This window comes from Balaenoptera physalus (assembly GCF_965194825.1).
Source record: "Balaenoptera physalus genome assembly, chromosome: 1".
Classification (NCBI taxonomy): Eukaryota; Metazoa; Chordata; class Mammalia; order Artiodactyla; family Balaenopteridae; genus Balaenoptera; species Balaenoptera physalus.
This window is the reverse complement of record NC_138882.1, coordinates 165,408,817-165,652,609: the sequence shown is the minus strand read 5'-3', so window position 1 is coordinate 165,652,609 and position 243,793 is coordinate 165,408,817. Positions and strand designations below refer to the sequence as shown.

Sequence of the window (243,793 nt, the reverse complement as noted above, 5' to 3'; positions counted from 1 at the left end):
GCAGAGCTGTAGTTGACTGCACATGCGCACACTCCAGGCCCAGCTCAGCCCAAGGGCAGTGCCAGCCACGGTGCTCCCAGGTGCCAACGGAGCGGATCACGAAGGCGAACTCACCGTACACGTGGACAGGCTCTGGCGAATAAGAACTGGCTGTTGTAGAGTCACGAGGCTAGACCTAGAGAACTACACTTCCCAGAAACAGCCTGGGGTGGACGCCTTTTGCTAGATGACGTATTTCCGGAAAAGCAGGCGCTGGATAGGCTGCAGAAAGGAAGGGGGCGGTTCTAAACCGCTGGCGGCTCGGCCTATATCCGGTAGGGTCAGTGGACGAGGCGGTGCGGAACCGGCGTTGTCTACTGAGCTTTTCCAGGACTGAGCCGACATGGCGGCGGCTTTTCGGAAAGCGGCTAAGTCGCGGCAGCGGGAACACCGAGAGCGAAGCCAGGTAGGACCGCACAGGCCTCACGAACGCTGGCCGGTGGCCCCATGTGCTATTCTCGCCCCGACCCTACCCACCCACCCAGCTGCAGGTCTTGGCCTTTTCTGTGCGGAGATGTTGCTTGTAAATACATGCAAATATATGCTGACAACGCAGGCGTGGCTGGGGCGGACCCTCGCGGTTCGGGGAGGAGGGGGTGGTCGTTCTCGCTAAGAGAGCACAGTTGTCCCTATTTCTGAGAGATAATGAAAGCTATCTTGCAAGATTTCATTGAAGTAGTTAAATGAGATACTGTGTGTAAAGTGCTTGATATTCTCTGGGGAAGTTGAGGTCAAAGTTCACACAGCCAATAAGTGTCCCCGCTGGAACTGGAATCCACATCTAAAGATGCTCAGCTCTGTCCGCTGCGTATGTGGGCTGATCCCGAAGAGATTGGTGTTAATTAATGTGCTATCATCATCATGCCTGGGCTTTGAGGTCCATGAAGATCTGCCACGTACGCTTTTTGTTTATGTCTCACCATGTAATGTTGGTGTTTTCCAACCCCATTGTACAGATGAGGAAACTGAGGTCCAAAGAACAGAATTGACTTGCCCAGTCACAAACACCAAATTCAGACCGAATGAACAATTGCAGGACTTCTGTGGAGGGTGTGTCTGTGTGGAGAGGTTGAGTGGAAATTCATTTAATATATGCAGAGTCAATTTATTCTTCTGTTCTCAGGAATCACACAATATCTGATCCAGAAAGGCCCTTAGGGATGTCTGGTGCAATTTCGTTTTACAGATGGGGAAGAGAAAGAGAAGGATGTGTCTAAAGCTGTGTCACTGATGGATGGGCTGGAACTAAGGCCTCCCAACCACAGTTCAGTCTTCCTGCTTAATAGCATTTATCAGACATTTATTGTGCACTTGCTGTATGCTCAGTGGTGTGCTGGGAGTAGTGTATTGATAATTTGCCACCTTGTTTGGACCCCTGTGTGGATCTATCTAAAAATAATAACAGCTAGAAGTGCTTGCTGTGTGCCAGAGCCAGACAAAGTGCAAAATGCTTTACCCTTATTATCTCATTTATCTCTCAAGAGTGTGTGGAAGTAGGTACTATTATTTTCTTACATTTGCAGATGGGAAAGCTGAGGCTCAGATAGGTTAAGTAATTTGCCCAAAGACATACAGCTGTAGGTGGCTATCAGCAAAGCCAGGGATCAGACCAAGTGTTTTGAATCCAGAGGGTACTAAAAGTTGAATAAAGAAGCAACTTTATAAGAGATGCATAAAAAAATGACCAATGAGAGGGGGGGAAAAAAAGGGGGGAAAAAACCCCAAATTAAAAAACAAATAAAAATGCTCAATAAGGAACATGAGTGGAAAGAGGAGACATGATGAGAGAAAGCATCACAGTGAAACTTGTTGGACTTGGAAGGCAATGATAATAGCTGTCACTTTTTAAAAAAAATTTTATTTATTTATTTTTGACTGTGTTGGGTCTTCGTTGCTGAGCGTGGGCTTTCTCTAGTTGGCAGCGCGCGGGGGCTACTCTTCATTGCGTTGCGCGGGCTTCTCTTTATGGTGGCGTCTCTTGTTTCGGAGCACGGGCTCTAGGCGCACGGGCTTCAGTAGTTGTGGCTCGCGGGCTGTAGAGCGCAGGCTCAGTAATTGTGGCGCACGGGCTTAGTTGCTCCGCGACACGTGGGATCTTCCCGGACCAGGGCTCGAACCCATGTCCCTTGCATTGGCAGGTGGATTCTTAACCACTGTGCCACGAGGGAAGTCCCATAACTGTCACTTTTTGAGCACTGACTGTATGCTAGGTACAGCCCAACATGCTGTACAAGGATTATCTTGTATTATCCTACAGCATTCCTGTGAGGCAGATGTTATCCTCATTTGTATCGATACAAATGAGGAATCTGATGCTTAAAGAGGTTGAATAGTGTGTCCAAAGGCACAGTTGTGGGTAGTTGATTTGGATTCGTAGAGAAGACAGAGGCAAAGAGCATGACGTGGCCATGTCTGAGTGGGAATAGAGGGTCTTTGTGGGAGAGGTGAGGAGGAGGCCATGCTGGAAAGGTTGGTAAACACATTGACGGGAGCACTCCCTATTTGGGTAAAGTTTGGACTTTATCTTATAGGTCCTCACTGAGGCACTGGGGGAGCTCTGGAAGATACATTGGTATGGAGGGGGTAATTACGTGAACTATTTCAGATTCAATGCTAGGCTTCCTCCTGGCAGGTGTACATTCAAGTGGACATGACAAATTTCAAGATTTCTGCCTCACTTTGTTGCTCTTTTGACCCTTGAGTTTTCTTTCTCTATTCTCTGTCAACTTCTCTTTGTCTGCTATAATTAAAATAGTAATGATCAAGAGAGGGCTTGGGTATTATTTTAAATATTGAGTTATTTCTTGCATCACTTCAAGGATAGAGGATGAGAGAGGAGACTGTTAAAAATCCCACCCAGGGACTTCCCTGGTGGCGCAATGGTTAAGAATCCACCTGCCAAGGCAGGGGACATGGGTTCGAGCCCTGGTCCGGGAAGATCCCACATGCTGCGGAGCAACTAAGCCCATGTGCCACAACTACTGAGCCTGCACTCTAGAGTCCGTGAGCCACAACTACTGAGCCTGCGTGCCACAACTACTGAAGCCCGCGCACCTAGAGCCCGGGCTCCACAATAAGAGAAGCCACTGCAATGAGAAGCCCACACGCCACAACGGAGTAGCCCCCGCTCGCCGCAACTAGAGAAAGCCTGCGTGCAGCGACGAAGACCCAATGCATCCAACAAGTAAATAAAGAAATAAATAAAAAAAAATTCCACTCGAGTTATTATACAAGTTTAAACAGTAGAGAAGTTTATGTACTGCCTCAAACATCGAGAATATTCAAAGTGGAAGAGGATGCAGTGTAGGAGGGTGGGGAAGAGCAGACTGTGGCCCCAGATAGAATAGGTCTCGTTCTCGCTTTGCCACTTACTGGTTTTGTCTGTGTTCTTGGGCAAGTTCTCTAAACCTCATTCCCTTTTTGGAAAATTGGGATAACAGTAGTGCCTGCTTTATCCACTTTCCATGATTGTTTGGGGATAAATGACATTGTGTGTAATGAGCATAGCAGATTGCTTTGTAACAGTATTTCTTTTTTTTTTTTTTTCACCTTGATAAAAATTTTATTTACTCATGTTACGTACTCATCCTAACAAGAGAACAGGAATTTTTTTTACCTTCTGGGAATGTCAAAACTCCTAGATTTTACAAAGCAACGTAAAAGTACATACAAATTCTTTTATTTTAATTTAAAAAAATTTTTGGAAGTGTAGGGTCTTCATTGCTGTGTGCAGGCTTTCTCTAGTTGCAGTGAGTGAGGGCTACTCTTCGTTGTGATGGGGGGGCTTCTCATTGTGGTGGATTCTCTTGTTGCGGAGCACGGGCTCTAGGCACGTGGGCTCAGTAGTTGTGGCTCGCGGGCTCTAGAGCGCAGGCTCAGTAGTTGTGGCGCATGGGCTTAGTTGCTCTGCGGCATGTGGGATCTTCCCGGACCAGGGATCAAACGCCAGTCCCCTGCATTGGCAGGCGGATTCTTAACCACTGCGCCACCAGGAAGTTCCCATACAAATTCTTTATAGTGATTTTCTTTTCTTTCTTTTAATTTTATATTCTCAGATTTGCCCAAAATGTAACGGTAATTCTTAATAAATGTGGCCTATTATGATGATGTGTAGGCAAAAGCATCTAGCACTGACCTTGCCGTAGGTTAAGTGCTCAAGGAGTGGTAGCTTGTAGAAAGATAATAGCAAGATTTAATCCTTGTACCTTCATGCTATCCAAGTTCTGTATCAGAGAAAGTATTTTCTGTCATACTCTCATGCTTAGTACCGAAGTTAGAATAATAACAGTACACATATGCTGGGCACCTGCTATGTGCCAGGCTGTGTGCGGGCAACTACCACTTACAGAGGCTCATTAAATCCTCAGGATAGTCGTGAGAAGTAGGTCTTATTGTTCTTATTTTATAGCTAGGAAACAGGAGCTCAGAGATGTTAAGTGAAGTGCCCAGAGTCACAGATTGTTAAGAGGTAAAGCTTGGATTTGAACCCAGTTCTTCAGACTCTAAATTTAGCTCTCTTAACCACAGTTGCTTCCCTGTTACTATGTTTTCCCTTCATAGTATTTTATAAACCCTTGGATTAAGTCTGTAGTAATTTTAGTACAACTGGCAACTGCTTTCTTAGTGCCGAGTCATTGTTGCCTTTCTCTGTCCTTAATAGGCCAAGAAGCCTACTATGGCCGTACTTGTGACCTCTCTGGCGCCTGCATGGCCTCTCATCCTTGGGCAGTGCCCAGTTGGGGGAGGGAAGGGAACAGGATAGCACATTGGCTGCCAGGACATGGATTTACTGAACGCTCCAGAGATTCTTGTTCCTGTCAGGTGTCCTGTTGATTCGGGTATGTGTTTGCTGAGGAAACTAAGCACTTTTTTTTTCCTTTTGTCTTTTAGCCCAGCTTTCGAAAACATCTGGGCCTGCTGGAGAAAAAGAAAGATTACAAACTTCGTGCAGAGTGAGTACAGTCTTTCTGGGAGCGGTGCTGCCAGAAAAGCTTACAGCCTCCCTGTACTACAGCTGAATTGCCTGAGTGTCCAGCAGGGGATGATTTCCTGCCATTGATAAAATGGCCAAAGCTCTGGCAGCCTGTCAGATACTTTTCTGCGACCCTAAACTTCTCTCTTTGTTTAGGCAGAGCGTTATTTATTTAACTGTAGTTGCATTGAGAATTTTTTTTATTATGTTGTTCCAGATCGTTTTCTCAGAGTGGCTTTGGTTTGCTTCTGCCTTGGTGTTTGAGCTAAAAGCTGAATCTTTTTTCTCTCCCTTTTCTTGAAGTTCAAGATAGAATCTAACATTCCAGTTGTTGAGTCTCTTACATCACCATGTGTGGTGTGGAATGAAGACATGTGAAAGATGGATTCATGGGACTGAGTGTGGGTGATAATGAACTTTGAAAACATTTTATAAAACAATTATCCCTATTCTTCTTCGTCTTTAGCACTTTATTTACAAAATATTTTATAATTATTTGTTAGCCATGCATGTCAGCTGAGGTCCTTTTTATGCCCCCGGAGCAGCTGGTGATGGATTAAGTGGATTGCTCTGGGTCCCAGAGTTTTTCAGGCAAATAATAATAACTGAGTGCTGTTATTAGGCCAGGCAGTGTTCTAAGAGAGTTGCCATTTTTACATGCATTTATTCCAGCAATCTTTGGGGATACTATTATTATCACACCCATTTCACAGATTAAATTGGGATGCAGAGTGGTTAACTAACTTATCCAAGATTACTCAGCCAGAAGTGGTGGAGTCAAGATTTGAACCCAGGCAGTCTGGCTCCAGAATCCACGATTCTAGTCACTATGCTACACTACAACGTGTAGTTTCTGAATCTTATTTGGTCACTTGGTGCCCCAGCTTGCATCAGAACCCCGTCTGAGGAGTTGTAATCTGTGCTTTGTTGGGTCTCTCCCTGTAATGATGTAGATGGCAGTAAAACTTACGTGAAATGGGGACTGTTAATTTCAGGTAGAACAGGGATAGGAGAGGACCCACAAAGAGATGAGATCAACATCTGACATTGGAGTGTGACATTGGAGTGTGGGTCGAATGTAGTCACTCCTTTGGCTTTTTTGAGTTTCATTTTGTATGTATCATTAGATGTTTATAAAGTTTGCTTGTTGTGTTTTTTTTTTTTTTTTCTTTTTTGCCATGAACCTTGTTTAACCTGCTTTTCAGTGACTACCGGAAAAAGCAAAAATACCTTAGAGCTCTCCGGAAGAAGGCTCTTGAAAAAAATCCAGATGAATTCTACTATAAAATGACTCGGGTTAAACTCCAGGTGGGTGCCTCATGGATCAGTTAGTTTTTTTTTTTCCCCTGCAATGCCGTATGGCGTGTGGGATCTTAGTACCCTAACTAAGGGTTAGGGAACCCATGCCCCCTGCAGTGGAAGCACAGAGTCTTAACCACTGTACTGCCAGGGCAGTCCCTCAGTTGGTGTTTTGAGCTCCAACTCAACAAGGAAAATAAGGATGAGGGAGGAGATGGATAGCTAGGATCCTGGGCTTTTTTTTAGCTCTTCTCCAGTTGGTCAGGTGCTCCTGGTCATTATGCAAGGCAAAGCTGCCCCTTCATGAGCAGCATGCGTTTGGAGTTGTCTGATGCCTGGAGCTATTCTGAGAGGGTGATTGGAGGTGCTGAATTGAATGTGTGTCTTGGGGGCCTGGTGCATTGTGTTGCTGTTGTATGTAGCCTTTGGTTGTCTTTGTTCCAGCCACGAACTATGCCAACAAGTTATTAATGATTTTAATCTAATAGGAAACGTATCTTTTAAATTTGGATTTTAGGATGGAGTTCATGTTATTAAGGAGACTAAGGAAGAAGTAACTCCAGAACAGCTGAAACTGATGAGAACTCAGGATGTCAAATATATAGAAATGAAAAGGGTTGCAGAAGCTAAGGTAACAACTAAAACTCTTTATTCTGATATGTTTTTGTTGGTTAAGAAGAGAAATAGAAATCCATTGATCTCGAGTTGTAAGTTGATTTCTTCCGGCATTTCTAATCTTAAAGTACACTTAATTATGATAATGGTTTAAAAGTATAGTCAGCATGGTGGAGTGGAAAGAGGTCAAGTTTGAGACAGACTTAGGTTTAAACTCTGGCTCTGCCATTCATTAGCCCCATGATTATGGACAAATTAGCTTCCCTGGGGCTGTTTCCACATTTCTATCTCATAGGATTGTTGTAAGGATTAAATGAGTTTTGTGTAGTGCCTAGCTAGCCCCCTACCTGACATGTGGTTGGTGCTTGATAAATTTTAGTGGTCCTTTCTTTTAAAAGAATGAAGCAAATTCTTTGCTGGCTGGTGATAATGACGTGGAATGGTCTAAACTTGTGCAAATTCATTTCTGATACCCTAGAAGAACCCAATATAAAATGAGACCATATTCTGTATCCTAGAAAATTGAAAGACTAAAATCAGAGCTCCATCTGCTGGATTTCCAGGGGAAGCAACAGAAGAAGCATGTGTTTTTTTTTGACACCAAAAAGGAAGGTATGAAATGTTTGAAAGTTTCTGGGACAGTCTAGCATATTGGTCTGTGTTGTTTGGTGTTAGAGACAGCACCTTAAGGATTGTCTTGACTTTTAGTCGAACAGTTTGATATTGCAACTCACCTGCGAACAGCCCCAGAACTAGTCGACAGAGTCTTTAACAGACCTACGATAGAGACCTTGCAGAAGGAGAAAGTGAAAGGAGTTAACAATCAGACTCGACTTAAGGTAATTTTCTCCATTTTTCTTCAGGTCTGAGTTTACGGGAATCTAGGTTCTTTTTTTTTTTTTTTCCCTACTGCATTTAAGATGATTATTTTTGAAAACTTACCAAGTTCTCTTAGAGAAGTGGAAGGAAGATTTGGTGATGGGAATGGAAGTGGAGGATGGTTCCTTAGTTTCTAAGATTAGAGGACGTGTAGCGTAGTGGTCAGGAGCTTACATTCTGGCCTTTAGGTCTGCATTTGTTTTGTTTTTTGTTTTTTTTGTTTTTTTTTTTTTTTTTGGCCATGCTGCGAGGCTTGCGGGATCTTAGTTCCCTGACCATGGATTGAACCCGGGCCCCGGCAAAGCACCGAGTCCTAACCTCTGGACCGCCAGGGGATTCCCTAGGTCTGCATTTGAATCCTACCTCTGACCCTGGGCTTTGTGCGTTCAATGCTTGTAACAGGTGCCAACAGTTTTAAAAGGCAGAGAAAGGAGGGGACACTGAAGATGAAGGGATTTGGTATACTTTGATATTAAACCTTTAACAGTGAATATGCATATCAGACGGTCTTTCATGTTCTGCATTTGTACCCCAAATTTTGTATTGACTTGTCCTTACAGTGCTTTCCATCACTGTAACTGGGTTTGTGCAGAAGACATGCTTTTTCTCCAAGTCTTCTGGAGTTGAACTCTCACTTCTGACTGATGCATTTAAAAAAATGCTGTCAGTGTGTTTCAGGCAGACAGCTGTTCTGTTTTGATTTGAATCATTTACACCGCATCAGCTTTGTTTAATTTCACAGCAGCTTCTCTAGCTCAGAGGCAGCTAAACTTGCTTTAGTAATATAAATACCCCTAATTAGTTTGATTATATTGGGTAATCCCATAAATCAACAGTCTGTGCAATAAAGTGAAAACAAAAGCTGTCTGAAACCACTGCTGTGAGACTATGCTAGAATTGGTGAATTGTTTAAATCTGAGGCCCAGTAATATTCCCCTCTGTGTAGCTAACACTTCCAGCCGAGGAGCCGGCTGACTGGTGTTCTAGTGATAACCCTCTTGGTCACGTAGTTGTATTTTCAGTTGGCTGTGTCGCTGACACTTCTCAGGTATCGCAGTAGTCCCGAAAGAGGTTGGTATTCCAAAGTCCTGTGTAGAATGGTTCACCATCTTACCTTTTGAGAAGTTGGGAAGGTTTGGATTGCCCTTTTTGTCTAGTGGTGTTGTTTCTTTTGACTGTCTTGTTTAAAAGCAAAACTATTTTTATTAAGAGACTGCTGGTGGGTGGCTTGCAAGGGAATTTTTAGTCTGTAACTTGGAGGGGGTGGGCGGTCCGCGAATGGGCTTTAGGAAGTCTATGAGCACCTTCTTTCCACCTTGAAATTTTGTGTGACTGGGTATATACGTGTGTATGGATTTGTACAAGTACATATATGCATTTATGTCAAGAGAGAATCCAACGCTTTCATCAGTTTCTCAGAGGTCTGTGGCCCCCACACTGAAGGACCGTTGGTCTTTGAGGGGTCATCAGCAGTGAGAATTTTCAGGTCAGCTTCCACTGACACAGTCCTTCTGCTTTCCGAGTTCCGCGGTTCTGACGCCAGCACACTGCCCGGTGGCCCTTCTCTGCTTCTCTACTCATTGTGTAGGGTTTCCAGCACTGGCTCATTCCTTCACGTTAGGTAACCGGGACGCTCAGACAGCTCAGTGTAGTAGTGGAAAGATTCCTGGGATCTGTGAGACTCGAGGCGCAGTTCTGATTCTGCTCCAGGTGAGCCTTGTGTCCATGGGCAAGTCTCCAAGGTTCCATGGAGCTCTGGAATGTGGTGTTCGTAAAATGGCCAACTTCAGAGGCTCTTGTTACGTTGATTCTGGGGTAAGGAGGGAATTGATGAAACCATTTCTGCGTTTGGGCCCAAGTGGATTAAGAAACAGTTTCTTACTCATTTTTATCCTGTTAATTGTTTGACTGAAAAATGTGTGTTTCTTCTGCAGCAAATAGCGAAAGAGAGGCAAAAGCAGTATAACTGCCTGACACAGCGGATTGAGCGCGAGAAGAAATTGTTTGTTATTGCACAGAAAATTCAGACTCGCAAAGATCTTCTGGTGAGGAGAGAGAGCCTTAGGCCTTCATTTTATTTTATTTTATTTTTTTCCTTGTAAAGTTCTAAACTGAGACTGGATTTCAGCTGTGTGTAAACCAACCCCATTGAAAATGTCTGCTCCTCAGGGGCAGTGGTTTGAGCCAGTGTCTGTTACTCTGACAGTGTTGAAATGTTCCTTGATTAAGGAGGTAATAAGGGGCTTGCTTGTTAGTCAGTGCTTTGGAACAGCAAAGGGTAGGATCGGGTGGCATATGAACTTTATAGCTTATGAGCAGCTATCTGTAACATTTAAACAGGTTAATAAAACAGTGCGTGTCACTCACTGGTGTTTAAAAATAGACAACATTGTGTAGTTAAATAGCAGAGCTAAGGAATATAAGATGCCCCTTTCATATTATCATTCCTCTAAATGTCAAATTTTTCAGCTTTGCAGATCATTTTGGTCTGCCTTTCTCAACTGGGGTTCCGTAAGAGAAGAAGCCCTACAAAATAATGATTTGAGTACCTTCTCAATTTTCACAAGAACTTCTGCACAGCCAGCCTCATTATAGATGCCCAGGGGAGAACTTGACTCATTGCGTCGGGGATGCCTTAGGACAAAGGGCTTTGTCTCTCTTGAACATTGAGACGGCTGAACTAGGGGCTTTCTAGTAGGTAGTTTATTAAACTTTCTGTTTTACACAGACGTCTCCTACTGTTTACTGGTAACTTTTTACTCTTTTGTAGGATAAAACTCAGAAGGTGAAGGTGAAGAAAGAAACAGTCAACTCCCCAGCTATTTACAAATTTGAGAGTCGTCGAAAACGTTGAAGTGTTATCGATAAGCCTTTTCATTCCACGTGGAAGAGTTTATGTTTTTTTTTTTTCCAGTAACTTCAGATTCCACTGGTCTAAGTGACTTGGTTTTCCTGTTTATAACCATAATTTATTATAGATCTGACATTTGATGTGAACAGTGTTAAAGCCCCTTCCCCCGTCTAAATTGTTTGTGGGTTGTTGAATTGTTGAAATCAGTCTTTTTTTTGGCCGCTGCACGAAGCCTGCAGGATCCCAGGCCCAAGGCAGTGAAAGCACCAAGTCCCAGTCACTGGACCACCAAGGAATTCCCTGAAATCAGTCTTATTTTTATATACTTTCATTTTTTTTTCATTATAAAAGTTACATAATCTTTTATATAGCAGATTTGGAAAACAAGTGAGTTCGTCTCTAATCCCAATGCTTATTCAAGAACGACAGACAACTGTTGTGTACTTAACTATGCTAAGAGGTTAGGGAAATGGAGGGGGACGACTATCAGAGCATTCTGGTTGATTTCCTCCATTTTGTAGAGGTTGGCACTGGTTTTTGTGTTTTGTAGTTGTAATTAAACACCTTTATGGCGTACTTTTTTCACTTACTATTAAATCATTAGCTCTTTTCCATTTTGTTACATCATTAAATTTTTTAAAGTAATATATGCTCATAGTAAAGACTAAAGTAAATATTTCTAATGTTTGCATAATGTTTTAACTAGTGGATAGACTGATTTTACCCTCATTCATTCTTAATTTATTGGCTATTCAGGTGGCTGCATAAGTTAGCCAGGAAGGACTTTTTTCTTTTGCACTTTACAGCTGCAGATAGAAACCCTTGGAATTAGGAACTCACAGGGGCACCTCTTCTTCATTGATGAAGCTCAGATCAGAGCAGACCTGGCTCTCTGTTCCTGCCCTCCTGGCCAGCTCTTGATTCCAAGGCTATAAATGGCTTGGTACAGGCGTTCACCCTGGAAATAGATACCCCAGCGTGTGCACGGCAGACACGTAGACCTCCCAGAGTCTCACCCTTCCCTTACCTGCCCACATAGGGCTGGGAGGCCGAGGCCAGTCAGGACAGGGCTGAGCGTGCTTAGAGCAGATGTGGGAGGAGCAGGATTCTGGGAGGCTTGCTTACACCTCACCCCCTGGAGGGGGAAGAGCAACACCCTTCTGCGGGTATTTAAAAAGAAAAATTATTCAAACTTAATAAATTCCTACGACTATTATGTCCTTATACAAAGCCTGAAATGAAAGCCTGTTTCCTAAGGGTGTACTCAGTGGGATTCGGATCTGGGAGCCCCGGAAAGCAGGAGGGAGGGCCAGGGGACTAGAAGCTAGCAGCTTTTGCCTTCAGGAAGGAAGTGCTTCCCAGTCTGGGAAGGTGCTGAGCTAAGTAAATGTTGACAGTCTTATGACAGAGGCGTCTGGAGACTTGAGACCTGAGTCAGGAAAGGGACTCATCACATGGGTGTTGGACAGAGGAGCAAACAGATCCAGCAGCAGTCTGTTCCTGGGACAGAACAGCTTGCTTGATACTGCTGCTGTGGCTCCCTTGCCCCCGCTGGGGAGAAAGGTGGGAGGAGGGTGGAGGTATACCTAAATGCCTTCTGGTGAAGCACACGCCCACACAAAGGTGCACACTCTTTATAGGCTCTCAGGGTAGTAGATGCACAAGGCTTCATAAACACAGGTGTGTGCACGAACACACCACTAGGGTTTCATGTACGCAGATTACACACTCACAAGTCCTCAAATGCTATGTAGGTGCACAGGCCAAGTGGAGCAGGAAGGTCCATCTTCTCTGAGTATGAAGTTCCAGGGTAGAAGTGATCAGAGCAACTCACTGCAAGGGAATAAAGCTAGGGGTCCTGAGCTGCTCTTAAACTGAAGGCTGTCTCCGAGGCCCGAGGATTCTAAGGGAAGAGGTTGGCTGCCCCTGTGTTTAACCTAAGAGGCTCCAGCCTCATGGGTCCTGAAAATAGGCCAAGGGCTTTGACGTTTTAGTGCCCATTGGAACCTCAGACTTCCGGCTCCTTGCTTGGGAAAGAGACTGTTGTTTCTTTTGGATCCACCCCTCCAGGTCCAGGGGTGCTTTGGGCTCTTGGTGGCACCCTGCTGTGGCTGTGCCAGGGGGAATGTGGCAGCTTGCAGAGGTGGAGAACATTTTTCTTGGCAGGACACGTGTCGTTCAGGTTTGTACAATCCAAGTCTCCAAAGCAGCAGCTGCCCAGGTGACATGGAAGCCCCAGGTCTCTCCAGCAGAGAACCAACCACCCTGGCTTAGTCATGGTCCACTGCCACCTCTTAGGGCCCTTCTGATTGAAGCAGGAGACTGTTAGGCCTTACTGTATTTTTTTTTTAATTAATTTATTTTATTTATTTATTTTTGGCTGCGTTGGGTCTTTGTTGCCGAGCATGGGCTTTCCCTAGTTGCAGTGAGCGGGGGCTACAATTCGCTGTGGTGCGTGGGCTTCTCATTGCGGTGGCTTGTCTTGTTGCGGAGCACGGCCTCTAGGCGTGTGGGCTCAGTAGTTGTGGCTCGCTGGCTCTAGAGCGCAGGCTCAGTAGTTGGCGGCGCGTGGGCTTAGCTGCTCCGCGGCATGTGGGATCTTCCCGGACCAGGGCTTGAACCTGTGTCCCCTGCATTGGCAGGCAGATTCTTAGCCACTGTGCCACCAGGGAAGCCCTGTAGTTTTGAATAAAATCTTTTACTGAACTGATTCCTGGCGACAGGGTGGGAAAGGGCCCAGTAGGTGGAGCTGCTGCCCCTTCGCTCGGGTTAGCTCTCAGGGTGCTGCTGTCGAAAGTGCCCAGTACTCCATAGGTGCTTAGTATGCATTTGTTTATTGGATTTAATGCCACATGGTAGAGCTCTTGTGAAAAAAGATTTTCTCCATCCCTGCTCCCCTAGCATAAGTGTGGCCCCCAAAGGACTGGGCAGGGAAGGGCTTTCCCTTCACCTTTCTAGTGAGGACCATGGAGGAAGCCTGTGTTGGAGTCCCAGGTCGTCCAGAGGGTGGTTCCACTGAGACATGGTGGGGTCTCCCCATGTGCAGTTCTGAGTGTCTGTTAACGGCTTGCTCTCTCCCCATGCTGCTGGCTGTGGGGCAGCAAACAATTAAGAGCTGCACGGCCTCCAGCAGGGGAGGCAGCCAGCAGATGCAGACTCGCCCTGCCTACCTGTGGAGGCCGGTGAGGCTGGGGCCTGTCGGGACTTGAGACAGACAGGCGAGTGGGTGAATGGTGCTGGCCTCCCTCCCTCCTCAAGCTCTCCCAGCGTTGGTTCACAGAGCCGCCTCATGCACGGGGTGCTGGGGAAGGGTGGGCTGAAGCCCCAGGTGAGCAGAGGAGATGGGGGACCTGAGATACCGTCCTGGGGCTGTGGCAGCAAGTTTCTCGTGCAGCTGCTTCCTGGGGTCGGAGGGTGCGCTCTCTTTTGCCAGCCAGGTCATGGGGCCTCCCTGCTGGCAGGGCTCCCGCCCAGCTCCCTTGGGTCTGTCTCAGCAGAAAGTGTAGGGAAGGAGCCCAGAGCAGCTACGCAACGCCGAGAGGCAGAGCCTCCTTTCCCAAGTCCGGCGAGTAGAGTTAGGAGGTTCAGGAGGCTGCCCAGTTCATGCTTCTGCTTGCCCTCCTTTCCTAACTTCTCCAGTCAGGGGGAAAAAATCTCTCCTGCTTCTTCAGACTCCCTATAAGGAATCTCCCTGTTCCTTACTCTTGGATCCATCATTACTTTGGGGAAGTGCTGTCTAATCTGTATCTCTCCTGACTGGAGTTGGTGTCTAGTTCTCCCTGCCCAGTCTTGCCTGCATCCCTCGATGGCCCTGGTAATGGCCATGGCCATTTCCTCTCTTGTGCGAGGGGAGCACACTGGCTGGTGTCGGGGCAGTGGTGCTGCGAGGGTGGTAGTAGAGGCTGGTGCAAGACAGAGCCAAGGACCTAGCTGTTTCTCGGCAAGAGGAGTTTATCTGGGGACTGCTGTGTTTGGGGTTGAGGGTGGGAAGGAAGTCCTTTCCTCTCCTCCTGTCGTCTGTCACCTGACGGTCAAGCCCAGACCATAAGTGTTAATGAAACTCTGGTGCCCCGGAGGCAGCTGGGCAGCACCCCCTGCCCTGAATCAGCCTGACTCATTTACAGCTCTCTCCTAGTTCCCCCAAAGTCTTCTCTCTGCGGTGGCAAATGTCGGGGGGTTGGTTTCAGGTTTCGTGTTTTCACATTACTGGGTGGAAAAAAAAAAACCTTTCCAAGCCAAAAAACCAGCTTCTACAGCAGAAACAACATGTCCCGAGAGCACTGAAAATTTCCCCATCTTCTCTCCTCAGCTGCTCAGCGACACTGAGGCCAGTGACAGAGGGGTTAAGAGGAGGGGGTTGGAGCCAGGCTGAGCAGAGCGTTGGGGACAGTCCCTTTGGAGGTGGCAGCACTTGCCTTCCTGCGTAAAGACGGGAGGACCTTTGCAGGGCCCTCTCTAGCTCTGGAGCCTGTGGCCCCCCGTGGCCAGCCGTGGATTGCCAGGGGACTGGGGCAGCTGTCTCAGGACAGGCAGGGGCTAGGGAATGAGGGACCGTCTCGCATCACTAGCTAATTTGATCCCAGGGGGTCGGAGGGCAAGTGTCCCTCCCTCAGAGAGGGCTCTTGAGGTGGAGTGGTAGGTGGGGAGATGCAGGGTCCATCTGGCACTTGGAGACTGAGGGGTGCCACCACCTCCTGCTACTGCCTGGTAGCATTATAGACCACACCCACCCCGACAGGGGCAGATGGCCTCCATGGCAGATGGAGACTAGACCAGCAGTGGCTGGATGAGCCTTGTAGTCTCAGTCTGGCCTCCCTGGCTAATAAGACAATCCAGAGAGGCAGTGGCAGGGGTGTGTGTGTGTGTGTGTGTGTGTGTTTAGGGGATGGGGTCCTGGCCTGGTTGGGCCATGCTGGGGGAGAGGGAAAGTGGAAACCCCAGATGGAGCCAGTGAAGCTTGGGGGCACACCTAGGTTTGCCGTGTAAGGGTGGCAGGTGCTCAGAGCCCCGACCCTGCCCACCTGCCTGGGCTCTAGAAGCTGCCCCGGTTAGTTCTATAGTGAAGGCGAAGGTCTCCCCGGGCGGGAGTCTCTGCTGCAGCTGGAGCCTGGTGGGCTGGAGGCAGACCCCCTCCCTGCCGGGTCCCCAGAGCTCAGGGCCTGGGCAGCAGCTCCTCCCACAGGATGCGCCTGTTTATTATGCGCTCGGGCTCTCTCGCCACGCAGGCAGGCAGCGGCCTTCATTAGCAGAGGAGCTGGGGTCTGTTTTGGCTGCCTCATCAGCATCAGTGAACTGCGTCCCTGCGAGATTTGATACAATTTAATTAACCTAATTAAAAGCTCTGATTGCAGAGATGATTGGGGTAGCGCCAGCAGCGACTGCATATTTATAATGAGCTGCAAGGTGTGGGACCGCAGCCAAACGCCACGCATCCTAATGAGCGGGAGCCGGGAGCCAGGGAGCGGGAGAGCGAACGTTTATTTTTGGCAACAATGCCCAGTTCCTCCCTGCCAGGGAGTCAGAGACCTAGGGAGCAGAGACGGACCTGCCCGCCAGAGCTCTTCGGCACAAGGTGGGAGCAGGAACTGTGCCCCACGTGTCCTGGTGCCTTCGGACGCCCACACGAGCGCACAGTGCCTGTGTTTTCCGCTGCAGAGTGGGGGGATGGGACCTCAGCAATGCACTTGTCCTGCCTCTCTCCATCTTTGGACCACGAGCCCTGGTATGAGGAAACGGCCCAGCAGAACCACCTTGATGTCAAGACTTCTGGATCCCTGGGTTATTCTCTTCCAACTTGTTGAGGAAGATCAGAGGCTGAAAACCTGGGTGGGGATCAGAAAAGGGGTCTGAACGTCCAAGAGACCCAGGTGAGGATCCTGGGCCTGGAACAAACAGGAGAAACAGGAGAGATGACCCTCCAGCTCATCCCGGACCCCCATCTCCTCACTTTCTTCCGAGAACCCTGCCTCAAGAGGGCCACCTCCCCTGGACTCTCCTCTCCCACTGCCTCTGCCTGGGGAGTCTTGGTTTGTCTGACTCAGCGTTTCCGCTGTAAATCACATCTAATAATAACGAGAGTGAGAGCTGTGGCAGAGATGCTGTGGGTGAAGGGGGCACCTGTGAGAAGGGGCGCGCTGCCTAAGTGCAGGGGGGTGTGGAGCGGGGGCCGAGCTCCGGGCTGGCAGGAGTGAGGGCTGGGCTCTGGAAGTCACCATCAGAGGCCTGGGGGTGGGGGAAGAAGGTGGGAGCAGCCCTCCCCCGCCCCCATCTCTGCCGGGTGAGCATGTGTAGGTCACGAGCTCAGCCAGGCTGCCCCAGCCCCCCTAGAGTGCCGCCAGGACAAGATGAGATTTGTCCCCGGCCCACCTTGCAGAGCTGCAGCTGTTTAGCTCTCTTATCAATCTTCTCTGTGGGTTTAATCATCTCTCTGTCATCCTGCTGGGGCAGCCCTCCCCTTACAGGAGCCCAGCTTTCCTCTGATCCCCCTCCCGCAGACACAACCATCCTTCTCCACCTGACTTCCCTTGTAGGAGACAGAGGGTGGGCCAGGGTGGCTTTGCCCTAGGTTTAGTCTCAGTGTTGGGGCAGAGGTCCCTGTTTTTGCAAGGAGTCAGCAGGGATTAGGGGGGGTGGGTAGAGGAGGCACTGGGGATCTTTGACTCCACTCTGGGCTGGGTAGGGCAGTGCCTAGGGGTTGGCAATGAGGGCCATTAGCCTGGATCGAGGAGATTCTGTGTAGGTGCAGTGTTCATCCCTTCCGTCTCCCTCTCTCCTGCCAGCCCCTTGGCAGCTGCCTCCACCCACACCGTCCAGCCAGCCAGCTCTGGCCTCTTTTCCTGGGCGAGTCCTGTGGGGCTAGGCCCCATGGAGCCTTGTGGGACTCAGGGGCCCGTGGGCCGGAACCACGAGCCCACAGCTTTGCGTGCATCTTGGGAAAGAGGGTGCCCAGGAGTCAATGGAGCCTGTGTTGTGGTCCAGGCTGGGAGCCAGGGCGCAAGGGGCTCTGGGGCCCATCCCTGTGCTGACGTGCAAGATGACCTTCAGGGCAACTCTTGGGCCCTCTCTGCTTTACTCTCTCTCCCCTCCACAGTATGTGGGGAACGGGCGGGGAGGGGGGTGACATGGGGTGGTATATGCACCCCTCGGAGGGCACATGAGAAAGAGGGCCTTTCCTCCCCCTGCTCACTCACTACTCCCACCCCAGGCACTCTCAGTGCAAGTGGAAAGCTGATTCCTTCCCATTTCTCAGAAGGGGACGGAAGGCCCCAAAGAGGATAGCATTAGCCTGAGCATCAGGCACCTTAAGGTGGGGGATGAGAGGGTCCCCTCAGGAGGGGACCACAGGTTCTGGAGGGGCACTGACTGCTCTTGGGCTGGGGGGGGCTTGTTCCCTCCAGCACAAGGCTGGGCTCTGGAGGACAATGGCGTGTTGATGAGGCTTTGGTCCTGGTCTCACATGACCCGATGGGGGTGGGTGGACCGCACGTGGCTGAGCCGCCTGGGCTGACCTTTGGTCGCTGGCTGGGGAAGAGAGGAAGCCACGAAGCTTCCCTCCCACTCAGTGCACCCCGGGCACTCTGCCGCCCCCATCCCAGGAGCTGCCCTCTGGGCACATGCACTGTCTTCACCTACCTTCTTCTTTTGGCCTTTCTCTTCCCTTCCTCTTTGCACTGCTCTGTGTGTGCGTATATGGCGTGTGAGCATGTATGTCTATGTGAGTGTGAGCGAGGAGGCTCCCAGAGGACGAAGGACAGTGAGACAAGACACCCCCTTCATGGGTTCTTTCTAATAATGGATGACGCTTCTTCCATTGCGGGGATAACACCAGGGTAGGGCCAAAGTGTATGTGTGTGTGTGTGTGTGTGTGTGTGTGTATTTACCCACATGTGTTCACGGGCACAGGTGGCACATGAGTGTGCACACAGAAGGCAACACCTCCTACCCTGCCTCGTCTTATGACATATGCCCTCCTCTGGTGGGAGCTGGGGATGTCGAGGTCAGCATCTTCCAGTTGGGGCTGGAGCCACCCGCACCCCCCCCCACCCCGCTCCCCGGCACAGGGCCAGAGTGTTACTTTCAAAAGGAAAAAGGAAGAATTTGGGGGGCGTTGTGTAATTATTGTAATCGATTGAATTAACTAAAAAATACCATTCAGTGAGGAGGCACACACAAAATGAGAGTTATACACAGTCATGTGAACACAGATGGAAAGTCAAGATACAGAGAGATGGGGGATAGGGTTATACTTGCACTTATGACTGTTTTTTTTGTTTTCGTTTTTGTCTTTTTTGAGAAGCTAGGAAAGGTCCTAAAGCATTTTCTTTTTTAAAAACATTTTAAATTTTATTTTGGAGTATAGTTGATTTACAATGTTGTGTTATTTTCAGGTGTGCAACAAAGTGATTTAGTTATACATATATTCATATATCTATTCTTTTTCAGATTCTTTTCCCATAGAGGTTATTACAGATTATTAAGTATAGTTCCCTGTGCTATACAGTAGGTCCTTGTTGATGATCTATTTTATGTACAGTAGTGTGTATATGTTAATCCCAACCTCCTAATTTATCCCTCCCTCACTCCTGTGATTCTTGGAGGGGGTTATCTGTCCTGCCTCTTCTCATCAAGGTGGATATAGCCAAGCAGGTTATCTCAAGAGAATCTTTTCCCGAAGTCCCCAGAGGGTTGAGTATGGTGGGGGGGCGGCCTCTGAGATAGGGCAAGCAGTACAAGTAACTTGATATAGCACTTTGAAAGGGATCTCATGGTCTGACTTTGTCACACAATATTACAAATATCACATGAAAGTATTTTAGCATGGTCTCCTTTGCTGGGAGCCTCATCCAAGTTTCACTCTAGGGCTAGTCCACCCCAATACCCCAGTGGTGGCCCTGGGAGTATATAGAAGGAAGTTAAATTCCCAGATCTGGGATAAGGTGGGGGTGGGGTGCCCCGATGCTGGCTTGGGGAGGCCTGTGGGTGAGAAGGGGACAGCATGGGTGCCCTCAGCCTTTTTCTCCAGGCTTCTCTCGAATTAACACTTTTTATTTATTTATTTATTTATTTATTTATTTATTTATTTATTTATGGCTGTGTTGGGTCTTCGTTTCTGTGCGAGGGCTTTCTCTAGTTGCGGCAAGGGGGGCCACTCTTCATCGCGATGCGCGGGCCTCTTACTATCGTGGCCTCTCTTGTTGCGGAGCACAGGCTCCAGACGCGCAGGCTCAGCAATTGTGGCTCATGGGCCCAGTTGCTCCGCGGCATGTGGGATCTTCCCAGACCAGGGCTCGAACCCGTGTCCCCTGCATTGGCAGGCAGATTCTCAACCACTGCGCCACCAGGGAAGCCCTCGAATTAACACTTTTGATGGTTTGGTTGATGGGTATTTCTGGGTGCTCCTCCCACCCTCCCTCCTTCTTTGCCCCTCCCCCACCCTCATATAGTCCTACTGACCCCACTGGATGCTGGGGAGGTAGTATGGGAATCGTCCTGAGCACTGAAGCAGAAAGGAGAGAGCCTGGAGGGGCTGCGATGCAGGCTGGGGCTGAGGTTGGCGTGGGGCACAGAGGCTGAGACAGAGGCTGAGGCAGAGGCTGGAGTTGGGATTTGAAGTTGAAGCTGAGCTGAGCGTGGACTCCAGTGGGGTTGTTGGAGATTGGATTGGCAGGGCATCTCTCTCAGTCTTGACAGGATTCTGAGAAGCCTATTTTTGGAGTCCAAGGCAGATGTTCTCCCCCAATGAAGAGCATGTTTGGTGTCTGCTCTCCCCTCGGAGGGGTGGGAATGTCCCCTCCCCCTGCTCCCCTCAGCTGAGCAGAGTCATACATCACCAAGGGGCCGGGCTCCCTAGACGTATTGCCCTAATACGTCGCTATAGCAACCCCACTCTAATCCTGCATTATTCTAATGTGGTCCCCCTCCCCACTGTGATGTATAGCTTGGGTCTTGGAGCTGTGAGGCCCCTTCTCTGAGTCTGCTCCAAGTACCCTAGGGATGGGTGGGTCCGAGGACGGCTTGGCTTCCTTGGGTCCTGCCTCGCTTCTCCTCGCCCTGTGCATGGGATCCTTTGTGAGCTGGGGTGTGGAGGTGGGCTCTGGCCCGGCGGCCCACCCGCTCGCCTGCCCAAAGAGGGGAAGCAGCACACGAGTGCCTGATGCACCGACCCACGCCAGCCTGCCTGGCCTGGGGACCTGAGGCCTTGGGGTTGGGGGCCAGGGCAGGACAATGGCTGCATTCCGGCTGCCAGCCACAGGCCTCCATTGTTCCTGTGGACACTGCCTGCTTGAGGGCCGCAATTCTGGCCCTCACCCCGCATGGGGCGTAGGATGCTCCCTGGACCACTCCCCCGGGGACCATAGAGGGGTGATTCATGGGGTGACCAGGGCACAGCAAGCCCCAGCTATGCCCAGATTCTGGGGGGTGGGAGGGGGAGGTGACTGAGGGTTGTTTGTGTCAGGAGAGGGCGGGGTTGAATAGCCAGAGGACTCAGGGCTGTGGACACCAGCCACGTCATCTTGTACTCCTCCTCATGTGTGGGCTGGTCAGAGAGGCCCCATTGTCAGAGGGGCAGGCCCACCCAGGCTGGAAGGGAAGTGAGGATGGAGAGGGACCACCTCAGAGCTGGGAGGACCCATAGACCACCCCCCATACTGCACTGGTGAGGAAATTGAGGTCCAGAGAATAGCAGGGACTTACTCAAGGTCACACAGCTAGGTGGGGACAGGCCTGGGTCCAGAACATTTCCCCATATCTCTCTGGTGCTGAGATACTGCTGCCATTTCTGGTAGAAAAACTGAGCTCCAGTGGTGATCTTCAGCCTCGGCAGAAGTTATATCCACAAGCTCCTTTCTCTCCCTCACTTGCTTTGAAATTTCTCTAGTTTAGGTTAATACCTGGCATCCCTGGAATGAGAATTTAGAGCTAAGGGGAGTCCTTGGGCCATGCAGAGGCTATACTGACTACATCTTCTGTAGGGCCCTGAAGAAACGAGTGGGGCATGGAGGTTCCCGGTGCTCTGACACACCAGATTCATAGATGTAACAGTAGATTTCATTGTTTCCTCCCAAACAGTGATCTCCCTTGGGCTCTCACATGCCTACTCTATATGACTGAGAGGTAGGAAACGGAAGAGACTAACCCAGGAGCGTTTTAAGGACAGGGGGACTGGTCTGTTCCTGCTTCTCAACATAGGACCTGTTAAATTGTATGATTGGATGAGTGGGTGGATTGTGAGTGGTTGGGTAAATGGATGGGTGGGTGGTTGAAGAGGTACGTACATGGATGAATGGATGAGAGGATGGGTGGGTAGACGGATGAATGGATGGTTGCATGGGTTCGTGGGTGGTTGGTGAATGGACGAATGGATGGGCGTAGGATGGATGTAGGTAAACGAGCGAATGCCCATTTCATATATTGAGGTCCAGAGATGACAAATGACCCAACTTGGGTCATACTAAAGATAAACAGTAGAGTGAGGCCTGGAGCCAGGTACCTGGCCCCTGCCTTTTAGGCTGGGATGCCCTGTGGCATGGTTTGGTGGTCAACCTCTGGGCAGGGTTGCAGGAGAAGCAGGAGTTGGGACGTGAAGGAATCTATAGTTAGATTAGTGTCATGGTGGGTGGCTTCGTGGGGTCTAGGGGCCTTGACCCTGAGTTGAATCTTCTGTGTTGGGATCAAAGGGGGTGTGTGGAAGGGTCCTGAGCAGGGCAGGAAGAGGCATGAAGGCTCAGGAAGGGGGAACTAGTGGGGTCTGAGGGCATTGGGGCTGAGTGGTTTTATCTCCTTGGGATCAGGCCCTGAGCTAGGAGGCCCAGAGGCAACCCCTCACGCATTCTTCATGAATGCGTACCACTGTCGCATTAATGGTACCACTGTCTATGGGGCCTTCCCTGACCCTCTGGATGCTGTCTACCCAGAACCCAGCACAGAGCCTTAGTACTTAGAAGAGGCTCAGAGCACATTACTGGGGGCATGGGGTTGCCACAAAGAGTCAGATGTGGGGAACAGGCTAGGAGATTGCACCTGCCACTAATTTTCTGGGTCATTTTGGGCAAGTCCCTCAAAATCCTTGGGCCTCCGTTTCCTCATCTGTGGACTGGGAATGGAGAGCTTGAACTTGTCTTCCCAGAATGGTTTTGAGAATGAAGAAAAATAATTCTGGGGGTAGAAAAAGCACTAGGCATTATTTTTCTGCACTGCTTCAGCCCCAGCAATTATACAATAATATATATTGTACATATAAAGTTGATTTTATAGCTAATATTTAATGCACACTTACACTATGCCAGTCTCTCTTCTAAGTGTTTATGTATATCATCTCTCATCTAATCCTCACAGCAATCCTACCAGGCAGGTACTGTCATCGTCTTCTTTTGACAGATGAGGAAACTGAGGTATGGAGAGCATAAGTAGCTTGCCCAAGGTCCCATGGGTAGGAGGTGGTGAGACCAGGATGGAAGCCTGGGCAGATGCCAGGGCCCGCATTCTTAGCCACTATATGTAGCTTCTCAGTGCACAGTGCTCTGAATCGACACATCAGGAAGGCTTCCTGAACTTCTTGGTGATTCATGCAACTTCCCTGAGCCTCATGGGATTTACCTGATTGCACGGTGGTGGAGAAGGGGGCAGATCTAATTAGCTCTAATACCCTTGGTCCCTACTTCTCTCCCTGGCCCAGTCCTGAGTTCTAGAACCCCCCTCTGCTTTGGGCACATGCCCCAAGCACTGGACACTGCTGTTCACCCCAGCAGGGAGTATAAAAATAACATGGACATGTGTGTCAGATAAAATGGTTTTTATTCCAGGCTTTATAATTAACTAGTCTTGCTGCCTTGGATAGGTCACTCAAACCCTCTGGGCAACAGTTTCCTCATCTGCAAAATAGGAATAGTTAATGTGAGATAAAGAAAATAAAGTACAAAGTCAGTGCACGGATAAGTATTATGTCAGAGTGCCTTGGGCGGAGTGGGATCCGTGTAAAAGTTCATTACATTTTGGTTTTCTTCCCTGTTCACTTGCTTTTGTACAATGCCCTACCCAGGCCCCACAGTAAAACAGCTTTCATTCATCCATCACCTACTTATGCTGAGCACTCTGTGTACCTCATGTCCCTTAATCCTCAAAATAGCTCTATGATGTAGGGACTGCCATTGTCACTGTATCAGAAAACTGAGGCACAGAAAGGGTAAGGAGCTGGCCTAAAGTCACACAGCTGATAAGAGGTGGAGCCAGGATTTGTACCCAGATCTTTCTGGTCCCACAGCCCCTGTGCTTCACTATTCTGCTCTCTGCCTCTCCTGAGACATGGAGAACATCCCCAGGGATTTTGATGACAATGGGAAAAGGCAGGTAACCCACAGTGGCAGGAAGGGGCTTTGCCAGAGGGCCAGGTCTGTCCATGAGCTGCTGAGGTCAACTCTAGCAGCTTCTGCATGGAGGGAGCACTTCCTCCTCTCCAGGCTGGCCAGCCCTGGGGAAAGGCAAGGATGGTGACAATTTCCAACCGTAAGCAGGGAGGGCAGCAGCAGTGCAGGGTCACAGTCTGCTCCTGCTAAGAGCTGAATAATCTGGAGCCTTTGAAGAAGGATTTCTGAAAAGCCATCAGGAGTGAATCATTGACTTAGGGAGGCAATGAATCAAAGGGGAGTTCATAAAACGGCAAATGAATCGGGTGTGCGGACGACAAGCCACTGCTATTCCCCAGAACCCTCCGGGGACAAGAGAGCCGAGAGAAAAGAAATAAAAATAACACGGGGCCTCACGCCTGCTCCAAACCCGAGTCAGCCCCTCCTTCTATGTGGAAAGACAGAGGGGCCAGAGGGATGAGACCCACTCGTGGGGCCAGAGGGAGGCTCCCAGGGCACGTTCGGCTCCCTGGTCCAGGCTGCGGGTGCAATTAGCGAACGCCCTTTCCCCTTCCTTTCAGGAGCCCTCACAAGAAAGAACACTGATTTTGACGAACACCCAAAATAATGTGAGATCAGGCACCATGCATTATGCATGAGGTCTGATTTAACATGAACATTATTTCTTGTGTACGAGACCATATGCCTCCGTGCTGTCTCTGCAGCCTAATAATACCTAGACCCACCCTGGTCAGGCTCAGCCAGAGACATGTCCACTGGGGGTGTGTGCGTGGGGGGCCGTTGAGGCAGAGCCCTCCTGGTACTTGGCTCTTCTGAGGGGAGCCCATTCAGATGCCCTGGAGGTGGGTGGGAGGTCATGCCCCCCAAGAAACACCAGGGAGGGAGCTGGGGGTGGGTGTGTGAAAGTGTCAGTGTGTGTGTGTGTGTGTGTGTGTGTGTGTGTGTGTGTGAGACAGAGAGAGAGAGAGAGAGAGAGAGAGAGAGAGAGAGATCAGGAGCCCATGACTACATGATGCTGGGTTCATGGTGTGGCGATGTGGGGACATGTTTTTAGTACAGGAGGGACGATGGCAGGAATGGATAGTTCTAATTGCTGTGTGTGTTTGTATATATACACGCATATGTATGTGTGGGGGTGTGTGTTTAAAAAATAAGATCACACATACATACAAACACACAGCCTAACTTTAATTATCTGAAGGGAGCAGGCGCGATCTGGGAGGAGCTGGGAACAATGCTGGGCAGGGATGTGTTTGGAAAGTGGTTTGTGGGGTGAGTGCTTGAAAATCCTGAGAGGAGGGGACCCCTGCCAAGGGATGGAAAGGATGCTGCGTGTGGCAAATCAAATAGCACAGGTGCAGGTACCCAGAGACTCTGGAGAGCTCGGTGTCAAAGGCCGCAAAGCTGGCCAGACGGTGGCACGGGTGTGCCTGAGAGTGTCAGCACGTGTGAGCGAGCAAGCTGGCAGAGTGTGCATCAGGGTTTTAGCTGGTTGAGAGGAGGAGTGGCAGCGATAGGTGTGAGTGGGGCAGAGACAGAGGAGGTAGCTGTGATGGAGAATTTCCGAGAATGGCTGTGGAAACAGGCAGGGTAGTAGATAGGGAAGGAAGGGTCACGGGCAAGCCTGTGTGTGTGAAACAGGACCGCTTCCATTGGAGGCGAAAGTTGCCTCTGCTCTACCCGGCACCCTCTGTAGAGTAGCCAGCTTGATGCTGATTTTGGGGTATGCTCAGCTGTGAGGTGGCCCTGGTGACTGCTGCCGTGTCCCAGCTCAGGGACCAATAGAGGGCAGTCCTCCCACATGGAGGCCTCCCAAGCGGCAAGGGGAGCCCAGAATGGAGGGCCAAACACTAACTCCAAGGCCTTCCCATATGCAGAGCAGGGACAGGATTGATGGCTCCTCTGGCTTCGGTCACTAAGCCAGTGGCCCCGGGTGAATCCCCCTCCCTAAGCTTGGGGGCAGCTGCCAGACCAAGTAACCAGCCTCCTCTCACTCCTCCCCCTGCTCAGGTGGGTCTCTTTTCTGGAGCTCCAGCACTGCTGGGGAAAGCCTGGGCCTGGGTGTGTCACTAGGGGCTTGACCTTCCCCGATGTCGGCCCAGAGCCTCTCCAGAGGAGGCTCAATTCTAAAGAGCCCTAAGTGGGCAGTTGTGGCGGGGGTCAGCTAGTCCTGTGGACACCCAGTTGAGTCTTGGGGTCAAGGGATGATTGCACAGGTCCTAAGCTATGCAACATTGATGCCAGTGCAACTTCCTGGGGCACGCATTGATGCCAGTGCAACTTCCTGGGGCACGTCGTGGTGGGGAATACAGGCGTCCTTGAAGTTCAGGGCCGGGCACCATCCAGGTGTGCCTTGATGATCACAGGCGACCACAGTGGCCACCTTCCTTCTTCCCATTTTAGCCACCCCCAACCCTGCAAATGTTGTCCCAGCTCAAAGCATCGGCCATGTGGCATGGACTTTCTTTCCCCCCCTCCTATGTCTGGGAGCAGCTATGGATTTGCGGGCACAGTGGCACATGCACACGTTTGTACACCAACACGGAGAGGCTCACATGGGGAGAGGGACGCTCTCTCTAGCTACCAGAATCTGTGGTTGCATGATCTTAGAAAATAATTTTGTTCCAATGAGAAGGGGAGGGAGATGGGATGAGAAAATCCCAAATCTGTTAGGGAAAGCTTGGGCTTCGTGGGAGGTCAATGCTAGGGACAGCTGGCTCTCTTGAACGAAAGGAAGTTTCAAGCTCTCAGGAGTGAGCAGGTAGATCCACATACACATGGGATGGAAAAACCCACGGTCAAGCGGGCAATGGCAGCCGACTGCCATTCCTAAACTCTATTCTATCCAGGGAGTAAGACTCCAGGGAAAGATATTTCTCCGTATTTCCTATGGTTTCTTTCTTATACAGTAAGATGTGTTGTGGTTCCTACCATCATCCCAGGCTGGCGACTAGGGGAAGGAGCCCCCTGGGGCCTTCTGTGACCAAGGGTTGGGTTACCGGGTAGCTGTCCCAGGCCGGTGTCTCATTAAGCAAAATACTCGCCAAGTGGCAGATTTTCTTCCGTCCCCTTTCCCACTTTTTTTTCATCTTTTTGTTCTACTCCTCAGCTGCTGCTCGATCTTGGGGGCCACATTGTTTTGCTGTTTTTGAGTTGACTTGCTTAAATAATAAATCCACCCTCTTGGACGGGATTAAGCAGACAATTAGGAAATCAATCCATCAATGGGTGTCAGCTGCAGGCAGAGGCCAGGGAAGGGCCCCCCGTCTTCCTGGCCGCCCTTTCCAACCTCCAATCCTGCTGCGGCTCAGGCAGCTCCGAGCTACATTCGCTTCCATTTCAGGGCCCTGAGGCTGGGACAAATCCAGGAAGGACGAAACAAGGAGGGAGTGTGGGGAAGTGTGGGACTACTTCGAAGTTCCGTAGTTAGTGGAGCAGGAAACGAGAGGCCTAGGTGGGGTGACCAGCGGCTCCTGGTAGCGGTGTTGCTCAACTGGCAGGTAAAGTTTCCAGCCTCCTTTGTAAGAAGACTGGGGAGGCTCCCTGGCCTGCCGGTTTGGGGAATGGAGTGGCTGGGACACGGGTGCCAACTGCAGGGCTAATCACTTACTAGGCTGGACTTAAGGAGGGAGGAAAAAAAAAAAAAAAAAAAAAAGGAGCAGCGAGAGGCTGAGACTTTGAAAACCATGGTGGCCTCTGGTTGGTGGCCTCTGCAGAGACAACTCTCTCCTGAGATTGAGGGGCAGAGCCCAGGGTGTCACCCGGAGCCCTCAGCATCGAACAAGTCATCCTGAGGCCCCAGCCCGCCTGAGACAGCCAGCTTGGGGGTCTGGGAGCACCTCTCTGGGCGTCCAAGATGTTGTCGGCTGGAGCCAAGGCCTCTCACAGGCCTGGGCTTGGACAACTTCCCTGGTGGGAGGGGGCCACACACATACCCTCACTAGGGACACAACTTTCTCCCCAGCTTGTGCCTTCAAGCTTTGTCTCCACGAAGAGTGACAGAAACCTCATGTGGTTTCTCCTGAGAAGGGAAAAGAACTGCATCTACGGAGGAAACAGGAAGAGCCGTTTGATTAGTATTTTTAAGAGGAGTTATTCTAAAGGAGAAAGAGCTTGACTGGGACACAGATAGTCTGCAGCTTTGGCCCTGAAACCCGGAGCTGCCTCCACCATCCTGACTCTGGGGAGGGGGGCAGGCTGTGTTTAAGGCTTGACAGGGGGACGTCTGAGAATGTCTGCTTCCCTCCCCAGGTCATGAGTGCACAGCCCGGGAGTCTTCCTATAGGCAGAAGCATCACTCCCTGGGGAGCGGGGTTTCCCTCGGGGACCCATCCCTGGAGAGGCAATGCCAGGGCTTTCTGGTGGCACAGCTCTTCTTGCCCCCACTCCTCCCCAAGAGAAGTTGGGGCAGGTCATTTGTTTGCATAGAAGTAGGACCAGCTTTGCCCACGCAAACTGGCGGGGGTCCCTCCCCAGGCCACTCAACTCCCCCAGGACCCCTGTCTAAGCTGTTAGAACTCCCAGTGGATCCAGGCAGGTTTGGGTACCGTTTGTTTGCAGGTGGAAAGCCAGCTGCGGTGGGCTGGTGGGGCCTGACTCGGCTTCCAACTGCCCCAAGACCCAGAATGATGAAGTTGGCCTGGATCCCACCCGGGGAGTGCAGAGTCAGGGGTGGGGAATACAAAGATGCCTGGCTGGTGGTCCAGGTCGAGAGAGGCAGGCTTCTTCCTTGGCCCAGAAGAGCAGTTGAGTTGTGCCTGAGGAATGGCCGATCCAAATTCAGTGTGGTGTCTGCAGTGTCTTAGGCCCTGGTCTGGTCCCAGGATAGTCTGTTTATGGGGGGTGGTGGACATGAGGTAGATTCATCTTCCCTAACCTCACTCATCTGAGGCAGGGGCCCAACCGTTGCCCAAGTAACAAGCAGCACGGATACTGGCCTGGAAGAAGGTCTGTGTGGTCACCTTCCTCCAAGATAGTGAGGCCAGAACTTTGGGGGAGGTGAGCCGGGGTATCCCATCCCATCACCCACAAACCAACCCAGCCCTAGTAGTAAAGAGGACAGGACACAGCCCTGGGGTACATGTTTATGTGAGTAATAAAATATTTACTATAACATAAATATAAAGGGAACTTCCCAGTCTACATTATTATTATTTTTTTGCAATAAAGATACAAAGAGAATGCACCAAAACATTGTTCCAAAAAATAATAAAAATAAAATAACAAAATTTAAATTCAAACGGTAACAAACAGAACAAGAAATGGAGAAGGGGGAAGCTCCAAACACATCCAGAAAATAAATAGAGATGGATCAGAAATCTGGAAATCATATTAAAATATCTTTTTCGGATTAGTGGGTGTACAAAATCCTTTAGGATGGGGAGGGAGGGCAACCCGGAAAACCAAAAATAAAAACCAAGCACAAAATGTTTCTTTCTCCCCGCCAGTGTGTACATATCTCACATATTTACATGGTTCCCACCTCACCCCAAATTTGGGGAATTTCTCTGCAGGCCTCCTCCAGCATCCCGCATCCCAGGGGGCTGAAAGGGAGCGGACGGAAGCTGCAGGGACTCAGGCAGAAGGTTCTCAGGGAACGGCTTATTTCTACAGCTGGTTAAAAAATATCTCCAACTTTTCCAAGTTTCGTTTGTTTGTGGCCAGGAGGCCAGGGCCCCGCGGGGAGTGGGGGCCCTGCTGTGCGGTGGTCGGTCTACAGCGGGGCAGAAGCCCCTTCCCATCTGCGTGTGCGTGGGAGCGCAGACCCCTCCAGCGTGGCCGGGAACCGAGCCGGAGCTCGGATAAAATGAAACGAAAAATGAACACTCGAATTTTTTTTGTTGTTAGTTTTTCTTTTTTGTTTGTTTTTTGTTTTATTTCGCTTTTTTGGGGTAGGGTAGGGGAAGGTAAGGGGAAAAAATAAATTAGGCTAGATTAAAGCTTTGGCTATTTCCTGCTTTTATACACAGACGCGGCTCTCGCGGCCTCCCCTCCGGGGCCCCGATAAATACAGTATACAGCGATTTAAATTAAGGGCGCGGGCGGAGTTAGAAGGACCCCAGGAGCCGAGAGGCTCCGTGAATAAATAAAAACTGTAAAAAACCAAGCCCGGAGAAAAGGTAAGGGGGATGGGGCGCATCCTTATGGGAGAGAAGAGGCGTGGAGCGAATAAAGTGACAGTCCCCCACTCTCGACCCTCAGGCTCGGGAATCCGCGCCGGGGAGAGGGATGGGGAACTCTCCTCTCTCCGTCCTCTCTCCCGGGTAATCCCTAACCCCGTACCGCGTTACCTGTCGCTGTGGGGAGGCCGCTGCCGGGATCCGGCCCCGAACAGCCCGGGGGGGCAGGGGCGGGGGTCGTCGAGGGGTTGGGGGCAGGGAGCAGGCGGCGGGCAGGATGCCCGGGGTGAGTTGGCGCGTTCCGGATCTTCGCTCCTCTCTCTCGGGGCTCGGGCGACGCAGCCTATCGGCCGTCTTCGCTGCTCGCAGGAGAGGGTCGTCCGGGTGTTTGGTTTTATTCGAAAGTTTCTGGGCTTTTTGTAAAATCCAAAGCAACCGAACAAAAAGAGTTCAGGCCGCGCGGCGCCTCGCCGCGCACCGGCGGGGGGCCCGGCCCGCGGGGTCACTGCACGGAGCCGGGCAGTGTGTGGTGGTGGTGGTGCAGCGCGGCCGGCGGGGGCACCGAGGGCGGCGACGCACCGCCCCCGCCCGGCCCCAGCTCGCCGGGTGCGTACACGTCGTCCATGGGCGGGTGGCCGGCGCCGGCCGCCGGGGTCATGCGCTTCTCCTTCTGCCGCCGGTTGCAGAACCAGACGCGCACCACCTCCTTCTCCAGCTGCAGGCTGTCGGCCAAGCCTGTGATCTCGTGCGCCGAGGGCTTGGGGCACTTGAGAAAGTGGCTCTCGAGCGCGCCTTTGACCCCCACCTCGATGGACGTGCGCTTCTTGCGCTTGCGGCCCTGCGCCGCGATCTTGTCCAGGTTGGTGGGGCTGCCGCTGGACGAGTCGGTCTCCTCCAGCCACTTGTTGAGCAGCGGCTTGAGCTTGCACATGTTTTTGAAGCTCAGCTGCAGGGCCTCGAAGCGGCAGATGGTGGTCTGCGAGAACACGTTACCGTACAGCGTGCCCAGCGCCAGCCCCACGTCGGCCTGCGTGAAGCCCAGCTTGATGCGCCGCTGCTTGAACTGCTTGGCAAACTGCTCCAGGTCGTCCGAGCTGGGCGCGTCCTCGTCCGAGTGCTCGCCCACCGACGAGCCACCGCCGCCCGCGCCCGGGTGCAGGTGCGCCGCTGCCGCGTGCAGGCCGCCGGCGTGTGCATGTCCGTGTGCGTGTCCGTGGGCGCCCAGGTGCGGCGGAGGCGACGGCTCCAGCTGAGCCTCGTGGCCGTCCTCGTGCAGCGCGTGGTGCAGGCCCGGCCCCGCGCCGCCGCCGCCCGCCGCCAGCATTCCGGCCAGGCCGCTGCCGCCGCCCCCCGGGTAGGCCGCCTGCGCGTACAGCCCGAGCGGTTGGGGCTGGTGGCCCCCGCCGGCCGCCGGCGACGGCGACATGGCCGGGCCCAAGTGGTGTGCCGTGCCGCCCTGCGCCCATGCCGCGCCCGCGTGGGCCGCCCCCTGGTGCACCAGGCGCGCGTGGAAACCGCCGCCGCCGCCACCGTCGTCGGCTCGGCCGGCGCTGCCGCCGCCCGCCTTGCCGTGTTCCAGGTGCGGGCCGCCGGCCCAGTCGCCGCCGCCGCCTCCTCCCGTGGGTAGCCACTGCGGGTGCGCTAGGCCCACGGGGTGGCCCGCGCCCGCGCCCAGCCACTCGTGGTGCATCAGCTTCTGCACTTCGCGGTACGCGGCCCCCGCGTGCAGCCGCTCGGCTGCCGCCGCCGCTGCCGCTGCCGCCGCGGCATCCGGATGCATAAGCGGTCCCGTGCCCCCGGCTCCGCCGCCGGGGCCCCGCGGCAAGTACTGCGCGGTGGTGGCCATGCCGCCCCGCGCCCCGCGCCGCGCCGCCGCCGCCGCTCCGCTCCGTCTGCGGGCCCCGCCGCCGCGCTCCGCCGGCTTAAAGCCCGACCAGCTCAGCGCTCCGGAGCCCCACCCCACCCGCCGCCCATTGGCTGCCAGCGGAGCCGCCTCCCGCCCCCCGGCCCCGGCCCCCGCCCCCCCTGCCCGCCTGCCGCCCGGCCCGGCCGCCCACAGCTCGCCATTGGGCCTCACTCCTGGGGTCCCGCGCGCCGACCATGCTGATTGGCCGCTGGGGCTTCATTCACAGCCCCCCTACCTTCCGCGTATACGCTCACGCCCCGGGGGCGCGGCCGCCACGTGGGGAGTGGCGCGGGGGTGGCACTGGGACCGCACCCCCTCTCGTACTGGCTGCGTGGGCCCCACTTTCCCCCGGCGCTGGAGACTCCGAGCCCGGCGGGTCCCACGCTCCAAGCGAGCAGAATTCCCGCCGGTCACCCGCCCGGGTGGCCAGAGGCGGTGGCGGCGATGGCGGGCTCCGGGAGGCGCTCGGGTTCCGAGAAGCAGCTCAGCCCCGCGCTCCTCCTTCCGCCGTGCCGCTGCCGGCGGGCCGGGATTCCCGCGGGTCTCGGCGGCTGCGAGCGGCAGGCGGCGCGGGTCCCCGGCTCGGTTGCAGCGCGGCTGCTCACCTCGCCCGCCTCGCCTCCCGCGACTTCCAGCGGGCACGGAGCTCTCCTCTGCGCTCCTCCCCGGCCCGTCTCGTATTCCCTCTTCACCCTCTAGACCACCCAGCGCAACTCCGTCGACCTCCGCCGCCCTGAGAGAGCGTCGGGCGCGGGCAGAGTCGGACCGGCCCCGACTTCACGCCTCTCACGGGCTCTCCTTTTCCCGGGCGCCGCGGCCCAGGTGAGTACCTCGCGGGTGGCTCGGGTCCGGAACGGCCGGCGGCAGCGTTGCTGTGGGGAGACGGGAGCTCCTGTAACCAGGCCGATTCCGAGGTTCCTGAGTGAGAGGATCTCGAGGTGGAGACCGTGGCTCCGGGAAAGCACCGCCGACAGGCATGGTGGACACACTGGGCCCACGGGTATCTGACCCACGCCGCCGCTTCGCTCCTTCTCCTTCCTGCCTGCCCGGCTCATTGGCCTGGGTTATGGCGGGGTCACGCCCCGGGGAAACTTGCTCTAGGTGGGGAGAGGCGTGGACATGGGGAAGGGCGCTGGTGCCTCAGAAATCCGGCGTGCAGGCTGGGAGCTGTCCAGCCTTGCAGGGAGCTCTGGGCTGGAGTTTAACCCACTTGCCTGGGGCTGCTGAAAAGGGAACTGGGACTGAAGAGGTCTTGTTGGAAAGGTGCGGCATGCGGTTGGCTTACGTACTCATCCCCCGGGTCTTTGAGGACTCCCTGAAGGACCCTGAGTGGACTTGGACCCCAGCATCAGCTCTTCTGTGCCACGTTGGCTGGAGGAGGAGTGGAATGAGCTGTAGCCTCCACGTCTTCCCCACGCTGAGGCTTGGCTCTCCGGGAGTCTTCCAGCTGCCAGTTCACCTCTTTTCTATCCCTGATCTTGCCTCCAATGGATTCATAGATTCCAGGGCCCCGGGGGTCCCAGATTGGAGGACCGAGCTGGGGGCCCAGCTAGGGCCCTACTGGCAAGTCAGGACTGTGGAATAAAGCCTCAGTGTGTGAAGAAGGGTGCTGGGGGGCTCAGGGGGCAGCCGCAGTGGGGGTGACGGGGGCAGAGTCGACAGTGACAAGGGTCATCCTTGGGCACAGACTGTGCTCATCCAGACCCTAAACGCCCTAGGACCAGCCTCTGGCTAGCCCCCAAGGGATGAGGTGGCCACTGGCCACTGTCCTGAGCAGAGTCCTTAGGTACCACTCCCACTGCAAGAGCTGTGATGGAGCCCTGTGTCTGAACCTAGCTAGGGATGCTGGGCTTTCCTGGACTCTGGCCCAGGAAGTGGTCACCTTGAGGCAGTCCAGGACTTCCTGGTCTACTCGCCTTCCTGGCCTCTCTCCCAGGCTCAGGAGGTAGGACCAAGGCTGGGAATCCTGTCGTGAAGTCCCTTCTCACGCCAGCCCTAACCAGACCTGCGTGGTGTTGAAGCTTGGGCTTCCAACCTGGACCTGCCGCTATCTTCCTGGGCAAGAGTAACTCTGGCCCAGTCTTCTAGGGCTTGGTTCTTCTACCTGTAAATTGGGAATAACAGTACCATAAGCAGCACACCTGTCTCACTAAGGTAAGTCAGAGGGCGGTACAAGACAACGTGAGTGAAAAGGGCTCAGAAAGGACTTTCACTCTCGTTGTTTCTATTGTTAGTGCCCAGTGAATGAACAGGTTACTCCCCCTCTCTAACTAAATCTCAGCTTGCTCATCTGTAGAGTGGGGTTCTGGAGGTTTGGGCCAGGTGACCTCTCTGGTAAACTCCCTTCCAGCTCTGATGGTCTGTGAGTCTATGAACCTGTCTCAGTTTCTGTCAGACGAAGGGAAATGTCTGGACAGTGGACAGGTGTTGTTTGGAACGGTCATCATGAGCAATGGGTGCTTTACCAAATGCTTTTCATTCATCACGTTACCTGCTGCTCTCAGCCCCGAGAGTGAGCGCTGGGATTGTTCTCCCATTGCACAGCTGAAGGAACTGAGGCTTGTCTGAGGGCAAAGAATGCGTGGAGGTCCCACTCCCCATCATCCTCCCTGTGGCTGTGGGATGGGAAGGGTGTGGAGGCAGCGGCTTTGGCCGTCACAGCAGAGAGAGCTCACAGAGAGAGCTCTCTGGTCAGCTGGCACTCTTGAAGCTGAGTTCCCCAGGTCTGTGCTGAATTGAGGGGGTGGCTGCAGCAAAGCCAGGCTCCTAGGTTGCCAGCTTGTCAGCTAGCAAATCTCAGTCCCAATCCCATTACCCCCCTTCAGCACCCCTGCTCTTTGCTTTGCCTGTTGGAGCCTCAGTTTCTTTATCTTAAAATGAGGACAGTAATGCCTGCTTCTCAGGTTTGCTCTGAAGCTGCAAGGATGAAACAAAGCATGTAATTTAGATGCTCCCTCTTAATATGAGATGCTGCTCTGGGGTGAACAACAGTGTGAACTAGGAAAGGATAACATTCCTTTCTCTGCTTTGGAATTTTTAGAACCTCTATAATGATATGGGTTTGGTCTTGAGTCACAGTTTTCTTATATTTGAGAGTTAAGTTTTCCCTAGGAAGTCTCGACATCCCCTTTGCTCTTGCCCCTAGAGATTCTGGGTGGGACACTGGGGGCTATGACATGGCCATTGGCAGAGACACCTGTTACAGAACATCTCCTCTCTCCAGGAGCCCTACCCTCATAGACCACAGAGAAAACCCAGAACACGGAAGTCAGACAGCCAGCTGACCAATGCAGACACAGAATGGTTTAGGCATATGAACAGATGTGCATTCACACACACACACACGAACGCATAACATGCAGATACACACATGAAATTTAGCCTGGAGACAAACATTCAGATTCATAATAGGAACACATGGACTCCCATCATTAGGTTGGATATTCAAAGTCACACTAATCAACACACAATGATAAATACAGGCATGTGTCTCAACAGGAACATTCGCAGAACCCATGCAGAGGCTGAAGTCGGCTCAAATAGGCATTCCTTCAGCAACATAGACATAGAGGGGACCTGCAGGCCCTTCGGGTGACAAGCATGGAGGCTCTCAGCTGGCACGCCAATTCACACAGATGGGCACACCCTCGTGTGTTCACAAACATGAGCACACACTCTCCCACCCAGCGCACAGATACAAAGAGGCCCACCCCACGCATCACACAGACACCTACAGCCTGTAGGAACTAACCCCTCTGCACAGTGGATCAGAAAGCAGAGGAAGGGGCTGTACTCAGCCCTGAGTTTCGTCCATGCGAGTCAGTGGCCCCACTCATTCGAACGAAGCAGGAAAGCCCTTTCTTTCCATATTTTTTTTTTCCACTTTCCTTGTCTGCGGAGGGCAGCTCCCAGCCAGGTCGCCGCCAGTCTCAGCGGCTCCCCAGCCTCCCTCCCCAGCAGGGGCCCCTGCCCAGCCTGCCCCCAGGCCAGGAGCTGCCCGGGCTTTCCCAGAGTGGCGAGACCTCCTCCAGGCTCTGGAGTGTGACCGAGCGCCTGCTCATTTGACACAGGTCACCGAGCCCCCGGCAGATGGGGCCCTCGCTGTGGGGGATCTCTGAGCTGGAGGGGCTGCAGGGGGAGGCTCTGTGGGGCTGAACTGCAGCTACACAAGCCCCACATTCTCTGTGCGAAGTCTCAAGTCACAGACACAAACCCCCGCCATCTGCATTCACACTCCCGCCTGAGAAGTTCAGACGCGGCCTCTAGAGTCTGACCACACTCGCCATCAGCTGCACTGCCGCCACACGTGCACTGTAATATTCCAGACGCACATCCCAGACAGGCGAGCCTACACAGCGGCGCACTGGACGAGACTAGGGAGGAAGAGGAGGCAGCTGGTTCCGGCTGTTTTCCCGCTTCGGACTCTGGGCCCCTGCCGCTGTGTCTTGTCTGTGGGGCAGTGGGTCCTCGGAGTCCAGGGCAGCACTGAGAGGAGATGCAGCCGCAGACCCAAGGCTTTTTCAGTGTTGCGGGAAGACCGGCTCCAAGACACTCCACCTGGATTGCTCACAAGTCAGGAGTGCTGAGCGGAGCTAAAGAGAGGAGAGATAGGGCCCGTGGGGAGGGCTGCTAGAGGAGCTCGTGTCCTAGGATGCCCTCCTGTGTGCGTGGGCTTGAAGTCTTTGTCTGAGGCAGGCTGGGCTGGAAGGGCGGCGGGATGCGGGCAGCACTCAGCCCACTTCCTTTCCCTTCTGCTAGTCTTCTTATGCCCCAGATCCTGTGTTTTCAGAGTGTCAAGGGTCCTGGGTTCCATCTTGACTCAGACTCAGGCCTGCTGGAGGACACTGGACCAGTCTCAGCCTCCCGATCTCTGTGAACCTCAGTGTCTTCATCTGTAAGCTGGGCAGGATGGTCTCTGCTGGGTTCTTGTGAAGGTGGGATGAGATCACTGCCCCGATGGAAACTCGGGAAGGGGAAGCCTGGCTTGGTTTTCCTCCCTGGCTGCTAGGGGTGAGTAAGAGGCTATGTGAGCAGGAACAGAACCTACCTGTTCCCCCAACCAGTTCTTGCTGAGCGGTGTCAGGAGTGACCACGCCCATAACCGGCTTGTTCTGGGCTGGAACGTGTTTTTGACTGGAAGAGTCTGTCAGGGTCCTGGCTGCTGCAGAGTCCAGCCTGGGTAGGCGCATCCACTCCCTCTGTGCAGGTTGGTGCCAGCTAGACAGATTCATAGCGCTCACCACCATCCAGAGAGCTCTCCCACAAGGGATGTGATCACTATTCTCAGCTCGCAATCCCCCACCTGTCTCCCTCTAAACTCAGCCATTCTAGGTGTCCTACCTCTTTTGTCCTTCCAGTGCTCAAAAGAGCCTGGCATAGAAGAGCAGAGAGGTAGGAGAGGCATGGCTGCCTTTGGCAGAGAAGAAGGAAGCAGTTTCATTTAATTTAAGGTTCCCGATCTCTCAGTCTTGGGGAAGGGAAGGAAGGATGAAAGGTGGAATATCTCTTAGGGATGAACCTTTCCTTGTATTTTTGCGCCTGCCTCGGCCCCCTAGGTCTACGTGTGGTGTGGGGATCCTCCCAGTGCATCAGTAGAATATTCAGATTAGGGGTGGTCAATTGCTCTTGAAATTTACTTTCATTTTTAGCAGAATGGCAGCCTCTGAGCTGGTGCTAATGCCCACAATCCGGTTATGCAGAACACGCTCTCTGCAAATCGGTAAATCATTAGCGGGGATTAATCACTCTGAAAGGCTGGGGCTGGGTTTGAGTTTCTCTCTCTCTCTTTTTTTTTTTTTAAACACACTTTTATCTGGATGGCTGCAAAATTCAACACCACAGGGTGGGGTGGGAGCAGCGAGTGATGATTTAAGTTCTTGTCACCATTGTTAGGCAAGGGAGGTGCCTTCCTGGGCCTGGTGTTGACTCTGGCCGACCAACCGACCGAGGGGTGGGGGGTGGACAGCTCGGGTAGGGGGGAAGGGAAGGAGGGGAGTTCCCTTGTGTTTGTGTGCGTCAGTGTTTACAATAGTGTGTTGGGGGCTTGGTGTGCTTGTATCGGTGGGTGACTGTAGGTTAGCCTGCTTGCGTGAATTCCTGTTTGTACTTTACAGATGCCCATAAGTATTTCAGCACTTGTGTTTGGGTGCTTGTGCTTGGTTTGTATTAATATGTGTGCATTAGTGTTTGTAATCGTATCAGACAGTGCTTCCCTTTAAGAGTGGTTTTTTTTTTTTTTTTTTTTGGTTAAGAGTGGTTTTAAAGACCACACCTCACCTTCCTCAGCCTCCAGGAAGCTCTTGAGGGGGAGTAGGTAGAGCTGGAGGGAGGTCCCAACTTCACCTGTGGGAGGGGGCACGGCTCATGGATTATTTACATATTCATGAGCTGCTGTCTCTTGGAACTCCCCTCTGGAAGAGACTAGCATGAGGCCCCTTATGGCAGATGGGGAGATGGGGAGGCCAGGCTTTCACCGGAACGCCTCTCACTCTGCCACCCCAGGTCTAGTGGCTGTGCCTCCTCCACCCATGGACCGGGAAAACCCAGGGTTCTCAACTCCAACTTCTGCAAAGCTGCAGTACACACAACTCTAGTTCCTGATGGGAGCTGTGTGGTGGTGATGGGAAAGCTCTTTTTCCTTCCTGGTCCATGACGCCCCTATGGCGGCTCTTGGGGAAAGAAGGTCATTCTTCCAGCCAGGACCAAGCTGATGAATGGGACTCACTCCCACTTAATGTCCACACCAGGTCAGCCTCCTAATCCCTGTCTTTCTCCCTAGTTTAGTGCAGCCTACCTTGGAGCAATAATTATTTTCAAGTGACCCAGTAATGACATTCCTAGGGTATATTGGTCAAGGTACGTGAGTATGTGGATGAGGTCACAGGACTTCTCCCCTCCAGTTCCAGAGTGTGGGGTTTGAGGTAAGACTAAGTGGGCCTGGTCTTTACATCAGCTCTGACCCCCCCAGTCCCCTTTCTCCATACAGAGTCAGCTTGGGTAGCCTGGGCGCCACTATCTACCACGCCACAGATGGCTGTTACAAGTTGGGAGGGTCTGGAGAGAGTTGGCTGAGCTCAATGCTGGCCTTCCTCGGCTTTCTTGAGAGTAGCAGGTGGAGGGCGGAAGTGGCAAAGAAGGATTTAGGAATTATATTTTCCCAGGGACCTCTTAGCATCTTTATCTATCTCTGGTGTCAGACATCTGTCTGAGCTTAGGGTAGCATCTGTCTGGGCTGGAGACAACATCTGTTTGAGGCTGGGACACCTGGCTGAGCCCAGAACATTATCTGGCCCCAGGACAGCTTTTGTCTGGGCCCAGGACATGTGTCTGAACCTGGCATGGCATCTGTCTGGGCCTGGTGCAACATCTTCCTGGCCTGGGGGCAATGTCTGTTTGAACTCTGGACATCTGTCTGACTTGGGGATGTCTGCTGAGCCCAGAACAATACCTGTCTGAGCCTGGGGGTGGACTTGTCATGGCAGATAAAATCACCCTCGAGTCTCAACTTTGGTTTGCGGCTGAGAACAGAGTATATGCCAGACTCATGTCCCTGCTCTCATTTCTACCAGGGAAGGGCTCTTCTGTAGAGTGCCTCAGTTTACCTCCTTCTGTAGGCCCATTGGCCTGCTTGCTCTGGACACCTCAAGGGACAGCCAAAGCCTACACCCCAGGGACTCCAGGAAAGCGAAGTTAAAAGAATAAGGGAGTGGATAGGTTATAAAATCTAAGACTGGTCTAGGACTGTTCTTCCCTCCTCCAGTCCCTTTGTTGAATCAAATCAGAATGCTCCCCCAAGACACAACTCGGACATGTCATTCGCCTCCTGAGAAGCCTTCCCTTGCTCCCAATTGTATGTGTTATCAGGCTCAAAGCCCCCTCTGGTCCTGCCCCTGCCTCTGCTCTGAACCAGCAGCACGGAGCTTCTTTCCCACAAACACACCGGGACCTAATGATTCCCTACCTTTGTGCACTCAGCTCCCTCTCCTTGGAATGTCTTTCTCCCCCGCAACCGCCCCCTCCCCCCGCCCCGCCCAGTCCTCCCATCACATCCTTCAAGTCCTAGTTCAAGGGTCACCCGCTCTGGAAATTTTTTTCACTCCTTCTCTAGACTAAGCCACGACCTCTGCCCTGCTTCCACAATGTATTGTGAAGACCACCTCCGTGTTAGCATTTGTGGGCCTGCACTGTCATTGCCCTTTGTAGATCTGTCTCTCCCATGGGGCTGTGAGCTCCTGGGGGTAGCTGGCTCTGGTTCATCTTTGTCTCCCCAGCACCCAGCCCAATTCCTGGTCTATGGTGGTACCAGTAAGAAAGGCCTGTTGGATGATCACATGGTTGTACCTCTGTCATCTCATTTCCATCTCATTTCATTCTCTATCTGCGACCAGGATGAAGACATATAGAATCCAAAGATTTGGTACATATGCTCCTGACAGGAGCAGGGAAGAGAAGTGACGCTCGGGGAGCAGTAATGAATCCAGACCTAATGGCCTCTCTTTGGGCTCCGGGGATGGGACCACATCTAAGAAAGAAGACCTTTACCTGGGTCCAGGCCCAATCCCTGAGGGCAGGTGGGAGAATGGAGACCTGGCCTAGCTTGTTGGAGAAGTTTCAGAGTTCCTGGGCTTACTGGTCCTGCCAGAGAGGAAAAGTCACATAAGGTGTTGTTAATATAAACACCGTGCCCAGAGCAAACTGCTCTCCCTGGCCAGGTTCAAAGGAGAGCATCTGGGGCCAGAGGCTGAGTAGGGAGGGGTGCAGAACGGTGAGGAGGTAGCTGAGAAGTGGATGCTCCCAGGACATGGTCTCTGCCTTGGTGACTTTTATTCCACCAAATAGAAATAGCTTTCTTGTTCTTGCTGCTGATGAAAGCCATACAAGCTCATTTGTCAAATTCTTTGCCTCAGAAATATCTGAAAACAGAAAGTGGAAGTCCTCTGTTCATCTCTCTTCCTCCCCTCTCTTAACTACTCCTATTGGCTATATCTTTCCAGAACTTGTTTGCATGGGCACACACTATATAATAAAATTGCTAAGATTTATTGAGTGCTTACTATGTGCAGGAGTTGTGCTAAGTGCTTCTACCTGGGTTTCCACATTGCATCCTCACCGAAACACTATGAATTAGGTGCAACTCTTATTCTCATTTTACAAATGAAGAAACTGAGAGGTATTAATGATAATAGCCCACGTATATTGGGTGCTTGCTAGGTAGGTGCCAGGTACCATTCTAAATACTTTACATGTTATCTCATTGAATGCCTGTAGTATGTATAATGCCTGGCATGTACTAGGCAATCAATAAACAGGGGTTGATGCTTCCAGCTTGAAAGTTCGAGAATCTCAGATGAGACATCTAGGATCATTCAGTGGACCCCTAGAGGGGAGGGCTCTTGTCCCAAACCTCCTGAGCTGCAGGCAGCATCCCTGGTGCCTGGAGATGCTGACTCAGCAGTGAAAGATGTAAATTCCTACCTTGGTTTGCATATGATTTACACATATTTATTTATGAATGTGTTTGATTAATGTCAAAGTGCCTCGGTGATTTTTCTGCCAGGCTTCAGGGCCCTGCAGAGGGCACGGTTAGTGTGGACCGGCTGCAGGCTCTGAGTGTGCATGCGTGGGGGGCTGCTGGATGGGGTGAAAGTGACAGCTGTGGAGAGGTGGATGGCAGCTGGGGGGTTGAGTGGGCAGACTGGAGCTTGGGATTCTGGAATGGGTGATTTGTGCAGCTGGTGTGAGTGGAGGCTGTTTGTCCGCATAAGGCAGGGTCCAGCTGAGGGGCTGGGGCAGGGTCAGAGCGCCAGGCACTGGGGTGAGTGACCCGTGGGTCTCTAGGTGGCCATGGTCCTAGACAAGCCAGGGTGCCAGTCAGCATTTCTAGGTAGGAACTCAGACCCTAGGAGCCCAAGGACAGGATCTGGGGTTCAGATTAGGACACCCGGTCTAGCCTGGTGAGGGCTTCTGAAACAAGGAGGAAGCTCGGAGGCAGGAAGGGCCCTCCCTCCAGAGGTGTTCCCCCTGGTGCTGCCCAGGGCGGGGATCCCCTGCTTGGATGCTCTGGGACAGGGAGTGCTCTCTGCAATCAAGGCCTTGGGAGAATCTGCTAATTAGTAGGAATAGTCTGTGTGTGCCAGCTGTGCCCAGCCCTGTGCCTGGCACCATGGGGAAGACCAGTCCCAGCCTGCAAACCTTGGCAGGGAAGCCGGTGAGATAAGGCAGGAAGGGCAGGGCCCCGACCTTGATTGAAGGCTGAAGGCACTTTTATCCATTATCTCCTTTGATTGTCAGCAGGATCAAAGGCAGTGGCTGTCTTATCTCCTCATTATAGAGGAGGAAGCAGAGACTCAGAGAGCTGCAGTGATTTGTCCAAGGTCACACTGTGAGTGGCAGAGTCAGATTTGAACCCAGCTCTGTTTCATTCTACAGCCTGAGCACTTAGCCAGTTTATTCTGCTTCAGCCAGGTATAAAATAAGGATCACACCTACCTTGCTTAATTGTTGTGAGGGTTAGATGAGCTCAAGTGTGTAGGGAGGGTAGCACAGTGGCTGGCACACAGTAAGTGCTCAATAAAAAATTTTTTTTTTCCTTAAGTGATAGAGCTAGGATCTTAAATCACGGTCCAGTAGACTCTACTGTTTGCATGGTACCATGGTTCTTGCCAAGGTTGGTTGGGAGGGGGGTGGTTGGGGACAGAGCATGACCTCCTCTGTGGGTTGGGTGAGCCCTTGTCATGCATGGGCACTAATGGCCATCAGCATATGGGAGGGGCCACCTGCCAGGCCAGAGCCCCTGTCTACTCTAGTCCTAACCCTGGGTAGGGTGGGGACACTGAATTTGTCTAGTTAGAATTGCCTGGATTTGTGTGTGTGTGTGTCTGTACGTACTTGGTGAGGGTCCTTGACTGGGAAAGGAGAGACAACTTTGGGAGCTCTATTAGCAGGCAGTGGTTAGGGCCCTTTCTCATTTTCAGTGGCAGAGATGAATCAAGTGAGGGAGGGAACCCTCATGTGAGGATATGAGGGAAATCACTCCTGGCAGGGGGAATAGCAAGTGCAAAGACCCTCGGGTTAGAATGGGCTTAATGTGTACACCTTCCTCAGTAGCTACGGAGACAGAATTAACTTGTATCTTCTGATGTTTGAGGTAGAGGAGCTAAGTGGGGGCAGGATTCATTCATTCATTCGTACATTAATTCAACAACTATTTAGTGCCCACTTTGTGCAAGGCACTATCCTAAGTGCTGATGGCTAACACTTATTGAGCGCCTACTATATTTCTAAGTACTTTAATATATTAGTTCATTTAATTTTTACAACAGCACAAGGAATCCTGGGGAGACAGTTGGGCCTCCTCTTATTCCTTCAGCCTTTTCCCATCTCCCAGCCACCACAGTCACGAGTGTCTGCCACTCAGAAAGGGCAGGATCCCCACAATGGGTGAGGCAGGGTGGTCCTGAGAAAATCACGGCTCTGGAGTCTTACATGTCCTGCCTGGGCCCTGCCCAGGATCAGGCTCTGAGCCTCCTGGAAGCCACCCAGTAGAGGGTGGGGTGCCCACGTTAATCCCATTCAACCAGGCCTGCCTCAGAACTTTCTCTCCCTGGGGCTCCCAGTCACATCTTCTCTGTATCCCCTCCACCGCTTAGCTCCTGGCCTCCCAGCAGCTCCCTGCATAGCTAAGCCCTGTCTTCTGGGCTCTGCTCAGGGAGCCAAGGTGCGGCTCGGAGCCGAGGCTCTTGGCAGGGAGAAAAGAAAGTTCCGTACTTGTTTTCTTTTTTTTCCCTAAAGATATATCTTTATTTATTTATTGAAATATAGTTGATTTACAATGTTGTGTTAATTTCTGGTGTCAGCAAAGTGACTCAGTTAAACACATATATACATTCTTTTTTCTATTCTTTTCCATTATGGTTTCCCAGAATATTGAATATAGTTCCCTGTGCTATACAGTAGGACCTTGTTGTTTATCCATTCTATATGTAACAGTTTGCATCTACTAATCCCAAACTCCCAGTTCATCTCTCCTCCACCCACCAGCCCCCTTGGTAACCACAAATGTGTTCTCTATGTCTGTGAGTTTGTCTCTGTTTCATAGATAGGTTCATTTGTGCCATGTTTTAGATTCCACATCTAAGTGATATCATATGGTATTTGTCTTTCTCTTTTTTTTTCTTTACTACAAACTTTTACTATGCTAATATGTGTTGTGAATGCTCATAAGATACATTTAACATATAGCGTTTCCCATACTTAGTTTTCCCCAGGGCTCTTCCTTTGGGAAGCATCTCCTGGAAGTATGGTAGCTCACAACACACTTTTGGAAAAGCAAAATTAATCTCGCTGTCAGGGCAGGTGTTTCAGTTGATTGTTTTTTCCCCAAATGAAAGCTGTAGATTTTCCCCTTCCATACTTGTTTTCTGATGGCACTGTCTTGAAACACCCCCTGTGCTTAACTAACTCTGATGGAGGGCGGTACTCACCTGGCCTGGCCTGGCTCCCTGTGTCCTTTCCTTAAGATGGTGAGCACACAGGCCTCAGCCAGCGTGGGTTTCTCAGTTCCTGACCACCCACCTGTGCCTGTGACCTGGGCTCCTCAGCCTCTCCTGCAGGAAAAGGTACAGAGAAGAGGAAATAGAGAAGTTGCTTAAAATTCAGAGGCCAAGGGAGGAGTCTGGTGCTTCAGTCTTTGGTGAATAAAGAAACCTGGTAAAGAAGGTTTTCTGGATGGGACAAAGGAAAAGGAAGATCTTGTTCTGATGGGCTATGCTAACCTGGAAATCATGGCTCTGTCTGTTTTCCCATTCACCCATCCATCTATCCATCCATCCACCTATCCATCCATCCACCTATCCATCCACCCCCGCCCCATCCATCCATCCATCCATCACCCATCCATTCAGCCACCCACTTTATCCATCCATCCATCCATCCATCCATCCATCCATCCATCCATCCATCCATCCATCCACTGACTGAATGCCTAACACAGCCACTAGTTCAATTATGCTTACTGAGTGCGTATGTTGGAGAGTTGGTCAGTGTTTATACTTTTGTGACCCTTCTGTTTATGTACTTCCTCTCCCTACCTGGTTCTTACAGAAGTTTCTTGAGGACTCGGGGCCCCAATCCCCCTACAGAGACAAGAGGAAGGGCTCTGTCTTGGCTGTGGGGTTGTCAGCAGCTGCCTGGCTTGGGCACCCTGGGGGACCAGGGTCGTGGGGAATCTTGCATGCTGCTCCCACCCCTGCTGGGCTGGGCCTGTGACCCTCACTGTGACCCAGCCTGGAGGATGCCAGGCTGCTGCAGGGGAAGGGACTCGCTGCCTGGCAGCGTGCCCGTGCTGCTGCAGGGGCTGATGGCCCCTTGCCAGCCCCAAGCTTTTGGAGCGGTAAAGTTGTGTGGCTACGGAGCCTCTCCAAGCTGCTGTAATAAACAAGCAGGCTGGGACCCGAGGCGGGAACTGGGTCAGGGGGTGGCTGCCATGCTGGCAAGTGGAGGAGCCTCGTGAGGGGCTCAGAGGAGTGGGTGGGCGAGCAGCGAACTGAGCTGCTGCTTTGGGTCCTGAGAGTTCAGGCCACTCTCCCTGCCCTCCCATCCTGCCCTCCTCCCTGCCCAGGCCAGACCTGTGGGGCAGCTCTGAGCTGCCCTGGTAGGAGGTGAAACTGCAGGAGGAGGGGCCATAGACAAAGACCCCAATCAAGACAAAGACACGGAGAGGCAGAGGGTTATAGAGATGGGGCTTCAGAGAGAGAGAGAGAGGGAGAGAGAGACTGAGACTCAGAAAGACAGAATCGGGTGAGAGAAGAAAGATTCAAAGGCCCTGAAGAAGAGGGTGGGGGGAGGGAGTCCAGGGCAAGAGGAGAAAGCGGTGGGCCCAGGGGGATTAGCTCCTCCAGAGGCAGGAAGTGTGGAGCTTAATAACAACCCCCTCCTATGTGGCTAGCACCCCACAGTGAACAAAACTTTTCCACTTGCTTAAGCTCATTCAAGCCTCACAATAGCCTGGCTGAGATGGGCTTGGAGTCCTCGGAAGGATGGGGGCAGGGATGTGCCCCGTTGTGGGGAGCAGCTGGGGGAGGGGGAGCTGCAAAGCTGGAGCTGGAACCTGAGGACTGGCTGTGAGATGGGTCCCACAGAGCGAGGGGCTTGGAGACAGAGCCCCCCGCTGGGCCTGAGTCCCTCCAGTGACTGAGGCTTCCCCAGCTCTGCTCAGAGGCTCTCGATGGGCGCGGCTGGCCTGTGCTGGACCCTCCTGCTACCGTGCATTATTGGTCCTCTTCCCGGGAGGAAGAAGTGGTCCCAGGAGGCCTCCCTCTTTTTTTTTTTTTTTTTTAAATTAATTAATTAATTAATCAATTATTTTTGGCTGTGTTGGGTCTTCATTTCTGTGCGAGGGCTTTCTCCAGTTGCGGCAAGCGGGGGCCACTCTTCATCGCGGTGCGCGGGCCTCTCACTATCGCGGCCTCTCTTGTTGTGGAACACAGGCTCCAGACGCGCAGGCTCAGTAGTTGTGGCTCACGGGCCCAGTTGCTCCGCGGCATGTGGGATCTTCCCAGACCAGGGCTCGAACCCGTGTCCCCTGCATTGGCAGGCAGATTCTCAACCACTGCGCCACCAGGGAAGCCCCAGGCCTCCCTCTTGGTCCCCTTTCTCCTGTCCCCCGGCTGCCTGGCTGTAGTGTAGGAGTGTGGGCTGTCCATGGCTTCCAGATGAATCCACTTCCGGGAACTGCCTTTGGTGGAAGGGGGGCACCTTGCCCAAAGTTAGCCCCCTCCCTGGGGGCAGCCTGCCTCTGATGGCTGATCAGTTGGTGGGGGTGGGCAAAGGCCAGGTCCCCTTGCTGCAACTTGGGACACTTGGAAGGGCCGTTCCAGCTCCCGAGCTCCGTGTGAGACTGTCTGTGACTGCACTGCATATCAGTTTCTCCCTTTGCCCAGTGCCGCTTCCTTCTCTTGCTGTTGTCCTACGAGTCTTCTCCTGTAAACCTCCTTTATGCAGATCTCATGGTCTCAGAGCATTTCCAGGGAATCTATGACGCTAACTCCAACCATTGGGCACCACCTGGGCTCAGCTCCCCTCCCCTCCCCCACATCCTTGTTTTCTTCCTCTTCCTCATCCCCAGCCAACTCTCGGTCCTGCTGTTCGGCACCTGGCAATGCCTCTTACCTGGTCTTGCTGTTTTCACTCCTGCCCTGCTACAGCGGGGCTGCCCAGTACTGTAACCACACGCAGCTAGTGGGCGCTTAAAATGAGACTCGTCCGAATTGAGGTGAGCTGCAAGTATAAAATACACACTGCATTTTGAAGACTTGGTGTGAAAAAGAGAATGTAAAACATCTCTAATAAATTTTCAACACAGATGTCATATTGATAATATATTGGATGAAATAAAAGTGTTATTAAAATTAAAATTAAAATTAATTTCACATGTTTCTTTACTTTTTATGTGTCCGTTAGAAACGTTAAAATTTTATATGTGCCTTCCACCATATTTCCATTGGACAATGCTGCTGCCCAGTCCATTCTTCCACAGCAGCCAGAGGGATCTTTTAAAATCTTCATTGGATCGTGTCCCTCCTCTGCTCACAACCCTTTAAATGCTCCCATCTCACACAGGCTGAAAGCCTTATGATGGCTTTCAAGGCCTTGCATGACCTACCCTCTTGCTTTCTTGCAGAGCTTCCCTCCTACCATCCTCTCCCTCGTTCCCTTGTTCCAGCCGCACTGGCCATACCAGCCACCCTGTAATTCCTTAAACTTGTTAAGCTCATTCCTACCTCAGGACCTTTGCACTTGCTGTTGCCTCTGCTAGGAGTGATTTCCCCACCTCTTCACATGCTCACTCCCTCGTTTGATTTAGATTTCTTCTCAAACTTCTCCTCCCAGAGTGGCCTTTTCTGTCTACCCTGGCTAAAACAGCTGCCTCCCACTTCTTCTCTAATGTCTTGGGCAGAGCATTTATCCTTGTGCAGCGTTATAGTACCTATTTGATTGTTTACGTTTTGATTGTTTGTTTCTCCAATTTGAATGTAAGCTTCATAAAGCTTGGTCTGATTTGGTCTGACAGACTTGGTCTGTCTTACTTACCAAAACATTCCTGTGCTTAGAACTGGGCCTGGAATAGACTAGATGGTCGATGAATATTGGTCGAGTGATTGAAATTTACAGTTGACAAAACTGAGATCCAGAAAGATAAAATTGTGCTCAAGGCCACACAGCTAGGCAGGGACAGAGCAGGGAATAGCTCAGGGCTGAGGCCCATGCTCTGCCCACTGCAGGTACTGTCTGCAGCCTCTTTCCTTCCTTTTGGTCCCATCACAAGGGAAACACAGGCAGCAGACTTAGTTTTTCTGGCATCTCTCATTTGCTGAGTCCTGGAGACTTCCATGCACAGGCACTCAGCTGCCAGTTGGTCCTTCCTTCCCCCGTGCACCCAGACTCCCCAGTCCAAGGAAGGCCCTCAGATGGAGGTGGAGGGGAACAGGGTAACTATAGGGGTGTAGGAGTGTGGTCTTCCCAGGGCTCGGGCAGAGACACTTTCTGCCTAACACAGCCTCATAGAACTTACGTTTGAGAAGACAGCAGAAGGGAGAGAGAAGAACCCTGGAAACTGTAGGGCTCAGAGGAGGTGGAAGTGGAACAGTCAGAGGGACCAGATGAGGGAGGGCCTGGGCAGGTGGTGAGTTGGACTCTTGGGCCTGGTTGAGTTTGAGGTGCCTGTGAGGCTTCAACATGGAGATGCCCTGGGGGCAGTTGGATCCATGGCTCTGGAGCTCAAGGGCAATTCACTCCAGGAAAGGAGGTTTGGGGTTATTGGGATAGAGACAGATAAATATATGGGAATGGGAGAAGGCCCAGGGGAGTGTGTGGCATGAGAGGGGGAAAGTACCAAGAACAGAACTGGGGACCCTTCATTTAGGGGGCTGGCTGGGGAAAAGGAGCTGGTAAAGGAACCTCAGAGGGAGAAACAGGAGGCAGAAGGAGAACCAGACAGAGGGCTGCTACCAAAATCTCGAGGGGGCTCCATAAGTACTTGTGGAATGAATGAATGAATGAATGCATAAGTGAGGTAGAAAGGATTGGAGAGCCCCTGGGCTCTGGGCCTGTCGTGATTCTCCGTTGATGACCCAGAGTCAAGGCTCCTTCTCCCTCCCTGGGACACTCTTGCTCTTTCCTCTCTCCTCCTGGACCTGTGCTCTGCCGACCCCTTCCTCAGGGAGCCAACATGGGATTATGTCCCTACATCAAAACGAGGGGAACTGAGGCAGAGAGGACCAAACCACACAGGCACCCTGCATCTTAGTGCATGTGCATTCTGGGGGCAGGCCAGCATTTCCAGGGAGGGGACTCCCAGTGGGGTAGGGTGTCTTGGGGGCTTCTGAGAGCCCATCTCTAGTCTGAGATTTCTCACCCTGTAGTCATGGATATCCCACTGGCAGTTGGAAGGCTCTTCAAGATCACCTGGTTCAACACCCTTATTTTATAGATGGGAAGACTGAGGCCCAGGGAAGGAAGAAGCTTGCCCAAGTTCAGACTCACAGAAATGATAATACCCAACTACCATTTATTGAACAACTGCTGTATGCCAGGGGTTTCACATCTATTCTTTTGTTATTCCCTCTCTTTCCTTTGTAGTTTCTGATTTTGCAGATGAAGAATCAGAGGTTCAGAGAGGTAAAGTGATTTGTCTGAAGTCACACAGTAGGTGGGCCTGGGCTGGGATTCAGACCCACATCTGTTTGATCACCAAAGATTGGGTTGTTCCTTGGCCCTCTATGGCCAGGTCTCCTGCATCCCAGGCTAGAAGATTTTCTGTGTCGGTTGCTGCTTCTGCCAGACCCAGGCAGCAGCTAAGGAGGGAAATGACATTCAGCAAAATAGAGGGAGCACCAGCACCTGGCCTTGAGTGTTGGCCATGCACAAAGCAAATGCGAGAAGGAAGAGAGGGCCCCCCTCCACTCCTGCCCGCCACTCAGCCAGGTAGGCCCCCAGCAGCCTGGCTTTCTCCCTCCCTGGGGCTGGAGCTGCCTCTGTGCTTCTGCCTGCCTGATCAGGGCAGAGCAGCTTCATGTATTATTAATAGCACTGCCAGCCTTCCTGTTTTCACGCTGATAACCTGCTGGGGAGGGCGGGTGGGAGGGAGGGAGCAAGGTGGCAAACCCTGGAGCTTTGAGGGCCCCTCCCCACCAGTAGAGCCGATCTGCGGGGGCTGGCCCAGCCCCAAGTCTCTGAAGTTGGTTTCTAGAACTTCCCCCATCTGAACCCACAGGAGGGGACCAGGGCCTCTGAAGGGAATTCATGTGGGAGGTTGGAACATGTGCCTCTGGGAAGGGCCCCGTCCCTCATTTCACCTAGGATACCAAGGGCTCAAATCACCTTGGCCTCCCTAGAGGCAGAGGTACCCATACCCAAGTGGCCCCAGGGCTCAGGGCTGAGAATTCAGTGGTGTGTAAATGTGTGCATGTGTGTGTGTGTGTATGTGTGGGTGTGTGTGAGACATTGGCTCCCAAGATTCCCAGGGACAAGGATCTCTGAGGTCTGGCCACACATGGACCTCAGGCCACGTCCTAGCAGGTCTCTCCCTGCCCCCCACCCCATGCCTAACCTTTTCCCTTCTAGAGCCCAACTTGAGGGCCAAGGACAGGGGACAGACAGAGCCAGCCCTGTCAAGGATCGGGGTGGGTAGAAGCCATATCCTCTGAGCCAACCTGCAGGCTGGAGATCATGGATATGGGCCTGCAGGTGCCAACTGTGCTTCTCTTTCAACTTCTCATTCAGTGACGTCACATAGGTAGTTTGAAATGAGGTGGGAGTATTTACCCCACAGAAATCGGCAAATGCTGCAAATCAGGGTTCCCCACCCCCAGAGCCAGTTGTCAGACATTTACTAAGCACAGCTCTGAGGTGGGTATGGAAGGCTCTGCTCTAACCTTGAACACGCCTGTACTTCTGCCTTTAACCACTGCCCAGCCTGCTCCTTGGAATTCTTTTCTCTTCCCCTTTGCCTGTTAATTTTCAATAACAATAAATAAAACCAGTAATAATAATGGCTAACATTTACTGTGTGCTTATTAATTATGTTCTCCGTCTGTGTGAAGAGCTTTGCAAATTCAATTCATTTCATCTTCACAGCTATCCAGTGAGTAGGCATTATATATTTTTTTCTTTTTTTAATTTATTGAAGTATAGTTGATGTATAATATTATATGTTGTAAGTGTACAATATAGTGATTCACAATTTTTAAAAGTTATGCTCCATTTATAGTTATTATAAAATATTGGCTATATTCCCTGTGTTGTACAATATATCCTTGTAGCTTATTTTATACATAATAGTTTGTACCTCTTAATCCCCTACCCCTATATTGCCCTGTCCCCCTTCCCTCTCCCCACTGGTAACCACTAGTTTGTTCTCTATATCTGCGAGTCTGCTTCTTTTCTGTCATATTCACTAGTTTGTTGTATTTTTTAGATTCCACATATAAGTGATATCATACAGTGTTTGTCTTTCTTTGTCTGACTTATTTCACTCAGCATAATACCCTCCAAGTCCATCCATGTTGCTGAAAATGGCAAAATTTCATTCATTTTTTATGGCTGAGTAGGGAGGGTGGGTATTCTGTATTTATATTCTGTAAATATAAATTTTGATGGTGCTTTTTATTTCATTTTATTTATTTTTTAAAATTTATTTTTAAATTTATTTATTTTTTTATTTTTGGCTTTGTTGGGTCTTTGTTGCTGTGCGCGGGTTTTCTCTAGTTGGCGGTGAGCAGGGGCTACTCTTTGTTGCTATTTTTTGTGCGCGGGCTTCTCATTGTGGCTTCTCTTGTTGTGGAGCGTGGGCTCTAGGCGCGCGGGCTTCAGTAGTTGTGGCATGCGGGCCCAGTAGCTGTGGCCTGTGGGCTCCAGAGCGCAGGCTCAGTAGTTGTGGTGCATGGGCTTAGTTGCTCCCTGGCATGTGGGATCTTCTTGGGCCAGGGCTCGAACCTGTGTCCCCTGCATTGGCAGGCAGATTCTTAATCACTGTGCCACCAGGGAAGCCTTATTTATTTTTTTTAAATAAATAAATTTGTTTATTTATTTTTAAAAATAAATAAATTTGTTTATTTATTTTTAAAAATAAATAAATTTGTTTATTTATTTTTAAAAATAAATAAATTTGTTTATTTATTTTTAAAAATAAATAAATTTGTTTATTTATTTTTTAAAATAAATAAATTTGTTTATTTATTTTTTAAAATAAATAAATTTGTTTATTTATTTTTAAAAATAAATAAATTTGTTTATTTATTTTTTAAAATAAATAAATTTGTTTATTTATTTTTTAAAATAAATAAATTTGTTTATTTATTTTTTAAAATAAATAAATTTGTTTATTTTTTAAAATAAATAAATTTGTTTATTTATTTTTTAAAATAAATAAATTTGTTTATTTATTTTTTAAAATAAATAAATTTGTTTATTTATTTTTTAAAATAAATAAATTTGTTTATTTATTTTTTAAAATAAATAAATTTGTTTATTTATTTTTAAAAATAAATAAATTTGTTTATTTATTTTTAAAAATAAATAAATTTGTTTATTTATTTTTGGCTGCGTTGGGTCTTCGTTGCTACGTGCAGGCTTTCTCTAGTTGCGGCGAGCGGGGGCTACTCTTCATTGCGGTGCGAGGGCTTCTCACTGTGATGGCTTCTCTTGTTGCGGAGCATGGGCTCCAGGTGTGCGGGCTGCAGTAGATGTGGCGCACGGGCTCAGTAGTTGTGGCTCATGAGCTCTAGAGCGCAGGCTCGGTAGTTGTGGCTCATGGGCTTAGTTGCTCCACGGCATGTGGAATCTTCCCAGACCAGGGCTCGAACCCATGTCCCTTGCATTGGCAGGCAGATTCTTAACCACTGCGCCACCAGGGAAGCCCTGACGGTGCTGTTTAAATTGAGAGTAGCCACTATGTTATTTCCATTTTACGGGTGAGGTAAATAACTGAGGCACAGAGAGGCTGAGGAACATCTGAGGTCACACAGCTGGTACATGACAAAGCTGGGACCCACACCTGGCCCCGTGGTCTGTGCTGCTGGTTCCTATGTTACCTCTGCGTGGCTGTGAGGGCCGCTTGTGGGGTGCCCCCTGCTGGAGTCTTTCTGGCTGCCCTGGCACTCCAGGCTTCCCTGGCTGACTTCCTTTTCATCCGTCTCCCAGGGACTGTGCATTGAACACACAAAACTGGTCTTCCCGAGTCTGGGTCTTTCCTGCCCCCCAGACTGGGAGCTACTGGAATGCAGAGCCTGGGTCTGATTCATCTGGTGCCCCAGTACCTGGCACAGAAGCAAGTACTGAGGTCATTTGCTGAATGAGCCCCTCACGGAGGTGATCACGGGAGCCTTTGGCACAGTGCCTGGCACGTGGTACATACTGCTATGTATGCTGCTCCCTAAGGGGCAGTGTGGTTATTTGAGACCAGGCTCAATCAGCCAGCAAAGTTTGTTCTAGTGCCTTTCATCTGCCAGACCCTGTGCACGGAGCTGTGGATTACAGTGGCGAGCAAAGCAGAAAAACAAAACAAAACGAAACCTTTGTTCTCTTGGAGCTTATGTTCTGGTGGGGGAGACATACAATAAACAAGATAAGGAAATAAAATATAAAGTATTTAGTGATGCATGCTAAGGAGAAAAAATAAAGCAGAGAAGGGGGATAGGAAGAGTCCAGGGGGAGGTTGACATTTTGATGGGTCAGGAACCTGTCTGACTTTTCTGAGAAGGTGACATTTAAGGAAGTGAGGGAGCAAGCCATGCTGTTCACTGGGGGAAGAGCATTTCAGGCAGTGCAAAGGTCCTGAGGCAGGAACTTGTTGGGCAATGTTTGAGCAACAACAAAGAAGTCAGTGTGCTTGGAATGAGGTGACTGAAGGAAAAAATAGGTCAAAGAGTTATTGGAGCCAAAAGAAGTAGGTGGAAGAAAGAAGGGGCAAGTGAGAGTGATGGGGGAGGAGGCATGCAGAGGGCAATCAGGGCCAGTAGCCGATCCCTATGGCCCGGGAGAGGGACAGCTATGCGGGGAGGGAGCAGGAGAGGGCTCCACTTTCTGTAGCTAAAAACAGTCTTGCAGCCCTTGTCTAGGTCCTTGGCTTCTTGTAGACCCTGGTGCAGCACAGAATTGCCTGGATTTCCCTTCCAGGCTCCTACCAGCAGCTCCCTTGTTCTGACCACAAGAAGGTCCTGCCTTAAGGGCACTGCTGTTCTGGAATGGCACCATCCTTCTCTTCGGGTTTCTGCTGCCTTTTCTGCCTCAGGGAGCACTTATTCCAAGGTCAGGTTCATTAGATACTAACCACTGGACTGGCCATTCCTGGCGCTACTGCTTTCCAGCCACTGCCCTCTGTGTTCCTGAGGTCCAGCCTCCAGGCAAAGCCTGCCCAAGGGCGATACAGCTGTCTTCCCAAAGATAGTGAGAAATGCAGGGTCTGGAGAGGCTGGCAATACAGAGATGAGGTGGCAAAGAAGGCAAAGCCTAGCAGGGGGTGGGGTTGTGAGTTCAGTGGGCACAGGAGATGCTGCAGGGGTCTCCTACCTATCCAGAGTCTAGGATGACTGAGTGGAGGTAGTGCCAGGGCAGGTGATATCTGGGTTGGGAGCGTGTGGACTGAATTTATTTGTCCAATGCCACACCCCACCCCATAGCCCTAAGTGCTCAGCATCGTAAATAAAACCCACCTAATAAATCTCCCCTGTAAATTTTCTGCGGAGAATTTCATTACTCGTCTCGTTTCCAGTCATTAGGTTTTAGTCCAATTTGGAGCTGTCCCGATGGCTGTGTAAATCATGCCTCCATTCTGGGGAGTGTGAACTCCAGGGAAAAATCATGCCTGGGCCTGCAGGGGTGACAGCTTGAGCCTGAAGATCTGGACCCCAAGTGGTCGCCTGCGGGGTGTCGGCTACTTGCGGCAAGCTCCTGCTCTCCCCCTTGCCCTGGAAAAGGGAAAGGCGCTAACATGAATTGAGCACTTCCTGTATGCCAGGATCTTTACACACCTCATCTTGAATCCTCACATAAGCCCCACAAAGTAGGAATTACTATCTCCATCTTAAAGAGTGGGATGGAGGCTCAGAGAGGGTAAGTTACTTGCGCAAGGTACACAGCTCAGCTGGTTTGTACCTTGATAGTCTGGTTAGGGCCCGGTCAGATTTATCTGACTCCAAATCCATTGCACCCGCTGCCTCCCAGCTTCGTGGGTGGAGGAGACTACGGAGAACTTAGCACAGTGCCACCACTTCTAAGAAGCATTCCTTGGTTTCTAGCTGGAGTCAATCCCTCTGTTATCTGTTTCCCCCATATGAACTTTGAACCACTTTGGGAGCTTTCATCACATCCAGTGGCCTTCCATGACCCTTCATCTGCTGTGCTATCCCATGGCTCTGTGGGCCTTTCATTCACAGCCCTTTGCACTCCTGTAATTAGGCTTTCAGTTCTGTGACTGCTGGGTTATTGTCTTTCCTCCCTTTTAAAACATAAGCTCGATGGAGGCGGCCACATCTGCTTGGCTTGCAGTGCATTTCCAGCATCGGGTACAGTATTCAGCATATAACAGGTGAGCAATACATTTGTTACTGAATGGATGAATGAAATAATAAATGAACGGATCAAGTAGTCACCCCAGGGAGGCAAAGGAGGAGATGTTGCTATGTCAACACGTCCACTGGGCAGGTCAGTTAGATTCCCAAAGCCCAGTGGGGTCTGCACGGGCAGGGAGGATTCCAGAACCTCACACCCAAACCCCAACTCAGGGCAGACTCAGCTTCCACCCGACTTCCGCCTTCAGTCCCAGACCCAACTCAGAGTCCAGCCCCGGCCTCAACCTCTAACCCATCTCCAACGCCAGCCTCAACCCCAACCTCAACCCCCTCCGCAGCTCTAACCTCAGCCTCAACTCCAGCCCATCGTAACCTCGACCGCATGATGTAGGCTTAACCTCAGCCCTACATCCATCTTGAAATCAGCTTCAATCTCAGCCCCAACTCAAACACAGATCCAACCTGACCTCAGCCTCAATACCAGACCTCAACCCCAACTTTACCACCAACCCCAGCCTGAGCCCCCATCCTAAATCTAACCCCAGCCCGAATTTCAATCACTGCCTCATTCCCATTTTCAGCCCAGTTCCTGCTCCAACCTCAATGTCAATATCACTTGGGATATTGATGTCCTTGGGAAAGAAGTGGCTCTTCCTTGTCCATGGGGCAGGGAGCAGCCCTGGGCACCAGATGTTGGCTGTCCTGTAGGCCTGCTATCCTTTGCCCGACGTGCCTTGCAGCTTGGAGGGGGCAGGAGCCCTGGAGGCTCCTGTGGGAACTCAGTAATAATTTCTCACCCCCATGTCATGGTTACAGTTTACAGACCACATCCGCATCCCTCAACCCACCAGATCCTCTAACAGCTTGGGAAGAAGTGTGAGTTTCTTTATGTTATATGGGAGGAAATAGAGGTTATCAAATTCTTTAGCTTGTTTGTGGCAAAAGGGTGCTATAACCCGGCTCTTCTGATGCTGAGTTCCAACCTGTCCCGAGTTCTCCCCGACCTGTGAGGAAGATGAGAGAAGCTGTTAGTGTTGTGTGTGTGTGTGTGTGTGTGTGTGTGTAACAGCAGGTACCCCTCCCCCACCTCCAGCACCCTGGGGTGGTCTCCACTAAGGAAAGCGACAGAGGCAATCTCAGTGTTTTCCCCACTGTGTTCAGGAGAATTTGTAGGAGAGAGAAGGTGAGAGATATCAAGGATGCCAGAGAGCATCGTCTTTGTTTGGGTGGGTTGAGGAGTGTTTGGTTAGGGTCCTGGCAGGACACAGAATTCACCTCGAATGCTTTACATACAGAGGCTGCAATGGATGGGCTGCTTGCAAGGCATGGCTGGGGTTTAGGAAGCGACAGGAGATGCTGAGGCCCTAGAGGCTGGCAGTAGTCTGAAGCCCTTACCTCCTCTAGGGCTGACGAGGCAAGGGGAGGAGGTGGTAATGCTGCAGGGCAGCAAGGGCTGGTGCCGTGGACGACCGGACGCCTGGTGCACGCTGTAGGCACAGAGAAACACAGCCTCTGCGAAAGACGCTGTCCAGGAGAGAGGCAGTGGGGAGGGAATCCCTGACGGCCCGCCCCTCCCTCCTGGCAATCTCTCCCCGTGCCTCCCTCCTGCTGGCTGAACCCAACCAGGGGCCAGCCTCCCGGGGTGCAGAGCAGGGCTAAGAAGGGCAGCGAATGAATCTGAGGCAGGGGATCACATGGAGGAGGAACAGCCCAAGGAGAAAAAGAGGCCGAGGAGCAGGCCCTCAAGGACAGACAGACAGACAAAGAGAAACCAAGCGAGGTGCAGAGTGTGTAAGCGAGGGACTGGGAAAGGGCTCAGCCTGCTTGCCTGGGCGGGTCAGCTGAACCCAAATCCGGCTCAGCTGCGTCTCCTCGAATCAACTGGGCAGTGAATGCCCGAAGCCGGCACAGCACAGCAGAGTCAGCGAATATGTGTGTGGTGAATCCCATGCCTTCTGTTCCCAGCTCCAGGGCAGAGCAGCAGGGCCTGGATGTCCTCCTCCTCTGCATCCCATCCCCTGCCTTGCTGCTCCCATCCTGGGGAATGGCCTCCACCATGGGCGTATGGACACAAGGAGAGAACCCTGTCACCCCGTAGGCCTGAGTCCAGAGCAATGCAAGTCACACCGGAGAACGATGCTGGTCTCTGAGGTTTACACCAGCCTTCACACGCATGATTTGATGGTGCCCCCCAACACCTCCCGGAGGCATGGTGGCCGTGGTAACTGTTCCGTTTTATAGGTGAGGAAACTGAGGCTCATAGAGAAGGGACTTTCACACAAGGCCATGTTATGAGTCGGCAGGAGAGCTTTGATTAGGCTCAGACTGACTCTGAACTCTGACCTCACAGGGAGCCCCAGCCCAGGCCCAGATGGTCCAATACTAACCCCTGAACAGGACCTCAGACTGAGCCTCACACTGTCTGGGGTGGGAGGTCTGAGGGGCCCAGGATACCCTTGAGTACTTTCATACTAATTCTGCTGTGGACAGACTTCTGGGATGCCCTTGAGGCTTAGAATTTTTCCAAAAGAAACTTTTACTAAAGGAAGATCACTGCTATTTATGAAACACTTATTCTGTACTGGGCACCGTGTGAAGCACTTGCATGAGTTGTCTCATTTAATCCCCTCAACTATTTATAAGTGTGGTACTATCATTATGCTCATTTTATAAATGAAGAAACTGGGGCTCTGAGAGGTTAAATAGCTTTTTCAGTGTCTCATGGCTAGGACGTGGTGGAGCTGGGATTCAAACCCACGTGTCTATGATTGTAGGTTTTCACTGTCAAGCTACACTGCCTAACAGAGACCAGAAATTGTAGTTCGTCACTCTTCTTCTAAAAACAAACGCCGTACAGATCTCTAATGAGGAGGGCTCACAAGTCAGCTTGCTGGGCCCAGCGTCAGTCTTCAGCTCAAGAGTGGCCTGTGATAGAGGAGACTGGAGAGAATTGCCTTCCTCAACTCCCAGGGGAAGGGGAGGGGACCAGCGGGTCACGGAAGGAACATCCTCAGTCTTGCATAAGACAAAATATCTGTAGTCATTGCATACCTGGGCACAGTCCGCAAGGTATGGGTGTGTTTATTGGTCAGCGTTCTCCAGAAAAACAGGACAATAGGATAGATACAGATATATCTATATCTATGTCTATGTCTATGTCTATCTCTATATCTATATCTCTATATACAGAGAGAGAGAGAGAGAGGGAGAGAGAGAAAGAGATTTATTATGAGAGATTGGCCCACATGACTATGGAGGTTGAGAAGTTCCACCATCTGCCATCTGCAAGCTGGAGGCCCAGGAAAGCCAGTGGTGTAGTTCTAGTTCAAACCTGGAGGCCTGAGAACCGGGGGAGCCATTGGTGTAAGTCCCAGGCCAAGTCTGAAGGCCTGGGAAGCAGAAGCACTGATGTCTGAGGGCAAGAGAAGACGGATGTCTCAGCTTAAGCGGGGAAAGAATTCACCCTTCCTCTGCCTTTCTGTTCTATTCCGGATTGGGAGTTGCCTACCCACATTGGCGAGGGTGATTCTCTTTACTTTGTCTGCTGATTCAGATGCTAATCTCTTCTGGAAACGCCCTCGGAGACATCCCTAGAAATAATGTTTTTCCAGCTATCTGGGCACCCCTTAGCCCAGTCAAGTTGACACAGAAAATTAGCCATCACATCATGCTACACACTTGTGAGAGATATATATGTCTGCCTGCCAAGAGAAGGTGCTGGATGTGTGTAGGGAGCCTCTCCCCACCCTCCTAGTGCTGTGCACTGTGCTGGGCATGCGAATGATTGAGTCAAGCCCCAGCTCAGAACTGTGGGGAGGAGAGATAGCAAAGGACACTTTCCAGGAACTCTGGACTAGGGCTGAACCCCCAGGGAGAGCCCAGGTCTCCTGCAGCCATCTATTCCTCCAGGCAGCCTCTTCCTGAGGTCTCCCTGTACACCAGTAACTCTACTCTTGTGTCTTGAACACCCTAGGGGTTCCCAGGAAGGAGAAGGGGACCCAGAATCCCGACCTCTCCTCCTGTGGGACAGCATGAGATACGGAGATGATGAGCTTGGAGACCCAGCATCTTTGTGATTCTGGTGAAGTCCTTTGCCCTCTCTGGCCTGTTTCCTCCTATGCAAAGGGAAGCAGCAGTGGGCTTCATTGGTCCTCAGGATCCCTTCACACTGATTTCCACACTTAACCCCCAACTCTGAGCCCAGCAGCATCTCCTCTTCCCAATCCTCTTCTCCCATCTTCAGCCTCTGGGCAGAGACTCTGGCCATGGTGCTGAAGGAGGCGTGGCCTCTACAGGGGCTTGAAGGCAAGCAAAGTAGCCATCTAAGGATTTGCAAGGGCAGAAGAAACTACCCAAATTGAGCATCTACTATATACCAATCTCTCTGCCGTTCACTTTACACGTTTTGTCACATTGACTGATCACAGTATCCCTTGGAGGAAGAGATCATTGGGGGAAACTGAGTTTCAGGAGCTGTGGGTCCCATACCTTCCAGGAAGCAGAAAGCTGCTCTTGTGACTTTGGATTTCAAGTAGCCATGGTTCTCAGAGATAGTCCTGGGACAATTAAGGGCAGCTGAGAAAACAGTGACATGCAGAAATAGTTGATAAAGCTGTGAAGGAATGTCTGTTGGCACTGATTCTGAGCCTGCGGCCAGAGATGAATGATTGAAACACCAGACTTGTTAAAGCGAGAGCACGTTTGATTTCTCTCCCCTGCACTGCATGCGATTTCGCTGGAGGGAAGTTAGCAATCAGCTAATTGACATTGAATTAACCATGAAACTCAGCCCGTGCCTTCTCTCTGAAGCGCTCTCCAGCAAGACTTTATCAAGGCTTTGAATTATTGATTATTACTTATAGCTCTGATGCGGTGATTTCCTTTTATTTGTTTTCACGTTGGGTGTCCTTCATAAGTGTCCCTGAGAGTGGGAGGCACCCAGGAGGCAGAGCTTCTTACCGGAGAAGCAGTGGGGAGAAGGAGCCCAGGGAGGACAGGTCTGGACAGTCCATCCTGCCCCAGAGAAATAAACCTGTATTTGATCAACCATGAAACTTTTGCTTTTTGTTGTTGTTGCTGTTACTGTGGCGAAGCCTAGCCTAACCTGACTAATAGGGGCTCTAAGGGCTGGCGTCCTTCCTGATGCCTCATGACACCAAGCTCAGAGTCTGAATGAGCTGTGTTCTCTACCTCTGCTGTCTGAACTCTATCTGTAAGGACTCCTATCGTATGTTTATTTCAACTCCTTCAAGTACCTGAATTCTTCCACAGCATCCAAACCAAACGGCTTTCTGGACTCTGCTTGCATATTTCTGCAACAGGGAATTCACTGTCTCCTGTGGCAGTCTTTTCAAAAGTGCTCCTCTCTGACTGTCCCCCTTGGAATTGTCTATGTAACTGCCATGGGTCTGGGCTTTGCATCAAGGAGCTCCACAGAGTAGTTTCATGCTTTTTGTCCCATGACAGTCCTTAAGGAATCTGAAATTAGAGATCAGAGGCCTAACCTCTTCCAGGCCAAACATCTTTTCAACTCTTACTCACAGAGTAGACTTCAAATCCCCTTTTCAACTTAGTCTCTTCTCTTATTGGGAATCCCATGTGTCTGGGAGGCTCGGAAAATACAACGCCTTAAACTGGAGAATGGCACTCTAGTTACAGTTCGAGAGTGGTATTGCTGAATAGAACCATCAGCTTCTTCAGGTTGGATATTAGACCTTTAATGATACAGCCCAGCTGGATGAATAACTTCATTCTATGGCAGAGACATTTACTTCTTACTGAATTCTTGTGCTCCCCCTATTTCCCAAATTCCTTGTGTCCGTGCAGGGCCACGTGACCAATCTGGTCAGTGGTCTGTGAGTTGAAGTTTTATGTGACACTCTGGAATGAAACATTTAAGAGCCAGTGAGTGACATTTCTTTTTCCTGGCCATGATGACTTGGAAGCCATGTGTTCCAGATGGTATTGGACACAGGAAGCCTGGATCCTTGAGTCACCACTGGAGAGGGAGCGGACATGAAGAGATGCTGGGCCCACAGTGGACTTTGCATGAGCAGAAATAAACTTGCATGTGTTAAGTCACTGACATTTCTGCTGTAGTGGTTGCTGTTACTGTAGCACAGCCTAGCAAACCCCACTAACAGGCCCATCGTGCTGCATACTCACATTGGGCTCCAAGCCCATTCCATTACCGATGTAGTGAATAATACCTCATGTGAAGCCTATCCCTCCTCAATCAGACCTTGCAGTGATTCTTTTTTTATTAACTTTGAGCTCCTTAAGGTTACTGAGCATGTTTTATTCTTTATATCTCGCCCAGGGCCCAGTCTACCACACAGAGGGCATTAACCTTTGCAAAAGAAAGGGAGTAAGAAAAGGAACTTCTGAGTCCATCAGGGTGGAGGCAGAAAATATCCTCTTTGGAATGACGCAGTTTGGACTCAAATCTCTAGCTCCCTTGCTGAGCAGCTGTGTCTCCCTTGGTTGGTTGCTTATCCTCTATGGATTTTAGTCAAATAGAGATAGAAGTCCCAGTCTCTCAGAATTTGAGGATGTAATAATATATCTTATAAAGCCTGGCACATTGTATTATAAATGGATGCCAGATGTCATCATCATCTTCATCATCATCATCATTACTGTCGTCATCCTCGTCAGCAGGATCAGGAGATATTGTTGCCCCATCCGTCCAGGTGGGGAGCAGAGAGGAGGATCATCCAGCAAGGGGCTCAGCCCAAGGTGGTCACAGGGGGAGGATTTCGTAGATGCAGGATCAAGTATGCCCTCCTGGGTTCGGGGCCAGACATCCTGGACCCAGCCATATGGTAGCATCCCTCCCCGGATGCTCACAGCCCCAGGCATCCCTCCCCTTCCTCACTGGTACTCACTCAACAGATATGTTTGGTCTGAGGTGCAGCTTGTCACATCTGTCTGGGTGGTTCCTCCAGTACAACTCTGCTTGATTCCAGCAGAAACCTGGGCAAGGAGATGGGAGAGTGAAGAGCCATGTCACTCTGCTGGCAGGTGTTCAGTGTGCAGGGGAGGGAGTGTGGCCTCTGCACAGATGCCACATTAGAGATGGACAGTACACGTAGGCAGATGTCCTCCAAAGATCACCCCAGACAAACGTCACTGTGCAGATGCACACCACTTTGTGTTTTAATTTTTTATTGAAGTATAGTTGATTTACAATGTTATGTTAATTTCTGCTGTACAGCAAAGTGACTCAGTTATACGCATATATACATTCTTTTTTATATTCTTTTCCATTATGGCTTATCCCAGGATACTGAATATGTTTCTCTGTGCCGTACAGTTGGACCTTGTTGTTTATCCATTCTATATGTAGTAGTTTGCATCTACTAACTCCAAACTCCCAGTCCATCCCTCCCCTCGCCCCCTTGGCCACACCAGGTCTGTTCTCTATGTCAGTGAGTCTGTTTCTGTTTTGTCGATAAGTTCATTTGTGTCGTATTTCAGATTCCACATATAAGTGATATCATGTATTTGTCTTTCTCTTTCTGACTTACTTCACTTAGTATGATAATCTCTAGTTGCATCCATGTTGTTGCAAATGGCATTATTTAGTTCTTTTTTTGTGGCTGAGTAGTATTCCATTGTATATGTGTACCACATCTTCTTTTTTTTTTCTTTTTTTTCTTTTTTTTTTTTTTAGTCAGTCATCAATTTTATACACATCAGTGTATACATGTCAATCCCAATCGCCCAATTCAGCACACCACCATCCCCACCCCACCGCGGTTTCCCCCCTTGGTGTCCATACGTTTGTTCTCTACATCTGTGTCTCAACTTCTGCCCTGCAAACCGGTTCATCTGTACCATTTTTCTAGGTTCCACATACATACGTTAATATACGATATTTGTTTTTCTCTTTCTGACTTACTTCACTCTGTATGACAGTCTCTAGATCCATCCACGTCTCAACAAATGACTCAATTTCGTTCCTTTTTATGGCTGAGTAATATTCCATTGTATATATGTGCCACATCTTCTTTATCCATTCATCTGTCGATGGGCATTTAGGTTGCTTCCATGACCTGGCTATTGTAAATAGTGCTGCAATGAACATTCGGGTGCATGTGTCTTTTTGAATTACGGTTTTCTCTGGGTATATGCCCAGTAGTGTACCACATCTTCTTTATCCATTCCTCTGTTAATGGACATTTAGGTTGTTTCCCTGTCTTGGCTATTGTGAATAGTAGATGCACACCACTTTGAATGCCTAATGTCCTTGGGAGGAAGAAAAGAGAGGAAGCTTACATTTTTCGAGCACCTACTATGTCCAAGCTATAATTGATATCTCATTTAATCCTCACAATTCCATGAGATAAGGATTGTTATTCCCATTTGACAGATGAGGAAACTGAGGCCTACAGAGTGTTTGAGCTGGGGACTTGAGTCCAGGTTTGCTTGACTTCAAAGCCCAACCTCTTTTTAATCACTGCCTGCCTCCTAAGACTTGTCCTCTGCTCACTGCCCTCCACATTGACAAATGTACAATTTCCTTTCCTCCCTAAAATATTTCAGAATCACCAGGCACTGTAATATGTTCTGAGCCTCAGTTTCTTCTCCTGAAAATGGGGATAATAATAGCACCTACCTCTCAGGGTTGTCATGAGATTAATTGAGTTCATATACATAAAACATTTAGCACAGAGTTAACATTATTTAAGTGTTAGTCATTAATATAATCATAGCTAACATGTATGGAATGCTGTTTACCATGTCCCAGGGAATGGTGCTAAGTCTTTATGTGGTTCATTTTATTTAATCCTCAAAACAACCCTTGGGGCAGGCATTAATACCCTCATTTTCAGCTGGGAAAATTGAGGCGTAAAAGAAGTTATGTGAATTATTCAGGTTCACACACTAAGGAAGAGGTAGTGCAGGAGTCTGAGTCTTGGTCATCTGAGGCTGTGTTATATGAGGTGAGAGCCAAGGAATAATAATAGTATAGGAATAAAATGTATTAAGTGGTTATTATGTGCCAGGCGTAGTGCTAATATATATACATAGTCTCAATTTTCAAAACTATCCTCTGTGAGGCAAGTCCTATAATGAGATGATTTTTTTTACAGATACGAGTAAGCAAGGTTAGGTAACTTACTCAAGATCTCCCAGCTAGGTGTGGGGACCTGAACCCAGGTAGTTGACAGCTCTTGCACTTACCCATGTAATCACCTTAGCAGCAGGGATGACGTAGGTGTTACGTATCCTTCGAATGTGACGTGATGTGGACTAAAAAATTGTTTACAAAATACATACTGAAAACAAAAGGATCCAGAAAGTTTTAAGAGGAAGGGATAAATAAAGATATACCCAGCAAAGGCCAACACGAAGGACAGGTGTTGAATTGTTGGCCTTCCAATGGCTCCAGTGGGTTGAGCAGGTCACAACAAGTTTGATTCAGCTTCATCCAGTCTTGGCCAGCTCCACACATTCTGAGCTGGCCCCAACAAGTCTGGTTTGATTCGAGCCAGCTTGAATCAGTTAGATCGAGTTGCAGCCAGTTGGGACCAGCCTGAACTGGATTGACCTAGTTTAAGTCTGTCTCTTTAGGCTGACTTCCCTTTCAGCCTTAGAGTTCGGACTCCCTGTGGACACTCTTCTCTCGGACCCCCTGGTTGGATGGCTTTGGTTGGGACACCAGTGGGAAAGAGAGCGTAAGTAAATTATTAACCTTGCAGGGGCTGCCCTTGGAGCCTAGGGGGTCTACGGCTGGAAGACGTCAGCTGGCAAGCCCTGCCTTGGTCAGCGCTGCCTGAGCGCCCCTCCCCAAGTTCCCTTCCCGCTCTGTCCCTGTGGAATCCCCTCGCCACATGCTCTCCTCTTGCCCTTTTCTGTCCTACAAGTAGATTTTTTCCTTCAATTTCTTTTTAAATGTGCAAACCTGTGGGATCCGAATGTGCCGATCTAGAGCCGTGCCTGGGCAGCAGGGCTTGTGTGGGGTGGCAAGGCTGCTGTGTGGGTGGTGCCCCCTGTCATGGGAGACTGGTGGGCCTTGCTCACTTCATCCCCAGACCCTGAAACAGATGTGACTGGCACTATGACATTGGCAATTCAGTTAAACATTGATGTGCGTGGGGGCTGTGGGAGGAAGGTGGGCAGGGAGGGCAGGTGCTGGCTAATGGGATGCCACACTGCATTATCATCCTGCAGAAGCCATGCCCCCTTCAGAGAATAATGCAGGCTGAAGGGGATGAGCACCAAACAGGCCTGGGGAACAGGGCCTCCGTGCAGGCTGGGCCCCTACCCTGGGCTTGCTGCTCTGTTCCCAGCTGCACCGGGTGGTGATGGACCTGCGGGACTGATCAGACCCAGGAAGCGTCGGAAATCCAGCATCAGCCTGTCCGGGAGCTGAGGGTCCCCCAAGACTGGCCACCTCCCCGTTCCCTGTTAGAGCCACGCCTAAGGCTATGAGTATGTTGGTTAGATTACAGGACTGCCACCTGGCTGGGAATTTATATTCTTAGAACTAGAAGAAACTTGGCACACTCACTCACCCACTGTCATGCGGAGACGCGGTAGCAGGCCAGTGTGCTCCTTCCGCAGACCTGTGATCCATTCTGTACGTGGTGAGGAAGCAGAGTAACGAGAAGGAGGGGCTCCTGCCTCCAGGCCAGGCCCTTTCTACCATGTGCACTGAAGGCAAACTCTGCTCCAGAGAACTAGTTCCCTTGTTCTCCAGGCCTAGCGCTCTCTGCACTGTTCTCCGACCCTGCCGAGAAGCAGGCCATGCCGGGGCTCTGGGGACCCCAGAGGGTACTTCCAGTTCCCTCTGTGGGTCCCAGTTCTCCAGGTCCTCTGCGGAGGGACTGGGGCCACAGAAGAGAGGGGTGAGGGGTCTATGCATGTTAATCAAGGATTCGGGTCTCAATGGACTGTGTCAGGGGTCTGCTTTGTCCTAAGACTGACTGTGCCCAGGGGACCGACTGCAGCGCCGGCCGGCTGCTGACCGTGCCTAGGGACAGACAGTGCCACAGCCGGCCGACCATGCCCAGGAACCAGCTCTGTCCAGGGACCGGTCGTGCCCATGGAAAGGCCGTGCCCAGGGATCCACGGTGCCTGAAGGCTGACTGAGCCTGGGAACGACTATTCTCAGAGACCCTTTGAGGACCCCCTGTGTCCGGGGCTCATCTGTGCCCAGGGACTGACTCTGCCTACTCTGGCTGCCTGAGGGCTGAGTGGACCTGGGGGCTACCCTGCCCAGGGGCTGATTATGCCAGACACTGGCTGCAGGGAGCCTGACTGTGCCCAGAGACTGTTTCCAGGGACCAGCTGTGTCCAGAGACTACCATGGCCCAGCGGCCAACTATGCTCAGGACAGCTCTACCCGGCAAAGCAGCTGAGCCCAGCTCTACCCTGCCCAGGGCTGGACGAGGCCCAAGGATGGGCTGTACCTGGACATCGAAGACCCACTGTGCACAGCTACCAGCTGGGGCGGGAGCCCAGCTCCACCCAGGGACTGGGCGGGAGGCAGAGACTCGTCTACCTGGAAATGGAGTCGTGTGCCCGGCACACAGGCCACCCAGCGGCGTGGCACCATGCCTGCTGTGAGGGCCCCTGGCAGCAGTTTTTCTTCTGGGACAGGGCGAGGAGGAGGCCCCCACCCGCAGTGCAGGCAGCCTCAGCGTCCCCGTTTTGGAGCCTGGTGAACAGAGAAGGAGAAAGAGAGCTCAGAGTTATTGAGCACCTACTATGTGTCAGCACATGCTTGGTCCTTCCTTCCCATTGTGGCATTTCATCCCTAGGACAACCCCAGGAGGCAGTAGATATCATCCCCATTTACAGCTGGAAAAACTGAGGTTCATGGAGGCGAACATTCTTTCTGGTCTTTCTGCTCTTCTGCCCGTAAGGCTGTGAGCTTCCCATACTCCTCACTGGAGGGAGAGGTCGGGGCCTCTCCCCATCTTACAGAAGAGGAAACTGAGGAAGGTTCAGAACCCAGGCATCCAGTCTGCGGTTGGCAGGTTGAACCTGCTCGTGCCGGCGGCCTGACTCCTCAGGCGGGAGCAGGGCACTTGGCAGGCCTGGTAGGAAGGGCTTCCTGCGGGCCACATTCCTGGTTGCCGTCCTGGAGGCGGGCAGGCCGGGGCGCGGAGGCCGTCTGCCTCCTCACAAGCCCCCTTTCATGATGCTCAACAAGGCTCCCTCAGAGCCTGGACCCGGCTGTGCAAACCCGCACATCTGGGCCGCTGGCTGCAGCGGGGCAGCGGAACTCCTCCCCCACAGCTGGCGAGCTGCTTCTGACCTTGTGGACAAAAAGAGCTTTGGCCCTGTGGGAGCTCCTGGGGAACTTGGGGCTCTGGAGGGTACAGTCCCCACCCGGCCCTCCGCGGGGAGCAGTCCTCTCTGGCTGCCGCCTGTCATTTTCATCAGGCCCGGAACGCTGAGGCTGACAGCATTTCCTGCCGAGGGCATGCCCTCCTCCTCTGTCTCGGGCCAACACCCAGCCAGAACAGGGGAAAGGGGAACAAAGGCCGCAGGCAGAGAGGGGCGCAAGCTGTGGGCAAAGAAGCATCCGAGCGGCCATCCCAGTCCAGCACCGCCACCCCACCCCGCCGCCCCTTCACGGAATTTATAATTTCATGAAAGAAAAAGACACAAATCAAATAATCACAGGCCCAAAGTTGTAAAGAACAGCACACTCTTACCTAGTGTTTTTCAGATTCCAGGCACTGCTTTCGGTGCTTTGCATATTTTAACTCATTTCCTCCTTACAATGACCCTAGGAGGGGGATACTATTATTATTCCCACTTTACAGATTAGGTGATTGAAGCACAGAGAGGTTAGGTGACTTGCCCAAGGCCACACAGCTAGTAAGTGGCAGAGTCAGGATTTGAACTTAGGTAGTGCGGGTTCTTAACAGTGATGCACCCTTACAAACACTATGAGGGCAGTGCGGGGGGAGTTGGGGTAGGGAGTGGGGAGGTCATTGGGAAGGGAGAAAGGATTCGAACTTAGAGAAGATCACTTTGGCTGCTGGGTGGAGGGCAGATCTGAGCATCCAGGTTGGAGGCTGTCACAAGAGTATACGTGAGAGATGATGGCGATGCAGCCTGGATTAGGGCAGGGCAGTGGGCCTGGGGAGAAGAGGGTGGGTTTGGGAGAGATGTAGCATCTTGAATGGTGGGAGCTGGCAGCTGGGTGGGAGTGAGAGTGAGGGTGAGGGTGGATTGAGGACTCCACCCTGTGTTTGGGGAGTGAGCCAGCTGGGTGCCAGGTTCCCTCTTCACCTGCCTGGCAGGACCTCTTTGGCTCTCCTGACTCCTGGGAGGATGGGGCCTATCGCTGCTGTGCTCCAGCTGCCAGGGGCATCCCTGAGGGCTCGGAGGGGAGAGAAGGTTCATGGTCCAGCTGAGGAAGCCCTGGATTTGGCAGCAAACATGGATTTAAATCCTGACTCCTTCTCTGACAACCTGAGAGAACTTGGGTGCGTCACTTACGTCTCGGAACCTTAATTTCTTCTGAAATTGGGGAAATGATGCCTCCCTTGCAGGGCCCGTGTAAGACAATGGATGTGAAAGTGAGGGGCAAAGGTAAAGGGCTGAGTTGCTATTCCTTGCTGCTGTTTAAATAGCGTCCTTTGAGGCTTCTCCTGCTTGATGGCTGGAGGACTCAGAAGGCCTGGATATGGTCTCTAAGATACCGTGTGATGCTGGACATGCCTTCTGCCCTGGGCTTCAGTGTCCTGCTCTGGACCATGAGCCCCCCGTGGGAGGTAGAGGAGCCAGGGCTGTCCTGCCAGGCAGGTGGAGAGGGCACTGCTGCCTGAGTTTAGCACCTGGAATGGAGCTGGCCACAAAGGACATCTCTTGTTCATCCCAGCTCATGCTCTCATTTAACAGACTTTTAGCTGAGCATCTACTAAGTGCCAGACCCTGTCCAAGGTGGGGGAGATAATTGTGATGAAACTAGGTCTGCAAAGTCCTGGCTTTCCAAAGCTCACTTTACAGTGGGGGAGGCGAATAGAATCGAGTCAAAAAAAATCAGCAAAGAGGGTTGCAATAATGAGATGTGCTAGAAAGAGGGGATAGGGGAGAGGGGCCCCTTTAGATGGGGTGGTCAGGGGCAGTCAAGGGAGAGGCCTCTAAGAGGTGCAGGGGGAGCGGAGGCCTGGCTGATGAGGAACAGCTAGCCTGGAGAGGCTGAGGGAGAGCTGGCTACGTGACTAACAGAGGCATCGGGAGGTAAGAGAGAAGCCAGCTCATGTCCGGCTTTACAGGCTCTTTTAAGGAGTGTGAACTTTCCTCCAAGAGCGATGGGAAGCCTTTGAAAAGATTAAAGCCGGGGCATGACATAATCTGATGCAGTGGTTTAAAAGGTTACTCAGGTTCCCGTGCAGAGAATGGATTGCATGGAGCAAAGAATCCTGCTGGCTGTCCACCTCGGCTCCGAATCCTGCCCCAGCACCGCCCCCCGTCCCCCCAAGAAGACCTCCCCTCTGTCGCTCAGGGGTTACTTGCCTTCCATACTCTCCTTACCCCTCTTCCAGACCACGGCTCCAGATGTGCCATGGTCCCCAGGGAGCCCCAGGACCCCTGAGGCAGAGGACTGGCTGGCTGACCCCGGGCAGCCTGGGCTGGAGGCCCACAGGCCGGGACCCACGTGCGGGGACAGTGGGCGCGGCACGGCTGCCCTGCCTGCTTCCACCCGCTGCGCAGGGCAGGCCTCCTACCCCCACCCCACATGGGGCTTCTGAATTAAAAAGTCTTAACTTTTTCTTTTAAATGGCAGCTCTGTGTACTGTACATGGTAATTAATACATTAGCATTTATGCAAAATATCATCACAGCCGGGCTGGTATGTCAGCTGCCTTCCTGAGCTGCAAAAATGTGAGCGCCCCTAGGTACCTCAGACAGGCCCCCGCCCCTAGCAGACAGCTCCGTTTGACCTGCCCGTTCACTAAGTGTGTCTGCATGTGTGTGTTTCCGTGGATGCTGGCCCATGCGTGGGCTGCTTCTTGTGAGGATCTGTGAGTATGCATGTGTCCTTGTGTATGGGCACATGAGTGGTATATGAGGGCATCCCCGTGTCTATGTGTGCCTGCATGTTGGTCCGGGCGTGAGTGCATACGAGTGTGGTTTTATATGTGCACATCTCTGAATGTGTGTGTGTACATCTTTGTGTGCCCAGGTGCATGTCTGCGGGTCTGTGTATTTGTGACTTGTGTCTGTGCATGTCTATATGCACTTATGTATGTGCGCCTGGGTACATGTTAGTATGTGTCTGCGTGTATCCATGTGGGTTATGCATGCGTGTACATATGTGCACAAATATGTATGTTCATGTTCATATGTGTGTATCAGTGGGTGCTCATGTATGAATGTTCATGTGTATCAGGCACGCCTATGGGGTCTGCTATTTGTGTCTGTGCATCTGTGTGTTAGTAAGGTTGTGTGTGTCTCTGTATGTGTTTGGGTATACCGAAGGGCATTCCTATACATGTTAAAGTGTGTGTGTGTGATGCTTGCTAGAGTGGTTCTGAAATGAAGTTGTGATGCAGTGGAAAGAATAGCCCACTGGGAACAGTGACATCTGGGTTCAAGCCCTGGCTGCACCACTTGCTAGCTCTGCGACCTTGGGAGAGTCGCTCCCCCTCTCTGTGCCTCAGTTTCCTCATCTGTAAACCGGGACTGATGATCCGACCCTGCTCATAATGACAATAATAAATATTCACTGGGTGCTGGATGCCTTGCCATCAAGGAGCTCATGGTGGAGTGGGGAGACGAACCGATACATAGGCAGTGACTCTGAGGCCATGAGGGTGATGGCACAGGGTGCTGGGACGAAAGTCATTTAGCCCTGAGCAGGAGATGGAGTGGGATGGGGTCAGGGAAGGCTTCTTGGTGGAGGCGATTGTTGAGCAGGGTCTTGGAGGATGAGTAGGAGTGAGTCAGATGAAGAAGCCGAGAAGAGCAAGCCAGGCTGAGGGAGTGCAGGCATGGAGTTGTCTGGCTCATTCGAGGTGGCTGGAGACAGGGAGCGAGTTGTAGGAATTGAGGGGGTGTAGCTGGAGGAGATCACCCAGTGCACCGGGGAGCCAGTGAAGGCCCTTAAGAAGGAGAGTCGGGATCAGAGTAGAAACATCACTCTAGCTTCTGCAGGGGGGTGGGGACTGGAGGTGAGGGGTAACCTGGAGACAGTAAACCTGAGCGAGGCAATGGGGAGGAAGGGGAGAGGAGGGGGCCAGAGGGTGTTGCTGAGTCAAAATCGATACCAGGCAGAAATTGGTTAGATAAGACAGAAGGCTGTGGCAGGCAGAGGTAAAAATCAGGTGCAAAAGCCCAGCAGCAAGAGAGAAAGTGGAGTCTGGGAAGAATCATAAAAGGCTTAGGGAGGTGGGAGAATGCAGGAGAGAGCGAGCTAGAGGCCTGACCCTGCAGGGGCCTGTAGGTGGGTAAGTAGGTGGAATGTTTGGGGAAGACAGTGGGAGGGAGGCAGTGACAGCAGGGTGGGGTAGGGGTGGGGTTGCCAGGTCAGCTTTGTGTTTTTGGAAACCTTTTCTTTCCTCTTCTTGCCCGTGTCTAAAGCCTGCCCAGGGATCCTTGGTTTTCTGATGTATAGATCAGATGGGGCTGATGATCTGGGCCATTGCCATACAGTTGTGAGGTAGATTAAAACTGGGCCCTGGTAATAAGTTCCTGCCCTCAAGGAACTTCTAGAAACAGATACTATTGTGTGGTCGATGCCATGATGGGGGTGGGGTGGGGGGGCCCAGCACATAATAGGTGCTCAATGAAGATTTGTTGAATAAATTGTCTGTAGGGAGAATTTGGGAAGACTTCCCAAATAAGGTGAGCCCTGAGCTGGGTCCTAAAGCAGGAGTGGACATTAGCCATGTGAGAGGGGTGGGAGCTGCACAGACAGTGCAGGGACATGTGACAGCACGGAGGACTGGGAGGATTGTAAATTCAGTGAAGACTGGAGACGAGTGTGGTTGCAGTGGGATAGAGGCCATATCATAAAAGACCTTGAATATCAGGCTAAGGAGCATAGATTCCGCCATCCCCCGCTGCATCCCCCCGCCCCCCCCTCCCTGGGGCAATGTGAAGCCATAGAAGGCTTTTAACAGAGGAATACAGGGTGAGTTTTGTAAATGTTATAAATATTGCTCTGGGTACCGGGTATTGGATCGCGACTGAGGGAAGGCAGAGCTAAGGACGCAGAGGCCAGCGAAGGGGTCTTTTGTGGCTTAGCTTGGGGTAATGACCATGCTGCTAGACCTCTCGGATTTCTTTTAGGGAATGGGGCACCAAGCCTTTTTTTTTCTGGCTGCACCACTCGGCTTTCCGGATCTTAGTTCCCTGACCAAAGGTAGGATTGAACCCGGGGCCACGGCAGTGAAAGTGCGGAGTCCTAACCACTGGACCGCCAGGGAAGTCCCTACCAAGCCTTTTTTTTTTTTTAAAAATAAATTTATTTATTTATTTTGGCTGCATTGGGTCTTTGTTGCTGTGCGCAGGCTTTCTCTAGTCGAGGTGAGTGGGGGCTACTCTTTGTTGCGATGTGGGGGCTTCTCACTGCGGAGGCTTCTCTTGTTGCAGAGCACGGGCTCTAGGCACGTGGGCTTCAGTAGTTGTGGCACATGGGCTCAGTAGTTGTGGCACATGGGCTCAGTAGTTGTGGCTCATGGGCTCAGTAGTTGTGGCTCATGGGCTTAGTTGCTCCGCAGCATGTGGGATCTTCCCAGGCCAGGGCTCGAACCCGGGACCCCTGCATTGGCAGGCGGATTCTTAACCACTGCACCACCAGGGAAGCCCCAAGCCTTTTTAAATGAAGCCAGGCACAGGGCAAGCAGCAAGAGTCCTGGTCCCCACCCCGTGCCCTGCCACTATCCAGCCCTGTGACCTTGGCTTGGCCAAGTCAATTAGCTTCTCAGGGTTTTAGGTGGTTCTTGGGTAAGGAGACCTGAAGGAGGTGATGCAGGTAGACAGGGAGGGATGTAGGGAAGGGCTTTGTTTCCCTCACCTCCTGGGGGGAGAGTCACCTCGGGAGAGGGCCTCCTGCCTTCCTCCTTCCCCCTGCTCGACTGGACTGGAGGAGGGTGAGGATAAGGACAAGCCGAGCTCATGTATTTTCATGCCGTGGCCTTGACACTCAGCCCCACAGTCCCAGCTCACAGGGGCTGGGAGGCTGCTCTGGGGTGGGCCGACCCCACCCGCAAGCAAGCAGACACTCCGCTATTGTTCAAAATGGAATTGGTCCCAGGAAGCTTGGAGCCTGCGAAAACCGCTATGAATTTTGCAAAACAGCTCTGAGGCGGTAAAGCATGTCAGAAGAATCAAATGTGGAAATCCCTATTTAGAAACGCCACTCTGGACAGGCAGGATGTGCCCCGAAAAAGATGGGGCGCAGGGGCTCTGGCTCTAAATGCCCCTCCCTCGTAGCCTCGGAGGGTGCCCAGACCACGCCAGAGGGGAGACAGCCCCATAGCACCCCGTCCCCCCTTCTGCTGGGTTTGCCTGGCCTGGGGTTGAGCCCTTCATAAGGCACCTCCACCATTCTTTCTTAATGTACCTATACTTTTTTTTTTTCTTTTGAAAGCAGCTTTATCATTTTGTAAAAAAGGATACATATGCTCATTGCAAAAAATTCAGACAATATGGAAAAGTTCAAAGAAAAATGTAAAAATCACCTCAGATTTCACTATCCAGAGATAACCACATAACATTTTGGTGAACGTCCTTCCAGACTTCTCTCCGTGCATAAATATACACAAATAGATTCCACGTATGCAGTTCTACCCTGAGTGAGATCAGACGACACATGCTGTTCTGTCACCTGTTTTTTTTTCCCCCCACTCAGCAATATGTCATGGACATCCTTCATATCAATACATATAGATCCACCTAAAAGTTTTAATGCCTGTATTATATGTATGGATATACCTCACTTAACCAGTCCCCAGCTGATGGCGATAGGTATGTTTCCAATTGTTTTGCTCTTATAAACATCCCTGCAATGAAAGTCTATGTGCATATATCTTTGTGCATTCATTCATTCATTCATTCATGCCACAGATGTTTATCAAGGGTATTCTACATAACGGGCCAGTACTGGGCTGGGGATAGAAATGGGGAATAAAACTACATGGTTGGTCCTTGCTTTTGCAAAGTTTATGATGTAGTGAGGAGAGAGGACACCCAGCCCCTGCCAGCAGGGAAAGCGGCAATTTTTTTGCGATGAGCTTATGTCTTAAGAACTTACAGAAATAACTATCCAATTAGCACATGATATGCAGTACAAAGGAAAAGTATACATAGTGTGAAGGAATAGTGCAGAGAGAGACAAGAGAAGGTAACTTAGACTTGGGAGTCAGGGAGGGCTTCTCTGAGGAGGTGACATTCAGGTTGAAAGATGAGTGGGCAAGAGTTAGGGTCGGGGGATGGAAGGGGAAAGGATGGGTGGGTGTGGAGGGGAACAGCAAGAGGATTTCACTTAAAAGGAGCAGTATTTTCGATGATTAACATATGGAAAATTCCTAAAAATGGGATTGCTGGGTCAAAGGGTAAGCAGAGTTTGCATTTCGTCACATATTGTAAATTGCTTTCCACGAAGGTGTTACGCATTTACCGTCTCATAAAGGGTAGTGGTGGGGTTGTCGTGAAGAGTTGGTAGAAGATTCAGCGTGAGCAGGCACCAAGGGTTAAGCGTAGTGGTTGTGTACAGGAAGCGAGCTGGTCGCTGCTGTTGCCATTATTATTATAATTATATTTGCCAATCTAATCGGTGAAAAATGATATCTCAGCTTTGTTTTCTTTTTGTTTTTTAACACTATTTATTTTTATTTTTTTAACATCTTTATTGGAGTATAATTGCTTTACAATGGTGTGTTAGTTTCTGCTTTATAACAACTCAGCTTTGTTTTTAACCGTGTCTTTTTTTCGATTCTGCAGGAAATGGAGCCCTTGGGGGGAAATGAACTATCTTTCTTTCTTAAGCCACCTTTGTCAGAACCTTCCTGTGCCCCTGGGAGAGGCAGGAAATGTTCAGGGTCCCTGGCCTGTGGTCCCATCCTCCCAGCAAAGCCCCTGGGACTTAGAAATGATTCCAAATCCCGTGTGGCTCTGGGTTTCCCAAGGCAGGTGCCAATCAGAGAGGAGGGCGGTTTGGAACCTGTGTAGGATGGGTGTTGTGCCCTTGGGGAGGGACAGGCAGAGAGGTGAGGGCGCTGCAGGCAGAATCCACATGCCATTAGGAGTGCTTGGAGATCCCAGGTGCTCCTGGATGACATTAATGCAGTTAGATGAATATTAACAGAGTGGCTATTAATATTAATGACAATAATAAACAAGTGTGAGGATTATTTTTAAAGAGGGCTGCTGCTCCAGCTGTTGCCTCCCTTCATTAAGAAGCTTCTGAGGTTCTCAGCCTTCCTCTTCCCAGACCTCACGCAAGAGTCAATGGCATCCTCGTGACCCCTGCCTGGGCTGGGACTGAGCCAGAAGGGCCTTTCCAACACTTCGGATTGAACGAGAATCAATGCAGGAAACCCCGAGTTTCCATCCAAGGCTCTCTGGGCCATGTGAGCGGATGGGGGCCAGGGAAGGGATGAATTGGCTTGTGTGTGGGCAGCCAGCTGCAAGACGCTGCTTCTGACCCTCTCGGGCATAAGGCCCTGCCGTCCCCATCCCCAGAGGAGCGTGGGCAGGGGGCTTGCGAGGGGCCAATCTCTTGCAAAGGTGGCTGGAGGAATTACCCTGCTAAAGTGGTCATGAATTATAGAAGAGCGGGGAGGAAGGCCCAGAATATCACATGTGTAAATAAACTGTAGTGGCGGCCAGACATAAAAGCCAGCCACCAAGCTCTTGGACCCACTGCACCCCTTCTCCTGCGACCCACTCGTGCCAAGTACCACAGTGAGTCGCTTACAACCTCCTTCTTCAAAGGATTTGTTAATAAGTCAATGACTGAACATCTAAAGGGGAAAAATATTTCTCTTTATAGTTGGAGATAATTGTCCCAGGAAAAAAAAAAACAACAAACCTTTAATTACAACTCACATGGAGAAAGCTTGATTTGTGGGCAGAGCCCAAATGCTGAGGAGCTGGATGTAAAATATTTGTAATATTTAGGGAACCTAGAGTTTTACATAAAAGTAAACAGCATTGCCTGAAGGCACAATTTCCAGCAACACAATAAAATGTGCAGTGAATTTATGGCGGCCATCCATTAGCTCTTACCAAGGCAACGTCGCCCCTATCTGTCGTCCATCATTATAATAGAGGGTTAATGCACCGAATTTACATAAAAAAGTCATATTGTCTGCATGAATTATTTACACTCGAAGCTGTTTTTACAGCTTGGTTTCAAGCTGGATTCTGGGAGAGATTCTGCCAGTAAATTACTCTGTGGAGACCTGGTTCTATAACTACACACGTAGCCGGCAATGAAAAGAAAGGAAAATGGGCCGGCCCTGGCGGGTCGTTGGCGCTGACGCCTCGCGGGTGGGGGCTTGGGAGGCTGTGGGACTTTGCTGCTGCAGATGGGGCTCCGTGTCTGGGCCCGTGGCTTCGTGGTTGCTGCCCAGATGCCCATGCGGTCAAAGCCAGTTTGGGCCGGTGGAAACACAGCGATCCTCCAGAGGTGTCTGAGGGCTCGTGGTGGCTGAAGTTAGAGGTCTTTTAGGGATCGGGGTCCTGGAAAAGGGAGAGGAGCTGCTGTGTTGGTTGGAGCAGGGTTCTAGCTCAGCAGTGCAAGGGAGACCCATCGTTCCCATTGTACAGATGGGAAGACTGAGACACCAAGAGGCACCTACTCAAGAAGCAGGAAGCCCATTCATCCCGGGTGGGCCTGGGGAATGTGGGATGTGCAGACACTTCAGACGTGGGGGGAGGGCGGGGCTGGGATGGGGCATCCTTAGGGTGCCAGTCCCCAAGGCGCCCATCTCAGCCCTTATGCTTTCTAGGACGTTTAGTGAATCGAAGACAGTTTTTGTGCTTGGGCTGGGGATGAGCTGTTGTGTGGCACTGGGTCCTTAATATTCTTCACTTTCGGATTTGGGGGCTGGGGGGGAGCCGCTTATGCTTCCAGGTGATGTGGAGTTAGGGGGGGCTAGTCACTCAATGGAAACACACCTGGATTTTAAATTCCATGCCAGCGGCGTGGCCTTGGGCAAGGCTTTTACCTTCTGGGGGCTCAGTTTCCTTATCTGTAAAATGGGATTTTTAATCCTGACTCTCCCAGACTGCCCCACCCTCCCGAATGACAAGAGGCTCAAATGGAATAACGTGCCCTGGGAGGTGTGTGATGTGTTACCAGCAAGGTCACAGGAGACAGAGGTCAGCAGAGGGAAGCCTTGAGGTTAGGGCTGATAGAGGGACTTGAAGAGTACAAGACAGACAGATGGAGGGAGAAGGCCAGACAGTCAGACACAAAGAGATAAAAAAAAAAATCCCAGAGACAGAGAGATGGGGAGAGACAAAGAACAAACACAGAAACAAAGAGAAAGGGATAGAGATGGAGCAGCGGGAAAGAGTCGAAGGTCTCAGGGAGAAAGAATCAGGCAAACGCAGGCTGCCGAAGCCTCAGACATCCTGGAGCCCTGAGGATGTTTTCCTGGCCAGGGAAGAGGTTGGCAGGGCGGGGTCTGCACTGGAGCCACCTCTTGCCTGGACCTCCTTTCTCCCTCCAGGCCAAGTGGCTGGGCTTCTCTCTGGCCTGCAGGCTCCTGCCTCCTCTCCCTCTGCTTTTCTTCAGCGCCAGGAAGCCCGAGCCGGATGCTGGGCCCCTTCCTCCCCCATCCCCCAGCACCTGGGACGGCATGTGCTTTTCGCTGCTGCTCTCCAGGTCTCCCGCCCTCCTGGAGCAGCCACCGTGGGTCCCAGGGGCCTGGAAACCACAAATGACTCCCTGCTGACGGGTTGCTGGCTGCCTCCTGCCTGCCAGCCCGTCCCGCTGCACACGGCAGATAATCACGTAAGGCAAGGCAACCCCTCCTGCCCGTGGTCGTGTGATTTAAACCTAAACTTTGTTTTGCTTTCATTCCCCGGAGAAGCAAGATTTAGATTATAAATTTCTCCGTCTTCCTGGGAGCGTGCACACACACACACACTGCAGACTCCCCATGCGTGAATACTTGCACACAAACGTGTCCTCCCACATTGCAAATCACGTGTGTACACATTCACATATGACACATCTGTATGCACACACGTGCCGTCCAGGGAGCTCACGGCCACAGGGCAGGGCAGGAGGAAGATGCTGTGATGGCTGGAACAGCTGGGACGGGTGGGGTGGGTGGGGGAGGGTGAAGTGGACAAGCAACACCGAAATTTCCAGAAGCTCTCCAAACCTCACCCCACCCGGTTGCCTGGAAGAGGGTAAAGAGGTTTGTGTTTTTGTGTGAATATGTGTGTGCAAGTCTGTGTGCTTATGTGTGGGTGTTCCCAAGCGTAGGTGCCTTTGTGGACGCCGCTGGCCTCAGGCAAGCTGGTGCCTCTCTCTTGGCTTCAGTTCCCTCTGGCCACCAAGGGCCCTGCCAATTCTGACTTTCATCTTTCCGGGTGACCACAAGGGTATGTTACTCTGAGGTTTGAATAAACTGGGCTTGGGTGTGTGTGTGTGTGTGTGTGTGTGTGTGTGTGTGTGTGTTTGTGTGTGACAGTTTGTGTGGGAAAAGATCTGTGGGTGTGTTTTGTTTAATGGAAGAATTAGTGAGGGTGAGGACATGAGGCCATCCTGGCTTAAAACTGCACCCTCCCTCTTTTTACTCCTTCTCTGCTTTAAAATTCTCCTAGCATCCATCACTATTGAACACACTATATTTACTTAGTTGCTGGTTTCTCTCTCCCCTGCCAGAATGTAAACGCCATGAAGGCAGGAATTCTAGCTGTTTTGTTCATGTCTACATCCCACTATTAGAACCATCTCTGGCACATGGTAGCTTGTGTGTTCAATAAATATTTATTGAATGAATGAATGAATGAATAACTTTATCATCTTTTTCAAGAGTTCCCATAAATGTCATTTTTTTTTTTTTTCCCTGAAAATGCTGTTAATTGTAAAGTATCACCTGTGGACCAGTAGGAGTTGACATCACCAAGGTGCAGATGAAGGATGGAAAGCAAGGAGAAAGGAGAAGTTCCTTTTTAAGAAAGAGAAAGTTGCTTATCTTTCCAGGAGCAGTTCTGATGGAGTTCTGAGAATGAAAAACAGATTTCAGGGTATCAGGAAAGGAGGTGGAGAAGACCAGGTAAAGACAGTTGGTTTGGAAAAGAGTTGGAGGAAGACGGAAAAAACATACTAGCTGGAAGAGGCAGTGGGGTCCCCTGATCATTTTCACTAACCTGGAGGCATTCATCAACCTTCCTGTCAAATGACCCAGGTCCATGGTATGTGGTAGCTTAAGTAGGTTTTCAGGTATTTGTGACAGGGAGTATCTCACTGAATGTGGGAAGTAATGGAAAAATGTCTAGGATTGGGCTTTCCAACACAGGAGCCGCTGGCCAAGCATATGTGGCTATTGGAAATGTAAGTGTCACTTTTAAAAACTTTTTTTATTGGAGTATAGTTGATTTACAATGTTGTGTTAATTTTTGCTGTATAGCAAAGTGATTCAGTTATGTATATATAAATTCTTTTCCATTCTGGTTTATCACAGGATATTGAATATAGTTCCCTGTGGTACACAGTAGGACCTTGTTTATCCATTCTATATATAATAGTTTGCATCTCCTAATCCCAATCTCCCAATCCATCCCCCCGCCTTGGCAACCACAAGTCTGTTCTCTGTGTCTGTGAGTCTGCTTCTGTTTTGTAGATAAGTTCATTCGTGTTGTATTTTAGATTCCACATATAAGTGATACCATATGATATTTGTCTTTCTCTTTCTGACTTACTTTGCTTAGTATGATAATCTCTGGGTCCATCCATGTTGCTGCAAATGGCATTATTTCATTCTTTTTGATGGCTCAGTAATATTCCTCTGTGTGTGTGTGTGTGTGTGTGTGTGTGTGTGTGTGTGTGTGTGTGTGTGTGTGTGTGTGTATACCACATCTTATAAGTGTCACTTTCTTAATGGGGCCCTGACCACCCACTTAAAATTGCTACCTGCCCCCTCCCAAGCACTCCAATTCCCCTTATCTTGTTCTGATTTTTCTTTTTCCCATATCACCTTCCAATATACCGAATGATTTACTAATCTAATTTGATTTTTCACTGTTGATATCTCTGTTAGAATGAAAGCCCTCACAGGGAGCAGGACCTTGATCTGTTTGGCCACTGATGTATCCCACGTGCCTGGAAGAGGGCCTGGCATGTAGCAGGTGCGTAATCAGTGAATGAATGGGTGGGCTTCTGTCTGTGTAGGGAGGGTGTGGTAGACTTCGGAAGTGTTTGTGTGGATGGGCTTGTAAAGCGAGTGCTATGGGGGTGTGATTGTTGAGGGGCTGTGTTTCTGACCGTGGGGATGGCCGTGTTTGGGAGGAGGGGGGCCTCGCTGCAAAGCTCTGTCCTCTGAGGCCCGAGGCCAGTTCTCTGATAGAGGTTTCAGGTCCCGGGCATCCTGCTTGGACGTTGTCAAGAGTTTACAGCAGACTCAGCAGACTTCTGGGGGTGGCTTCCCCCAGAATCTCAGGAATCCTTTCCTGGGATGGCTGTCCCTTGGGTGGCCATGGACTTGAGCCCCAGCCCTGGCAGCTTCCTGAGCTCACTCCCGCATTCCCCCATGGGTAGACCTGGGCCCCAGGCTTAGTGAATTCCCTCAACCTGCAGCCTGGTCTGAGCCCTGGGCTGGGAGGAGTCAGGAGACGGGTGAAGGCTGGCGGTCAGTGCTCGAGGACATTCATGCTGTGGGGATGGACTCAGCATCTGGATATTCTGGGCATGTGGCTTCTGGGAGGGACCTTGAGCAGGTGGGGATCCTGGCCATTGGGGGTTCAGGAGGCAGAGGTCAGGTCACAGGCTTCAGTGTTTGACAGAAGGTGGCTGGACCCTGATGAAAGGCTGGGAAGAAAGTCCAGGTTGGCCTTGTGCTTAAGCTGAGTCAAGGGCCCGGGGGTCAAGGAGCCTAGGATGCGCGTATGGAGATCAGCCTCTGGGGCCAAGGCCAGGAACCCACTGGGCACAGCCTTCAGGGAGCGGTCCCTCAGCCCAGTCCCTTTCTACGTGAAGGTGGTGGGAGCAGAGCTGCTGGAAGGTGGGGGTGAGGAGTGGCCACCCCTGTGGACAACAGTGTCAGGACCCAAAAGGCGCTCAACCATGTGAGCTTTGGGCCAAGGCCCAAAAGACAAGTGCAGCAGGGCCAGAGACAGTCGCCCCTTGAGGCCAACACTTAGGAACCATTGCCTAATGTTCAGGGTCACATAGAGCTCTGCTTAGGTTTCATACTCTCCTGCTGTGTGATCTTGGAAAGATTACTTAACCTCTCTGAACCTCAGTTTCCTCACAGGCAAAAATAGAGATACGTTTAATTTCATACCAGAATTGACAGGATTAGGCTGCTATTATCACTGTTATTACTTTATTAAAAAACTACACAGATCCAGGAAGGGAAGACTGTCTTGACAGAAATTCACATGAAAAAGAGCCAGGGTTTTGGCTGATCTCAAATTAGTGTGAGGGCCTAGCACGGGTACTGAAATCTGTGACACTCAGAAAAGAGGGCAGTGACCCCTGGAGCCAACATGGGTTCACCAAGACCAGGCACATCTTTCAGATTCTCGACAGCTTAATGACTGGTAGATAAAGGAAATGGGCTAGCATGTGGTGGAGTGGAATCGATTTACTGAGCACCTACTGTGTGCTGTATGCTTTGCATACATGGTCTTGATCTTCAGAAGCTTGTGCGCTAGATGTGACAGTCTTTATTTTGCAGATGAGAAACGGAGTCTCAGGAAGTTAAGTGACTTGCCCAAGACCCGTGGAGTGGTGATTCAAGCCTGGATCTGCCTGACCCTTTCTGCCACATCACGCTGTCCTGCAAGACACTGGACAGGATCTCTCATGACTCTTGAGGACATGATGGATGGTCGTGAGGGCACAGAAGGGGCTCCCATCTGGCTGAATGACAACCATGGAATGTTCTTATAAGTGGAACCAGGTCAGTCTGTGAAGGTCTTTAGAGGCTGCTGTGGGGCTCTGACTTCTATCCTGTTCTGACCAATATATGCCAAGGACCCAGAAGAAGATGTAGAGGGTGCAGGCCTGTTATTACCATTGTAGAACAGAGAAAAAGGACAGAGGAAAGCTCAGATAGCAGGATCAGGATCCAGAAAGATCTCAATAGGCTGGAGTGACAAGGTGAACTTAGCATGATGAAATGTCACAGGGATAAATGCTGGGACCATCTTGACTACAGGAAACCATTGTAGAGAGGAACAGCAGCTCATGAGAAAGGGATTTAGGAGTTCAAGGGCCAATAAATTCAGTATGAGCCCGTAGGCTACATTAATAGAGGTGTGGGGTTTGAGTCAAGGGAGGGGGACCACCATCCTGGTCCAGCCTGCTCTCTGCCCTGAGGCAGTCTCTGTTGTACATATTTGAAGGTCATGTGTTATTTTCTGCTTTTTCAGCCCTTCTTCATTTTTTCCTGCGGGGGTGGGGTGGGGTGGGGGGCATTCTTAGAGGGGCAGAGCCCTTCTGGAGTTTGACCCTTAGATTCTTTCCAGAGCAGCCCTCCAGAATGACACCTTTGAAGGTGGAAAAGAAGCTGCAGGTTTTTTGAACTTTTGTTTGAGCAGCAAGTGCTGGATCTGATCTCTATGCCAAACCGCTCTCATTTGGGGAGAGGAAAGTGCTAGTCGCTGAATGTCGTGGAACAGGGAGGGGTCCTGGTCCCCTTGGCTGCTGGTCAGGTGTTTCCACCGCTTTTCCAGCTGTCTCCCTCTGCTCTTGGAGCCCTTAGTCCGGTGGTCATTGGTTTGCCAGAGCCTGGCGGGGCTGGTTCTCCCATGCTGGAGGCAGGCAGGAACAGAGAGCCTTGCAGTTGCTCATGTCAGGGCTGGATCCCTGCTCGAGCTGGGGTGTCACCTGCCAAGCTGAATTCGGCACAGGAAGCGCCTGGCGGGGAGACGTACAGTTGAATTTGGAGGTTCTGTTCCACTCTGAAATGCACTTCTTCTGGCAGCTGCAGTGAAGTGAAGCTGTGGCACTTCCCTCTCTCGTGCCAGAATCACAGCCACTTTTTCCTGAGAAAGAAACAGGGCTGCAGACAGTTTTACTCATTAAATACTTCTTTTCCTCTTAAATCTGGTTTTGTAATTTTTTTTTTTTTTTTGCATGACCGGAAAAGTAAAACGAATGATTTTGAAATAAACAAGGCATTTGTGATAGGAAGGTTAAAGCAGATTGTTGGGGGTGGGGAAGGGGGGTGGAGAAGCCCCACATTTCTGCACACAGGCTGCTCATAGCCTGTTGAGGATGGGAGTGAGAGAGAGTCTGCCCACCTCCCAGCCCAGAGGAGCCTTTTTCTCCAAGTGTCCTGGGGATTCACTGAGAAAGGCTGTGGGGAAGGGAACTGTCATTTATCAAGAGCCTACTAAGTGCTAGGCCTGTAATGTGGGTGAGGTCATTCAGTCCTCTTAGCAACCTTGGGGGACAGGATCCATTCTGTAGATAAGGAAAGTTGAGGCTCAGAGGGATTAAGGTGAACCGGTCAGGGATATACTGGACTGGGATTTGAACCTCCCTCTGTCTGACCTCAAATGCCATGATCTTTTTGCTCCTTGTTGTTACTCTGAGCAGTTGTATATCGAGCTGGGGGGATGTAAAAGGAGGAGGCGGAGGAGAAGGAGAAGAAAGAAGATGAGGAGACATCAGCCAGCTCTGAGGAGTGGGCATCCTACCTGGCAAGATAGAACAAGACCCTGACCGCTGTGAGTGAGCCAAGCCCTAGTTGCTGAGTTCTGACAAATATGGGTGGTTTGGGGGGAAGGGTGCGGACTGTGGATGGGTTTGACTTGATAACCAGGATGGGCTTCCTGGAGGTGGAGGTCCCTGGAAGTTGAATGTAGATGAGGCTTGATAACCAGAATGGGCTTCCTGGAGGTGGAGGTCCCTGGAAGTTGAATGTAGGTGAGGGAATGACCTTGCTGCAAGAGCAAAGGCAGGAAAGGTCCGAGTCTGGCTTGGGTGTGGGGAGGTAAGTCCGGGGTGGGTAGTGATGATTGCGGTAAGAATGTATACGTTAGAGTCAGGGCAGTGGGGGTGATCAGGGTGCAGAGTGTATTGCAAAGAAAGAGCCCTGGGCTGAGAGGAAGGTGCCTAGTTCTTGTCCTGGCTCTGCCACTGGCTTGCTATGTGACCTTCGGCAAAGCCCTTCCCCTCTCTGGACCTTAGATTTTCTGTCCAAAAAATGGTGGAATTGGACTAGAGGATCCCTAAGGACCTTTGTAGGTCCCATAAAGAAAGAAGGTGATGGGCTTCCCTGGTGGTACAGTGGCTAAGAATCCACCTGCCAATGCAGGGGACACAGGTTCGAGCCCTGGTCCGGGAAGATCCCACATGCTGCGGAGCAACTGAGCCCGTGTGCTACAACTACTGAGCCTGCGCTCTAGAGCCCGAGAGCCACAACTACTGAAGCCCATGCACCTAGAGCCAGTGCTCCGCAACTGCAATGAGAAGCCTGCACACCGCAATGAAGAGTAGCCCCTGCTCGCCGCAACTAGAGAAAGCCCATGCACAGCAACAAAGACTCAACGCAGCCAAAAATAATAATAAATAAAAAATAAATTTATTAAAAAAAAAAGAAAGACGGTGACAATAGAATCCAGAAGGCCTTGAATATCAAGACGTGGCGTTAGAATCATGAAATGTTAGTGCTAAAAGGACCCTCAGGAATCGTTGACTAAACCATGTTACTTTATGTCTTAAAGGATGAGTAGGAGTTTTCAAGGTGAAGGGAAGGTAGATGGGAGAGGAAAAAGAGGGCATTCCAGGCAGGTGGGTATAGCATGAGCAAAGGCATGGATGGAAGCAAGAGGCAGGTGTGCAGGGGACACCAAGCTATTTGGTGTTGTTGGAGAATAAAGGCCAACACGAGGTGGAGGCAGAGGTCAGGGATCAGACAGGAGAGAGAGATGCGGCCAGACCTTGGAGAACCAAGGGGCTTTGACTCCATCCTCTGGGTAATGGGGAGCCATTGAAGGGATGGGAGGGACATGCTCACAGTGGCAATTTTGAAAGACCACTTTGGCAGCTGTGTCTGTGATGGATTTGGCCAGGGCTGGGAGTGGGTCCAGGCCAGGGATGAGTGCAGAAAGACCAGTTAGGACGTTGCTGTCTCAGCTCAGGTGACAGTCTGAGCCAGGAGAGCAGAGTGGGTGTGATGGGGACAGCGTCTGTTCCAGAGGAACTAGGGAGTGGAGTAGAGAGGACTTGCTGATTCATTGGTTACAGGGAGTGAGGAAGAGGGAGAGTCAGGGACTCCAGATTTCCAACTGAGTGATATTCACCGAGACAGGAAATACCGGAGGAGGGATAGCCTTTTGGGAAAGGTGATGAATTCAGTTTTGGATTTGGTGAGTTTGAGGCATCAATGGAACAAGCATGGAATGGTTTTTTCATTCATTTGCTCACTCATTCAGTCATTCATTACTGGGCATTTCCTATGTGCCAGGCACAGCTGGATGCTGCCTTCCTGGAGCTGTCAGTCTAGAGGGGCATTCAGAAAGTTCTTCCTTATGCCGAACCTCGATCTGCTGAACTTTCTCCCACTGGTCTTATTCTGTCCTTTAAGACCTCGCAGGAGTCTACCCTCCTTCAGAGATGAGAGATCAGTGACTGTGGTTCCCTGCATTGCCTCTGGTTCAGGGAATATGGAGCTGTGCAGAGAATGTGGACTTCTTTAGAAAATTGTAAAGAAATGAATTTCAGCCTGAGCGCCTTTTTGTATCGCCTCAGCTGTTAAGTGGGTTTTGTAAAATCTCTCTTCCAGGCAGTGGTGTGCTGGAGTGGGTTCCTACTGGCTTATAGAACCAATTAAGGACATTTCTTCCCAATTCTGTGTTCAGTGACATCCCATTGGGAGCTGGAAGTTGACCATGGCAGGAATATTTACACCACAGAAATTAGCAAATACTACAAATCAGGGCTCTTTTATTCTTCCAGATTGCTAGATGGTAAATAACCAGCATACCACTGCTTACAGAGTTATGGTTAGGATGATGAATGTTGAACCCCTGGCACACGGTCCCCACATGTGCACACATGCTTGGCACACAGTAGGTGTCATAAGTGTGACTACCTTCTCCTTTGACATTTCTCTTGTTTGAGAAAGACTATTGTTTCCTTTGCTCAGAATAATAACTCCCCTTCAGCCAGGGCTTTCTCCATGTTTCAGACAAGGTGGTTCTGATGGAAGCTGCCATTCTTCTTACTCCCCTTGGACTTAACAGAGAGATGGAGTCAAAGGATGAGGATTTTGGAGTCTTATGAATCTAGGTTTGGATCTTGGCTCTGCCTCCTGCTAGCTATATAATAACCCTGAGCAAGTTATTTAATTGCTCTGAGCCTCAATTAAGTCACCTGTAAACTGAGGGTGGACATGCCCCCTTCATTAAATTGTTGTGAAGATGGAATGAGGTAATGGGTGTGTGGGTGTGCAAGGACCTGGCACCGAGGCAGCGGTTTCAGTGAAAGCTTGACCAATGCTGGTCTCCTTCCCCAAAGAGTCCAGCATGCACTTGGGCGCCAGCTCTGACAATGGGAGGTGGGGGAAGGGAGGAATCGGGGTCGCATCCTTGGGAAAGGTGTTTTCTGGTGGAATGTGTAGGCCGGGAGAGGCTGTGGGCTGTAGGACCTTCCAAATGTATTCTGAGTGCAATGGAGGGGAACTCCCCGGGGCTGCAGCTCACGCTTCCAGGGCCCTCACCTGCAGATCTGCAGATCAACTTCTATCATCAGCTCGGCTTGTGGGTTTCTGGGGTGCCTGTGGCAGCCTGGGCTGCACTGATTTACCACCCTGGCCCCAAGCAGATTAAGTCACACAGAGTCATTTGAATTTTACCTGGCCTCATCACACAAGTCTTAGAAAATGCTGTCTGGCAAGAAACTTTCTCTGTACTTTTTGGAGGAAGTCTAAGAGCTCTAGAAATTGAGGTGAATAGGAAGAAGGAGGTGGTGCTAGGGGGTTTCTGCATCTCCAGGTCAGATTTGGATTGGGGAGTGGAGGAGGGAGTGTGGGCTGTGTGTATGTGCAAGAAAGTGAGAATGAGAGCAAGAGCAAGAGAGAACTTTCTGTAGATGCCGTTGGGGCAATGTCACCTCTGGCTGTGTGACATAGGGCAAGTCACTTAACCTCTCTGAGTCTCAGAGGATTGTTGTGAAGGTCAAAAGAGCTAGCTTGAATCAAGTGTTTGGTAGGCTTTAATGAGTTCTGTCATTACTAATTGGGAAAAATGGACAAATGACTATATAAATAAATTATATATGGCTGTGGTTACCAGGTATTGAGCAGAGTAAGGGCCCTGGAAGCTAAAAGGGAGGGGGCACATTATCGGAGTTCTGGGGCTTGACTTGTGTCTTAAAGGAAGCCTAAGTCCCAGGAAAATGAAATGGAAGGGGTTGTAGTGCAATTAAGATGGTCAGCACCCCATCCACCTCCAACAGTGTGTGTGGCTCTGGAGATGGGTCCTGGTTGGTTTAGCCAGTCAAGATAATCCACTCCCTCCCCAACCTTGGCACATCGGTTGGTTGGTTGTAAACCAATCAATACACACATCCCTCTGGTCATAGGGATTGGTTTAGTTTGGCCCAATCAGACAGAAGCTCAGAACTTTTGTTAGATGGCTGGGAAAAGACACCTAATCTCTCTCTATCTGGATTCAAACGAGGAAGTGTGTGGTCCTAGTTCCTAGCAGGCATCTGGTGACTAGGAACATGATGTGAGACTCCTGTCAACATATGGAGGTGGGAAGAGCCTGGAAAATCACAGAAAAATGGCATCCCAGCCTTGATCAAACCATGCCTGAAGGCTGCAGCATCTGGACTGTTCAGTTAAGTTGCTAAAAAATCCACTTTTTAAGCCAGTTGGGATTTCATTTTTGTATTTCTTGCAAATAAAAGCTGATACAGAGGCTGATGGAGGGATCTGAGCTGGGAGTGAGAACCTGCTTGGTGTTAGGCAGTCATTAATGAGGAGAACATTTCAGCTAGAGTAAAGGGTGGGTTAGTGATGTGTGATGGGCAGGGGTGGTAGGAACTATAGGAAATAAGGGTGGAAGGAATTTTGGTGTTGATTAATGGAAGGACTGAGATGCAAGTTTAAGAATTTGGACTTGATTCTGTTGGCGGTGGGGAATAATTGAAGATTTGTGAGCAGTGGAGGGGGAGTGGTAGAGTGATGCAAACACAGTGGTATTTTGGGAAGATCAACACAAGATTGGGATATAGGTTGGATTGGAAGGAGAATTTGGGGTCTGAGACTTGAAAAAATATTATTATTTACTGATACTGCACATACTGTATTGCACATACTGTATCTCACTTATCCTTACAACAGCAGCCCCTCTTTTGTAAAAAAAAATGCATTTCAAAGATCTTGAGGAGTAACATGAATAGGTCATATAGCTAGTAAATGGCAGTCAGGACTTGAACACAGGTCATCTGACTTCAAACCCTCTACCCTTATTCCTCCCATTTGTGATAGCACAGATGACAAATTAATATGGGCCAGACCAGGATAGTGGTCACAGAGCTGGAAAGGATGGAACAAGAGATGCTAGGCTGGTGAAACCCTAGGTATAATCTTGTTAGAGATAGAAACTAAACCAGGATAGCTGTTGTTATCAATATTTTAAAAAACACTTTTCTTAAAGTGTTAGACATTGTAATTAGACAAGAAAATGAAAGTATAAATATTGAGGGAGGTGAGAAAATAGTCATAGTTTGCAGATAAGATGATTATTTATGTGGAAAATCTAAGACAATTTCCTGAAAGCAATTAGAAAAAATAAAGAATTTAGTAAAAGGACCTGTAACAAAACAATATATACAGAAACTAATGGCTTTTCTGTTTATAAAGTGACCATCTAGAGGGTAAAATAAAAGGCCTCATCCACAGTGTCGAGAAGAAAACAATAACACAAAATAGCTGGAAATAAACTTTAGAAGAAACACATAGAGTTTACATGAAGAAAACCAGAAAACTTCTGAGGGCTCTAAAAGGGGCTTGAATAGATATTACATACACCTAGTTCTTACACCTAGTTCTTGGGTAAAAAGATTTAATACTATAAGGATGCCAGTTCTCCTTAAGTGAATGTACAAACTTAAGATAATCCAATCAAGACCCCAACAGGATTTTTTAAAAAATAAATTTATTTATTTATTTATTTATTTATGGCTGCGTTGGGTCTTCATTGCTGCGCGTGGGCTTTCTCTAGTTGTGGTGAGTGGGAGCTACTCTTCGTTGGGGTGCGCGGTCTTCTCATTCTGGTGGCTCCTCTTGTGGCGGAGCACGGGCTCTAGGCGCGCGACCTTCAGTAGTTGTGGTGCACGGGCTTCAGTAGTTGTGGCGCATGGGCTTAGTTGCTCCGCGGCATGTGGGATCTTCCCTGACCAGGGCTTGAACCCGTGTCCCCTGAATTGGCAGGTGGATTCTTAACCACTGCGCCACCAGGGAAGCCCCAGGATTCTTTTTTTTTTTTTTTTTGACAAAAATAATTATAAAGCTAATCTGGAAGAATAAAAAATGAGAGTAGTCTGGAAAATTCTGAAAAAGAAAAATGATGAGTATTTAGCATATCAGATATTAACATATTTTATAAAGGACAATAATGAAAATTCTTATGTAAGAACAAACAGATCACTGGGACAGAACAGACATCCAATAGAATCCAGATATGGATCCAAGTATTTAAGGGAATTTTATATCTGCTAAAATGGCACTTCAACTGAGTGGGGAAAATATGGGCTATTTTATAAATGGTGTTGGGATAATGGGCCAGCAATGAAACAAAAGCTGATTTTCTTCCTATTCCAATAAGATCAAGCTATGAAGACCATGAAGATATAAATATGAATGAATATTTTGGTCATCTTAAGGTGGAGAAGGTCCTTCTAAGCATGATATGATATCCAGAAATCAGAAAAGACTGATAAATTAGGATATATGAAAATTTAAAACAAATACCTGAAAGACCATTAAAAGGAAAGTAAAAAAAAAGGGGGGGGGGAAGCATATATATTAGACAAAAGTTGAATCTGATCTCAAATGTACAAAGAACTCTTACAACTCACTAAGAGATAAATATCTCATTAGAAAAATGGGCAAAGGACAGGAACAGGCAATTCACAAAGAAAATAATTACAAATGACCAAAAAACATAAAAAGATATTTATTTACTCCAACTAGTAAACTAAGCAGTGCCAATAAAAATGAGTGTCATTTGCCTTCTGATTTGGCCAAACATTGAAATCCAGGGCTGGCAAGGGTGTGGGCAGACAGATGCTTGAGTACTGTTGTTGGGATTCATTGTTGTAAGCTTCCTAAAGGGCAGAGTGGCACAATTAGAAATAGCCTACCATTATTGCAGCAATCTCATTTGTAGGATTTTATTCTAAGGAGATAACTGCAAAAAGGAGCAAAGAGATATGCACATAACTTTGTTTATGAGGGTAAAATCTTGACAACATTCTAAACCATCAATAAAGACCCAGCTAAAGAAAGTATGATACATACATGCAATGGAGTACTATGAAGTAATTAAAATAATTTTGCAGATCTCTATTTATCGACATAGAAAGATGTCTATGACATATTGTTGAGAGAGAAAAGCAGGTGTCAGCGAGAACAGTATGTATAATACAATCCCTCGTCTATAAAATTATATACATAGATCTCTGTGTGTATATATGCAGAGATATGTCTGAAAGCCTGTTCACCAAAATGCTAGGGGTAGTTATATGAGGGAGGTAGGATTTTGAGTGATTTTTCACTTTCTTTTTCATACTTTAAAGTATTGGTTTGATTTTTTAAAAAAATAATGAGGCTATAACATGCTTTTCAATCAGAACAAATAATTGAGCTATTTTTGTTTTGGAAAGTAGATAAGTATTAAACAGGAAGAATCAGCACGTGGTGATTTCATGGATGTGGATAAGAAGTCAAGACACAAGCCAAGGGCTTCCCTGGTGGCACAGTGGTTAAGAATCTGCCTGCCAATGCAGGGGACACAAGTTCGAGCCCTGGTCTGGGAAGATCCCACGTGCCGTGGAGCAACTAAGCCCGTGCACCACAACTACTGAGCCTGTGCTCTAGAGCCCGCAAGCCATAACTACTGAGCCCGCGTGCCACAACTACTGAAGCCCGCAAGCCTAGAGCCCATGCTCCGCAGCAAGAGAAGCCACTGCAGTGAGAAGCCCTCGCACCGCAACAAAGAGTAGCTCCCGCTCGCTGCAACTAGAGAAAGCCCACGCGCAGCAACAAAGACCCAATGCAGCCAAAATAAATAAAAAAAAGAAAAAAAGACACAAGCCAAAATTTTGGGGAGGGTTAGGTGGGGTGGAAAGCCCGGGGCAGAAGCTGATTCTGGAGGAAGGAGGAGGTGCTGGGTTTTCAGAGCTTTGGCTTGTGGCAGTGGCCAGCGGGCAGCAGGGCTGCCTCTTAGGAGACTGATCATAGAGGCACAAACAAGGGGTGGGGAGTCTCTTCCCCGAGGACAAAGCCAGCCATGGATGAGATCTCGGGGTGGGGCGGAGCGGGGAGGGTGTGCATCAGCAGGAGAGGGCTGAAAACCAGGCCCTGGAACCTGGCCATGTTGATGAGATGGGAGAAGAATCAGGATGAGTGGTCAGGAAGGCGAGGAGCTACCAGGGGCATAGAGTGCCTCGGAACTCCATGGGGGCAGGGGTGAATTTCCAGAGAAAGGTCAACCATATCTAATACTACGAAAGCACTGACATCAAAGAGAGGGCACAGGGCTTGACAGATAGGAGTTTGTTGGTGACCTTGGAGAGAGCCGTTTGATGGGGGAAATGAGGCTGTACATGGTATGTGTGGGAGTGGGGGAGAGTTTGGGATGGGAGAAAGGAGGGTGATAGCTTGGGAGAGCAGATTTGAAGGAAAGGGAACGAGCCTTGATCAGGGACGGCAGTAACCAGCACGTGTGCCACCCTGCCGGCTCCCCAGCACCGGCAGGCATCAGTAATCAGTCTGCCGAGCCCAGATGAAGCCTCAGCATCTTTCTCCCAACAGCCAGGCCCGGGAGACACTAGTAATCCATTGGACTTGGCTGGTCGGATGAACGTATTTTCCATGCCTGGCTTGAACACATACTTGAAGGATGATGAGAAGGAAGGCATGGAGGGGGTGATTAAAGGTGCTGGAGAGAGGAGGCCTGCGGGAGCCAGGGCCTCCAGTGCAGGTGTGGACTGTGGCCTCAGCCTGGGAATGCTTCCGGGTCTGGAGCCCAGGATGGTGGGAGTGCTCTGTCTGTGAGGCTGAGGTGAGTAGATGCTAGAACAAATTCATGCTTTGCGTGATGCTGTGAAAAAGCCTGACTATATGTGTGGATTGCTGATTGGTGTGCAGATATTTGGGAGCCCACCATGGCCCACCACCTGGCTGTCCAGGGAAGGCGTAGCAGGGACCCCATTGTCTGGAACACCTGGCATAGAGGGGGTCTGCCTGTGGGTCCCAGCTGCGGGGCCTGAGAGCAGAATTGGGGGTTGAGGTTCTTTTGTGGCTTGCTGGGAGGACTTTTAGGGAAGACACTCAGTGTGAGTCAGCTGCCATTGACTCCACTGGTGTTTTGATTGCATCGGTGGAAGCACGTGGACCTGGATACAGGAGGTAAACGCCCTCCTGGACCCTCAGTGGCCGGAGCTTGTCTGGAGCAGTGGAGGAATGCAGACGCATGGGCAGAGCTCGCCTATAGGAAATGAGAAGGATGCGGGGAGGCGTTTCTAGGAGAAACGCAATGCTTGAGGAAACTCAGGCCATAGACTTTTGCTGTTAACCTGCAGAAGCACTGTATCCTAAACGTGCTTGGGACCCTAATTTCTTGAGCTTATTCCACGGAAAAGAGTTCGGTGAACAAATACGTTCATGAAATGCAGCACCCGCAGCGTAGTGCATGGGAGCATAGTAAAGGCTCTGAGAAATCCTGCAGCGAAGAAACTTTGATGTAGAGTTTTCCCAAGTTTATTCAACCACAGAAACATCTTCAACTTAACACCAATCTATCTCCTGCAGGACTAGCGGCTGCCTTGGGGCAGAGGGAGTGACCTGTCCTGTGTGGTCCCTGGGACAGTGTTTGGGCCAGTGCGAGGACATTGCAAAGAGGCCGATTTTGGCTCAGTTCAAGGAAGACGTTTGCAACCGTTGCAGATGTTTTAACCATGAAAGAGGCAGTAAGGGAATTCCAGTCTCTAGAGGACTCAAGCAGAGTGTGGACCTACCAGGGACGCTGCAGAAGGGAGCTGGGCTCCAGTGGGTGTCATCGTTGATCTCTGGGGTTCCATGAGCCCTCGGAGAGGGGGTACCGCTCCCTTGGAGCCTGTTGCCTGGCTTGTATTGCCGCGTATTCAGCTCGAGAATACTTGGGACCCTTGAAATGAACAGTCTGTGAAGGTAAGATGCGAACACATAAATATCCTCATTAAGTCCCAAATACACATCCCAAACTTTACATAACAGGAGCAGCAGCTGGAGACGCCCACAGCCCTAATGGCTTTTCTGTAGTAAGAGAACGTCCTCCCTACAGCTCCGCTTCTTCCATTCATTTTGGTAATTGCTGGAGGGAGCCAGCTGCGGCAGACTGGCGGTCAGGCAGGCGGGTTTGTAACAACCCCTAGTGGGTGCCTCCGCGAGGATGGGATGCTGCGGGGAGTGGAGCGGGGCCTGAGGTTGGGAGGTCATCTGCTCAGCATCTGTCCTGATCCCCATGGACCCAGACTGAGCTGCCGGAACCAGATGCGTCACCTCCCAGGGACTTGACAAACAAGATTCAGAGCAGCAGGAAGGACTCTGGGCCAGGTACAGGCGTGGGGATGGGAACGGTTGGCAGAAAATTACTCCTTTGAACAAATTGCGCCAGTGCCTTCTCTGACTCCTGTGCTGGGCTGGGACACTGAGGCGCACGGATCGGCCTCCGCCCCTGCCCTCAGCGCTCACAGCCCTGGGGAGGAAACAGCCATGGACAGGAAAGGGCTGGCATCAAGGCAAGCTTTCAGGACTGGGGGTACCGAGGATGGAGAGACGGCCTCCGTCTTGGGGAAAAAAGGTCAGAGAAGACTTCTTGGAATAAGAGACAATAGTTTGGGGCCTTAGAAATGAGTGTGACCCAGGGAGGGAAGAGTCACCTGCAATTGGGGTGTTCCCATCTGCAAAATGGGGCCAAGGTTACTGTGGACTTGTAGTCCCAAAGCGACATCTAGTTTGTCCCCTTGCCTCCCGGGTCTCTAGTAACCATCCAGGCTTCATGAGGACCCTCTTGAGATTTCTTTAAGGGAGTCCCAAGCATGGAGCTCTCAGCGGGGAGCAGTCCTGGATGCTGCCACTGGGACCTGGGCCCTGGGTGGTCGGCCAGAGTGGACGCCCTGGATCAGTTGGGTTCGAGGCTCTCCTCGGAGGGGTCCTGGGGAGGGCTGCGGCCCAGGAGCTCTACCCTCCAGGCTTCCTGTGGGTGGCAAGTGAAACTTTTCTTCCTGGTTCTCTCCCAGCAGCGAGCTCCATCCCCCCAGCCCCAAGTGGCGGCTCCTTGGGCCGGAAACAATGTGCTTTCTCCACGCCTGGGAGTGGAAGTCAGCAGTTTGGCACCGTCTGGCTGGCAGCCTCCACCGGCTTCCTTTGGCACTTTATTGGCAAAGGCGGTGACATTTCTTTCAGTTGGGTGGGTGGAGCTGTTATGCAAACTCCCGCTCTCCTCATTCGCCGGATGAATATTCATGACTCAGGCAATCTGTACCAGCCAGACTTCCCTGAGGGCGGCAGCTTTTCTTCTCTTCCCCTCTCTCTTTTTCTTTCTCCTTCTCTCCTTCCCAGCTCTTCGGAAAGCTGGAGTGCAGCTATATTTAATTTACAAATACGGAGCTCTTTAGCTTGCCTTTTGCGGTGCAGGCTTTGGGGAGGAGGTGCTGGCAATGGGAGCAGTGGTTGAGGCACTGGGTCCCCTGACCTTGGGCCTTCAGGGCCCAGCACCCGGGGCCCCAGCTCCTGGGAAGCTCCTGGGTCTGGGGCTCCCTTTGGGATGGGCATTTGGTGCCTGCACACCTGAAGGGGCAGCAGCCTGTGTCACCCCATTCCACACTGGCCCCCAAGTTGAGCATGGATGTCCTGAGGCATTGTTTTTCTGCTCAGTGCATGGGCCAGGCCCCACCAGTATGTCTTCGCTGGCCGGTCCCCTGCCTCCTGTGCTCTCCTGTTTGTCAAGGCACACCCAGACCCTGCTCCAAGCCCCAGACCAAAGCCCAGAAGGCAGTGGGGCATCTGCCCTTCACTGCTTTCCTAGAGGAGGCACAGATGCCTACTTAGGGTCCAATTCCCCGGGGACACACCTGCTCCCTTTCTGAGAAGGATGGCTACCTGCTTTCCTTTGTCTCTTCCCAAAGAAGCATCAGAAACTCTGACTGAGGGGTCAGAATTTCCAGAATTTGCCAGGGAAGTTGGTCTCAGCAAGGATGTGCTCGTGTATGGCTTGTGTGTGTGTGTGTGTATGTAAATATTTATGCACAGCTTAAGTGAGTCTGTATGCCTACATCTATGATCGAGTGGTTGAGTGTGTGTCTGTATGTGTAAGGGCGTGAATGTGTGTGTGGCGGGAAGTCTGGGAATGTCTACATGTGTGAATGTGCCTCTCCAGTTAGAGTTGTGTGTGTATCTCTGTGGGTCTGGGAGGGTTGTGGAGGAGGGTACTCCTGGGGGGCCGAGGCTTGTGTGTGTGTGTGTGTGTACGTGTGTATGTGTAAGTGAATTGTAGGTGTGCGTGAGGGTGTATGTGAGCTTCTGAGAGCCTGGGGGAGAGAGAGAGTGTGTGTGTGTGTGTTAGCGGGCAATTCCCCCGCCCTGCCCCCCCCAAACCTTTTCCTCTCCAGCGAGGTAGAGGGGGACGTCCCCCTCTTTTCCCCGCTTTGCAAGTGTTACAGATTCTATCCAAGGACGGGAACAGAAGGCTTCCCAGCACAGAGCGTCCTGAAATTACTTTATATTCCCCCCTCCTGGTTTCATCTAGTCAAAATAGCAGCATTAAGCTCACCCATTCTCCCTGCCCACCACTCAGCCCTGGGGGAGGGAGCGAGGTGGGCCGTCCTGTCTGACCCCCCTTTGAGAGCACCTTGGAGCCCCGAGCCAAGGAGCTGTCTTCCAAATCTCCTCGTTCGGCGGCCCATGCTTCGGTGGCAAGAGCCAGATGCCTCCCTGCCTGCCAGCAACTGCCAAGCTCTTCCAGACCTACATCCAGGCCCGGCCTCATTTACAAATATGCAAATTTGCATCTTTTCTGGTATGCAAATGGAGACATGACAAATAGCTAATTAGGGTCAAAAGAAGCACTCTGAACCAATTAGTTGTAGGGTCGATTCCTTTCTGCTGGGGGGAGACTGGGCCCTCCTGCTGCCCTCCCAGCCCAGGCCCTCACACTCTGGCAAGGCCCGTCTGGCCGGGGCTGTGGATGTTCAAAGAGAACTGAAACAGGAGAAGATGCTTGAATGCCAGTCCCACCTCTGACTCGTAGCTGTGTGCCCCTGCACTCACTTGCCCAAGCCTCAGTCTCTTCCTCTGTGAAATGGAGCAATGATAGTGACCATCTTGTCTCCAGTCCTCCACCCCAGAGTGGTGAGACTTGGAAGAATTTGGATGTAAACAGCCTTTGGAAACTATACTAAAATTTCTCTGATAGGCACGTCACTTGTGCTCCTCCAAAGTACTTTCTGCCCTTGATTTCGTTTAATCTTACATCTACCCTCTGGATTAGAAGAATTAGGTATAGTGATGATGGCAGTAGGTTTCATCGTGGGTACCATCTCTGGCTAATTACGAATGACTGCCTGGAGTGGTGTGTTAAGAAGGATTCTGAGTCCACCTCTGGAGTCACCAAGAGGGAGACTATGATCAATTAGTGATGTCTGCTGTGGGCAAGTCATTGGACGCTGGCAGCTCATGTGCTGCCTATTTACTGACCATGAAAGAAGTGAATTTGGAGCAGGAACCTGGGTTCCAGTGCTGTCTGCTCCCTTGAATGAGTTACCCTTTCGGAGCTCAGCTTCCTAGTATAAAACAGGGAAAAGAACACCTATGTCTTAGGGTTGTTGAAAAGATGAAACAAAAGAAAGTTAGGCAAAATCTCTTGGTCATCTGGGAGCTGATGTGTCCATTTAATGGACGTGTCAGAGGGACAGGCCTATTGTCCCATTTCAGAGGTGAGGAGCCTGAGGCCTGCAGAGGGTGGATGACTTGGAGAAGAGGAAACTGGCAGCCTTGCCAGACAGACCTGCATGGCTGGGGCTGTTCCTTTCTCTGCCACTGCAGGATCCTGGCTCCCTCCTGCCACTCCCACGCTGATGCCCCTAGCGGGCTGTAACACGCCCCGCTGGCCTGGCTCCACTTTGGGGTGTGAAATTTGGTTGAGTCGGCACCTGGGAGAATGGGGCAATTGCCATCCTGGAGCCTGCGGCCTGGGCTGGAGCCAGTGGGCAGACGAAGGGATGGTGGGAGAGCCTGAGTCCCAGGAGCTAGCCAAAGCTGGGCAGCTGGCAGGAGCGGGGCAGGAGAGGACCTGACTTGAGGACACCCCCGAGCTGAGAGCCCGGCCGTGCCTGTGTGCGTGTGTGTGTCGGCCTGGCTGCTGGCAGTGCCTGAGCATGTTGGCTAGTGTCTGAGTGTGCCTTTGTGCATGTACGTGTGTCTGAGGATGCGTCTGGGAGCATGTGTCCTTATGTGTGTGTATATGCATCACCTATCAGTACAGGAGTTAATTAAGTACATGTGTGCACATCTATGTGTCAACATGTGTCTGGGTGTCAGTGTGTAACAGTGGACGTGTGCCTGCACGTGCGTATAAGTGAACTTCTTGCACAAACGCATCTGTCGGTGTTTGAATATGTGTGTCTGTACATTTCTGCCTGTATCTGTGAATGTCCATATGTATATAATTTTCAATATCAGTATCACAGGTGTGTCCATATTGGTGCACGTCTGGCCACCTGTGTCGGTAAATGCGGACGTGGGTCTGCACCTTTCTGTTGGCATCTGCCCAAGTGTCCCGGTTACAGCATGTGTGTTCTTCCCAGTGCCCTGTGCCTCTCTGTATGTTGTACACATCTGTAAATCTGCCCATGTACACGTATCCATGAGTGTCTCTACGGCTGTGCCCATATTGTTGGTGCATTTCTGGGTGTGCACATCTACCTGTGAGGATGTTGGTATTTATCTGAGGATGCAGGCACAGCTGTATCAGGGTGAGCAGGGTGGAATCTTCTGTGTGGTTTCAGCAGCTCCAGGTCATCACTTCGGTCTTTGTCTTGTGTCTGGAGCCTCCTGGACATTTGTGTGCCTTTGCTATGTTTGAAGGGAAGATTTTCTCTGTTTCCCAGGGTGCCACCCCGACTAGATCAGGGCTTGGTACTTCTGGAGAAGGACCCACCTGCCCTGTGGCACTTGTTTATTTCTCCCTTCTCCTTTTCCTTATCTCATCTCCTTTTCTTTATCTATCCTTCCTTCCCATTCCCCTTCCTTTCTCCCCTTTTCTCTCTCCCTTTCCTTCCCTTTTTGCAACTCACTTGAAGAGACCCGGCCTTGGGCTGCTCTGGAGGTGACAGATGATCCTTAGAAGCCCCACTTTAGCCTCTAGAGAGGGGCTCCCCATTCCCATCCCCCATGCGGACTCAGCCCCAGAGCCATACACGCTCCTGGGGCTCTTTAGATTAAAGTCGTTGCACCCTCGCTGCATTTTAATAATTGCCCCAACAGTAGCTCCGAGTGAGAACCCATGCCTTTTCTCCTTCCATTTGGAAGGGTCACCTCCCAGCCTTCCTAAAGTGCTCGTAAAGGGTGGCCCCACTACCTGCTGGAAGACCTGCTGGCTCGGACTTCAGAGCACCTCTGTCCCAGCTCACCTGTGTGACGACGGTCCCTTCTGCCACCACTGGACCTTTTCTGGGATTGAGCTTGGCGCTGCTCTGCCTCCTGTCTGTGTTCAGGTTCCAGCCTGCCCTGGCTGGCCCTCCCTGTTCAGTTACTTGGGTCATTCCCAGGCGGCCTCACCCTGATACGGTTCCTCTCATGTGCTGCCTGTAGATGTCTCTTCTCTTCTGTCCCGCAGGGACTGGGTCAGAGTCATCCCTGTCTGCCTCAGGTGCCCTGGGCCACAGCAGTGCTTGGAACATAAGTGGTGATGGATGATTCTGGTAAGAAACAAGGTGTTCCAGCTCATACCTTTTAATTACCAGATGCCTTCCCTCTTCTTACGGTTGTCTCCCTTCACTGATGATTTTGGATGGAGTTTACAATAAAATGATTGATTAAAAATTGGAAACTCTATAAATGAAAATAAAAATGCTTAACACCAGTAACTCTAATGTAAAGAGAAAGCATGTTAAGATGACATTTTATGGACAATTCCAAATTAGCAGGAAGTTCTCAGCTGGTAAGTGTCTTGATTATGATCCCATCTCTTGGGGTCCCAGCTAGATGTTTCTCCTTGATGGAATCCTGACCAGGCAGGCACTGAAGTGGGGTGTGAAGAACTTGGGTTCAGGTTGAATAAGCCTGGGTTGAAATCTCTCATTCACTGGCTGTGTGACCTTTCTGAACCTCAGTTTTCTTGTCTGTACAATGGGGATAAAAGACCTACTCCACAGGGCAGTTGTGAGGATGAGAGAGGATGGTGCACAGGACCAGGGGCAAAGCTTGGTGTATCATTCCGCCTTCAGAATACACCCAGAACCCAACCACTTCCCTTCACCTCCACTGCAATGGCAGCGGGCTGAGCACCATCCTCTGCCCCCAACTCCCCAGTGGTCTATTCTCTACACTGCAGCCACCGTGATCCTATTAACAATTAAGTCACGTCACATCACTTGTCTGCTCAAAACCTCCAATGGCTTCCATCTCACCTGGAGTAAAAGCCAAGGTCATCACAGCAGCCTCAAGGTCCCACAGGATCAACCTCTCCATCTGTCACTGTCTCTGCTATTCTCCCCCATCTTACCTCCTTCTAACCACACTCCTCTCCTGGCTGTTCCCCAAACATGTCGGCTACAGTCCTGCCTCAGGACCTTTGCATGTGCTGTGTCAGTTGCTGGAATGCTCTTCCCCTAGATATCCTCATGGCTCCCTCTATTGTGCCCTTCAGGTCTTTACCCAAATGTCCACTTCTCTGTGAGGAATACCCTGCCCTTCTTTCTGATTTATTTTTGTCTATGGCACTTATCACCCTTCAGTATACCATACCATACTTTTTACTTATTTCCTATGTTGCTTGTCTCTCCCCAAGAGAATGTAAGCTCCTTGAGAGCAGGGATTTTTATCTTTGTTTCCACCACTTGGAATGGTGCTCAATAAATTTTTGTTGAATGAATGAACTGCTTGTCATTTTGGAGAGTCCCAAAACAGAGGAGTGGCTGTCTACCAACTTGAGCAATCAAAGGTTACCATGCCCCTGTAGCTCTGGACAGGGGACTTCAGCATTATTTCGTTAGTGAGGCAGTGGGGACACTCAGGAGGAAACCTGCCCCCTGGGCTTCCTACTAAGGGCAGCCAGCCCAGGAGGAAGCACCCGTGTGCTGATTCCTGACCCAGCCTGTGAGTCAGCAGTGTGTCCTCATGCGCCAGCCAGAGGCCAGGGCTGCCTGCTCCCTGGCATTCTCCATCTTTTATCTCCATGCACCATGGCTGCAAGTGAATTCAAGGCCAATGGGGTCTTTCTTGGAGGCTCACCCTCACCTGGGACTCTCCCCTGGAGAAAGAGCATTCAGACTAACGGAGGGAGTCCAGCGGGGCACTGGGGGGGTCAGCTATGAGAAGGGCATGGGACGGGCATCAGGCCAAGACAGCAGCATGGGCAGAGCCAAGCATGTAAGAATTCCTTGGTGTGCTGGGGAAGGGCGGGCTGCAGGATGTGGCTGGAGTGTGTCTACCTTACCTAATGAGAGCTTCCAGAAGCCTGGATTGGGTCCCAGCCATCTTTGCCTGTCCCTCTGAAACAGTGCTCAGCCCTCAGTAGTGCTGTCAATATCTGCTGGGTGGCCTCGTTGCCTCAAGGCACAGAAGAAACAGGATGGTGAAGGTCACACTTGGGAGTCGGTCTTGGTCTTACCCACCTTTACTCTAAAGTAATTCCTTCACCTTGTACACTGATGGTGGGAATGTAAATTGGTGCAGCCACTGTGGAAAACAGTATGGAGGTTCCTCAAAAAGCTAAAAATAGAACCACCATAAGACCCAGCAATCTCACTCCTGGGTATATATCCCCCCCAAAACAAAAACACTAATTTGAAAAGATACATGCATCCCAATGTTCATAGCAGCATTATTTACAATAGCCAAGGTATGGAAGCAACCTAAGTGTCCATCAACAGATGAATGGATAAAGAAGCTGTGGTACATATATACAATGGAATACTACTCAGCCATAAAAAAAGAACAAAATGTTGCCATTTGCAACAACCTGCTTGGACTTGGAGGGCATTATGCTAAGTGAAATAAGTCAGACAGAGAAAGACAAATACTGTATGATATCACTTATATGTGGAATCTGAAAAATACAACTAGTGAATATAACAACAAGAAGCAGACTCACAGATATAGAGAGTGAACTAGTGGTTACCAGTGTGTGTGTGGGGGATGAGCAATAAGGGCTGGGGAGTGGGAGGTAGAAGCTATTGGGTGTAAGATAGGCTCAAGGATGTGTGGTACAACGTGGGGAAAATGACCAATATTTTGTAATAACTGTAAATGGAAAGTAACCTTTAAAATTGTGTAAAAAATTAAAAATTAAAAAAAAAAATAAAGTAGTTCCTTCAAAGGTGGGGAGGAGGGGTTCTCCAGAGCTGGGAGATATGCCCAGGCCAGAATGACCTCCCCAAACCTGCCACATTCAAGGCTAAAAGAAGCCTATGGACCCATCTCAAATAGTGTTTTTAAATGCATAAAATAAGATACATAGGATTACAAAGGAAACTCATTCTATAGTTCTAACCATGGACCCCAGGTTCAAATGGCCAGTTACGCTCTTGGAAGACAAATATTCCGCCCTCTGAAAACAGAGCACCGCCCTGGCTTCTCCCCATGCACACTTGGAGGGCGGGGCTGGGGGAAGAGTTTGTGCCTATTTTTGCAAGGCTGTCCTGGGCTGGAGGGAGCAGCGCTATCCCGCCCTGCCCAGGAGGCGGAGTTTGGAACCCCTGGAGGAAGCCACTCGGATGGCCAGGGTTCCCCGGGGGGTGAGTGGGCGGGAGTGAGCTCCCCGTTTCTGGAGGTGGTGAGCTGGACGCCCATCTGCCAGGGGTTCTGGGGTCGGGGTGGGGTGAGTGATTGCTGCTTGGGTGAGACAGGATTCTGATTGATTTAAAATCAGTCTCTTGGAGGTGGATCTAGGAGGTACCCACGGCAGTTGCAGCTTTCTCCTTCACCGAGCCCCGAGCCAGCCAAGCTAGGCTGGGAAGGAGAGAGAACGGTCACTTTCTGGTGGCTTCTTCTTGCCAGCCCCCTGTCAGGAATTTGCACCAGCACCACCTCGGTGTTGCCTCCCAACCAGCCACTGATTTTGGTCTTTTGAAGATACTGGGCTTCAGGCTTGGAAAACCTTTTCCTATTCGGAGTCTGCCCCCCAAAACCATTTCTGGCCACGAGGAGTGTAAACCATATCGCCCAGCGTCCCCCAGCCGTCTAGAGTCTCAGTTCCGAGCCTAGGAGGGGGTCCCTCCTTTTTACCTCTGTGGCATTGTCACCCTCCCCTGCACCTTCAAGGCCCTCAACAGTCTTTGAAATTGTCTGGGCCAAGCCCCCTGTGCCATGGATGGGGTAACTGAGGCCCAGGTCACATAGCCCAAGTCACATAGCCTCTGGCTGGCAGAGCTGGTTCCAGAAGCTAAGCACCAGAGGCAGCCCAAGGTGGGAGAGAGTGCAGTGGGGGTCAGCCTTGGGTCCCTTTGACAAACACATCATGCTTCCTTCCTACACCGCCTCCGTGGGTGGGGAGCCGGGGACTGGTCTGTTAGCTTTCTCCCGCTGTCCCCCGAGGATGCATTTGTCTGTTTTGCATTGTTTGCAGGCTGTAGTTACACTGCTCCTGGTCCTGGGGGGAGCGCCGCAAAGAGAAAATGTCAGGGCGACACGCCACCAAGATAACATTAGCGAAATATCAAGTCCTTTATGATGTCAGGAGGGATTCCTTCCCGCTGCCGAAGCTGCCTAATGACATCATAAAATAGGCCTGCGGCAGCCGCAACCCCCCCTGAGCCATCAATCAGGCCTGTCTGCACGCGGGGTACGGGGGGTGGGGTGCGGGATTTTCAACCTGAAGGAGGCCCCAGTGCAGCCAGTCTGTGGTGGGCTGAGGGTTCGAGGACACCCACATCCCCCTGGAAACGGTCAGCCCCCTGGGGCGGTGCCCCTTCACGGCTGGTCTGGGCGCCATGGCTCCTGAGGCCCCTCAGAGATCCCGAGGCTGAGTTGGCTGCCACCGGTCCGAACGGCTCCCAAGGAGTCCTGCATCCTGCCCAGAGCACCTCAGTGGTGCTGAACAAGAGGAGGGGCCGAAGCCCAGCCGTCCTCTTTGCTGATATTGTCAGGGACAGACTCAAGCCCGACGTCTGGGGCGTCAGGACCAAGAGTCACATCACGGGATTCAGATCCCGGAGGCCTTTGACTCCTTTGTGGCTGGTGTGTGCTCTCACAGATCCTGGGTTTGCTCATGTGTCCATCTGTCTGTACGCCTGGGGTGTTTGCAGCACGTGGACTAATGCGTCGTCCACGGCTGGTTTGTCTGGGTGTGTGCACTCACGGCTGCAGCCCCCTGTCTGCCTGCCTGCCTGCCTCTGTGCGCTCCTGAGTGTCTGCCTGCCCTGCACCTCTTCATGTCCCGTACTCGTGCTGATGTGTGTCAAATGTCTGCAGATGGGACGAGCAGATGTGGAAAGAGATAAGGAGGACCAAAGAGAGAAGGGGGATGCCAGGGGGTGGGGTGGGGACCCGGGGTGTATATGTATCAAGCGTTTCTTACCACCATCGGCTGAGAACTTTGCATGTGTGTTAGAATCACCAGGGAGATTTAAAAACCTACCTATGCCTTAGTCTTCACCTCAGATCAATTACATCAGAGTCTCTGGAGCCAGGGCCCAGATATTGGTATTTTTAAAGGCTCCCAGGGTGATTCAAAGGGCAGCCAGAGTTGAGAAACAGGGTGTCCAGAGCCTTGCTACTCCAAGTGTCGACTAGCACCATCGGCCTTGCCTGGGAGCTTCTAAGAAATGAGGAGTATCAGGCCCCTCCCAGACCCCCTGAATCATAATCTGCATTCCCCCTCCCCTAGTCTGTATTTTAATAAGATCCCCATGTGACCTGTACACCCATTAAAGTCTGAGGAGTAAAGCGGGGCTCTCAATGGCTTCAGATCTGAGAGTTTCTGAGTCAGTGGATACGGGGTGGGGCCTGAGAAGGTGCTTTCCTAATGAGTTCCCAGGTGACGCTGACGCTGCAGGTCTGGGGACCACACTTTGAGGACCCCTGGCTTAGCTGCAGTGTATGAGGGAGGAAGACAGAAGGAGAGGAAGTGGAGGGGGGTGTGTTGGGTGTCGGAAGTTGGAAGGAAGCGGGGAGGCTGTCTCAATCCCCCAGGAAGTTCACGTTCCCACAAAAAGTGTGGCCTGTCCTTCTCTTAGGACCTGGATTTCCCCGACTCGGGGACCAGTCCAGGGATGAGGGTTGTAAAGAGAACAGGAAATACAAGCAAGTCTCCTGAGAGCTGCTGGCATGTGTGCCCCCTTCCTAATTCGCCCCCACCCCCAATCTGTCAAGAAGAAGAATCCAGGGCTGGATACTTCCCTGGTCCCCGAGAAGCCCTGGCTGAAGAATCAGGTTTTCTCGGAGCCTGAGCTCACCAAGATGCTCATGTGCACACAGTTGGGGCACACAGTTAGGGCAGCCGTATATCTGGTTTGCCTGGGACGATCTTGGTATATCGTTCTCATCTTTTCATTCTCAAAAGTTGCCTGATAGGGACTTCCCTGGTGGCGCAGTGGTTAAGAATCCGCCTGCCAATGCAGGGGACATGGGTTCGATCCCTGGTCTGGGAAGATCCCACATGCCGCGGAGCAACTAAGCCTGTGTGCCACAACTACTGAGCCTGCGCTCTAGAGCCCGCGAGCCACAACTACTGAGCCTGCATGCCGCAACTACTGAAGCTCGCGTGCCTAGAGCCCGTGCTCCGCAACAAGAGAAGCCGCTGCAGTGAGAAGCCTGCGCACCGCAATGAAGAGTAGCCCTCGCTTGCCGCAACTAGAGAAAGCCCGCGTGCAGCAACAAAGACCCAACGCAGCCAAAAATAAATTAAAAAAAAAAAAAAAGTTGCCTGATAAATCGTATGGTTCCCCTACTGATAATGGTGGCTGGAATCGTTACCCCAGAGGGGGTGGGGGTGGGAGATGACTAAGGGTGTTCCCAAGGGGAAAACTCTCTGGGAACCCGCCTCCAGTTTCTCTTCTCCTGGCCTGGCTTCCTGGGGGAGGAGGGGAGGGAGGGTCCTTTGCAGGACACCCAGCGGGGAGCAGACCTCCTTCCCAGGGGGCAGCCAGCCCTGTCTGTCTGTCCCTGTGGTGGGGTGAGGGGGAGCTGTAGGCAGACAGGCCAGGTCCGCAGCAGCCCCGTCTTGCCTCGGGCCTGATCTGCGGTACCAGCACCTCTTCTGCCTGCATCTTCACGGAGTTACCTGAGGGCTGGGGGAGGAGATAGCGATCAGCCAGAATACCAGAGGCTTGAGGCACGCATGACCTCACCCAGGGTGTGCCGGCTGTCTGAGCCCTGTCAGGCCACCCTCCCCGCTGCTCCCAGGCACCTCCAGGCCAGTTTAGACAACAAGCTTCAGCCAGCAGTGCCAGGGCTGTCCCTACGCGCTTGGCTGGGTCTCGGCCAGGGCTCAGGCCACCTCTTCTGGGAACAGCCTATAGGTCTCTAAGGGGACTCCAGCCCCCTCCAGCTCCCTGGGGGCTGGGGTGTTTGGGGGAGGGGCAGGGAGGGAGGGCTGGGGCTGGAGAAAGCCATTCATTCACGACTGACATTGAGAGCTAGACCAGTGGTCCAGGAAGAAGGGAAGTCGATACTCTCCAGGGACCCAGGGAGCTTAGAGACCCGTCCCAGCTTGGGATGGGGGTGAGGACCAGGAAGAGGTCCAGCAGGAGCACTCACTGTGCGCCAGGCGGTGTGCTAGCAGCAGCTGATTTGAAAACCAAAGCCAGAAGAGCCTGGAAGAGACCATGGGAAGTGTTCACCATGCCAAACATATTAAAACACCTCTTGGTAACTTCAGATGGAGCCCAGAGATGCACACCGTGGCAAGATAGGCTGTCAATGTCAATTGGTTGACTGGGGGCTGGGGGCGGGGGGGTGGTCCCCCGGGAGCTGTGGGGTTCCTGGAAACCTGTGGGCAAGGTCTCTGGGGGAAAATGGCCCCTTCTCCCAACCCCTGAGTGACTAGAGCAGAAAGGGAGCACAGCGGCAGTGGGAACTGGGTCTGAGCCTTCTGGCTGGGCGCTGCCCTTGGACCCTCCCGCCCCACCGTCCCGCCTCTGTCCTGTCCCTCAGCGGCTGCCACCTGGGCCTGCGAGCTCGCTCCGGCTCACTCCTGCTCATCCCACCCCCACCCCTGACGATCTGCCCACCCTGTGTCCACCGCCTCCGTGCACATCCCACACCCACACCTGCAGCGAGGCAAGCGGGCCTCACCCAGGAGTGTCACACAAACAGCCACCCGAGACACCTCTGCATAACGAATGAACGACCCACCTGTGAGCCACTGGCCTCTGTTGGCCATGCTCCGTGTCTGTGGGCTCAAGTCTCAAACCCAGCATTTGCCCCGGCGCCAAGGGCCACAACCCCACTCTCCAGAGCGCCCCCCGGTGGCTGCCTTTCCAGGCCTCGTGTATCAGAGCAGCAGTCCAGAGCCCCTTTCCTCTACGTGCTTTCGAGGGACATGGCTGCATCTTAGTGTAGGTTGTTGTCTGAGTTATTTATTCAGTTCAGTAACTGTTCCCTGAGCTTTCCATGTGCCTGGCCCTCTCCTGAGCTCTGGGGCCCAGAGGCAAGGAGAATAACAGTGCTTCCAAAGCACATCTGGGGCTTAGCAAGACCCTCAGGCTGGCTCCCACTCTGTCCTGGGGTCCCACCCTCTCTAGGCCCGTCTCCTCCAGTTCACTCCCCTCTGCGCCCTCGCACACAATTGTCTCTGCCACGTGACAGCCACCGTCCTCCTCCGCATCATTCTCTTCCACCCCCTCGTTTCCTCCTGCATCCTGGCTTTGGATGGATGACGTTGCCTGGTTGTGCCCTCTGATTCTGGGGCAGCGTCAGGAGCGTTGTGGAGACGCTCGGATTTCTTCCTGCATCTCCCACTCCCTCCCTTTCTGGCTTTGGCTCTGGGGAATGCAGGATCACATGGAACCTGGGGGTGGGGTGGAGGTTGTCCCCACTGGGTTCTGGGTGAGGCTCTTGGCTTCTTGAAGGCCTGAAGCAGGGCCAGAAGTGGACACAGGAAAGATAGAGGGGTGGGTGGAGGGAGGGAGGGAAGGATGGAGGGAGGGCCAGGGAGGGGGCGAGGGGAAGAGAAGGGAAGAGAGAGAGGGAGAGAGAGAGAAAGAGAGAGAGTGGGAGAGAGACAAGAGTTAAAGTCAGAGTCTGAGAAAAGTAATAGGGACAAACAGACCAACAGAAAGAGATTCTGACCTGATCACCAGGCACTTCTACAAAAATCACCCTCTTTTTTTTTTTTAAAGAATGTTATCTTTTTTTTAAATTAATTAATTAATTTTATCTATTTTTGGCTGCGTTGGGTCTTCGTTGCTGCACGCGGGCTTCCTCTAGTTGCGGCGAGCAAGGGCTACTCTTCGTTGCGGTACGTGGGCTTTTCATTGTGGTGGCTTCTCTTGTTGCGGAGCACGGGCTCTAGGCGTACGGGTTTCAGTAGTTGTGGCATGCGGGCTCAGTAGTTGTGGCTCGTGGGCTTAGTTGCTCCGTGGCATGTGGGATCTTCCCAGACCAGGGCTCGAACTTGTGTTCCCTGCATTGGCAGGCGGATTCTTAACCACTGCGCCACCAGGGAAGTCCCCACACTCTTTTCTTAAGGGTGGACTTGGGTCTCTCAGTACATGGTTGTACAGCCTTGGAACAGGCCTCAGAAAGGGGCCTGAGTCCTCCCCTGGCCTTGGCTCCCACCCTGCTGTTCCGGGTTGGAGAGCGCCCTGGGGGAGACCGTGACCGTGGACGGTGGTAGTGAGGTTCCTTGGCGGGTGCTCGAGCCCAGGGATTCTCCCATCTCTGCTCCCTGGGCTCCTGCCTTGCTGTGGTCTTGACACCCTCAGCTCCAGCCTTGAAGGAGCTTCGTCAGCTTTGCGGGGAAATTTTGTAAATTCCCAGCAGCCTCTGGCCCCCACCTTTCATGGGCGGTCTTCAGCCTTTTCTCAGACGCCGGATCCCTGGGCCTCCATTCTTTTGCCCCGTGGTGCCCGCCAGAACCCTATGACCCCCCTTCCTCTTGTCCTTGTGAGGCTGCCTGGGGTGGGAATGGGAGCAGGGGCTTGGGATTAAGAGCCTGATCTCTCCTCTTTCCCAACCCAACTGCCAAAGAAGCTCCCGGACAGGTTTTGACCTGCTCTGTAGGCCTTCCTGGGCACCTCCCCTTTGCCCTTGGCCTGGGGGAGCCCTCCCCAGCCCCGGCCCTGGCCGAGGAGCCCTGCTGAGAGCCAGGCCTAAGAGTAGCCACAGCTTCCTCTACCTATTACTAATGTCCAGATGCTTCACCATCCTTTTCTGTTTCTCTTATACCTGCCTCTCCCTCTGAAATCAAACAATCCTCGGTAAAGCCTTTTGGGGTATGCCAGCTTTCCCAAGCTGATCCCCGTGCAGATCCTAACCGGACCTCCCAGCATCTTCCATGCTCACCCTGCTGTTCTGTGTCTTCCAAATGCCCTGGGCGCCCAGCTCTGCCACCCCTACTCGCTGAGTCTCAGTGGCTTTGGGTCACTGGGAACTCGCAGGATGATGCTGGAAGAGACCGGAAAGGACTGGAATGATTCTACGATGACTGCCGCCTTGGTCCCTGCAGCGGAAGGAGCCTCATCCCGTGCCCTCTTGCTGCCAGCACTCCCTCCAGGCAGAGCCGGCAGCCTGTCTGGGTGGGGACCTGCCCAGACCTGCAGCCCAAGGTCAGCCCCTGCAAGATTAGGCCAGGAGCGGCCTTTGTCCCCCTCACCTGGCGCTCAGCGCCTGCTATGCCTGCGTGGTGGAAAGCTCTGGTTTAATTAAGGATCTTAGGAGAGAATTCTCTCTTGTTATTTTCTGAATAAATTAAGGAAGTAACTTCGAGGCAATATGATTTTCATCTAATCAGGAACATTCTGAAATTACCATATTGTTTTCCACTAGAAACCCTATCAGCCCCCAAATCAGATAACCAGGCTGGAGACTACCACGGCCCCTCTGTCCTGGGGCGGGTGCATGCTGTGGGGACAAAGAGGGACTCGCTGCTCCTGCCACAACCCTTCCTTGAGTTCCTGAGGCAGGCTTAAGAGAAGCAGCAAAGGATGGTGAAGCATCTGGACATTAGCAAAAAGGAGAGGAAGCTGTGGCTACTCTTAGGCCTGAAGAGGCAAGAGAAGGAGGGACAGAGACAGGGGCCACTGACAGAGCTGCGGCCGTGGACTATCATAGCAGGTACTGAGATGCAGTGAATCCAGGGAGAAACGGGATGTCTTCCCAACCTCTCTCTTTCCCTGCCCTCCATCTCCTGCTGGTGCTGCTGGGCTGGGCTGGAAGCCAGTGGGTGGGGAGCCTGGGTGACATCCTTCATATTGGTGAGGCTCCTGGGGCACAGAGCAGGGCAGAAAATGGATCTGGGGGAGAGCAATTGGAGAATGCCCAGCACAGCCCCAGGGGTGACCCTAACCTTTCAATGTCTGATGCTTCAGAATTTCTCTAGCACATTCTTATTCATTTTCCTGGTCACTCCCCACAGCAGCCCTAAGTAATGATTCTTATCTGCATGAGGAAACAGGCTCAGAGAGGTCAAGTGATGTCCCGGAAATCACACAGTAAGGAGGTTATAGATTTGCATTCAGTTTTGCCCCACTCCAAATCCCCCCTTTTCCCCCTGAAATAGAGGCTTGGATGCATTAAAGTGATAGCCTGAGCTGGGTGTTACAAAAGGTTCCTGGTGTGAAAGGGCCCTGTCTAGAAGCTTCTGTGAGGTCATGAGGGAAGTCCTGCCTGCCACTCATGAATGAAGATCTGGAGGGCCCTCGGCACTTTGCAGAGCAGACCGCAACAAACTACCTGTGAAACAAACATTTCTAATTCTGGTGGGAACTCCTGCCCCCGGGGCTGGTGTGGAGGGCTGGCTGGGATCTCCTGGAGCAGGAGCTGAAAAAGGAGACCTCATTGCTGAGTTGTGATCATTTTGGAAGGAACTCCCATCCTCCCAGGGACCATCTCCGTTTGCCCACATGCCTGCTGGTTACACCGCATCAGCTTTATTCCCCTTTCTACCAGGCGCCAGCACTCCAGTCACTGAGTGTGTAGGGGGCCAAGTCCTGGCTGGGGATACAGTGGGGAGCTCCTGACTTTGGATTCGGTTGTGGCAAAGGGGTAGAGAGGCAGAGACCAGGCTCTGACACTGCGGCTGCAGAGGACCTCAGGGCGCAAGAAGGGTTCTGAGGATGAGGAGGCTAGTGTGTGAGCATGTGGGCACTTGTATGCATGTGTGTATGTGTGTGTAGGTGGCTGTGTGTGCCCACGTGCCTCTGAATATATGAAGCCGGGCATATATGTGTGTGTGGATATGGGAGAAAGGGAAGAAGAGGAACAGAGAGAAGGAGAAGGAGAAGAAGAAGAAGAGGAAGAAGAAGGAAGGGGAGGAGAAGGAGGAGGAGGAGGAAGAAGAGGAAGGAGAAGAAGGGGGAGGGGGAGAGAAAGGAAGCGGAGAGGAGGGAGGGAGAATTTGTTGGGGTCATCAGAGATTGAAGGGGTCAAAGTCAAAGGAAGTGGGGCTTGGATGGGCCATGTGAGATAATGAGGGTTGTAATAATAACAATGATAATAATAATAATAACACCTAACATTTATATAACACTATATGCCAAGCCTGTTCCAAGCCCTTTATTTATATCCAAGCCTGTTCCAAGCCCTTTATTTATATATATATTATATGTATAATATACATGTATATAAAACATTTTAATCTTTGAAACCATGTACTATACTAGGTACTATGATAACCTCATTTTACAGATGGGGAAACTGAGGCACAGATATATATATATATATATATATATATATATATATTTTTTTTTTAATGATATCCCCAAATACTAGAGCCAGGAATTGAGCCCAGGCCCAAATCTTAACTACCGAGAGGTACCGCCTGTCAGACTTGCAGGTGTGGCCCAGGACTCTGCCTCATGCATGGGGCTCTGGACCACTGCTTTGGTGCTCTATCTCTGTGTCATTCTCTTTATTCTCAGCAGGACTTTTTCTGGGGGGGTGGAATATGAAGTTGATCCTACAAAGCTTGTGTATCATGCAGGTGGCCTAACCAAGCCAAAGCAGGGAGGTGTCAAAAGAGCTTGGGTTTGGGAGGGCCATTCACTTTGAGTGGTTGGTGTATGGGGTACACAGGGGTGGCTTGTGAAGGGTCTTTGCAAGCCAAGCAGGTGGGAGACCTCCCTCCTACAGCATTGGTGGTGGGAGCCCCCGAGAAGGTTTTATGCAGGAGAGTGGCGAGGTCACTGTAGAAGGCGCACTCTGGCTCCAGCATGGATTAGAGAGACTGGAGGCAGGGAGGCCAGTGATCTGAGTGATGCAACAGTCCAGGTGAAAGGGTGATAAGGCCTGGGCTGGGGTAGGGTGATGGGGAGAGGGGAGGGGATGCAGTTGAGGAGGTAGAAGCCTCAATATTTGGTGGTGGACTGGATGTGGAGGGGTGTAAGGGAGTTGTTGAGGATGGCTCCTCAATTTCTGGGCACCTGGGTGGATGCAGATTACAGGAGGAGAGTAGCTTCTGCCATACCCATGGGTCCCTCAGCGGGGCAGGGAAGCCCGCGGCCCTGGTGGCTGAGACAAGATGCCCATGAGAAATGGCCAGGGCAATTGCGTGGCCCTGGAGAGATTTGGACTGGCCCTGGATTCTCTCCTGATGGACACCATAGGTTGGGAAGGCAGGAGGTCAGAGGCATGGCCAATGGACACATTGGGAAATGGGGGAGGGGTATTGATTGCCCCTCAAATATTTTTCATTTTCTTTATGTGTCTCCAATTCTAAAAAGCTCACATGGAGGATTGTAAGAGAAATGGAGCTGTACATCATTCTTAAATCTCAAATCCCAGCGAGGCCCTGTGGTACAGTGGTTAGAACGCTCATTCGATGGTCATTTTGGGTTCAGATTCCAACGTCACCACTCTAGCTGTGGGTTCTTGGGCAAATCACTCCACGTCTCTGAGTCTTAGTTTCCTCATCTGACTAATAGAGAAATAGAGATCATTACAGCATGGGCCTCATAGGCCTAGTTTTGAAGATGACATGAGATTCGTCACCACATGGCAGCTCTAGTTACGGTTATTCAGATCTAGGCAGGATGACGTACAACAGGGCCAGTTTGGGCATTTTTTCTTGCTCAGGTCTCATAGGCGCCCTTTCCCCCTTGTCTCCACCTTCCCCACACGTGGGAGACACCCCCGTTCTTTTGGGACCGGGAGCAGGACCGTCCGCCAGATAAGAAGGAAGAGGACTTTCTGGCCAGGATGGGGCGCTGAAGAACGCTTCCTCTGTCAGGCCCCTTCCTTTCCCAATTCCCCAGTGCTGGAAGGAGGTGGCAAACCCAGACAGAAGCCGAAACTCAGATGCCCATCACCCCTGCCTAGACACAGCCTCCCCAGATAGAATCTGGACAAGCCATTTCTCAGCCTCCCCCTGGCTGCAGGCCGTGCCCACCTTCTCCCAGCCTCAGGGCAGAGCCTCAGGCTGGAGTGGCCCCTAAGCCTATAGGCCCCATCCCTGAGCTCTCCCAGACATCCCAGAGGTGGATCTGGGGTCAGGGAGGGACCCAGTGTGGCTGCAGACCCCTCAGCCTGGTTCTCCAGGGAGGCATCTGGAGAGGACGGCTGCCTGCCTCCTCCTCCCCCGCCTCCCCTGCTTGCCCTGGGGTCTGGGGTCCTGAGCCCCGGGCTGAGCTCAGCTCTTACCCGAACCCCAACTCAGAGAGTTTGCTGGCAGCAGCGTAGATGACTTTGGTGTAGTTTCTGTGGTTTAATAAGCTACAAAAACGACATTATTTTAAGCCAATCTGGATATAGCACAAAAACTCTCACCCCGTCTGTTCTGTGAAACTCAGATACCCTGACGAGAACACAGCTCACAACCAACTAATACAATATTCTGCTGGGCTCGCTGTCAGCGGGCCCCACGCGGGCGCCGGCTCCCCGGAGGACTGCCCAGGCGCGCTCACCGCGGGCCGGGGAGGGAGGCGGGCGGCCTGGGGACCGGTGAGGAGGCGGAAGGGGATGCGGCTGGGGATGGGGCTGGGGTGAGGGCCTCGCTGTGGGGGGGGGTTGCCTCTCCTCTCCCCGAGGAGCTGGGGCCTTCCGAGGCCCCTCTGGGCTCCCCGCCCCCTTCCACGGGGACTCGGGGAGGAGAGGAGTGTTTCTGGCCTGCTGACAGCAGTTTCACTCCCACAACTTGCATATGTCTGAATCCGAAGCAGGGAAGTGTGTCCAACACACCCAATGCAAAGACAGGTTGTTGAATATTTTTTCTCTCATCACTAAAAAGGATTCCCTGCTGGGTGCAATCAAGATCCATAAACTCACGGCTCAGAGTCGGTGTGAAAGCAGCGCTCCAGCCCAGACTCCCTCGCTGGCGCTAAATGCAGGCTCCGGGCGGAGATGCACAGACATCCGCTAGCAGTCTGGCCTTGCGACCGGCAGTTCCCGGCACATTAGGCAGTGCGCTTATTTTGGGCTATGCTTCAGTGGATTAACTTTCAGTGTAAAGTTTCCGAGCTCGGGCCTCGTCCCTGCGGCTCCGCCCCCCCTCCTCTTTCGGTGGGTACCATGCTTTACAGAGCCAGAGGCAAGGGAAACTGGCTGACACGCGTTCTCAGCAGCCGCAGGGTTCAGCCCTGGAAGAGGAAGGCTGGGCAGGCAGAGGCCCTTCTGGGACCCTTGGCAGCCTGAAGAGCCCAGTCTGTGACTGGCTTGCCTCAGGGTCGACCAGATGCCCAATGCCTAACTCCCGCAGACACTGAACTTGCAAGCTTGGGAGATCTTGCAAAGTTCCCTTGGGGGGCTGGTCCTGGGTGAGAGCCTCCCCTCTTCTGCTAGTGGTGGCGGGTCTGACATCCACCCACCCCTTCCCCACTGGGCTCTGGGCTCCCCCTTCTCTTCAATATCCCAGGACACTTGCTGGAGGTTGGAATCTGCTGTGTATGAAAAGGCAAGGGTGCCTTCTTTTTCTTCTGAGTAACCCCTCTCCATTCCTGAAGTAAGGAGGCTGAAGCAAAAAGGGAAGTGGCAGGGGTCTTAAATGAGCCATAGGAGAGCCCTTGGGGACTTGAGGAGGGTGGAGAGAGACATGAGGGAGAGGGGAAAGGGAACATGATCAGCCCCCAGACTCCATCCTGATGGCTTGGGAAGGAAGAGCTTGGGTTCTTGCAGAAACGGAGGGACGCTTGCCTCCCATCCCCCATGTCGATCCACTGGGAGGTGCTTTCAGATCCAATAATTTAAAACGCTAGTTCTCATGAATTCTTAAGAAGCAACTAAAAAAGTAGTCTCCAAAAAGCCTCCTCTCTTCCCTGGCATCCTGTTTTTTTGGGGGGCATGGGATGTTCCATTAAAAAAACAGAATGAGCTTCAGAAATAGCGTGCAGAGTAAAGGGCAGTCTAGCTAGAGTGCTGAAGCCCTGTAGGGTGTGGAATCTATTATTCACTCACTCATTTATCCAAAATACAAAATCGGTGCTGACTTTGTACAAGTTGTTGGACTGGGGCTGTGGGAGGCACAAGGGGTCTCCTCATGGGGTGCGAGAACGATGCAGACCCATCTTCCGTTGGTTCATTTATTTTATTTTATTTATTTATTTTTGGCTGCTTTGGGTCTTCATTGCTGTGCGCGGTTTTCTCTAGTTGCGGCGAGCGGGGGCTACTCTTCCTTGCAGTGCAGGGGTTTCTCATTGCGGTGACCTCTCTTGTTGCGGAGCACCGGCTCTAGGGCGTCCGGGCTTCTGTAGTTGTGGCTCGCAGGCTCTAGAGCGCAGGCTCAGTATTTGTGGCGCACGGGCTTAGCTGCTCTGCGGCATGTGGGATCTTCCTGGACCAGGGCTCGAACCCGTGTTCCCTGCATTGGCAGGCGGATTCTTAACCACTGCACCACCAGGGAAGTCCTGTTTGTTCATTTATTACCACGACTATGGGGCAGGCACTGTGTTTGGGTGCCAAGCACAAGCAGATGCAGTTTGAGTATAAAGCAGAATGTGAGAAGGGCTGTGAAGGAGGGAAGGGGGCTTCGGAAGAGGCAGCATCGCTCAGCACTGCTCCCTCAGCTCTGAGCAGATGCTCAGGTCCACATCCTTCTAAGCTTTCCATGGGCTTGCGGGGGCCCATAGGGATGGGATCATTTGGCTTCAAAGTTACCCCAAGGCAAAAATAAATGATGAGGGACTTCCCTGGTGGTACAGTGGTTGAGAATCCGCCTGCCATTTCAGGGAACACGGGTTCAAGCCCTGGTCCAGGAAGATCCCACATGCTGCGGAGCAATGAAGTCCGTGCGCCACAACTACTGAGACCGCGTGCCTAGAGCCCCTGCTCCGCAACAAGACAAGCCACCGCAATGAGAAGCCCACGAACCGCAACAAAGAGTGGCCCCCACTCGCCACAACTAGAGAAAGCCTGCGCGCAGCAACAAAGACCTAACGCAGTCAAACATAAAAAAAAAAAAGAGAGAGAGAGGAAATGTTGAGGCAGTTTTGGGGAGCCCAGGATGAAAAAAAAAAACCCTTCTCCTCTCTCACATATTGTAAGTCACTCTCTCTTTCTCTCGAACCCCTCCCCCACTCCCTCCCGCTCTCCCTTCTTTCCAAGAGATCAGCACATTGCAAAGACAGGTTGTTGAATATTTTCTCTCTCATCACTAAGAAGGCCTCCCTGCTGGGTGTAATCAAGAACCATAAACTCGCCTCAAGGCTGAGTCGGTGTGAATCCAGCCCCGCTCCACTCGCCACGATTCAGACACGCTCGGGCCGGCTGACAGCAGCAGTCAGGCCAGGCTGTTCTCCCGGAGGGCCTGCAGCCAGGGGGGCTGGTCTCTTAGAGTCTCTGGGCTCTGTAATGATGGGGCATGGAATTCAGGGCATCTCTCCTGAAAGGTCAGGAAGGAGAGGAATCGATGCCTGCAGACAAGGAGTCAGGGCATTGACAAGTGCGGCAGGCACTCCTCGACCTTCACCCCAGGTCCCTAGGTCCCCGGGGAGAGGACACAGGGGGCAGGATGGCCTCTCAGTCCTGGCAGTGATTTCCAGTGGGCCGCCCGACCAGATGGAGTGGCTTCTGTCTGATTTTCAGAACCATCTCTTTAATGGTGGAAGAGGGTGTGGACCTAGTGTTGCTCCAGAGGGCTTCGACCAAGTCGGGGGCTGGGGAGGCTGGAACGAGGGGAGAAAGTGAAGGATAAACGCCAGGGAAGCCGGGCTGCGGACTGCTCAGCTGCTAAGGGTGCCATCCTGCTCTTTGTCTGAAAATCCATTAGCTGGATTGGGAATAGTCTGCAGATGCAAAGCTGGGGAGGAGCCCTTCCCACCTTCTCTTGATTTTCTACGTTCGATATGACCTCTCCAGTGTCACTGCCACGGCCTGAATCCCTGGGCTGGTCACCCTTCCTCCCTGATCTCTGTATGTCCACCATGAACTTTCATCTGACTGTAACTTCCCCTTCCTAAAGTGCTTGCAGGCTGCCCCATTGCCCGAAGAAAATGAACCATGGTGAATATTCAAGATCTGCACCCAGTATTCCTTTCTGACTCCCTCCTGCCCCCCACCTCCAGGCCCCCAGCCGGTAATCTTTCTGGATACCCTGCAGTTTTCCAAACATATTTGTTTTTTTTTACCTCCGGGCCTCTGCATTCCCCATCCTCATCCTCCCTGCCAGGCAGGCCCCTTCTTCCTCATCTTTAATGAACATCTCCCTGTCCTTGCAGTCTCAGCAGAAATGTCCCCGCTTCTGAGAAGCCTTCACTGGTCCCCTAGGCAAAGGTAATCCATTCTCCCTGGGCAATTTGCACATTCAGCCCTTAACATCTGTACTATGATTGTGTCCCTCTCCCCACTGGGCATGAACTTCTCCTCGAGGGCTGGGACTGAGTCTGATTTAGCTCTGTGTGCCCAGGGCCCAACACCTAGTTTGTTGGGATGAATAAGATCAGGAGTTTCATCACCGAGTTTCAACATGGCTCTCTGTCTGTACCTGCATACCTGTGTACCTGCGCAGGCATGTGCACACACCCTGTCCACACTTCCCCTCTCCATACTCCCAACCAGATAGGGAGCTCCTTGAGGGCAGGATGGAGTCTTGTTAGTCTCTGAAGCCACACATGCAAAGTGGTTATTGGTAAAGATTTGGGGAACTGGATTTGGATTTTGCTAGAATGGATGAGCTCAGGCCCTGCTTGGGAGATGCAGGGGTTCTCTCTGCAGGGTTGTCATTGGTGGTGATGATGTGCTTCCCAGGAAGGGTCTGGGGGAGTCCCTGCGCAGGGCTTGGATGCTCAGCCTTCATTGGGGAGGGGTTTCCATCCAAGCTTGGAGGGGCTGCTGACCCAGAATCTGTGGGCTCAATCCCCATAGGGTTTTACAGACCCACACTAGCTAGTGGGCGGCCAGCCCCGGGGCTTTTCTCCCAGGGCTGCCAAATACTGTCACTCTCCAGGAGAGAAAAGGTAGCGTCGGCCCTGGGGCAGCCTCCTTCGCCTCTCTTGGGAGGCCAGGGCCAGGAACTCAGACGAAGCAACAGTTTCCTCCTAGGCAGATGGCATGCCCACTCTCCCGCCTTTACAGAGGCCACAGAGATCTTGCGCACCAGCTTCAGGGCTCTCATAACTCTTTCAAGACAATCACTTTATTTATATGAGTTTGTTTTAAAAAACCCACAGACGATCCACTGTGGGGACCTCTCCTACTGCCTCAGCTTGATTCTCTCCTATCCTCCAAGTCCATAACTCTTAGTCTTTTGATTCTCCCAGTCCACAAACTATAAAAATCTTATTTCTATAAGGTCTTTTATGGTTACCGAGATAGTCAATAGTGTCATTTTCATTCATATCATTCTGCAGGGAAGTTAGAGGAAACGAACCAGACAGAGGAGAGCTATAAATAAGGCTCAGCTACACAGGGCCCCAAGCGGATTCTGCTGCGTTCTTTTAAAACGATGCATGCACAAAACACACACACACACAAAAAATATACACATATGCACACAAGTATGTGCCTGTGTGCCACTTGTGCAGAGATAGGAGTACACGAGCTCCCCCATGCACACAGATGTATGCACCATGCCTGTGCACACACACATACACACGTGTGCATGCACACGCTTACACAATTTGTCAGGCTTAGAAAAAAAGCCATTTGTGGAATTTGCCCAGCTTTGAAGGGCCAGGAGCAGGCGGCCGCACTTCCTCTGGGGAGATGGAGGGGGACTGATGCGGGCCAGCCTGGAGAATATATTCCAAAGCCATGAACCGTGGGATTGGGCACCCAGCCACCCATGAACTCCTGGGAGGGAGCTTTGGATTTCCCGCCAACACAGGAGTCTGTGGGGTAGCCGCTCAGCCAGCACCAGGAATGGCCAGGCAGCCCACAAGGCTCCCTCTGACTGTCTGTTTGTGTCATCTGAGAGCCCAAAACCTCATTCCTGGAGGACAGCCAGCCGGCTTCACGATTCTGATTTGCACCTAGCTGCCACCTGCCCACAGCCTGCCACTGCCAGCGGTTTTGCCCTTAGGGCAGGACCCCAGAGGGAGAGCCCCGGGCATGACGCTGGAGCAGAAAGCAGGAAGTCTCCGGTAGAGGGAGAGCTGGCACGTCTGTGTGCTGGGGTGAAGGCAGGCAGCCCAGACCCGGACAAGCAGAGATGGAGGAAGCAGACCCAGGCATGGGGGCGGACTGCCAGCCTTCCTCAGGTAGGCATGGCCAGGCCTCAGTCCTCACCCCAGGGAGCAGGCTGGGAAGGACGGGGCTGTGTGGCCGGTGCCAGAGAACCGTGCTCTCCTCGGAGAGCTCTGGGCTTATAGGCCAGGCGTGGAAAGGAAGGAATGGCCACTGGCGTTAGGAGGCGGGGGTTCTGAGGCTAACTCCACACTGTTGCCGTGTGTGATATCCTCCAAACGCCTTCCCATCTGTGAATGTCCGTGCCCCCAGTGAACCATAAGGAGGGATGCTCTCTCAGACCCCTTCTCATTTTGGAGATGCAGATGGATTAGCTGCACTCCAGAGCCTTAGGGCAGGTGTATCGCCTTCATTTCCTGTCTGCAAAATGGGCACGATAATTGTTGCCATTAGCAACATTCCAGGGAGGGCATGAGGCTGGGCAAAGGTCCAGGAGTTCGACTGAACTTGTTTGGGAACTGGTGCATTTGGAACTTGTAAGGGCTGCAACCCAGCAGGGGGCCTGAGATGCTGAAAAGCCTCTCCTCCCACCCCCAGCTTTCTCCTCCCTCTTTACATCCCACCCCCAGCACCCCCTAAACAGCTGGGAACAGAGCCCAGGGCTCTGAGCTCAGGCCTTAGAATTCCTCTATTGCCCCTCCTGCCTTCTTCAAGGGAACTATTAATTGTAATTGAAGCCTCCTAAGTTAAAAGGCGCACACAGATTTAAGGATTCTTTCATCCCAATTACACATCATTTCTGGCTGCACTTTAGTGCCAGGCTTTTATCTGTTGTTCTAGGGAATCACTTATCGGCCAGAGCAGCGGACTCCACATAGATTTCTTCCTGATTATGTTTAATGGCAAATGGAGAGTTAACCGGTCTCCCTCCCATGAGCTGTGTCTGCAGTTTCCCCAGTGCAGCCTGAGAGCGGCCCAGGGGAGCAGGAGGGTATGGACCAGGAAAGCCATGGGGACCTCCATGTCCTGGACTGGTCAGTGCAGGGTTCGGAGGGGATCCATGTGGCTCAGGGGGGCTGAGGGGGAATTCTACCCCAACTCTCCAGGTGACCCAAGTGCTCCTTTCCGAAGGCTGATGGCAGCTATTTGTTTATTCCGTGCATTTTGCAACTATAGGCATCTGGGGTGTGTCAGGTCCTGAGCTGGCATCATCTCCTCACTCGCATCTGTGTGCGCCCAGCTGCCAGAGGCACTGTGACACCCACATACACACACTCCCAGGAGCATGCACACACACAGAATCAAAGAAGCCTACACACACACAAACACAGAGGAGCGAGCACACACATACAGTATTCATAGACACATACACACACATTCACACGCTTACAAAAGCACGCACAGACAAGCACTCACGCATACCCACAACAACACCTCCATACACAAGGACATACTCTATTTGCACTGACCCCCCCCCCCCACTCTTAGCTCCAAATACACTCTCAGCTCAGTCCCACACAGGCACACAGTTTGACTCTTTATTGTCACGTGGAGACTTCTCTGTCTGTCATTCACAGATCAGGCTGTCATAGGAACTTGGAATGGATCTTGGAATGTCAGGTGACAGGATTCTAGAGTCAGGCCCTTGTGCCACAGAGCCCCCTGTGTCACCCACTTCCATTGTGTCCCTGAGCCCCACCTCATACCCAATTGGATTGTACCGTGTCACGGAGCTCAGCTGGCTACTCAGTCCCAAGGTTGTTACTCTGTCAATTTCAAACTCAGCATGTCCAAAGTGGAACTCCTGGTCTCCCCCAAACTTGCCTCAACTGCAGTCTTAACCACCTCAGCTCTTGACAAGTCCTTCCTTCCACTGCTCAGGACGAATCACTCTGATTCTGACACCAATTATGATGTGTAGGTTTTCTTTTTTTCCCGCACCACCAAGCAATTCTCTGATACCAGCTGGATGTCCTACAATTCAACCCACTTCTGACGCTATCTGCTGGGAGACAGCATCAGGTCCACAGGTTAAGGGCTCAGTCCCATAAGACCGCCTCCACTTCAGATGCCAATCGCTAGTCCAGGTGGTTACCTGTGCTTCTGACCCATCAATTCTAAATCACAAGTTCCCACAACCTCCTCCTTGTGTTCGAATAATTTGCTAGGGCGGCTTACAGAACTCAGGAAGCCAGTTTACTTACTAGGTTACCAGTTTACTTACTAGGTTACCAGTTTACTGTGAAGGGATTTAACTCAGGAACAGCCAGACGGAAGAGATGCACGGGGCAAGGTATGGGGAAAGGGCTTTCATGCTATCTCTGAGCACCGCTCTCCTAGTACCTCCAAGTGTTCACTAACTGGGAAGCTCTCTGGACCCCATCCTTTCGGGTTTTCCATAAGCATGATTGATTAAATCACTGGCCATTGGTGATTGAACTCAATCTCCAGCCCCTCTCCCCTCCCTGTAGGTGAAGGGGGAGGGTGGCGGGGGACTGGAATTGAAAGTTCCAACCCTTTAAATCACGTGGTTGGTAGCCTCCATCCTACCTAAGGGTTTTCCAAAAGTCACCTCATTGACATAACAAAGGACACCTTCATTGCTCTCAGCACTTAGGAAATGCCAAGGGTTTTAGGAACTCTGTGCCAGGAATGGGTACCATTATTATAAGAAATACCAACTATGGATTTATTATAAATCACAATATCACAAACGCCTTGGCATCATCCTGGACTCTTCTCTTTCTTTCATTTCCTACATCCAGTCCATCAGCAAATTCAGTTGGCTGGGTTTTAGAAATACATTCCTAATCTGACCACTTCTCACCACCTTCACTGCCTCCGCTAAGACCTCTACTTGTGTAACAGAGAAGAACAAACCTGACTCCATATTGGATCTATTCCTTTAGCTTTACCCTTTACGCTCTGTTGCCTGTGCTTAGTCATGCTGGCTCGGCACCTTTTGTAAAAGAAGGTTGTCTATAGCCTGAAATATACATGACAGCCCATTCTCAAGGCTCTGACCTTTAAAGGTACAATACTTCTCCATTCACATAGAGCTAAAAAGTTGCAGAACAGAGAATAACATTTGTCTTGTTGGAGGTTTACAGAAACTTTGTGGCCAGACCACCTGTGAACAGCTGTAAGAACAAAGGATTCCTGAGCCTAGAAGGTTGCCACAACCAGACACACCCCCTTTCCTTCTAGCAGAAAAGAAGCCTGAATTCTAACTCAGGGAAGATGGTTCTTTGGGATGCTACCTCACCATCTTCTTGGTCTGTTGGCTTTCTGAATAAAGTCGCTATTTCTTGCCCCAACTCCTGGTCTCTTAATTTATTGGCCTGTCGTGGGGTGAGCAGTACGAGCTTGGACTCGGTAACACTTGGTTTACTGCAAAGACCTCCAAATAGGTTGGCTTGCTTCTGCCCTTCCACAGCAACCAGAGGAAGTTCCTTTCCTTTTTTTTTTTAAAGATTGTTTTTGATGTGGACCGTTTTTAAAGTCTTTATTGAATTTGTTACAATAGTGCTTCTGGTTATTTATGTTTTGGTTCTTTTGGCCTTGAGGCACGTGGGATCTTAGCTCCCCAACCAGGGATCGAACCCGCACCCCCTGCATCGGAAGGCGAAGTCTTAACCACTGGACCACCAGGGAAGTCCCCCAGAGGAAGTTTCCAGTCAGAAGTTTCATGCAGTTCTCTATTCCTTTCAGAGAAATGGTTGAGGACCTTGCAGTGGCTGCAAGTCTCCCTGTGACCTCTCCCCTTCCCCACCCCGTCCTGTCTTCTCCTACTTTCCCTCCTTCCCTTCACTCCAGCCACACTGGCCTCCTGGCTGTGCTCTTGCCTTTGGGTCTCTGCTGTTCCCTCTCCTCCTAGAATGCTTTCCTTCCACATCTCTGCTTGGATAACCCCCTTTCCTTCTTCAAGTCTTTGCTCAGTTATCACTTCTTCACGAGATCACCTTGACTATTTTATTTAATGCTCCTATCTGCTGCCCCATCAGCCCCTACCCTGCCAAAGGCCCTTATTCCACTCTGGTTTTCCTTTTTTTCCCCACAGAATGTAGACTTTCTGTCGCAGGTTGGGTGCACCAGGAAACAGACTCTCATATAAGTTTGCTTGCAGGATGTCTCTTGGAGGAGTTCTTCCTCTGGGGAGGAAGGAAGCAGAACTGGGCAGAGGGAAAAGCTGGATTGTCACAAAGACCCCAACTGATCCCATGTGGAGCTGGGGTGACACTCAGAGTTGCTCAGCATTGAGGCAAGGGCATGGGGGCCTTTATGACCACTTCTGGCCCAGATGTTGGATGTGGGGAGTCACCTTGAGGGGAACAGAGCTGTCTTCTCTAAGGGCCATTCTGGAGGAGAGGGACTCAGCTGACTGCCATGGGCTACCAGTACTCCTGGCAGCTGGGGAAGTGACCGCCTCCGTTCAGATGTGGGAGAGCTGGGAGCCATACTGCAGCATGTACCTCACCTTTCAACATACCCAAACGAGGAAGTGTAATTGTACTATAGTTATTGTCTATATCTATCTCTCCTGCTAGAAAATGAGGGCCAGGAGGGAAGGGCTCTCTGTGGGCATAGCTCCCTGACGTTTCCTAAGTGCTTTTAACAGTTTTGGCCCACAGTAGGCTCTTCCTAAATATTTGCTGAATGAGTGAATGAGCCTGCCCATTCTCCACGTTCTGCTTTTCTCAAGGACAGTGAGCTTCCAACCTTATTGGAATCACAATCGCAGTTCTGCTGTCAATGAGGTGTGCAACCATGGGCAAGTTGTCTAACTTCTTGGAGCCTCTGATTCTCCATCCGTGAAATGGGATAATAGAAATGCCCACCTCACAGGGTTTGGAGAGGATGAAATGAGCTAATGCTTGTAAAGCACTTAGCAGGTACCTGGAACAAAGTTGGTAATCAATAAATGCTGTTGATGATGCTGTTCATGCCTTGGACTCTTCTTGCTTTGGGTTGCTGCCAGGATTCAGATCAGACTTAAAGACAGAGCTGAAACCCCAGTGGGGGTACCTTGACCTTCCAGGTATACAAGGAGAGGTGGGATCTGTTTCTGCAAGTCTGATATTCAGAGCTCAGTTTTCGGCGAATGAGTGTAGAGATCTGCTCATAAGCTGATGGCTGGAATCCCCACCTCTGGAAATCTCAGTGTGTAACTGAGTGTGCATAAGTGTCTGTATAATGTTTGTATGGAGATAATGCAGGCCGTGCTCAAAGACGTACATTCCTAAAGGATCATTCGTCTCAGTTATTAGGCCCACATAGGAAGCCAGGCATTAGTGGGGTCTGGAGAGGTCAAGACGATTATCTCCCCTTCCCCACCTTCCGCTCACCCTTTGCCTCCTGCATGGGCTCCTCCCTCTTTGCTCTCCTGAATGATCTTGCTTCCCAGTCTCCAGTGACCTTGTGGTCAAATCCAGTGGACCTCCTTGATCTCAGCAACAACTGATACTGATCACCACTCTCCATCTTGTGTTGCCTAGGATCACTCTCTGGGTGTTGTGGGAACTGGGGGATGGCCCCAGGCACCACCCCCTTGGGATTGAGGTACTCACCCTCCCAGTCAATGGGAGCGTTGGTGGCCAAGAGCATTCCGTTGAGTCTGTCCCCAGGAATTGTCTTTGGTCCAAGGGAATGGTCTCTCCCAAGGTTATGCCCCTCCCTGGAGGCAGTTCGAATTCAATCACCGAATGATGGTTTTTGCCTCATTTGGGGACATCTCTAGAGGGTTACAGCTGCTCTAGAGATTTCCGTGGATTTGACTGAGGTTTCTGTTGCAAATGCATCAGAGTTTATCTTCTCCCTCTGCCCAGTCCTGCTGCCCTTCCTCTTTCACAGATGTAGATGTAGGTGCTGAGATCACTGCCCAAGAAGCCCCCTGCCCCCCGCCAGCCCCCGCATGCACATCTCCATCTTCGATCTGTTTCTAGGGAACCTGACCTCCTACTACAGTTGGTGCTAGGAGTGGTTCCTAGGAAACAGACTCTCAAGTGGGAGTTTGGAGTTGTATCACCCCCTGGCCAGTTGGTAATGAGAACCCCGTCGTTGGTAGTAGGCAGAAGTCCTAATAGCCCCTGACACGCTCCAACAGTGCAATTGTTCAAACTTTTCCCAGTGGTGAACTGGGACGGGCACTGTTGGAAGGGAACACACTGGTAGGAGGAGTATCACGGACACTGGAGAGGCTCAGAGGAAATCGTAATGATAAAGACTACGGAATTAGACGATTGTTGCTGGGGGGCTATCAGCGCATTGGAAAAAGACGATGAAGGCTGAGGGTGTTTCATCACCAATTTGAGGTGAAGTGTAAAAGCCAGAGGGCCTGCTTGCCATCGATAAACAGACTTTCTTCTGCAGCTGGAGGGCAGAAAAAACTGAAGTTTGGCCCAGGATTTAATTATGAGAGTAGCAGATTTCCAGAGAAAATTGAATTCTCAACATAGCAAGTTGGCTATGCCTTGATTGGTCAGGGCTTTGATTGGGAAGGAGTAGGGCTCTAACAGTTGGGACAGGGACATCTGGGCTGATGAACCTGAATGCCTCCGAATGCTGGGTCACGCCGAGCCCTCTGAGGCAGCCGAGTGTCCTTTCTTTCCCACTTGAGGCTAGAGCTCCCCGTGCTTGAAGAGGATGCAGAGGCTTCTACCTCGCAAGAAGCCAAGCGTCATGCAACATCCTGCCCCTTACCCTCAAGTTCTACTCCCCCTCCCCTTCTGGCAACCCAACAGAACCTGCCTGCTAAGGGAAGGAGTCGCTTCAGGACTTGGCCAGGCTACACTAGCAGGTGCCAGGTGTTAAACTTCATTTCTCTCCTGCATCACTGGCAGTCCCTCTGCCTTTAGTCTCTGCTCTGCTGGTCCACCTTCCATGCTGCCAACAGAGGAATCTTTCTAAAACATATCTCACCACGTCTCTGCCATGCTTAGAACTCCTCAGCAGCTCTGCATTGCCTCTGGATGAAGTCCGCATGTTGGGGCTCAGTGTTGCTTCATCTCTTACCTCCTCTTTTACGTATTTTTCTTTTTGTACCTGCCGTGAAGGCTACCACCTCTGAGCCTTTGGCTTTGCTGTTTCCTCTGCCTGGAAACTCTCTCCTTTTCCTGACTTCCCCAGGCACTTTCCTGTCCCCCTTCAAGTGCCACTGGATCACCTCCTTTGGAAGACACTGTGTTTGCCTCCCAGCTCCCCTCTTCAGGGCTGGCACCTCTGTCCTCGGCTACTGAGAACACTGGCTCTGAGAGCTTACAGCTGTTTCCTTCCGTGGGAACTCTTCTCAGCTACAGAAGGCACCTTGCCTAAGGTTATGCCCCCCTGCCGGGGCCAGCCCCCAGCCAATGCTGACTGAGGAGGGGGGTAAAAAGATGCAACCACATTGCTGGTCAATTGCTAGCTTCTGTACTTATTTATAGGTTTATCGCTCCAGAGCACTCCTCTGCTTCTTCCACCCCCATAAACCCCTTGCAACATTATTTCAAAGTCTGTTCCCAGAGAACCCAATCTAAAATACCTCTTAGGGTAATCCTAGATCCTCTTTCTCTGGGCTCCTTTAGGACCATGCATATACATCTGATGCTGTGTGGTTTTCACTTACCCATTGCTGTGTAACAAACCAACCCAGGACTTAGTGGCTACAAATAATACTTGACTTTTTTCCTCATGACTGGCCTTGACTGGGCAGTCCAGCTCCATCTGGTGAAGTTTAGGTCACTTGTGTGGCTGCACTCAGCTGAGAGCCCCACTGTGACCAGGCTGTCCAAGATGCCGCTTATCCTCCAGGGCCTCTCTCCTTGTGGCCTCTAATCATTTAGTAGTCTAGCTTTGGCTTCCTTATAGTATGGCAGCTGGGCTTCAAGTGGGAAGACCTGGAAGCGACCATTCCTCTTAAGACTCGGGCTTAGAAGGCTGAGAACCTCATTTCTGCTGCATTCTACTGGTCAAAGCAAGTCACCACCAGGCTGGCCTGATTCAAGGGGAAGGGAAATAGTTTCCACCTGTTCATGGGAAGAGCATCATTTGTGTCTAGGGATAAAAGGGAATAGTCAATGACCATATTTGGAAACTATCAACCACAGCATATAACAGTCATTATGCTGGGAGCTCCTTGAGGGCAGGGATTCAGTTGTATATTCACTACTCCTAGCCAGGGCACTTCCAGGAGACATCAGAGATTTTTGGTGACAGAGTGAGCTCAGTATTCCTCAGGCTGTGTTTGGTCCCCATAGAGCCTGGGGAAGGGGTAAAGAGGTAGTCGAGCCAAGCCTTAGGCTGTCAGCTGCCTCTATTGGAACATCTCTTTAATTTCCAAGAGAACAGATCCAAATGTGTCTGGGAGTCTGTTTCTGGGCACAGACTCTGCCCTCTGGGGCATGAGTGGGGCACATTTTATTCATCCACATGGTTGCACAGGGCCCAGGATCCAAACACAGATTAATAATTAAGGCTCGTCTCTCCTCTTTCTTGTCATTGTACATTTAGAGCATGTGGAAGTCATTAGCGTTGTTTGTCAAATATTTCGGCTACGCACCTGCTGAACACATGGAAGGATTGTACTTCTTGGCCCTCCTGTGGTTGGGTGCAGCCTGGTGATTAATTTTGGCCAATGAGTTGTGAGCGGAAGTGACTCATGCCATGTCTGGGCATTTAATTGCTGTGTGGAGCTCTCTCCAGAGTTCCTTCCTTCTGCCTCGGTGACTGGCAATGTTGGAATTGGTGTCCGCTCCATTCAGTCGGGTGAGGAGCCACGAGCAGAGCCCCAGCTGACCCATGATGTGCAAGAGTAAGAAATCGTCTTTGTTGTGTGAAGCCACTACCATGAAGGGGTTGTTTGTCACGGTAGCATGACCTTGTAGCCTGACTGATACAGGGTCCTGGCTTGACCCAAGCTAGCTGAGCTCATCTTAGATCTACCTTATTCCAGGTAGATCTGGAGTGGGATGGGGGCAGGGCTCTTTGGAAAGAACTCACCGTCAGGGAAGGAGGAATAGCTGTTGGAGTGGGGACCTTAAACACAGGCCACCTAACATAAGAAACGAATTCTAATGAATTCTAATGAATGTGTTAGAGTTATAAAGGCTTCATGTTAAAATTGAATGGAATAAATATTCAGGAAAGTGGGAGCATTTTAAAGATTCCTACCCCTTTCTCCTCTCCATATATATATTCTCCCTCTCCCCCCACCCCCATCCCATCACCTCATTCACTGCTAAGTCTTTGAATAGTTGTCTTAAAGGCAGAGTGATTTGAATGCCCAGACATTTGCACATGGGCTTTCCTTCTGTGGCTTTCTTTATTCTAGTTCAATGTCTCTCTAACTTTGGCGTGCCTAAAAATTCTTGTTCATCGTTCTGTAAACAAACCCATAGACACTGGACTTTATGAGTGGTTTAAGAGTTTTTCAAAGGGACTTTTGACTCTACGCAATTCTTACCTTATGCACAGACTTCAAAATCTAACCCCTATGTAAAATGAGATTCCGTTGTTCAAAACCAAAAGAACCTTGCAAATTTCATGAGACACTGAGAGCACAAGATGTCAGCAACAGCTGCTCTCAGCCCATTATCCACCCATCACCCAAATCCTGTTGATTTTACACCCATGGTCTAAGCCTCCATCGGCTTGTGCCTGGATTACTGGGAAGCGTTCCTCGCTTGTCTTTTTGCTTCTCCTCTTGTTGTTTCCAGTCCATTATCTACAGCGCAGCCAAAGTGATCTCTTCCAAACACCAAATTCCTCCTTCACTGGCCTCCAGTAAGTCTTCCCCAAATCTTGAATGAGGTCTTAAGGCCCACAGGGCCTGGCCCTTGCCTGTCTCTCCAGCCTCATTTCATGGCAGCCTCCCCCTTGGCCTCTGTGATCCCTCCACGCTGGCCTTTCACTTCCACCAACACTTTCATCTCTCTCTCCCCCCATCACAGAACCTTGGCACCTGCTCTACCATCTGCTTGGAATGTTCTTCCTCCACCCTCTCTTTTTTGTCTGGTTCACTCCTGCTCGTGTTTCAGATGTCAGTTCAAGTGTTATGTCTTCAGAGAAGCATTTTTTAAATTGAAATATAGTTAATTTACAATGTTGTGTTAGTGTCTGGTATACAGTAAAGTGATTCAGTTATACATATATATATATATTTTTCATATTCTTTTCCATTAAGGTTTATTACAGGATACTGAATACAGTTCCCTGTGCTATACGGTAGGACCTTGTTGTTTATCCATTCTATATATAATAGTTTGCATCTGCTAATCCCAAACTCCCAATCCAATGCTCCCCCAACCCCACCTCCCCCCTGGCAACCACAAATCTGTTTTTTATGTCTGTGAGTCTGTTTCTGTTTCGTAAATAAGTTCATTTGTGTCATATATTAGATTCCACTTATAAGTGATATCATATGGTATTTGTCTTTCTCTTTCTGCCTTACTTCGCTTAGCATGGTAATCTCTAGATCCATCCATGTAGCTGCAAATGGCATTATTTCATTCTTTTTTATGGCTGAGTAGTATTCCATTGTATATATGTATACCACATCTTCTTTATCCATTCATCTGTTGATGGACATTTAGGTTGCTTCCATGTCTTGGCTATTGTAAATAGTGCTGCTATGAACATAGGGGTGCATGTATCTCTTTGAATTACACTTTTATCCAGATATATGCCCAGGAGCGGGATTGCTGGATCATATGGCAGCTCTGTTTTTAGTTTTCTGAGTAACTGCCATACTGGTCTCCATAGTGGCTGCACCAATTTATTGTACATTCCCACCAACAGTGTAGGAGGGTTCCCTTTTCTCCACACCCTCTCCAGCACTTGCTATTTGTTGACTTTTTAATGATAGCCATTCTTTTTATTTTTTAAAAGTTAAAAAAAATATATTATTATTTATTTTTGCTGTGCTGGGTCTTAGTTGCGGCATGTAGGCTTCTTAGTTGCGGCATGAATGTGGGATCTAGTTCCCTGACCAGGGATCGAACCTGGGTTCCCTGCATTGGGAGCATGGAGTCTGACGCAGTGGACCACCAGGGAAGTCCCATGATTGTGGTACCTCACTGTAGTTTTAATTAATTAATTAATTAATTTTTGGCTGTGTTGGGTCTTCCTTGCTGCTCGTGGGCTTTCTCTAGTTGCGGTGAGTGGGGGCTACTCTTCCTTGCAGTGTGCAGGCTTCTCATTGCGGTGTCTTCTCTTGTTGCCTAGCACAGGCTCTAGGCGCGTGGGCTTCAGTAGTTGTGGCACGCAGGCACAGTAGTTGTGGTGCACGGGCTTAGTTGCTCTGCAGCATGTGGGATCTTCCGGACCAGGGCTTGAACCTGTGTCCCCTGCATTGGCAGGCGGATTCTTAACCACTGCGCCACCAGGGAAGTCCCTCATTGTAGTTTTGATTTGCATTTCTCAGAGAAGCAGTTAAACCAACTCACTCTTTATTTGCTCTCATACAGTGGTTTGCTTTCCTTCAGAATATTTATGTCAGTTTATCATTATACACTAATTTATTTGATTATGTGTTGCAAAATTGCTTCTTCCACTAGAATGTAAGCTCTAGGAGAGCAGGGGCTATGACTTCCTTGTTACTCTTTTATCCCAGACCATGCAATAGATGTTTGGTGCATGAATGATTGAATGGTGCTGATAGTGGTGCAGTGATAGCAGTAGTGGCAGTGACATTGATGCCAGTGGTGGCACATCCATTTCTCACTCTTTTGGGCTATTGTTTGCTCTCATTCTTGTGTGGCCTGAGAAATAGGAGTTAACCTCCAGGTGCAAAAACCAAGACCCAGCAAGTAGACAAGACTAAGGGTCAGTGGGTGGCCGAGTCAAGGCCAGAATCAATCTTCGAGACTCCAGATACTGAATACTTTCTCAGACAGGCTACTACTTCTTGGCCTTGACTCTGACAAAACAGAAGATGTCTTCTGAAGTCTCCAGGGTGGATAATTTGTAGGATACAGATAGCACAGTAGCATCTTTTACAAACAGTCCTCTTATCTCTCCTCCTCTTTCTTCCTTTTCCATTTTCTCTTCTTACTTCTCTTCCTTTTCCTTTGATTCAAAAATCTCATTATTATTATTTTTTTTGGAAAAAGATGAGCATGGGTAAGAGTTTTTGAAATGTTGGTGAGAGAATAAAAGAAACTGGGCAGAGCACAGCCTCGCCCAAACTGCGGGGCTGTTGAGGACCCAGGTGTGGTATGAAGGCTGAAAGTTCAAACTTTGGGAAATATATTAATGTTGGATAATTGTTTAATGGTCTTTTGGGGGCTTTAGGGCCTGATCATATCTTTGTGGGTGGGGGCTGAGATTTCTCTGGGAAGGGACTGGTATTCCCAATTTCAATCATCCTGGGAGAAGGTTAATCCTGAAGAATGAGGAGGTATGAGGTAGAATTTAGATTTAAGGGAAAATTTTCCTCCTATTTCTGGAAACTTGGGTCAGTTTGTCCTGGATTCTAAGGCATGGAGGTAACTAGAGCATTATATTAGTTAAGGTAAGGCCAACTGCTGTGAGAGGAAACCCTTAGCATCTCAATATTTTAACAGAGTAAAAATGATTTCTTGCTTCCAAAATAGATGTTCCCAATCACTGGTGACTTTCTTCCAAGTGGCAATTAGGGACCCCCTTAATTCTGTTTTGTGACTCCCATATGTTTAACATGTGACTCCCATGGTTATCATAGAAATATTAATAGAAAAACTAACTGGGGTCTGATTTCAGCATAGCTTGAGCAGGGGAATTCAGATCCTGCTCCTGATGGAAATAGCTTATTTACCCGAAGAGCAGCATGAACTGTGGATATGTTCCAGTAGGAACCATGGTTATACACATAGAGGTGAATCCTGAGGCTTTGGGCTGGGGTGGCGGTGGGTGGGAATAATAAGTCTAGACTGGGGAATGTTTACTGATATAAGAACACTTTCCTGGGAGTTAGGATTTAACGTCTGGCAAGGACACTTCGAACCAGTGCTAACATACTTCAGGGAAATCTCCATGAAGCTTGGACATAATGGTGGCCTGCAGTAAACTAGGTGGAGATGGTGGAATTGCCTTGGAAGCATATTGAGGAAATGGTCAGAGGATTTAGAGATGTGGCCCAAGACTATGAGGCCAGCTGACTATGTCCTCTGGAAGGGTCCAGAGGATATTCCCTTCACTAAAGTAAGAAGGAACGAGCTAGTCAGGGGTATAGAGCACCAGTGAGGATCTCAAGGGTGGTTATCTTCTGGAGGTGAAGGTTAATGGTAAGACATACTGCCATGGAACTGGGCTCCCTGATGACAATGGGGATGATAGTATTTTGGAACAGCAGGGGCCACGTGCCAGCAGATAACTGATAGAGGAAAGGTGGACTTGTTTACCACAAGTAGCAAAGTTGCTAGAGGCCTTGACCCAAAAGGATCTGTGCTGATAGCTAATAGACCATGTTCCTAGGGGCTAGATAGATGGGCAGCCAACAAGGGTATTGCTTGACTAATGTAACCAAAAAAAAAAAAAAAAAAGATCAAGAGCAGGTGAACAAAAGACTTAAAGACTTATGACAGCTTTTGCAGTAGACAATAATGAATCTTTTCCCATTTTTCAGATCTGAGCCTCTTGTTCAGAATCCACTGATTGAAGGGGGACCAGTGGCCATTGAGGAAAGACCCTGCAATATCGCTTCGAGTATATACAATAAATATTTTCCCACTCTTCCTCTAAAGAGACCTACAGCTACTTTTCAGGGTAATGTTGGGAGAAAGGAAGAACATAAGCTCTTTTGAAGATCATTTGATTTAGGGTCTGACCTGAGAACCTAAATGCCACAATGACTCCCATATTAGAGTTAGGGCATAGCTTACCTCTGACTCTTTGTTCATTTTCCTGGTTTCTGAATGTAAAATTCGTGTAAAATAAGTGTATAAGTTCTGAACATTATGGTCAGAAGCCCAAGTGGAGGCCTTTAAAAGTACTCTCCAACTCCTTGGCCGAGATGCTAACTTTGAAGCAATTCCAAATCTTAGGTGGCATTGTCGAAATTAGTGCTGCCATCAAAGACGTAAAGGATTCAGGGTTGATTTTCCCCATCAGATTCTCATTCAATTCATCGGTATGGCCCCTGAAAAATCCAGACTGGTCACGATGGTGGCAGTGAGAGCCCCAGTTGTAGCTGCTGCGCTGGAAATGGTATCTTTACTAGAACAGATCAACATAGCCTTTAGCGTTTAATATGCAGCATTTGATCTTTTAAATTCACATCAGGAAAAAGGATTAGAAGCAGTTTGTATTCACATGGGAAGGACAGCTAAATATATTCACTGTCTTACTCCAAGGCTATGTTAATTTTCTCACTTTCTGTCACAATATCATCAAAAAGGACCTCGATTTTCTTGACATTTCAAAAACGTCATGCTGATCTACTGTATTGGTGGCATCATTTTCATCAAACCCAATGAATGGGAGGTGGCAAGTACTCTGGATGCCCTAAAAGGAGAAAAGCGTGTCAGGAGGGGGAGATAAGCCCTGCAAAGATTCAGGGCTGGATACACTGGTAAAGCTTTTAGAGGTATTGCTCCTTGAGTATCCTTCCGCTGAGAAAGAGGTACAGTGCTTGGTGGGCCTCTTTGGAGTTTTGAGGCAATGTCTACCACAGTTGGAAGTAGTGTTCTAACCCATTTATTGATGGGCTTAGGAGGTTGCCAGTTTTGAATGGGTCCTAGATCAAAAGAGGGTTCAGCAGCAAGTCTGGGCTGCAGTGTAATCTGCCTCACTGCTTGGGCCATGTGACATGATAATTACGATATTGTTAGAGGCATTCATGTTAGAGTCTGGCAAGCGCTATTAGGAGAATTATGGAGCAAGACCAGGTCTTCTGTAGCAGAAACTACTTGAAGCTTGAAAACCAGCTCCTGGAATGTTAGTGGGCCCTAGCAGAGATCGACTACCTGACCATGGACCACTAGGGCACTATATGGCCAGAGCTGCCCATCATGAGCTAGATAGTATAAGATCTGAGTCACAAGGTTGGGTAGATTCATCAGCAGTCCATTGTATAGGGGAAATGGTACATATGAGTCAGATTTGAAAAGGTCAAGGGGGCACCAGTAAGTACACTCACAGGTGCATTATCCTCCCACGTCATCTGTCTTTCTTGAGCCAACACCTTCCTCTTGGCTTTGATCTACCACCTTGTGAAGAGAACTCATGACCAGCTGATGATGGAGAAGGAAAAATCCTGGGTTGGTTCACAGATGGGTCAGCTCAATATGTTGGTGGCCCTAAAGGACAGGGTTGAGAGAAAGTCTCTCACTAGGTAGAGCTTCAAGCAGTACAGTTTGGTTGTCAGCTTTTTATGGAGGTCTGAGGTCAGTGTATACATATTCTATTGGGCAGTGGTGAATTGCTTGACTAATTGGTTGAGGGCCTAGAAGAAGCTAGATTGAAAGATCAGAGATAAGAAGTCTGGGGATAAGGGGTGTGGATGGCCCTACGGGAATGGACACAGAATTTTCAGATTTTTTTGTCTCACATGAATACTCACCAGAGAGTATCCAGTGTATAAAAGGCATCAAACAAATAGGGGACAAGAAGACTTCTAAAGGGAATGGTACTTCCTTGTAGTGTTGTTTGCAGGATGAGCTCTTGGCTCTGGTCAGTGGTCAGTGGTCAGTGGTGTTGAGGTAGCTGCTCTGGCAGGCAGGTGAATGGGTGTAAACCCAGAGGGTAGCAGAGAGATGTTTCTCCCTAGACTGCCACTCTCAGGACCCCATGCTCACTCTACTTAGAGCACACTGGTGTACTTATAGCAGGCTTCTCATTGGTGTTTCTCTCCTGTGTGCTATTTTCCAAATACCACCTTTTGGCCCTAAGGCTCTGTAAATGAAAGAAAATGTAATTTACTATTTGAAAAAAACCCCCTAAATGTTGGATGTTTCTGACATCCAGCCTCTGTCCTCAGCCATGCCACCTGTGCACAAAAGGCCCATGTAAAGAGTAGCATGGTGGTGGGGATGGAGGCTATGCATAGGCCTAACAACATGGGCTACCTCTCACTAAGGCTGATCTAGCTAATGTAGCTGCTAAATGTATGACCTGTCAGCAGAAGAAACCAACAACCTCAGAACACTCAGTATGATACTGATCCTTGTAGCAAATGACCGGCTACTTGATGACAAGTTCCCCTGCAAGAGGCAGCAATTTGTACTTACTGAGAATGACAAATACTCTGGATATGGATTTGTCTTCCCTGCCTGCAGTTCCTATTCCAGTACTACTGTCCAAAGGCTTACAGAGTACTTGATTTATTGACCTGCGATTCCACATAACATCATCTCAGACCAAGGGACCCACTTTATAGCAAAGGAGGTATGACAATGGACACCTGACATTGAGATTCATTGGTCCTATTGTATATCATATCACCTGGAAGATGCTGGCTGATAGAATACTGTAATAGCCCCTTAAAAACGGAGCAAAGTGGCGGCTTGAAAAATAGTACCCTGCAAGGTTAAGATTCTGTTTTTCCAGGATGCAGTATATATATTACACTAATGGCCATTAATTGATGTTGTGTTGCAATAGCTAGAATATATGGATTTGAGAACCAAGGGGTGAAAGTGGGATTGGGCTCTCTCACCATCCCTTCCAGGGGCCACCTTGAGGAAACTTATGCTTCCTGTCCTAGAATCTTAAGGCTCTGTGCGACTAGAGGTCCCCTAGTCCAAAAGGGGAAAGAGTAAGGATTCCACTGAACCTAAAACAAAGACTTCCAGCTAGTCATTTTGAATTCCTCATGCTAGTTGACCAGCATACAAAGAAAGGAGCTAGGGTTGCTGTTACATAATGGGGGCAATAGGGAATAAGTCTAGAACTTTTCTACTTCCTGTGAACTTACCCCATTCTCTACTTTTCTTATGCTCCTTGGGACTACTTCCTGCACTCAGGTCCATGTCTCAGGGTGTGTTTTGTGGGGAACAGAATAAGACAGTAGGATTTTAAATTTTGTCCTAAGTGCAATGAAACCTCCTGAAGCATTTTATACAAAGGTAGTGCATGATCAGATTTGCATTTTAGAGAATTGACTCTCGTGGCTGTGAGGAGAACAGATTGGAGGGGAAAGAGTGGACAAGGTAGTCTGGTTTGGAGGCAATGCCAATAGTCCAGACAAGAGATGGTGGTGGTCTGGACTCATATGATGGTGGTGGTAGAGATGGAGAGAGGAGTAAATGGATATTTAAGGAACAGAATCAGTAAGACAAGTGTTCCGTGGATCGGTTTCAAATCAATTTGTTCAGCGCTTACCCTTAGTGCATGCACACATGTTTGTCTGTGCACTCATTGTTCTCTCTAAGGCCAGTCAGCGGCTCTAAGACATGCCCAGCTTGTATTTCTTGTTAGTAGCTATCTTCTGGGAGGAAAAGGCTGTAAATGTGCATCAAAGACCTTTAACATTGGATATTGAAGCAATGTGATGCTCAAGAGCACTGTGGTGGGACCTTCCTAGTTTAGCCTAACAGAGAGAGACTGTTCTCTTCAGCAGAGCAAAGACTCTGGGCTCCAGCTCTGTTTGAGCCACCCTTAAGGGCACCCCTGCAAAGCTCTTGAGTCCCAGGGCTCTGGTGTGTAGCTGATAATCGCTGCAAAAAGCAGGAGTCAGGACTGATTTACGGAACATGGTGGCAACCCTTAAGGTTCCCAGAAAATACTTGGTAGAGGAGATACAAGGAAGTAGCGCGGAAGATAACTCTTTGAAAGACTGGATTTCTTGCCATTAGTCAGCTGGGGGGCTTCAAGTGGTCAAAGTAATGTGACTGTATGTGGACTCAGGGGCAGTCAGGGTATGCTGGGCCAGGTGAGAGGTGGAGCAGAGTCTGATGATTCCCAGGTTTCTGGCCTGGGTAACTGGTTGGTGAGGTATTGAATTCAGTTTTACATATGCTGAGGAACACCAAAATAGTAATGTTCAGCAGTCTGTTGAATATATTTGTATTTCTAGTGTCTAAAATAATGCCTGACATGTTAGGAACTCAATAAATATTTGTTCAAACGCATTAGTTAAATTTTTCTCCCCAAATTCCCCCAGCAACACCTAACCTCAGTGATAGGCCAGTTGTTGTTACTTTCTGTTTGGGATAATTTAGTCTAAGTGAGGGACTAGTTAGCTAAAGTCCAAGACCTCTTACTGATGGAGCACAACTTTGGACAGTCTCCACTAAGCACTTGGCTCACTGAAGCTTTATTTGGATACTCAAGGCCGTGAAGACCTAGGGATGGGAAATGAAGACCCACATGCATCCTAGGACCCAGCTTTTCTGAATGAGGTGGTGATTGTGGGATGAAGGTGGGGTAAAGAAGGCAACTTTCTCCTTCTGGATCAGGATCTACTGTATCCTGATTATAGAAGTTATAAGTTAGGCTTTGGAGTTGGATAACTTGAGTTCAAGTCTTCACCACACCATTTCCTAGCTTTGTGACCTTGGGCAAGTTATTTAACCTCCAAACCTTATTTTCCATATTTGTAACATGGAGATATTCATGTCATCTTCCTTATAGTGTTGTTGTGAAAATTAAATGTGATAAAACGTATATCAGTTCAATGTGTGGCACACAGAAAGCATTCAATAAATGCTATTAATAATAATTCAACAATCAATAATACTACTAATCATTTTTATCTGTATTGCAATAGCATGCATTCCTTATATTCTTACTTATGAGTAAGGTGTCATTATTATTCCCATTTTATACGTGGGAAAGAAGAGACTGGAGAGGTGAAATGACTTTGCTCAGCCAAGAGTATGGTGAAGCTGAGTCAACTCATCAAGTCTTCTGACCCCAGAATCCATGTCTCCTGTGACTCATTTCATGGAAGACTTAGGTATAGTTGAGTGAGTCCATCCAGCCCATTCCAGCAGCAATGCCAAAAGGTGAGACTCAAGTTCTAGGAGACAGGACATACTGGACAACTCAGCCAGGGATGCATATGTGTGTGTGCATGTGTGTATGTTGGAGGGTGAGGGTAAAATAATGAGACATCTCCCCTAAATCTCCAAGTCCTTAGGAATCCCCAATTCATAGATGGCATATTTCTATTCTGTTCTTTCAATACCCTTCTGAGACCCCCCTACCTTCATCTGTCTTTTGAAAAGCTCTGTTCAATGAAGCTGAGTTCAAATGAAAGAAAAAAATCCTTCTTTCTCCATGGGTCTCTGTATCCCACTGTCCAACCTGAGTCAACTGAACAACTCAGGACCTGGGAGAAATCTGAGATCAGCATAGCTAGATTTTAGTTTGGATTCTGGTACTCTAGGACTCTGAATAATTCCTTTTCTCTCTCCGGGCCTCCATTTCTCTATCAGCACCAGATGGGGACACTCCGTAATTCAATGTTGCACCCACATCTCCTACTTCTGGGGGAAGGAGGGAAGGATCGGGCAGTGGCATCAATCTCCTTCCTGGGATGGCTCTTCTGAGCTCTATATTTCTTCCCTGTACTGACCAGGGAATTTTCCCCTATTGATTGCTTTCTGTAATCGAGCTTAACAAATAGAACTTCCCTCAAATGATTCTTCCAACTAAACTGATAGAAAGCTAACCTTGTTATATTTATTGACAGAACATTGAAATAAATATTATAGGTCTAGAGGGAATGTTTCAGCCCATTGATTTTTTTAAGGAAATAATAAATGGAGCCTATTCCCTTTGGCATATTATGCTGGGAATAATCTGAAAAAATGCTTAGCTTGTTCAACACAGAGCTTAGAAACCCTCCTTTCACTCCCTATGGAGCCAGGGCCCTTTGCATAAATCTGCTCTGGCCCAGACAATCAATTTTTAATTTTAATTATTTTCAAAACTCGTTTATTATTTGCTTGTTCTATGAGTTGGAAGCTTTACTTTCTTGGTGAGTTTATAGCCACGAGTGGTCAGACCTCTGGTCTGGGTCTGGAGGCATGACATTTCTTAGTTCTACACACCAGAGAGGAAAACTCACCATCCCTTTTTCCAGGGTTCCTTGTTTGAGAATAGGGGTCTGCGAATGGGGCCCGCTACCTATTTTTGTAAATAAAGTTTTATTGGAAAACATTCACTCTCATTGGTTTGCATGTTGTCTGGGGCTGTTTTCCATCACAATGGTAAAGTTGAGTAGTTGTGACAGAGACCAGATCACCCACAAAACCTAAATTATTTACTGTCTGGTCCTTTACAGAAAAAGGTGGCCTACGCCTGTTCTAGATTCCTCTCTTTCCTGCCCTTCTAGATGAGACCAGCATGCTTCACCCACTCACTTGGGGGTCTCTCCTCAACCAAGTGGCTACCATAGTGATGACGTTAGCCAATGCAATACAGTGCTTTCTATGTCCCCAGCACTATCCTAAGGACTTTATATATATTATTCTTCATTTCATCCTCACAACAACCCTAGGACGTAGGACAATTATTAACCCTCTTTTAAAAATGAGGGGACTTCCCTGGTGGTGCAGTGGTTAAGAATCCTCCTGCCAATGCAGGGGACGTGGATTCGAGCCCTGGTCCGGGAAGATCCCACGTGCCACGGAGCAACTAAGCCTGTGCACCACAACTACTGAGCCTGCGCTCTAGAGCCCGCGAGCCACAACGACTGAGCCCTCGTGCCACAACTACTGAAGCCCGTGCTCCTAGAGCCCATGCTTCACAATAAGAGAAACCACTGCAATGAGAAGCTCGCGCACCGCAACGAAGAGTAGCCCCTGCTCGCCGCAACTAGAGAAAGCCTGCGCGCAGCAATGAAGACCCAACGCAGCCAAAAATAAATAATAAATAAATAAATAAATTTATTAAAAAAAAATGAGGAAACAAGACACAGAAAAGTTCAGTAACTTACCCAAGGTCACACAGGTAGAAAATAGCAGAGCTGGAATTTAAATCCAGGCAGATTGGCTTGAGAGAGAGTGTCAGAGGTGGTGGGTTCTCAGAGAAGGTCTAGGTTAAAGTCCCTAAAGTACAGATGGGGAACTGAGCCCTGAAGAGAGGTCACATAGTCGATAATAAAGCTAGAGGTAAAATCCGGATAACAGTTCCAGTGTCTTTTTGTAGTTATTATTGCATTGTTCTGCTCAGCTTCTATTTATCAAAGCCAGGAAGGGGAATTCAAAGGCCCTTAAAGCAGACTTCACCTCCCTACCCCTCCAAGACTTTTAGGGTTATATTATCCATGACACCACTCATTACTTCTTTCTCACTGTCATCTGTTCCTTTTACTCTCCCATGTTGGGGGAAGAATTTGGTACCTGGCTCAAGGGTTTCTTTTCTTGGGCAGTTTCAACATTCATTCATACCACAGATATTGCTGAGTACCTAGAACACACTGCCTTCAGTGATTTGCATGGTCATTAGCAGCCCTGTGGGAGAGAATTTAAACCAAGTTATAGACTCACATATCATTACAGGTTTGGGCTACATATAGGCCCGTCTTTTCCAATGAAAAATCATTCTTTGACCCTTTGTCCTCCCGGGCTGTTACCACAGCTTTGACTTTCCATTCAAAGCCAGATTGATTGGAGGAATTTCTACTCCATCACTGACTCCATGAACTTCCCTCTCATTCACTCCTCAACCCACTCCAATCTGGTGTCCATCCAGAGCCCGCCACTGAAACTGCTCTAAGGAGGCCTCTAATGATCCCCAAATTACAAGGGCAAACCTTCCAGTCTGTATCTTCAGGATCCTTCTTGCCTTTGAAACTATTGACTGCTCTCTTCTCCTTGAAATGTTTCTCCCTAACAACACTCTCCTGGCTCTTCTCCTATCTTTCCAGACACCCCTTAGGATCCTTTTCTGCTTCTGCTTTGTGTGCCCTGTTACATTTTTTTTTTAATTTTTAAATTTTATTTTATTTATTTTTTTATACAGCAGGTCCTTATTAGTCATCAATTTTATACACATCAGTGTATACATGTCAATCCCAATCGCCCTATTCATCGCACCACCACCCCCAACCCCCGCCGCTTTCCCCCCTTGGTGTCCATACGTTTGTTCTCTACATCTGTGTCTCAATTTCTGCCCTGCAAACTGGTTCATCTGTACCATTTTTCTAGGTTCCACCTATATGTGTTAATATACGATATTTGTTTTTCTCATTCTGACTTACTTCACTCTGTAGGACAGTCTCTAGATCCATCCACGTCTCTACAAATGACCCAATTTCATTCCTTTTTATGGCTGAGTAATATTCCATTGTATATATGTACCACAACTTCTTTATCCATTCATCTGTTGATGGGCATTTAGGTTGCTTCCATGACCTGGCTATTGTAAATAGTGCTGCAATGAACATTGGGGTGCATGTGTCTTTTTGAATTATGGTTTTCTCTGGGTATATGCCCAGTAGTGGGATTGTTGGGTCATATGGTAATTCTATTTTTAGTTTTTTAAGGAACCTCCATACTGTTCTCCATAGTGGCTGTATCAATTTACATTCCCACCAACAGTGCAAGAGGGTTCCCTTTTCTCCACACCCTCTCCAGCATTTGTTGTTTGTAGATTTTCTGATGATGCCCATTCTGACTGGTGTGAGGTGATAACCTCATTGTAGTTTTGATTTGCATTTCTCTAATAATTAGTGATGTTGAGCAGCTTTTCATGTGCTTCTTGGCCATCTATATGTCTTCTTTGGAGAAATGTCTATTTAGGTCTTCTGCCCATTTTTGGATTGGGTTGTTTGTTTTTTTAATATTGAGCTGCATGAGCTGTTTATATATTTTGGAGATTAATCCTTTGTCTGTTGATTCGTTTGCAAATATTTTCTCCCATTCTGAGGGTTGTCTTTTCGTCTTGTTTGCAGTTTCCTTTGCTGTGCAAAAGCTTTGAAGTTTCATTAGGTCTCATTTGTTTATTTTTGTTTTTATTTCCATTACTCTAGGAGGTGGATCAAAAAAGATCTTGCTGTGATTTATGTCAAAGAGTATTCTTCCTATGTCTTCCTCTAAGAGTTTTATAGTGTCCAGTCTTATATTTAGGTCTTTGATCCATTCTGAGTTTATTTTTGTGTATGGTGTTAAGGAGTGTTCTAATTTCATTCTTTTACATGTAGCTGTCCAGTTTTCCCAGCACCACTTATTGAAGAGACTGTCTTTTCTCCATTGTATCTCCTTGCCTCCTTTGTCATTGATTAGTTGACCATAGGTGCGTGGGTTTATCTCTGGGCTTTCTATCTTGTTCCATTGATCTATGTTTCTGTTTTTGTGCCAGTACCATATTGTCCTGATTATTGTAGCTTTGTAGTATAGTCTGAAGTCAGGGAGTCTGATTCCTCCAGCTCCTTTTTTTCCCCTCAAGACTGCTTTGGCTATTTGGGGTATTTTGTGTCTCCATACAAATTTTAAGATTTTTTGTTCTAGTTCCATAAAAAATGCCATTGGTAATTTGATAAGGATTGCATTGAATCTGTAGATTGCTTTGGGTAGTATAGTCATTTTCACAATGTTGATTCTTCCAATCCAAGAACATGGTATATCTCTCCATCTGTTGGTATCATCTTTAATTTCTTTCATCAGTTTCTTATAGTTTTCTGCATACAGGTCTTTTGTCTCCCTAGGTAGGTTTATTCCTAGCTATTTAATTCTTTTTGTTGCAGTGGTAAATGGGAGTGTTTCTTTAATGTCTCTTTCAAATTTTTCATCATTAGTGTATAGGAATGCAAGAGATTTCTGTGCATTAATTTTGTATCCTGCAACTTTACAAGTTCATTGATTAGCTCTAGTAGTTTTCTGGTGGTATCTTTAGGATTCTCTATGTATAGTATCATGTCATCTGCAAACAGTGACAGTTCTTCTTTTCCAATTTGTATTCCTTTTATTTCTTTTTCTTCTCTGATTGCCATGGCTAGGACTTCCAAAACTATGTTGAATAATAGTGGTGAGAGTGGACATCCTTGTCTTATTCTTGATCTTAGAGGAAATGTTTTCAGTTTTTCACCATTGAGAATGATGTTTGCTGTGGGTTTGTTATATATGGCCTTTATTATGTTGAGGTAGGTTCCCTCTATGCCCACTTTCTGGAGAGTTTTTATCATAAATTGCCCTGTTACATTTTGAATTGCCTGGGGTTGCATCCTCGGTCCTCCTTTTATTGGTCTGAGGGTTGGACCACAGCTCCGATGACCTACCACTTACTTACCATCCATGTCTTCCCCAAATCTCAACCAGCTGCCCAAATCTCCTTTCATTTCTCCAAAATGTGTGTACAATGGGCCATCAACTGGAAGTCCTGCAGGTACCTCAAAATCAGCTTCCCAATGTTGAACTCATTATGGTCTCCTCCAAACCTGCTCCTCCCCATAAATTACCAATATTGATGAAGTATTTCACCACCTACTAAGCTGTTGGAGCCCGAGGCTTCTGTCGTCTCATCTCTTATTTAGAATTGGCCTTGTTGATTCTGGTTCTTAAATACCTCTCACATTTATTCTCTCCATTTCATTCTCAGTGCCCTTAGTTTATGCCCCTATCATCTCTCCCTTGGATAATTAACTAGTTAATTAATTCAACAGCAGTTATTGCATATTACTGTGTGCTGCTCACTGGGGGAAAAGGGATCAAACAAGGCAGACACTTAGCTCTCATGGACAAAGATTCTTAGTAGGGAGAGACCCTAAGTATATAGACAAGAAAGCACATTCTTAAAAGAGATAAACTTCAAATAATGTTAGTCCTGCCAGGAAAATAAAACTGGGTGATGTGCACGAAAGTGACCACGGGTGAACTCCTTTAGATGGGGGATTCAGGAAGGGCTCCCCTAGGCGGTGACTTTTTAGCTGAGACCTGGGTGAATGTTCCAAGCAGAGGGAGTCCCTGGGATAGGGATACACCTGGCTGGGTTCAAGGAACAAAAAAAGGCTGGAGGGTGATGAATTTGGGGAAGACTAATAGGAAATGCATTTCAAAAGGTAGGTGAAGGCCACAGCATACTGGGCCTTACAGGTCATGGCAGAGAATTTATTCTAAGGGTTATGAGAAGCCTTGGGGGAGGGTTTTAAGCAAATGAGATCTGATTTACAGTTTAGAAAGCTCACTCTGGCTGCTGTGTTGAGAATGGGTGGTGTGAGGTCAAATGTGGAGACTGGGGGATGGTTAGGAGGTCATTGCAATAGTGTGTCCGGGCTGAGGGTGGTAGAAATGGACCGGAAGAGATGCAGTCAAGACTTGTTTTGGAGGCAGAGACATTGGACTTGCTGATGGATTGCATGTGGGGGGGGGGTTAGAGAGAGAGGAATCAAGCATATCTCCTCAAGACCTCCCCCCGACCTCCCTGTGCCTCCATCACAGAGAAAAGAGAGGCCCATGGACAAGAATTCTAATCCCTCTGCTCTGACAAGCCTGGCTCAGAGAAGGGCAGAGGGTCAAACTTGTCTTGTGTGGAGGCAGCCTGACCTGGGGTTGAGCCAACTGGTGAGCCCTGATCATGAGCTGAGCCACGAGGAGGGGGCTGAACCCAGGCAGGCTTGGTCTCCCACCCCCAACTGTGTTTTGTCCTGAGAGCAATCAGGCCAGGGAGCCATTGGCCCTCATCCCTGTTGCCCTGTGTTATCCAGGCAGGTCATGGGAGATGTTCTTCACACGGCCTTGAAGGCTGAGGAGGCCTGTGGTACCCAGTGGACTGTGGTTTACATCTCAATGTGGCAGAATGGGAGGCCTGGCCTGAAATGGCTCCTTGTTGAACTTTGGAGACTCTGGGTATCAGAATTCCCCTCTTTGGCCTGTGGGGAGGACAGACTTGTGCCTCTGGAGGTTAAAGGAGAAAAGGGGAGCTTGGGTTTAGTTTCACAGAAGCAGGCGAGTCCTCCATGGGGGAAAGTGGGGATGGAAAGGAGGAGGACAGTTTTCTAGAATCTTCTAAAGATGACTTTTCCTGACTATGACTGATACGATAACACTGAAACTGACTCAACAGGAGGACATCACCTTTTAGTAACCCCCCTATCCAGCCATCTTTCCACCTCTGATGACCAACCTTGTGAACAGAGACTGAGACTAGTGATGTCTTCAGGGACCAGGCAGGTAGTAAGTGAAGTGGGCTTTGTGGGGACACTGGGGAGTTTATATTCTATACAAAGTGTGAGAGTAGGGGGCAGGCAGGTGGGGTGGCCACTGCTTGGAACCAACAGATTGTTGACATGTAGGAAGTGGAAACTGGTGTTGCTGGATCTTCTGAGTTTTCAAGAAAAGTCAAAAGTCTGAAACTTTATGTGTAATCTCCTGAATTTTATTTTATTTTTAAAATTTTATTTATTTTTGGCTGCTTTGGGTCTTTGTTGCTGTGTGTGGGCTTTCCTTAGCTGGGTGAGCGGGGCTACTCCCCCTGCAGTGTGTGGGCTTCTTATTGCGGTGGCTTCTCTTGTTGTGGAGCACGGGCTCTAGGTGCGCGGGCTTCAGTAGTTGCAGCACGTGGCCTCAGTAGTTGCGGCATGCAGGCCCTAGAGTGCGCGGGCTTCAGTAGCTGCAGCGCACGGGCTTAGTTGCTCCACGGCATGTGGGATCTTCCCAGACCAGGGATCGAACCCGTGTCCCCTGAATTGGCAGGCAGATTCCCAACCACTGCACCACCAGGGAAGTCTCCTGAATTTTAAATGTTGACAACTAATCAATTGAAAAAACATATTACCAGTGTGGGCCAAGCAAGGCTGCAGGAGGAGGTTGGTCTGCAGGCGGTCAGTTTGTGATGCCTGATACAGAATAACAGAGGGACTGGAGGCATACTTGGGTCTAACAATAGACAAGTGCTAATACTGGATGCAAGTGAAAAGCACTAGGAAATACCTACAGTTTAATATCCATGTGTCCCCAGCTGACCAGGACTATTTCACTATTTATTACCGCAAAAGATGGAAATGTTCGTGAATTTTGGTTTGAACTAAATACTGAACAACACCCAGTGTCTCTGTTAACATTGGTTCATCCATTGATTGTTGAACACAAATTGTGTTATTTCTATTCTCATAGATATAAATGTTTGTTGTTCATTCATTCATTCAACAAGTTCCTATGATTATGGTGTAAGACACAACCTAGGCTTTGTGTCATGTTAAAAATTGCCTATCATACCAGGCAGGGTAAAATAAGTGCCATAAAAGTTACGAGCAAAGGCTGTAGAAGAGAAGCAGAAAGATAATAGTGATTACCTTTAGGGCACCTGGGGAAGGCTTCAGCAAGGAGGTGACATTTGACTTGAGCCTTGAAAGCTGAGTGAATGGAGTGGGGATGAAGTCGATTTCAGTTTGCATTCTTGTGTGTGAGCATCAGAATTAACTCGGCATAACTAATCAACAGGAGGCTGGGGGACCAGGCCTGGGAAAGGCAGGAATTGAGGAGACACTGGAAGCCTGGGATTCAGAAAGCAGGAAGCTGAGAAACTGGTCCTCAGCAGGAGCAGATGGGAGAGGATACAGCTGCCAGTGCCATGGTTGTTTCTGCCGCTGTTGAAATTAACCTCCAGTGGCCCTGTGATCCTTGAGGCACTTGCTCAAGATTCGGGGTCCTGGGAGACGGTGACTGGTCGACTTTAGATCATGTTCTCCTCCCAGTCCGTCAAACAGATGAGGGAGATGACTCTCCTTAGGTGCATAGGTGGTGATAAGCAGCGGGCGGTGGACATGGGGAATTAGTTCCTGCCGTGACTCTGCGCAATGATGACTGTTTCTAACCCATGCTCACCGGGAGGGGACACCCCCAAATTCTCCAGCCTGAGCACTTCTGTGATGGGGCACTCCAGGGTCTCGGGAGGACTCCAGGTTCTGCCAGGTGAGGAGATGGGTGGCAGAGACTGATGGGGCGCCTTACTGGCCTCCGTGCCCACTGGGGCCAGTCACTGCCTGCGCCTGCCTCTGCTCCACGCTGCAAGCAGGAGCTCAGTGACTTCCTGTGTTCTACTGGAACTGTGTTCCCGTCTCAGGCTTCATTCCTCATAGTTAACTGGAAAAATAAAGGCTTATTTCTTCAGGATAAGCGCCTTTTAGTTCTACTTATAAAATGAATGAACAAAACTGAAAAGTAATTGAATTAGTATTGGAAACAATCTAAATATATAGCAATAAGGGATTGAGTAAATAAATTTTAATACATACAATAGAATGTAATCTGTCCAGATTGCAAAACAGCCTGGCTATTCCAAGCCTATTAAAAATTTACATGCACGCACACACGCACACAGAGAAATGACTGGAAGGGTAGGTGCCAAAATGCCAGCAGTGATTATCTCTGGGGGGTAGGATTCTGGGTGGATTTTGTTTTCTTCTTTTTGCTTATCTTGCCTTTTCTGTTGTTTCTATAATAAACATGAAATACCTTTAAATCAGAAGAAAAGTTTGCTTTAGAAAAATACACTCGGTGAGTACAATTGTCATTATTGTGAATATGCTACCCTTTTACTGCCAGTCATGAGAATCAGCTGAGTGTATACCGAGTGACACGTAACAAGGTCTGAATAAAGTCAAGAATGTGGCTGAGAAACGGGTTGGAGGACATCGCCGTTATCCCCACCTTGCCTTTCCCTTGCCGCTATCAGGGACAGCCATCTGCCTGACATTGCCTTTAAGGGGGTAGGGAAATGGGGTCACAGCTCCATCAATCCAAAGCCCATGTCTCTGCCTTGCTCAGTGATTTTGCCCATGAGATTTAGGACACTTTTACCATAATATTTATTCAGTTTTATGGCTTTAAATATAACACTAACTCCTAATAATCAATATTGATTTAACTATAATATCTTATTTATAGACACAGCCCTCTGGTTTGCATATGGACCCAAACTGTAATGCAACAGAAATAAGCCACTCACTCCCCTGGCCCTGGGCCAGCAATGAAGGAAATGTCAGCCTCTGATGAATGGCTCTGAGGCCAATGCAGAGAGTGGGGTTTTTCTGATGCCCACTTCTCCCCACTCCCTCCAAAATGGCTGCTAAGGATGCCTGTTTGTTTCATGGAACATAATTGTCAGTCTTAAGGAGGCAAACATGCCAACTGACTTCACTGGAGGGCAGTTAATAACCAGCTCCAGGTGGAAAGGCAAGTAAAAATGGAACCTTGGGGGAAAGACAAATAGCCAGAAGTATAAAGGATAAGATAGGGCCTGGGAAAGTAAGGGCCTGCCTCTTCCCACCCCCTCACCCCACCCCAAGCGATCTTGATGGGACAGTGTGGATTTCTGGAGAAGTTATTACGGTGGCTATAATTAGTGTTGAAGAGGTGTCCAAGCACCACAGCTGGCAGCTGCCACTTGTAGGGGCAGAACACAGGCCTGGCAAACATGACTCAGTGTGACAAAGGTCCATGAAGAAGGGTAGAAGCAGCCAGAACTTAGAGTCTGGAGAAGAGAAGACTCAGACTGGTGAAGTTTGTCTAAGTCTAAGAGGTGAAGGAGGTGACCAACTCTTGTTTACAAAGTAGCTGTGCCTTCCAGTGACCAGAACACAGGTCCATTGCTCAGAACACCCCCTTCTCCCTCTTGAGGTTCCTGGGTAGCTCCATTGATATTTGATGTGTATGGTGGAGATTTATTATTTAACCCATTCAACCTCCAAACACACACACATACACACACACACACACCAACATCCATTCACCCTTCCTTTGGAAGCAGGTCTAGACTCCACAGGTGGAGTCCATGATCCAGGCCTGTCCAGTCAAAGCGTCTCTTGCCCTTGATTGCAAATTGATTCAGGACTTTTGGAGGAGTTACCAGAAGGGTCTGGTTCTCTTTCACTGCACTTGAACCCAAGAAGATGTAGTGGTTGGAGCTGCTGCAGCCATCTTGCCATCATGTGGAGCTTGAGAAAAAAGCTAGCATAGAAGAGGTACCCACTATTTTCTCCATAACAGTACCTTCCTTAGGGAATTCTGCCCCTGACCCCCATACAGTACTAGGCAGTATGTGACCTTTGTTCTTGATCATTAGTGATCTTATAGGGGTGAACACGTAACTCAACCTGACCAATCAGGTTTTTTCTCCTAGTCATTTGGAACAGAGACACAGGGATTAAATCAGTAAGATGGTCCTATTTGGGCATTAGAACTGAAAAGTCATGTAAAATTGGGGCCAAAAGTGGATGCCCCAGCTTGCCCACTTGCTTCTGGGACATACTCCATTCACACACAAGTAGGAGTTACAGGGAATCACAGAGAAGCAGATATAATAATTATATTAATAATGTTTTGGTTACTTATTGCTGTGTAACAGACTAGTCTAAAACTTAATGGCTTAAAATAATTTATTATTATTACTATTATTTTTTGAAATCACAGAAATCCATCTTTTTTTTTTTTTTTTACAGTTATACATGTTTTTTATGGTGTGTTAGTTTCTGCTTTATAACAAAGTGAATCAGTTATACATATATCCCCATATCTCTTCCCTCTTGCATCTCCCTCCCTCCCACCCTCCCTATCCCACCCCTCTAGGTGGTCACAAAGCACGGACCTGATCTCCCTGTGCTATGCGGCTGCTTCCCACTAGCTATCTATTTTACATTTGGTAGTGTATATATGTCCATGCCACTCTCTCACTTTGTCCAAGCTTACCCTTCCCCCTCCCTGTGTCCTCAAGTCCATTCTCTAGTAGGTCTGTGTCTTTATTCCCGTCTTGCCCCTAGGTTCTTCATGACCATTTTTTTTTTTTTTTAGATTCCATATATATGTGTTAGCATACGGTATTTGTTTTTCTCTTTCTGATTTACTTCACTCTGTATGACAGACTCTAGGCCCATCCACCTCACCAAAAATAACTCAATTTTGTTTCTTTTTATGGCTGAGTAATATTCCATTGGATATATGTGCCACATCTTCTTCGTCCATTCATCTGTCAATGGACACTTAGGTTGCTCCCATGTCCTGGCTATTGTAAACAGAGCTGCAACAAACATTGTGGTACATGACTCTTTTTGAATTATGGTTTTCTCAGGGTATATGCCCAGTAGTGGGATTGCTGGGTCTTATGGTAGTTCTATTTTTAGTTTTTTAAGGAACCTCCATACTGTTCTCCATAGTGGCTGTATCACTTTACATTCCCACCAACAGTGCAAGAGGGTTCCCTTTTCTCCACACCCTCTCCAGCATTTATTGTTTGTAGATTTTTTGATGATGGCCATTCCGACCGGTGTGAGATGATATCTAATTGTAGTTTTGATATGCATTTCTCTAATGATTAATGATGTTGAGCATTCTTTCATGTGTTTGTTGGCAATCTGTATATCTTCTTTGGAGAAATGTCTGTTTAGGTCTTCTGCCCATTTTTGGATTGGGTTGTTTGTTTTTTTGATATTGAGCTGCATGAGCTGCATTCTGAGGGTTGTCTTTTCATCTTGTTTATGGTTTCCTTTGCTATGCAAAAGGTTTAAGTTTCATTAGGTCCCATTTATTTATTTTTGTTTTTATTTCCATTTCTCTAGGAGGTGGGTCAAAAAGGATCTTGCTGTGATTTATGTCAAAGAGTGTTCTTCCTATGTTTTCCTCTAAGAGCTTGATAGTGTCTGGCCTTACATTAAGGTCTTTAATCCATTTTGAGTTATTTTTGTGTATGGTGTTAGGGAGTGTTCTAATTTCATTCTTTTACATGTAGCTGTCCAGTTTTCCCAGCACCACTTATTGAAGAGGCTGTCTTTTCTCCATTGTATATTCTTGGCTCCTTTATCAAAGATAAGGTGGCCATATGTGCATGGGTTTATCTCTGGGCTTTCTATCCTGTTCCATTGATCTATATTTCTGTTTTTGTGCCACTACCATACTGTCTTGATTACTGTAGCTTTGTAGTATAGTCTGAAGTCAGGGAGCCTGATTCCTCCAGCTCCGTTTTTCTTTCTCAAGATTGCTTTGGCTATTCGGGGTCTTTTGTGTTTCCATACAAATTGTGAAATTTTTTGTTCTAGTTCTGTGAAAAAATGCCAGTGGTAATTTGATAGGGATTGCATTGAATCTGTAGATTGCTTTGGGTAGTAGAGTCATTTTCACAATGTTGATTCTTCCAATCCAAGAACATGGTATATCCCTCCATCTATTTGTATCATCTTTAATTTCTTTCATCAGTGTCTTATAATATTCTGCATACAGGTCTTTTGTCTCCTTAGGTAGGTTTATTCCTAGGTATTTTATTCTTTTTGTTGCAATGGTAAATGGGAGTGTTTTCTTAATTTCACTTTCAGATTTTTCATCATTAGTGTATAGGAATGCAAGAGATTTCTGTGCATTAATTTTGTACCCTGCTACTTTACCAAATCCATTGATTAGCTGTAGTAGTTTTCTGGTAGCACCTTTAGGATTCTCTATGTATTGTATCATGTCATCTGCAAACAGTGACAGCTTTACTTCTTCTTTTCTGATTTGGATTCCTTTTATTTCTTTTTCTTCTCTGATTGTTGTGGCTAAAACTTCCAAAACTATGTTGAATAATAGTGGTGAGAGTGGGCAACCTTGTCTTTTTCCTGATCTTAGAGGAAATGCTTTCAGTTTTTCACCATTGAGAATGATGTTGGCTGTGGGTTTGTCATATATGGTCTTCATTATGTTGAGATAGGTTCCCTTTATGACTACTTTCTGGAGAGTTTTTATCATAAATGGGTGTTGAATTTTGTTGAAAGCTTTTTCTGCATCTATTGAGATGATCATATGGTTTTTATCCTTCAATTTGTCAATATGGTTTATCACGTTGATTGATTTGTGTATATTGAAGAATCCTTGCATTCCTGGGATAAACCCCACGTGATCATGGTGTATGATCCTTTTAATGTGCTGTTGGATTCTTTTTGCTAGTATTTTGTTGAGGATTTTTGCATCTATGTTCATCAGTGATATTGGCCTGTAGTTTTCTTTCTTTGTGACATCTTTGTCTGGTTTTGGTATCAGGGTGATGGTGGCCTTATAGAATGAGTTTGGGAGTGTTCTTCCCTCTGCTGTATTTTGGAAGAGTTTGAGAAGGTTGACTGGACTTAGCTAGATGGTTCTCGTTGGGGTCTCTCGTGTTGTTTCTTTTCTTTTTTAATTAAAAAAAAATTTAGTTTATTTATTTTTGCCAGTGTTGGGCCTTTGTTGCTGTGTGCGGGCTTTCTCTAGTCTTGGCGAGCAGGGGCTACTCTTCTTTGCAGTGCGCGGCTTCTCATTGTGGTGGCTTCTCTTGTTGTGGAGCACGGTCTCTAGGCATGTGGGCTTCATTAGTTGTGGCACGCGGGCTCAGTAGTTGTGGCTCGTGGGCTCTAGAGCACAGGCTCAGTAGTTGTGGCTCACGGGCTTAGTTGCTCTGCAGCATGTGGGATCTTCCCAGACCAGCTCGAACCTGTCTCCCCTGCACTGGCAGGCAGATTCTTAACTGCTGCACCACCAGGGAAGCCCTCTAATGTTGTTTTCATCAGAGTGTGGCTGGGAATGGTGTCATCGCAAAGCTCAGTTGGGCTAGATGTCCAAGATGGTGCACACACTGGCTAGCAATTGTTGCTGATTGTAGGCTAGGAGCTCTGCTGAGGATATTGCTTGGAGTACCTACAGGTGGACCCTCAATGTGGCTTGGGCTTCTCACTGCATGTGGTAGCTGGGTTCCAAGTAGGATGTCCTAAAAGCAAGTGTCTGAAGAGAAGGGAAGCAAAGATTTCCAGTCTTCTTAAAGGCTATGCTTCAAACTGGCACAGTATCATTCCTACCCTATTCTATCTCTCCAAGCAGTCACAGGCCAGCCTAGATTCAAGGGGTGGGAGGAATGGACTCTATCTCTAGACGGGGAAATGTCAGTGGTAAAGGGAAGGAAATACTTCATGGTGGCCATCTTGGAGACAAGCTAGCACAAATAGTAATGATTTTTAACAGTAACGATTGCTAACAGGTGTGCAAGGCACTGTTCTAAGCGTTTTACATTCATTATCTCCTTTAATCCTTAAAACAATCCTATTATTATTCACAATTTACAGATGAGGACATTGAGGTGTGGAGCAAATGAAATAAATTATGATGGATGTTGTAGTGTCAAGAAGCAGAACATCCAACTAAAAAACGTTTAAACAACATGCCCAGTTATTATCTCACTTAACAGGGACACAAGGAAGTGAGGCAAAAGAGGGAAGGCATAGCTGGTGACTCAAAAATCTCAAGTTTCTTCCCAGCTCTCCACTCTGCTACCCTCAGAGTGTAGGTGATTACTCCTTTTGTCTTGGCAAGATGACTGCAGTAGCTGATCCACATCTGCTCACAGATGATTGGACGAGGGATAAACACCTGGCCAATCTGGATCAATCATATGGCAACAACCTCACATGGCCACATCTAAGGCAGGGAGGAAGGGATAAGCTTCTCCTTGTGTTTTTTTCTTTCATTGAGCCCGCTGCAGACTTCCTTCTGTGTCATTTCTCAGAACTGGGATAAATCAACCACTGGCAAAGGGGAATAGGATTATCAAGACTGGTTTAGAACAGTCACGATGCATCTCTTGGGCTGGACGCAATACTGCCTGATTTCTGAACAAACTCTGTGTCCTGTTGGTGCAGAAGAAGGTGGAGAATCACTATTGTACAGGCAGCCAATAGTTTCTGCCACACGTGTCTTTAAGAGGCAAAGAGCATGGCCTCTATCCCTGAGGTTACATTCCCACTTCTGGGTCCTGTGGGCTGAATGCACTCTTTCCTATCTATGAGATTGCCTGTCATATCCTGACAACCAATTCTCCTTAAGCTAACTTGAGTGAGTTTCTAGTCTTGGCAACCAAATGTATTATGCCTAAGACAACCACTGAGACACTTTGAGGTATCCTTGTTTCACAATTTTCTAGAACAGAATTTTCTAGAATGTTTCATAATTAACTAGAATGCTTATGCCTGCTGGGCATTGGACTTGCATCAGGACACCTGAAACTGAATCATGGCTCTAACACAGGATTGGTGTCACCTGACATGTTTGCTACCATTACTTCTTCCTGAAGCCATGGTGGTCACTGCCAGTTAACTATGCATTCCTTCCCACTGAAACCAGATATGGCTCCAGAAGTTTTCTCAGCACAATTCTCAAAGCCAGCCAACTGGCAAGAGTTGGTATATGAGATGAAATCCATTGCCACTGCTGCTTCAAGTAGCTCTTTCCTTCTCTAGGTCTGGGTTTCTCCCTGTATGATGAGAGGGTTGGATCAGGTGATTTCTAGGGGTCTTCCATCAATGACCTTCTCATTTTACTATCCAAATTCTGTTTTCAGGCTTGATGTAGCCCATGGTCTCTGGTCATACTACAGGGAGCCCAGCAAGTCAAATGATATGACCCTGGGTGTAGGTAACAGGTGTAGACCAGTCATGTTCCAGTAAGTAGGGATGCGTCATCTCTTTTCACAATTCTGGAGAAACTCTGATCTCCATGTGGAGACTTTGAAGCTCCCATCTCCATAGTATTACTGAAGGGGGGAGGTCCCATAGGCAGCTGGACTCTGTTCTTCATGAAGATTCTATGGGCAGCATAGAGCTGTGGTCAAGAGAAAGACCTGGATTCAAGCTGTGGGACCTTAGGATGGTTATCCTTTGGGTCTCAGTTTCCTTATCTGCAAAATGATAATAATGCTATCTTTACTATAGTAGAGATAAATAAGATCATGCCTGTAAAGCAATCTGCTGATTACCTGGTTCACAGGAAGTATGAAACAAATCATAGCTATTACTGTTGTGCAATTTGGGGGGCACTTTTCATGTTCTTAGGGTGGTGCAATCCCATCCCATATAAAGAATCCAAGGTCTCTTTGGCAGGATAGGCAGGAGGGAGGACGGACCGTCTCCATGGCTGGGGTAGCCCATGACCTGCTTTCTGGCTAGACACTGAGAATATCCCACTGTGTCTTGTGTTTTAGGTGACAGTGGCACAGGGGCTCCCTTGGAGGATGCTGGGGTCAGTGGGAGAACTGGGAATATTGTCCTGTGAGGCAGGACTGAGGCAGCTCAGCCTGGAGAAGATCCACGCAGGGGATTCTTTTCTTTAGATCACTGAAAAGCTGTCATGGGCAGAGAGAGCCGATACTTTGCTGTAACCTGGAGAGGAGGGAGGGGATCAGAGAAGGCACTGTGCCCCAGGGCGGGTTCTGAGGCTCACAGGCCCGTCCAAAACTTGACGGGCAGGGCTCTGACCTCTGTTCTCTTCTCACTTCATGCCAGGGGCTCTCAACTCTGGCTGAACACCAGAATCACATGGCAGCTTTCTAAAAATACCACTTCCTGAATCCCACCCTGGAAAACACTGCTGAGTCAGTAGATCCTGGGGTTGAGCACTGAATCCCCATATGCTTCCCTCAAATCCCCTCTTTTCCTTGAGTTACTGGAGTAGGTTTTGCTCTCTTAACACCAAATGACCCACAAATGAGAGGGACCTGGACCTCCTCTCCCTGGACATGCGAGCTTTTGTTGCTTCTGGGCGGTGACACCATGCCAACTGAGGGTTGGCACACATGAGCCTTGACTCTGAGGCCCTGACTGTGCTGGTTGGGCAGGGCTGGTGAGGAAGAAGCCCCTTGTCCTCTGTGCGGGGTGTCGCTGGATGGCTCATACTCTCAGCACATAGGGGACCTTCGTGCTCTTCCTCCTCACCTAAGGGGGCACAAAGAATCTCATGGGGTGCCCTGGTGCCTGTGGCCACCTCATGGACCGGGTGACGAGGGGCATCCCTGGGCAGCAAACAACTTGCGAAGACCCTAGACTCTCACTCTGGCGCTCCTGACACCCAGGAGTTTTCTGGAGGCACTGACAGTTGTTCGTGGGGGTTGTGGGGCAGGTAGAGGGAGAGGGAAATACATTTTTAAAGATAACCTGGAGGCAAATATAATATTTATACTTATTTATCCTCAGAGCTCACTCACAAGGCCCCAGACATGTCTAATGAGCAGGAATTGCAAAATGGCCACGAATCCTACTTGTTTGCCTTTGCAGAGTCTCTGAGCAGTCACAGGGACCCAGATTTTTCAACTGTGTGACCGCTGCAGGCAAAAAGGCTGTAAGGAACACCAGGGCGTGCAGTGAGCGCTCAACTCCCAGAGGCGCTGAGCCACAAAACTGCCGACCCAGGAAAATGAGGTGCTCCCCTCCGCCCCCCGCCCCCCTCGGCAGAACACGAAGCATCCACACAACCACATATCCACACATGGGCCCATGTGACACACAGATTCACATGTAATCATGCGTGTGTACATACATACACACACACACACACACACACACACACACACACACACACACACACACATGGTGAGGCTCACAGGGTCTCCCTCACAGGCCTGCAGGCACATCCCCATCCAAATTCCTACACACTCTCCAAAGCAGGTGCATCGGGACAGGATGCTCCTTGGCTAAGTGTCTGTTCTGGATGAGGGCTCCGACCTGCTCGGCTCACTCTGGACACGAGTGATTGGCAACAATATCTGAAGGGGCTCACTAAGTCAACAACAGGATTAGAGAAAGACAAATATCATCTCATATCACTTATATGTGGAATCTACAAGAATGATCCACATGAACAGAAATAGGCTCAGAGACATAGAAAACAAATTTATTTATGGGGGAAAGGGGGGCAGGGATAAATTTTTGGGATTAGCAGATACACACTACTATATATAAAATAGATAAACAGCAAGGACCTACTGTATAGCATGGGGAACCATATTCAATATCTTGTAATAACCTATAATGGAAAAGAATCTGAAAAAGAATATATATATATATATATATATATATATAAAAAACGGAATCCCTTTGCTGTATACCTGAAACTAACACATTGTAAACCAATTATACTTCAGTTAAAAACAAAGTCAACAACAGGATTAACTGAGACCAGAACAATCTGCTTTGGAATGAGAATGATATACAGGTTACTCCATGGCTAACTCAAGCATCTATGCTTAGTGTGTGTATGTATATTTATATAAATACACATGCAAACATATATGATGCAGACAAATGGAGAAATATGTGGGGCAGCCCTTAGCTAACAGGAGTACGTCTGTCCTGGTCTCCGACTCCCCAGGCTGGGTCAGGTTTGCTGCTATAAGATCTCACAGTCACTAGTGTTGCTTTTTGTAGCGTTTACCCCCTCTATTTGCGATGCTAGTTTTTCCAATCTGTGTTGCACTGGCTCTGAGCTCTGTGAGGAAAGGCCCCTGTGTTTTTGCTCACCGCTGTATTCCAAGTGCTTGGCTCACGAAAGGTACTTAGTAAACAGACGGTTGAATGAAGCGTGGTCCTTTCCTCTTGTTGTGTCTCTTCTCTGTGTGTGTTGCTTGACAATCAAGTCTCACACCTTGGCACCAGGAGGGTCATTTCTTTTAATGCTAACAGCAGAAAATTCCCAGACGTGGTCTGAAAAGTTCAAGTTTCAAATACAGCACCGATGTCAACTGTATTTCTAATGAGGTGATTTTACTTCTCTGTGCTGCTGGTGGCCTGTGTAACAGGGAGATGGCATCTCTCTGCTTACTTCCTTTCTCATGGTCAAACTGTGGCTGGCCTGACGGGGCTGTAGGGGCAGGGGATGTGGTTTGGAGAGTCATAACCGATGTAGGTTTTCATAGGACAGTGTCATCTCCAGATATTTTCTGGCCTGAAAAATAGCTTTATGAAAAGAGCTGTGTGTTCTTAAGGCTGTGGTCTGGAATCTTCATGTACAACCATCACTCTGGGTCAAGGCTGACCAGTTTTTGCTACAAGTCAAAGGGAAAGTTGGCAGGACCAGTCTCTTGACTGATCAGGGCTAGAACAGGTATAAGTTCTGATCCATTCATTCTGCTAATTTCTCTCAAAATGCTTGCTCTGGCTTCTACGTGGCTGGATGCCTGTCCCCTTGTCTCCAAAGAAAAAGAAAGAACAGCAGTTTCCTAGATGCCACTGACATGATTTTATTTGAACAAATCAGGAGTGTCTTTGATAAACAGCTGGTTTTGCTGGCTAACTGCTGTTTAAAAGAAGGGTTTCTGGCTAGCAGCTCCAAAACCCACATCAGCCTATGTTTTTTTTTCGGAGTTCATTTTACTCCACATTTATTTGAACTTGTAAAATGCTACTATCAGTTTATTTGCAATATTAACTGTTTATATTACTTAAAAAAAATTAAAGTGTAATTGATTTACAATATCTTGTTAATTTTAGGTGCACAGCACAGCAGTTATATAATATATACAGTATATATATATTCTTTTTCAGAATCTTTTCCCTTATAGGTTATTACACAATATTGAGTATAGTTCCCTGTGTTATACAGTAGGTCCTTGTTAGTTACCTATTTTATATATAGTACTGTGTATATGTTAATCCCAACCTCCTAATTTATCCCTCCTCCCCAAACTTTCTCCTTTGATAATCATAAATTTGTTTTCGAAGTCTGTGAGTCTGTTTCTGTTTTGTAAATAAGTTCATTTGTATCATTTTTTTAGATTCCACATATAAGCAATATCACATGATATTTGTTTTTCTGACTTAGTATGATAATCTCTAGGTCCATCCATGTTGCTGCAAATGGCATTATTTCATTCTTTTTTATGGCTGAGTAGTATTCCAGTGTGTGTGTGTATCTATCTATCTATCTATCTATCTATCTATCTATCTATCTATCTATCATCTATCTATCTATCTATCATCTATCTATCTATCTATATATCACGTCTTTATCCATTCACCTGTTGATGGACATTTAGGTTGTTTCCACGTCTTGGCTATTGTAAATAGTGCTGCAATGAACACTGGGGCACATCACCCTTTCAATTCATAACCTGTGTATTAGGACGCCTGTTTCTTCACATAACAAGATGAATTTCCAGGTATCACCAATGTCATGGATGGATGGGAAAATCCTTGACTCAGATGCTCACGTATTATCCCTCACTCTCTTGTTTCAATTTATACGGGCTGTACAAATAAAACAAAAACAACAAAAACATAAAGCGAAGTTGGCTCCCAAAAGGCCACCCTCAGCCTTGGGCCTCTTTTGCCTGGAAAGTTCTTTTGGTTTTGGGCAACTGTAGTGGCTACTGTGGTGTGGTGTCCAGATCCTTCTTCAGGATGGAGGCACTCATTCCCCTAGATTCTGGAGTGGTGACTGCTTCCTGCCGAGGCCCTTTCTGGGAACTGCCCTTGGTTGCAGATACCCGCCTTGCTCAAGGCGATACCTCCTCCCCGGGGGAGGCCACATCCAAAGACCAGCTGTGCGAGGGTGAAAGGCCTCAATTCAAGCCTTCTCTGCTGTCCCGTTCAAGTCCCAGAGCTCCCCATTGGTTGGCCGAGGCCTTCGCTGATGTTGCATCACCATTCAAATTCTCCCTCTGCTCAGTTCTGCGGCCCTCACTCCCTGGCAGGTGTTGGATTCCTTAGACTCCCTACACGCAAACCCGCATCTCAGAGTCTGTTTTCTGGGGAATCCAACCTATGTTAACCACCTTGACCCTTTTCAGCCTTTTGCTGCTCAGATTATTTTGAACATTTGAGATTATGTTTTGTATGGATGAAGTTTGCCACGGCCTTGGCTTGTGCTGGGTAGCTGGGATTCAGGGGTCAAGTGTGGTCATATTTCAGGTGCCCTCTGCCTGGACTTTGCTGGGTTTTAAGTCCAACCCATGACTTCCACTGAGCTCAAAGCTCTGGGCTCTGCCCCTGGGCTCTGCCCCTGGGCTCCAGTGATACTGCCTCCTCCTCCCTTTGTCTCTAATCTAGAGGTGACAGTGGCTTCCTGCTAACCTCTGGGCACCTCACTGCCACCTGGTTGGGTTTCAGCTTTACTATCACCTAAGTAACCAATTGTCTGCATTAAATTCCTTCTGTTATACATTCTTAAGTTGGTTTTTGTTTTCCTGGTTAGACTCTGACTCATACAATCATTTTTATTGTTCCCGTTGAGTTGGGGTCTGATTTAAAAAGGGAAGGATCTGTTGAGGAAAGCTGGTTTCATGACTGAATTATTCCTCAGAATTGCCAGCAAGCACCCTAGACCACCCCGCGCTTCTCCCCTGTCCCCAGCTCAGGGTTCCATCTCAGAAGGGCTCTTTTCTCCATGTTTGCCCTTTCCAGGGACTTGGGGTGACTTCATGTCTGCACCTTATTGAATTTTAGTTTGGCCAATGTATTGGGAAGAATTTGAATGATTGAGATGGAACAAGAGCTAGATTTATCCCACAGCCTAGAATGACGACCATGGCAGAATTTCCTAAAGGTGTTCGAGTATATTATGGCTGAAGCTTTAATAAGTGTTATGAAGGGCAAATGGTTTTGGGAGGCATTGGGTTAAACAGAATTGGGAGACTTCTTTACTCCAGGACTTTTCAGAGCCATCAAGGTGCTGGGGTCCTTTGTGAGTGTCCAAGAGAGGAACGTAGTCTGGAGTTTCCTAAGCTCATTTAACCTCAGAATCCCCTTTTTATGGAAACACAACCAATTAGACCCACTCTGGAAAACCTTGTCTATGACCCACACTTGAGTTTTTGATGGTCCATTTGTCCATGTGTTGGGTTGGAGCTAGCGCTGTCTTCAGAGGAGGAATATTGTCCTCTGGGTGGACAGGAGTGACCATCCATTTGGGTGCAAGTCCTGGTTTACCTGGTTCATGAGCTAGACGACATTTCTTATTTCCTTAGTATTTCGTCCATACGCAGACACAGGAGAAAGATGGTCCACATGTTCCAGTTATAATTAGGGAGCTGAAGCAGGACTTCTAGTGGGACCGAAAGGCGTAATGCATGGATTGTGCTTAGCGCAGTGCTTGGCGCTTGGGAAGGGCTCCGTGAATACTAAGCTGTCGTGAGCTCTCAGCTGCATGGGTCCTGTCTCTTTATGCGTCCTCACTGAGGTCAGTGAGGGTGCTAGAACTTACCGCCAGACTCAGTGGGTCCCACAGCTCCTTCCCATGGATTCTGAGATCTGGTCATTGCCTCAGGGATCCAGGCTGCATGGGAGCCTCCAGCAGCCTCTTGGATGGTTTGATTAAAGCCCACAATTCCTGCCCCCCTCAGACCTTATCCAGGCCTCACCTGCCCTCTCTCTGGGGGTCTGAGCTGCTCTCCAGTCCTGTCTTCTGGAGGCCCCCTCCTTATATATCCCCAAGTTGTTAGTTCTCTTCTGCCTGGCCCAACCCATTCAGTCTGGAAACCCCTGGAAACATTCCCCCAAATCTCACAAAAATCCCCTGCCCAGGCAGCTGGTGCCCTATCATCCAGCAGAAGTAAGAAGGTGGGAAGAAGTTGCTACAGGAGCATCTGGAAATATGAACCAACAGCAGCTCTCGCACCAGGGACCAAAAGCTCAGACTGATGAAAACAAAAGCATGTTTGTACCAAGGGGCTGGTGACCATGGTCACCTCCTGGCCAGGGAGCAGTGAGCTTCACAGAATGCTCCTTGCTCCAGCCTCCCCAGGGACAGGGCCCTCCTTGATGCCTGAGGAACTGACCTTTCCAAGAAGGGGGTAAGGGGGATGTGGGGCTGCAGCTGGGCCCCCAACCCCTTGCCCTCCTGCCCTCCCCAGCTTGAGCCAGAGCCAGAAGGACTGCTTCCAACAGTGACTCAGCCCTGTCCCCCGATGGCCTGACCACACTGCCAGGCAGGGCCTCTGCAGCTGGCTGAGTTTGCTTCCGCAGCTCTGGATTCACTGTCTGGTTTTTTGCCCCAACCTCCAGCATTTTATTTTGGGGGTTTTCAAAATTACAGACAAGTTGAAAGACTAGTCCAGTTATTATCCATAAATCCTCCATCTAGATCCAACATTTGTTAACCTTTTGCCATATTTGCTACATCTCTCTCTCTCTTTGGTTTAGTATTTGAAAATAAGTGGTAGACATCATGACACCTCACCCCTAAACACTTCTCATGCTTCTCCTGAGAATAAAGACATTCTTCTTCACATCTGCTGTACCATTATCACACATAAGAAGATCGACAGTAATTCCATAACATCAGTCAATTTCTAGTGCATACTCACATTTCCAATTATCCTAAAATGCTTCTTATGGTTGTTAAAAAATTTTTTTTGAACTAGAATACAGTCAAGGTATATGTTTTGCATTTGGCCTTTAAATATCTACAATAGTCCTCTTAGCTTTTTTTTTTTTTTTCTTATTACTACATTAACTTTTTGAAAAGTGGAGGCCAGTTTTCTTGGAGAAGATTCTAGATGCTAAATTTATCTGATTGTCTCCTCCTGGTGTCATTTAACTTGTTCCTCCTTCCGATGTTTACCCTGTAAACTGGAAGTCAGTCCAAGATGCTTAATTAGATTCAAATTAGATTCACAAGAATATGCCCCAGCTACACTTCATATTGCAACACATCAAAAATGCATCCTGGTTTCTTTGAATTTTTCTTGAAGTTTACTTTAAAAGAATGAAATAAGGTTTAGTGGTTGTGTATTATATGCAAAGTACTTTGCAGAGTTATCTTACCTAGACTCACAAAACAATTTTGAGGAGAGGAGATGGACATCCTTGTTTTACGCCAGAGGTGGTGGGGTGAAGAAAGAAGTGAACATTTGCTAGGCAACTATTGAGGGCCAGGCATGGAGCTGGGTATTTTCCATCTATTCTCTGTCACCCACTTCATGCAGGGGGCAGTTCTGAGAAGTTAAGTCCCTTGCCTAAGGTCATAAAAATCAATTAAATAGCAGAGTTAACGTAGATTTCTTATTCCCAAAAAGTCCTGGGTTCTTTGTGCCCAGCCATGCTGCCCCCTCTCCCTGGATCCTCCATCTTCAGGATTCTGCTCATCCAATGGATGAACTGCCTGGATTTAGCTGTGCTGGGCAAGTCCGGTGAGCCCATGTCCCCAGAAGGCCCTGTGGGGCTGGATGCTGGGATGGGCCTGTGAGGAAGATGCATTTGGTCAATGGCCATCTCTTTCAGTCTCCCTATGACATCACCAGGGCCAGGAAAGGCGCTGAGTGGGTGAGTGGGCACATCTTCTGCCTCTCCCAAGATTCCAAGCACAGATGGAACAAGGTGGGCAGTGAGGCCTGCGGAGGCCTCCTCATCCTGGGAATCCAAAGTACCAGGTCACAAACCCAGTCTAAGCAGAAGGCATTGGCGGAAACTGAGGCCCAAAGAGGGGCAGAAGCTTGCCTCAGGTCCCATAGTCAGTCGGAGGCACAGCCGGGAGTGGAGCAGAGGGGAGAGGCTGGACTCTTTGTCTAGTGGTCTTTTCAGTTTCCACTCTGTTGCCTCTACTATTTTTGTAATTCCTTCTTGGAGTAGAGAAGGAGCTGGAGAAGGGGTGCTAAGTGGAGAGGTGAGGGGGTGAAATGATGGAGGGAGAGAGACCAAGGTAACCAAGGGTGTTGGGTGTGTGTGTGCATGTGTGTAGGGAGCAGCCTCAAAGACATGCTTCCCTGACGTCATTGTGTCTCCCTCAGAAACCCTGGGACAACTCTTTCTATCCATCCCCATTGTCTTGATTAGATCTTCATCTTCTCACCTGGACTTTGACACCAGTCTCCTTAAGGGTCTCCAGCTCCAATTTTACCACTCTTAACCTATCCTATCTGCATCGTAGCCAGATTATCTTCTTTTTTTTTTTATTCGCCGTGCCGCCCAGCTTGCGGGATCTCAGTTTCCCGACCTTGAACCTGGGCTATGGCAGTGAAAGCCTGGAATCCTAACCACTAGGCCACCAGGGAACATTTTTTTTTCTACATCTTTATTGGTGTATAATTGCTTTACAATGGTGCGTTAGTTTCTGCTTTATAACAAAGTGAATCAGTTATACATATACATATATCCCCATATCTCTTCCCTCTTGTGTCTCCCTCCCTCCCACCCGCCCTATCCCACCCCTCCAGGTGGTCACAAAGCACCGAGCTGATCTCCCTGTGCTATGCGGCTGCTTCCCACTAGCTATCTGTTTTACATTTGGTAGTGTATATATGTCCATGCCACTCTCTCACTTTGTCCAAGCTTACCCTTCCCCCTCCCTGTGTCCCCAAGTCCATTCTCTAGTAGGTCTGTGTCTTTATTCCTGTCTTGCCCCTAGGTTCTTCATGAACTTTTTTTTTTTTAGATTCCATATATATGTGTTAGCATACGGTATTCGTTTTTCTCTTTCTGACTTACTTCACTCTGTATGACAGTCTCTAGGTCCATCCACCTCACTACAAATAGTTCAGTTTCATTTCTTCTTATGGCTGAGTAATATTCCATTGTATATATGTGCCACATCTTCTTTACCCATTCATCTGTCAATGGACACTTAGGTTGCTTCCATGTCCTGGCTATTGTAAATAGAGCTGCAATGAACATTGTGGTACATGACTCTTTTTGAATTACGGTTTTCTCAGGGTATATGCCCAGTAGTGGGATTGCTGGGTTGTATGGTAGTTCTATTTTTAGTTTTTTAAGAAACCTTCATACTGTTCTCCATAGTGGCTGTATCAATTTACCTTCCCACCAACAGTGCAAGAGGGTTCTCTTTTCTCCACACCCTCTCCAACATTTATTGTTTGTAGATTTTTTGATGATGGCCATTCTGACCGGTGTGAGGTGATAACTCATTGTAGTTTTTTGTTTTGTTGTTTTTTTTGTTTTTTTTATATATGGCCTTTATTATGTTGAGGTAGGTTCCCTCTATGCCCACTTTCTGGAGAGTTTTTATCATAAATGGGTGTTGAATTTTGTCAAAAGCTTTTTCTGCATCTATTGAGATGATCATATGGTTTTTATTCTTCAATTTGTTACTATGGTATATCACATTGATTGATTTGCATATGTTGAAGAATCCTTGCATCCCTGGGATAAATCCCACTTGATCATGGTGTATGATCCTTTTAATGTGTTGTTGGATTCTGTTTGCTAGTATTTTGTTGAGGATTTTTGCATCTATATTCATCAGTGATATTGGTCTGTAATTTTCTTTTTTTGTAGTATCTTTGTCTGCTTTTGGTATCAGGGTGATGGTGGCTTCATAGAATGAGTTTGGGAGTGTTCCTTCCTCTGCAATTTTCTGGAAGAGTTTGAGAAGGATGGGTGTTAGCTCTTCTCTAAATGTTTGATAGAAGTCACCTGTGAAGCCATCTGGTCCTGGACTTTTGTTTGTTGGAAGATTTTTAATCACAGTTTCAATTTCATTACTTGTGATTAGTCTGTTCATATTTTCTGTTGCTTCCTGGTTCAGTCTTGGAAGGTTATACCTTTCTAAGAATTTGTCCATTTCTTCCAGGTAGTCCATTTTATTGGCATAGAGTTGCTTGTAATAGTCTCTTAGGATGCTTTGTATTTCTGTGGTGTCTGTTGTAACTTCTCCTTTTTCATTTCTAATTTTATTGATTTGAGTCCTCTCCCTGTTTTTCTTGGTGAGTCTGGCTAATGGCTTATCAATTTTGTTTATCTTCTCAAAGAACCAGCTTTTAGTTTTATTGATCTTTGCTATTGTTTTCTTTGTTTCTATTTCATTTATTTCTGCTCTGATCTTTATGATTTCTTTCCTTCTGCTAACTTTGGGTTTTGTTTGTTCTTCTTTCTCTAGTTCCTTTAGGTGTAAGGTTAGATTGTTTACTTGAGATTTTTCTTTTTTCTTGAGGTAGGCTTGTATAGCTATAAACTTCCCTCTTAGAACTGCTTTTGCTGCATCCCATAGGTTTTGGATCATAGTGTTTTCATTGTCATTTGTCTCTAGGTATTTTTTGATTTCCTCTTTGATTTCTTCAGTGATCTCTTGGTTATTTAGTAACGTATCGTTTAGCTTCCATGTGTTTGTGTTTTTTACTTTTTTTCCCCCTGTAATTCATTTCTAATCTCATAGCATTGTGGTCAGAAAAGATGCTTGATATGATTTCAATTTTCTTAAATTTACTGAGGCTTGATTTGTGACACAGGATGTGATCTATCCTGGAGAATGTTCTGTGCGCACTTGAGAAGAAAGTGTAATCTGCTGTTTTTGGATGGAATGTCCTATAAATAACAATTAAATCTATCTATTGTGTCATTTAAAGCTTCTGTTTCCTTATTTATTTTCATTTTGGATGATCTGTCCATTGGTGTAAGTGAGGTGTTAAAGTCCCCCACTATTATTGTGTTACTGTCCATTTCCTCTTTTATAGCTGTTAGCAGTTGCCTTATGTATTGAGGTGCTCCAATGTTGGGTGCATATATATTTATAATTGTTATATCTTCTTCTTGGATTGATCCCTTGATCATTATGTAGTGTCCTTCCTTGTCTCTTGTAACATTCTTTATTTTAAAATCTATTTTACCTGATATAAGTATAGCTACTCCAGCTTTCTTTTGATTTCCATTTGCATGGAATATCTTATTCCATCCCCTCACTTTCAGTCTGCATGTGTCCCTAGGTCTGAAGTGGGTCTCTTGTAGACAGCATATATATGGATCTTGTTTTTGTATCCATTCAGCAAGCCTGTGTCTTTTGGTTGGAGCATTTAATCCATTCACGTTTAAGGTAATTATCAATATGTACGTCCCTATGACCATTTTCTTAATTGTTTTGGGTTTGTTTTGGTAGGTCTTTTCCTTCTCTTGTGTTTCCTGCCTAGAGAAATTCCTTTAGCATCTGTTGTAAAGCTGGTTTGGTGGTGCTGAATTCTCTTAACTTTTGCTTGTCTGTAAAGGTTTTAATTTTCCCTCAAATCTGAATGAGATCCTTGCTGGGTAGAGTAATCCTGGTTTTAGGTATTGCCTTTTCATCACTTTAAATATGTCCTGGCAGTCCCTTCTAGCTTGCAGAGTTTCTCCTGAAAGATCAGCTGTTAACATTATGGGCATTCCCTTGTAATGTTGCTTTTCCGTTTCTGCTTTTAATATTTTTTCTTTGTATTTAATTTTTGATAGTTTGATTAATATGTGTCTTGGTGTGTTTCTCCTTGGATTTATCCTGTATGGGACTCTCTGCACTTCCTGGACTTGACTGACTATTTCCTTTCCTATGTTAGGGAAGTTTTCAACTATAATCTCTTCAAATATTTTCTCAGTCTCTTTCTTTTTCTCTTCTTCTTCTGGGACCCCTATAATTCGAATGTTGGTGTTTTTAATGTTGTCCCAGAGGTCTCTGAGACTGTCCTCAATTCTTTTCATTCTTTTTTCTTTATTCTGGTCTGCTGTAGTTTTTTCCACTATTTTATCTTCCAGGTCACTTATCCGTTCTTCTGCCTCAGTTATTCTGCTATTGATTCCATCTAGAGAATTTTAAATTTCATTTATTGTATTGTTCATCACTGTTTGTTTGCTCTGTGGTTCTCCCAGGTCCTCTTAAACATTTCTTGTATTTTCTCCATTCTATTTCCAAGATTTTGGATCATGTTTACTATCATTACTCTGAATTCTTTTTCAGGTAGACTGTCTATTTCCTCTTCATTTGTTTGGTCTAGTAGGTTTTTACCTTGCTCCTTCATCTGCTGCATATTTCTCTGTCTTCTCATTTTGTTTAACTTACTATGTTTGGAGTCTCCTTTTCGCAGGCTGCAGGTTCATAGTTCCCATTGTTTTTGGTGTCTGCTCCCAGTGGGTGAGGTTTGTTCAGTGGCTTGTGTAGGCTTTCTGCCTGTGTTCTGGTGGGTGGGGCTGGATCTTGTCTTTCTGGTGGGCAGGGCCGCGTCTGGTGGTGTGTTTTGGGGTGTCTGTGGACTTAGTATGATTTTAGGCAGCCTCTCTGCTAATGTGTGGGGTTGTGTTCCTGTCTTGTTATTTGATTGGCATGTGGTGTCCAGCATTGGAGCTTGCTGGTCATTGAGTGGAGCTGGGTCTTAGCGTTGAGACGGAGATCTCTGGGAGAGCTCTTGTCGATTGATATTACTTGGGGCCGGCAGGTCTCTGGTGGTCCAATGTCCTGAACTCGGCTCTCCCACCTCGGAGGCTCAGGTCTGACAGCTGGCCAGAGCACCAAGGTCCTGTCAGCCGCACGGCAGTGAATGTGGCGGCCTCCATTAAAGTCAGATTATGAGGGTCTACAATAGCTGCTCAGCTAGAACAGGCTGACTTGGGAGCAATTTGTCTACTAGGCTGTCTCCAGCAGCCGGTGGCTAAAAGAGTAGGTCTCCGCATGTGCTGCCAGAATCTTAAACGTTTATATAGAAGTCTTCACTGAGTTCAGTCATGGATTCGGTACAGATGGTCTCAAGAGCACCTTACTCTCTCAAGGTTGTGTGCTTGAAACAGTTCCTAAGCCTGAGGGTCTACAAGCTGCAGGAAGATGAGACCGCCCGGGGCAGCTTGCAAGCCGTGATTCTTGCCGCAAACCCTGCCGCTGCCCCCAATATTCAAGCCCTTTACAAACGTCTTGCATATGCTTTACACATCTGCTTGCATCACCTTTGCTAGTGTCCCACTCACCAAGGCAAGTCATATGACCACACCCAGATGCAATGGGGAGATTGGGGTAAAGAAAGAGACTCCACCTCTTTATGGGAAGGGGCAAAGTGTCATCCTTTTTGCAGTCTACCACAACCTCACATGATTCCCAGTGTCCTCAGGATAAAACCCAAACCCTTTAGCTCGCTCCCTATGCCCTCCGTGATCTGTTCCCAAATTGCCTTCCCATTACGTACCCCACACAAATCTCGTGTTGTAGTTATTCCAGAGTCTCACTATTTTCAGAGCACCTTTTCTCTGCTAAGCTTTTGCCTGTGCTGTTCCCTCTGTCAGGATGCCTTCTCTATTACCCACCCCTCACCCGACCCAGCCTCATGCCCAATCATTCTTCAAGGTCCAGCTCCAATGCTACCTTTTTCTAGAAGCCTTTTTTGCCTCATCTCCATTCATCCTCTCTTGCAGATCTCAGAGCCCTTGCTTGCATCTCTGTGGCATCACATCCTTCCTGTTGTCTGGGAGCTTAAGCTGTGCTCACGGCTGGTAGAGTGAGGGGCTCAGGGTCAGGCTGTCTAGGTTGAAATCCCAGGTCCCAACCCCTTCACTTACTGTGTGACCTTGTGCATGCCACTTTGCTGCTCTAAGCTTTAGTTTCCTCATTTATAAGAAAAGGGGATAATAGTGGTCCTGACTTCATAAGGCTGTTTTATGGATCCAATGAAGCTCGCATGAAGTGCTTGGCAGGGTGAACATGTAAGCACATGTGAACAGAGACTATGTTGGTTAACTCTCCTCCCTACACCCAGCACATGACTTGACACAGAGCAGGTGGGGGAGATCCTGGCAATCATTTTTGTGAATTGATGTCTCCCCCAAATAACAAAGGGCTCCTGCAGATGCAGCAGACATGGAGTTTGCCTGTATTTGGTCGTTTCTGTAGCACCCTTTTGTGTGGGATAGGCTTAGCTGGGCCCACAGCCAGCCCTGAAGTGGATGCTAATAATATCATTATATGCTGAATAATTAACTGTCATTTAAATATTCATATGTTGTTGGGGGTAAGGCCTTTTATCAGCATCTGGGGATGTGTCGGCAGAGGAAGGAGATGGATGTCAGCAAGTCTGACTTTGCCTGTGAAGGGCGACCCGGGGTCCAGAGAGAGCTGTTGGAGTGGCCACCAGATAGTCAGCTAATATATAACTGCAATATCCCCACGTGATAAACTGCAATATCATAAACGTTTGATGCATATGAGCAAGCCTAAAACAATATTGGAAGCATTAATTTCATTTGACGAATGCTTATCTATATTTTATTCGGTTCTGTCTTTAAAGAAGTCCCTCTTCCTTTCCTGCTAAGGGAGTGGGGCCAGAGACCTGCAGATGGGCTAGAGTAGAGGGGGCAGGGGTTCTTACCTGTTTTCTGCACCTGGAGCTGCAGGTACGGGTGTAGGCCATGTGTGGTGGGCTGTCCCTGAGCCTTGGAGCCTTACCTTGGGGGTTCTGCTTCTGGCTCTTTGGAAGAAGAACTCAGGCTGTCTGTTGGGGTCAGGGGAGAGGGGTATGGGCATCTAGGTCCTGGCCAGGTGGGCTGAAGCTGCTGTAGATTCCCCATTTGTTTCTTCTAGGGATGGTCCTAGAGGGGTCCCTGCAGGGGGAGATTTGGGAAGGCAGGAACTGTGACAAGGCGACTATCCCACAGTGGGGAAGGGAGGGGAAAGAGGAGAAAGGGGAGAAAGGAATTTGAGGGAGAAGGACAAAAGGTTGGAGGAGGATGGAGAGGAGAAGGAAGAAGAGGAAAGGTAAGAAGCAGCTGAGGGAGCCTGAAGCGCTGGTGACAGGATGAGCTCTGGCTACCCTGGAGGGAGGGAGACAGCCTGGAGTAGTGATTAAGAGCAAGGGTTCTGGAATTAGACAGTCCTGGGCTTGAATTCTGGCTGTGCCTCTAATTAGATATGTGACCATGGGGAAGGTGCTCACTATCTACAAATTGTAGTTTCCCATTTGTAAAATGGGAAAAATACTAGTACTCAACTGATATACCACTTGTCTATTTCTGCACAAATTCTAACAAATTACCACAAACTTAGTGTCTTTAAACAACATACGTTTCTCAGTTTCTGTGGGTTAGGGGTTCAGGCATGGCTTAGTTGGAATGTCTTCTGAGGGTCTCACAGGCTACAATCAAGGTGTCAGTGGAATGTGTTCTCATCTGGAGGCTTGACTGCAGAAGAGTCTGTTTCCAAGCTTACACAGATTGTTGGCACAATTCACTTTCTTGCTGCTGTAGGACTGGAGGCCCTGACTACTCGCTTGTTGTCTGCTAGAGGTGGCCCTCAGTTCCTAGATGTGGCCCCAGCTCCTTGTCATGTGGGCTTCTCCCACATGGTCATCTACTTCATCAAACCTGCAGAGAGAGCCTCTATCTCCGGCCTGCAAAGGTGGAGTCTTATACAGATCTTCCTCAACTTATGGTGGGGTTATGTCCTGATAAACCCATCTTAAGTTGAAAATATCTGAAGTTGAAAATGCATTTAATACACCTAACTTATCAAACATCATCACTTAGCCTAGCTTACCTTAAACATGCTCAGAACACTTCCATTAGCCTACAGTTGGGCAAAATCATCTAACACAAAGCCTATTTTACAATAAAGTGTTAAGTGTCTCATAATTTATTGAATACTGTACTGAAAGGGAAAAAGAGAATGGTTGTCTGGGTACAGAATGGTTGTAAGTGTATCAGTTGTTTACCCTTCTGATTGTGTGGCTGACCAGGAGATGCAGCTCACTGCCACTGCCCAGCATCAGGAGAGAGTAATGTACCATGTATTGCCAGCCTGGGGAAAGATCAAAATTTAAAATTCGAAGTAAGGTTTCTACTGAATGTGTATTGCTTTCACACCATCGTAAAGTCAAAAAATCATGAGTTGAATCATCGTAAGTTGAGGACTGTCTGTATAATATAACGTATAATGTATATGTTATAATGTAACGTATAATGTAATGTATTATATGGGAGTGGCAGTGCATCATCTTTGCCATACTCTATTGGTTAGAAGCAAGTCCCAGGTCTGCCCACACTGGTGGGAGGGGATTGCATGAGGGCATGAACCAGGACGTGGGGATCACCTTCGAGTCTGTCCAACATACCTGACAATGACAGCCTGCATCTACACAGTGCCAGGCACTGTTCTAAGTGCTTTTCATGAACTCTCTCTTTTGACCTTCCGAACAACACCATGATGTGCTATAATTATCACCCCTGTACTGAGGAAGGAATGACAGCACAAGAGGCAAAGTTACAGCTATATAGTTAGTAGCAGGTGGAGTTTGCTTGAGAACCATGTACTCTGGATCCAGGCGCCAGACTTTTAGCTGCTATGAGATCTAGTCTCACAGGGCTGCTTGTGAAGATGCTGAGTACAGGTCCTGGTACAAAGCCTGATAAACATGACCTCAAAATAACTCACTGGTGGCTCGGCCTCCTTTGGCAGTCTCTGTTTGCACTCTGCACCCACGTGGAGGCCAGATCCACAAACACTTCACATCCCCAGGATAACCCAACCCAAGTCCCAGAGAACAGGACACAAAATGGGGAGGCAGAGGGATGACATTGGGTGTGTTTCCTTCACCTAAATCACTCCCATCCCAAAGCTATTGATCTCTTGGGCCTCAGCTTAAAAGTCACTTATTTCCTATTGCTGCTGTAATAAATTACCACAAATTTAGTAGCTTAAACAACACAAATTTATTATCTTACAGTTCTGGGGGTCAGAAGTCCGAGATGGGTCTTACTGTGCCATAATCAAGGTGTTGGCAGGGCTGTGTTTCCTTCTAGAGGATCTAGGGAGAATGTTTTTTTTTTTTTTTTTTGTCTTTTCCAGTTTCTAGAGGCCACCTGCATTCCTTGGCTTGTGGCCCCTTCCTCCATCTTCAAAGTCAGTCCAGTCTTTCTCACATCCCATCACTGTGACATTGACTCTTCTTCTGCCTCTTGATTCCACTATTAAGGACACTTGTGATGATACTGGGCCCTCCCAGATAACCCAGAATAATCTCCCTGCTTTAAAGTCAGCTGATTTGCAAACTTAATTCCATCTGCAACCTAAGTTCCCCATTTGCCATATAACATATTCACAGTTTAAGGGATTAGTTATGGACTGAATGTTTGTGTCCCCCCACCCCCCAAATTCATATGTTGACATCTACTTCCCTGTCCCTCTGTGCAATGGTATTCAGAAGTGGATTCAGAGGTGGGGCCTTTGGGAGGTAATTAGGATTCGATGAGGTCATGAGGGTGGAGCCCTCGTGAATGGGATTAGTGCCCTTATAAAAAAGACCCCAGAGAGCTCCCTCAGCCCTTCTGCCAAGTGAGGACACAGTGACATGATGGCTGTCTACAAACCTGGAAAGGGGCCCTCACCAGACAGTGACTCTGCCAGCACCTTGATCTTGGATTTCCTAACCTCCAGAACTGAGAAATATGTTTCTGTAGCTCAAGCCACTCAGTTTATGATAACTTGTTATAGGAGTCCTCCTCTGCCCACCACACTTCCATGGGGGTTCGGGTTGGGTGCTGTGCCTGGTGTTCCTGTGACATCCTTTACTTCTCCATCACCACTCTTCGCCCTCTTCCAGGGGTCTCAAACTCAACGTGCCCTTAGGGGCCAGGAGCTAAAGTAAAGGAATTCTCTGAGTGTAAGATAATAAGGTGTGATGGCAAAGAAAAATCTGTTTCCAGTTGAGAAGTTTTAAAACACTGTGCTGACCACATAAAACCTTCAGCCTGCAGATTGCCAGCGTGCTCTTTGGGGTCCTGTTAGACTGTGAGAACCCCATGATCAGAGCCGGGCTGCAGGGAGGCTAGCACCGCAGTGAGAGGAGAGGGATGGTCCTGGGCAGCCCAGTCAGGAAAGGCTCTCCTTCCTCTGGGCTGAAGCAGCCTGTGCTGTGGCATATGGCAGCTCCCGCCCTTCCCCCGGGGCTCTCCTAGCCAGGTGCACGCACAGGGTACAACCCGCACGCTGTCCATGGTCCTGTCCCCGGAACCTCATACAGCGCGTGACCCATAGCACAAATGTGGACTAGATATTTGTGGATGCGTAATTGAATGAAATCTACTGCCTTCTCACTCACTCTCTACCCTGTTCAGGGATATGTGATCTCTTTCCAAAGAGTTCAGCTTCTCTTGACAGGCACCAGCCGTGGCCAAATCACGTGCATCAATCACGGGCTTCCGTGACTTGGAACCCAAGGTCTTTGCACCTTTGTGGGAAATCACCATGGCCTGTGACTGAAAGGCTGGGGCCAGGGGCTGGCACACGCAGGGGGTTCCAGTCTGCCTTTGCTGCTGCCCCACTTGCCTCCTTCCTGCTCTCTCCCCTCTTCACATTCGAGATTCCCTGGAGGTCGGGCCTGGTGTAATTACAGGGTATCTGCTGCCTCCCTATAAATCTAATAGACTTTTTGGCCTTGTCAGATTAAAACTTACCTATCAACCCGCCACAGTCCTCTACATCTCCCTAAATCTGTACTTGGGAGAGAATTTATGGCCAGGAATTGCATTTTGCAAAATGATTAAAGTTGCCAAACAGCCATAAAAAGTTGCAGGAGGAGATATGGTTTTTTTGAAAGTCTGCTTAATTTATAAGGGGTGGAAGGTTTATTGTCATTTAGAGTCCACAGCGAGGCAGTGATGGAGCGTTCCGCAGCAGCTGTGCACAGCTGCTCTCGCTTTATGCCTTTTACATGTTTTTAAATTGCCCTGCTTGAATCCGGCCTTCTGCAGTAGCAGAAACGCCCCAGTGGCCCAGTTTGCAGGAGAGAGGCTGGCCCCCCGACTTCTGATGCTCAGCCCCACTCATCCCTGCTCCCCATCACCCCATCCAGGCTCACCTTCCGGAAGCATTTCTAGCTGATCTTGCTTCATCCCATCCCACAGTCCTCCGCTGCCCCCCTGAAACATTAACACATACTCACATGGGTAAAGGCTTTTAAGTTTATAGGCGATTTCACGTGTAGTATCTTAGTACTTATCACCCCAGATTAAATGATTAAATGAGATAAGGCACATAAAGCTCTAAACACAAGGCTGCTGCCTAGTGAGCTAATAAATAGAATTAGGGCTTCCATTTACTGACCACTTACGAGGTGCCAGGACCTCTGCTCTGAGCTTCACATGCAGTAATTCACATAATCTTTGCTGCCACTCCATGAGGTAGCTGTGAGTTGCATCTATGTTTAGGAAGCTTAAAGAACTGAAGCCCAAGGTCATGCAGTGAATGCTCAATGAATATTCACTATTATTTTTTAATACTATTCAGGCAGGAGCCTTACCTGTTTTTGCTCCCAGCTTGGCACATAGTAGGTGTTGAATAAATATAGCGGAATGCAAGCACGCATGTGCTAGAGTGTCCTCATGGCTAGTCTGATGCCTCTGCCCGCCATGAACACAAAGATCAGAGTCTGTTCACAGTATGTCTGACCCTAGTACCGAGCCCAGTGCTAGGCACACAGAGGTGTTCTTCACATACTTGAAGAATGATGGAATAAATGTAAACCTACCACAACCCCGTGAGGAAGGTATTTGGAGTTCCAACTTGCAGAGGAAGATTGGAAGCTGAAAAGGAGTTTGACACCTACTCAAATCACACTGATAGTGGCAGAGCCAGGGCTTCAGATTCCAAGTCCAAGTCTGGCAGGTTTTTGTTTTGTTTTGTTTTTTTAACCACAGCCCAGCTGCCCACCTATTAGGCATCTGGGGTAGATTCAGAAAATTTTTGTCTTCCTCATTATCATATCTAGTATTTATTAAAAGCCTATGACTCACCAGCTACAGACACCATGCCAAATAATCCTCCCAACACACTTGCAAGATATATCTTATTTCTCCAGTTTTATAGATGTGGAAACTGAGGCTCAAAGAGGTTGGGCAGCAATTGGCTGAGCTGAAACTTGAGCCCTGGTGTGTGTGTGATTCCAGAGGCAGGCAATCAAGATACAGGATGATAATAGCTCTACTGAGAGAAGCTCTTCAAATCCAGCCTGGCAGGGGGCAGGGGAGCGGCAGGGAGGCTCCCTAGAGGAGGGGATTTCTAAGCTGACATTTGGAGAATGAGAAGGGATTTGCCAGGTAAACCATGGGGAATCATGTTCCAGGGAGAGGGAACAGCATGGCGGCAAGAAAGGGCAAGGCTGGTTAGAGGACGTGAACCTTTCAGTCTGGCTGGTCCTGAATTCTCTCGGGCCTCAGACAGTTCAGACCTCACTCCCCTCACTGGGTTGTAGAGATGTTCATGGTGGGGGAGGGGCCAGTAGGCTGTGTGCCAGGTGATCCCCAAGGTCTCCATCAGCTTCACCCACATTCCCTCCTCTCTGTCTCAGGGTCAAGCCCACTCCCCTCCTTTGAGCATCAGGGAAGTGGGGATCTGCCTGCTGGCCTGTGATGGATGAATCAGGTCCCACTTGGATTTGATCCAGTTGCTCTCAAACTTGCCTCTGTCCCGCCATCCGTCTTCTAGGGCTTCCTCCCTTCCTCCCCACAGCTTGGGCACGGGGGTGAAAGAGCCTCCTCTTCTGCTTTCCTTGCCTCTCAGATGTCCCCAGCTTTGGAGCCCAAAGACTTCTCCAGGCTCTTTACTCACTCATTCAACAAATATGTTTTGAGTACCTGGTATGTTTTGGATACTGTTCCAGGGGCTCGGAACACAGCAGTGAACACAGCAGACCAGGCCATTGTCCTCCTGGAGGGGACCAGGAACCAGTGGATAAACAAGAGGATTTTAGGGGGTGACATGTGCCTTGATATCAGTAAAGCAAGTTGGTGTGACAGGAAGTGACTGAGGGCATGGGGTATGTGTGTGTGTGTGTGTGTGTGTGTGTGTACTGCTTGGTTAGCATATAAGGGACTTCTGAACCAAGACTTGAATGAGAAGTCTATTGAAGGAAGATCTGGAGGAAGAACACCTCATATCAAGGGAGAAGGAAGTGCCAAGGCTCAGCGGTAGCAATGAACTGTACCAACTCAAGGAATGGAAGTGAGGCTGGAGCTTGGGGAGTGAGGGGCAGAGTGGTGGGTGACCAGGGGGAGAGGTGGGCAAGGGTCAGATCATGCAGAGGCTTGTAGGCCACGGTCAGACTTTAGATTTTATCCTAAGTGCAATGGGAAGTTCTTGGGGGGTTGGATCAGGGGAGAAACATGGTCCCATTGACATTTGTAGAGGTTCACTCTCCCTTCCATGTTGAGAACAGGAAGTAGATTCCCAAGACAGCCACAAATCCTAACCCACACCAAACTCTTCTCCAGATATACTGTACACCGTTGTGCCTCTAGGTCTTCGCACCTGCAAATCCTTCTGCCAGGAATGCCTTTCCCTTTACTTCTAGAAAGCATTCCGATTCACTCTTCCGGACTCAGCTCCCAGACACATTCCCCGGGGTTCCCTCCCCCTTCCCGGCAGGCAGGGTGAGTTCAAGTTCTCATTGCCTTTCCCTACTTCCAGCCTGAGCAGAAACCCTAATGCCTGTTTCCGGGTCCCTCTCCTGGCTGGACAAGGAGCTCCTCAAGCACAGGACCGTGGCTGCCTTAGCTCTGAGAGCCAGGGCCCTGCACCAGGCCGGCCCAGGTTGCCTGGCTGACAGATGCTTTCTGGTTGATAACAACTCCCTGAGCATCCCGTCACTGGCAAAAGCACTAGATGGGCAAGCACCCTTTGTTTAAACAGATAATAAGATGAGAAGTATGGTAACATACTATTTACCGTAACATTCACATTAAATCTATACTTAGATTTTGACATCTGAAGGTTAAGTTTCTAAGTATTTACTAAAAACAGCAATAGTCTGTGATCATCAACATGTGAATAGCTCTCTCTCTCTCAAGGACTGTTCTCTTGTTACCTTGAGACCATCAATGTTTGTTAAAGAAGAATACATTTTAAAAAATACTTCTTGGGGGCTTCCCTGGTGGCGCAGTGGTTGAGAATCTGCCTGCTAATGCAGGGGACACGGGTTCGAGCCCTGGTCTGGGAAGATCCCACATGCCACGGAGCAGCTGGGCCCGTGAGCCACAACTACTGAGCCTGCGCGTCTGGAGCCTGTGCCCCGCAACGGGAGGGGCCGCGATAGTGAAAGGCCCGCGCACCGCAATGAAGAGCGGTCCCCGCACCGCGATGAAGAGTGGCCCCCACTTGCCGCAACTAGAGAAAACCCTCGCACGAACCGAAGACCCAGCACAGCCAAAAATAAATAAATAAATAAAAATAAAAGTAGCTATAAAATTAAAAAAAAAAATGGCAAAAAAAAAAAAAAATACTTCTTGTAAATACTTGAGTTAGAAAGAAGACATTTGTTAGAATACTTCCAGTCAATACTTGGTTGTAAACCTTTATTTTTCACTTAACACCACATAGGCTGCCTGATTTGGTTCTAATTAACCTATGGGTATAGAAGAACTATGCGTTTCCTTATTAAGCTAGGAATGTATTTAAAAGCTGTCTCCCTCTAACAACTCCCTCCACCAAACTCAGCTGCTTCTCTTCCCACCACGTGGAGCAGGTAGACTGGGCTGAGGCCTGTGGGTTTCCCTGCAGGGGGCATCTAGCTCCCCTCCCCTTCCCCCTAGCCCACCCTGGGCACTGAGCTGCCTGCACACCCACAGTCTCCAGGAAGTGCCCGTGGGCACGGCGCAAATTGGACTAAGTGCACAAGACCTGGCACCCTCCTGGTAAATGCTAAAAGCCACGTGCCAAATCTGCATACTTGATCACTGTGATGGCCAGTTTTGAGATGTGGGGAAACAAGTGGTTAACTGAAATGTACAGTTGTCACTGATGATTGGGTGAAGATGCTAAGTCCCTGGACAAGTTATTTAGTTGCTTTGAGCCTCAGTTTTCTCATCTGTGAAATGGGAATCATAATATATGTAAGGCGGTTCGCCAAAGCCCGGTGGCCCTATTTGATTGCTGATTGCCTTCATCCTACCTTGGCCTTGTTCCTTGTTTCACTCTTTCAGGTTGAAGGCATCCTGGCAGGTGGTTCCGTGTGATGGGGTGCCAGGTGGTGACCTGTCTTAGAGAATGATGTTAAATTTTACTACTCACTGCCTCTCTTGTAATAGTCATTTAGTCCACAAATAGTGACTGGGCACCTACCGTGTGCAAATACTGTGCCAGGCACTGGGGATACAGTGGAAAAAGACAGACAAGTCCCCACACCCATGGAGCCTGCATTCTAGCAGGAGAAGCAGGGAAGTTTTAAAGCAGCTGTTGTTTGTGAGGTTGAGGAAGTCCACTTCCAGGCCCATTGGTTTTAGAAGCCCATTCCTGAAAGTTGCTGCTCATTTTCAAGTCTGAACCTTTCAAGTCTCTGGGAGAATTAATGGCGATGAAGTCTGCATAGCGTCTGGTGTAGCGCTGGGTGCATCCAGGGTGCTCTGTAAGTTGGAGACCCCTTTCTTTCTCCAGACACAGATCTATCTGTGTCCCTCTTCCTGTATCTCCCTCCTTGCCCTGATTTTCAGGCAAAGCAAGATATGAGAGGTGATTTTTGTGCTCAGGGCTGAAGGTGAGCCATTAAAAAAAATTTCTTTTTTAGAGCGGTTTTAGGTTCACAGCAAAATTAAGAGGATGGTGCAGAGATTTCCCATACACCCCACCCCTACACAAGCATAGCCGCCCTCATTATCAACATCCCCCCCGCCCCAGAGTGGTACCTTTGTTACAATTGATGAACCTGCATTGACACATCATAGTCACTGACGGTCCATAGTTCCCATTAGGGTTTATTCTTGGTGTTGCACATTCTATGGGTTTGGGCAAATGTATGATGACATGTATCCATCATTACAGGATCATATGGAGCATTTTCCTGCCCTGAAACTCTCCTGTAGGTGAGCTATTTCTTTAGGTTCAGGGAGGTGGTGTAGGAGGAGGACGGGAAATACGTGGAGCCCTTGGGGTCAGGGGACAGCGTGCCTGTGCCTCCGTCCTGGCTGCCAACACCGAAGCGGAGGATGGCAGAGCCAGCCTGGAGTCTCCTTAAAAGCAAAAGCACCAGGAGGAAGACATGCAAAGACCAGAGTGAGAGAGCACTAAGCCAGGCAGAGCAAGAAACAGCGAAAACATTTACACCCATTTTGCAAAGTCCCACCGAAGAGCCATGGCATCTCAGTGGACTCCAGCCAAGGGACTGTCCTGGAACCCACAAGACCCGAGCTTGAAACCCCCAACCAGCCAAGTGGAGGATGGCATTGTCATCCATTGTAAAAATCAATGGTTCCTTTGCTAAGTGGTCAATATTTATTTGGCTTTAGCATTGTTTAATTCAATGCATCAATTAAAGATAGTGTAATGTCTGCTCTGGTCTGCAGCCCCGGCTTCTGTGTGTCGTTACCTCATCTGTTTGAGATCACTCACGTCCTTACGTCTCTGCTCCTTTGTCCTCTTGCATAACTCAAGGACAGGAGTAATTGACGTGAAACTTTTAAAAATTAATTTCGCTGCATATGCCACTGAGGGGGAGCGCAAGTCCTCCCAGCCATTTATAACGTCACGGTGATTGGTCCTGACAAAACAATACCTTAAAAACTCACCAAAGTAAATTATGGCCTGGGCAAATGGCTGCTCCGCGGCAGGGCCGGAGGCTTGGAGGGGAGCCAGGCAAAAACAAAGTAATGTGCTTTTGATATTAATAACAGAGATGATATTGATCTGCAAGCTAGTGTCACTTTTCCACTCTGGCGAGGAGATTGCTCCCGGCATTTAGTCCACTGAAAGCCACTTTCCATGCAGGCCATTTAATTTTGTGAGTCTTTAATTATGTGAAATGTAGTCTAGTTAAAGGGCCAGGTCCCAGTTTTGCCGGGTGGAGACGTGGGCTGTGATTCAGGAAGCTGTCAGAAATGAATATAACTCAATTCTTAGATCTGCAAATGCAGTTGTCTTTCTAAATGTTTATTTCATCCCTGTGCTTCTCTGGCCTGGTGCCACCGTGCATCAGGACAGACACAGCCTCTGATTACAGGACCACATTTTTCAAGGGACCTGAAGTTAATGTGCCTGTTTCCTACATAATAAAAGTCATAACTCACAGGAGCTGCCGACGCCTCTCTCCTGAAAGGGGGCCTGGACAGACTGCAGGACTGTGCAGCCCAGCCCAGCAAGCCGCCTGTCCTGTGCCTGGCCCGATTTTGGACAGTCGGTCTCTGGGTGGAGCTGCGATGGACCGCATTGGAGTGCAAGTCAGACCACAGGCCTGTGTGTGGGTCAGATTACGTATCAGATCATGCATAGATTCGCGAGACAGATGGAGGAGAAACCCACATATCAGACCAGAGAAGTCCATAACGGCTGCTTTCAGATTTAGGAAATATGTTATGATAGCTCTATGCCTTGTGTTTATCTGCATACCCTTCCTCTGGTTAAGATGGGTCAAGTCTCTTTCTGCCTCTCTCTTATACACACATAGCCATCCCTTTATATGTCTGTCTTCTCCTCCAAAGGCACCCTTTCATATATGCATATACATGCAGGTATGCTTACTCACACACACACGCACGCACACACACACACACACACACACACACACACACACATACGCCCAGAGCTCCAGAATCTCTCTTGAACTCTGCTTTACACTTGAGAGGGGTCAGTGGAGAAGAGCAGTCTCATATCCAGAACTCAGCTCTCTGACAACTCCATCTTTCCAGAACACAGTCAAGGATCAGGAGCTCAGAGAATCAGACCCACAAAGACAAAATTCCACAGAATCTACATACTTGACTCACAGGAGAATGCATCAGAACCTCACTCACAGCTCCTTTCTCTTACTATACAAATAGTTTTGATGGTCCCTATTCTTGTTTGTCCAGCCTACAGAAGATTTAGACGTAGAAAGAGGAGGGAGAGAGAGGCTTCTAGAAGTAAAAGCACCCAGAGCAGCAGGAAATCACAGCTGAAAGTGTGTGACACTTTCAAAAAGCAGACAAAAAAATAACTCAACACAGTGAGATTTTTCAAAATTAATTCTATAGCATAAAACGGGGAAAGAGGTGGACACTCAAATATATTTAGGAAATGCTGGGTTAAATAAAGCCAGACAGGTTTCTTGGCTGTAGGAGATTTCAGTGCCCTTAATATGCTAATATGCACCATGCACCCCTAAGGGCAGCAGGGATAGATTCAGTTTTTCCCAAACTTATTTACCCATGAATATCTTTCTCTCCCCTAACCCCTATCCCAGAGGATTTTGAGAGGTTAGTATTCAACTGAACACACTCTGGGATATACTGATGCACCACGATTAATTGTACTAGCGACCTTAGTGATGGCCATCTGTTTTTTTTGGTGTTTAGTAGCCATTGATTCTCCTTGCAGAAACAGCCATTTGGAAATCCATCCCTCCCCCGTTTTTTAGTCCATGTGATTTAGTTGGAGTCTATTCCTCAGCTCCAGGGGTGGGCCCGTAACCCATGCTAAGCCACTCAGAACATTGCGTCTCCCTGGCCACCACGATAGGTTTGAGGACAGGCACATAGTCTGATCAGAGCTACTGAGACACTACGGGACTTTGCAGGGAATTCTGGACAAGAGACATTGGACTCAAAGGCAGAGAATGTGAGGCTTGGAGCTGTGGCAACCATTTTGCCAACACCACCACCTGGAGCCCAAGAAGAAGTCAACATGGAAGAGATCAGGGCCAAGAGGCAGATAAAAGCAAGGTTTGTCTTTTGAAAAGATCAGTCTGGGTGTTGTGCGGAAATTGGATTAGAAGAGGAGTCCAGCCTGGAGACCAGTGAGTAAGCAAGTATTGGAAAGAGATGAGAGTTGCTTGGGTTAGAGAGAAGGCAGTAGGGAGGATGAAGGCTATTTAGGAGGTAATATTCACTTGGAGAGTGATTGGTGGGGATGAAGAAGAGAGAGGGAGAAAGGATGGCTCCCAGATTTCTGGCTTGCAAAACTGGATGGATGGTGGTGATCTCTGAAAGAGGACCAGCTTATTTTGGTGGAACAGGGTGGGAAGAAGATCATGAGTTCATTTTGGTTATATTAGAGCTCATGGGTGGTTGAGAAATCTGAGTGGAAATGTTGAGTAGGATACTGCCTATAAGGTCAGAGGACAGCCTTGGGTTGGAGATATATATTGGGGAGACACTGGCTCATGGAGGGTAATGAGTGACCAGTGGCCATATCACTCAAACCCATGTTTGGGACAGGAGGATAAAACTTCAGTGGAAGCTGGAAAAGCAGCCTCAGAGAGGTTGAAGGAAAAGAATGTTTAAGGAAGGAAGGAATGGTCAACTTACTAAGAGGTTAAGTAAGAAGACGGGAAGATGCCCTTCAGAGTTAGAGAGAAGGAGATCTTTGATATCTTTAGCCAGAGCTGTTTGGGTGGAGTAAAGGGGCAGAGGTCAGACTAGTGGGTGGAGGAATGACTGGAGGTGAGGAAAAGATCAGAGCAACAAGAAGAGTAATGATCAACGGCAAACAGGAAGTAAACACCTACCATGGGCAGGCCCTTTCTAAGCGCTCTACATGTAATCCTCACAACAACTCTTTGAAGTACGTACATTTATTTCCATTTCCTAGATGAGGAAACTGAGGCTCAGAGAGATTAGGTAATTTGCCTGAGGTCACACAGCTAGTGGAGCCAGAATTCAAACCCAAGCAGTCTGGCTCCAGAGCCCATATTCTTTTTTTTGTTTTTTAATTTTATTTATTTATTTTATTTATGGCTGTGTTGGGTCTTCGTTTCTGTGCGAGGGCTTTCTCTAGTTGTGGCAAGCGGGGGCCACTCTTCATCGTGGTGCGCGGGCTTCTCACTATCGCGGCCTCTCTTGTTGCGGAGCACAGGCTCCAGACGCACAGGCTCAGTAATTGTGCAGAGCCCATATTCTTAACCATTAACTTATACTGAGAAAATACAGAAAGACAACTCTATCAAGCAGTTTGGCTTTGAAGGCAAGGAGATGTATAGACCTGTAACTAGAGGAAGATGTGTAGCCAATGGACGGTTTACCCGAACAGGGAGACTTACACTTCAAATGTCATAGGAGACATCCTCTTAAGAGGAAGTACGTGGATACGAAGAGAGAGGAGGAACAATGGATAAAGTGGGACTCCTGAGAAGGTGGGAGAGGATGGGCTCCAAAACACAGGGGGAGCTAGGAGGGAGGACCCCTCCTCCAGCACAGGAGTGGAAGAGAATGGGTACCATGTAGGTAGGTTTGTAGGCGAAATTCCTTTCTGATGACTTCCATTTTCTCTGTGAAAGGGGAGATGAGGTCATCTGATGGGGGTGGGGAGGAGGAAAGTACCTCAGAGCTTTGAGGAGATTGGGGAAAGTTTGAATAGTTGTGAAGAGCGAAAGGGGAAGATGATGGAGAAAAGTTGAAGAGTCCTGGAAAGTGTGTGATAATGAAATTGTAGGTTTGTGTGCAGCACAGAGAGAGCAGAGGGTTGGTTTCATCTGATGCTGGGGTTTTGATAAACAAGTACAAAAAAGACATTGGGGAGGAGAGTTTGGGGTATTGGCAAGAATGTTAGTAAAGTGATGAAATCTATGGAATCCATGCTGGGTAAATGGGGAAGTGAAGAAAGAGGGGGCTGACGGATGGGGAGAAAGTTAAAGACGTGGATGGACTTGAGGTCTTGGTGAAGCTAAAGAAGGACCCTAATGAAAACTGGCAAAGAAGGAGAGGAGATTATAATCAGAGAACAGTGCTTGAATTAGTGATGCTGAAGGGGGAACAGTCTGGGGTAACAACTCTGTGAAGTGGGGCCATTATTCTATCAGTCCCATTTTACAGATGAGAAAACTAAGGCACAGAGAGGTGAAGTACTCTGTTCAAGGTGGAATCAACCATTAAGCAGTACGACTGAGGTCAAATTGGGCAGTCTGGGCTCTCACCCTTAACCATCTCCCTATGCTGCAAATATTAGCCATTAGTAACTACTATCACCCCAGAATCATATCGCAAAGTTTAACGAGCCAAAAATTGAGACTTGTGCCCATACTAGTTTGGAAATGGCATGCAGACTCTGACACTTCCTGGACACCCTCAGCCTTCCAGAACCCATCCCTAATCTCATTTACTGGGCTGAGCCCATCTGCCTCCTGGGTGGCTTAGGCTGGGATGTCTGGCTCTCCAGGAAGTCACTGGCTGGCTGACTCAGGTCTCCTGTCCATCCAGCCGAAAGGCAAGGTACCGTCTCTTGACACAGCCTGGGGTAGAGGTGCTTAATTACACACACTCAAGATTCTTAGTGTCCCTCTTTCCTCTTGCTGTTTCTGTCTTGACCCCAAAGTCCCTTTCTGTCCTTTGGGTCCTCCTGAGATTCTTCCACCACTCATCCTTGCAGCCCATACCCTCCTTCTCCTAGATTCTGCATTACCTTCTGGACATGTTCGAAGACACATGTTCTCCAGGGTCCCAAGTGACAGCTGGGGACGTCAGATTTGGGGAGGATGAGTGGGGTTCTCAGAGCTCCTGCTCAGCAGAACCTTGGAGGCCCCAGTTGCTCAGAGAGAATTTTCCAGCATCAGATGATTCCTTGGACCCAACTGGTGTTGGGAACCCTGACCCAAGTCCTGGCTGATCATTCTGACAGGCGTCCTGGAAGGGTGGTTCATTGTGCAGTGGGTGCTGAGTGGGTACTGCGGGGGCAGCTTCATTTTGGAGGTCCTGGAGCAGCAGCCCCTTGGCCACCCAGCCTCACTGGAAGTGAGCCCCTGGAGGACAGAGCCCACATCAGCCTTATCCACCCACGTATCAGCTTAGAGCATGTAGTAGGGACTCAATCAATATTTGCTGGGTGTTTGATTCTGCCCTCCAGATTGGAGGAGAGAGGGGCTGAGCAGGGAATTAAATAATAACACACCACCAAATACTTATATAGTATTTACTATGTGCCGGGAATTGTTCTAAGTGTTGTACGCAAATTCATTCATTGAATCCTCACAACAATCCTGGGAGGTGGGTACCAGTATCACTCCCATTTTACAGATGTGGAAATTGACCACCATGAGGTTGGGTAACTTACCGAACGTGACACTGCTAATGAGTGGCGCAGCTGAGATCTGAACCCCAGTACTCTGGCTTCAGGTCAAGGCTGTTGACCATGACACATGCTTACGCTCTGTTTCTGAACCTTGTTGCCAGGGACAGAAAGCCAAGCCCAACAGCTTCTGCTAAAAGGGATTTACTGGCTCAGTGACCGGGTGGTTCAGTGTGGGGTCTGGTCAGATTCCAGAGGTTCTGAGTGATGTCAGTAAGATGCTGTTCATTCATTCTCTCGCCCCCTCTCTGTTCTGCTTCCACCTGTGAGTCAACTTGTGTCCACTCTCTGGCCAAGGGAACCAGGTCTCAGGATCGGCTGCCCCATCAGACCCACGTGTTGTGGAGGAGGGCCAGTTCAGCATAGGAAGGGGGTGATGTGACTAGAAGAAGAGTTTCTGAGCAGACAAATAGGACACATGTCACTATAAGCTCTTTCCTCTGCCAGGGGCTTTACACTTTTAAATTTATTTATGTCTCACTCCAACCTATAAGCTGGGGATGACTGTGCCCATTTGTAAATGAGGAAATTGAGGCACAGTGTGATTTATCTAAGTTCACACAACTTGAAGGTTTGCCTAATATTGAAACTCCGTGCTGCCTGGAGCTTCTCCGGCAGACGCCCTGGGAGAGCACACTGACCATGGCTCACCTGGGGTCTCCCAAGTGCTTTGGGCAGTTCTGTGGTCAGAGGACAGGAGTTGATGGGCACCTGGTGGGAGAAAAGCCAGGCCTCACCAGGGCCAGGGTCCGGGCTGGAGGGAGCCACTGCTTAGATGATGCTCAGGGCCCCGGGGCTAGCGATGACAGCGTCCCCAGCCTGGCGCAGCCCTGCCTGGCCCCCTGGGCTGTGAGCCTGGGGAGTGGGCACCTCCCCTGGGCCCCTGGCAGGGAGAGAGCAGTGCCGAGGCAGGAGGCAGGCAGGCATGGTGCGGTCCCTGCCCATCTGGGGAGTGCTTGGTGGCTGGCTGGAACTGAGCAGTGGACGGCTTTTGGACTCAGCAGCGCGAGCCCAGCTCGGAGGCTGCGAGGCAGAGCCGTGAACGCCAACAGTCTGGAGGCAGGCTCCGGAGGGAGAGAGGCTCGGGCCCATTCGCTGAGCTCGGTTCCCACAACAGCTCAGTAGACAGATGGACCTGGGGATCCTCACCGCCTGGCCAGGAGGGTGTACACATGCACGGGAATGCAGGCGTCCCAGCAGGGAGGGACGGGCTGGAGGCTCCTGGAGACGGCCAGGGTGGTGAGCCAAGGGGTGGGTGCTGTGGCCTGGGCTGGATTGTCAGATAGACCAGATGGACATGTTGGGCTTTGTGGTTAGACTGACCCCTGGATCGTGGCCCTGTACAGCCCTGACAGGCTTTTCCTTGACTCCAGCCTCAGACTGAACAGGAACCCGGACTGAGTGCCGACTCCGGCTGCCACCCTGCTGGGCCCTGAAGCTGGTCTTAGACTGAGCAGACTGAGCCCTGACCCTGATCTCAGACTGAGCCTGATGGCAGCCCCCACTGAGCCCTGATCATTCTGACTGCCTTCTGACCAAACTCAGCTGCTTATGTCCTTCTCAGGAAGGAGCCCAGAGCTGAGTGCCCAGAATACTCCCCAGGAAGGATGGGGTCCAGCTGGAACTGACAGCCTGCGGAAGGCATAGAAGAGGAACGGCTGCAAGGACCGCGAGCCTGGGGGGTCTGGGGGTGGCAAGAACTGACCAGCAGAGAAAGGACGAGTTGATGGGATGGAGGCCAGACAGCAGTCCCCCCCAGGGCTGGCCCAAAGCTCAGGCCTGAGGACAGAGTCCAAGAGCATGGCTTACAAGGTCTGGAGAGGCAGAAGCGCAGGTGATCTTGGGGGACAAGCAAGAAAGGCAGGGTTCCTGAGGGGTCAATGCTGGTGCAGTTTTCTTTTTTAAAGACTTTTTTTTTTCCTGTGGACCATTTTTAAAGTCTTTATTGAATTTGTTACAATAGTGCTTCTGTTTTATGTTTTGGTTTTTTGGCTGTGAGGCACGTGGGATCCTAGCTCCCCAAACCTGCACCCCCTGCATTGGAAGGTGAAGTCTCGACCACTGGACCGCCAGCGCAGTCCCGCTGGTGGAGTTTTGACCAGACAGATAGAACTGGGCCTGGAGAAGAGCTCTCCACCCAGGACCAGAGTGAGCTGGGGCTCAGAAATGAGCGGTGCCTGTGGCGGGCAGGCAGAGGCCGAGCGAGGAGGTAAAGGCAACTCACTTTGCAATGAGCCAGGAATGATGGACTAGGGGCTGATAGTGATGATCAAGGTTGCCTAACGTTGGGGAGCACTCCCTGTTCTTAGTACTTGAAATGCTATCTCATCTAGTGCTCCCCATGCCTCGGTAAAGTGCTGGGGCAGATGCCCTGGATCCCTGGCCCCCCATCACCCCTCCATCCTTGACTCTGCCTGAGGGTTCCCCCTGGCTGCAGAGTGTTTCAACCCAGAACTGGGTATGCGTGTGGTGGGGTAGTTGTTAGGGCCCCTGGGAATATCCAACCATAGCTTGGAGTTGCTGGATAAATAGCCCAGCTTTCCCTCCTTCGGGGCAGACAGCTCTGAGGTGAGTTCTTCACTCCGTCCTGGACGAGGCGCCGCCAAACTTTTTCTGCAAAGGGCCAGATAGTTTTAGGGCATACAGTCTCTGTTGCAACTATTCAATTCTGTCGCTGTGGCCAAAAAGCAGTCACAGATGACACATAAATGAATGGGCCTGGCTGTGTGGATGCCACTAAAACTTTATTTACAAATCAGGAGGCCGAAGAGGCACATGAAAAGCTGCTCAACATCACTAATTATTAGAGAAATGCAAATCAAAACCACAATGAGGTATCACCTCACATTGGTCAGAATGGCCATCATCAGAAAATCTACAAACAACAAATGCTGGAGAAGGTGTGGAGAAAAGGGAACCCTCTTACCCTGTTGGTGGGAATGTAAATTGATACAGCCACTATGGAGAACAGTATGGAGGCTCCTTAAAAAACTAAAAATAGAATTACCATATGACCCAGCAATCCCACTACTGGGCATATACCCAGAGAGAACCATAATTCAAAAAGACACATGCACCCCAATGTTCATTACAGCACTATTTACAATAGCCAGGTCATGGAAGCAACCTAAATGCCCATCGACAGACGAATGGATAAAGAAGATGTGGTACATATATACAATGGAATATTACTCAGCCATAAAAAGGAACAAAACTGGGTCATTTGTAGAGACGTGGATGGACTTAAAGACTGTCATACAGAGTGAAGTCAGAAAGAGAAAAGCAAATATCGTATATTAACGCATATATGTGGAATCTAGAAAAATGGTACAGATGAACCGGTTTGCAAGGCAGAAATAGAGATACAGATATAGAAAACAAATATATGGACACCAAGGGGGGAAAGCGGGGCTGGGGGTGGTGGTGGTGGGATGAATTGGGAGATTGCGATCGACAAATATACACTAATATGTATACAACATATAACTACTAAGGACCTGCTGTATAAAAAAATAAAATAAAATTCAAAAATTTAAGTTAAAAAAAAAATCAGGAGGCCAGAGGTCTATAGTTTACCCACCCCTAAGATGTCCCCAGCAGGACTGAGCCCCGGTGGCCCACAATGGTCACCAGATCATTGACCCACCCTTTGCTGGCCTCCACCCCTTCCCAGTCTCACTTCTCCACTCCCTACTGGAGTGTCTGGGTCTTGTCCCAAAGAATCGACTTGCTCTCAGATTCTTGTCTCAGGGTCTCCTTCTGGGGCCTCCAACCTCAGACAGGTCTCCTACTTGACAGGTGAAGAGACTGAGGCACCTGGAGGCCGAGCACAGCCCAACAAGGCGAGGCAGAGCTGCCTTCTTGGACGGCTGTGGTCTTTCCTAGAGCCACCAGAATCAGCTGTCCCCTGGGGGAGGATGTGTCTGCCTGCACAGGTCAAACGACCTCCAGACAGGTCCCTGGAATCGGCAGGACATGTAGTTTGTTCATTCCCTACTGGGGAGGTATCAGGCCCCAGAGGAGGGACAGCCCTGACTACCCCCAGGACCAGCAGTCTGGCCAGGTAGTGACAGTTAAATCCAGGGCAGAATGGGGTCAATGTCTCCAAGCTTGACCCTTGTCCCTCCCTGGCTTAGATCTTCTCTGGGAAACCTGCAGGGCGTCAATGATCACTCCCACTCTTGAGATGGGTAAACTCGGAGAGGAGAAGTGACTTGCTTCCAGCCGCACAGCTCAGGTTTGGCAGAACTAAGTCTTGTTCCCAGGGCTCTGTGAGCAGCCGCGGGATGCAGAGGAGGCCACAGAAGGCTTCGTGGCCTCGTGGGCCCTCCAGCTCATTCCCTTAACTGCTACTACATTTGCTGCCTCATTGGATCATGGCATCTTGAACAAAAGGGCCCTTAGGGACCAGCTAGTCTAACTCCCATTTTACAGGTGGGAAAATTAAGACCCAGAGAGAAGAAACTTCCCAGAAGATTAGCCCGTGAGTCAGATCAGAAAGGAGCAGGAGCCTCAGATTCCTAGGAAAGCGATGTGGGTCCCTGAGTCTCTCCCAAAGCCAGGTGACATCTCTGACACCTTGATTCCCAGAGGCCAGCCCTGGAGGAAACCATATGGGCTCTGAGCTAGCCCGTCCCTCTGAGCTAGCCCGTCCCTCTGCCCTCTGCCGAAGCTCAGCTCTCGGGGCTCTGGCACCGTCTGAAAACTCCTCCGCCAGTCTGCTCTCGGCAGAGCACAGATTATCACTCTTGTGCTAATTATTTTTATGATTAAAAGATGATAAATTATTAAACAAAGTCTGAAAAATGTGCCAAGATCTGCTCTGAGGCTGGGCCTGAGAAGTTGCCCCCTTGGCGTCCACGTTAATTAATAAATGAGGCTCTCCATGGAGAGGAGCCACAGCTGGCACATCTGGCAGCCAGGCAGGGGCTGGTGGAGGGCAGATGCTGGGCGGGCAGGGAGGAAGGGAACTCCCTGGTAGCACTCAGCCTGGGCTTTGGTAATGGAGACCCCTCCCTCTCTGCTCCCAGTCTAGGGCTCAGCGGAGGGCCCTGCGGCACCAGCCTGACATCTGGTCCCCGGAAGAGGCCTAGGACGTCAAGCTGAGAAGCCACTGTTAATCCCTCAACCCTGTTTCCTTCTCCAAACGCAGCCTTGGGAGAACCCCAAGTGTCCAAGGAAAACAGGAGACCAGCATTCAAATCTCTGCCAGCCATTTCCTCCTTGGGTAATTTTGAGTAGATCACTCAATGAGACTCTAAGCCTCGGTTTCCACATCTGTAAAATGGGTGGAAATGACCTCCACTTTGGAACATCAGGGCATTGAGAGGGTTAAATAAAATAATGTCTATAAAGAGCGCCCAGTTCTTAGGAGTTAAAAAGAAATGTTAGTTGAGCTGAGCTGAAGGTTGGGTTTATTGCTGCTCTGTAATTATCAGCCATGAAATCTTGGTCAGCTTAACCTTTCTGAGCCTCAGTTTCCTTATCTGTAAAATGGGAGTGAGAATTCCTAAATCTCAGGATCAAGGGAGAAACTATATGTGATGTGTCCAACAGAGTAAGCATTCAATTAATGGCAGCTACTTGATTATAATCGTTGGTTGCAACTCCAATGCACCGACATTTCAACAAATGAATTTTCCTCCTACCCCGCAGGCCGCTTCTTCTGTGCCTCCTTTGCTGGTTCTCCTTCCTTCCCTACCTCTACTCACAGCAGTGCCCTGGGTTCAGGCCTTGGTGTCTCTTTCTTTCTTTACACTCTCTCCCTTGTGACCTCATCCATCTGTATGCTCTTTGACTCTCGTATTTATAAGTCTAGCTTGGGCCTCTCACTTCAAACCCAGACTGCTGGGTCCATTTGCCCATTCCAGCCCTTCCCTGAGATGTCTCATAGACATCCCAAATCTAGTATGTCTAACGACACAACCCAAACAGAATTCCTGACCTTCCTCTCACAAGCTTGCCCCGCCCACCGCCTTCCATCCTTCCCGTCAGTGATGACGCCTTGGAGTCGTCCTTGATTCTGCTCTTTCTTTCACGCCAAATGTCCAAACATTTGATCAGCTCCACCTTCCACCTCTGTTCGAACCCAACCACCTGGCTGTCTCTCACCACCTCCCCTGCTCCCATCCTAGGACCGGGCACCGCCTTGTCTTGCTTGAATGTTTACAATCTCTTAATGGGTGTCCAGGCTCTGGAACTTGGCCCCCTCTCCTCTAGGCTCCCCATGATCCCCTTGAAACAAAGTCAGATCCCATCACTCCTCTGCTCAGAATCCTCCAGCAGCTCCCCGTCCCCCTATAGCAAGAGGAGAAGTCTTCACCAAGGTCACCAAGTCCTACACAATCTGAACCTCTTCCTTGCCAAGCCCTTCCTCTCTCTGTGCCAGCCATACCCACCTGGTTGCTTCCTTGAACTCCTGCACCCTCCCACGTCAGGGTCTTTGTCCTGGCTGTTCCGTCTTCTCCCGGATATCCTCAGCCCTCCGCTCAGGGAGGCTGACTCTGACCATCCTACTTAAAAATATGCCCCCATCCAGTAGTCTTTATCGCTCTGGTCCTCCTCCATTGTGCTTACCATCTTCTTGCACACTAGAGTTTCCTGTCTCTTGTGTTATTGTCTGTCTCTTCCCTCAAGTGCACAGACTATCACCTTTTGTGCACAGCTGCCTTCCCATAGCACCCAGCCTGGGGCCCCGTGTGGCAGAGGTGGTGACTGCAGGACAGTTCGGTCACAGCCCTGCGTCCCGGGACCTTGGACCTGCAACTCTGCTGGGTGGGCAGAAGAACTGGCCATTGCAGTTTTAAGATGAGCTCGGTCAAGAGGCAGGGAAGGCTTCGTGGAGGAGGTGAGACTGAACCACAGACTGAAAAGAAGGGAATTCAGGTAGAGGAGGCAGCATGTGTTGAAGCCTTGGCAGCTCAAGGAAGTGCGTTTGGAGAATGGCAGGTTGTCAATGGCAACCTGCGGGGGGGTGGTTTGGGGGAGGTGAGCCCCGAAGGGGCTGATGCGCGGGGCCAGGGTGCTGGTGGTAGGGGTGGCGAGGGAGGTCTCCTCTACCCTCTGCATTAGCAGATGGGGCACATGCTCACTCTCGTGACTTCCTAGAGGGGAGAAATTGGTCTGATTGTCAGAAACACAATATTAGCAAAATAACGGCTGTATTTCAACGTGTCTGAGATGCACAACTATTTTCCATACTACTAAGAAACACTGCCAATTAACGTACACCATGGCATTTATTTTAAGACCCATGTGAAAACATGTGCATTTTAAAATCTCTGCTATATGATCACAGGGTAATACTGAGCCCTTCCTGTGCTCTGGGCACCGTACAAGCCACTTCAGATACTTTATCTCATTGGCTTCTTACAGCAACCGGTGAGTACCTATGAGCTAAGTACATTACTTCCCCATTTTGCAGATGTGACATCTGGTACACGGAGAGATGAAGAAACTCTCCATCCGGCTGGTAGCGGAGGAGCCCAGACTGCAACCCAGGCAAGTCTCTTAAACATGGTCTTCCAACAGGAAATGGAGTGTGAAATGCGGAAGCTGTGTGAGAGAACAGGAAATCAATCATGGAAAATGGGAAGCAATGGTCCTGTTCATTCAGCGGGGCGACCCTCCACTGCCTCACTCCAGTAATCTGAGCCTGCACCCATCCCCCCCACACCCCTGCAACATTCTTGTGGGCTCTATGCTGGCCACCCCTCTTCTTGACCTCATGTGGGTCTTCCCATGGTGAGGCAGACTTACCCTTCTTTCTCAGTTTTTGGAAAGCCATGAACTTTGAGGCCACACACTTCTTGTGACCAAATGAACATCTCGGGAACTTTCTGGCTTTTCCAAAGGGATGTGACTCGTCATCACCTCTCGCTGGGGGGGGGGTCCCTGCAGTCGCCCTCACAGCTTTTACTTCCAACATTCTGGAAATGGTTGAAACCAATGGGTTAACTTGCTTTCCCTATTAAATATTTACATAAACACGCTCAGGAAGGTGTGTGTAAGTTATCAATAATGCAAGGCCAGCTTAGGCTCGGTGAGAGCTAAGAGACCCAAATTGTATCATCATAATCCATTATTCACATATAATGCGTCTATTCTCCTCCATTAGCGCAGGCAGGAAATGCCCCTGAGTGCCAGGCAGGGCTTTGGAAAACGCAGTAAATGACGGGGAGACACATGGCAGGAGGGCGGCAGCTGTAGTTAAACAAGTGTAAATTAGCACCCAGCCTTGCTCCCCGCCTGCATCCGGAGCAGCAGAGGGCACAGGCCTGGCAGGGAGGGGTTGCAGGATGGGGCGAACTCACCATCAATCCAGACACCCCGCGTGATCTCCCTCACCCGAGAAGGACCATCCCTCTGGCCACGTGGGAGACCATGTGTTACCACAGCCCTGCTTCTGCTCTGGCCAGATGGGGCTGGAATCTCAGCTGTGCCAGTGAGTGGGCACAGGAGGTTGTATGCAAGCTGCCCCACATCAAGCCTCAGGCCCCATCTGTAAAATGGGGTCAAGAGTTAGCAACTCAGGACTTCCCTGGTGGTCCGCCTGCCAATGCAGGGGACATGGGTTCGAGCCCTGGTCTGGGAAGATCCCACATGCCGCGGAGCAACTAAGCCTGCGAGCCACAACTACTGAGCCTGCGTGCTGCAACTACTGAAGCCCACGTGCCTAGAGCCCGTGCTCTGCAACAAGAAAAGCCACTGCAATGAGAAGCCCGCGCACTGCAACGAAGAGTAGCCCCCGCTCGCCGCAACTAGAGAAAGCCCGCACGCGGCAAGGAAGACCCAACACAGACAAAAAAAAAAAAAATTAAATAAATAAATTTATTAAAAAAAAAAAAAAGTTAGCAACTCATAGGGTGGTGGTGTGGAGGAAATGAAATGAGGTAGGAGAAGGGCCCTTAGAAATGAAGACCATCCCTCACAGGCCTCCCCCTGCCCCCTGCCCCATGCCCCACCCCCCCGGCTCCCACAGTTCCAGAGCTAGGTGTAGAATGTGGGTTGCATGCGGGGCAAAGGCAAGACTAGGGAAAGATGCAGTGGCCTCATGTGGTCCCCCTTTTGGCTTTGCTGTTACTGCAGGAAGCTTTGCCCCTTGGGGCCCCATCTGTGCTGTGATCGGTTTCCTGGGCTCAGCAGGCACACCTGACCATCCTGCTCCCTCTCTCCAGTGTGTCTTCAGCCCCTAGGCTGTCCTCATCCTCTTCTCCATCATCACCTTCTTCCCCTGGGGAGCCAGGTCCCACAGAGCCCTATGCATCTGCTGGGTAGAGGACCCCAAACCAAATACACCTGTGGATGTCCCATGAACTGGAAGGCAGTGTTGTGAAGCATGAAGGACCCCCGACTAGGAGTGAGATCTGAGTTCTAACTTCTTTCACTGATGATTCTTTGTGGTTTGGGGAGAGTCCTGCAGCCTCTGGGCCTCAGTTTCCCTCCTTGCAGAAGAATGGAAGTAATCAAGCGAGGTGATGAATACTATCGCTCAGTGAAGTTAACTGTTGAGTATGTTTGAGGACCTTTCCTGTTTCTAGGTCCCCAAGGAACAGACGTATTGTGAAATTCTAGAATCAACTATTCTGGTTCAAGTCATCGCTAAGTTTTTTTTTTTTTAATTGAAGTATAGTTGATGTACAATGTTGTGTTAATTTCTGCTGTACAGCAAAGTGATTCAGTTATACATATATACATACATTCTTTTTCATACTCTTTTCCATTATGGTTTATCACAGGATATTGAATAAACTTCCCTGTGCTATACAGTAGGACCTTGTTGTTTATCCATTCTATGTATACCAGTTTGCATCTGTTAATCCCAAACTCCCAATCCATCCCTCCCCACCCCCCTTCCCCCTTGGCAACTACCAGTCTCTTCTCTATGTCCATGATTCTGTTTCTGTTTCATAGATAGGTTCATTTTTGTCATATTTTATTTATTTATGTATTTATCTATTTATTTAATTTCTTTTTGGCCATGCTGCTTGGCTTGTGGGATCTTAGTTCCCCAACCAGGGACTGAACCCCGGGCCCACAGCAGTGAAAGCACCAAGAACTGCTGGACTGACAGGGAATTCCCCATTTGTGTCATTATTTTAGATTCCACATATAAATGATATCATACGGTATTTTTCTTTCTCTTTCTGACTTACTTCACTGAGTATGATCATTTGCAGCAACATGGATGTAACTAGAGATCATTGCTAAATTTTAGCTCCACAGCTAAAGGCAGATTTTTTTCTAGCATAGGAGCTCTGTTGTGGCACACAGATATCCTGGGTCCTGGAGTCAGGAGGACTGGGGTCACCTGTACAGAGGAGTCACATTCAGCTTCAAGTCGACCTTAGCGGCCCCCCTGTACCCCTCCCCCATGTGGTGAGGAATCACCCAGTGCTTAAGGGCCTGACAGTGATTTCTGGTCAGTGGAGGCCACAAAGTTCAATGCTCAGTTGGAAAGGCAGGCAGCGAGTGACTGGGTTTTGTACTTGACCAAGAAAGGTCTGGGTGCATGGGCTGGTTTGCCCAGGCCAAACCAGTTCTTAGCTCAAATGTCACCTCCTCAGAAAGGCCTTCCCTTCCCTATCAAAAAATTGCGCCCCCCCAATTCCCCCATCTGCTTTAATTTTTCTTCCCATCACTGAGTACCACCTGACATCTTACTCTATACCTATGGGTTTACTTGCTTACTATGTGTCTCCTCGGCCAGAATGTCGGCCCCACAAGGCCAGGGATCTTGTCTGTCTGCTTCATAGTGGTTCCCTGATGCCTAACGCAGTGCCTAGCACCTGGTAGAAATGGGACTCATGCTTATTGAATGAATTAATTATTTTAGATTCAAATCTAAAACATGTATTGAGTAGCTACTCAATGCCAGTCCCTGTGCAGGTGCTTTTATATATGTTACTCACTGAATAGTTCCACAATGAGGTCTATTCACATATATTAAGACGAAAGGGCACTAGCATTAAATTGCAATCGGGTGAATCTGGCAGGAACACTCAGATTCTTCTCCCCTGCCTCATTTGGGCCAGGTGCCTAATAATTATCTAACTGGCTAAATGGTTTAATGATTTGATGTCCCGACGTCTTCACACACAGACTCTCCTTGTGGGCCTTCCTTCAGCCCAGCTCATTAGTTCTCAAACTTGAGCATGTTTGTGTAAAATTACGGTACTGGGCTATATAAAAAGAAAACTATGTCGACCATTTAGGGGATTTCAAGAGCAATTTGGAGTCTGCAACTTTTTCCTATGCATCTATTTGCATAAGATGTAAGTTCACTGGGCTAGCTGAGGGGCTTTGGTCAGGTTACTAACCCTCTCTGAGCCTTATCTGTATGTGAAGATATTCATAGCTACCTTACAGAGTATACAAGATCTGTATATAATCTGTATCTCAGAGGCAATAGGTAAGTTTGAATCCTTCTTTCAACACTTTCTAGCCATATGACTTTGGGCAAGTTACTTAACTTCTGTGCCTCAGTTTTCTCATCTGTTAAATGGAGGATATTAATAGGGTCTGCCTTTTACTTGGACTGGACCCCGTTTGCATTCTGCTGTGAAGGAGAGCTGTGCTCTGGGTCAGAGCTGCCTATTTGGGGGTGCAACGCCAGGAGGTGTGGCTGGGGTCTTTACCCCTGGCAGGTGCGGGGTTTCCTACCCTGTGGGGGAATTCCAATGCAGTCTCCGCCAGTGGGTTGGGAGTCAGCAGGTGGTCAAACAAAAAACTCAAAGCGGCCACAGATGGTTAGACTTGACACAAGCGGCTCTAATAGAACCTTACCTACTGAAATCTCTAAAAGTTCTTTAGTCCTAGGTGCTTTATCCGTGACATCCACTGGGCCTAGTCAATAGACATCTATTTATTCATTCATTCAACACTGCCCTTCTAGGCACTGGTGAGAACAAGTCAGACACAGTTCCCATCCTTGTGGCGCATACAGTTTAGTGGCTATGATGATAAAAACAATAGCAATAATAGTAACAATAATGGCTTCCATTTACAGAGTACGTCATGTGCCAGAGCCTGGGTTTTGTGCTATCCATGTAGTACCTTATTTAATCCTCACAACATTCCTAGGAGGTGAATATTAATATCCCAATGTTATGGACAAGGCATCTAAGGCTCAGAGAGGTTATATGACTTCTCCAAGGTCACACAGCTAGTAAGTGCCAGTGGAGAAGCTTGAATCTAGATCCATTTGTGTCCCTAGCTTCACTAATGCTCTTTTTCCGCAGAAGCAGCTTCTAAAAAAGGAGAGTTCCCTCGGCTACCAGAGACCTTCCCGAGGAAGGAGGGACTGATGAGGAAAGGGAAGAACGGCTGACCTGAAATCTCTTGCTCAGTGCCACGGTGTGGAGAAATTCTGTCTGGCCACAGATGGCGGGAATCCTGGATGTGGGGAGCAGTAATAAGTCCCAGCTCAGCATGCAGGAGGCGGTGACTGTGAGGAAGGGCCAGCCCAGGGCTTGCTTGGGCAATGGCCCAAGCTGGTAGTGTGACATCTTTACTGTCTGATTAATAGAGCCCTGGGGACAGCAGGCATCCGAGGCAGCTCCGAGGTTATGGGCCTAGGGACCGGGAGAAATAAATAGCCTTCCAAGGCCCTGACCAGGCTGCGGGGAGGATGTGAAGCCAAGGCGAGGCGTCTCTCCCCCAGTCCACTGAGGGCCATACGAGGAGAGTACCGGGACTGGTCATTCCTGGAGCCTGGCAGGGACAAGGCAGATGGTCTGGGGCACTGGCCAGACCTAAGTCTCTCCCTTGGCCACTGGCCTCGGGAAACAGCTCTGAGAGACTCCACTGTGTAGACGGAGGCAGTGATCTTGACGGGCAGGGCCTGGGGGAACGTTCCAGATCTTGAGAGGAACCAGGAGCCAAGAGCAGGGGCAGGGACCCGGGCTCTTGACTGCAGTGTGTGTTAGGGGTCTGTCAGAGAAGCAGATACACTACGAGTGGTCTGGGAATGAGGCCTTTTGTGATCGCGGCAGCTGGTAAGCAGTGATGTTAGTCTGTACCCATGAGTCTGGAGGTCGGTAGAGCTGGCAGTCAGGAAGGGAAGGTGACATGAAGAGGAAGTGAGCAAGGACAATGTAGAACCTGAAAGGAGGACTTAGAACCCAGCAGGCAGAACACTGGGACGCACATCTGTCTGTCGCTGGCACCTGGTCGGTCTCTCACTGCCTGCAAGCTTCTGACGGATGGTGTGGGTGATCTGCAGACGACCTGGCCGGCTTCTTCATGATGTTGCACACAAACCTGGCCCAGAGTTCAGGGAAGCTGAAGGAGGAAATCCAGTGGGGTCTGGGGTTGCGTAGGTCTGGCTGGTAGCCCAAGGCAGCAAGGTGAGCCAGCAGGTGGGTGGCAACTGTGTGACTGTGGCATCGCCTGATCCCACATGGGCCCGAGTTGCAAAAGTGGCTGCTCCTCAACTTCCACCCTCCAGATCTCATGCGAATTTCTCTGTGGCTACTCCTAACCCAGAACCATGTGGGGAAAGGTATGCTGGGAAATGCAGTTCCAGCTTTGCTAGGTTGATGAAGTACAAAGCTCCCACACTCACTGTGTGACTTTGACCAGGCCCTTGTTCCTCTCTGAGTTTCAGTTTTGTTTTTTTAAAAAAATATTTATTTATTTATTTGGCTGCGCTGGGTCTTAGTTGCAGCACACGGGATCTTTAGTTGTGGCATGTGAGCTCTCAGTTGCGGCATGCGGGATCTAGTGCCCTGACCAGGGATCGAACCCGGGCCCCCTGCATTGGGAGCGTGGAGTCTTAGCCACTGGACCACCAGGGAAGTCCCAGAGTTTCAGTCTCTTCATCTGTGAAGTGAGGGGATGGAGTCCTCAGTGGTTCCTCTTTTAATGCAAACAACTCCCCCCAAAACCAAAAATAAAAAAGCAAACAAAAAAGAGGCATGGATTTCCTCCTTTCCCCTTTGTGTGCAAATGGCCATGAGGTCTCCTTGAAATCACCCTGCAGATCCCCAGCACTCCAAGGCCCCAGGTAGGAGTACCTGGGCTAGATTGTCTTGCAGATTCCTCTTCCCTCTGAAAGCAGAAGTGAGTAGAAATGAGGTGGGGCTTACAGTCAGAAGACCTGAGCCCTAGCTTTGTCCCTGGGAGACCGAGCGAGGTGCCAAGTCTCTCAGAGCCTCGGTTTCTCCACCTGTATAATAAGGACAGTTCTTTTTTACCTTTCAGGTGACCATCACATGGATGTTGTCAGAGGCTGGGGCAAGACTCAGAGCGTATGAGAGGCTTCTTAGATGGTGCCAGCTCTGTGGGAACCACGTGTCATGCTGAGGACAGGGGGTGTGGTTACGTCCTGGTCTCCTCCTCCAGGAAGCTCTGTGGGGCTTGTCTATGGAAGCCACTTACACAAAAAGTTGTGGGGCTTTGGGGGAGGAGGAGACACATTCCACCCGCAAAGGCTTGTAGAGGAGGGAGGGGGTGAATGTGGCCTTGAAGAGTGGATATGGCTGTGACAGCCTAGGTGGAGGGGAATAGCCTCTGGAAGAGGGTCGGGCTGGGCAAAGGGGTGGAATTGGGAGGGTTGGACTGAGAAGGAGTGTGGTGCAATGGAGCAGGGGGTGGGTGTGTCGATAGGGAGAGGAAGGGGTATGGTGGAAAAAGGCTGAGGATTAGCTTGCACTTCTTGCTAAAGATGCTCACCCAGGATTAGCTGACACAGCGAGTGAGAAGTAACCCAAAGTGAGGCACCAGGGGTCCCCATGTCCTTCAGCCTTCTGGGATCATTCTTTCACATCTAAAAAAGATAATTCAAACCCCTTCCCCATCATGAAACCCCCCTAAGCATCCCCATGGATCCCCAAGGGGAGCTTTTAATCCCTTCTTTCAGTTTACACTGCAGCTGACTTCCGAACCCAGCTCTGGACCCTGCAGCATCCATCCTCACTTGATCGTTTCACTCCAAGGTGGACCCTGCCTGATGGCCTCTGCTCCTGGAGGGTCCCACTGGCCCAAGGCTGTTGGGTGGAGCAGACTTTTAGCCATGGTTTACAGGATAATCTGGGGCACTTATTGGTGCCCTGGAGCCAGCCTGCACCTTGGAAGGAGTGTTTACACCGGGGAAACCAGCAAACAAATCAGTCGGTGTTGACACTCTGCCAGCACACCACTGATGACAGCTCAGTGCATACCATGCTCTGTAAGGGATAGGACCCCAAGTTTTCGGCCGTGTTGCTGGCATTCTTCTTTCCATAAACACCCGGTACATTCCCATCTCCCCCAGATCTTCTGGGAAACCCTAAATGCCAAGCACAATTCAACTCTCTCGGCTTTACTCCCTTTTTCCAGACCACGCCCTGGCGGGGGAGGGGTTTCATATTTTACACCCTAGCAGGCTCACCTCACTATTTTCCTTGTACTGCATGGAGGCACTTGCAGATAGGATAACTTTAAATAGATTTATTTTTCCCCCCCTGCTATGTGAGTTGGCTAAGTTGGATTCAAAAGGTGCTTCTGCAGATATTAAAAGTGATAATTGGGATGCGTGAAACAATATTGAGAAAGCTTGTAGGTCACATGCTAAGATCCTGCGTTCTCCTTTCTGGGAATCAACTCTACAGAAACATTTGCACATATGTATGAATATATATGTACGGTGACACCGTAGCACTACTTGTCATAAACATTGGAAATACCCTAATTGCCTGGCAATGCAGAGATAAGTAAAATAAGCAATGGGATGTACATAGTAGATGAAAAGATAGAAGCATGTCTCTATCTGTACTGACTTTGAAATATCCACAACATCATTCCATGAAAACGTTGCAAAACAGAATTTATACATCCTTTCCTGTAAAGAAGTTCTAAAGTATACATATATATGTGTATGTGTGTGTGTTTATAGATATAGAAAACTATCTGGAAGGACAAGCCTTAAACTTTTTTTCCCTCTTATTTATTTAACTGACATATAGTTGATTTACAATGTTGTGTTAATTTCAGGTGTACAGCAAAGTGATTCAGATATATATATATATATATATTCTTTTTTAGATTCTTTTCCATTATAGGCTATTATGAGATATTGAATATAGTTCCCTGTGTATACAGTAGGTCCTTGTTATATATTTTATATATAGTAGTGTGTATCTGTTAATCCAAACTTCTAATTTATCCCTCCCCCCGCCCAAGCCTTAAACTGTTAATAGTGTCAGTCTTAGAGGATAGTTGTTATGCGTGGGGGAAATGTTCCCTTTCTATTTCTATACTTTATTAAAGATAAATTTATTATTTATTTCTATTTTTATAGTGTATTTCTGTGTTGTTTTAATTTCTTACAGCGAGCATATGTGACTTATATAATTTTAAAAAACCAGTAATTTTTACAAAGAGAAAATGCTTACAACACAATGTCAAATACAAATGGTAGGACGTAAAATTGTTTACATACAGTGGTTATAACTCTACAGAAACCTGCATCTGGGCGGACATGAATAGAAGAAGAAGGAGCTTCCCACAAGAAGTGGTTGGTGATTAGGGTGGGGTCCAGGGAGAGTTCTTTTTCCTCTTCCAGAAGTCTGGGCAGGGCTGAGATCTGGGGCTTCTTAAAATGTCTCCCAGCATCTCCCTTCATTATACCCCCAACCCATGTTCCCGTCACTTACAAGTGGCAGTGGGTATCAACTATTCAATTATTTTCAAGTAGTTGAGCTTGGGTCTGGATTGAATAAATCACATTGACGCCAATTTCCAGGGAAGTCCTTTCATATTTTATGATGTGTCCCCCCACCTTTCCCCCTCTTCCTTCCTTGTGCTCCTGTTAATGAACCTGCAGACTTGAGTCCTGCTCGGACGTCCCCACTGCTCAGCCCTGGATGGAAACGCTGTTGCTCAAAGCATTGGGGTTCTGGGTTTTTTCCTTTCCCTTCTCACAGTCCTGGGGAAATTGATATGCAGGCAGGATTATGCTTTGTTTAAAGCTCAGCCCTGGCTTCTGAAAGAATACATTATCCAAATTGGGGCATGTGGTTGAAATTCTGCAAAACTCAGTTGTAGTACACGTGGCTTGCCAGTGGAGTGTCCAGCCAGGTCTCCTGCAGCATAAATGCCCGGGATCAGAGCGTATAACCGTGGAAAACCATCCACTAGGGAATATTCCTGGTGTCAATAATTCATCCTGCTGGTGGTGGAAGGTCGGCCTCCCACGTCTCTCTGCCACCACCATGACCACCCAATATGCCACCCAACTCCTGATTCTGGGGCCAGGTGCTGCTTCCTCCCTTCTTTCCAGCTCCTTAAGAATCCAGATTTGTTCTAAGAACTGATTGAACATGAACACAGAGACCAAAGGGGTGTTTTTTGTTTTGTTTTGTTTGTTTGCTTCTCTTTTTATTTTGTAAACAGGTTTTGAAGGAACCAAGTCTGATTTGGAATTTGGAATTCTGGAGTGGCAAGAGGAAGAAGTGGACTTGGCCTTGTGTGTTTCGTTGTCTCTCCTGGTCTCGAAACTCCTCCGTGACTGGGGCACAGAGGGAACGGGCTCATTGGCAATAATTTGGGAGCCGCCCTGGTCCCACTTGCTCTTTAAATGTTAAGAGTTTTAATGATTTAGGAACCAAAAGAATAACTAAGGAGCCCAGCAGTCATTATCTCAAATAATGAGACTTTTTAATGCAAAATCAATGTTTGTTATAATGAAAATAGATTCCTCAGCTCCTGCAGGGCCAACTGTACAAATCTTTTCTGCTGTTAAATAAAATGTGACGGCTCATTTTCAGGAGGATGGCGAGCATTTTTATTCAAGAGTAAAAATAAAATGTCAGAACTTATTTACTTTTATTAAGTGCTCATTCTCAATCAGATACTCTAATCAATATCTAATTGGAGGCGAGGACACGAAAAATAATTTTTATGCCAACTCAGGGAAGGGAAGAAAAGTAGAAAGAGAGAAGGTGAGAGAAAGCCATAGAGTACGTTTTCAGTTGTAATAATAGAAATATCTATTGAGCAGATGCATAGCACCAGGACCGTGCTAAATGCTTTGCCTGTGTTATATGGTCATACACTCACAATAATCCTTTGAGATCAGCCCTCTTGTGGTCCCTATTTACAGACGATAAAACTGAGGCTTGGAGAAGATAATTACCCATAGTCTCATGTTTACTGTGTGATTGAAAGCCAGGTCTGTATGACGCTTAGCTCTAGCTCTTAATTACTATATCTATCTGTCCTCTCTAGCTACCTTTTTAGAAAATGTCTTTTATTTTATTATTGTAAATGAGTCATTCTTGAGAGATAAGCTTTACCAATAGCAGAAGTTTTACTCCAATAGCATTAAAACTGTAAGCTTAAAATCCTTTTGGAGAGTAAAAGTTTTCCCTAAGTATATTAATTTCACTCTCTGCCTTGAGAAACAGAGTGCACTGAACATATTTTAACTTTTTTTAGTGACTCAGAACTGGTTTCCAGACTCAACTCTGATGGGAGGAAGCTATAGTCTAACAGGTGAGATAAAACAGGAGAAGTAAGTTGGGCTCCTGGCTCTAATGCCTCTGGGACTGTGTGCTTTGGGCAAGCATCTTGCGCTCTCCGTGAGAGGCTGGCCTTGGAAGGGTCTCTGGTTTTAGTTACAGGGAGATGGATTACATCAATTTAAGGAAGAACCTTCTAAAGATTAGAGTTATCTGATAAATGGCTAGGCTGCCCTGGAGGGAATGTCCCATTCCTGGGGGTGTTCAATCAAGACCGATTGTGGAGATGATTTAGATGGTAAGGAATTACCCTCACTCTCTTCAGGTGGGTCAGCAAACTTTTTCTCTAAAGGACCCAAAGTAACTCTTTTAGGCGCCCAACGACTCAGCTCTACTGTTGTAGAGCAGATGCAGCCAAAGACACCGTGTAAGCGAATAAGTGTGTCTGTGTGCCAAGAAAACTTTATTCACAAAAACAGGCGGAGGGCCAGCGTGGGTCATGATTTGCCAGCCCCTGTTCTAGGCTCTTCCAATTAGAAACTTTCTGATTCTCTTCTTATCCCTTTAGTCACTGCGCTGGGCTGAGCACCGGCACCAGGGCCCGCCATAAGGAATAATAATGAGTTAACTCTTGCTTTGTGCCAGGCACCTTTCCAAGCTCTTTGTATATTGACTCCTTTCATCCTCATGAAACAATCTTAGAAAGTGGGTACCAGCGTTATTATTATTCCCATTTTACACATGAGGCTACTGAGGCCCAGAGAGACTACATAGCTCACACAGGTTCATGCAGCTGGTAAGAGATGGAGCCGGGCTGCAAATCAGGCAGTGTGGCTCCAGGGTCTGTGCTCCCAACCACTGTAACACCTGCCATTTACTGCATCACATTGGGTAAGTTACTACTCCTTAGAGCCTACCAGCTGTGTGATCTCAGGAAAGTCACCTACCCTCTCTGAACTGTGGCTTCCTTGCCAGATAAAGGGAATGATGATATTTCTCATGTGGGGCTTTTGAGGCCGCAAGATTTGGGCAAGCCCCTTATTTAGGGCCTGGAACACAGCAGCTGCTCAGAGAATGCTAACTGCTGCCTCTCCCTTAGCCATTTCTGGAGAATCGAGGGATTGCTGAGAAACAAAGAGAGGGTCTTTTCCAAGCAATCATAGTGACAAGTTCCCACCATCTCTTATAGGGTGTTTTTGTTTTTAATCTTTAAGAGTTTGTTGTAAAATTGTATTTTTCCTACAAGGAATTGCTTTGACCCTCATTGCTGGGGGGCTCATCTGAATTATGCCCTTGACAAGGGGTCTGAATCTCTCTGGAGATGCCCTCGTGGGGTCTGAGCTGGGAACCCAGGTTGTAGGCAGTGAAGCCTCCCACTCTGGTCACTCCAGCCTGGGGCCAGAAAAACTTGGGGACCAGCCCTTCAGCCATCATGCCATGAGATAAGGACTGTAAAGAAATGATTTATTACCTGGCTTGTGTACACTCAGTCCAGGGGTGGTTACTGTCTCCATTGCAATGTATCAAGTACTCACTTTATGCCAGACCCTGTGCCTGGTATTTTTCATATATCATCTCATTTTAACCTCCCTAAATCCTGTGAAGACGTTTCTATTATCATTCCCATTTTGCAGAGGAGGAAACTAAGGCTCAGAGATATTAAATTACTTGTCCAAGATGACAATTAAGTGGTAGAGCCACGATTCAGCCCCAAGAAGCCCGAACCTAAGACCTGTGTCTTAACTTCCTTTGCTGTATCTGTTAGGTCAGCAAATCCTGTTTATTTCTGCCTGAAAACCACACCACAAACCCAACTTCTTGCCACCTCCACAGCTACCTCCCGGGCTAAGATTATTGCAGTAGCCTGACAACCAATCTCCCTGTTTTTATGCTTGTACCTCCCTGGCATATTTTATTCTCAAAATAGTAGTCTGTATGATCCTTTTCTTAAAAAATCAGCTCTATTGAGGTATAATTTGCATATAATAAAATTTATTCACTTTAAACGTACAGTGAGTTTGGACAAATGTAAACAGTCAAGTTCACCATCACCACAATGAAGATATGGAACATTTCTATGAGTGTGTGTGTGTTTAAAAAAATTTTTTTTAAGTTAAATCATGTCACTGTTCCGCTCAACATTTTCTAAGGGTCCCCATCTCCTTTAAGTAAAAGTCAAAAAAATATTTTTTAATATTAAAAAAAATTTTGAAGTATAATTTACAATGTTTACAATGTTTGTTAGTTTCAAGTGTACAGCAAAGTGATTCAGTTATATATCTATACATCTATAGTCTTTTTCAGATTCTTTTTCTAAGATATCGAGTCTTTTTCTAACATATCGAGTAGAATTCCCTGTGCAGTAGGTCCTTGTTGTTTACCTATTTTGTATGTAGTGTGTGTATATGTTAATTCCAAACTCCTAATTTATCTCTCCCCATCTGCCTCACTATCTCCCATTTTCTATGTCTGTGAGTCTATTTCTGTTTTGTAAATAAGGTCATTTGTATCTTTTTTTTAGATTCCACATATAAGTGATATCATATGATATCTGTCTTTCTCTGTGTAACTTACTTCACTTAGTATGATAATCTCTAAGTCCATCCATGTTGCTGCAAATGTCATTTTTCATTCTTTTTTATGGCCGAGTAATATTCCATTGTATATATATACACCACATCTTCTTTATCCATTCCTCTGTCAATGGACACTTAGGTTGCTTCCATATCTTGGCTATTGTAAAAAGTCAAAATTCTTTTTTGACTTTGCAGATGTGACTAAGTTAAGTCACAATGGCTTTGCTGTGGCAAATGAAAAGCTACATGTTTACCAAATAATTTCATTTTCCTCCTGTACAAATGAAGTCCAAGTTTCTTCTTGTCCTTACATCTAGGTGGGGCTGAGTGACTAGCTCTGACCACTAGGGAGTGAACAGAAGTGATGTCCACTTCTTCCAGGCCTGGGAGCTAAAATGTCTAGAAAGATTCGCACTGGTTCTTTCCCTCCATTGCCAGCTGGATGTGGAGGACCCCCAACCAGCACTCTGAGGTCTATAGGATCCAGAAGTCACTAGAAAGATGAGTGGAGCCCATGTCAGGCGGGGATGTTAGTAGAGACACACCTTTACCCTGTTATGCCTCTGAAATTTCAGAGGAGTTAGTAACACAGCAGTGAGTGTTGACCCCATCTGATATGAAGGCTTTGTTTATTCTGGCCTCTGCCACACCTCTCACCTCATCTCTCACTGTCCTCTCCTGAATTCTCTCCACTCTAGCCACACTTGTCCCCACGTATGCTCCTGCCTCAGGGCCTTTACACTTGCTGTTTGTGGTAGGCTGAATAATTACCCCTCACCCCGAGATATCCATGTCCTAATTCCTAGATCCTGTGAATGTCACCTTATATGGCAGAAGGGACTTTGCAGATGTGACGAAGTTAAGGCTGTTGACATTGAGACTACCCTGGATTATCTGGGTGGGCCCAATGTAATCACATGTGTTCTTATAAGAGGGAGCCAGAGAGAGATTTGACTACAGAAGAGGAGAAGGCAACGTGGTGATGGAAGCAGAAATTGCAATGATGAGACCCTGAGCCAAGGAATGCCAAGAATGCTGGCAACACCAGCAGCTGGAAGAGGAAGAGGGTGAATTTTCCACTGGAGCCTCCAGAAGAAAGCAGCTGTTGACACTTTGATTTTAGTTCCAGAAGACTCATCTCAGACTTACAGTCTCCAGAACTATAAGAAATTAATTTCTGTTGTTTTAAGCCACTAAATTTGTGGGTTTTTTTTTTTTTTTTAACAGTAGCAATGGGAAACGAATACCTTGTTCCTTCTGTCTGAAACACTCCTCCCTCAGGTGGCCTAATGGTTGCCTCCTTTACCTTCTTTAGAACTTTGCTCAAATATTTGTCACCTTCTCAATGAGGCTTTCCCTAACTACCCTGTTTAGGAGGGAACCCTGGGACTCCCTCTCCCCCTTCTGCATTTTCCTGTCTCCAGAGAACGTGATAGCTGGCTGACTTACCGTATTCTATTGATTTATCTTGCTTACTTCTTTCCTCCCCTCATTAGAATGTGAATTCCAATAACAGTAGGAGGTTATGCTGTATTCCCGAGAACAATTCCTGGCACCCACTAAGCATGCAGTAATCATTTGTTGAATGAATGAGTAAGTGGATGGAGGGCCAAAAGGCCCATTGGATGGGCAGGGCCAGCCAGGTGCCCAGTGCTTTAGGGCCCTTTGGAGAGGTCTCAGGCTTAGCGGTCCCTTCAGTCACCCTTTCCTGAGTAGCTCCTCACTATGTGAGAGGCTGCTAGGGGAGATCTGAGGTACTCTTGGGCCCTGCTCCCAAGGGGTGTTCACTTGAGCTGGGACATAAGGCTTGGCTGTAGTCTAGGATAATGCAGAGTGGGATCAGGACCATGGAGAGGTACAGCTGGGGCGCTCCCAGCTGAGGGCAGGGTGATTCCTGGAAGAGTGTCATCTGGATGGGCTGAGAAGGTCGTGGATTGGGGAGGGGAGAGGGTACTCAGGCTGAGAGGCCAGTAGGAGTAAAGGCCCAGAGGGGGTCATAGTGAGGGTGTGTTGAGACATCCTACCAATTTCCTTTCCCAGAAGTACAGAGTGTGCTGGGGAAAATCGTGAGGGGGCTGGAGAGGTAGACGTGGGTAGATCAAAAAGGGCCTTAAACTTCACTCTAAGAGAACAGACTTCATTCTGCACAGGATGGGGTGGGGGGCATTAAGGATTATTGCAAAAGTATTCCAAAAGGAGGAAAATATACTTGTAATCCTAACATCTAACCTTATCAACTATCTCTACTTCTCCATGAGCTCTTCCAGTGTCCACTTATGTAAGTGTCCTGTGTCAGCCCCTGGGAGCACCTTTTGGAGCTGGCTAGTCCCTTCCCTTGTTACTCTTCATATAGCCCCGTCCATTGACCAGTGTGTTGCTGAGGGACCCTCCTCCCTCGGGACAGGCTTTTCCCTTCCGCTCTCTGTCTCTGGCCATGGAGGCTGGGTCCTTGTCCAGCCTTCAGAATCAGAATTAGAAAGTCATCTCTCTGAGTCATAAAGTAGCTGAGAAACCCTCACTCAGAGAGGTGGTGACACTCGTCTGCCTGGAACCTAGTTTGCAGCAGGGACTGCCTCAATATTACTCATTTCTGTGTTAATGTAACAGCTGCCCATTGAGCGTATACTAGGTTCCAGGCACTGTGCTAAGGGGTCTACAAACAGTACTTCTTTAATCCGCAGGACTACTGAGGAGTTTTAAGTTATCGTCCCATTTTCCAGGTGAGGAGACTGTCACGAAAGGTTAGAAAGGTCACGAAACAGGTGCCAGAGCCTTAGATTGGAAGCCAGCCTGTCTGAGTCCAAAGTTTAGGTTTTTGACAGTTAGTTGTATAATATTCCACTCCATCTACAGGGCTCATTAAACTGGAGTCCATGGATAAATCCATGGGGTTTGTAACTGGGCATGGGAAAAACAATTAAATCTTTATTTTCACCGACCTCTAACTGAAATGCAGCATCTCCTTTTATGATGAATGTAGGCAACAAACCACAGTAGAATTAGTAGTGCCAGAACTTGGTCACCAGTGGAAATTACAGACATTGCAGTTGTAACAAATATCTTGAAATATCATTTAAACTACCTAGAAATTATAGTTGCTTTAAGAACACCACTAGATCTTACTATTTAATATATTAATAAAGAAGCTTTTATATTTCTATTTCAAAGATACAATTTTTAATATTTTGATGTCTATATTTCAAAACAATTGGTTCTGTGGGAATTCCTGGTGGTCCAGTGGTTAAAACTCAGTGCTCTCACTGCTGGGGCCCCGGATCCGATCCCTGGTTGGGGAAATAAAATCCTGCAAGCTGTGTGGCACGGCAAAAAGAGAAATCAGTTCTCCTTGTAATCATATGGATTTTACTTTCTGCATTTTGAAACATCATTATGAGAAGGATCCATAGGCTTTCCTGGGGGACCCATGGCATAAAAAAAAAGTTAAGAAATCTTGCATGGGGTCTTTGCTGATCCTTCATAAAGTTTTCTCTCGCTCTCAATTCCTATTGCTTCAGTTGGTTTTTTCTTGTGCCTCATTCTGCCTATGATACAGTCATTGATGGACCTGTCCAACTTCTCCTGGGAGACTCTGAACTCCCTGGAGGCAGGACTGTGTCTTATTCATTTGTGTATCTCCCCCCCCCCACCAGTATTGTTTAGTGCATAATAGATGTACAATAAATGCTTGTAAACTTAATGAATGAATGGGGGATGGATGACTCAAGGGCTGAGGGAATGAACACGGAGCAGTGTGGGGATAACCGTCAAGAAGGAATAATGTTTGAGTCCACTATATGTCAGCCACTGGGAGTTCTCATATCTATGATCACATCAAATCCCACAGCTCTATCAGAAAGAGATCTTGGGGTCGCTTTACAGAGGTAAAAACACTGGGGATCAGAGAGGTTAAGTGACATGCCCAGTAAATCTTGGAGGCAAGATTTCTCAGCCCCTTTCTTCTACACTGCATGACCCCAATTCTAGGAGACATATGATGGTTAAAAGGTAGGCAGGGAGGGGATAGTGTGACATGGGAAGTAACATAGAGTCAGTGACTTATGCATGATAGGGGAGACTCTTTTCAATTGCCCTTGACTTGGGAGTCATTCTCCACCACAGTCTCGGTAGTCCAGAGTGTCTCTGTTCTGCTGCATGAAAAAGCAAAGGCAGAGAGAGGAGGAGCCACTCATAGATCACAGACGCCTGCTGCCAAGGTCTTGCCAAAGGGCCCAGTGTCAGTCAGCATCCAGCCAGGAAGACAGAAACCACTCTAGGTCTTTTGAACAGAGGGAATTGAATGCAGGGAATTCGTGACAGAAGATCTGAGAAGCCAGACGGGACTGTGAGGCAGATGCGAGAGACTGTCAAGAGCTAGAAGCTGCTACTACCCTCAGGGATGTAGGGACAGTGGGAGGAGGTGGTGTAACCAAAGCCCAGAAGTTGAGGCCATCCACGGGGAGCTGGAGTTTCAGTGGGGGCTGTCAGGTGGGGGTTACCTTGCAGGAGATGGAGTTTGGGGCAGGGCAGCGAAGGGAGCAGCACAACCACTGCCACTGCCAGAATGAAAGGGGGCGGGGAATACCCTACCTCCACCCACCCTCCAATCTTCTACATGTGGCTTTCATTGGCAGAGCATACCAGAAAGCTAGAGGGTGAGGGAGCTTGGGAAATGTAGTTTCCTGAGATACTGAGCAGATCAGAGAAGGGTAGGGATGGATCGAGAGCAAACCAGTAGTTGACTGGCAGAGTTCTACTCCTGGAAGAGTAGGAACCCTAGGGCTTGTTCAGTCTTTCACAGGACTGTGAGCTAATATAAGGAAGAGCTGATGGGGCTCTGGCTTTAGGTATGAATTTGGAACAATTCAGTTAAAGAGACTAAGAATACTCCGCCATTGATATCAGTTTTGGGACTCAGTCCTCCACCTCGTATCTCTTCTGTCAATTTTCACTCCCTGGGTGATTTCATCCTGTCTTGTGGTTTTAGACGTCACCTGTTGGCTGATGACTCCTAAATGTCTGTCCTTGGCTCTGAATTATCTCTTGAATTCCACACCTGTATGTTCAATTTTCTACCCCACATCTCCACTTACATATGTAAGACTGAACATGTCAGAACCAGACATTTTATTTCCGTCTGCCCCCCATTGCCTCTTACCCAGAGTTCCCCACCTCAGTAAATGGTACCACCAGTCATCCGGTTACTCAGGTCAAAAATCTTGGGGTCAACCTTGACTCCCACACAACAGCCAGAGTGGGCTGTTACAACGTAAGTCACATCATATCACTCTTTTGCTCAAATGTCATCATATCATGGTTTGAGAAAAACACTTACCATGGCTTACAAGGCTCTGTGCCATCCAGCCCCGGGACCCTCACTTCCTCTGCTCTGCTCACAATGGTTGTGCTGTTTCTTGAACAAGTTAAACTTCCTCCTGACTCAGTGCTTTTGCACCTGCTGTCCCTTCTGCATGGAACATTATGCCCCTGGATATCCACATGGCTTCCTCACTTAATTCAAGTTTCTTACCACCCTAACTAAAAGAACATCCCAGTTAATCTCTCTCCTCTAACGTAGCTGTGTCTTCACTACATTAACTAATGACATTATATATACTAAACTTATTTTAACACCTGCCTTCCCCACTAGAATATAAACTCCATGAAGGCAGGAACTTTGCTTTCTAGCAAAGCACCAAGAATAGGGCTATGTTGGATTGTCAGTGGCAGCTCAGCACCATTTCCCCTCTTTGCACACTCTTGTATCATAAAGGCTAGAAGTTTGAGTACTACATTTTCCAGAACCCCTACTATCAGGATTCCAGGTTTGATTCTGCCAATGCCACATCTGCAAGATTTGGAAGATGGAAGAGAGGCAGAATCAATATCATTGTTTCTCCAGCAGCAATGGACTGATGCATGGGCTTTGGTAAATGCGAGATGTTTGTGGTGGCCTCTGCATGTTTTCTTGCAAAGCATACACCTTGGTCCTGGGGTAGCTGCAACTGTTTTGGCAATTTCCTTGTTTCATGTAACTTATTATGATACAGCAACAGGTTTCATCATTAATGTGTGTCCTTCCAGCCCTTCCAAGATTTTGAAAGCAGCCCCCTCCTTGGAATTCCTACAGTGGTTTCTGTTTTCCTGACTGAACTGTCTGATACAAGTCCTGGCACACAGTAGGTAGTGAATAAATATTTACTGAATGAATGAACAAATCTTAATATAAGGAAGTGACTGGTCCAGAATGAATTCACACTGAATATTAGGGAGCAAACTTAGATTCTAGTGACCCCAGTCACGTCTATCTTGGGGGTATACTAAGACCTCAGTGAGCCAGGTATAGACTTCAGACCCACTCTATAGAGCATTTGGAGTGTGCCATGTCTGTATGTGGAAATTAACATTTTAGAAAATGGTATGTAGTTCATTCCATAATGTGGGTTTTATCTATTCTCAGCTTATCCATTTTTAAAATAAATATTTGAGGTCCAAAGCACTCCATCAGACATTGCAGAGGAAAGAGGGGTTGGAACTGGGGGACCTTCTGAGATTTGTAGTCGAGGTTCTGGGCCAGTCTGGATTCTTCGAGTGTGCAGCCCATTTCACTAAACAGCTCAGGGCTTGGCATGAGCTGAGCTCCGTGTTTCCTTCTCATCATGTCCCATCTCATAGAATCCTCGCAATCCTAGAATCCTAGAATCCCACGAGGTAGGTAGGTACTAACTCTCCATTTTATAGGTGAATAAACAGGCTCAGAGAGGTTCAGGGACTTGTCCCAAATCACCCAGTTAAGGCAGAGTGAGTATTTGAACCCAGGTCCCACCAGACCCTAACTACCCGCCCTTTCTCTAGGATCTGCCCCGTCTTCGCCCTGATCCTCCAGTTGGGCCCCAGTAGCCAGATTTGTATGTATTTGGCAAGAGTCAAGGAGGGATCCCAGAGCCCCATTTCCTGAAGGCCCCCTTCCCTTCCTTTCCCACACTCACATCCTCACCACATCAATCTCATTGGAGCCCATCCAGACGAATCTCATCATGCCCTTTATCCTTTTTTATATTAATCACCACAAAAATCCCCAACTCCCAGTTTACCCCTCAGCCCCTGGCCTCTAATCTTCATTTGGCTCTGAATGTCCATCGGTATGACTCTGACTCTCTCCTTCCCTACTCAAGAAAAACTTCTGCTGTGCTTTCTGTGGTTAGTCATCAGCAAAACATCATCCTCACCGTTGTACCCGGACGACCCCTTTCACCTTCTCACTCTAGTGGAAACCATGCTCCCTGCTGGGGACACTGCTTTCCCTGCAACCCTCCCAAGGGGTGGCTTTCTTGACACCACAGCCCTTGAACCCTCAGTCTGGTAGGGTTCTAGAGTAGGGTTCACCCTACTCTTCATTGCTACTCTCAGATCCTTCCTTCTTGTGTATCCCCGCAAAACTGCTGCCTTGAAGTCATGCCATCAAAACTTATGCCTCTGATACTCCTCCTGTTGCACCATCTATAGACCTAGTCACCCCCACTACCATTCCCTGAAGATTTAAAAATTCTTGTCCACTGTATCTCCAACAGTGCCCATCGCAATCCTTGGTGATTTCAATGTACATAGAGATGATCCTTCCAACAGGCTTGCTTCTCACATCCCTGACCTCCTTTCTTCCATTGTATCTCTCTACCTTTCACTCCCAGGTCCCACATTAGGGCTCACCTTTAACAGTAATGGTCTCCCTTCCAAAATCTCAAGCATCCTACTTTCTGAACACCGTCTTTGCAGCTCACTCTGCTTCGGGGAGGGTGTGGTCTCCAGGTGAAAGGAGGCTGCTTTCCACTGGCAAGGGGTGAGGGCAGAGGCTGCTTCCTCTGGCACAGAAGCCTCAGAAGGGAATTTGAGGCTCAAGATTTTCAATCTTGTCTCCCCAAATGTCCTCATCCCATATGTCAAGGTCCCACTCTTTACCTGTCACAGACGTTAAGGACAACTGTAAGACTGTGCATTCATCTTCTTTGCAGATCTCCCCCTTAATGATCAAATTATTAAATCAAATCCTGGGTCCAGTTTTCAGCCCTGTGGCAGCAGGAGATGAGTCTCCTTTAAAGATGTCATGGGACCCCTGGTTTTCAAAGCATGCCTTAAGTTGTCAGTTGGCTTTCCTGTGCCCACCATTTTATTTTTACAAGGCTTTCAAGGCTGTCAAAAGCAGCTAGCCCTTACCACAATCCTTATAATTTCCTCCAGACTGATCAAGCCCCACACACACTCCATATCCGTCCCCGGCCCTCACCTTCCTCCTGTACCTCGTCTCGTTAACCACAGGTTCAAGTTTATCACTACTCATGAAGCCCTGCGTACCAAAGGTTATCACCACTCCACCCTCCACCAGCAATGAGGTCCCTACTAGCTTCAGAAGGAGCAATCCAACGAAATCCCATCTTGAAGGTCTGCTCTCTAGGACCATGCCTAGTACCAACTGCCATAGCCCGGGTTCCTGGAAAACAGGGCCTGAGACAAACCTCATATGATCACACAAATGGAGAGTGCAATCCCAGGGCCGCAAGAGTGAGGGAGGTGGAGAGGGAGACAGGGAGAGGGGAGAGTGGAGCAGACATCAGGAAGTGCAGTACTGAGCTTCACAAAGCACAGTTGTGTAATGAGGGCAGATGATGGCTGGTCTCAGGTGAATCTTCTTGGGTGCAGGACCCTACGTGCCAACTGAACAGACCAGTGAATATCTAGTGACGGGGGAGGTTAGACAGGGAATTTATCCTCAGGCTTCCTCTCATCTCCAGCTCAAGTTCGCCCCACGGGATGTCAATTCTCCTGCACTTCTGGGTTGTGTCAAGCGCCCCTTTGGTGACCCTGAAGACATCAGAAGCCATGCCTTCCGGTGTGCTGTTTTCCTCTGGGTGCAGAAGGGGAGGGAGGACCCAGAGGATTCCTGGCCCCCTACCATTTATGGAGCATCATTGTATATATTGGGAGCTGCTCCCAGTCTTGTCACTCTTTGCGGGACCAAAAGGCCCTGGAGGAGGTCTCGGGCTGCAGAATTGCCAGGTTCCTGACGCTGTGCTGGAGCCTGGCCCACCTGGAGAGTCGGTCAGTGTGACAGCTGGGGCAAAACCAGAAGTCAGGGACACTAGAGCCGGCGAGGCCAAGACGATTTGAGGTCACACAGGAGGTTCTGCGACACCCTGGGAGACAGAAAGATGCCATTGCTAGGCTCAATCCCCATGCGGCTCCTCACCCCTCAGTGGGCCACAGACGCTCCCCTGTGGGACCCCTGCTCCTTCCACTGCCCTCATGGCTTATTTGCTCCAGCAGCGCCCGAGCTCCCTGCCTTTCCTCAAACCCACCACGCCCTCCCTCCTTGGGACCTGCCTTTCTCTGCTTGAAATGCTCTCTCACATACCTGTCTTCCTGTCTCCTTAATTCCCTTCAGGTCTCCGGTCAGAGGTCATGAGGCCTTCCCTGGCCGCCTTTATAAAAGGGCATTTTATTCCCTGCCCCCTCCATAGCACTCTCTTTCCTTCTACTCTGGCGTGTTGTCCTGGCATCTTACACATTTAATTGGCTCTTTCTCGTCTGTCTTCCCTGAGCTAGAATGTAAGCTCCATGCGGGCAGCCCTTTTTCTGTTACCCCCAGCACCTATCACAGAGCCTGGCACAGAGTACGTTCTCCATGAATTTTCTGTTGAATGAATGAATGATTAAGTAAATGAATGACTATTACATGATGTCCATTCCCCCAGCTGTGACTGATAAACCAGGAAGAACCCCAGATCTAGGCTGGGCCAATCAGATTTTCTCTCCAGATAATTTGGAACTCGGCTTGAGAGCTCTCGAGGTTCTGCAAGCGGCAGAAACACAGCCCTGTGAATTCAGGGTCTGTGGGGTGCATCTTACACCAATTGCCAAAGAAGTGGGAGGAGCAGGTCTGCACAGGGAGGAGACTTAGGGGGCCCTGCGGAGAATGGAGAGAGGCCAGAGCTGGCTCTAGTCCCCCTTTGGGGTCCAGGAGATACCCCAGGACCTTATAATAAATTCCTCCTTTCCGCTGCAGTGGAGTAGTTTGAATTTTATTTGCAATGAAAGTCTTAAATATCAGCCCTACCATTTATGAGCATTTCTGGATGTATCAGGAGCTGGGCTGAAACTTATCCTGTCTTTGTGGGACCTGGGCAGGCCCCTCCCTGCTGGCATGGGCCACGCCGGGATACTGGGTCTCACACGATGCCACGGTGAGCACATGCGCCGCCCTGGATGCCAATGCAGCTGCACTGAGGCTGCCCCCAGGCCTGTTCCTGGCACCCAGGGGGGGCCCCCAACCTCCCCAGAGCCCCAGGCTGCTCCCCCTCACCCTGGCACATGGCACTCCCCCGACCCCAGCTGTCACCACCGGCTCCCTGCTCCTTGTCACCTCTGTGCCCCAGGCTCCAGGTCTCAGCGAGGCTCTGGCTTGGGCCCTAGCACCTCTTCTCTGGGACCCAGCCCAGGCTAACCCAGCACCCGACTCCTTCTCCCTCCACCTCCTGAGCACCCCAGCCCCCTCCCCCCAGGCCTGACCCCAGAGCATGAAATCTATTGTCCTCCTCCGTCCCAGCCAATCCCCAGCCCGACCTGACAGCTCTCCCATTACGGATGCACATTTCCAAACAGCTCATTTACATAGAACGCTGGGGAGCAGCTTCTGTCTTCAGAAAGGAGACTCCCGGTCACCTCGGCAGGGTGGATTCTGAGATTAGGGAGCCCGTCCTCTCTCTTTCTGGGTGACTCTAAATGGGCCCTCTGGCCAGGAGTGTGGGTGGGGGAGGATGAAATCAGGTTGAACAAAAAGAAGCCAGGTGTCGGGCAGGCAGATGCTGGTTCGTTGTCTGCATTTATTTATTTGTTCGTGTTTTAGAACAATTTTATTTCTTATCTACATATGCCCCTGTGAAATTTTTAGGTCTATTTTCCGACTCCGCCCAATCCCCCACTGTTAGTTACCATGGCCCCACCCCCAGCCTCGACACCACCCGGCTTCTGTTTCAAAGACTAGTGATCTTGGTGAATGCAGAAAGGCAGAGCAGTGCTGTGGGGAAGATGAGGGGCTTTGGAGTCAAGAACCCCGTATTTGAATCCCAGGGCCATGTTTGACAAAAGACTCTTTCAGGGCCTCAGTTTCCCTGCTGGTAAAATGGGGATCATATAAACCCCATTGAGTGAGTACGTGCATGTGGGGCATTCTGTGCTGTGCTGGGTAGAGGATATAGGATCCCTAAGTGGTCGTTATATTACTGAGGTTTAGGAAACAGGAAAACTCAAGCGCTTGCCCCATCCTGGCCTCCTCTCCCATCCTTCCAAGAGACCCCTTCTCTTGTTCTGACCCAGAAACAGGTAGATTGCTGGCCCTGGTTGCTGGCAGAGGATATAGGCCATTGTTCCCCTGTTTTATTAGTTCACATTCTTCTCTAGAAATGGCCCTTTCTTATTGTTCTGTTCTTTTCTGTTGGGTCCTTCTTTCTCACCCATGCTAAGAAAATGACAGAAGTGGACCATGGTGGGGTTAGGGCAGGCAGGGTTGGGACATGAGAATGCAACAGTGCTGAATGAGCTGCCGTGAGCCAGGTCTTATGCTAAGCTCTGCACAGGCACTGTCTCATTTAATCACCGATGTGTGCACTCAGGGCAGGCATTTCCCCCTGAGCCACGAAAAGTTCTCAGAAAGTACTGTGATCCATTAGTAATGTCTGCCATGGGTGAAGCCACAGGAATGTCAAGACTCCATTTTTCTTCTGGTCTGAGTGCAGTTGGGAACTTGTAGGAGGGACTCTGGTCTCAAGCTGGGGCTCAGGTGAGCTTCCTGGGGACGTGACCCTGAGCAGACATCTGTAGAATGAGTAGAGGGTGGTCAGCTGAAGAAAGATGGGCAAAGCATTCTGAGCAGGGAAGCAGCATGAGTGTGAAATATGAAACAGTGGGGTAGGAAGATAGGTATTACTGGAGCTTAAAACAGGAGGCAGGGCAAGATGGGAGATGGAGCAGGCAAGAAAGGCAATGAATTAAACATGTAAAGCATTTAGAATACATAGTAAGTGCTCAGTAAATAGCAGCTACCATTATTATTGTTGTTGTTATTATTACTGGATAGTTTCAATAAATGTTTCTTGGCTAACTGGCCCATTAAGCACCTAGTGGATATTGCTCAGTAAATCCCTAGTTGCTTATTGGCAACTTGATCAATAATCAATTGACTCTGGGATAGTCCAGCCATGGCAGGTGACAATGTGTCAGGATAAAGACATAAGTAACAGTGTGAACACCTTACCCCAAGTCCAAGTTCAGGTAAACTTTGCTTTTTACGTAACCCCTCCTCTGAGGAAGTCCTCCTGGCTCCCTCCAAGCCCACCTGCAGCCTGACCCTGGGAGCCTCGGAATCTAGTGGCTTCTTTTCATGGCATAGTCGTGTCCTCCCCTTGTCCACTTCCTGGAGAGGGGGTGTCACCAAGAGGAACAAGTGTTGCTGTGGGGAGAGAAGGGGGAGAGAGAAGGCTTCTGCTCATCTCTTTCTGTGGGAGTTCTGGGGACTCCCTAGGGGTGAGATACTTGGGTGGGGTGGCCTGAGGAGTTGCGACCGATGCCCTGGGTGCCTAGACAGGCAGTTATGAAGTTCGTGAGGACAGGGGCTCCTCCTGCAGGTCTGTGAGCTGAGGGAAGAACGCAGAGGGGAAGGGGAAAGTGAAAATGCCACTGAGCCCCACTGCTGTCATCCATCGCCTCTCCATCTGGACCCCGGTAGCCTAGGGTATCCTCCTCTGCAGCCAGGCAGCCGGGTACCCCCTTCAGCTGACAGACTCTGAGCTGTTCCCTGCTCCCAGCCCTGCGGCTGCGCAGACTGGGACTCTTCCCTGGGGCTAGAGACATCTCGGAGGGGGGGAGGACCGGGCCCAGTGGTTTCCTAAGGCAGAACCCTCTCCATCCCACCAGTTTCCTGTGGGGGGGGGGGAAGGAACCCAGATAAACTCTGGGTGTTTTGAAGACAATTTCCCCCACTGTTACCATTTCCTGTCTCCTCCGCTCACTCTCCCAGGCGCTGCTCTGAAACTCAGACCCTGTGTCTCCTCCGCCACCTCATTTTCCACACTGCGCTTATTGTACAGGATGGAGGCGGTGTCCTCCTAATACCCAGGCTCTTCTGCACGGGAGGAATTTCCATCTCCTTCCTTCCCTTCCCTCCACCCCTCGGGAGGCTGTCCCTGCTTCCACCCTCCCCTTCAGCCCGCAGCGCCTAATTGAAGAGGCTCTGCCTGGTGGAGAAGATGAAAGCTTTATCTTCCCAGCGCATCCCGAAGCCCGTTAGGATGATGGATGAGTTTCCGGACCTGCATGCCCCTCCCAGTAGCATCAACAAAATTGCCTTTCAGGAGCCCAACTCCCACGTCAAGATGGGCTGCAGTGGAGACGGGAGAGCCCGGCTCTGGCGGCCGATGGTGAGCATTAAAATCATTTTAATGCTGCATTCAGGGTTTGTGTTCTCTGTGTGTGAGCCGGTCCCATCGCTGGCATCGGAATAAGATGAATGATGTTTGTTAAAAAGCTCTTTGGTGCAGCCTGATTGACCATTATGAACACTCAGCTTGGAGCTGGGATGCGTGGGCCCAGCTTCTGGGCCTGGATGGGACCCATCAGAGATGTTGTCGCAGTCAGCCCTATTGGGTCGTGGCCACATCTATTCCCTTAGGCCTCTCAAACCTCCCCCGGGCCGATGCTGTCAAGAGGTCAGAGATAAAACACACATATGAGAGTCTGGAACCAGGTAGTTGATTGCACTTGGCAAACCCTTCCCCCCTTGGCCATCAGCATCCTCATCTATGAAATAAGAGGGATGGCTAGCTGTTATGGGTTGAACTGTGTTGCCCCCAAATTTGTATGTTGAAGTCCTAGACCCCAGAATATCTCAGAATGTGACCTTATTTGGAAATAGGACTTTTACAGACGTAATCAAGTTAAAATGAGGCCATCAGAGCGGGTCCTCATCCATTATGATTGGTGCCTTATAAAAAAGGGGAGTTGGGACACAGACATGCATACAGGGAGGGCACCATGTAAAGATGAAGGCAGAGATGGGGGTGCTGCATCTACAAGTCAAGGAGCACCAAATATTTCCAGCAATCTACCAGAAGCTAGGAGACAGGCCTGGGACACATCCTTCCTCGACAGCCCTCAAAAGGAACCAACCTTGGTGGCACCTTGATCTTGGACTTCCAGCCTCCATAACTGTGACAACAAATTTCTGTTGTTTAAGCCACTTAGTCTGTGGTACCTTGTTACAGCATCTCTAGGAATCTAACCCACCAGCTAAAGCCTCTCCCACTCTGTGATTCTAGGATGCAGCCTTGGGTACCAGCTGGGACAGGGGCACCTGCAGTGGGGGGAGGGATAAAATCTGCTCTTTGCTGCTTCAGGATCTTGGAGCTGAAGCCACAGGCTGTCTTTGTTCCTGAAACTAAAATGGTCAAAAAGGCCCAGGAGCCCAGAGGGAACTGCTGGTCCTTTGGGAATAGTTGGGTGGAGGAGGGGCTGCTTTCCAAGCCCAGGCAGAGGTCTGGTGCTGAGTTTAGGGACATCTGTGTCTTGGGATGAGGGACCTGGAACATGCACCTGGAAACCTGAAGCAGGGAGCAGGGGTGTCTGCTTCTGGACAGATGAGACAAAGTTGATGAGTTGGGTCAACCTCCACCTCTTGACTCTTCCAGGTCAATGCGTTTTCCCCCAAAGGAGAATTTTTAAAAATTACATGGGAACTGAGCCACCTGAGGTAGATATTAGTGTGCATTATAGAAAAATAGAGTTAAAATTTTTGCACACCTGAATATGTGGCCTGAAATAAGACCCATGAATATTTACTGAGTGCCCAGCAGAGCCATTTTGCTAACTGCATGTATTAATCCTGTTGACAATTCTGTATGTAGTATTACTGTCCCCATTTTACAGATGAGGAAAACTGAGACACGGAGAAGTGAAGTGACTTAGCCAAAGTCACACAGACAGCAAGTGGTACTGCTTGGGTTTGAACTTGGAGAGACTAATTCCAGATCCCACAGCACCCAAGGCCTGGTACCTCAGCGGTCTGGCATCTAGTGACAGTGAGTCTTCTCACGAGAGGCCAGGAGCTGGGGACCACAGAGCAACCCAGAAAGAATGAAGGACAGTCATGATGTTATTGAGGGTTTGAAAAACTTGTGCTGGCTGTAAGATTGGGTGAGAAGTGCCCCTGGGGATCTGGGGGCTGTTTGTCCACCCTGTTTACCCAACACAAGTTCTGGTGGCTGAGCAGGGAGGATATAATCTTTGGTTCCTGGGAGGTGGCCGTGGGTAGGGGGTGCGGGGTGGGGGCAGCCATTTCTCCTGGTCCCTGCCGCCCTTCCCCCACGCGGCAGGTAGTTCCAGGTGTGTCTGGCAAAGCCGATGGGGAAGGCCAATCAGTGAGTGAGAGGAGCCCGGCCACGCTGGGGCTGGGATTGCTGGGGATTGCACTTGCAATCAGGGCATTTCACATAGCAAATTGTGGTCATTTAGGCTTCTCTACGGCGAGCTTAATTTCAGGCCCAAGCACGGAGGATATTCAGAGACACAATGAGGTAATTTCACATTTTAAAGCAGAGAATGCAGGGTAAATTAGTAGAAAAATCATGACACTTATAAACCCGTTCTAAAGATGTATTGTTCCCTTTTCTTCTGGGAGAAAAAAAAAATCAGCTTCTATTAAGATCGAATTAACCACTGGAGAAGAATTCCTCAGACGGCCAATTCATAAGGAGAAAGCTGTTTTAAACTTGGTCAAAAGGCTTTTGCAGAAAGTGGTGGGAAGAGAGTTCCCCAGGAAATGCAGGTGCTCTAACAGCCTTCCCTGCACCTGGGCCTGGGGGGCGGGCCTGCTCCTGCCCACCCTGAGTTGACCCACTGTGGGTACATCCTTGAGTGGTCTAACTGCTGAGGTCAGATTCCCCCAGACAATGGGGCCCACCCCCTTCAAGTGTGTGGACCCTACATTTACTGTCTAACGCGACGATTAGGTGCACAGGGCTTGGATTAGAATCCCAGCCCTGCCCCCAAACAGCTCTGTGACCCTGAACAAGAACTTGACTTTCCATCCTCAGTCTTGTCATCTGCAAACAGTAATACTAGCACCTATTTCATGGATCATTTGAGAGGAGATGCGTATAAAGATCCTGGCATGCAGGAGGCCCTCATTAGGGTAACTGTCTTAGTTTGGGATCCCCCAGAAGAGGACCCTGAGACAAGGACTTGAATACAAGGTGAAGGTAGAGGAGGGGGGACGTGGGATGCCGAAGGAAAGGCATCATCTATGGCACAACCGCAAGGCAGCTACCTCTGGGGGCAGCTCTGGGAGCAGAATAGAAAATGCACCAGAGTTAGCCTACACGAAGGGTGAGGGAGCTGGGGTATGTACACACCAAATCCCCAAAGCCGTCCCTCCAAGGCTGCTCGAGGTGGTTTTAATTTCTTGGTGTTTCTGGCCTCTACCTTGAAAGTATCAAAGTGAGCTCCAGGGACCAGAGAGAGCCCCTGGGCAAGGGAAGTTCAGTGGGTCATGGAGAGTCAAAGTAAAGGGGCACAGGTCTCTGCTGCCCTGCTACTGGCATTGTTATTCCAAGCCCACCCCAGGTCTCTTCCTTGGGTTCTAGCATTTATTTTATTCCAGAAAAACAGATGCCATGCCGGCTATCTATGTGATCCCAGGGTCACACTAAGGAGATAAACTCTCTGTTTTTGTCTCAGCTCTTTCCCTAGCAAACTGTAAACTTGAGGTCCTTCTGTCCCTATCTCTGGGTCACAATGTTCCCCTGTGTTTTAGGATACTCTTTTGGAGTCCTTCCTTGCTCTGAAATAATGGCTTAGATGGCTGGGGTGGGGGAGGGATGTGGAGAGGTAAGGGGCACCCATTCCCTCACCTCTCCCAGCACCCAGCTCTGGCACAGAGCTGGACTGCGCTACACGGGGCTGAAAGTAGAGCTCTGGCCAGATGGACAGGCTCCCGATTTCCTGAACCAGAGAGAAGCCTTACTCTCTCTACTGGTACCGGGCCCATGGAATAGTCCTACTGGTTCTGTGAGCGCTCAGTGTGGGCACTAGAAAGTGCCGGGGAGAGATAGCTCCAGGCCATGGGCCTAATCTTGGGACTCAGGACACAAGGATCTCTTTTTATTTTTAAAATTACATCCATTTAAAGCAAATCCATCAGAGAACTGTTGAATTCGTTTCGGTGTGACAAACACTGGAGCGTGACCTTGCACCGGGCGTTTCCCTACTTCTCTGCCCCCATCATATCATTTAGATTCAAAGAAGACTCTGCCTTTAGGCTCTACAAGACTTTGTAAGCCACTGAACTTTTCACAAAGAAACCCCAAGTGCCAGAATAATGCTTTCCCCCCCCTCCCCGCACCTTTTACGATAACTTTGCAGCTTATTTTTTCAGAGAAATCAATTTTAATGTTGATCAAAAGGCTTTTTCAGGGACCTGGGTGACAGAGCCCAAGAATTCAGTTCTCAAGGAAATGCAGAGCACCAGAGCTGGTCCCTAGACCTGCAAGTAGGGAGCAGAGGCCGCTGGCTGTCCACGGTGTGGGTTCCTCAGTGCCACCTGAGCCATCCAACCCGCAGGCCGGCAGCCTTGCGGGGCCTTGTGCAGCCCCAGTCTGAGGCCTCCCCGGCCCCGCCGACAGCTGATGGCAGGGAAATGGCTGCTCTGAGAGTCAGCTTTCTACAAAGACAGAAATAATCAGGTTGACCAAAGGGGAAAAAAGGGAAAATTGAGCATTATGAGGGTGATAATTCAGAAAGTGTCAGCCTCAGAATAATTGAATCGGATGACATTTCGTGCTACGGGAAACAATAGCAGCTAGCCCGCTGCCCGTCTGATTCATGTCTGGTTCATGTTTAACAAAACAAGGGCAAGGGTCATGCAGCCACGAGCCCCATAAATAACCCGTTAATGGGATTTCCAAACAAGCTGTCCTCAAAAGTGGCTTTCCGTCTCACTGAGAGAATATTAAAATGCAAATGGATTCGGGCTGTGTCTTCATAAACAACCGTGTTCATTTAACCTCCGACCTCTCCGCTTAACTGCCCATTCCAGCAATTTGTACGGGCTCCTCGGCCGCCGGCTCCTCGCGGTAATTCAGGGAAAGTGCATTAAAGGAAAGGGTTACAATTTGCGATGCTCAGTTAATCACGCTATTGAGATGTTTATGGACAGAATCCCGTGCTCCTCCTCACACTTGTCTCAGGCCTCCCGCCCCCACCCCACCAGCCCAGACGTGGCTGGTGGGTTCCTTTTGTTGTCCAGAATCTGGTGAGGTGGGTGCGGCACTGGGAGAGTAGGCTGCCCTCCCAGCTGAGCGAGGGCCCCTCCTCGGGCCTCCAGTCGCCACCCTGGTCTCCTTCCTTGGCTGCTGTTCCTCTTCGGCTCTGTCCAGAGGCCCTCAGTTAAATGCTACTCCTAGCAGATGGTCTCAAGGCTTGTTCTCTTTTGTGCAATGGTTCAGGCTCTCCCCAGGCAGGTGTCTGTCACTTGGTTTCTTCCAGGGAGTCTCCTGTCTGTTCCCTCCAAGACTGCCCTGACCCCAGCCCTGGCACTGGCCCGGCAGAAGACCCATTGAGTTCTGAGATGCCTTGAGATGCTCTTTGAGAGGCAGCTTGAATGTACGTTTCCTCCCCAGCCTCTGAGCTTTCTCCCTGAGCCTTGACCCTCCATCTATCTAGCTGTGCAGAAAGACAAGACCCGCACACAGGGAACAAGTGGGGTTGAGAGCCAGGGGCCAGGGTGAGGTCCGATACCCGCGGCTGGAGGAGGGGCCCTGTTTTGGCCTCAGTTGCCCAGACAGATCACATGTGGCCTGCACCCTTCAGTTACAGAGGGCTTTTCCACAAAGTGACTTCAGCAGAGGCATTTGGCACGTGGTACCTCCAGGGCCAATCATGAGGTTTCGCCCTTCTCTTAACTCAGGGGGACCGAGGGACTTGCCTGCGGTCACGCAGTGAGTGGGAAGCACAGCGAGCTTGCAGACCTGGCCTGGAGGAGGGCCTGGCGTCTGTCATGTCTCTGAGGAGCAGAGAGTCTGTGAGAGCCGGGACTGGGGTCTTCCTCCTCTCTTGGGTGGGAGGCGAGGCCACGCTGGGGAGGGCGTGTGGGAGTGGAGGGAGGGGGCCTTGTCATTGGTCCCAGATGGACTGATGGCCTCCTCTCTAGAACTGGGCAGCCCGGTTCCAGCTGAATTTTTGTGCTGTTCTCCGAGGTGAGCGTCTCTCTCCTTCAGGTTTTTCTCCCATCCCTCTACCAGGAAAGGAGCAGAAATAAAACCCCGATAATTTCTCCACTTCACTAATGGAGACTCGGGTCTCTGGGGACCGCCCAAATGAGAAATATCCAACTCTGCCTTGCTCCCCTGCTGGATAAACTCAAATATGCTCCTAGTTCTAAATCTGTCTCCCAACATGTAAAGGCTGGAACGGCAGGTGCGAGCCGGTGAAGGAGCTGAGCTGAGGCTGTGGCCACTGGGCTTCCTGGCCCTCCCTCACCCCTCCCTCCCGCCCACCCCTCCCTCACCTCCACTCCTCTATTCTCCATCCCCTGCCCGCCTCCATCCCTTAGGCTCAACACCTGCGGTCTGGCACCGAGGGGGGTGGGAGGGTCCCACGAGGGGAGCCAAGAGTCCTGCAGCCCTGCCCCCAACATTTCCTGTCCGGTTTCTCACATGGATGGATTTCTGTCTTTCTCTTCCTCTCTCCATTTGTCTGTTTTTGCTTTTCCCTCTGTTCTCTTTGTCTCCCATGGACTCTCTTTCATTTTCTGTACCTTTGCCTCTCTCCTTTCTGTCCCTTCTTATGTATCTTGCCCCTGTCTCTCCATCTCTGTTCTCTCTCTCTCCTCCCCCAGTATCTCCCCAATCCATCTACTCTCTCTGCCCACCTGCCCCACTCTCCTTCAGCTCCACCACCTCTTGCTGGGATCCGTGTAACGGCCTCAGGCTTGTTCCTTTGTCTCCAGTCTTGCCCCTTTCTCTACTCTGCTCTCACAGCGATTTCTCTAAAATGCAAATTGGACTGTGTCCTTTCCGGGCTTAAAATCCTTCAAGGCTCCCACTGCCCTCAGGATTAATCCCAGATTCCTTATTGAGACATGCTAGGTCCTGATCGGCTCCTTGTTCACCCTTCCAGACTCATCTCTCTTCACACCCCTGGGCTCCACTTGACTGTGTGTGTGTGTGTGTATGTGTGTGTGTGTGTGTGTGGAGAGAGAGAGAGAGAGAAAGAGAAACACACACATATACAAACCAGACACACACACACACACACACACACACACAGAATGAGAACCTGAGGGACAGACATATTAACCTAGAGAAACAGAGACGGAGAGAGAGGGAAAGACAGGAGGAGATGCCCTGTTGGAAGAGGAATGGCCCTTCAGCTCTTAGCCCTTCCGGCCACTTGTCTGTTGCTGGGCCAGGCCATGTATGCAGGGGACTTTCTACCCACCCAGATCATCTGATGCTGGAATCTGTGCTCCACACATACGACACTTGTCACACTGACTGTCCTGGAGTGATGTCAGGTAGGAAGGAGGGCTTTCTGATTGTGCAAAGTCAGAGGCAGACAGGCACGGGAGGCAGGCAAGTTTACAGGCGGGGGCAGGCGCCGTTTCTTGGTGGAGTAGCTGAGGTCACTGGCTGTGGAGTAAGTGGGGCATTAAGGAGAGAGGGAAGGGTAAAGGCATGGACAGATCTCAGAGGGTCATATGACAGGAAGCCAACCAGGCAAACACTGGGCACTGTGTTACCCACTGGGCAACAGTGGGGCCTCAGGTGATAACCATGAAATGGCAGGAAGGCTGCCTGTGAGGCTGGACAATTTCCTGCAGCAGCGTTTGACAGCATAGGTGTCGAAGCCTAGAAGGTGGACAGTTGGATTGACTCAGAAGGGGGATTTCTCTGAGAGTGTGATGGAAGGACAAGGGTCAAAGGAATTGAAGGCTTTGGCAAAAGAGCGGATGATGTAATAGATCATGGGATCTTGGTGGGATTGGGAAGGAAAGGAAGGTAGGAAGGGCAGATGGGGAGAAATTAGAGGGGAAGAAATTGTTGGTGGTTTTGATGAAACTGAAGAACAGGTGTGGTGGCAGTAAGAGGGTGAGGGGGCTCAGGTCAGAGAGTGGGTGGACAGAGCCTCCCCGCTTCAGAGGCGTGTGGTCCTGGGTAGCGGCACAGAGCAAGGGCCGTGGAGCGTAGGCTGAGGTGCAGTGCAGGGGTCACTGAAATATAAAGAACCACTCACAGACCTGGTGGCTTAAAACATCAGCCGTCTAGAGTCAGCTGGAGGTTCTGCTGATATTGGCCAGGCTTGGCTGGTCTTGGCTGGGCTCCCTCATGTGTCTGAGGTCAGCGGCATGTTGGTGGGTGCTGGCTGGTCTGACATGGCTTCACTCACAGGTCTGGGGTTTGGCTGACTGTTGGCCAAGTTATTGGGGTGGCCAGATATTGTATCTCTCATCCCCCAGCTCAGGCCCAGATTGAGAACAAGTGTGGCATCCTCTCTTCTGCAGCCTAGTGGCCACAGTGAGTCGTCAGGTTTGCCCCCAAATCAAGGAGTAGAGAAATGGGCTCCTCCTCTTGATGGGAGGAGCTGGAAAGAAGTGTGACCATTTTCCAACCTAGCACAGTTAATGCCCTGAGAGTCCTAGGGTTGGACCGATCATTAGTTCCCACACTGAGTTCCTTTGGGATGTACACCGAGATCCAGGTGCTAAGGTCTTCAGAGAGTGAGAAGGAGTGACACAGAGCCTGTAGATGATGGTGTCAGGAAGGACAGAAGCGGTTCAGGCCCTCAGAGGAGTGGCTGTGTGCACGCGTGCGGGGGTGTGTGTGTGTGTGTGTGCTCGTGTGGTGAGGATGGGGGATTGAGAAGATGCCAACCTCTGATAGGGTGAGGCTGGCAGTGACAACACTGGGAAACAGTTCCTGGTACTTTGCTGAGTCGTAGCATTAGCAATTCAGCCCCTTTCTTTCCCCTGCCCCAACCCCACTGCTGGTAACTGACAGAAGGTCACGGCCCATCAAGACGCTGCCCAGGGGAAGGTTGCTACATCAGCTCTTTCTTATTGACTGACTGTCTTCACTTTCTTTCACTCAACAAGTAATTATTGAGCATCAGTCATGTGCCAGCCTCTGTGCAGGGGACAAGAAAGAAGACACGGTCCCTGCCCTTGGGGAACTCAAAATCTGGGCATTACAGCCAAGGTGTGTCGTGCCCACGCATGTGTACACACCCACATTACTCCTCTGGCACCCACACAGGCTTTATGAATTAAAATGTATACACTTGCTAATTAAAACCCCAAACTTCAAAATCATCCTGATCGTTTATCTTTCTCCTTTAATCTCTGGCAAGTCTGAGATTTTTCTAGAATAAAAACTAAAACTTAAAAAAGTAATCAGAGATTCTATTCAATGGCTTGTTTGAAATCTCCATGTTCAGGCTGACTCTTGAATCTATTTCTGTGAACAAAGGGAATGCCAGGAACCCTCCTTAAAAATAAAAAACACATAAGAATAACAATAGCAGTAATGATAATAACTTCCATATTTGTGACACTCTGCAGTTTGAAAAGCCGTCATGCATGTTACATCAGTTGTCCTGTAAAAAACATCTCAAGGTTGGTCTTAGGGCTCCTGGGAGGTTTATGGGGCCAAGTATGGCTCTTAAGCCAGGCTTCAGCAAACCTGCCCAGGTCTCCGGGAGCAAACCAGTTTTGGAGGGTCAGGGTGAGCCCTACTAAAGGGAAGAGATGTCTCCTTTGTCCCCCAGTTCTGTTGCCTCTTCTTGGACAGGACTTGGGCTCCAGCAGAAGACTCCAGAGCCAGGGCCAGCACTGAGATCATGGTCTCCATGGCCAGAGTCATGGGTGGTCTCCATGTATCACGTCCAGGAAGAGTCATTAAATCAAGGAATGTTGCAGCTGGAAGGAACTTAGGAGACCTCTGGGCCGCATTCACCACCTGTAAAATAGGGCTGCCACTCACACTGGCTTCAGGCTTGCTGTGAAGTAGAAATACTACCGATCATGATGATGCTGGGGCAGATGCCCTATGGATACCATGGATGTGAGGTGGGTGTCAAGACTGTCGGTCCCCACCTCCCCCAAGTGGGGTCTACGTGGAAACGTGTTGCTCTGACCACCCAGGCCATGGTACCTTTTCCCATCTTCATCTCTGGAGACTTCGGCCAGGCCCCTAACTCCATGTTTTCCAGAGCTACCAGAATGCTGTAAGCTTTCAACCCACATCCCAGGGAGCTGAAGATCATACTCACAGGCATACCCTGAGCCAGCTCAGATGCAGAGACATGTCTTTCACCTCCTCAGCCAATAGGGTCTGAGCTTCCGCTCTGGGTTAGGTCAAGTGCTGTGCTGGGGATAGAGATGAATGTGCATGGAGCTCACAGTCTGCTCGGGACACGGACAAGACAACAGATGATCCCAGTGCAAAGTGGTACCAAAAATATCAGAGGAGGAAAGGAAATCTCCTGGAGGTATCTGGGGTGGGAGCATGGCTTGAGTTGAATAGGAATTCCCTGGCGGCAGAGGTGGGGAAGGGCATCCCAGGAAGGAGCTGCCCCGTGTGTAGGCAGGAGGATATGAATGGCGGCGGGGGGTGTTGGAGGAGGGGGCCAGAGCAGAAGATATATGAGGGAAGCATGGCAGGAAATATGGCTGGGAAAAGTAGGCAAGGGTCAGCTGAGGGAGGCCCACGATGGGACTTGCTAAGAAGTCCAGGCTTTATCCTGGGGGTAACTAGGAGCCATTGGCTTTTAGGGAGCGCCCAGCAAATGCCAGGCTAAAGCACAGGTGTATTTGATATGCCTGTTTTGCCACCGAAGTGGCTGCATCAGAGTGTGAAAGGTGCTGTTTTGATTCATGCGGCTAGCAGTCATTGCCTCCACTAGACCCCTTCTCCTCCCTCATCCCTACGCTATCTCTGGTCTCTCCCTTCTCTTCTCAAGTCTCTTCCCATCTCTTATCCCCAAGCCCTGCCCCCCCATCCTTCAGCATCAGGGATGGAATGAAGCTCTGGCATGTTTATCTTATCCATTATTTGGTAATAACACAGAGTGGAATCTATTGATCTATTGTGTAAGGCACATCAAAAATCCCTGCTTGAAATGGCTACATAAAAACCTCTGAGTCTAAGTATCAGGGGGCCATTGCAGGCACCAAACCCAGTGCCGTACAGACAGAGATGAGTAAGTGTGGTCCTTTTCAAGCAGCTTCCACTTAGTGGGGGATGGACAAAGACATATAATTTCATCCCACGTCATAGGAGCTTTGGCAGAGTGGAGCAGAGGGGATTCGGGGGCTCCAAGAAAGGGAATGTAACCCAGCCTAGGGTGCAGGTGCAGGGACATTCTGGAGGGTGGCTTAGGTCAAGGTCTCTGGGGACGGACTCTGGGATGGAGGTTTGTGTGGGGCAAGTTTCCAGGGGAGTGGTCTTGGGAACCGTACACGTGAGGAAGGGAGGGAAGCAAACCTGGCAGGGGGAGAGGCCTCAGCCGATCCCACACGGAGCCCTGGGGCTGGGAAAGCCAGAGTTGTCCAGAGTTAGGAAAGGGAGCTGGGCCTTCATAGCTCAGTCGCTGGCTGTGGGCTCCCCAGGGCGGGGTATAACCAGAGGGTGCAGCTAGTGCTCCGGCTGCCGGTAGTTGGGGAATGAGCACCTTGGTCCCGAGAGGGGTTCTGGGTGGTTCAGCCCAGCATCCCCCATAGGAGGTCTCCCAGAGGGTTGATGCCTACGTCCAGACTTGAAGGATGAGCGGCAGTTGCGGTGGGCGGGGTAGTGGGAATGGTGGGGTCCGGAGGCCCTTGTCTTTTGGAAAAGAGCAAGTAACCTGGCTCAAGCCCAGGGCTCAGAGGGGGTGGTAAATGAGGAGCCTGGGTAAGTAAGCAGGGGGCAAAACCCCAAAGGGCCTCATTAGACAAAACCAGGGTCAGAAACTTGAACTTTGTGACAATGGCAATGAGGAGCCACAGAGGGGTTATAACGTCATTCATCCTGCAGACCCGCTCTGGTTGAACAATGAAGGGGGAAAGACGCATGGGAGGCAGGATTGTCAGGTGGTTTTTGAAGTAAGTCCTGAAGGTCTAAATATTGACAATATGGTGGAAGAGAAGAAGGATTAAGATACATTTAGGGGGTAGAACTGATCCAAGTAGTGACTGATTGGATACAGAGGTTATTCTTCTAACTTTACATATATTAACTCGTTCATGGTTTACAAAAGCTTATCAGGTGGGAACCATTATTATCCCCATTTTGCAGTTGAGGAAGCTGAGGCTCAGAGAAGTTAAGTAACTTGCTAAAGTCACACAGCTGGTGAGTGGTAGAGCCTAGATCTAAAGCCAGACTTTCCTACATCCCAATTTTTGACTCAGCCAACTGGATGGATGATGGTACCATTCAGTGAGATGGAAGACACAGGAAGAGAGCTGGGTGGGGAGGACGAAAGTGACATTTGCTTCAGACATGCCAACCCCGTGTTCCCTGTAAGTCATCCGAACAGAGATGTTCAAAGGGTAGTTGGCTCATCTAGGTCAGAGGAGCACAGGCTGGAGTGAGACGTTATAGGACCAGTAGCCTTCAGGTGACACATGAAACTGTGGGGATAGATGAACTTACCCAAGGAGGAGGCGTGGAGTGAGAAGACAACACAGGATGGAAGTGAGAGGAACGTGGAAAGTAAGAGTAAGGCAGAGGAAAAAAATCCCAGTCTGGGAAACCAAGAGAGATTGGTTAGAGATCTTGGAGGAAACTCAGAAGAGTTGTCACGGAAGTGGAAGAAGAGGATCTTTTAAGGTGAAAAGGGTCAGATGCTGCAGAGGTCCGCTAAGATAAGGACTCAAAACTGTCCTCTGTTCACCGAGGCAGAGAATGGAGCCTCCGTCCTGGAGCAAACGGAAGACAAGCACGGATCTCAACATGACACTGGCTTTCTCGCTGTCTCTTGGCAGTATTCGAAGTGAAGGGCTTTCTGAACGAGATATCTCTTTGGAGATGGGTTGGAACAAACACCCTGTTTATCATTTCCTCCTGGGATTTTTCTAGCACCTCTCTACTGAGATAGAAATCTGAGGCTTGTCATCAGAAGTGGGGAGACAGATCATGACAGCCTGTCCTCTGAAACCTGCCCGCTGCCTCTGCACCTGCAGAACCCCTGGAGGCTCCGGGCTCCGGTGGGCGGGCCGTGGCCCCCACGGTGTCTGCTTCCCTCAGCTCCAGCAGGCAAACACCTGGAGCCCTCTCGGCAGGCCCAGGGCTGTCCTGGGACAAAGCCCCACATCCGACAGACAGCCATACGGTGTGTGGCTGCACCCTGCCACCTGCAAACACACACACTTGCACACACGTGCACACGCGCATGCACACCGATGCACGCCCCCGCCTGCTGCATACCACTGCCACCATGCTGGGGAGGCAATGGAGGGTTGCTCAGTTCAGAAGAAACTGAGCTGATTTGGGATCCAAGCTCGCACGCATCATCCTAGCGAAGGGTGCCAGTTGTTTCACCTTTTGGCATTTTTGTTTCCTCATTTGGTAAAATGAGGATCTGTTTTCTTTTTAGATGCCTGATATGCCAGGACAATAGCAATAACAGGACTAATTAAGTACCAGGGACTATGCAAAACGCTTTACACACATTTTCTCACTGAATCCTCACCATAGCCCCATAAGGTGGGCTCAGGTATTACTCCCCTCTTAATGGGAGGAAGCTGAGGCTATAGACAGTAAGTAACTTTTGCTGGAAATCTCACAGCTTGGAAGTGACAGGGCTGGGATTTGAACCCGGCAGCTGGGTTCTGAGCTCTTGGCCACTTGCTTTCACTGTGATTTTTTTCTTTCCAACGCACTCCTCAAATGCTGTCAGAGGCGTTTTCTTACATTACTTGTCTGCCTGTCACTCCCCAGCTTAAAGACACATGTTGGCTTTCCTTCAGATGCTTACTAAAAGCCAAATGCCTTCGCTGGGCCTCCAGGGCCTCACCTCTCCTCCTCCCTCACACAGACCTTGCATCCTAGCACCCAGCACAATGTGCAGTTTAACAAACATGCTATGTGTGCTCATATCCAGCAGAAAGTGGCCAGTCCTGGAGGTCAGGGCCCACGTCATCTCATCTCTGAGTGCTTCTTCCAACTCTGACATCTTCTCTCCTTTTCCCACTCTTCCTCCAATCCTAATTTCCAATGAATGTTTTTGCAATGAAAGATATCCGTGGGAATAGCCGTAGCCATGGGAATATCAGGAAAAGTCAAACAGAGAAGCTAACAAGCCCTGACTGAGGGTCATCTATATACACAACTTTGTGGCTGGCCCTTTGGGGCAAGAAAGAATAAAGACATTCTGTCTCTATTCTTAAGGAGATGAGTGTTTATATGATATACAGGAAACAAGGAGATGCTAACAATTGCAACCTTGATGCTAGCTGAGGGTTGTAGGTTGACAAGAAATCAAGGAAAAATCAGGGCAGTCTTCCTGGGGGAGGTGGCATTGGCACTGAGCCTTTTAAGGACCAGGAAAGGAGAGGGCATTCTGAGACTGGGGAGAGACCTGCACATTAAAATGCTTCCATCCCTCTGGCCCACTCCCACAGCCCACACTCCATGTTCCCCACCCCTCCCTCTCTGGGTCTCTGCCAACACGTGCTGTTTTACCTCCCTCCACTCCAGCAGGTGGGGCTTCCTATAGTTTTCTCATCATGACTTTTCCTTCTGAGGGGTTGTTTCCTCTGATGGCAGGACGTTCCCCCTCCTTGCCTGGTTAACTCCTAATGATCCTTCAGCCTTACCTTAAACACTGCCCCCTGGCACCCTGTTCTCACTGCATCTTCTGCCGCCCGCCCCCCCCCCCCAACCCCGCTACAACACTTACCAGCCTCACTGGTTATGGCTTAGTTCATTGTCTGCCAGCCCCACCAGCTGGTAAACTCAGGGAGGCCAGGGTCTGCTAAGTCTGCTACTTACCCCTGTATCCCCCAGCACCTGCACACAGAAGGTGCTCAGCAGATGTGTACAGAATCGATAAGTGTGTGATACATGGTAGCTAGCCTTCTAGTTATCACTGCCTTGAACATTCTTTCTAGGCAATACCTCCTCCTCTGCCCTGGTCCCAACCCCAACCCAGGAGTGAAGCGTTGTGTCCGGACCCTGGGGCCGCTGGTGGTGTCTTGAGAAGAGGACTGTGAAAGCCACAAAATGGGCCTGATCCGGAGCGCTTGTCCCTGCTAATTGTTACGGACAAGCCTCCTTATTGAACCTCGTCCTCTTATTGACATTCGGATGCATGAGCCGAGGCTGTTGTTTTAAACGCACTCATTAGCCACACAAATCAGTCCTGTTGACAGAGCGCCTTTGAATTAAGTATCTCGCCGTAGTCATTGGACAAGGAGCAATTTATAATGCCATTAGCAACGCTTTCGAAGGTTACAGGCATCAAAAATTGTTCAGCCGTAATTATTCTTAATGGATACAAGGAATAAACTGACGCAGGACAGCTTTTTCATTAGCCTTCAATCAAGGCTGATGGCTTTGAGAAATGTACAGTAAGTGCGTTTTGGGGAGAAATAATGATGTTACAGCACCTTTCCCAGGAAAATGCTCTCGGTACACAGCTTAACTTTTAATGGCCTTAATTTGACATAATTAAAAAAAATTTGAATTTGTTTTTGAAGATCTTGAAATAAATTATTTGGTTCCCATTTTTAACCCTTGGGGAAACTGGTACTAAATAGCAGTGAGGGAGTGAGAGAGCCAGTGTCTGGAATGGAGGGACTATATGGAGAGCTGGGGCTTTTAGGGCAGAGGCTTCCAGAAATCCCACCTAACTTGTGATTGTGAGGGCTGCACCCCCATCCCAGGGTTTTTGAGTGACTTTGGAAGAAGGGATGGGTTTTCTAAGTAACCAGGTCCAAAGGGATTCAAAGGCAAGTCTATAACTGCAGAGTCCATTTGGATTACCCAGGAAGTGGGACCTCTATACGGAGGGAGAAAGGAATGCATCCCCTCCTGGGGCGGGGCAGGTTAAGAAAATGGCAGGACTGGGAATAAATCCAGGTCCTGAGCTGTGAGACCTCAGGCAAGTGACAACATCTTTCTGAGCCTTTGTTTCTTCATCTGTGAAATGAGGGTGACCATACCTATATCTTGGGGCCATTGTGAGAGTTTGAAGAGAGAACTGTTGTGAAAGCTGCTGGCCAGTGCCTGGCACATAGAAGGTGCTCAATAAATATTCATTCCTGAGGTCAGGGCTTAATCCACCTTGCTATGGTAGTTCCTATTGGCCAAGGCTGGGCCACCAAAAACTCTGGAGATGTAATAAGATGGGGACAATTATGTTTGCCAGAACTTGTCTCAGGGAGGACACTGGGTGTGGCTGAACAGAAGCTGCTTGGGGTGGGGATGTCTCCCCACTTGCACCCCCAGACCAAAGGAAAAATAGATGACTTCTAAACTGCCTTCTAAGGAGAGTGGTTCAGTTGATTGCAGGGCTGTTGCTTTGTTAAGTGGAGGTATGCAAGTTTGGGGTAGAGTGGAATTTCTGGGACTGTGAAGGAGATGGCACAAAGTAGAAGAGGCCAAGCATCTGCCTTGTTTATCTTCAATTTCTCCCCCAAATAACTGCTAAAAAATCCTTCAAGTCTATCAGATTGAAGGTGGGTCAAATCTTAACTTCCCAGAGTGCTCATATGTCTGGTTCAGGCCTGATTTGTATCAAGTATGTGCTCACACAAGCGTTCACCAGAGTCATGCTGAGCAACAAGGGTAAGACTTGCTCACTGTCATGATCACTAGCACTCAGTAGGCTTCTTCAGTGCTTCCCAGGGCTTGGGAAAGGCAGATACATTGGGAAAGCCTGGGGTCAGGCTCACAGACCTGGCATCTAGCCTTGGTTCTGCCCTGCCCTCCAAGGGACCTTGGATAGGATGTCTCTTCCCTCTGGGTCTCAGATTCCTCATTTGAAAATGACAGAGTAGCTGGAAGTTACTATGGCAGACACCTGGAAAACTCAGCCTGCCATCTCCATCAGGCCTGCCTGAGAGCAGAGGCATGCCCAGACAAAGGTGTAAGAGACTTCCACAGCAGAAATATTGTAAATGGGAAGCATTCTGTCCATTGATTTATTGCTTTCTGAGATTTGGGAGAGGTGGCCATTGTTGCATCCTAGCAGGTTGTGGGGCATCCGTGGTCAGCAGAAGTTTATCTTGGGCTCCACTCATGGACAGGTTCAAGACCAATGCTGAAACAGTAACAGGGGACTTCCCTGGTGGCTCAGTGCTTAAGAATCCGCCTGCCAGCGCAGGGGACAGGGGTTCGATCCCTGGTCTGGGAAGATCCCACATGCCATGGAGCAACTAAGCCCGTGCACCACAACTACTGAGCCTGTGCTCTAGAGCCCGTGAGCCACAACTACTGAAGCCCCTGTGCCCTACAGCCCGTGCACTGCAACTACTGAGCCCACGTGCTGCAACTACTGAAGACTGCATGCCTAGAGCCCATGCTCTGCAACAAGAGACGCCACTGCAGTGAGAAGCCCATGCACCACAACAAAGAGTAGCTCCTGCTCCCTGCAACTAGAGAAAGCCCGCATGCAGTAACGAAGACCCAATGCAGACAAAAAATGAAATGAAATGAAATGAAATAAAATAACCTAAAAAAAAAAAAGAAAGGATGCAGGCAGATCTGGGTTCTACTCCCACCTTGGCCCTGAATTCCCTGTGTGACTCTGTTTGAGTCAATTAACCTCTTAGGGCCTCAGATTCCTCATATTTACATGTTATGGAATTTGAAGTTAACACTATTTATCTTTGCCTTCTACCCTCCCCCTTCCATCCCTTCCTTCCTTCCTTTCTTTATAGCTGCCAAATCCTGTTTTCAAGTGTACTCTTACACAGATGCCCAATATATGAAATAAAGGAAGATGGAGCTCATCTGGTTGAAGTGTGGTTGGGATCCCCGGAACCTACCCCCTCTAAGCCTCCTCTGCAGCCCATAAGACTTCTCAGAGTATGGATAACCCCTCATGAGATGGCCCTAGCCTCCCCTTGAAGCTCCATCTCCTGCTGTCTCCTCACCCACACCCCGTCTCCCCCATCACTGACCAACTAGCCAGTCCCCCAATTGTGCCACACACTGTCACTCTTCCCTGCCTTTCTTCAAGCTGTTCCCTCTTCCTGGAATGCTCTGGCCTTGTTGTCTGTTCAGCAAACTCCAACTCATCCTTCAAGGCCCCCATCAAAGGTGTGCTTCTCAGGAAGCCTTCCCTGAGGGCCTCATGCAGAATGAATCTCTCACTCTGCTAGGTCCCTACAGGACTTTGTAAGCCAATGGGTAAAATATGGTTCAGAGGGTAGTTTAGCTACTGGGTCATGTGCCTTTCTTCCCAGACAAAGTACAAATGCCTTATGGGCAGGGACTCTTCCTCACTGGGTTTTATGCCCTAGCAACCGGCACTAGCAGCACTTGCTAGAGGTGCCCACACAACACGGGACCCGGGAGTCCATGGAAGCCCAGCCACTCTGGGGTCTGGCACACAGTAGGCACCTACCTAGCATAGGTCCCCGTGTACGTGCAATCCCTCGTCCTAAGGCAGTGGTGTCTAGGAGGCATTCATGGAGCCTGGCACACCGCGGGAGCTCACCCAGCACAGGGACCTGGCTCTCGGGGTGCTCAGTCAATGCTTGCTACATGGTATTTCAATGGGATGGAAGCCCAGTTCTGGGAAAGCTGCTGGCTTCTCCCCAGAGAAACCAGTATTTTCCCTCCCTTCACCACTGGTCAGAAGAGCAAATGGAATCACCTCCTACAGCCGGGGGCAGACAGGGCTGCAGATCTGAGGTGGTGGGAGAGGTCTCTGGGGTAATGGGCAGATACTGTTTCCTTATCGCCGTTGGCATGTTCTCAAGCTATTACTCCCCGTCACCCTCCCGGCTCAGCCTCCATTTGGACTTCTTCTGATAAACACCAATATCTGTGCAAATTCTTGAGGCTGGGCTGCTCTGCTGGAACTCCAGATGTGTGATAAGGCAGGGAAATACATTTTCAGTCCACTAAGTCGTCACATTTTCTGACAAGGATTCCCAGGCGCCGCAGATCTCTGATGACTAATATTGCCTTCACTCAGCAGAAGGCTCAGAAACAATCCAAACCATCCCCAGGCTGTCAGGTGTCAGCTCATCTCCTGGCTTTGCATTTTGAGTGGCCCTTCGAGGAGCTCTGAGTCCCAGTACGGGAGAGCAGCAGACTCTGTGTGGATGAAGAGGGTTGGGGGCGGACAGCGGTCTTGTGCTCTCTGTGGGTGACTTTGGTGGATCGATTAACCTCGCCAGGCCTCAACCTTCCCACCTGTCCAATGGGGGAGGAATGATTCCACAATCTCTAAGGGACTTTCCAGCTCCAAGGCTCTGTGATTCTCTTACTTCTCTGCCATTAGGAGCACGGGACAGCAGAATCTCATCGCTGTAAAGTGTAAGGGAGGGCTCAGAATCCTGGGAAAAAAGTCATAGAAGTAGCTGTATTCTTCTTCTTCACCATCATCATCATCCTAGCAACTACCACTTTCCATGAGTTCTCTCACCTATTTTTATCTCTGGAATCAGGTAGACCTGCATTCAAAGACCTGTTGTGTCACCGACTAGCTGTGTGACCTTGAGCAAGTTACTTAACCTCTCTGAGCCTCCGTTTTCTCCCATGAAATAAGGAGGTAATAAGAATTTAATGAGATGATATAAAGTACTTATAGCAAGGGCTTAGAACACTGGAAGCACCAATAAATGTTGCCTTAAAAAAATCAGTGTTAATAATGATCCTTATAATCCTCTTTATGAAGTCATGATCACTCTCTTGATTTTACTGATGAGGGAGGTGAAGTACAGAGAGGTGAAATAACTTACCAGAAGGTCAGAGCCTGGGTTGTCCGCAGGTCTATCTGACCCCAGGTTCATGCACTTAACCCTTGCACTCTGCTCCATTGCAAGAGCCCTCAGCCCACTTTCTCTGTACCCTTTTCTCAAAGCTGATTCAACTGCCAGTACTGGCATCTATGGAAATGAAAGTGACTGGCTGAGGGCTGGTAAGTTGGACAGGGCTGTGGGGAAGCAGCCTGGTTTTGGGGGCTCCAGGCCCCTGAGGAGGTGGGCTGCGAGCGAGGTATGGAAGTCATCTGGCCACTTCAATTTGGGCTTTTCTTTGCGAAAAAAAAATTGAGAAGAAAATAGATTGCAGTCTGTTACAGACCCAGTGGCTGCAAATCATCCTGAAAATTAGCTTTCTATGGAAAAATCTATATACTAATTAACTCCATGGCCTCTCTAACGAGTTTAAGCACAATAAGGCCTCTGAAAATATCGAGGCATTTTGCAGCTGCCTTCAATTCTACCTGGGGAGACATGCACAAGCTCGTGAGGCTGTTTGAGAGGTTCCAGAATGAAAGAGGAATCTTCAGTGATTCATTTCCAAGGGCAGAAGCTGGGCGGCTGTGACTTTGGTTTATTGCAGAGGGAAGCACAGAGCTCCAGGCTTGTCGGGAGAGATGGAGTCCCAGCCGTGGTGGCCTTGGTTGGCACTGGGGTGTGGCCCAGTATTACCCATTCCTCTGAACTCTGTGTCCTCAGTGCGAAGACTGTGAGGCTGTCATCAGGTATGGACAGAGAAAGGTTTCCTGGGACTTGGCCACGGAAACCAAGGTGGGAACCTGTTGTTGACTCTGCTGTCCTGGTGGGTCAGTGATGCTCAGGCCATGGGAGGGGGCAGGCACCTTGCTGTGTGTGATGTGCAGACAACCCAGCCAGCAGAGTCCCTGGGGACTTGACTTCTCCCAAGAGATCCAGACTGCTTGGGCTGGGGCACTGCCATCAGACCGCTGGCCTTCGCCCATCACTTCTTTTAGATACCAGCTTGTTCAAGGAATAGCCGCTATAGTGCACACTGCACACACAGGGGCTCACTTGAAGGCGTGCGCACACGCATGAGCGCCCGTGAACAGTCCCAGGGATGTGCAGCCACTCTGTGTATACCCCACACTTGTGTATATGTAAAAATGCACATTCACGAACACACACTCACACATACATCTTCACCCACACTGACATACAGCACTCAGGCTGGAAATAATCTTGCTATTGTTTCCTGGAAGCACAGACCACCACCCCACAGCACAAGATAATCCTGGGGGTCAACCTCAGCATACCATGCTTTGAGGAGGTTGGGGGGCAGGGGCCCAAACCCTCTCTACCTCTGTCCCTTCCAGGAAATGCACACGAATGTCTCTCATTGCCACCTTCATAAAGCCATAGTCCAGGCCTGGTTTGAACAGAAATCTCTGCAGGGCCTGTGCATGGTCCAGACATCACTCCACACGGCCTCTGGGCCGAGCCTGCCGCTGCCCCCAGGCCCCAGCGGCGTATGCCTTGCTCGGAACAGGCCCTCAGGAAATACCTCATGGCCAACACACCCTCCACGAGGGACTCGTGCTGTTACCACGAAGTAAGAGGGCTACTGGTTCCACAAAGGGAGGGCGGGAGAGGGGAGGGGGGACCACCCAGGCCTACTGATAACGGGGGATGCTCACGCTCCCGTCAGCGTTCTCGATTACCACGTGCCTGGACGCCATGCTCTCCTGCTCCTGAAAGGTGGGTATGGCCATCCCTGTTTCCCGAAGAAGACACCGAGGCTCAGAGAGGTGAAGTGAGCTGCCTGTGGCCCCACCACAGCGAGTACTAGCGCCCTGAACAGAGCATGTCCCATCCCCAAGTCTGCTCTTTACTTTAAACCGCCGCCCGGGTGTCTGGCTAAAATGTCAAGACCCCTATCCAGCCATAAGTGAGAGCATCTAGTAAGTGAAAATGAAGTGTTCTCCAAACGGTTCTCTTCTGGAAAGCCCTGCAGCCTGACTGTGGGCGAGACCTGGCTTTGAATCCCAGCTCCTCACTGGCTGGGTGACCCTGAGCCCCTGGTTCAAGTCTACAGTCATTTCCTAGTTCAATCTCAGTGGGTCGTACTCCTAACGTTGGACAGAGTTGACCACTTCCTCCTCTTCCTTGAAACGCTTTCTTCCTCTTGGCTTCCTGGATGTCACAGTTTCCTGGCTTTTCTCCTATACCTCACTGGCCACCCTTCCTGGGTCTTCTTGGCTGATTCAGCCTCTTCTCTGCAGCCTCTGAACCGTGGATCGCCACAGCCCTGGCTCCTCCCTTGTCTCTGTTTGCCCCAACTTCCCTGGGATCTCATCTAGTCTCGTGGTTTTAAGTACCATCTCAGCTCATGACTTCCAAATGTATACCTCCATCTGGGAACTCTTCTCCCTAACCCCAGACTCATGTCCCCCAGATCTCCTCTTGGGTGTCTAAGAGCATCTCAAACGAACATGTGCTACCAGCTGCTCAGGCTGAAAAGGTTTGGAGACTCCCTGACACGCCTCTTTCTCTCACCTGCCACAACTGATCAATCGGGAAAACTAGCTGCCTCTTCCTTTGCAAATACATCTAGGATCTGACCACTTCTCACCACATCTATTGCCTGGAACGCTACTCTTCTCCACCCCGGAGATACCCATGGGTGCACTTGGTCCAAGCCACCGTCCTGTCTCACCTGAATTATTGCAACAGCCTTCTTAACTGATTGTGCTTCTTCTACCCTAGCCCTTTAAGGTGTAAATCAACCCCGCAACCAGAGAGAGCCTTTTAAATACAACTCACATCGTAATTCTCCTGTGCTCAAAACCTTGCAGTGGCTCCCCTGTTTCACTGAGCACAAAAGCCAAAGTTTACAATGGCCTTGAAGACCCCATGAGAGGTATCCACCTGACCTCCCTGACCACCTCTCTAGAGACTATCCCCCTCACTCATCACTCCAGCCACAGGCCTTTGGACCTAATGCCCCATTGCTTAGAACACGCTTCCCCAGGTATCCACAGGGCTCACACGCTTATCTCTGTCAGGTCACCTTTTTGGTGAGGTCTCCCCTGGCCATCCTATTTTAAGTCCCCCACCCCCATCTCATAACAGGTATCCCCTTTCCCCTTACCCTGTGCGTATGTGCACGCTCTCAGCACTGATCCCCTTCTAGCTGATTCTCTCTTTTATGTATTGATTATATTTATTGTTTTATCGCCCCTCCCCTCCAGCTAGAATGTCTGCTCTGTGGGAACAGTGCCTTGGACATCAAAATGTATTCATTGAATGATTAGCCTTTCTTTTTTTTGTGGAAAGCAAATTACCTTTATTAGCAAGTATTTACAGAGCAATATTACAGACTAGCCTCTCTGCTGGGATACAAGAGGTATTCAGAACAGCCCCTACCTCAAGGCATTTACAATCTGGATGGAGAGCTAAGCTCTCTGGAAAGAGAGAACCACACAGGAGATCTCAAAATAAGCATGTCTGTCTAAATGGCCAGGAAAATTCTGTTTTTAAGAAACTTTTAATTTTATATTGGAGTATAGTTGATTAACAATGTTGTGTTAGTTTCAGGTGTACAGAAAAGTGATTCAGTTAAACATATACATATATCTATTCTTTTTCAAATTCTTTTCTCATTTAGGTT

At 49.2% G+C, this 243,793-nt stretch overlaps 3 protein-coding genes and 1 long non-coding RNA gene across 5 annotated transcripts; 2 read left to right on the top strand and 2 right to left on the bottom strand.

Annotated features, from left to right (window-relative positions):
* The first annotated feature begins 292 nt into the window (after positions 1-292).
* On the top strand, positions 293-11,267 carry UTP11 (UTP11 small subunit processome component). Of its 2 annotated transcripts, none has more exons than XM_082424617.1 (8): positions 293-445; positions 4,930-4,991; positions 6,217-6,319; positions 6,828-6,941; positions 7,444-7,537; positions 7,634-7,764; positions 9,739-9,849; positions 10,575-11,267. In XM_082424617.1, exons 1-8 carry the CDS (start codon positions 383-385, stop codon positions 10,656-10,658), a joined length of 762 nt encoding a protein of 253 aa, XP_082280743.1. In that variant the 5' UTR covers positions 293-382; the 3' UTR covers positions 10,659-11,267. The 2 variants fall into 2 exon arrangements, with proteins under 2 accessions (XP_082280743.1, XP_082280742.1); XM_082424616.1 differs by lacking the exon at positions 10,575-11,267 and adding an exon at positions 10,274-10,517.
* Positions 11,268-29,090: 17,823 nt separating this feature from the next.
* LOC309641957 lies at positions 29,091-30,445 on the bottom strand. Its single transcript, XR_014252878.1, has 2 exons — positions 30,310-30,445; positions 29,091-29,760 (listed from the first exon to the last, which is right to left on the bottom strand). It is a non-coding gene; the product is annotated as an uncharacterized lncRNA (long non-coding RNA).
* A 67-nt stretch (positions 30,446-30,512) lies between these two features.
* POU3F1 (POU class 3 homeobox 1) lies at positions 30,513-31,992 on the bottom strand. Its single transcript, XM_082422159.1, has one exon. The coding sequence runs from the start codon at positions 31,982-31,984 to the stop codon at positions 30,641-30,643; it is 1,344 nt and encodes a 447-aa protein (XP_082278285.1). The 5' UTR covers positions 31,985-31,992; the 3' UTR covers positions 30,513-30,640.
* On the top strand, positions 31,983-134,155 carry LOC309657774 (uncharacterized protein; the record flags this gene model as incomplete). Its single annotated transcript, XM_082455648.1, has 6 exons — positions 31,983-32,866; positions 78,335-78,553; positions 80,814-80,901; positions 82,452-82,676; positions 84,320-94,800; positions 116,477-134,155. The coding sequence occupies 2 exons, from the start codon at positions 31,983-31,985 to the stop codon at positions 78,492-78,494; spliced, it is 1,044 nt and encodes a 347-aa protein (XP_082311774.1). The 3' UTR covers positions 78,495-78,553; positions 80,814-80,901; positions 82,452-82,676; positions 84,320-94,800; positions 116,477-134,155.
* Positions 134,156-243,793: the final 109,638 nt, after the last annotated feature.

Coding starts and splice junctions, on each gene's coding strand:
- UTP11 (XM_082424616.1), top strand. CDS start 383: ATGGCGGCGGCTTTTCGGAAAGCGGCTAAGTCGCGGCAGCGGGAACAC. Junction 4,992..6,216: donor GATTACAAACTTCGTGCAGA/GTGAGTACAGTC, acceptor CCTGCTTTTCAG/TGACTACCGGAAAAAGCAAA. Junction 7,765..9,738: donor ACAATCAGACTCGACTTAAG/GTAATTTTCTCC, acceptor TTTCTTCTGCAG/CAAATAGCGAAAGAGAGGCA.
- POU3F1 (XM_082422159.1), bottom strand. CDS start 31,984: ATGGCCACCACCGCGCAGTACTTGCCGCGGGGCCCCGGCGGCGGAGCC.